Source organism: Podarcis raffonei, chromosome Z, assembly GCF_027172205.1.
Source record: "Podarcis raffonei isolate rPodRaf1 chromosome Z, rPodRaf1.pri, whole genome shotgun sequence".
Lineage (NCBI taxonomy): Eukaryota > Metazoa > Chordata > Lepidosauria > Squamata > Lacertidae > Podarcis > Podarcis raffonei.
In genome coordinates, this window is record NC_070621.1 from 47,096,554 (window position 1) to 47,358,951 (window position 262,398).

The 262,398-nt window shown below is 47.1% G+C and overlaps 10 protein-coding genes and 1 long non-coding RNA gene across 22 annotated transcripts; 2 read left to right on the forward strand and 9 right to left on the reverse strand.

Moving 5' to 3' along the window:
* Nucleotides 1-235: 235 nt before the first annotated feature.
* Nucleotides 236-16,796, reverse strand: VGLL1 (vestigial like family member 1). Its single transcript, XM_053374070.1, has 4 exons — nucleotides 16,510-16,796; nucleotides 13,636-13,865; nucleotides 11,877-12,287; nucleotides 236-981 (listed from the first exon to the last, which is right to left on the reverse strand). Exons 2-4 carry the CDS (start codon nucleotides 13,841-13,843, stop codon nucleotides 941-943), a joined length of 660 nt encoding a protein of 219 aa, XP_053230045.1. The 5' UTR covers nucleotides 13,844-13,865; nucleotides 16,510-16,796; the 3' UTR covers nucleotides 236-940.
* Nucleotides 16,797-21,117: 4,321 nt separating this feature from the next.
* Nucleotides 21,118-35,252, reverse strand: HTATSF1 (HIV-1 Tat specific factor 1). Its single transcript, XM_053373525.1, has 9 exons — nucleotides 34,935-35,252; nucleotides 29,673-29,877; nucleotides 29,221-29,268; nucleotides 27,518-27,672; nucleotides 27,107-27,270; nucleotides 26,193-26,292; nucleotides 24,981-25,070; nucleotides 24,156-24,293; nucleotides 21,118-22,646 (listed from the first exon to the last, which is right to left on the reverse strand). The coding sequence occupies exons 1-9, from the start codon at nucleotides 35,103-35,105 to the stop codon at nucleotides 22,362-22,364; spliced, it is 1,356 nt and encodes a 451-aa protein (XP_053229500.1). The 5' UTR covers nucleotides 35,106-35,252; the 3' UTR covers nucleotides 21,118-22,361.
* Nucleotides 35,253-39,288: 4,036 nt separating this feature from the next.
* On the reverse strand, nucleotides 39,289-88,301 carry TAF1 (TATA-box binding protein associated factor 1). The gene is made up of 37 exons (XM_053374891.1): nucleotides 88,101-88,301; nucleotides 86,422-86,539; nucleotides 83,992-84,267; nucleotides 80,122-80,223; nucleotides 79,486-79,658; nucleotides 77,766-77,999; nucleotides 75,499-75,690; nucleotides 75,198-75,390; nucleotides 72,944-73,111; nucleotides 71,668-71,792; nucleotides 71,468-71,575; nucleotides 70,888-71,061; nucleotides 69,891-70,064; nucleotides 69,698-69,802; nucleotides 68,007-68,207; nucleotides 64,906-65,044; nucleotides 63,715-63,845; nucleotides 61,291-61,401; nucleotides 60,658-60,807; nucleotides 60,219-60,332; nucleotides 59,948-60,123; nucleotides 59,451-59,692; nucleotides 57,754-57,970; nucleotides 56,584-56,728; nucleotides 55,209-55,405; nucleotides 53,428-53,536; nucleotides 53,061-53,159; nucleotides 51,340-51,517; nucleotides 49,957-50,024; nucleotides 48,737-48,859; nucleotides 47,895-47,987; nucleotides 47,272-47,356; nucleotides 45,909-45,976; nucleotides 45,705-45,821; nucleotides 43,978-44,125; nucleotides 42,424-42,598; nucleotides 39,289-39,455 (listed from the first exon to the last, which is right to left on the reverse strand). The coding sequence occupies exons 1-37, from the start codon at nucleotides 88,230-88,232 to the stop codon at nucleotides 39,380-39,382; spliced, it is 5,436 nt and encodes a 1,811-aa protein (XP_053230866.1). The 5' UTR covers nucleotides 88,233-88,301; the 3' UTR covers nucleotides 39,289-39,379.
* Nucleotides 88,302-90,296: 1,995 nt separating this feature from the next.
* LOC128406464 (rho-related GTP-binding protein RhoG-like) lies at nucleotides 90,297-102,714 on the reverse strand. Its single transcript, XM_053373875.1, has 2 exons — nucleotides 102,484-102,714; nucleotides 90,297-93,474 (listed from the first exon to the last, which is right to left on the reverse strand). The coding sequence occupies exons 1-2, from the start codon at nucleotides 102,664-102,666 to the stop codon at nucleotides 92,875-92,877; spliced, it is 783 nt and encodes a 260-aa protein (XP_053229850.1). The 5' UTR covers nucleotides 102,667-102,714; the 3' UTR covers nucleotides 90,297-92,874.
* Nucleotides 102,715-107,940: 5,226 nt separating this feature from the next.
* Nucleotides 107,941-122,672, reverse strand: ITGB1BP2 (integrin subunit beta 1 binding protein 2). 2 transcript variants are annotated; one of them, XM_053374156.1, is made up of 11 exons: nucleotides 122,425-122,672; nucleotides 118,738-118,787; nucleotides 117,662-117,718; nucleotides 116,454-116,593; nucleotides 115,197-115,315; nucleotides 114,221-114,273; nucleotides 111,991-112,061; nucleotides 110,795-110,897; nucleotides 109,481-109,603; nucleotides 109,092-109,154; nucleotides 107,941-108,581 (listed from the first exon to the last, which is right to left on the reverse strand). In XM_053374156.1, the coding sequence occupies exons 1-11, from the start codon at nucleotides 122,486-122,488 to the stop codon at nucleotides 108,291-108,293; spliced, it is 1,134 nt and encodes a 377-aa protein (XP_053230131.1). In that variant the 5' UTR covers nucleotides 122,489-122,672; the 3' UTR covers nucleotides 107,941-108,290. The 2 variants fall into 2 exon arrangements, with proteins under 2 accessions (XP_053230131.1, XP_053230132.1); XM_053374157.1 differs by having other exon boundaries at nucleotides 109,481-109,600; nucleotides 122,425-122,670.
* A 3,054-nt stretch (nucleotides 122,673-125,726) lies between these two features.
* On the reverse strand, nucleotides 125,727-139,043 carry LOC128406780 (mitochondrial ornithine transporter 1-like). Of its 2 annotated transcripts, none has more exons than XM_053374461.1 (7): nucleotides 138,438-139,043; nucleotides 135,216-135,326; nucleotides 132,771-133,029; nucleotides 131,772-131,912; nucleotides 130,021-130,193; nucleotides 127,886-128,044; nucleotides 125,727-126,067 (listed from the first exon to the last, which is right to left on the reverse strand). In XM_053374461.1, exons 2-7 carry the CDS (start codon nucleotides 135,283-135,285, stop codon nucleotides 125,940-125,942), a joined length of 930 nt encoding a protein of 309 aa, XP_053230436.1. In that variant the 5' UTR covers nucleotides 135,286-135,326; nucleotides 138,438-139,043; the 3' UTR covers nucleotides 125,727-125,939. The 2 variants fall into 2 exon arrangements, with proteins under 2 accessions (XP_053230436.1, XP_053230435.1); XM_053374460.1 differs by lacking the exon at nucleotides 138,438-139,043 and adding an exon at nucleotides 136,124-136,325 and having other exon boundaries at nucleotides 135,216-135,334.
* Nucleotides 139,044-139,389: 346 nt separating this feature from the next.
* On the reverse strand, nucleotides 139,390-152,002 carry NONO (non-POU domain containing octamer binding). Of its 5 annotated transcripts, none has more exons than XM_053374612.1 (11): nucleotides 151,739-152,002; nucleotides 147,823-147,954; nucleotides 146,106-146,299; nucleotides 143,113-143,414; nucleotides 142,388-142,483; nucleotides 141,799-141,995; nucleotides 141,622-141,706; nucleotides 141,336-141,435; nucleotides 141,125-141,167; nucleotides 140,785-140,894; nucleotides 139,390-140,321 (listed from the first exon to the last, which is right to left on the reverse strand). In XM_053374612.1, the coding sequence occupies exons 2-11, from the start codon at nucleotides 147,944-147,946 to the stop codon at nucleotides 140,184-140,186; spliced, it is 1,389 nt and encodes a 462-aa protein (XP_053230587.1). In that variant the 5' UTR covers nucleotides 147,947-147,954; nucleotides 151,739-152,002; the 3' UTR covers nucleotides 139,390-140,183. The 5 variants fall into 5 exon arrangements, with proteins under 5 accessions (XP_053230587.1, XP_053230584.1, XP_053230585.1 ...); XM_053374609.1 differs by having other exon boundaries at nucleotides 146,106-146,326; nucleotides 151,735-152,001; XM_053374610.1 differs by having other exon boundaries at nucleotides 146,106-146,326; nucleotides 151,731-152,001.
* Nucleotides 152,003-167,951: 15,949 nt separating this feature from the next.
* ZMYM3 (zinc finger MYM-type containing 3) lies at nucleotides 167,952-198,076 on the forward strand. 5 transcript variants are annotated; one of them, XM_053374604.1, is made up of 25 exons: nucleotides 167,952-168,135; nucleotides 173,629-174,507; nucleotides 175,820-175,863; nucleotides 176,321-176,393; nucleotides 177,137-177,428; nucleotides 177,643-177,820; nucleotides 179,032-179,244; nucleotides 179,653-179,803; nucleotides 180,637-180,752; nucleotides 182,278-182,364; nucleotides 182,669-182,819; nucleotides 183,311-183,483; nucleotides 183,606-183,771; nucleotides 185,320-185,384; nucleotides 185,698-185,872; nucleotides 186,191-186,306; nucleotides 186,408-186,582; nucleotides 186,952-187,098; nucleotides 187,841-187,944; nucleotides 191,257-191,425; nucleotides 191,875-192,026; nucleotides 192,572-192,686; nucleotides 195,361-195,615; nucleotides 195,706-195,823; nucleotides 196,989-198,076. In XM_053374604.1, exons 2-25 carry the CDS (start codon nucleotides 173,640-173,642, stop codon nucleotides 197,191-197,193), a joined length of 4,308 nt encoding a protein of 1,435 aa, XP_053230579.1. In that variant the 5' UTR covers nucleotides 167,952-168,135; nucleotides 173,629-173,639; the 3' UTR covers nucleotides 197,194-198,076. The 5 variants fall into 5 exon arrangements, with proteins under 5 accessions (XP_053230579.1, XP_053230577.1, XP_053230581.1 ...); XM_053374602.1 differs by having other exon boundaries at nucleotides 167,952-168,092; XM_053374603.1 differs by lacking the exon at nucleotides 167,952-168,135 and adding an exon at nucleotides 168,586-168,768.
* A 34-nt stretch (nucleotides 198,077-198,110) lies between these two features.
* LOC128406844 (gap junction alpha-3 protein-like) lies at nucleotides 198,111-201,071 on the reverse strand. Its single transcript, XM_053374613.1, is given in 3 exon segments — nucleotides 198,111-199,784; nucleotides 200,480-200,660; nucleotides 200,662-201,071. Coding segments are annotated over 3 exon segments (1,206 nt in total). The 5' UTR covers nucleotides 200,734-201,071; the 3' UTR covers nucleotides 198,111-198,831.
* A 2,393-nt stretch (nucleotides 201,072-203,464) lies between these two features.
* GJB1 (gap junction protein beta 1) lies at nucleotides 203,465-213,958 on the reverse strand. 2 transcript variants are annotated; one of them, XM_053374167.1, is made up of 2 exons: nucleotides 213,832-213,958; nucleotides 203,465-205,413 (listed from the first exon to the last, which is right to left on the reverse strand). In XM_053374167.1, exon 2 carries the CDS (start codon nucleotides 205,399-205,401, stop codon nucleotides 204,565-204,567), a length of 837 nt encoding a protein of 278 aa, XP_053230142.1. In that variant the 5' UTR covers nucleotides 205,402-205,413; nucleotides 213,832-213,958; the 3' UTR covers nucleotides 203,465-204,564. The 2 variants fall into 2 exon arrangements, with proteins under 2 accessions (XP_053230142.1, XP_053230143.1); XM_053374168.1 differs by lacking the exon at nucleotides 213,832-213,958 and adding an exon at nucleotides 208,621-208,693.
* A 36,211-nt stretch (nucleotides 213,959-250,169) lies between these two features.
* Nucleotides 250,170-252,697, forward strand: LOC128406781 (uncharacterized). Its single transcript, XR_008328627.1, has 2 exons — nucleotides 250,170-250,814; nucleotides 252,293-252,697. It is a non-coding gene; the product is annotated as an uncharacterized LOC128406781 (long non-coding RNA).
* Nucleotides 252,698-262,398: the final 9,701 nt, after the last annotated feature.

Here is a 262,398-nt window from a genome sequence, read left to right on the forward strand (position 1 = left end):
TAATCTTTTTCTATTAAATTTTCCTCCTTTAGAGAAGAGTAGGAGCTGAGGGATCTATAGCAGGGTGAACTGAGAATGTTCTTCAGGAAAACAAGTAGGTAGCCGTGTTGGTGTGCTGTAGTCAAAACAAAATAAAAAAATTCCTTCCAGTAGCACCTCGGAGACCAACTAAGTTTGTTATTGGTATGAACTTTCGCACACAAAAGCTCATACCAATAACAAACTTAGTTGGTCCTTAAGGTGCTACTGGAAGGAATTTTTTTATTTTGTTTCTTCAGGAAAACAAATAATTTTCACATCCATTAACACATATCAGATATTGGAGAATCTAGACTGACACAATGATCTCTAAGGTCTGGCTTTCTTATCACACCCCATAGAGTTTTTACGCCTGCAGCCATGCACCTCCACCACAGCTGGTGCTTCTCTTCTCTTTTGACGACCAGCAAACACTCTGGAAGTTGATGGCAAGCTTCAGCTGGTGTGAAAAGTAGGATCTGGGGGTCTTCCAGATGGAAAGAGTCCCCCATGTGCCAAGCATGCTGCATTAGGGTTGTTGAAAAGGCAAGCAAAAGGGAAATTAAAAAACATGGTGTACGTGGTAGCATGTTCTTGTATATAGACCAGGTGTTGTGGGGGAGGCAACCTTTGGCTCTCCAGGTGTTGCTGAACTACAACTCCCATCAGCCCAGCAAGCCTGGACAAAGGCCACTGATGATAGGAGCTGTAGTCCAGCAACATCTGGAAAGCTGAAGATTCCCCACACCCAGCATATATATTTTCAAAGGAGCACCGGAAGGTCTGCAAACGGAGGTTGGAGGTGGGGATGACTGATGTTCTCCTCTTCATCACAGTGGCTGATTGCTGTTGTTGTTGTTTGGAAAATGTCCACACAGGAGATTCCTCTGTGCCAGAAACAATAAACAAATGTGTCCATTTTCTAAAAGTAGAGATCTCTTCTTCTATCATTTTCAAGGATACCTGGAAAATAGGGAGGATATTAGTGGGGAAATAGTTAATCTTAAAGAGGAGGATATTAGGGGCAGGAAACAAGGGAGGGCTGATGGAACCTCTGCATTTCATTTACTTATGTCTACAGTGGTACCTCGGGTTAAGAACTTAATTTGTTCTGGAGGTCCGTTCTTAACCTGAAACTGTTCTTAACCTGAAGCACCACTTTAGCTAATGGGGCCTCCCACCACAGCTACGCGATTTCTGTTTTCAGCCTGAAGCAAAGTTCTTAACCCGAGGTACTATTTCTGAGTTAGCAGAGTCTGTAACCTAAAGCGTCTGTAACCCGAGGTACCACTGTAAAGATAATTATTTGTGTCCTCTGGTTGCTCCAGTTTTTTCTCTCTGTGTAGCAACTTACAGTACAGTGTGAGAACTAAGTTCACGATTGGATTTTGTTGTGTATGTCGCATTTGCTGTTAATGTGCTTCTTGTCTGATAAAGTTTCGATGATTAAAAAAATTAATTAAGTAATAATAATTAGGCCCATGCTGTTCAATAAACTAATCACTTCAATTACATGTAGGAAAGATTTTGGCCCTCCAGATGCTGCTGAAGTACAACTCACACTAGCCAATGTTGCCGTTTCACCAGGTTCCCCACACCTGCCCCAGAGCAAAAGAGAAAACATTTAATGCTATTCTAAGATGGTTTTTGCCTGTTGCTATAAGCTCTTGGATTAAAAATAATAAATCCTTACACTTATTAACTGTGTGGAAGGCACATTGCTAGACCCTCAAAATATTTTAAATCTATTCATTTAACCCAGGCATGGGGAAACTTGGGCCTGCCAGATGAACTATAACTCCCATCACCCTTGACCATGCTGGGGCTCATGGGAGTTGTAGTTCAGGAACATCTGGAGGGCCAAACCCTAATTCTATACCCCCCCCTCTCTCACACACACCCCTATTTAATTCTCACAACAACTTTGTGAGGTAGGGTAGGCTGAGAGAAGCATGACTGACCCAAAGCCAGCCAATAAGCTTAGGGACCAGAGGATGGTGTGCCAGTTAACCATTGCATGGGCTCTCCATCACTGCCTGGGAGATGAGGGTGAGCTAGAGAAGAGGCCACAGTGGAGGCAATTTTTTCAAGGCAACTGCAGTTTCAGTTACTATAAACAGACCCTAATAAATGGCCTGTGCAACAGGCGGGTTGTTCTGAAAAATAGCTCTGTAATCAAAACGTCTCAAAAGACACCAGTTTTGAGCACTTGGCGGGCAAAGAACATCATCACCCTACCTAGCAGATCCAAGGCAACACCAATGACAAAACAGGTGCATGAAGCAACTTAGGACACCATCCATCATGGTTGTAAGAAGAGCCCCAAGACAGCTCAAGCGAGTTGTGACTAGCGCTGTCACTCTGAAAATGCAACCAAAACACATTTTTGAGTTTTACACTATATAGTCTAATAAACCCTAAACACCATAGAATAAACCAGAGTTGGAAGGGACCCCAAGGGTCACCATGTTCAACCTCCTGCAATGCAGGAATCTCAGTTAAAGCCTCCATGACAGATGGCCAGCCAACCTCTGCTTAAAAACCTCCAAGGAAGGAGAGTCCAAGACCACAGAAAGAGTCCGTTCCACTGTCAATAGCTCTTGCCATCAGAAAGTTCTTCCTAATGTTTAGTCAGAATCTCCTTTCTTGTAACTTGAAGCCATTGGTTTGAGTCCTACCCTCGAGAGCAGGAGAAAACAAACTTGCTCCCTCCTCCATGTGACAGCCCTTGAGATATTTGAAGATGGCTGTCGTATCTCTTCTCAGTCTCCTCTTTTCCAGGCTAAACATACCCAGCTCATTCAACCGTTCCTCCTCAGGTTTGGCTTCTAGACCCTTGATCGTCTTGGTCACCTCTTCTGCACATGTTCCAGCTTTTCAATCTCCTTCTTAAATTGTGGTGCCCAAAATTAGACCCATTATTCCAGATGTGGTCTGACCAAGGCAGAATAAAACGGTACTTTTACTTCCCTTGATCTGGACACTATACTTGTGTTGATGCAGTCTAGAATAGCATTAGCTGTTTTTGCTGCTGCATCACACTGTTGACTCAGGTTAGGCTTGTGGTCCACCAAGACCATGGGTAGGCAAACTAAGGCCCCAGAGCCGAATCTGGCCCAATCGCCTTCTAAATCCGGCCCACGGATGGTCCAAGAATCAGCGTGTTTTTACATGAGTAGAATGTGTGCTTTTATTTAAAATGCATCTCTGGTTTATTTTGGGGGCATAGGAATTCATTCATTCCCCCCAAAAAAAAATAGTCTGGCCCCCCACAAGGTCTGAGGGACAGTGAACCGGCCCCCTGCTGAAAAAGTTTGCTGACCCCTGACCAAGACCCCTAGATCCTTTTCACATGTACAGGTGAAACTCAAAAAATTAGAATATCATAGAAAAGTTCATTTATTTCAGTAATTTAACTTAAAAGTTAAAATTTAAAAGGTGAAACTAATATATGAAATAGACTCATGACATGCCAAGCCAGAAATGTCAAGCCTTTATTTGTTATAATGGTGATGATCATGGCATATAGCTGATGAAAACCCCAAATTAACAATCTCAGAAAATTAGAATATTGTGTAAAGGTGCAGTAGCTATTCAATCCATAGCACCTGCAATGGGTTCCTGAGCCTTTAAATGGTCTCTCAGTCTGGTTCAGTAGGAAGCACAATCATGGGGAAGGCTGCTGACCTGACACTTGTGCAGAAAGCCATCATTGAGACTCTCCATAAGGAGGGAAAGCCTCAAAAGGTAATTGCAGAAGAAGTTGGATGTTCCCAAAGTGCTGTATTGAAGCACATTAATGGAAAGTTATGCGGAAGGGGAAAGTGTGTAAGAAAAAGGTGCACAAGCAGCAGGGATGACTGCAACCTGGAGAGGATTGTCAGGAAAAGACCATTCAAACATGTTGGGGACTTTCACAAGGAGTGGACTGAGGCTGGAGTTAGTGCATCAAGAGCCACCACACACAGACGGATCCTGGAGATGGGCTTCAAATGTCGTATTCCTCTTGTCAAGCTGTTCCTGAACAAGAAACAACGTCAGAAGCGTCTTACCTGGGCTAAAACAAATCAAAACAAAAAAACTGGTCTGTTGCTCAGTGGTCCCAAGTCCTCTTTTCTGATGAGAGCAACTTTTGCATCTCATTTGGAAAACAAGGACCCAGAGTCTGGAGGAAGAATGGGGAGGCACACAATGCCAGATGCTTGAAGTCCATTGTGAAGTTTCCACAGTCTGTGTTGATTTGGGGAGCCCTGTCATCAGCTGGTGTTGGTCCACTGTGCTTCATTAAGTCCAGGGTCAACGCAACCGTCTACCAGGAGATTTTGGAGCACTTCATGCTTCCTTCCGCAGACGAGCTTTATGGGGATACTGACTTCATTTTCCAGCAGGACTTGGCACCTGCCCACACTACCAAAAGTACCAAAACCTGGTTCAGTGCCCATGGGATTACTGTGCTTGATTGGCCAGCAAACTTGCCTGACCTGAACCCCATAGAGAATCTATGGGGCATTGCCAAGAGAAAGATGAGAGACATGAGACCGAGCAATGCAGAAGAGCTGAAGGCTGCTATTGAAGCATCCTGGTCTTCCATAACACCTCAGCAGTGCCACAGGCTGATAGCATCCATGCCACGCCGCATTGAGGCAGTAATTGATGCAAAAGGGGCCCGGACCAAGTACTGAGTACATATGCATGCTTCTACTTCTCAGAGGTCCAATATTGCTCTATTTGCAATCCTTGTTTTGCTGATTTCATTTAATATTCTAATTTTCTGAGATTGTTAATTTGGGGTTTTCATCAGCTGTATGCCATAATCATCACAATTATAACAAATAAAGGCTTGACATATCTCGCTTTGCATGTCATAGAATCATAGAATCATAGAGTTGGAAGAGACCACAAGGGCCATCGAGTCCAACCCCCTGCCAAGCAGGAAACACCATCAGAGCACTCCTGACATATGGTTGTCAAGCCTCTGCTTAAAGACCTCCAAAGAAGGAGACTCCACCACACTCCTTGGCAGCAAATTCCACTATCGAACAGCTCTTACTGTCAGGAAGTTCTTCCTAATGTTTAGGTGGAATCTTTTTTCTTGTAGTTTGGAACCATTGCTCTGTGTCCACTTCTCTGGAGCAGCAGAAAACAACCTTTCTCCCTCCTCTATGTGACATCCTTTTATATATTTGAACATGGCTATCATATCACCCCTTAACCTCCTCTTCTCCAGGCTAAACATGCCCAGCTCCCTTAGCCGTTCCTCATAAGGCATCGTTTCCAGGCCTTTGACCATTTTGGTTGCCCTCCTCTGGACACGTTCCAGTTTGTCAGTGTCCTTCTTGAACTGTGGTGCCCAGAACTGGACCCAGTACTCCAGGTGAGGTCTGACCAGAGCAGAATACAGTGGCACTGTCATGAGTCTATCTCATATATTAGTTTCACCTTTTAAGCTGAATTACTGAAATAAATGAACTTTTCCATGATATTCTATTTTTTTGAGTTTCACCTGTAGTGCTATTAAGCCAGGTGTCCCCCATCCTATATTTGTGAATCTGGTTCTTCTTGTCTAAGTGTAGAATCTGACATTTGTCCCAAGAGAAATTCATTTTATTAGTTTGGGCCCAGTGCTCCAATCTGTTAAGCACATATTGAATCCTGATTTTCTATTCAAAGGCATTAGTTATTATTAGTATTATTTAGTAAATTCGTGTAACTCTCTTTATCCATAGATCTTAGGGCAGTTTACAACATAAAATTACTATATAAAAAACACAAAATACATAATAAAAATAAGAACAAAAACAAACCAATAATGCCTCCTCCCCATCACATTTAAAAGGGCATTGTATGTCAGTCTGTCAAAGGTGCCTAAAGATGTATAATGAAGGCGCCAGCTGAATTTCCCTGGGAGAGCATTCCACAATGGGGAGCTACTGCAGAAAAGCCGTGTTGCCACCCTCTGGACCGCTCAAGGAGGGCTACCTCTCCCTGTTTGGTGTAATCTGCAAATTTGATTACCATCCCTTCAATACCTTCATCCAAGTCATTTATAAAGATGGGCCCAATACAGAACCCTGCAGCCCCCACTTCTTTCTTTTTTCCAGAGTGATGAGGAACCATTAGTGAGCAACCAGCTACAAAGCCACCTAACTGTTACCTCACCCAGCCCACATTTTACCACCTTCTCCATAATAATATATTGGAGGACTTTGGCAAAAGCCTTCCTGAGATCAAGATACACTACATCCACAGCATTCCCCTGATCCACCAAGCTTCTAATTCTAATTTAAAAAATGAGATTTGTCTGGCAGGACTTGCTTTTGAAAAACCAATGCTCGGTCTTAGTAATCACAGCATCCTTTTCTAAGTGCTCACCAACTGTTAAATGATCTGCTCTAGGACCTTTCCTGGTATTGATGTTAAGCTGACCAGTTGGTAATTACTTGGATCTTCTCTTTCCCCTTGTTTGAAGATGGGGACAACGTTTCCCCACCTCCAGTCTGTAGGCACCTCACCTGTTCTCCAAGAATTCTCAAAGGTTATAGACAAAGCAGGGACGCGGGTGGCGCTGTGGGTAAATGCCTCAGCGCCTAGGGCTTGCCGATCGAAAGGTTGGCAGTTCGAATCCCCGCGGCGGGGTGCGCTCCCGTTGCTCGGTCCCAGCGCCTGCCAACCTAGCAGTTCGAAAGCACCCCCGGGTGCAAGTAGATAAATAGGGACCGCTTACTGGCGGGAAGGTAAACGGCGTTTCCGTGTGCTGCGCTGGCTCGCCAGATGCAGCTTTGTCACGCTGGCCACGTGACCCGGAAGTGTCTCCGGACAGCGCTGGCCCCCGGCCTCTTGAGTGAGATGGGCGCACAACCCCAGAGTCTGGCAAGACTGGCCCGTACGGGCAGGGGTACCTTTACCTTTACCTTTATAGACAAAGCCTTGGAGATTACATTTGCAAGCTCCTTGAGTACCCTTGGGTGCAGCTCGTCAGGCCCTGGTTATTTGAATTCATTTATTGTAACTAGGTGTTCCCTTACTACCTCTTGTCCTATCTTGGGCTGCACTTCCCTTCTTGCGTCATTTATTCTGTTAACATCAGGGTGGGCACTACTTTCATTCTGGGTGAAGACAGAGGCAACTCCCTGTAACTGTTGGCTACTCGTGTATACTCTTTCTTCACGATTTCCCCTTTCTTCCATTTCTTAGACATACCCTTCTTGAGATAATCTCTTAAATTCACCATGTTCTGATTCCAGAATAATCTTGTTCCAGGATCTGATCTCACTTTTGCAACCCCACCTGACCCAAAAAAAGACATCGCGCCAACCTTTATTCCCCAACAAATCCAAACCCTGGTTTGATCAGGAATGTATTGCTACAAAGCGTTCTTTGCTGGATAAGTACAGGAATTACAAAGCAGCGAACCTACCCTTGCTTCCTGCGGAATGGTTCGAAGCCAAACGTAAATATAAAGATCTGATTAAAAAGAAAAAGCTTCAGGCCCAAAGGGGGGAGTGGCAACGTTTATTAGAGGCCTCTCGAAGGAAAGACTCAGCCACTTTTTGGAAAATAGTCGCGAAAAGTTGGCAAGACTCCCCGATTGAAATTGATTATACTATACCAGTTGGGATTTGGGAGGCTTACTTTCTATCCTTATATACATCAAATCAACATCTGCAGGCCATGCCCCCAGCTCCGAGTGATATTGGCGCCGAATGGCCCCCAGTAGCAACTGAAGAGATCTATAGGCTCATCCAATCCCTTAAACCTGGAAAAGCACCCGGCGTAGACAATATTACACCGGAACTCCTCAAGGCTAATGTTGAATGGTGGGCCCCTGTGCTAGCTGCCCTATTTACCAGCATAGATCAATCGGCCACTTTCCCTGAGGACTGGGGACTAGCAATCATCATCCCTTTATTCAAGAAAGGGAGCCGATCAGATCCGGCTAATTACAGGCCAATCAGCCTCCTAAGTATCATTAGCAAATTGTACGCTGCCCACCTATGCGACAAATTAGTGAACTGGTTGGAACAAGACCACATTCTTTCAGAAGCGCAGGCTGGTTTTAGGGCAAATCGGTCAACTTTAGACCAGGGCCTTGTTCTCCAACATCTTGTGGAGAAATATACATCAAGAAAAGGAGGTTCCCTATACGTGGCCTTTATAGATTTCAAATCTGCTTTTGATTTAATACCGAGGGACAGGCTTTGGGGAAAGCTAAGCGCCGCAAATATAAACAAACGCCTACTGTATCTCATCCACAGTCTATATGAAAATACACGGATCCGGGTAAGGTGTGACCGACAGGGCCACCTATCCAAAGAAATCCAAATCCACCAGGGGGTCAGGCAAGGGTGTGTCCTTGCGCCTACTCTATTTAACTTCTATATCAACTCGCTAGTAGGAAATACGGAGAAAGAAAATGCCCATCCCCCCAAATTGGCTGGTACGCCCCTCCCGGTCCTTTTATATGCGGATGACACAGTCTTAATGTCTTTTTCTTGTGTTGGATTAAGAAAACTTTTGAGATCTCTTACCAAATATTGCAGCATCGAACAACTAACAATTAACTACAACAAATCCAAAGTCATGGTGTTCTCTAAAAAAAGGAGGAGGCATAAATGGAGAATAGACAATCGCTCAATAGAACAGGTAGCAACCTTTAAATACCTGGGTGTAACCTTCCAGGAAAGGGGCTCCTGGCGCTTTCAGATTAATAATACTATTGCAAATGCAGAAAGATCTACCAAAGCGTTAATAAGATTCTTCTATGGGAAAGGGGGCCAACACATACCGGCAGCCTCCCAGGTCTTTGCTGCCAAAATACTATCACAATTGTTATATGGATCCCAGATCTGCAGCTTTAAAAACCTTACTCTCTTAGAGGCATTCCAAACTAAGTTTTTCCGCTGCCTGCTGGGGATCCCCTCTTGCGTATCCAACATAGCGGTCCGTTTGGAGGTTGGGCAAATTCCTATCAGTACTCGGATATGGATATTGAAGATCCATTATTGGCTAAAGCTTATTTTCTTCCCGATTGGGCTGGCACCTTTAACCTTACTAGATACCTACCAATCCAAATGGAAAGCTACACTGCTGGAAAAGCTTAAAGGCTTGGGGATCCCACAGCAGACCCTGATAGCAACAGGCTTCGAGAAAGCTAGGACTACAATTCGCCAGCGTATCTGGGACGTAGAATTACAATGCCACATGAGCGAAATGATTAAACATCCAGCAATAAGGGACCATGGGAGAGGTTTCTCTCCAGCTAACTATCTGTCAGGTCTTCAGGTACCCAAATACAGACGGTCTTTTACCCTCGCCAGATTCAACGTTCTCCCTTCTGCCTTACTTCAGGGCAGATTTGAGGGTAAACCATACACAGCACGGGTCTGCCCTTGTGGCTCGTTGGAAGTTGAAACTGCTTCATATGTACTATTACGTTGTCATTTTTATGAGGATATACGTTTGACTTTTATTACACCTGTTTTGCAAAAGTCCAGGAAAGAATCGGAACACCATAGTTTAAAACTACTGCTAGAGGATAAGAATCCCAAGACTACATTAAATGTAGCTAAATTCTGTGCGTCTGCAATCAATCGCAGGAAGCAAGTGGTATTCCATAGTGACTAAACCCCTAAATGTTAATTACAGGGGGCACACTAATAATTAATTTTAATTTTTATATTTAAATCCTTGTTATATTCATATGGTCTTTTGTATTTCTGATATATATTTTTTATGATCTGTGATATTGTGTGTGCTGACGCTGGTCTGTGACCGTATTAATAAATTCATTCATTCATACCCTTCTTAAATCTCAGCTCACCTGTAAGCTCCTTATGCAGCCACACTGCTTTCTTTAGATGCCTCCCACTTTTCTTTTTTGTAGGAATTGTCTGCTTTTGTGCCTTCAATATTTCATCTTTAAGAAACTCCCATCCATTTTGGAGTCCCTTTTCTTTGAGTATTTCTGACCATGGAATCTCACCCAGTATTTCCTGAAGCTTTTCAAAATCAACCTTCTTAAAATCCAGAGTGCATACCCAAGTACACTCAGCTTTCCCTTGCCTCTGTGAAACCCAAGAGGACATAATCATTTCCTCCAAAGTTTCTGAGGACTTCCACTTTGTCCATCAGCTCCTTCCTGTTGGTGAAGACCAGGTAGATAGATGATCCCCTTGTTGCTTCTTCCACCTTCTGGGAAATGAAATGGTCAGCGAGGCAATTGAGGAATTTGTTGGACCTTACATTCTTGGCAGAGTTTGAGTTCTACAGATATTGGGGTAGTTGAAGTCTCCCTTGACTACTATATCTCTCCTTTTTGAATGCTTAGTAATCTGCTCTAGGGAGGCTCAAATATGTCTTGCTTGTTTCCCATACTCTGTGCTTTAGTATAGAGACATCTGAAACCATGAGTCATTCCCTCTGGCTGCTTCCTTATTGTAGTTTCCTAGCCTTTACCAAGTTTCTGCAGTACCACCTCAGCTTCCTGTGCATCAGTGAATGTATTATCACTAGTACCAGGTGTTCCCCTGTTGTCTGGAATGTTATCTCGCCCTCAGAATTTAATTTAAAGCTCTTCTGATCAGGTTTGTGAGACTCTCAGCAAAGACATTCTTGCCAACCACTGTGAGGTGCACCCCATCTCTTGCCAGAAGTCCTTCCTCAAGGAAGCAGAGACCATGGTCCAAGAAGCCAAACTCTTCCTGATGACACCACTTGTGTAGCCAGTGGTTTACTTCCAGTATTTTCCTCTCTCTTCCTGGGCCATGACCTTCAACAGGAAGCAGTGATGAAAAAAACACCTGTGGCCCAAGGCCCTTCTGCTTCCCACCCAGAGTCCCGTAGCCCCTTGCTATGGAAGGCTGTCTCTGGTAGTATCATTTGTACGTACATGAATCAAAAGGAAGGGGTTGTGGTCAATGAGCTTTATAAGGCTTGGCAACTTCTCTGTCACATCATGAACCTTCCAGGACATCCTGTTACCACCACACAGCCTCTGTTCCCCTCAGCAGGGAGTCCCTCCTGCCACCACACCTCTCTTCCTCTTCTGGGGAGTTGTTTTGGAGGAATTGGTACACTGCATCTTCCACAGCCACCTCTGTGTTTTCTGAAGTCTACAACTGCTGTCCTTGCTCCTCTGGCCCAGAATCAGTGTCTGAGATAAGGGCATGGAATCAATTTTGCAACTCCAGTGACGCAGCATGGCTACTGGCACTCCTGGTTCTGTGTGTCACATTCCTCCAGGTGTTTGTCTCCTGCAATGGGCAATCTTCCTCCTCCCTAGGAGCACCCAGTCTTCGTTGCTGTTCCAAGACTGTCCACTTTGCTCTGTCAAGAATTTCCTCATCTATACCAACAGCTCAAAGTGTGAATAAGCGGGCCTCAATTTGATGCACCCTCTCTGCCAGTCACCTGGGGCAGGCGTAGTTTTGCACATTCTCAGGCAGGAAGTGAAACATGGCACAGGTATTGCAGGTCACTGCAGCAGCTCCCTCGCCATCCATGTCTCTTGGTCCTATGTACACTGTGAGGTGGCACTCCAGGCCTCCCCCTCAAACTCCCCCACTAGATGCCCTCACAAATGCTCCTGTTTACATGTTTTATCATAATATCATACAATCATAATACCCAACCTTATTATCATACAATCATATCATTCAATGGTGATATCATACGATCATATTGCACAATCACAATATTGCACAATCATTCAACCAGTATTTGTTTCTATTTCATTCAACAGCAGCAATGAGCTGTTGTAACATATCCTTCCAGCATTTTTCATTTAAGTGCTTCTTCTCTCCTGGTCCCTTTCTATTTATAAAAGCCATAACAATCAAAGTAAGCCGATATTTACTTACCTCCCCCAGAAGTTAAACTCTGGCTCATATTTTGTAACCTAGCAGAGCTGGTAGGACAAGCAGATCCAGAATTGAGAGGCTCCTGGACCGACGAAGGACACCTTTCCTGTTGCAGGAGACCCAGCAGGGACCCGTATTTCCCATCTGACACAGACCCCTGCGTCATATGCACGTCGGGCATAGAGGGAGGGTACACTGAAGCTGCAGTCAAATTTGGGTTGCCCCCTGAAGGCAACTGCCATAGCTCTGTAGCTGGTGGTGTGATGCCCTGGAGAAGAGGAGGAGGATAGGGGCTTGTCGCTGCAGCAGCTGCATTATCATCCGAGCTAGATAGGTTTAAAGGAGGCGGTGCATGGTACGGCTTAGCCCATTGCGGCGAGAAGTTCCACTGCTGGGAAGATGTGTGGCTTTCTGTTTATTAAAAGGAGGAAGGATGTAATCAATGCATTTTTATTGCATTTTGAAATTGTTTTATAATAAATACAACCGCCAAAAACGCAGAGAGACCACATGTCACCCAAACATAAAGATAAAGGTAAAGGGACCCCTGACCATTTGGTCCAGTCGTGGCCAACTCTGGGGTTGCGGCGCTCATCTCGCTTTATTGGCTGAGGGAGCTGGTGTACAGCTTCCGGGTCATGTGGCCAGCATGACGAAGCTGCTTCTGGTGAACCAGAGCAGCACACGGAAACGCCGTTTACCTTCCTGCCAGAGCGGTACCTATTGATCTACTTGCACTTTGACGTGCTTTCGAACTGCTAGGTTGGCAGGAGCAGGGACCGAGCAATGGGAGTTCACCCTGTCGTGGGGATTTGAACCACCGACCTTCTGATCGGCAAGTCCTAGGCTCCCACAGAGCCACCCGCGTCCCAAACATAAGGATACTCATGACTAAAGGATGTGCTAGGAAAGCATCACTCAGTGGGCACAACCATGAAATCTTTTTCCTTCTTACCCTGTGAAAAGGCTTCCAGGAAGCCCAGCTATTGAAAGACAGAATCATGCCCTCCAGTAATGTATACCAAGAACCACTGGAGTCTGGCCACCAAAAACCTACTTCTGTTTTAGCACCTGTATTGCTTAAGTCCTCAAAGTATCTTTGCAAGAGTGGAAGGTAAGGAGAAAGCTAAAACAAATCTCTCCATCTCCAGTGACCCCACACACCCTGGGCCACCCAACCAAGTCCAGTTGTTACCAATCATTCCTGAGTTTGTATCTGTCATGGATTTGAATTGGTCTTTTGTATGTGCCGTGGCTGTTTTAGGCTGTTTCATGTATTTGTATCTGGGTTATAATATTGCCAATCACTTCATGGTGCTTCATGCAAATTGATTCATAAATGAAATGGAGGAGAAAGAGGACAGCTGTTCCCCCTCCCCCATCACAAAAAGAGGCAGGAAAACACACAGGAAAATGTAGGGTAGCACTTCTTTGATGCCACAGTGTATAACTTCCCTACTAAGCAGTCAGAATGACTGCTCAGTAAGCAGGTTGTCTGGAAACTATCATGGAGGCTGTGAGCACACTGCACATTCAAAGCACGTTCAAAGCACATTCTCTCCATCAAAGAATTCTGGGCACTGTAGTATGTTAAAGTTTGATGGAAATTGTGTCTCTGCAATGGCTAAACTACAGTGCCCAGAATTCTTTGAGGGAGAGAACCACAGTGCAGCTGTGGCTGTACAAGTTTCTTGTCCACAGTAAGTCAACATTATTACATAAGTAACCAGTAGCCAGAAAATGTGGAGGAGAAGCTCACCATGTTTTACAATTCCATCCTCACCACTGTTCTTTCTGCTCAAATCCTGTGGAGTTTTGGATGCGCTCAGTGCTCTAGAGAAGTGCTCATCCACCACACTGTTAATGTCTCCTTGGAAGTAGGTAAACACCACACACTGGGCTCCCCACTCTGTTTTCACAGGCTGCTTGCATTTGCTCAGCTTTGTGGAGTCCTTCCTCTCTTCCATTTCTAGGGACTTTTGTCTGTGCCTAAAAACAAAGAGAAACAAAGTGATAGAAGAGTGGGTTCTGGCTCAAAAAATATGCTTCATTAAACTATTTTAAAGTTGCAAATTAAAAACAAAATAAACAAAACAGATGCAAAGGGTGGGTAATAAACAGGTTGAAAAAGACTCAATAATTATACATACTGGTAATCTCAATAATTTATTTCTGCTTTATATTTTCTTTACAGGAGTTTTGAGGTGAAGAGTAGTTTAGAGTATATCAAGGGCAGGGAACAAGCTCACAGTGATTTTTACCCTTGTATACAGTAGTCAATAAAGGCTTTCCATATTTTCTCAGATGGGTCTTAATCTTGTTTTCCTTAGTTTTTGTGTTACCCTAAAACCAAACTTTACTGTATCATTGGTCACCGTTTATGTTCTAAGCTATCACTGCCTGTGCAGTCAAGAGCAGATTACTCAACAGAGCGGGGCAGGGGGTTGTTTGCTTGAAATTGGCTATGATGATGAAGGAGAAAGAATTGCCTTTCTTGTTAAAGGAGATGGATACAATATAGGGTTGCTGGACCCCAGGGCAGAGCTGATGTCTCCAGGTTCACCTGCCCCCCTCCCCTCCCCCATGGCAGGTGGAGGGCTTGACTCTCCAGGTAGGTTAAAGGTAAAGGTACCCCTGCCCGTACGGGCCAGTCGTGTCCGACTCTAGGGTTGTGCGCTCATCTCACTCAAGAGGCCGGGGGCCAGCGCTGTCCGGAGACACTTCCGGGTCACGTGGCCAGCGTGACAAAGCTGCATCTGGCGAGCCAGCACAGCACACGGAAACGGTGTTTACCTTCCCGTCAGTAAGCGGTCCCTATTTATCTACTTGCACCCGGGGGTGCTTTCGAACTGCTAGGTTGGCAGGCGCTGGGACCGAGCAACGGGAGCGCACCCCGCCGCGGGGATTCGAACCGCCGACCTTTCGATCGGCAAGTCCTAGGCACTGAGGCTTTTACCCACAGCGCCACCCGCGTCCCAGCGCCACCCGCGTCCAGGTAGGTTAGAGTGCTTTTAAATTTTATTATTATTAATAATATTTACTAATTATTATTGTGCATGCAGTCAGGAGTGCCAGCTTGGCCCTGCGGCCGTGAGTGCCCGGGACCGCGGGTGCCATGCAGTGTGCATGGCCCTGGCACTGAAATATGTTGGTGCCCAGCCCCTTCATGGGGAATTTTGTGGGTGCTCGGGCACCCAGGGCCCCAGGGAGTTGGCACCTATGCATGTAGGCTTGAAATTATAGTTAGCTTCAGCCCACCAGAACTTCGTTAAACTTTGTATTTGTTTTATTTGAACGACATGCTCTCAGTACGTGACTCATATGTGCCATTTGGAACGTGGGTGGCGCTGTGGGTAAAACCTCAGTGCCTAGGACTTGCCGATCATATGGTCAGCGGTTCGAATCCCCGCGGTGGGGTGAGCTCCCGTCTTTCGGTCCCAGCTCCTGCCCACCTAGCAGTTCGAAAGCACCCCTAAGTGCAAGTAGATAAATAGGGACGGCTTTATAGCGGGTGTTTCCGTGTGCTGCGCTGGTGCTGGCTCGCCAGCTGCAGCTTCGTCACGCTGGCCACGTGACCCGGAAGTGTCTTCAGACGGCGCCAGCTCATGGCCTCTTGAGCGAGATGAGCGCGCAACCCTAGAGTCGGACACGACTGGCCCGTACGGGCAGGGGTACCTTAACCTTTATGTGCCATTCAGTATGGAGGGTTGCAAACTGCAAAGGATATGATTTAAAGGACCGTCATGTTAAATTTATCTAGTCTACCACCGTTGCAAAGCAGATGCCTCCTGGCAGTCCATGAAAAGCACACAAACAACACCAGCTTTCCTCTGCTCAGACTCACCAGCAACAGGTATTCAGGGGGCATATTGCCCCTTCCAGTGTTCAAGCTGTGATAGGCTGATAGCCCAAATAAGAACATATGAAGAGCCTGTTGGAATGGGCTAATGACCCATCTAGTCTAGCATCCTGCTCTCATGGAGATGCCCGTGAGAAGCCTGCATGCAGGACCTGAGTGAAACAGCCTGCTTGTAATTCCTGGCCACTGGTATTCAGAAGCATAAAATCTCCAACAGTGAAGGTGGAGCATAGCCTTCTCCTCCACGACTTAGTCTAATCCTCTCTTAAAGCCATCCAAGTTGGTGGCCCTCCCTGCCTCCCGTGGGAGTGACTTCTGTAGTTTAACTCCACACAGCCTGAAGAAGCACTTTTTTTTGTCCTTCCTGAATCACCACATCAGCTTTGTTGGATGTCCACGAGTTCTGGTGTCATGAGAGAGGGAGGAATGGCAGCACCAGCGCACAAGGAGGTCTCTTCAGCAGGTCTCTGGGGGAAACCACCACGTTTGCAAAAAGGGTGTGTGTGTGGAAAACTCACCTCCTTACCCCCCCCCCATGGAAAACCAGGGCATAAAGGTTTTTGAACAGAACTGCTGGAACCCTGAACAGATTAACATTGCAACGTTTTGTCATTGCAAGTCCCATTTGGATATTGACAGGCCTCACGTCCTCCCATGATGTTACTTGAGCCCTTTAAATGCATTGGGATTGTCCCCATCCTCTCCTCTTACAAAACAAGACATATTTGGAGCTAAGGGAAGGCATTTCTTCTTCAGCTACCCAGGTTTGCTTACCCCAATGTACTGCTTTCTTATCAGCCACCCGGCAGAGTTCCTGTCCCTCCATACAGCTCATACTGCAGCGCTCCAGGTTTCCATCTCCACGCTGATGCTGGAATTCGGCAGCAATCCCAGGGTGAAGAGAGACCTGCGTCAGATCACACTACTTGTTCTCTGTCCTTCCAGCAATGACTGAACTAGGCGTATCCTTCAGGCTTGCTAGCAGGAATGTGCAAAATGCACCCTGACAAGTCAACCAGGTTTGGAGGTTTCAGGAATGAGGAAAATAAAAAGGGTTGTTTGGTTTGGGTTTCTACAAGGCAGCTTTTGGCAACGAGGCACACAGGCAACCTGAGGGACTGATGCATACATTAGAAGGCTAGACTCTGGTATCGTCCAGTGTGCCTGGCCAGGGTAAAAAATGCAGCTCTCTCCCACCCCTTACTGTTCAGACACTGAGTCGCAAACGCAACCCCTTGTTTCAGCCTCTCGGCTCCCTCCCACTCTCCCTGCACATCGACTGCCTCCCTGAACTTGTGCATGGTGCAACCTTTAAATCCGTCCCTTCCCACTTCACCTCATTCCCAGCTGTAACCAAATTTCAGGCAATGGGTGGGAAACCTTTTCTAGCTGACATTCCCTTCAAGGCAAGGGACTGAGAGGGGGGGGTGCTTGCCTTGTGGGGGGTGGGGGCAGCGGCATAAGTGAAAATGGGCCTTCCAACCAATGTTGATTTCTACCTTTGTGCAGAGAACTGCTTTCAATATCTTCTATCTATCCAGGCCAGCAAGCATTATTAGATCTCAACAACATGTTCCAACCAGCCACAAATGCTCAAGGGAGTTTGCAAAGGAGGGCCGGTGTGAAGTATGGCCTTGCAAGAGCCTTGGGAGCCAGATGAAAAGAGCTGGAGGCCAGCATTTGTCTCCCACTCCAAGGCCAGAGGTGCTCCACCTCTCCCAACTGTCTAATTAGAGCTTATCAATGCTGCCTGTGTCAGGGGAGGGTAGACTTCAGGTTTGTTTGGATCAACTTTATTTTTCACTACAAGAACATCCACCCAAAGTTCAAGAGACATGAAGTTAGAATTAAAGGGCAGGTTGCTTCTGGGCACATTCTGAAGCCTGGCCGTTCGTTTTCAGCACCAGAACTGAGCTGAGCTCACACGAAAATGCATTCCTGATTATCATTTTTCATTTTTACAGCCTAATTAGGTAAGTCACGTTGTTGCTAATTTTGTTAAGACAAGTGAGAGTCGGAAACCCTTGCCATCTACTGCAGGATCTCTGCTCTGAGAGCTTCCCATAGATCCTGCTCTACTTTCCAGGCACCTCTGGCCTACAGTATGTAACCCTTATGTAAGCCTTAACCTGCCACCACTGCCCAGTGGCTTAACAATGGGCAGGCTGCTTCAACCAGAGCTTTTGCCAAGGGCTTTAATCCATACTTAATCCTGTTCCCTTGTCTTAATGCAGGATTAAACCCTAAAGTTATGCCATCTGATTTGCAAGTTGGGTGTGATTTGAGGGAAATGACTTCATGGGCCAAATTGGACCATTGGTAGGGTAAGATTGGCCTGTAGGACAAAAGTTCCCCTCTCCTGCTGTAAGGCATTATGTATACCTAGAGCATGATATCAGTAAATAATACCACCACCTTCTTGGGCGTGTAGAGATAGTCCCTTTCACGCTGCTCTAGGTGGAGTGAGCAGACTGGGTATCTGGGCAGGTTGGATGATCCTGCCCAGAAGCCCCTCTGCTAGGGTTGTACACCTGGTTCTGGCGCTGACCACCCGCAGAGAAGGCCACGGTTAGCCACAGGAGATTTTAGGTTGGAAATACTGCATCAGAATTGCAACGATTTTATTCTGCCCATCGACCAAACCTGAAACAATGAACATTGTAAGGTAAATTTGTGCTATACCGAAAACACACAAACTTGACTCACAAAACTTGTATTCTCATAACAGAGTAGCCATTTCAATTCCAGAAATATTTTATTTAAAATTAACTATCACACTAGTCAGTTAATAAAGTCTAGTACAGCTAAACTTACACAAAAAAATATTTCAATCTGAATGACCTTTCCTTTAAAAAAATTATTTTCAGTTTTTCATCATTAACATCATTCAAACTTAAATTTAACAATATTTATACAATTGCGGGATTCCCTGAACCCCTGGACTTCCCTCCCTCCCCCCCCCCCCGGTTTTCCACAGATACACTTTTTAATTTTTACCGCATTTAATTACATATATCCAACTTTAATTAAATCCTTATTTAATCATTTACCTATTAAAAATTATAAGTGCTAAATCAATCCTGCTAACGTCTTTAAATCAATCTTTACATTGTTCCTTAATGTACTCTATAATTTTATACCATTCTTTTTAAAATTTACAATCATCTGGGTGTCTGATCTTCCCAGTCATTTTCACCATTTCTGCAGTCCATCATCTTCACTATCCACTCTTCCTTGGTTGGCATTTCCTCTTCATTACATCTCTGGGCAAAAAGCATTCTTGCAGCTGTTGTTGCATACATAAACAGTCTTTTTAAGTCCTCTGGTATTTCTTCTCCTGTAATGCCTATTTAAAAAGCTTCAGGGTGTTTCTTTTACAAATATTATCTTAAATATTTTTTTCCAGTTCATTATACAGTATATAATTTCCCAGAATGCTCTAGCCTTTTTGCACATCCACATGTGGCATAACATGCCTTCATTCTCTTTGCACTCCCAACATATGTTGGTAGTGTTTTTGTACATTTTCGCTGATCTTGTGCGAGTCAAATACTATCGGTACATCATTTTCATATAACTTTCTTTCAATGTACAGCATGCTGTGAACTTCAAATCCTCCCTCCATAATCTTTCCCAGTCAGCAAGTTGTATATTGTACCCTACATCTTTTACCTAATAAATCATTACCGCTTTTACCTCTGCATCTTTAGTTTCCCATTCCAACAGTTTATACATTTTTGACAATAGTTTTTCATTATTTCCCAACAAATCCTTTTCAAACCTTGACAACTCTTTACTGAAACCCAATCCTTTGTCCAGCCTAAACAGATCGTTGGTGGTATTGCAACCAATCTGTTAATAAATGTCTTATATCCTCAATTTTTTCACCTTTAATTGATTTCCTACTTTGGTTAACAGTTCTTTGTAAGCTGCCCATTCACCTTCCATGTTTGTTTTTTTAACTGATATTGCTTCCAATGGTGATAACCACCATGGAGTTTTACCTTCTAAAAGATTTTTGTATTTTCCCCATACAGCATAAATTGATTTTCTTACATGGTTCAGGAATTCCTTATGTAGTTTTGTTTTTCCATACCAAAGATATGCATGCCATCCAAATCTGTTATCATAACCTTCCAGATCTAATATATCTGAATTATTTACCGTTATCCATTAATGGAGCCAGCAGAGGCACGGTGCCTCATAATATAACTTTAAATCTGGCAAGAGAATCCGCCTCTTTCCTTGGCATCCATTAGTAACTTATATTTAATCCTTGGGTTTCCCGCCTGCCAGATAAATTTAGATTATGTCCTTTTGCCATTGTTTGAAGTGTCCTGCTCCACTATCGGTATAGATTGGAATAAAAATAGCATTCTAGGCAATACATTCATTTTTATTATCAAGATGCTCCCAATTTCCTAAATGCCCCAATCTTTGGGTGTTCCAATCATAATAATAATAATAAGAGAGGACTCCCTGGTCCTGAATGGGGTAACTGTGCCCCTGAAGGACCAGGTGCGTAGCCTGGGAGTCATTTTGGACTCGCAGCTGTCCATGGAGGCGCAGGTCAATTCTGTGTCCAGGGCAGCTGTCTACCAGTTCAATCTGGTATGCAGGCTGAGACCCTACCTGCCCACAGACTGTCTCGCCAGAGTGGTGCATGCTCTAGTTATCTCCTGCTTGGACTACTGCAATGCGCTCTATGTGGGGCAACCTTTGAAAGTGACCCAGAAACTACAACTAATCCAGAATGCGGCAGCTAGACTGGTGACTGGGAGTGGTCACCGAAACCACATCTTGAAAGACCTACATTAGCTACCAGTATGTTTCCAAACACAATTCAAAGTGTTGGTGCTGACCTTTAAAGCCCTAAACGACCTCGGTCCAGTATACCTGAAGGAGCGTCTCCACCCCCATTGTTCAGCCCAGACACCGAGGTCCAGTTCCAAGGGCCTTCTGGCAGTTCCCTCACTGCAAGAAACAAAATTACAGAGAACCAGGCAGAGGGCCTTCTTGGTAGTGGCGCCTGCCCTGTGGAACGCCCTCCCATCAGATATCAAGGAAAATAACAACTGCCTGACTTTTAGAAAACATCTGAAGGCAGCTCTGCTTAGGGAAGTTTTTAATGTTTGATGTATTTATCGTGTTTTTAATATTCAATTGGGAGTCGCCCAGAGTGGCTAGGGAAACCCAGCCAGTTGGGCGGTCTATAAATAAATTATTGTTGTTGTTGTTGTTCCTGGCTGTACAGATAGTATCTAAAAATAACCCCAACAACACTAGAATGAAGACTCATTGTTCACTCAAATTCCTAGTTTTCATATGGAAATGCTTTTTCATCTGTTGGCAGCAAGTTCAAGCAAGCAAACAGTCCAAATGTGATGCAAATTTAATCTCTCTTTAATTTTTTTAAAACATAATCCCATATTCCCAAATACAAAACAGGTATGCTAAACATTAAGAGGAAGACGCCCACTGCTGCTCATTCTCATCACAGAAGTTCATGGTTCCTCATTATGTCTGAATTGAGCTTAAAAACAGTAACAGTTTGGTGGTTTTTAGTGCAGTTGATTTGATAGATCTTGTTAAAAATGATATTGGAAAATAATTTTATATACAACATTTGGAAGCCAGGTACATTTAAAACCAAAACACAAATGTTTGCTAGTTCTGAATGGTTTGCATCTGTAAACAAACATCTGTCTTTTAAAATCTGAGCAACAATTTTGAGAGGGAATCGCAAAACAATTTTGTTTGTAGTCTCCTGTAGTAAAACCAAGTATACCAAAAAACAGGCTCTATATGCTCATCACCCTTGACAAATGCCTGAAACCAAACTACAACTGAACACAGTAAGGTGAAGAAAAGAATCACACTTCCACCACACAAGCTCTCGCTTTGTTTCCAATATGAATTTATCCTCAAAAAATTAAAAACAGAGATCAGTTAGGCTTATTTACACATTTTTCCTATTTGTCATCTAATCTCATCAGGATTTAAAATGAATTAAAATGAAAGGGGAACTTCAGTCATCTAAAACTTTGCATCCCAGGAGAGTACTTTCAGAACATTTATCTTTATTAATTGCGGGTGATAATTATTTTTTCCACTCCCCAGCTACATGTACAGGGTGCCAATACTGTAATGTATCCTCAGTGATCTGTTATTTTAAAAGTGCATAGTATCAGGAAAGCCAGCTCATCCAAAAAAGTACTGGATCATCCAAAGATTGGGGCATTTAGGAAATTGGGAGAAAAAACATTAAAAGCATTCATACCTCTGTAATTCTAAAGGTCATTGTGTAGTTAATAGGAACTGCAAGTCTGTACCTGCTTACAATGATGGACTTTGAACACTGACAAGCAAAGGTATAATGTAAGACAGCTGGTCAGTTCAGCAGGCTCTTGGCAACTTATGGACACATACACACAGCTTGGACATCAGCAGCAGATGATCATTAAATGCTGCTATTAATGAAACACTTCAAAAACACGCTGATGATATCTTAACAGGGTAATGCATATATATTCATTTGAATGCTGCCTGCAGTTGCTTCGAAGCACAGCATAACAGAGGTCTAAAGGTTACCCTACATACATGCTTTTACAAATGAGTTAAAGACGTTAGGTCTCTGCTTCCTCGTCACTGCCTGCAACGCTGCTATCTGTGGATGCTGTGACATCTTCGTTGGTACGCTCGCCATTATCTCCTCTCTCAGCTGCTTCACTCTTTGGGCCACCCTCAGATGCACTATTATCTTTAGATGGCTGAACTCCTTCTGGGAGCTGGACACCAGTTTCCGAAGAATCTGCGTCAGATGCTGTTTTCGGCATTTCTGTATTTGGATCACCTAAAAACTTCTGCCAACCCTTCAGTCTCTCTTCCCTTTCTCTTGAAGTCTCCTCGACCTGTGATCACATATGAAAGTATATGTAAATGTTTTTGTGCCAAAAAGGGGGTGGGGGAGCTTTCTGCTTGTGACTTAATAATCAAAGCTTCAGAAACCTAACCAAAACCTATGCTAAGTATTACATTTATATTGCAGGAATGCCCCTCAAACCTAAAGTAAATTAACTGCACTAAAAACACACACAAATAAAACTCTTATGAACAAACAGTACAAGAAGACTTAAGGCTGCTGAAAGCCTAAGTGGATTTAAGTGTGAGACAGACCTAAGTTTCAATGTCTTCTGTATACAAAGCTTTAAACATCAGATCTAAATTCAGGTGAGTATCACATAAAATGTATGACCTATAAGAAAGACCAGATTTTTAAAACTCTTATTTATTACATTTATATACCACACTTCATCTCAAGTTCACAGAATAAATATCTGTACAAATTCTAATCTCAGTTTAAGATGTCTAATAATCTTCTATATATGATGGTATTAAAAAACGGTAAACTAAACAAACAAAAACAAATTAATAAAAATTCAAAATGATGAATTGGGATCCAACTCAATTTAGATTGCAATCCTGGATACACTCGCCTAAAAGTAAGTCCTGTTGAGCTCAAAGGGACTTCCTTGTGAATAGATCTGTGCTGTGAATTACATTGGCCCCACTCAAATCAACTTGAAAAGTTAATCATTCCTAAGTTAATTCCACTGAAATAAATGGGATTTGTGGAACTAAAGAATGTTCCTATACATCTTTGCTAATAAGTAAGCTGCACCAAACCCAAAGGGACTTGCAGTGATCTATAACCATTTCCTCCTATGTCCCCTCTGTTGTCTCCCTTCTATTGTTTCCTGAATTATACACCACCATGAGAATCTTCTCATTCATGTATATGGAAAGCTCTGCATTAATAGTAATAAGCTGGATGAGCCCAGGGGATGAGGGGAGAATGTAACAGCATGTTATGCCACTGGCTAAATTTAAGGTGACTTTTTTTTTTGTTATGGGTTAATAGGGACATGCTTTGTTGCACCACTTCAAAAAGGGCCTCATTCCCGCGGGGGAAGGGAACCAAAATTTTTATTGGAATCATGACTGCAGAGCAAAACTTAAAGTGAGAAAGTACTTTGAAAATATAAAGTACTCAAATTTCCAAGTCTCCGTTGTGATTATGAATGCCTGAGATCCAGAGCTTTCACCCTGGGCTAGCCGGCCAGAGGGGATGTGTTGGTTTCTAACCTACAGTATGATTTCTGAAAGCAGCCTCTATGTAATGCATCATATACAGACATAGCTTCAAATATCTCTCAAACAGCTAAAAGCCCTGTTTAGGGAAGATTTTAATGTTTAATAGGTTATTGTATTTTAGTGTTTTGTTGGAAGCCGCCCAGAGTGGCTGGGGAAACCCAGCCAGATGGGCAGGATATAAATAATAAGTTGTTGTTGTTGTTATTGTTGTTATTATTATTATTATTATTACTACTACTATTACTATTATTATTATTGAGACACACCTGATAATCTGTTACACCATCCCATGTCTCCACAGAGAGCTGACGTCCACCAAACCATCGCCCGTTGAGTGCCTGTTTGCAGACATCTCCTTCTTCTGCTTCTTTAAATGACACAGAAGCAACACCATCTGGGTGCCTCTATAAAAACAAAAGAGATCCAGAGGCTATCAAATCCAATCTAGGCCTTTATACGCTTAAACATAATGACAAATTTTAGAAGACTACTGGGACTTCAAGAGCAAGAACACTATAAAAGTACCATGGTACCAGAGAATCACTTCCAGAAAGAAAGAAACTCTGAAAACATTACGAGGTGGCTATCATCACACCATATTCCTAAATATCTTAAATATTTGTCAGCCTATATACTTACAATGACAGTATCAACATCAGAATTCTATAGCTGCTTAAACACATTCTTGCGAGGCACCATCTTCACTGACTGTCTGTTTAGTATGGTGAACTAGACGGAATAATAGATTTTCTACCTGGGAGACCTAGAATCCGTTCCCTGTTCAGATACAATGGTGTCTTGGTGATCTTAGTCCACATCTCTCAATCTAACCTACCTTGCAGGATAGCTGTGAGGATCAAGAGGAGAGGAAGAAGACAGAGAAATACCACCCTGAGCTCCTCAGGAGGATGGGGGCTATTTATTAATAAAGTGAAGCATTTTAAATCCAAGAAACTTTAAACGTATCTGGCAGTGAATCTAAACTTCTTCTAAAACAGTTTCTCCAAAAAAAAGCAAAATATTTAACACTGAATACAATTTAAGTATCTGCTACATACAGCTAACAACTATGATCATGTAAAATTACCTACGTCAAATAGAATGACTTTCTTTACTTGTCCAAACTTTTCACATTCTGTCCGAAGATCTTCTCTTATCTCATTTAGCACTAAAGGATCTTCCTGCAAAAAGATCCAGTTACAAGATTACGTCTTAAAAGCATTTTCCAACATTGCTTCAGAAACAAGAATTTCCACATACTGGCTATACCATCCTGAGACACTAAGCCAATCCTGGCCAAACTGTTTAATGAGTATTATTGAAATTGGGTTTCATATTCATCTGATGCTCAAAGCATAACTCCAAAAGAAAAACATCTTCCTTACAGGACAGAATGCTCCTGCTCAACATTAATGGAATCTTAGCAGGGCTACTGTGTTGCCCATGTGAAAAAGAACAAGTGGTATAAATGAACAAAGTATACATGAAATAAAATATCCTTTTACAATATTTTCTTATAATTAAAAGAACCACATCTTTAAATTCAGGTAGGTAGCCATGTTGGTCTGACACAGTCGAAATAAAAAATTTAAAAATAGTCCAGTAGCACCTTAGAGACCAACTAAGTTTGTTCTAAATATAAGCTTTTGTGTGCATGCACACTTCTTCAGATACCTATCATGTATCTTTTTCACGGCCTAGGACCCTCATACCTATGGGACCGCCTCTCCTGGTATGCCCCACGGAGAGCCTAAAGGTCCATAAATAGCAACACCCTAGTGGTCCCGGGCCCTAAGGAAGTTAGGTTAGCCTCAGCTAGAGCCAGGGCCTTTTCAACTCTGGCTCCGCCTGGTGGAACGCTCTGCCTCATGAGACTAGGGCCCTGCAGGATCTGATTTCTTTCTGCAGGGCCTGTAAGACAGAGTTGTTCCGCCTGGCCTTTGGCTTGGAGCCAATTTGATTCTCTCCCCCTCTTCCTTTTTTCTTTTTCCTTTCTCCTCCTGTGATGAGGCTGCATTTTAATATTTTAATGTTTCAATATTTTAATTGTTATCTTTTAATCTTGTTTTTAAGTTGTATTCATTCAACTTGTTTTTATTATTGCTTGTTAGCTGCCCTGAGCCTGGCCTTGGCTGAGGAGGGCAGGGTATAAATAAAAATTATTATTATTATTATTATTAGTTGGTCCTAAAAGGCATGCTGCAGTTTCAGTTTAGATTCTTTTCCTAGCATGACTACCTGCACTTGTCATTCCCAGCTTTTGTGCCTTACATTAAAAAAAGGGGGGTGATGTGCTTCCCTACCTCAAAATCGCTTGGGTGGAACATGTTCCTGATAATGATAACACGCTCGTGCCGCATTCGAACACTGCCATCTTTCTTCTCTGGTCTCCAATCCAGCAGTCTAATGAAATGAAGCAATAGTAAGGGGTTGGGGCTGATCTCTTCAGTTTCTATAAGAGTTTGTTGGGAAAAAACCATTAAATTTGATATTTCCTAAATCAAGGTCTCAGCACCGGCAGTTATTTCATAACACATAATGAAGCTAGCAACCTGAATCTGAAAAACTATTGGAAAACCACCTGATTTAAGTCTCTGGCAATTTAAAGAAGGCTGCAATCCCATACTCACTTACCTCGGGCTAAGCCCCACTGAACTCAGCACCAGCAGTATATATTTAGTTTGAAGCTAGTCCCTTGTGAAATTTGGAGCAGCTTTTGAGATAAAGGTATCAGGCAGCTGCTGTAAAAAAAAAACTGTGGTAAAAATGTCACACGACTAGAGTAAGCCCTCAACTTACGTGGAGGTTACATTCTGGAGATCGCGCCTAAAGCCAATATCACATAGTCAAAACACACCACATGCAAGGCCAGGTGCAACTGTCAAAGTATTTTTCCCCTGACATCTACTTCCCTTTTCATTTTTACAATTCTTCTTTCTTTTTTTGCCAAGCATGTATAGCTGCAGGCTTACTCTACTTAATACAAAAATAAGCGTGGACATAGCTTTAAACGACAGCACACTCAGTATCAACAAAATATCCTGAAGTTTAGAAATCATAAAAGGTATAACAGCCAACTGCAAGGTGTGCCAGACAGTTTAGAAACTTTGTTTCACTGGTTTAAATGAATGACATATTTTTAGATTTCAGGTTTTAGCCTGTATATTTCCTCCCAGTAATGTAAAAGCCAATTTTATTTACAGAAATGACTACACACTTTTGTTGTTGAGACACCTTCTTCTTGTAGTCCTTGCATTTCTTTTTCTTCTTGCTGGCATCATACTCCCCCTTTGGTTGAAACTGTGCAACTTCCACATGCAATTTGTAGCCTCTAATTTCATTTTCATCCAATAGTTTTAATGCTAATTCAACAGATTCTCTCTATTATTAAAAATAAAAACAAAAAATTAGAAGAGGTAATTCAGACTTAGGTGAAAGGACTCTTACCTTCCACCTAAACAACAAAGTCTGGCTTGTGAAGAGATAAAACGTACAAAAAAATTACCATAATAAGCTACCTTGCAGTCCCAGTGACTGCTCAAAATAAAAATAAAATTCAAAGTAACAAAGAGACAAGTGAAAGGCTGAAAGCATCATTGTGAAAGTATAACTGAAGCATACAACTAACCTTTAAGTAGCAGCAGAGCCCATCTCCTTTAAGATTTCCTTCTTTGTCTTTGTAAAGTTTAATTTTAGGCTCCTCTGTTTGTGGATCACGCATAACAATACCACATTTTGACATAACCTGCACAAACTCATCTTTTGTAATGTCTGGTGGCAAACCTGTGGAAATAAATTTAAACAATTGCAAGAAATACACCTGCCAACTTCACAAAATCAATTTATACTGAAGAATGAAATAGAGGATTCTAACTCATCACAAGGTTCCTGGTGTTCTTCAATATACCTTTAGTCTTCCCTACTCACACGCTTTCTGGCATTATCTCCTGGCTTTTGGACTTAAGAACACAGTGGAAGATCCCAAAGTATGTGCCACGCAGTGAATTGTTTTAATGAAAGCAGGTATTTCTTGCGGTATTCAGGGAGGTCATGAAGCACAGCTCACTCTCCCTCCCTTTTCCAGAGTTGAAATCTGATGATCCTGACCCAGAGGAGCCTTCCAGAATGAATCCATGGAAAGCATCTGGAACTTCAAACATCAACTCTGCTTTGGCACGTTCAGGAGCAGACAGGACGGGAGCAGAAGTTGCAGGAGAGGGTACTAGGAAGGAAAGGAGTCACAGTCCTCGTGTTTCAGTGCCACAAAAAGGGTTTTATGGACAACTGACGTAAGCTGGAGAACTGCGTCAGGGATGCAGAGCTGAAGAGAGACACACTCTGGCTTCTGCTACCCACCAAGAGGTCTGGAGCAAGAGAGAGATCAATCTGGTCCCATTCAACAGCTGCTAAAGTATAGCTGTTCCACGCCTAATTTCCTTTTATTTCCCCATTTCATTAACGTATACACTTTTTGTATTTCAACAGAAATATGTCAGATTGTAAGCCTGCAGGCAGCAACTTTCTTAACTTTTAATATCCGTACAGTACTTAGAAAATTGTAAGCACTTTGCAAGTGTTGAACAACAGAAAGGGGTCATAATTAGCATGCTTTGTATGCAGAAGGTCCCAGATTCAACCCCTGGCATCCCTAGAGAGGGCTGGAAAGGCTCTTCAGAAACCTAGAGGGCCACTGGCAGCGTAGGCATTTTTCTGTTGGATGGACCAATGGCCTGACTTGCTATAAGACAGCTTTCTAACTTGGATGGAATAAACTTGCCTAAAGGGGATTTGTTAGCAGTTGCAGGTCCCACTTGCCTAAGAGTCAGTAGTATCCATATCACCACTAAATGGACAAAGTGTGGCTCTCAATTATAGTTAAGCAGAAAAGCAATGGAGAAGGTAGGAGGCTGACAAAAAATTCACACATTTCAGCATAAATAACTTCTGCGTAATAATTTCTGTTACGTGTTTCTCAAATATACGCACAGAACCCAGTTTTTAATAGGTTATTTTGTTGTTAGCATTACCCACCTACAATTTCCCTGGTGGTATTGTTTTGTTTTGTTTTATTATTTTATTTTATTTTATTTCCTATATTCCAGCCAGCTAAACTGTATTAAAATCCTGAATAAAATTCCATCATTTTTCTCTTCTTCAACTTCCAGAAAGGTTTTGCTCCACTGCAAAGCTTTTATGCAATCCAAAGTAAAATAATATATTTTTAAAGTATATTCAGATACATCTGTCTTCCTAACCATAAGGTTTGACTTTCATATATGCTTCCCAATGCATCTTCAGCAATCTGCAAATGCCAAGAGTTTTTTTTCTTACCTGTCACATATACATTTGTGTTTCTCTGTTCTTCAACATGAAACCATCCTAAGGAGCAGATCATGATTAGATTAGTTATGCTGCAGTTCTAAACCAGCACATGAGACCACAGAAATTCACATGAGACCACAGAGAACTGCTGCCAATCAGAGCTGACACTATTGGGCTAGACAGACAAACAGTCTGACATGGCCTAAGGCAGCTTCCTATATTCACATTTATGCAGCTTTACCAAAGATCACAAATCATTAAAAGTTGCCTGTCATTTGATTCTTTAAAATTTAGACTTTCAGAAGAGATTAAGTAGTCTTTCTGAATGGTAATGAGATCTTTCAGTATGAAGATGCATGCAACATTGCCACTGAAGCTGTTAAATGCTCAACTCCACAGAAATAGACATTTCTTCTTGAGCAGCAGACTACTTCTAAGTCATGCACAACAGGGCCCCTTGCCTGCATCGGGTTTTCTTTTCTCTCCTCTTTGTTTAAGATCTGTTGCCTGAGATGCTTTTGGATCTGTTGGCTGCTGGATCTTGGTATTCTTTGAATCTTTAGGAGTTTTAGATTCAGTCTTTGTAAGAGATGCAGATGAATTATCTGAACTTTCAGTGGGAAAGCCGTAGTTAGCATGATATGTTGCCAGGAAATCTTCAGTAACCTAAAAGAGAATTCAGAGTAGAGATAGATAAGGGATTCTGTCTGAGCTACTAGGTAAAGGTAAAAGTAAAGGACCCTTAGATGGTTAAGTCCTGTCGAATTTGACTATGGTGTGCAGTGCTCATCTCCACTTTCAGGCTGAGGGAGCTGGTGATTGGCTGCAGACAGTTTTTCCAGGTCATGTGGCCAGCATGATTAAACAGCTTCTGGTGCAGCAGGACACTGTGACGAGTGCCAGAGCACACAGAAATGCCATTTCCCTTCCTGCCACAGCGGCACCTACTTATCTACTTGCACTGGCATGCTTTCGAACTGCTAGGTTGGCAGGAGCTGGGACAGAGCAACGGCAGATCACCCTGTCATGTGGATTTGAACTGTCAACCTTGCAATTGGGAAGCCCAAGAGGTTCAGTGGTTTAGATCACAGCGCCACCTGCTCCCCAGAGCTACTACATGTGATAAATGTACCAATCTAAACACTGAAACAAATCATGATGATCATGTTATATTTTTTTAATTATGGGGCAGAGGCCTTTCATAATGGAACTGCAAATGACAGTTTGGGGGACAAACATGCATCTTTTATAACAGCCTTCCCCAACATGGTCTTCTCCAGCTGTTTCACACCACAGCTGCCATCAGTCCCAGCCAGCTGGTATACAAGGTATAAGGATGCTGCTATAGGTACATCAGTACAAGTCATTTTGTGAACCACAGCAGCTTTGCATATCTAAGACATCAAGTCCCTAATGATTTATATTTATCCTGAATGAACAACTTTTGACAACCTATTAATAAGCATTCCCGAGGCAGCAAACAGAAAAATACAGAATGTGCTTTAAAGAGGATGAGTCTTTGAAAAGAGGCCCCGTGGAACATGTGTACTCTGTATCCATGGGGCCTCTTTTAAAGGACTCACCCTGTACAATAACAGTTGGTTTTTTTTAAGTAAGCAACTTCCTTGCACAGAGGCAGCATAAAATAATGTACAGCCAGGATTTCAAAAAACAGCTAGAAAGTCTGGATAAATAAAAAATCTCTTCACCTAGACTACTGCTTGGTGTTAAGAAGGGGAAAGAGCTCTTTACCTTTTTGTTACTATATGTTGTTTTTAACTTTCCAATGTAACAGTGAACTACCCTAAGAAGGGATCTACAGACCTGTTCACTGTGGCAAGTGTACATCCCCTATTGGACAAGGATGATGAGCTCCCCACCCAACTTTTGGCTGAGCACAGGAGCATAAGTATAAAGTGAAGAACAGTTTCTCTCCCAAGAAACTGGAAATGGGGAAGGGGGGTGGAAGAGAAATTATGTCTGACCTGTGCAATTCTTTGCAGGTACTTCACCGTATCTGAAACACAATATGACATTGATGCAATGCCATCTTTTTACTCCTTCTAAATTGTTCTTTGTAGCATTTTTTTTTCATTATAATTTTATCTATTTATAAAACTTATAAGGACAACCCCTTACAAAATTCAAAAGGGTATGGCATTGTTTAATACAGAGGTGGCTAACTTGTTGCCTTCCAGATGCTGCTGGACTCCGGTTCTCCTCATCCCTGAGCACTGGCCATGCTACTTGGGGTTGATGGGAATTAAAATTCAGTTACCATCTGGAAGGCCACAGATTAGCCACCCCTAGCATAATGCAATAGTGTTTCCTTATAGGTTACTTTATCAAATGAACATTAAAAAGTATTTCCCCTATTTAGTTTCATTTGTTAATGTTGATCTTTTTAGGAGATAATTTAGAGTTACACTATTGTACTCATATTAATATGCGTAGTAGGAGAGCCCCAAGAGCTTCACTCACCCGCCTTCCTCTTGGAAAATTCAGGACAGATAAAGTCTTCACGCAGCACTTCCTTAAAACTATGGAACTCACTTTATGGAACAGGCTTTAAAAGAGGATTTGTGGACAGTAATGCTATCATTATGGCCACTAGCCACAATGGATATACTCTGCCACCACAGCTGGGAGGCAGAAAGGCTTCTCAATACCCAGTTGCTGGAAACCACAGGAGATGAGAGGGCTGCTGTGCTGGGGCCCTGCTTGAGGGTTTCCCACTGGGGCATCCGGTTGGGCACTGTGGGAACAGGATGCTGGATTTATAAGGATCATTGGCCTGATGCAGCAGGCTCTTCTTATATTCCTATTCCTTTTCTATTATTATTATTATTATTATTATTATTATTATTATTACTACTACTACTACTTTCTTCTTTACAAATTTCACTGAAAATTCTAAAATCAATTACGAAACACAAAGTGTTGTCTTCAAAGACAAATGCATGTACAGTCAGATGGGTGGGATACAAATAATAAAATTATTATTATTAGCTACATGGCATCAAAACAAACTTTGGAAATATTTTACATCACTGATTCAGCTCGCATCCACAGGGCACATGTCAATCTAAAACATTAAGATAATTCTCCACAGTGGCTGCCGTGGCAACTGAACTGTGAGGGAAATTACTGCACTACTCTCAATAGACTGCAAATCAAGACCTTTTTGAAATAGTGTTTTTCTTCTTCAAAGTAAGTTTTATAATTCACATACTAAAAAACAAAACAGACGAAGGCCACTCCAAAGTAAATTTGCATATAAACATTAATTAACTCTGCCAATGTGGGGACCAGGCATACATGGAATTTTTCCACATGAAATAAAAGTAAAAGACATAGATCTCCAATTTGTATTTTTTGGGAGGGAGGAATTGCTGCACTGCAAGGCACACCAGAGCAAAAACTACCAGTCCAATTCAGAGAATATTAAGAACAGCCCCAAAGCAAAAAGCTTGGCTAACATTAACACCACTTATTTGTATTATGATTATGATTCCTTAACTGTACCCTAGCTCTAAGTGGACCTGGGGCTGCGGGGGGTGGGCTTTGGCTCTGCAGATATTGCTGGGCTGTTTATTTTATTTATTTGTTTATTAAATTTATATACTGCCCTATACCCAGAGGTCTCAGGGCAGTTCACAGAAAAGATTACAATATATAAAATCAAAATAAGAACAATGACCCAATAATACCCCCCAAAAAAGAGCCACATTTTAAAAGGGTACAGGATGTCAGATGTCAATCCACTCAACCAAAGGTTAAAAAGGAACACTTTTGCCTGGCACCTAAAGGTGTATAATGAAAAGTGTCAGGCAAACTTCCCTGGGGAAAGCATTCCACAGACAGGGAGTCACTGCAGAAAAGGCCCTGTTCTCCTGCTTCCACCCTCCAGTCCTCTCAAGGAGGAGGCACAAGAAGGATGATCTGAGAGTCCAGGTAGGTTCATATGGAAGAGGCGGTCCTTGAGGTATTGTGGTCCTGAACCGTTTAAAGCTTTATAGGTCAAAACCAGCACTTTGAATTGGACCTGGAAACTAATTGGTACCCAGTGCAGTCGGACCAGGATTGGTGTAATATGCTCAAACCGTCTTGCTCTGAGCAACCTGGCTGCTGAATTCTGCACTAGCTGAAGTTTCTGAGGCAGCCCTACGTATAACACATTGCTATAATCTAACCTTGAAGTTACCAGAGCATAGACAACAGCTGAAGCTGATGGAAGGCACTCCGGGCCACTGAGGCCACCTGAGCCTCCAGCAACATCAAAGGGTGAAAGAGGACCCCCAAGCTGCGAACCTGCTCCTTGAAAGGAAGTGTAACCCCATCAATAGCAGGCGATGTCCCAGTCATCTGGTCTGGGGAACCACCCACTAACAGTGCCTTAGTCTTATCTGGATTGAGCTTTAGTTTGTTGGCTCTCATCCAATCCATTACCAAGGCAAGACACTGGTCCAGCACTTCCACTGCCTCACCTGCAGATGTAAAGGAGAAATAGAGCTAAGTGTCATCAGCATACTGCTGACAAAAAAATACTCCAACCTCTGGATAACCCCACCCAGTGGTTTCATGCAGATGTTAAACAACATGGAGGATAGGATTGAGCCCTGTGGAACCCCACACTGAAGGTTCCACGGGGTTGAAAAGCATTCCCCAAGTAGCACCCTCTGGGAACGGCCATCCAAGTAGGATTGGAACCACCGCAAAGTGTTGCCACACACCCCTAGTTTGGAGAGTTGCTCCAGGAGGATACCATGGTCAATGGTATTGAAAGCCGCTGAGAGGTCGAGAACAATTAACAGGGACATGTATCCCTTTTCTCTCTCTTGACAGAAATCATACAGGGTGACAAAAGCAAATTCTGTGCCAAAACCAGGCTTAAACCCCGATTGAAATGGATCCAGAAAAATCAGTTTCTTCCAAAAGCGCCTATATATGGTCCGTGACTACTCACTCTAGAACCTTGCCCAGGAAAGGAAGATTAGCAACTGGCCAGTAGTTAGTTAGGTTTTCTGAATTCAGGGAAGGTTTCTTAAGGAGTGGTTTTACCACTGCTTCTTTCAAACAGGCAGGGACCACCCTCTCTCTTAAAGAGGCATTGATCACCTCCCTGGCCCAGCTGTTCCCTCCCTGCTGGTTTTTATCAGCCAAGAGGGGCGAGGGGCTAGACTCCAGAGTGCAAGTTGTTGCCCTGACTGATCAGTGCACCTTGTCCACATCCTCAAGCCAACTGAAACTCATCCAACAACAACAGGACTAGACTGTGCTCTGGACACCCCATGAGATACATCTGCTGTAACAGCAGAGTCAAAGTCTTGGTGGAGGCAAGCAATTTTATGCTCAAAGTGGTTTCCAAACAAGTCACAGCGAGCTACCATTGGTTCCATCACCTCCTTTGGGCCAGTCTGTAAAAGGCCCCATACAAACCCGTGCCACCAATATTACTGTTATTATTACCATGATCATTATTAACCTGCACTCTGAACATTTTGGTCGCTGTATAAATAGCAGCAATAAACGAGAGCAAGGCTAAGCCATACTTTGCTCCGGTTCTTGCTTTTATATTGTGTATTTTGTGTTTTTGTGCTGTGAACCGCCTTGAGATCTTTGGCTGAAAGTCGGCATACAAACGTAATGAAATTAGAAGCAAAGAAACAGCAGCGGCGTCTTTCCCTGTCTGTACCATGACGAGCACAGGCCCCGCCCCTCACCTTCGGGAACCAGGCCCTCTTGTCGCGATCCCACTCGTACTGCGTCCCGTCCGCCGGGTCCGTGTACGTGAAAGGGTCCTCGCCGCCTTCCTCGTCCTTCTTGCCGTACAGCTCCTGCAGCCGCAGCTGCTGGTAGAACTCCTCGTTCCGATCCGAGCCGCCGATACTCATGTTGTTGCCGGAACCCAGGCTGACGAGGTAGAAAACGCGCCTCACAGGCTAGGCCGCGCCTCAGATGCCGCCGCCGCCGCCGCCGCCTCCTACTCGGGAGCCGCCGGACTGCACGAAGCCGCTCAGGGCGCCTGCGCGCGGTCTCGCACCACGGCTGCTCTTGCGCAGGCGCGGCCCCGCCCCGCTCCACATGCGACGCTAGTCTGTCACATCTCCACACACGCCCCGCCTCACAACCGCCGCTTATGGAAGAAGCGAACGGCGCGTGCGCAGGAAATGACCGTTACCCCCTCCCCCCCACCTCATTCTCCCTCTGTACACGCACAGAAATATTACCCACCTCAGCCCTTTTATTTATTTGTTTATCGGATCCGGTTGATGGTTTTATGATTTTCTACAAAAGGCTGAGGAGGAATTCCTCACGCGCACACTGCGCAAGAGCGGAAGTCCTTGGGGAGAGGCGCAAAGGCGTAGCCACGTGATGTGTATTTTTAAAAGCACCCAATTGAAAAGCAAGATGTGGGAGCCAATGAGAGACACGCTTCATTATCTGGAGGGTGGGGGGACGAATGAGGGAGACACACCCACTCCACCCCAGCCCCCCTTTTCATGAGAGCCAGGCGCACGTGCTCTGGTACCTGATAGTCCCATCAAGGGATCTCTTCTTTGAAGCTCTTTTTCCAAACCATTGGCTGATGTCAAAACAAAATAAAAATATTCCTTCCGTTGGCTGATGGTTGGCTCCGAGTCCCAGTCTCAATCTTGATTGCCAGTCTCTGCTTATTTGGACCTGGAAGCCCCACTGAACTCACTGGTGGTTGTTTCCAAGGCAACGTCCACGGCTCATGCCACAAACCGATTTTTATTTCTCTTGGGACAAAGCAGCATTTTTGCTGTGCCTCCCAAAGTATGGTTACCAGATGTCCCCGTTTTCCGGGGACATTCCCCAGATTTATGAATCTGTCCCCGGACAAAATCCGTCCCCAGAATGTCCCCAGATTTCATTTAATGTCCCTGGATTTGTATTTTAAGTATTGTAGATTTATTAGTAGGGATTGAATGTTGCGTGATTGGTTCAACGGCACAAGACACATCATGTGGGGACTTCTGGTGAAGCAAAATGGCGGGCACCATGGCAACGAGCAGCTCTTGAAGCCAGCCAGAACCAACTGCACTACCAGGCTGGCTCTGGGCTGCTGAGACTGCCACTGCCACTGCTGAGGGGGAACCAGGGACACCCGGTATGTCACCTGGGGGAACTGCAGACCCCCCCCCCAACCCACATCGAGCTGGGAGCGACAGTGCCTGGCCACCCGGCCGACTGCCCAGCGGCACTCCAGGGCCAGGAAAACCCCGGAGCTGATGGAGGGATAAGGAGAAGGAAGAGAGAGAAAGAGGAAGGAGAAAAAAGAGGGGAACCCCGACCTGCCACTGCCGCCACTGAGGAGGAGAGGTAGGAGGGCCCTGGGAGGGCAAGGACACATGGCCAAGCCCAGGCCTGACCTGAGCCTACTCCACCGCAGCTATCCGGGGCCCAGAGAGCAGGCCAGGGCCCAGAGGAAGGCCGCACAACAGAGACCACAGAAGAAAAGATATTACTTCTTAATTTTTTTAAAAAAATAACCTTTTTTCAGAACTTTTTTTTTCCCTTTTCAAAAAAAAGTGTCCCTGGATTCTTTGGAAAAAAAATATGGTAACCTTATCCCAAAGTATCAAGACCCAAGACCCCCCTTGATGAATTTCAGTGGGAGGTATGGTAGACTTGGGCTCCCCTCTGCCAGAAATGAAGTTTTAGACCAGGGGTCAGCAAACCTTTTCAGCAGACAGCCAGTCCACTTTCCCTCAGACCTTGTGGGGGGCCAGACTATATTTTGGGGGGAAAGAAGAAAAGAATGAATTCCTATGCCCCACAAATAACCCAGAGATACATTTTAAATAAAAGGACACATTCTACTCATGCAAAAACACGCTGATTCCCAGACCATCTGCAGGTCAGCTTTAGAAGGCGATTGGGCCGGATCTGGCACCCAGGCCTTAGGTTGCCTACCCATGTTCTAGACCCTCCACCCAAAGCACAGTTCCCTGTATGCACCAGTGGCAGAGCATATGCCCACACTGCCCAGGGCGCACGCGCCACATTTCAGGGTAGGAAAGGCATGGGAAACCTGCCACCCACTCTCCTCCTGCTCTCCTCCCCCGGGTAAGGCGTGGCCCAGGGGCAGAGCTGCGCCAGGCACAAGCCGTGCAGCAACTTGCTCAGAGCCAGGCTCTGATAAAGGAGTCTGCTGTGGGAGAGCCTGTTTGCGCCCCTTCGCAAAATTGTGCACGGCGCCACAGACACCCACCCCCCGCCCACACTACGTCTCTGGCATGCACCCATTCGCCCTCTCATGGTAACAGCTTTCAAAGAGGTTTGGGATCCGCAACTGTTAAACTCTGCCCTTTATTCAAACTGAAACCACACACCAGACTTTATAGATACAGGGATATTCAGAGTTTGGTTAAGTGTTCCTCAGCTATGATCAAAACCTGTGAGTGATAACTTGCTTGCTTGGAAGCAAAAGGGTATTTAGAGCCAAGCATATGTGACCTAGGGATGTGGATGCAAGTCATCCATTTAAGCTCCTAAATTGGCAATGCTTTTCAAAAACGCCAGGGATGGACAAATTAGCACAAACTTTACCACAAATATACATACATACATACATACATACATACATACATACATACAGCAATTGCATTGTTTGGCAAAATTGGACTTTTATTTATTTTTTATTCAAAATTATAACAAGACATATTATCCAAAAACATATCATCCTTATCCCCCCCCCATTTTTCCTCCCTCCCCCTCCCCCTCCCCCACAGAACCCACCCCCACCCCCAGACTTCCCTCAGTTCCAGTCTTTGGTTTCTCTGAGACTGCTGTTTTCTGCATGTTAGAAAGTTGTATAGATCCTCAAACTGTTTAGCTGATTATTATCAATAAAAAAATTGTGAATGTTTATTCGAAACCTGCCAAGGTGTCCAGTTCACTTTGTTGGGTCTTTTACTTTGTAAAAGGTTCCCATACATCCTTAAAGTCACAGTTATCCTTGTCCCGTAGCTTATATGTCAGTTTTGCCAGTTCTGCATAGTCCATCAATTTTTCTTGCCATAATTATTTAGTTGGGGTTTCTTCAGTCTTCCATCCTTGTGCTACCAGAACTCTCGCGGCCGTTGTCGCATACATGAAGATGTTTTTCAACTTTTTTGGCAGGTCTTTCCCTACAATCCCCAACAAAAATGCCTCGGGTTTTTTTAACAAATGTTAAATGGAACATTTTCTTCAATTCGTTGTATATCATTTCCCAAAATGTTTTAATTGCCTTGCAATCCCACCACATATGATAAAATGTTCCCTCCTTTTCTTTACACTTCCAACATATATTTGAACTAGTTTTGTACATTTTCCCTAACTGCATTGGTGTTGTGTACCATCTGTACATCATCTTCATGTAATTCTCCTTCAATAGGGAACAATCTGTAAATTTTAAGTCAGTTTTCCATAATTTAACCCAATCTTCCATCATAATGTTGTGACCTACATCTTGTGCCCATTTAATCATAACTGATTTTACCTCTTCATCTTTCGTCTCCCATTCTAATAGTATGCTGTATGCGGCCTTCAGTAGTTTCACTTTCCCTTCAATCACTTCCGTTTGAAACCTAGATCTAGTATAACTAAATCCTTTCTTGCTGTCTTCTTTATGTGTTTCATATAGTTGTTGATAATAATAATAATAATTATTATTTATTATTTATACCCCGCCCATCTGGCTGGGCTTCCCCAGCCACTCTGGGCGGCTTCCAAAAAAAATATTAAAATACTCTAATACATAATGCAACCAACTCTGAAAGTGGTCTTTGATCTCATCATAATCTCTTAATTTCCATTTTCCATCATGTTCCTTTAATAAATCAGCATATGTGAGCCATTTTCCTTTCTTTCCAAGTGGTTTGAGCAGTAATGCTTCATGTGGAGAGCCACATTGGTCTTTTAGAAGGCCAAATTGGACTTTTAGAAGGAGTGCTTGTATAAACAAAAAACAACTCTCGTGCAGTTAGGGTAATTTTTAATATACCTTTATATACATCCTAAACACAATATTGATTCATAAAAGAATGAATCAACAACAAGTGTCTCAGTTTAGCAGCAGCGTTTCATTGGATAACAATGAAAAAATCTATACACTGAGACCCTGATGCAATCTTATCATGATCCCCAATAAAGTGTTTTATTCATCTGAATCCAGATCACTGTCTCCTGCAGTGGAAGGGAGGTCGTCACTTTCTTCCTCGTCCTCGTGGCTACTGGAAAAGAAAGAAATCTCATGATGCTGTTGTTATTTATCATGTGTACTGAGCGTGGGACAAACTTAGAAAGATGATAGACCAATGCTAGCTGTTGTTGATATGCAAACTTTACAGCAACACAAGTGTGAGATGCAGCTGGGCAGGTCATTTTCCTAATCCAATTCTAACAGCTAAGGGAGTCAAACAAGGTTGCATATGGGCCCCTTTTTGTTTACCATTTATTCTTCGAGGGACAGATACACATGGCCCAAAAGGCAGATAAAATGTTGCCTATCCTGCTTTATGCAGATAATGCTGTCATCCTGTTTCAGACACAAATTGGCCTTAAGAGAGCTCTTAAGAAACTAGTCCAACACTGTATGGAGGATCAATTAGTAGTAAACTACCAAAAAACAAAAGCCATGGTTTTCTCCAATAGAAGGAAAACCTACAGATGGTGCATAGATAACCAAGACATTGAACAAGTCACCTGTTTCAAATATCTAGGGGTTGTCTTTCCAGCTTCCAGAAAAAAACTGCCCGTATTAATCACACTTCCTCTATGGCCCAAAAAAGTACTGCAGCAACTTAAGATTCCATTGAGCAAAGGGAGGAAATTTTTATTCCAGCTGCTATCAAACTATTTGCTGCAAAATCCATAGCACAATTATTATATGGTGCACAACTAGTCCCCCTCTCTAATCTGGACCCCTATGAAAAACTACAATCAGGATTCCCAAGGTCAATTCTCCAAATCCCTAAATGTGTCCCCAACACAGCCCTGTAGACTGGAGATGGGCCTAAATAAGATTGGCTAGTTACTCTGTACACATGGCTAAGACTTAATGAGACCTCAACTGGGCTGCTCTCTTTGACACTGATTGATAATTATCAAATAAAATGGTGGAAGGGCATCACAAGAAAACTGGCTTTATATGGCCTTTCTCCTGAATATATTTTAGGTCTGGAAATGGGAAGGACTAGCTCTTAATTAATTAGAGAATTAATTAGAGAATTAATTAGAGAATTAATTAGAGAATTAATTATCTTAAATAATTAGAGAACGAATCTGGGACAGAATTCCAAAATGATCTTAATCAATCCTCCAAAATTTGTAAATTTTTACACAAACTTCAAAGATCCTATCCAGCAAATTATTTAAGTGCACTGGACAACTCTAAACACTGTTGGGCATTTTCCAGAGCCCGCTTTAATGTTCTCCCTTCAGCATTATTAGCAGGCAGATATCATGACATCCCAGTCCAACAGAGATTATACCCATGCAATTCTGACGAGATTGAATCCACTGGGCCCATTCTTCTATATTGCCCACTGTATCATGATACCCAAAGAGAGCTAATTCAACGGTTCCTAAGGAAATTACCTGGCTGCTCAGAGGAAACCTACGTTAAATATCTTCTTGCTGACAAAAGATCCGAATATCACCAGGCCTGTCATGAAATTCTGTTTTATGGCAACGAGGACAAGACAGGCTGCAGTGACAGCGATAGTTGATGAATGAGTACTGATTTTAAACTCTGGAACATAGGTTTTGGCTGAAGGAGTGCTATTTTAAATGCAAATAAGCTTATAGGGAATTTTCAAGGGGCGGACGCAGTAGACAAAATTGTTCTTGTTGTTAATTCTGCTGTCTGGACTTTGACCTCAATAAAGAAAATAAGTTCATGTGTACTGAGCACTGTACAGAAGAGAAACAATATAGTGAAGGAAAACACGAAAGTGTGATACATTGCAAATGCAGAGGAGCATTAACTTTTTGCTTCTCTGAACATTTTTATCACCGCAAGTGCATGGTTTCTGTTCGTTAGGAATGTAAGAAGAGCCTGGCTGTTGGATCTAGTCCAGCATCCTGTTCCCACAGTGGCCAAACAGATGCCTATGGGAAGCCCGCAAGCAGAACATGAGCACAACAGCAATGCTCTTCCCAACTCCAATTCCCAGCAACTGGCATTCGGAGGCATAATGCCTCTTACCCTTGTGGCAAGTAGCCATGGATAGACTTTTTCCTCCATGAATCTGTCTGATCTTTGAGCACCATCCAAGCCATCTCATTTGTGCAGCCATCCTCCAAGGTGTGCATCTGGTGCAGCAATACCACCGCAACCCTACCACTCAAGACTGCTCCCATCAGAGGCAAGATTGCTGTGTGGAAGGAGGTTATGCAAGCATTGCAGGCAGAATCAGATGCAAATGGTGTTAAGAGACTGAACATTTTAGCATCAGAATGAACCTTTCATGAGCAGTGCTCTAAGGCAACTGCATAGGTTTAATCCTGCATGGCAAGGGTAAGGGTTTGGGTTAGAATAGAATAGGATAGAATCATGGAGTTGCATTGTTGGAAGGGACCCCAAGGCTCATCTAGTCCAAACCCCTGCAATGCAGGAATAAGATTATTACTCCCCTCGTGAGATGAATGTGTGCTGCCGCACTTTCTATTTTTATGTATGTTCAAGAACTAATCCACGTAAATATTTAAAGAATAGGGAAGACTAATCCTGCCCATGACTAGGGTTATAAATCACATCTGCAAAGAAGCCAGGATTGACTCATGGGGGTTACTACTAAAGTTGTGATAGCATGTTTTTCTTTGGTGACTGATGGAATTGCAGCAATTGAGAAATGAATTGTTTAAATTGTTTTAGTTGCTGTGCTTTATGTTAACTTTAGATGTTTGTTGTTGTTTTTTGCTGGGCTTTTTCTTGCTGTGTGAGTTCCCTCCCCAACCCCCACTTTGGTTTTAGAGTTTAATGGTGTACTGCATTTCATATTTTCTTGTATGAGCAGACTGCCCAGAGAACTTGGTTGGATGGAAGTGTAACCAGTAAAGAGAAGAGCAGTAAAGAACAGGGAGGCCCACAACTCAAAGGCAACTCATAAGAGTCATCTGAACTGAGCGCAGCCAACCTGCTTTTGAGACAACCAAACACTCCTTAATGGCTCCAACAGCACACTTGTCTATGGTTACCTGGCACTGCTATACTCCATGGCATGTGAAATCTTCCCTGCTGCCTCATACGACATCATGCTGTCTTTGTTGTCTTTGTCTATTTGCACATTCTCTTGAAGAACGAAAGGCTGTCTCGGTCTCACTGCAGAGGATCCTGCACCTGAATCTCTGCTACTTTCACTTTGCTGGATTGCTGCACAACAGGACAGAAAATGGGTAGCCATAATAAAGTTACCCAAGCCTGTTTTATCCCCCAGGTCACCTGCAAATGGCTCCAAGGATATTGCTCTCCTTTGAGTAGTTTTGTCATCCTTCAGAAGGTGGCTAAGCTGCACTTCAAATAAGAACCTCAAAAGCATTTTGCATTTGAACAAAGTCAGCCACTGGAAAAGTTAGTGCCATATGATAAACTAGACTAGAGGAAGCTTTTTCAGTCTGGGGTCCCCCATTCTCACATGGAATCTTCCATTCATGTGTACTATGTTTCCGCCATCCTCAGCTTTCCTTTCTCAGCATTTAACAGCTAGGCATCTCCGATAATCATTTGCTCTACTGCAGAGGCAGTAAACTTTTAAGTCAAAAGTTTGATTCCCCTGAGAGAAACTGGTGGGGAAGAGTCTACTGACAATGGGGGGAGCCAAAGCTGAAATCGGAAGAGTCTCCATCTGCATGCTCTCCCCTGCTTCCATTCATTCACACATCCCTATGGCCCCTTGCATACTCATTCTCCCCATCCACACATAGTCATTTCAGTCACCATTCATCTTATCTCTACCCTCCGCATCCCCACCTGCATGACAATTGGTCTTAGAAAAAAAATGTCATAAATGGGACCTTTTTTTTAAGCCAAGTTGTCATGCAGGGAGCACAATTTTTAGGCTCTGCAGCATGTGGAGATGGGAGCATTACTCCACCCCTCCTTACATTCTAGCCCCCACCCCAAAGAAGCCCCCCCCCCAATCAGCACAGCAATTAGGCTTAGGAAATAATGTGTTCTAGAGTGGTTTCCCCCTAATCCTGCATTAGGATGAGAGGGCTGCTGCCCCCTACTGCCAAAGAAAAAAACCTCTACCCCATCAGCATAGCAATTAGGCTTAGAGGGGGGAGAGGTTAATAACCACACAGGGGTGCAGAAGAGGAGATGGGGAGTGGGCAGATCCAAAAGGCTCTGTGGATTGGCTAGGAACATCTTGTCCCTGGTTTAAGCAAGCTGGGAGGAGAAAAGAAGTGAGGGGCCTTGGCTTAAGATGCTTCCTCACTAACCACAAACTTCAACCAAGGACAAACTCTGGCAACAGCTTGTGATCAGTTTGCACGGTCCTGGTAAGCCACAGCAACTGAAAGGAATGTACATGTGCCTGAATTCACAAGTGTTTGCTTCTTGCTAATAGCCAAAGGACCAAAGCACAATGGCAGAGCACCTGCTTTGCACGCAGAAGGTCCCAGGTCCAACCCCTGGCTGATCTGGAGCCCTTGAAACCACTGCCAGCCAGTGTAGGCAACCATGAGTTAGATGGAGCAATGGTTTAACTCAGCGCAAGGCAGTTTGCTATGTAAAGAGTGAAAACTTACGTGTGAAAGTGTCATCGTCTTCCTTGCCACTGCTGTCACTCTCCTCGGTATCTGACAGGGTCAAGTCTTCATAATGCATGCTGGCCTGAGGCTGCTGCACTGAGCCTTCTTCCTTTTCACCCAGGTCTCTGTTTTCATCTTCCACTTTCTGTCATGATGGAACAACCAATGGTAGAAAGGAGGTTGCAGAGAATTTCCTGGCATATGAAGGTAGCTAGCTGCTCTCTAAAAATGGCCCTGGCAAACTGCAGTGGTTTCAGAAATAAACCCAAGTGCCTGCATCACCAGCTGCACTAGTACTTACTTCTGCAGTATTTTGCAGCAAGCAGATGATTTGCAACCACCTTGCACACAAGGTTGCTCTACTCATCTATACTCACAACAACCTTGCAGAGTGAGTGAGGCAGAGCCAATGATTTGCCCAAAGTCAGTGGGAATCGGAGCCTCCACCAGTGAATAAAATAATGAAACATCACATGACATTAAAAGCTGTGGAACAGAACACTTCTGTTATGGGCAAGATGGTTTGAGCACATAATGCCAATCCTGGCCCACAGCACCGGCTGCCAATTAGTTTCCAGACCCAATTCAAAGTGCCGATTTTGACCGATAGAGCCTTGAACAGCTCAGGACTGCAATACCTCAAGGACCGCTTGCCTCCCCCCATGTCAACTGACCCAGACTCTGCAATCATCATTGGAGGCCCTTCTTCATGTGCCCACTTCATGGGAAGTCCGGAGAGTGGCAACATGAGACTGGTCCTTTTCTGCAGTGACATCCCATTTGTGGAATGCTCTCCCCAGAGAGGCTCACCTGGCACCTTCATTATACACCTTTAGGCACCAGGAGAAAACATTCCTCTCTAACAGGCTTTCGGCTAATGAAACAATCTATGGCCTTTTAAACTGTGTGCTGAGGAGTTATTGCTTTTGTTTGCTACAATTGCATTTTTTTGTTTTTATATTGTAAACCACCCTGTAATCCTCAGGATGGCATAAAAATTGTAGTAGTAATCGTAATAGAGAGCGACAACTAGCCTGTAATTTCTGTGCTGCTTTAACGCTGTGTATACCTGTGATTGTTGTTACTAATTTGTTTTTGTTTTTTTAAGTGCAAGTCACCTTTGAAACCTAGAAATATTTTCGCTGATTCAGTAACAATAACTATTCCTGGAAGCCTGTTGAATAAGTGAAGTGGCAGCCATGTAAAGTTCTTGTGCCTGCCACATGAAAGAAATGCTGGTGGCCAAGGCAAAGCTGCCTTACACCAGGTCAGACAACTGCCCAACTAGCCCAAGTACTGTGTTCTCTCACAGGCAGTATTGGCTACTCTGAGTGAAGATGGGGCTCTTCAAGCTGGTGGTCAGCAGCTCAGTCTCTAGCGCACACACACCCATTTAAAAAGGAACAGGTACCAGGTGATAGGAAAACCTCCTCCTTGTCTAAGCCACTGGAGAGAATCAGAGTAGGCAATGCTGCCTGCTAAAGTAGCCAGGAAGGGCCTAGCTGGCCAATGGGCTCTTTCCCAGCCAGATGGTCTCCCAGTGCTACTAGGTCCAGCATGGAGGTGTGGCTCAGAAATCTAATAAAGCAGAACAACATAGGCAGGGTTGAGTCAGAAAGAAGCACATACATTATCCCTGCTGCAGCCACCACCCCAAACTGCAGCCACAGGCCTTGATGCCAGAAGAGGGTCCCTGAAAAGAGAGCTTTGGCAAGCAGCCTCACCTGGGGCATGCAGGGTTGAGAGATGGTTGGGTCAAAGCTCTCCAGGTCTGCCTCCTCTAAGGCTGCTTTGTTAACAGCAGAGATATCCTTCTCAAGCTGGGTCAAGTGCTCATCATACTGAAGAAGCAGAAAGACAGAGAAAGTAAGTGTTTGCTGAAGAATTAAAAACGGTCCTTGGCAGCATTGGCTTGCTGGGCCACCTACCTCTTCTAGTGCCTTGTAACAGATGTCCACCATCTCCTGAGCTGTTTTTGTGTTCTGGCTGTCAGGACCTGAATTGGAAATACAAACAAACAAACAAACAAACCACATCTCCTTAATGCTGCTCCTTAAGACCTGAGCACACAAGAAAGCCACAGGAATAAGCAACCCACTTCGAAGTGGTCTTCTTCAGGGCCAAGGTCCATGCTTCCTTGTGATATGCACCTAGAGCTTTCCAAAGCTTTGCCAAGTTCACTGGTGGCAACCGAATGTAGTATTCTTCAAAGGCTCTCTTCCCTGCAGAACTCCTTAAGGTTTCCTTAAGCTCTGACCATGTAAGATTCCTGAACCTCCCCTCCCCCAAGCACATTTTAAGAGGCCCTGAGATTTAATCAAAACCAATACTCTAGTCCATGAGCAGATAAACTTTCAAGGCCTTGTCTGCCAATTCCCGCTCCCCAGGGGCCATATGCCTGCAGTGGAAGTGAGTATTGCACACTCACAACATGCACACCAGACATTCAGCCCCTCCTCAGCTAATCAACACAAACCCGCTGGCTTGAGGAGAGGAATCCCCCCTTTCCACTCAATCAAATGATCTATCTGATAATGTGGGAGAGAGTAGGTTGCATGTCCACCAGGGAGCTGGACTCAGTGGAGAGAATTAAAAGCTCTCTGGCTTTCTCAGCGCTGTGACTGCCCCTTTGCTACCAAAATTGGTGGGATCTTGGGGGACAGAAAAAATTGCTGGATGGGGAGGACAGATTAGAAGCCCCAGGCTGGGGATTAACCAGCCCTCCTGTATTCTGTTCATGCCTGCTTACAAAGCAGTATTGGACCCCAAGAGCTGAAGAAGCTTAACAGAAAAGTCCCCAGAAGAAGCAATTTTCATCAAGGGAACTAGCTACATTTTGGAAAAGCATACATTAATGTCTTAATGAGTAGATGTGGAGTCCCATTCAGGTCTTGCCCTTATTGCTGGCATCTGTCTGTCTCAAGAGACGATGGGATGTGCCTCCGGGGATAAAGACAAACTGCTTCATTAGCGGCATCAAAGTGACCTCCCTGGAGCACAAGCCTGGGTGGTCTGTCTGGAGGTCCTGGGCTGCCCAGCTGGCAAGACCCCTCTCTCAGCCTCACTGATGTGGTCCAAAGGAAAGCAGAGCAAGATGTTTGGCACCAGCTGGGCTGCAGGAGTTGCCAGAAGGAGGCCTACAAGATGCCATCTAACTGCCATCCAGATTTGTGTAGGGTTTACTCCTTAGCCTTTTCTTCTCGCAAAGGTGCACCACAAAGCCCTGATAACTCTCTGTAAATGTGAGTCAAAGGGCTGCAGACATGGCAAGGAGCCAAGAGGGTCTCTTACCATTGTATTTCATGCTGTTGGCAAGGATCAGTTTCACGTCATCCATAAAGACTTCTCGATTCTGGTATTTATGTCTGGAGATATTCTAGAATGAATGAATAGGAGACAAGATGGGAATGTGAAGCCTTAAGGAGGCAATATGAATTCTTGATTCTGGCATACAAAAAGTCTGAAGTGGATCCTTTACGAGGACCCTTTCTTTCTTACACTTCACTAATATTTTGGAGTGTCCTGGTGATTCCTTTCACATATAGAACTGCTTCTCCCCATCACAACCTCCCTGATTGCTCAACATGACCCAAGCCAGAGTTACAAAATACAGCACATGTCTTTGAGTTATTTATTTTCCCCATGACTTTTTGGCCTCCAAGTCAGCAGCTGGTGGCTGAGATTAGGCAAGCAGAATTTCTTCACCCTCAGCCCACATTTCCATATTCCAGTTCTTTTCCTGGTATTTTATCTGGGATTTAACATGCTGCCATCAACCTTGGGCCTTTTCTGCCAAGGCTTCTTTTATTTCATTTAACTAAATTTATACATTGCCTGATTGTAAGAAAACCTTGAAGCAGTTCTGAGAAGCTGCAACATAAACCAACAACAGCTGCACCCTTCAAAGTTCGCACCTTGCTGATAGTCCTCAAGTCCATCGGGCTGACAATGACTTTGTAATATTTTGGCACGCGTCTCCTGTTTACAGGACGGAAAAAGAGCCTGGCCTGCAAGCAAAAAGAGGGTAAAAAGGGAATGAGCAAGCAAGTCTTGCACGGTGAATTGCATGCTGGATCCAGTATCTGCATAAGACACTGAAAAGCTTTTGTACAACATCAAGCTGAATCTAGAGGGAACATCCCATTATCTGCCAACAAATCCTAAGTCCTCTGGAGGTGCCTGGATTCTACTATAGCATTTTTGTCAAACCCAAAGTAAGGAACTCCAGAGCCAGATAATTTTGGAGCTGTGCAGCATCAGCATTTGTTAAATGCAGTGCTGCTCAAATACAGCTCAGGAACCATATACAGTGGTACCTCAGGTTACAGACTCCGCTAACCTGGAAGTAGTACCTCGGGTTAAGAACTTTGCTTCAGGATGAGAACAGAAATCGCGCAGCGGCAGCAGGAGGCCCCATTAGCTACAGTGGTACCTCAGGTTAAGAACGGTTTCAGGTTAAGAACGGACCTCCAGAACTAATTAAGTTCTTAACCCGAGGTACCACTGTAGTCCCACCATCCTGCTTGCACAGCAGCCAAGTGGATACCAGTGGAAAGCCCAAAAGGAAGACATGAGTGTAACAGAAACTATCCCCACTTGTGATTCCCAGCAACTGGTATTTAGAAGTGGAGGTAGAACATAGTCATCATGGCTAGAAGTCACTGATAGCTTTATCCTCCAAGCACAAGGCTACTGTGACCGTCCCCTTTTCCACAAGCTCTTTTCCATCACCACCCAATGCTAAGGACAGACATACATGAGGAACAGCCTTTATCTTCTGGGATACAATCTTGTCCAGAATATAGGAGAAGGCCGCTTGATGAACATCATCCAGAAGGCGATTAATTGCCTTTTCCAAACGAGCCAGTTTATCTTCCTTCTGGAAGGACACCAAGGTACAGAAACGCACTCAGCTCCAGAGCAACTCCTTTATAGCAACCCACTTTTTGCTGAACACTGCTCAATGGCAGAGCACCTCCTTTGCATGCAGAAGGTCCTGGGTTCAATCCTTGGCATTTCCAGGTAGAGCTGTGAATGTTTCCTACCCGATACCCTGGAGAGCTAAATGAGTTAAGATGGAACAATGGCCTGACTCAGTATGGGGTGGTTTTCTATGTGCCTACTGTATTTTTATTTCTTATGTAATTTCAAAAATATATTTCAACATCTTCTGTTCCTATCCAATTACCAGTAGTTCAGGTTTTAAAACAGAAGGCATTCACACATACCCCATCTTTATTCATAAGGAAAGTCAGCTACAACTCAAAATCTCCAGCAATTTGGGCTGGTTTTCTCACATGCAACATGACCCATAAAAGAAGCTTATTGTTCACATTCTCTCAGTTACCTGGAACTGTCTTTTTTCATTTTCACTAATACCACTATTATTAAAAAGCACTACATTCCAGTTTTAAAATGTTTTAGAGTTAAAATAAGCTGTAGACAAACAAGATCATGTTTTACCATTAAATAAATTGGTGTCCTTTTTGGAGAAATGTTTTTTTTCAACAACCAAAAATTTTGTTGTTTGTGTTCATATTTTGTGTGTGATTCTGATTCTGATTCTGTCCTTCCAGCAATAAGTTTTGTTTAATTAGATAATGGCCATGGAATCTTTCTCACCCACAGCTAATACAACATTCACAATCTGTTTGGAAATCTATGCTGCACTTTCAAATTCAGTAACTTTCAGTTAAAATCCAGAAACCAAAATTAGTATTGGATAGTAAAGTCACCATTCGAACTCTACCACTAAAAACTATTAAATCAAGAGAGCAGGTCCTATGCTCAGCTCCTAATGCAAGCTTCCAACAAACCACTCTGGCTGCCTTTAGTCCTTTCAAGAGAGATCTCCCTTCAGTCCAGAATCACCAAACTGTTTATGCAAATAGCTCAGCCCTAAAAGTACCCTAAGTGGCTAAGCAACGCCCTTACCTCCAAGCCACAAGCAACCCCTCCCTCCACAATCTGACTTGCCTCTTTCAGTTTTTGATCACCGAAGTCCAGCATTGACTGAGCAATCTGAGTCAACTTGTGCTCTGGCCCTGCAAACACAACAGCAGAAACCTTTATTGTGGGATGGTGTTGTTGTGACCTGTCTTGACAAAAGGCAAGTTACACATTTAAGATTACATGTGGTTAAGTTGGTCCTGTTCCCCAGTGGTATGGAGAGCTAACTTGGAGACTCATCAGAAGTCTCAGAGAGCACACACTTAATTTTACATCCAACTGGTGTCCTCCAGATGTTTTAGACTGAAATTCCCATAGCCCAAGTCAACAAAGTCACACTGAAGTTGCAGTCCAAAACATCTGATGGGCATCAGATTGGCAAAGGCTGCTCCACGGTGTGACGGCAATTGAGAAGCAGCCAGCAAAGCAATGCTGTTATTTTCCTCCATTCCCACTGTCCCCAAGCTGCTGGGAGATCATGGCCCCAGAGGAAAGGAGCAGGTATCACAACTCTTCCTTGGTAGTCCAGAAGGACTAGTTCTAACTGAAATCACTCAAGATAGATGAGGTTTTTTCTTAGCAGGTCCAGTTGAGAAATCAGGCAAGGGAAAGAGAAGCAGTCACACTGAGAGCAAAGGAAACCAGGAAATTACAAAGGAGAGCATGCAGGCAACTTACAAATATATAAGGCCATCCGTCAGAGAAATAATTGGACACCTAGTGAAGACAGGACGATCACCAGAGGGTTTAAAGAAGAAAGTAGGTCACAGTGTAAAGTAGGTGAACATCAGAAGAAAATTCCTCAGCACAAGGTAGCCTTACAGAGCTATGCAGAGATGGCGAAACTTACTGGAAGAACAAAAGATGAAGATGAGAGACCTTTTTTTAACAGAATGGGGGTAGATTGTTGAATATATGAAGACAAATTGTAGACAATTAAAAACTTCAGCAGGATTGATGTAAACACGAGCAGTAAAAAATAACTTATAGAGAGGAAAAAGATAAAATTTATAAATTGGTTGGAATTGGTTATGCAGTAAGTCTGTGACATGAAATAAGGAACAGTAGAGAGGAGGGGAGGGGAGTTGAAGAAAACGTTGATTTTTGTTTATATTTAACTTTTTTTGTTAGAAACATTGTAAAATGAAAAATTGGAAAAATAAAATATTGGAGGTTTTTTTTTTTAAAAAAGATCAATACTTAAAAGCCGCCTTTTGCCTAGCCCATTCCTCCTCTTCCCTTAACATCCTCAGAAAGAGCACCAGGTCACTGCCCCAGTTGCCGTAACCTGTTTTTTGAGGCTGGGACACTTTGCACAAGGAGGGAAGAAAGAGCAGAAGAGAAACAGTTGAAAGAAAGAAAGAAAGAAAGAAAGAAAGAAAGAAAGAAAGAAAGAAAATTAACTCTCACCATTAAACGTGGCACTGTTCTTCACAATCAGCTCCAGGTGCTCTCGGAATTCTTTGCTCGATTTGTAAGATTGCTTACGGACATTCTGGCGCAGGGTGTACAGGTCCATTGGTCGGCCGATGATCTTGCGATAATTTCTGACACCCCTCCTGCTAACAGGCTTGTGGAAGTAACATGTCTGGCAAAGGTAAACCGGGAAAGAATGTGAGCATCCCTTTTATTTCTTAATATACCACCCTCCCTTAAGTTACCAGGGACGGATACAACAACATGAAAAAAACATTTTTTTAAGACAAACAAACAAACCCAGATAAAGCCATTGCTTTGTTCACCTGCCAAGGAGAGAGGGCAGATAATGAAACCCGTCTCCCTCAAAAGGGCCACTGGAGCCATTCCAAGGAAGGGGAGTCCACAACCTCTTGAGGGAGTCTGTTCCACTGTCAAGTAGCTATTGACTGTCAGAAAGTCTTCCGGTATGTTTAGTCAGAATCTCCTTTCCTGCAACTTGAAGCCATTGGTTCAAGCCTTGCCTTCCAGAGCAAGAGAAAACAAGCTTGCACCCTCCTCCATGTGACAGCCCTTCAGACATCTCCTCTCAGTCTCCTCTTTTCCAGGCTAAACATGCCCAACTCCTGTTAGTATTTCATTCAGCCGATGGTGCAAAATGTGACTGGTGTAAATCACATGCCTGTCTGAGAAGACTGTGGAAACGGAAGACAGCCTGATCTCTCTTCCGTTGTAAGTACTTTGTAATGTACTTTCACTTTGGTTGTTCTCTCAGAGCTGAAGAGAATGGTCACCATTATATTGTAGTCTGTATATAGTATGTAAATAAATAGTAGCTTAGATCTACAATGTCTCACTCTTCTTGTTGTGTTATGCCAGAAGATTAGTGTGCATATATCAAGCTGATATATGTCACTGAGCGCCCTGGAGAGGAAGGGAGATGCCTTTTCCAGTGCTGCGCACATTGGAGGATGTTCGGAGTTCCGGGGGTTTGGAGGTGACCCCAGCCGCACTGGACCGGGCCAAAGGTAGGTCCCATCTTTTTAGGCAACTGTGGTGTGCTTGCTGCAGGAAGGCAGGATATAAAGCATTATGTTTCCCCCTATGCTCAGCCAGGAAGGCAACTGGCGTCCAGAGGTAACTTAACCACCTCTTCTTTAATTATTATTATTATTATTGCATTTATACACCACCTTTTTGCCAAGGCATCCAAGGCGGCCCAGGGTTTAAAATATGAACTTAGTTAACACCAACAAATGGCACAAAATATTATCAGGCCAATTTCAGGGGCTGATGGCACTAGCTCCCTGGCCTGGGCTTCTCCTCTTCTGGCCTGATATGCAGCCACTGATTGACCTCTCTCCCTTTTCCTCCATGAGAATTTTTCTGATCCCCTTTGAAAGCTGCTGACACCAATAATACATTTCGATGTATGATTCTGATACACAGCACTTTTCATACACTCCACTAAACAGAATGTGAGCTGTCGAAGACTGAGGCCACAACTCATGGAGTAGAGTTTGGCAGGAGGTGGAGAGGCAACATCCTCGAAATAGCAGAAAGATTGCCCTCAAATGCTCAATGCTGATATGAGACAAGAATTTCTCGAGGAACTAGCTCTCCTGTTATATGGATAGGATAATGCCCCCTTGTCTTTGCAAATGACATAGAGCCAGAAGAGGCAAAATCAAACCTCACAGGTGAAAAGGTCTTACATTTGGAAGTTCTTGCATTTCGTTGATAATGCCTTCCAGGATATAAGACAGTATCTCTATGGGGGCTGTGCTCCCCTGGTGGCTGGACCTCTGAGGCTGCTGAAAGAGAGAGAAGTGGGACGCTAAAGGCATTTCCAAAGTTTACGTATGATGGACTTTTGGGAATCTTGACAAAGGGCACCTCAAAGCATCTAATTGGTCTCTACTTTTTTGGGGAGGAGTTGCCCTTTGGCTGTTCCTGGTCTACAGTGAACCAGCCCTGGCTGAGGCTTAGAATAAGCACTTGCTGTTGCCACCATTTCCAAGATGGATAGTGGGCAAGGACAAGGGGTGGAGTGGGGGCAATGAAAGCAACACAAGGACTCACGTTTAAGTAGCTACTAGTAGCCGTGGTTCCAGAGCCCTGTTCCTTCTTTTGCAGAAGCTGTCCTTTTGTGAACTTCAGGACTAAAGACTTCTTGCGAACTTCATTCGCGCTGCAAGGAGAGAAAGGGAGGAGAAACACGCTGCAGTTTCCACCACCTCTCCCTCCAGTGGGCCCAGCTGCCCCTCTGGGAGGGACTGATTAAAAGAGCACAATATGAAGCCCATTTACTCATTTATTGGGTCTAGTCTGGGGTAACTGGAGCTGTAAGTTGAAGAACTTTAACCCCATCAGCCCACACAGCAGCCTGCTGCTTCATTTACATTCAGTGGTACTACCTGTCCTACACTGTACACCAGACAGTTGCTGCTCCTGTGGATAATAGTAAATGGTATTTAGCAACTTGTTATGAACTGTTGTGTTCTTATTTTTTAAGGCTTGTGTGATTTTACGGTGTTATGGGTTTATTTGATCTTCTGTAAAATTTATTGTGGCTTGTGCAATGGCTGGTATATAAACCAATTACCCCAATGACTTGAAACCGTCTTGGTTGCAGGACCTCTTTTTGGGAGCACCTCACCAAGCACATCAAAGAGTCATCTTTGCTGATGTAAGCACTTTAGGTAAAAATGTTTCTTTTCTGCAAGGTTTTTGGCTGATGGGGCCATGCAATTGTGTCGTTCTTTATCTCCTTGACATCTGGTGGGAGGGCATTCCACAGGGTGGGCACCACTGTCAAGAATGGTTCCCTTCTTGTAGTGAGGGAACCAGCAGAAGACCCTCAAAGCTGGACCTCAGTGTCAGAGCTGACGATGGGGATAGAGACGCCCCTTCAGGTATACAGGGTCGAGGCCTGTATACCTTTAGGGCTTTAAAGGTCAGCACCAACACTTTGAATTGTGCTCATAAATGTACTGGGAGCCAGTATAGATTGTTTAGGACTGGTGTTACATGGTCCTGGCAGCCACTCCCAGTCACCAATCTACTGCTGCATTCTGATTAGTTGTGGTTTCTGAGTCACCTTCAAAGGTAGTCCTGCACAGACCTATGCCAGTCTGTGAGAAAGACTGGAGTATTGGGCACTTACTACCAGATATGTGTGGGAGTCATCCAGAAGACAATCAGTTAATACAGGTGCTGGATTTTCTCTCCGTTTTGGAATACGTGGCCCTGTCTGGCCCGGGCAATGACAAGGTGTTCACCCACTGCCACATGTGGATGACTTCCACACGTCCACAGGAAGGGATTTCAACTCTTCCACCTTGTTCTGGACTTCTTAATTTAGAGGAAAGGTGAGCAAGAGATCACATGATGTAAGTTTATAGCATTATGCATGGAATGGGGAAAGTGTTTGGGGAAAGTTTCTCTCTCTCTCATAACACTAGAACTTGTGGACGTCCAATGACATTTGAATGTTTGGAGATCCAAGACGGATTAAAAATAATACTTCATCATGAAACACATGGTTAAACTGTGGAACTCACTCCCACAGGAGGATGGCCACCATCTTGGATGGCTTTAAAAGTGGACAAATGCAGGAAAGGCAATGCTGTCAATGGCAGCAACGTTTCTGAATACCAGTTGCTGGACACCACCGGAGGAAGAGTGCTTTTGTGCTCAGGACCTTATTGAAGGTTTCCCACAGTCATCTGGGTGCCCACTGTGAGAACAGGATCCTGGACTAGACTGCGATGGGCGTCAACCAGTAGGCTCTTATGATGTTCATAGCCCAGGCAGGACCTCTGCACCTCTATCTGTGAGATGGTGCCAAACACGGCCCTTACCTCTCAACGAGTTGCTTCCCTAAGACAATCTTGGTTCCCTCCACTTTGATCAGCTCACTGTCATCGGTGGGAATGATGGTCTTCTCCAGCTCCTCCTCCTGCTCCACCGTCATGGCGACTGGCTTGGAGGGCAGTTTGGCTGGGCAGATTTTGTTGTTCTTCATGTGCCCACTGGTACCGCAAGCACTACACTTAATCTGCAAGCAAAAGCAAAGGAATGAATGGTTGCAGGCTACTTCAGAAGCACAAAAGCAGAGTTATCGAGGGATAGGCAGGGCTCCCATCAACTGTAACACCAGCACTAGCTGAAGGCAGCAACAAAACCAAGGTGGGGTGGGGTGGAGTGGGGTGGGGTGGGGTGGGAGCTTGTGAAAAAGTGCTGGACTTGTTCCCAAGCGCTCCCCTGCTGTGTGTACCTTTAAGCAGAAAGGCTGTTTGCACATTTTGAAAATAAAGTCTCAACCCATGCACATACCTACCCAGTGTGCGCCGATGAATCCAATTTCTTTTTTTTAAATGGAATTACAAACTTGGTGGATCAGGGAAATGCTGTGGACATAGTGTATCTTGATTTCAGTAAGGCTTTTGACAAAGCCCCCCCAAGATACAGTGGTATCTCGGGTTACAGACGCTTCAGGTTACAGACTCCGCTAACCCAGAAATAGTACCTCGGGTTAAGAACTTTACTTCAGGATGAGAACAGAAATCATGCGATGGTGGTGCGGTGGCAGTGGGAGGCCCCATTAGCTAAAGTGGTACCTCAGGTTAAGAATAGTTTCAGGTTAAGAATGGACCTCCAGAAGTTCTTAACCCGAGGTACCACTGTATTCTCGCAAGGAAGCTGGTAAAATGTGGGCTGAATGAGATATCTGAAATGTTAAAAGTTAAGGTTTCCTCTCCATGCCAAAAATTAGTCAGTGGTAATTGGAGCTGAAGCATAGGTTAAATTTTCTTCTTTGTACATCATCTAACTTTCGCTTCATGCATCTGACAAAGGGGGCTTGAGTCCAGGAAAGCTTATTCCTTAGTAAATTGTGATAGCCTTTAAGGTGCCATGGGACTCTTTAAGTATTTCCATTGCATGGCTACCCCTCCGGGTTTTGTTTTGCTTTTTCTATCTGGATTTTGCTGCAATGCAATCTGGATTCATCAAAATCTGTTTCAAAAAAGAAAGCTCCATTAGCTGGGCTGCATGACTCCTTCCACTAGACTTGGGGGAAGAGCTAGTAAAGCCCTCTGCTTTGGTTTCTGAGGTGCTGCGCAGCACACTGGCATATGTCTTTTCACAGATACAAGACCATTACCTCTTTATTTATAATAACACTGCAAGAAAAGGAGCCAGAAGCAGCTGGAGCTTTCAAGAAAGCCTGCTTACCTTCTCCAACCTGAGCTTCTTCTTGGGAGGAGCCTTCTGCTGTTCCTTCTCTTTCTTTCGTTTAAGCCGCATCAACTTCAACTGGATCTGGCGCTTTTCACACCGCAGCTTCTTACGCTGCTTTTCCGAGATGGCAAACCTCCGGCTGGAAACACAAAGGTCTTCAGTTAAGGCAGTGGTGAGGAACACAATGTTGCAGGACTCCAACTCCCATCAACCCAGACCACTGACTATGCTGTCCAACAACCACTGACTATGCTGTCCAATGGGAGCTGTAGTCCAACAACACTCAGAGGACCATATATTTTCCCCATCCCTGGCCTATTGGTACGGCCAGCCAGTAAATATTCAGGCACTGAGATAAACCACACTGGGGGTCACAGTGGCTCTCTAGATGTTCTAAACTACATCCCTCATCATCCCTGACCACTGGCTACACTGACTGGAGCTGATGGGAGCTGAAGTCCAACAACATCTGGAGGGCCACAGGTTCCTCATCCCTGCCCTACAGCATTGGCTGCTTCCGGATTTGATTTACTCTGCCTGACTCCATATGCTGGCTGTGTGTTTTATTTCCTGCTGCATCCTGTTTATATGTTTGTTAGCCTGCTTGCTTTAAATTTCATATAGAAAGAGGCAGAAAGGCAGGGTGTAATTTAAAAAACACACACACTAAAAATATAAACATACTGTGCATTTGCAGCCTTCTGCACCTCTCCTTTCACAAGGAGATTCCCACTCTACCCAAATTAATAATAATAATAATAATAATAATAATAATAATAATAATAATTTGTATACTGTTAATAATAATAATACAGTTTGTATAGCACCCTTCATCCATAGATCTCGAGGTGGTTCGCAGCAAAAAAATACATGCTAAAAACACAATAAAAACAAGAAAAGAAAACAAGCCAATAACACCCCCTAAGGGAAAGCAGGCTCCCTGCGATGCCCTTACACCAGAGCTTTCCAAAATTTTCCTGCTGGTGACATAGATTTTAGACATGCATCATTTCGTGACAAGTCCAGTTTTACTAGCAAACCAGAGGTTAAACTAACCCCTTTCCAGCCCCGGGAGGAGCATGGAGAGTGTTCGCGCAACACACCTACACGCTGCAGCCGACCCCTAACGTGTCGTGACAGACAGTTTGGAAAGCTCTGCCTTACATGAACTCATCATCCTTGGTTTTCCTTATCCTGGTGTAGGCGTCGATGATCAATGGATTGCGGACCGTCTCGCATCTCTCATACTCCTTCCCGTCCTCATCGCGGAAAGTGCGGTAGATTTTCAAGCAGCTGGAGGAAGTGGTGGCAGGATCAGGGCTGGTCGCAGAAGCCGTGCCACTGCTATCGTTTGGCTCTCCTGTGTTGCCAGGGGTGGAGGCTGCAGGGGAAAGCATGACTGTGTTGTCAAAGGCAGTGAACTCCCTGGGCAAGAAAGAAACAAAATGCCTAGTCTCCAAGATCCTATGGCAAGCTGCAAAGGCAGGCGTTCAGGAGCCTTGGGAGAGGGCGCACACAAAGGAACAGTCATCCACCATTGTACCATGCAGAATTTTTTTTTTGTTTTTGTTTTTTTAAAGAATATTTATTAAATTTTCCAATTTGTACCATGCAGAATTTTAGCCAATGTGCATTCCAGGCAGCCTCTTTACCAGCTTCTCATGCGCATTTCTGTTCTACTCTCCAGCTTCTCTTTCTCTGTAATTTCCAAGGCCTAAATGGTCAAGGACCATCACAAGGCCGGCCACCATCTGAATAAGCCCTGCTGACTATCCGATGCTTATCTTTGTTTCATTTCTCTGCAAAACAAGGCTCTTCTCCTAGTAGTGCTTGCAATTTGGAACGTTGTTCCTCCTGAAATCACACAGGCACACCTACAACCTTGATATTTTGCTGCACGTGAATACCCATGTTCTGGGCAAGGGTTTGAACAGCATTAATGTGGTTCATTGTTGATCATTTTTTCTTTATTTTATTATTGTTTTACTATGGTGTATTTTTTAATGAGTTGGCAACTTATAAACATTCTTATAAATGAAAATAAACACATTTTGTGAAATGTTTCATCCTTCTCCTGACCTGTCTGCTAGTTATGCCACTTGTCAATGGCTACTGTTATTATTAATTGTTCTTTCTCTCTTTCTCTCTTTCCCTCTTTCTTTTTCTCTCTCTTTGTCACTTTACCACCACAAGGGTCTCCAGGCAACTTGCAGAAAATACAAAGAAATTTGAAAAATTAGGTGCACTAAACACAATAAAATTGTGATTCTACACAGATGCCCAACAATTAAATCATCACCTCCTTCCCCAAGTACATCAGTTATACAAAAACCATCATGCACTAAAAGAGAAAGTTAATAATAAAATGCCTGGGAAATAGAGAGAAGGACATACTTTTCAGGCACCAGGCCCATTGCAGACCACCTCTGTGCAGCAAGGGGGAGAAATAAAAAAAAGCCATGAAAAACGGGGAGGGAAGTCGACAAAAGAAGAGAAAAAATTATTATGTATTGGAATATATATGTGAAATTTTTGAAAATTTTATAAAATATATGTTATAAGAAAAAAACCCTGCTCCTTTTCCCTAACAGGATACCCAAGAGCCCATATAGAGAAATTAAATTAAAACCACAGTCCTGCTTAAAGATAAATAAATTATGTTTATGTCTATATCTGTATACACACAGACACACACCAGGACTACAGCTCCTATCATCCCACACCATAGTCCACGCTGGCTGAGCCTGATGGAAGCTGAAGTCCAACACCACCAGGAGTGCAACGGGTGCCCCCCCCCTTTGCATTAAGACCATAACTGGGTGCTCTGTCTGGGGACCTCCCTGCCCCTGCCAGGCACTCACACAGCTCTTTTCTGTCCTTCTGGTTCTTCACACTCCTCTCCTTGTGGTTGATGCTTTTCTTCTCCATCAGCATCTTCTGTAGCTCCTTCCGTTCCTCCTCCTCCTTGTCCCTCAACAGCTGACGACGGGTCTTGTTGTCCTGTACCATGCTCTCGAGCTCCTTCCCCATCTCCTTAACATCACTGTCCTCATCAGAGCTACTGTCAGTGTCTGTAGATAAGATGTCAGTGGATGCCAGAACTCTGCAGCAGAAAACCACCACAAGGGTCAATCTCTGAGGTCTGCACCATGGAAGCATTTGGGCCACAAACAGGAGGATGGAAACACAAATGCCACCGAGCCCTAGTGACTCTGCTACATCCAATTCCTACACACACACACACACACACACACACACACACAGAGCGAGCGCTGCCTTATGTAGAGTTGGACCACTGCGTCCATCTAGCTTAGTACAGACTACACCAACTACCTGTAGCATTGGCAGAAGAACTCACTTGTTCTGCAAGTCAAAGATGCGTTGGCAGTTCTCCTTGTACCTCTCCTTCTGCTCTGCTGCAGAGAAGCGAGAACCACGGGCAAATTTGTTTGTCGATTCTTCATCAAAGCGAGCCTGCTTTGTGGATATCGCACGCACGACATCAACAATATCCCAGCGGGAAAGCTTGTTGATCTGCAGAACGAGAGATTGGGTGACTGCAGGAGGCTGCCGAGGGAGGCCCAGGGCATGAAGGCATGCTCCTGCAACAGCCCCTACCCCGTGCTTACCTCCTCTTCAGGAATTCCAAACTGTCGCAGCATCTGCTTGCCACTTTTGAGTGACAGGCGCCGGAGATCTGCATCCGACCCAGTCACTGTCTTCTTCTGGAGCAGCTTGTCATCCTGCTTGGAGGAGGAAGAGCAGGTTTCTTCCTTCTGATATCCTGCCCATTTGTCTCCCTCCCCACACTTCCTAGGCCTGGGCCTTGGGGAGAAACTCTACAGCTCCAGTAGCCTCCCTAACCCTATGCAAGCCCCTCAGAGGTAATCAGGGGGTCTAGCAGGAAACTGCTGTTCTGCCCCTTTCCTTGCCAATGAGTAAGAATGAAGGAGCAGGAGGAGGAGGAGGAGGAGGAGGAGGAGGAGGCAGCCCCCGAAGAGGCTGGCCTACAACAATGGCTGGCCTGGCCCATTTTCCTAACTTTCCCAACCTGGGCCATCCACTTACTTTCCGCTGAGATGACTTGTGTGGGATCTTCACATAGGAGAATCCTTCTCCACATCCTGTAGGGTCTGCCACTCCAGTCACGTCCAAGAGACATTTCCCGTTCATTGCTGCAATAAAGGCCCGCGTAGTGTTCCAGGGGGCACAACGTATCTAAGGGGTGGATGGGAGAAAGCCGTCACACACTGGGTCTGTTTGTCAGGTGAAGGAAGAGGTTATCCGGAAGGAGCGTCTCCACCCCCATCGTTCTGCCCGGACACTGAGGTCCAGCTCCAAGGGCCTTCTGGCAATTCCCCTACCGTGAGAAGTAAAGTTTCAGGAAACCAGGCAGAGGGCCTTCTCAGTAGTGGCGCCCACCCTGTGGAACAGCCTCCTGACAGATGTCAAACAGATAAACAACTACACAACTTTCCGAAGACATCTTAAGGCAGCCATGTATCAGGAAGTTTTTAATGTTTGATGTTTTGCTGTGCTTTTATTATGCTGGAGGCCACCCAGAGTGGCTGGTGAAACCCACTCAGGGTACAAACAATACATTCTTACAATTGTTATTATTATTATTACTACGCCATCTAAGGTTATGGTTGAGAATATCTGGCACTTCCCTGGTGAGCCACTGTGCAGTGCTGGTTCTACCTCATCATCTATCTTCAGATTGTTTTCTTCTTCCTTTTCTCCTCTTTGCTGCTCTCCCTCCTCTTCTTTTTCTTCTTGGGCAATGAAGGATTTCATCCCATAACCTGCATCCTGAGGAAAGAGTTGGGAAGCAATTTTCTGAGCCACGTGGAAAATGCCCATGCAAACAGGGGCACACAGAGGGGTCTTGGGCCACCCTGTTAGCACAGGACCTGTGATAACAGAAAGCAAGCTTTGTATTCAAGAGACCACATACTCAAGGAAACAATCTCCCCATCACAGGCTACTGCCTTCCCGTTGTCCCTGTTCCCACTGGATGGCAAGTCTGCCCAAGGTTTTTAGCAGCCAAAGAATCAGCAGCCAAAGAATCCCAAAGACCTGCCTTCTCTTGAGTGGGGCAAAGGAGTCATCTTAGAGCAATAGGTAAGGTAAGACATCTGACAAGAGTCACCTGAAATGGTGTGTTACACTCAGATCCGGATACAAAGGTTACCTTATTTTTGTGTAACCAAAAGCATCGCTTTGAAGCAAAACTTTACAGAACAATTAATTCCTACTTTGCGCCCAGGAGAGTGAAGCAACTTCTCATAAACTATGTTTTCCCCATCTTTAGAAGTATTAAAAATTATATTACATTGAGTACAGGCAACTCCCTATTTGCATGCGATCTACATGTGCGCAGCCACACGCAAGCCAGTCTTCCCACTTCTGCCGGGAACCCGGAAGTGGGGTCCGCCCAGGATAGTCCTAGTGGCTTGCGAGGAGACCCTCCCCAGAGTCTGAAGGGGACATCCTTTTCTGCTCTGGGGAGAGTCTCCTCGTGAGCCAGAGGGGCAGTGGGGCTTTGTTTATACTGCTCAGATGATGTTCTAAAACTTGGGTCCCCAGCCATGGTTGGACTACATCTCCCATCATTCCTGACCACTGGTCCCACTAGAAAGGGATAATGTGCATCATAGTGAAACAAGAGCTGGAGACCCAAGTTTGAGAAACACTGCTCTAAGCAGTGTCTAGAAATATCCAACAGGACCTTACAAGACTGCTATTCAAAGTGCTATTCCACAGCTATGATAAAAGTCAAGTGCTAGCCATGTAAAAAACTGCCAGCCTAACAAAGAGATGGATGAGGCTCCAGTCTCCTCAATCATAGCGAATGCATACTCCTTTCTGCTTCCTTGAAGTGCACACACTGGATCTGGCTAGAATACAGTCAGCCTGGCCACTTCTCTCTCACATAGAAAGCTGCCAGTCATACACTAGTCCATCTGGCTCACTGGTATCTACACTGCTTGGCAGCGGCTCTTCAGGAGATGCTGGAAATTGAACCTGGGATATTCTGTATGCAAAGCAGATGCTTCTTCCACTGAACTAAGGCCTCTCCACAAAATTAATGTTAACTTTGAATGCCTAGGCCAGAACAACAGCTCTGCCTAACCAGAAAACTCACTGTCAGCATATTTTTAACATTCTAAGCATTCCAATGAAAGCCCCATATCCTATGAGGAACTGTTTTTGAGGCTCCTGGTGAACTGGAAGAGTTGGGGGGGCAGACATTCCTATTCCATCACCAAAAAGGGCAATTTCACAAAGGAAGGGACCATTTCTACCTGATGTTTAAGAGAATCTTATTATGGTACTACTGAAAGGGCAAATGCAGCTAGAAACACTGCTGGATGCACAACACAAGACACAGACTCATCTATTTCTTTGATTGATAGCAAAAGATTGATTTATATTTATGATGTATTTATTTATTAAATTTATATACAGTGGTACCTCTACTTATGAACGTGATCCGTTTCGGGGTGCCGTTCGCACCCCAAAAAGTCCATAAGTAGAGTGTTGCTACTGCGCGGGCGTGAAGCGCGATAAGAGTGCTTCTGCACATGCATGAAGTGCCCAGATCACTTCTGCGCATGTGCGAAGCGCATAGATTGCTTCTGCGCGTGCGGCGAACCCAGAACTAAACCCTTCCGAGTTTGCCACATTCGTAACCTGAAAAGCCACAACGTGAAGCAAACGTAACACCAGGTATGACTGTATATTTATTTAAACTTATTGTGTTCATATCACACTTTTTCCTCCCTCCCAAAAAAGGAGCTCACGGTTCTCCCTTTCCTCATTCAATTCTCCCAACAACCCTGTTAGGTAGATGGGCCAGCCAAAATATTTCAGCCTCAAGGTCATCCAGTGAGCTTCATGGCTGAGTGGGGACTTGAACCCTGGCCTCCCAGGTCCTGGTCTAACATTCTAACCACTACGCCACAGTGGCTGGCCATGTTTTGCAACCTACACTCTGCCTTTATAATTCTCCCGCTGGTGGAAATTGGCAGAAGCAAGATGTCCCTGCAGTTCTCAAGTATCTTGCAGAGTGTGAAGACAACCAACAAGGACTGAGGATATTCACAAAAGACACAGGCTCACCTTCAAATGCTGTTCGGCAGAGATCATGCTGTAATAGCCGCAGCACTGCTCTGGAGACACCATTGCTCTTATCTCCTCTTCGGTGGGCAGTCTGAAACCTGGCTTTAGTTTCCACCAGTTTGAGTACATCTCTGAAAGAAGCAGAGGTCACCACTGAGTCATACCAGGAATGATACCTGATCTGCATTTGTAAGAACTCTGCTCTTTTAGTGTGGCAGGTCCTATACTTTGGAACTCCCTGTTTCTTGACGCCAGGCACTGCACTACTAAAACCGTTTTTGTTTAGATAAGCCTACACAGGTGCTTAGAAAGTTGATGTGAGTTTTAATCTGTCTCTGGCCTACTGTCCCTTCCCTTTATAGTCTGAGCAACAGGAGAAGCAGGTAGACAACATGCCAGAACCCACAGCCAAGGTGGAAAACCAAATATATACATATCGGGGACAAATAAAATATCAATAAATGCAGATTCAGTACCCCAAAACACATTCTACCCAGACTTTTGCAATCACAGGGTGGTGAAATATGTTTCTCTATCAAGGTTTGAGATTCTTCACTGCATTTTATATTTTATCTGATCTTAACGTTTTTTCAGATCTGTCTCCTAATACTTAAAACAAAGGGGGGTACAGTTTTCAACAGCTTCCAAAAGCTTTTCTCCCTTGCTGATCAGCCATTTTTGAAAATGTTGCTTTGACCCTGGAAACAGATACACAGAGCACCCCACTCATGCTTGTAAAGCCAGTAAGGGAATATCGGAGATGAATGTGAGCAGGTGTGGGGAAGCACTATGCTATAGACAATTAGGCATGGATACAGGGAGGCAAGCCTTGGGAATAAAAGCAGAGAAGAGTTCCTGTGATGAAAAAGGCATTTCCACGTCCTAAGGGTCCCCAACCGGTCAGTCTGTGAGGCCAGAAACCCACCTAGGGCTCTGAGGATCCTAGGAACCTGAAGGAGGAGGTGACAAACTGGTAGCGGCTCCCCAAGGTCTCAGCCGCAACAGAGACATTCCTGTTACTTGTTGCCTGGTCCTTTTAAGCAGAGATGGCAAAGGCGAAACGTGGGAGCTTCTGGAGGCAGAAGCAGTGGCCCTCCCCAGGAAAACAAGGCTATGCTCAGTGGCCACCTCAGCAAAGTGGGGCTTCCCGGGAAGGCTAGTGCCTGGTATTGCAAGGGAGCACAAGCTTACGTGTGCGCTCATAGACTGCACAGCGCTTCAGCTGCTTCCGGACTCTGGTATCTGAGACCAAAGGAAATGCATTCCTGATATCCTCCATGCGGATCCTCTGGGGTTCGTCTCTCTTACTGAACAGGCGGTATATGAAGGCCTAACAAGAAAGCCAAAGGAACAGCTTGAGATGCCAGTGGGCTACGATTGTGTGGCAAGAAGGGAACCTGTGCATAGCCAAGCCCAATGACCTCTTAATGGGGGCCGTTCAGTCCTCTAAGGAGGGATCTAAATGATTCAGGCCTCAAATATCTGAAAGACCACCTCCTTCCCACAGAAGGCCTCTTGGTTGTTCCACTGCCTTCAGAAGCTGGGGGGGGGGGGCGTTTCCAGGATAGGGCCTTCTCTGTGTTAGCCCCTAAGTTGTCCACAGAGGGGCATCAGGCACAGTTTGGTGAACGCTCGATTCACCTCTCTTTGACACTTGTATATTTTTAGGACTCACCTTATTTCTGAAATTTTGTTTCAAACTGTTTTTAACATTGGGTTTTGTTTTTTTTTTATAATAATTTTTTATTACAGATTTTTATAACAACACAAACATATAACAAATACATAAACAAACAAAAAAACACAATCAAAACAAAAAACATGTACCATTTCATATCTTAGTTTCTTATACCTTTCTTCCCCGACTTCCTCATGCCTCCCTTTTCTGTATTCCAGGTTCTTATCAATTACTCAGCAAATCTTCCCTTGTTTTAGTTAAAATTCAAACTAATCTTCCTTATTCTCCTTGTCTTAACCATTACTAATAGTAACCATTTACTTTCCAATCCAACATCATTCTAGCTTTCATTAATTTTGTAATATTTCTTTAAATAGTCCTTGAACTTTTTCCAATCTTCTTGCGCTGCTTCTCTTCCCTGGTTTCGGATTCTGCTCGTCATTTCTGCCAAGCCCATGTAGTCTATCACCTTCATCTGCCATTCTTCCAGTGTGGGTAAGTCTTGCGTCTTCCAGTACTTCGCAATAAGTATTCTAGCTGCTGTTGTAGCATACATAAAGAAAGTTATATCTGTCTTTAACACCCCCTGGCCGACAATACCCAAGAGAAAGGCCTCTGGTTTCTTGGGGAAAGTATATTTAAATACCTTTTTAAGTTCATTATAGATCATTTCCCAGAATGCCTTAATCTTCGGGCACGTCCACCAAAGGTGAAAAAGTGTACCTTCCTTTTCTTTACATTTCCAACATTTATTGTCAGGCAAATGGTAAATCTTTGCAAGCTTGACTGGGGTTATGTACCACCTATATATCATTTTCATTATATTTTCTCTTAAGGCATTACATGCCGTAAATTTCATCCCGGTGGTCCACAACTTTTCCCAATCAGCAAACAAAATATTATGACCAATGTCCTGAGCCCATTTAATCATAGTTTTTAACATTGGGTTTTGATTGCTGTAACCTGCCCTGGGACCCTGGGGTAAAGGGCAAGTAAGAAATTGTAATCATCAGCAAGCCTTGGGAGGAGCATACAAAACTTTCCGGGAGACATTTGGGGTTTCAGACAGCCCCCTGGGACAGCAACAAAGCTAATGGAGATTCAGAGCCTGGAAAAAAGCACCAATGGGGCTCAAATGAAAACGGGAGCCGTTATGAGAGCCCTTTTGTCTCTCATCCTCAGGCAACAGTGGAGGTGGCTCAATCTGCTTCTGCCATCCCCCTCGTTGCACATAGCTGAGTCTGTGCCTTCAGTATGGATCCACTTGGCAAGAAATGGGGGCACTTGAGTATCATGAAGACTTGAAGCTCGAGCTGTGCAATATCACCAAACCCAACAATGAGAAGCTGGTGGTGATCATTGGGCAGCAAGAGCCCCAGTGAACAAATGCCTAAGATCTGTGTGTCACATGCATATAAGGTTGCCTTGTCCAGAGTGCTTTTTCTGTCCTATTTTATTTGCCTGTGATTCTGGGAAGGGGAAATGAACAATAAGGCTGCATACTTGATAGGCAGCACTGCCCTAGCCCAAACCTAGGGAAGAACTGCTCAGTACACCAGATGACACATCCGCCTCATGTGAATCCGCATCCGAGATATTGCGTGCACTGCATCCAATATATTGAACAAAGATTTTTTCCTCTTGACAGAAGCCAGCATGGAGATTTCCTGATGCTGGGATACGTCAGAGCTGTCATGGCAAACTTGGTATTACTGTGTTGCACACAGCACTGGCTGAAAAAGTGAAACACACTACAGTGGTGCCCCGCAAGACGAATGCCTCGCAAGATGGAAAACTTGCTAGACGAAAGAGTTTTCCGTTTTGGAGGTGCTTCGCAAAACGAATTTCCTATGGGCTTGCTTCGCAAGATGAAAATGTCTTGCGAGTTCCTGCGGGTCCCCCCCCCCCTTTTTCTAAGCCGCTAAGCCGCTTATCCGCTTATCCGCTAAAAGCCGCTAAAAGCCACTAATAGCGCTAATCCGTCAATGGGCTTGCTTCGCAAGACGAAAAAACCGCTAGACGAAGAGACTCGCAGAATGGATTCTTTTCGTCTTGCGAGGCACCACTGTAATAGATTCTCAAGGCAAGTAGCTAATCCTGATGCATTTGACTCTACTTGGTTTCCATTTGTTTCTTCTGTAAACATGAGCATGCAGAGCATTTGGCCTTCTAGAGGGCAGGGGTTATTTTGGAAGGACACTTGTGTTTCTGTGATAATGAAAATTTGTCAGTGCCTTCAGCTAAGCTTCTTGAAGGAGGAAAACAACCTTGCAATGTGAACTGGGGAGGGAAGGAGTGTCTTAGTTGTGCATGACCTTGTTTCATTTCGCAACGGTAAGTTTTATTGTATGCTATTTTGGAAAATACTAAAGAACAATTTTTTAAAAAAATTAATCAATAGTCTCAAGCAAGTGAGCCAAACTACAAAAGAGGGCAATTACTTTGAAGTTACTAGTGAACGTGAACCAATCCATTTTTGAGCTCAAATATGAACACAAAACTTTTTAACAGTCTGCCCTCTTGCACAGGCCCATATGTCACAGCTGCAACAACACTCCATTCTCCCTGAGCTTACTGCAGAGCTAATAACTTGCGTAACCCACAGAAGACAAACCTGGAGAAAGTCTCGAATGTGAGTCTTGGCACGTCTGGAGTTGGGTTGAGGAACTTCAAAGAGAGGACATTGCTGTCCAACCACAAAGATATCCTGCAAATCCCGGATGTGGTAACCATTCTGATCCCGGATAACTAAGAAGTCTGTTTCCGGCATCTTGTGACGATAAATCGGAGCCCGGAAGAGATTGTTTTCAAATGCCTGTCAAAAGGAAAGGGGCTACCTTGGTCAACTGCAACAGGAATCAGGGAAAGAAAAAGAATCCAACATGACCTTACAGACCAGCTTTAGTCCTTGAGAGATACAGTCAAACCTCGTTTTGCGGATGGGATCTGTTCTGGAGGATCTGCACGTCGAAATGCCGCATCTGCACATGGGGCGATTTAGCGCTTCTGCGCGAGTGGCGACCCTGGAAGTAACCCATTCCGGTACTTCCAGGTTTGCCGCAGACATTCGCCAAAGCGGACGCAAGCAGAGGCGGATGCAGGATGAGGTTTTACTGTACTGGGATTCTCCATCAAACCCAGGAGACAGTTGATACACAGCAAGATCAAAGGCGTACAAGCAGTGCAAGCTCACTACCCACACACCAAGTCACCTTCCATTTTCCAAAGGTGACCAAAGTGCAAAACATTAGAAACAGCAAAAGTACTGGCTGCTTGCCTGCACACAGTTCACTGTGGCACTCTCTGAAGTCATGGGCCAGAGGGAGTACTGGATTGCTGTCCATGGGTGGGACTGCCATGAACAAGTTGTTTGCCCCCCACCTCCCCAGGTATCTGGCCTCTGCTGGTATCTTGGGGAGAAGCACTCACACCCAGAGTACAGACTCCCTAGCCATGGAAGAATTCTCCACCGCAACTCTAATGACTAAGTCCAAGCTTTTATTGTAAGTGTCTGAGAGTTTTGGGAGAAAGCATTCCTGCCTTCTTTTAGACATCTTCAGAAAGCCATACAGGTGACTCACATCTTATGCTTATTTTACTTACGAGGTTGTGGTACGGGGAGCGAAATGAAAAAATGGAAAGTGGAGGAAACCCACTCTCCATTTATTTATTTCCCCCCTGCACGGCTGGGGCCGCAGGGAAGGCATCACAAGGACTCTGGCAGTGCCCAAGAGCTCCTGTGCCTTCTTGTCACGAGCCAGGAGTCAGTTTCGCCTGCTGAACAGCAGCCTGGAGGAGGAGAAGGTGGAATGACTCCACCTGTAGCTGATCACCCTTCAAGGACACAGAGAAGGCACTGATGAGAATCAGCTGGCTTCAGCCTTTTTAAATAGAGCTCCCAGTAGCAGTAAGATGCTGGAAACAATGTCTGTGGCGCCTGGCCTTACCTTGCTGCTTCCTGCTCTCCACCTGGGCTCTGTAATCATCTGGTTTCCCTGATCCCTGGACTGTCTGACTTCATATGTGGATTCTCCTTTCTGGTAAGTCTTCCCCAGAGACTCCTAGTCCTTGCTGGCTCAGCAACAGGACTCATACGGGGCTATGACATGCCTCTGCAAAGCCCGGCACCTTGCTTACTGGGCTTTGGGAAGGCGGTAGCTCTGGGACCCTGCCAGAGCCCTCGAGCCTCCTTCCCAAAAACCAGGCAAACACTTCTTGGGTTTGGGAAGGAGGTCACACAATTCTGAAGAACACACACAAACTCAATCTTGCCACCCCACCCATTGTGAAAGGCAGACATCTCACCTGGAGTTGCTGGCCTGGGTAAAGAGAACCCAAGAACGGGGAGGTTTGGCAGTAGGTGGTCTCCCCATATGGCTGCTTAGGGGGACCTGAATCTTTACCCGGCTTCTGCCAAAAGGAAATACAGCTTTAGTGAGAAGGGCAGCCTCAAGCTGCAGAAGCTCAAACACCTGCAGCCAAACAACAGCACTCTCACCCGCTTGTAGTAGTTCTTGATCTTGGTTGCCATGCCAACCTGCATCATTAAGGGGGGGTTCTCCTCACTGTACTCCGCTAGGATAAGGTCTCCATCCTTGCCTGAGAGGTCTTGCGGAGTGCGCATGAAGAACATCTCCCCACCACCAGAGGCTTGCAGCGCACTCCTTCTCATCTGGGTGCAGAGCAAGTTGAAAGTACAAAGAGACCAAATGCAGATAGCAAAGATGTATAAGACAGCGTCAAACAAATGTCAGAAGTGCCAACACATGGGACATCTTTCTATAGGTGCTGGACTTGTATGTGTATGTATATATATATATATATATATATATATATATATATAGCAACAGGCTTTTGGGAAATGATACATAATGAAATAAAAAAAGTTTAAAATCACTGTTCCCCAAAAGCCTGAAGCATTCTTATTAGGAGTAATAGGATTAGAAATCCCAAAAAGGATGGCCAAGTTGCTTAAGTATGCGACCGCAGCAGCCAGAGTTCTGTATGCACAGAAGTGGGAAGGCGGCAAGGTTCCAATAAAAGAGGAGCGGATTTTGAAGTTAATGGACTATGTGAAGATAGCAAAAGTGATGGCAAAGAGACCAAAATGAGAATAGTATATGGAAGAATGGAATTTTTTCAAAAAGTATTATAGCCAAATGAAATTGCAAGCAGGCTTGAAGTGTAAGCAATGGAAGGGTAGCAAGAATGAAATAAATAAAGAAATGTAAAGTAGAATAAGTATTATATAATTGCAGGAGGGGAGGCATCATGAATGGGAGGATGGGAAGTGGAATTGTTAAGTGTATAAATTGGGTTTTGTGTCAAGTTATAAAACCAATGAAGATTTTAATATTAAAAAATTATAAACCGAGCAAACAAAGACAGAAACACGCACAGCATCAGGTAGTTTCTCTCTGAGCCCCCAAGGTGAGAAAGAGTTGAGGGCATAGCTGTCAAAGCATCAGAGCAGAACCAGGAAATGGAGGCTTTACCTTGGCTTTCTTCTCGATGTGGTTTTGTAGTGACTGCACTGGATGGGGGCCAGGCTGGGACAAGGCCCCGACGGAGTATTTCTTCAAGGGGGGCCGGTGCAGCTGGCGGAGCTCTGTGGGGTCCAGGTGGGTGGGGAAGAAGGGCTGCTGAAGCTGCATTGCAGGAATTGAGTGCTGCACCAAGGCAAAAAAAACACACAACCCAAACATGAACTTTCACTCGGGATGTACAAAAGTCTGGATGTACATTACCACCAGCCAAAGGAATATGTCCCCATCCCAGAACAAGGGCAATCATGTGTCACAGAAGGGAAGGGGCTGAGGGATATGTCCTCCCTACGAACATGCCATGCAAAGCCACTTCCTAAGCCTTGGGAAGAAGCTCTGTAAGCATCCAATGGAAAGCTGGCTCACCAATCGTACCTGCACACAGAATCTTGTCCTATTGTGAAGATGCAAGGCTGAGCATTTTGCCACAGGCACATGGTTCTCAGAAGGCTGGAATTCTGCACGAGACTGCACTTTTGCACATTTAAACATGCATGCACATACAGAGAGAGATGATACCACTGGTTTTAACCTGGATGATGTTGCCTCCAAAGGTTCCATGAAGCCTACGCTTGTTTGGATAGTAAAATTCATCATTCGAGAGGTTCCAGGGGTCCTTCACCTCTGGGTCAGACATATTCTAGAGTTGCAACACAGGGAAGTTGAAGTCAGAATTTTTCCCCCTTCCATTTATCAGCCTTATGTGAAACAAACTGAGCCGCTTCCACAAACCTGTTGAGGCTCCTCCTGAATAACTCCCGTCTTGCTCAGGAGAATCCGGCTATTCCTTTGAGAAGGTTTTTTCTTATTTTCAGAAGGAGTGTTCAATGTCTCCTCGTCCTCCTCCTCAGGAATTTCTAGGAAAGAACATACAATAAAAGTGTACTCTCCATGTCTGTCTGTAGGTATCCCCATCACCAAAGCACTTACATAAAGGAAGTCCACCTGAATGCATGACCCTTCACTGGCAACCTCTTTAAGAAATCTATTTGGACATGGACTGCTTTTTAAGTTAGGATTGATTGAATATTCTTATTGTTAATGCCAGGTGATGATATTTTTATCTCTTCTGTAAAATTTGCAAAAATATTTTTAAATGTAAAAAAAGGGGCCAACTAATTTTTAAAATACAATCTTAACTTAAAACAATAAGAGATTTAACTGACCTTCAAATCTGAGACCATGATCCAATTCCCTCCCCATGGGATCTATTACATGACGGGTCACCTCACTCCTTGCTTCTGCAGGTTAAGCCCCATTGCTACTTTGTTTGTGTGTGTGTGTACACACACACACACATACATACACACAAACAAACAGAGTTAACTCATGGCTCCTCCAAAGGAATCAGAGTTCTATTAGATCCTCAGGCCCCTTAAGCAACTACAATTCCCAGAATTCCTTGGGAGAAGTCAGGACAGTTAGGAGCAATTTTCTGGGAGCTAAAAAAAAAAAAAAGAAAGGAAGAGCTTCACCTGTCTTAAACAGCAGCTTGCTCAGGAAAACACTCAGTCCGGTATACCTCAAGGAGCATCTCCACCCCCATCGCCCAGCCCCTGAGGTCCTAATCAGAGGGCCTTCTGGTGGTTCCCTCACTGCAAAAAGCGAAGTTACAGGGAACCAGGCAGAGGGCCTTCTAAGTAGTGGCACCCTCCCTGTGGAACACCCTCCGTCAGATGGCAAGGAGATAAAAAGAACTACACAACTTTTAGAAAACATCTGAAGGCAGCCCTGTATTGGGAAGTTTTTAATGTTTGATGTTTTACTATATTTTTATATATGCTGCAAGCCACCCAGAGTGGCTGGGGAAACCCAGCCAGATGGGCAAGGTAAAAATAATAAATAATAAAATTATTATCATCATCATTATTTCCTCAGTCCACCTGAATTTTGCATCTATGTTCCCCAACCCAACCTTGCAAAATCACTGAGCTCCAGAATGCCAGAAATCTCTTGTTTCCAACCACTAGTAGGTCAAAGGAAAAGCATGGTGATTGTGTGAACAAACCCAGGACTAGATTTTCATCATCTGAGTCAAGTGTCATAACCGATGGAGTCAAAACATTCTCCATTGCTTCATGGTCCCAGATGATGTTGTCCTCCCAACGGCCATAAATGAGCTCTCTGTTCTCAATGGGGAAAATAGAGTACCACGGCTTGCCTTCTTTCTGATTTGCTGCAACGACACAACAAAAGCACTCCTGTAAAGATCTCCTGAGAACTAGGACCCTGTCAAATTCCTCTTCCCCCTATCTACCCAAATGATGCTGACCAGCCTCTCCAAAGCACAGACTTGACCCTCAGAAGATGTAAGGGCAGAGTGTGTGAATTTTGCAAGACAAAGAGGAAGAGCACATTGTCAATGGAGGGTGCTTCCTTCCACACAGAGGCTTATTGGAGAACCGATGCTGCTCATTTAACACAAGTTATCAGCATATGGGGAGAGGGTTTGTTTGTTTTTTGCCATGTGTGTGGTGATGACTCAGGTGATTGGTCCTTATCACTACAGCCCTGCTTCCATTTGTTCCTCAACACCCTAGCCATTTTATTTCCAGAAATGCAAAGGATACAAATGACCATATCTCCACTGACTGCCACGTGCTTGAGGTACATTGGAATTTCAGCACCTCCATTCCAAGGAACTGCTCTCTCAAGACCTCATAACGATATATGAGAAGTCCTGCCAACAGCCCAATTAGTCTAGCATCTTGTACTCAGTGGCCAACCAGATGCCCTAATGGGAAGCCCACAAGCAAGACCTGAGTGCAAAGGCACTCTCCCCTCCTATGGTTTCCAGAAACTGGTATTCAGCAGCATACTGTCTCCAGCAATGTAGGGAGAACATAGCCATCAGGGTTAACAGGCCTACATGGATTTGCCTAATCTCGTTTAAAGCCACCACCACAATAGTGTCCTCTGCAGCTAAACCAGCCACTTTGGCAGTGTCTCTGAAGATCCTGCCTGGTTCATTGCATACTGTGCTCCTGGGGGAGATTTGTTGTGGGGTGGGGTCAAATAGCTATCCAGGAACCCCAGGTGCTGGGATCTCTTGTCCTGTGGCAGGGACTCCCAGATTCAACAACTCTTCAATGGTCACTGACTGAGTACAGATCTGCTGCTGTTCCTCTGAATAGGCCTCAAGCTTGAAATGTGGGCAGGGCTGAAGCTGACACGTCAGACCTAGATCCTGCCAGGTAATTATTGCCTGTTCCCTTTTGCTGACTAACATAGAACATCTCTCCACTGCATGGTACAAGCCTCCTCTTTCCTCTCTACTGTTTGAGGAGCTGCTCCTCTTTGCTGAGCAAGGCCCAACACTCCCGACATGCTGGGCTTTGTGTGTCAGAGGGAGAGGCAAACTGAGCAGGCACCCACTGCAGTTCAGTCCTGGCAACAGATGCAAGAAGATGTTGAGGAAGCCAAACGAAGTCCAGCGGTCCAGCGGTCCAAAAAGTGTGCTTCTTGTCTATTTACTTGGCAATATCTTTAAATACTGCATAATCAACAACAACGAAACCCTCTAAGCCAGGGATGTCCACCCGAGGAGGAAAATGAGCCCACAATCAACCGCAATTGACTTCTATCAACCGGGGGTCGACCTGTCAATTGCCATTGACCAGTTGGACATCCCTGCTCTAAGCCATTCACATAAAACACACACACACACACACACACACACTCATTGAAAACATAAAATCAGACATTAAAAACAAACTGACAAATTGAGGAACTTTTCGGTTCAATAAGTTTGTGCAGTGAGGTGAAACGTCTCTGTTGCAGGTATGTTTCGTATTGCTTTTGAAATCTATTTGCCGGGGGCTAGGTGGGGGTCGTACTGCTTTTATTCTATTATTTTGAGTTATATACTACCCTTCTTCATAAGATCTCAGGGTGCTTCACAGAGTAAAATTGTAATCTGTTTCTTTGGCCTGCCTGTAAATCATTTTGATACATATATACTGTATATATAAAAAGGTTACTACTACAACTACTACCAATAATAATGTTTTGACAATGGTATTGTTATTAATACAACCTGCTGCTTTAAAGATACATAATTATAGGAAGCTGACGTATACCAAGATTGGTCCATCAGTCTCAGTATTGTGGGCACTAACAGGCAACAGCATTCCAGGATTTCAGGCCACGTTTCCCAGCCGTACCTGAAGATGCTGGAACTGAACCAGGGACCTTCCGTGTGCGAAGCAGGTGTGCTCTGGCACTGAGATATGGCCCTTCCTCCAGTTGCCTGCTAACCTTACCTTGCTGGGTGCTGGTGGCAGCAGCACCTGTCTTCATACTGGACGGCAACCAGGCCTCCTGCCTCGCTTGCTTTGCCTTGGGATCCTCCTTGATGTCATCCACGTTCCAGATCACGTCATCCTCCCAGTGCTTCTGGGTCACCATGAGGAAGTCCTCATCTGACAGCAGATTGTCCTTCTCAGCCTTAGGAGTCTGAAGGGAGAACAGAAAATGGTCAAGGTGCTGGTAGCTGGGCCCCTTCCCTCCTCCTGCTGCTGCTGCTTTGGGAGAGGAAAAACAGAGCCCTTCCTCCACACCCACCTCCTCCTCTTTGTGCTCCTTCATCTTGAAACCATAGTCAAAGCCACTGCCGTCCTCGGGGACGCCCAACATGTCATACCAGAACTTGGCAGGCCCATGGCGCCATTCAGCCACCTTGGACGTGGGGGCTGCCACCTTCGTGTTTTTCGTAGACTGGGAGGCCTTGGGCTTCACTGGTGCCATCATGGTGATCTGGAGGGGGAGAGGGAGTCAGAGGGTCAAGAGAGAGGAGCTGGATCCCACTGAAGCAATTACAATTAAGAGAGTTAATATGGACCGACAATGGGCAGCTTACAGGGAACTGCTGGATTTTACAGTGAAGGAACCCAGATTGAAACCTATGGAAGACTTAAGGAGCCAAGTTACAGATTGGTTGCAATAACACCAGTTACACAACATGTTTAAATGAGATAGAAAGAATTGATTTCTGGACCAAAGCTCACAATTTGAAGAGGGGAAAAAACTCTTACAAAAAAAGGATAGACCTTTGTCTAAAATGTATAATTTTCTACTAGAACAGGAAACAAAAGACGAGCTTGTTAAAGCTTCAAAGACACACTGTGCAATAGATATAGGGCACAATATAGATCTCAACCTGAGAGAAACTCTGGAAAAGTGACCTGAAATTTACTGAAAGTTATTCATGGAAAGAGAATTATTTGAAAATGATTCATAGATGGTACTTAACTCTGAGTAGGTTGGCTATGATTTATAAAACAGAATCAGATATGTGCTGAAAGTGTAAAGAAGTGGAGAGAACTTTTTTTCACATGTGGTGGACATGTAACAAGATAAAAGTGTATTGGGAAATGATTTATAATGAATTGAAAAAAATATTTAAAACTACTCCCCCCCCCAAAAAAAACAACCAGAGTCCTTTTTGTTAGGAATAACCCAGACTGAAGTTCCTAGGTGTCAGAAAAGGTTATGTATGCAACAGCTGCGGCCCATGTTTTGTTAGCCCCAAAATGCAAAGTGAGTGAGGTCCCAACTAAAGAGGATTGGCAACTTAAGCTGTCAGAAAATGCAGAACTTGCATATTTAACACATAAAATAAAAGAGCAAGAAGAACATATATTTAAAGAAAAGTGGAAATCATTTATTGAATATATGGAAAATAACTATAAAGCTGAAAACGCTGGAAGAACTAAGATAAATTCAACAGAGTAAATAATTTTTGATAGATGTAAAAGTGGAAAACTGATTTGAATGGTTATAGTAAAAATATGCAGGGATGTGTATAATGAACCATGGAAAGAGTAGAAGGAAGTCACTAGATATTTTAAAGTTTGTAAAAGGTTTATTTGGAGATGTAAAATTGAAAACTTAATAAAATTATTTTCTAAAAAAGAGAGGTGGTAGGAGCATCTCCAGAGGACTTGGACCATCCTCAGCACTGATTTGCACTTGGCATTCGCCTTGCAGAGACTAATATTTCTCAGCCTTCCTTCTTGGTAGGAAGAGATTCAGCTGTTGTTGGCAGGGGAACCTATGTCCTACAGCAAGGCAGACAGGAATCCACAACCTCTCTTTTGAAGTAGCAAAGAGGCTGTCTGGCATGAACTACATCCCACCCCTGCTGCTGTATTCCAAAGATAAACTTTAAATGGTGCTTGGAACAGAGTCTGTCCTTGAAGCAAGTTGCTTAGCAACGAGAATCCTCCCCAGCATCAGGTGGGGCACCTCTGAGGGAGGAGAGATTCAGTGTCAGCCTGTGCCTGTGAGAGTCTGTCTCTCTAATTAGATGGCTGCAGGGAGCAAAGAGGCTCTCTTCATTTCAGAGAATCCTAGCATCTTAGAGTTGGAAGAGATCCCCAGGGTCATCTACTCCAACCCCCTGCAATGCAGGAATCTCAGCTCAAGCATCCATGACCCAACCTCTGCTTAAAAACCTCCAAGGAAGGAGAGTCAACCATTTCTCGTGGGAGTCCGTTCTACGACTGAATAGCTTTTACTGTCAGAAAGTTTTTCTGAATGTTTAGTCGGGATCTCTTTTCTTGCAACTTGAACCCATTGGTTTGAGTCCTACCCTCCAGAAAAGAAGCTTGCTCCCTCTTCCATGTAACGGCCCTTGAGATATTTGAAGATGGCTACCATATCTCCTCTCAGTCTCCTCTTTTCCAGGCTAAACAGACCCACTGATAGAGAGCTGGACTGCTGTGAAGATGCTGGAAGGCTTTCTAAGTAACTCTGCTGTGAGACAGTAAAAGCAGCGAACACACTGACAATCCCCTACTCCATCCTCCTCTCTGCTCCCAGAAACCCACCTCATCGTCAGAAAGGCACTGCTCCGGAGGAGGAGTTGGGGCAAACTTGTACTCCCAGGACGATTTGCCTTCTGTGCCTTCCTCAGTAGCAGCTTCTCCTTTCTGGAACTGTACTTTCTGAGTTGATTTCTGGTGCTTCTGCTTCTTCTTCTTCTTCTTGAGCTTCCCATGGGCTGTGCTCCAGACAGATGGGGCATTTTTGCCAGGGTCAAAGAGGCGCAGAAATCGCAGCGCCTACAGGGAAGGACAAAGAAGGGAGCAAAGGTTGGGAGGCATAAGTGGCTGGTCTCTCTGATCATTCAGGGCATGTCAAGCACAGAAACATTAAGTTTGCCATCAGGCCGCATCTCTCTGTCACTCTAGCTGGCTGTGGAGGCAGTCCTCTCCAGGTGGGTTTGCAAGACCTGCAGAAGGGGTGGGGGAACTTCTGCAACCTGGGGGCCACATTCCCACATGGCTAACCTTTGAGGGTCACATGCCAATGGAGGAAGAGTCCAAAACGTAAACAGACACAGCCCAAGAGAGCTGGGCCAGAGCTGGTGGAGGGTGGGACCACCCCACGCTTGCTCAAACATTGCACACATAGAGCACACAAATTCATTCACTCACTCACTCTCATTGCCTCCCTTACACTCATGGGCACCCATATCCATTCCATCAATGTAGCATCTGCCCCTGCAACAATCAGGCTTGCATAAAAGGCTTCTCCCGGAGTGAACAGGAGGCTTTTCTGAAGCCCAATTGCACTAGAGCTGCACTTTCAGTTTGGGAGAGGGAAGCACCACATTTAAGCTTCAAATCTGGAGTCACCTGGAGGCCTTTCCCGACCCTAAATGTGGCTGGGTGGGGTGGGCTGCGGAGGTGTATGCTGCCGAGGAGGGAAGGGCTATCCTTTTCCTCCTCAGCTGTACCCCCACCTCCAAATGACAAGCTTTAAGACAGTCCAACACAATAAGCCATGTCCAGCTTTCTCTCATAGGGCACAGCATATGGAGGTACCAGCGATCTTGTTGCTCTTGGGACTTATTCACATCCTGGGGGTAGGTGGGGGGCTATTAGTGCTGAAAAGTGCTTTTCATTAGCCTCCAGCCTGAGCTCCCCACAGTCATTACACATACCTCAAGCTTGGGAATTTACGCTAATAATTTGGGACCACAAGAGAACCCTCACCTGAAGAAAAGGGGATGCACCTCGCTTTTTACACTCTTACTAGGAATTGGCAAGGTAATTGCATCCTGAGACAGGAAGCCTGGAAGGATTGGGAGAGGAGCAGGCGACACAGAGCCATCTCAGGGCTCCGGGGGCCAAAATGGAAGATCGCCCAACAGCTTCAGTCTGCAGAACTGACACCATTGCAGGTGCTGTATAATACTTGCCCTGCCTTTACACTTTGGGAATTTACACTATGGAACTCGCTGCTAAAGGCACTTTTGCTTAGACAAGCCTACCCAAATATGTAGAATGTTGCCATGTGCTTTAATCTGTTTTTAGCTTATTGTTAAATGCAATTATATTTTGTTTTAAATAGATGTTTGTAACTATTGTTACTGATAATTTTATTGTTTTATTCCTTCTGCAAACTGTTTTGGGGGGGTTGGGGGGAGGATTTACAATCAAGTGGTATATAAATTTGTGAAATAAACAGAAGTACAGAGAGAAATCGCCCATCCTTCCACCACGAAGTGCAGCCTTTCACTCCAACTCAACCCTCAAGCCCTACCTTGCCTGGCCGGAATTCAGGGAACAGGTCTGTGGCGCTGGGCAGCTGCTCGGTGGCATCTTGCTGCATTATCCCTGCAAGCGGAAATGTAGACTTGTCTTCCTTGGACTGCTGCTCAGATTCAGAAGAGGAAATGGTGGGCAGCTGCATGGCATTCTCGCTGTCTTCATTCCCTGGAATGGAGAGCATCTCTCAGAGAGAAAAGAAAGAAAATCTCTGCTCCGTAACCTCAACATGGCAGAAAGCTAATTCAGGCATTGAAGTGGAAAGAAGAGCAGCGTTTCAAATGGAACCCGGCATCTTGAGAATTGCAGCTTGCATTCGGGACAAAAGTGGTGTGGTGTGGGCAGGGCAAGGGAAGAGTCACAGAGAATCCTCTTGGACATGCCCAAAGCCACACTGACCCTGCACTCAAGAAGTCTGAATGACCCAGATCCAGTTCTCCCACTACCAGTAGATTCTGTGACTGTCGAGCTATTGCGCAACCATAAATCCTTAACGTAATGAGATGAGAGCTAGGTGTTAACAATGAAAAATAACAGGTGAAGTACAGTGTGCTTGTTTTGCTCCTGTATACCTTCTGCTTACCCCTGACTCTAGAGGGCTCACAGTCACATCTCATGAGTGCATACGCACCAAAATAAGTTGTGTCCTGTTCCTCCAGCGCTGGAGGTGGCGGTGGCGAAGGAGTCATCAGCCTGGAACTGATTTCTTCAGAGCCAGAAACAGAAACACCACCTAAGGAAGAAAGGAGGGAACTCAATGATGGGCAGCCCTTCCACCTCATCGCACCTCCAGTTCGTTGTCCTTGTTAAAAGCCACCAGAATTAACATTCCAAGAAGACCCAGGCATCCTCCATCATCTTCTATTCCCACATATTTCCCCTCACTCAACTAGTTATTTCTGTCATTTTTAGGGTTCCTGTGGGGAAGGGCTGAGGACCATCTGCTTTGCATGAAGAACACCTCAGGTTCAATCCCCAGCATCGCTAGGTCTGACTGCGATAGGCCTAATTTGAAACCCTGGAGAGCCACTGCTAGTCCATGTAGACAATACTGAAAAAGATGGAGCTATGGTCTAAGGCAGCTTCCTATGACCCCCAATAATAATAATAATAATAATAATAATGATAATGATGATGATAAATTTTTATTTATACCGCGCCCTCCCCAGCCAAGACTGGGCTCAGGACGGCTAACAACCAATAATAAAAACAAGTTGATTAAAATACAATTTAAAAAGATTAAAATGCAACATTAAAACACTAGGATGTAGCCTCTTCACCGGAGGAGAAAGGAAAAAGAAAGAGGGGGAGGGAACCAAACTGATTCTAAGCCAAAGGCCAGGTGGAACAACTCTGTCTTACAGGCCCTGCGGAAAGAAATCAGATCCCGCAGGGCCCTGGTCTCATGAGACAGAACGTTCCACCAGGCCGGAGCCAGTGTTGAGAAGACCCTGGCTCTGATTGAGGCTAATCTAACTTCCTTAGGGCCCGGGACCTCTAGGGTGTTGCTATATATGGACCTTAAGGTCCTCCGTGGGGCATACCAGGAGAGCCGGTCCCATAGGTACGAGGGTCCTAGGCCGTGAAGGGCTTTAAAGGTCAAAAGCAGCACCTTAAATCTGACCCTGTACTCCACCGGGAGCCAGTGCAGCTGGAAAAGCATGGGTGAATATGCTCCCATGGCAGAGACCCTGTGAGGAGCCTCGCTGCAGCATTTTGCACCCGCTGGAGTTTCTGGGTCAGCTTCAAGGGCAGCCCCACGTAGAGCGAATTACAGTAGTCAAGCCTGGAGGTGACCGTCGCATGGATCACTGTGGCCAGGTTGGGGCGGGAAAGGTAAGGGACCAAATGCTTGATGCAGCGAAGGTGGAAAAATGTCGCCTTGGCTGTTGCTGTAACCTGCGCCCCCATGGAAAGGGAGGCATCAAGGATTGCATCCAAACTCTTAACGGAAGGCAATGGCACTAATTGGGCCCCTGCAAGAGAAGGGAGTTGGTTGCTCATCCCCATGCCATCCCGACCCAGCCATAGGACCTCTGTCTTTAAAGGATTTAGTTTCAATTGGCTCCCACGGAACCATCCAGCCACAACTTCCAAACATCTGGTCAGTGTGTCCAGGATCGAGTCAGTATGGCCATCCATCAGCAGATAGAGCTGAGTGTCATCAGCATATTGGTGACAACCCAGCCCAAAGCTCTGGACAATCTGGGCAAGGGGGCGCATAAGAATGTTAAAAAGCATCAGGGAGAGGATTGCGCCCTGCGGCACTCCACACACCAAGGAGTGGCGCAACGACATCTCCCTCCCACCCTCTGTCCCCGACCAGAGATAAAAGAGCACAGCCATTTACGGGCTATGCCCTGCATCCCCACGTCGGCGAGGTGGTGGTCCAAAAGATCGTGATCGACCATGTCAAAGGCTGCTGACAAATCTAAGAGAATCAGCAGTCCCAACCCGCCTCGATCCAGTTGTCTGCGGAGATCATCTATTAGGGCAACCAGAGCCATCTCGGTCCCAAAACCAGGACAGAATCCGGACTGAAATGGATCTAAACCCGATGTTTCAGTGCTCGCTTCGGCAGCACATATACTAAAATTGGAACGATAAAGCCGATGTTTCCTCCAGAAACCTACCAAGCTGTTCTGCATCTGCTCTCTCAATTACCTTACCCAGATATGGGAGATTTGAAACTGGGCGGTAATTGGATAGATCTAAAGGATCTAGTGAAGTTTTCTTTAAGAGTGGACCACACCATTGCTTCCTTCAGCTCCCCTGGGAATATCCCCGTGCCAAGGGACAAATTGATAATTTCAACCAGGGGGGTCCGCGCAACATCTGGACACTCCCTAATCAGCCAAGAGGGGCACGGATCGAGGAGGCAGGTGGTGGGCCTACCAGCTTGGAGGAGTCTATCCACATCAGCAGGGAGTATCCGATCAAAATGGTCCAACACTGGACCCGAAGACAGTCGAGGGGCCTCCAGTTCTGTCACTGTATCTTAATTGGCAGGGAGGTCATGGCAGAGCAACAGGACTTTCTCCGCAAAAAAAGCTCGCAAATGCCTCACAGCTGTGGGTTGAATTTGTGCTTAAATTTGGTTGTCCTCCTAAGGACGTTATTGACCTAATTATTCTAAAAAGTTGTGCTGGGCGAGAGCTAGCGGATGCAATGGAAGCTGCAAAGTGAGATTTCTTAGCAGCTTTCATAGCCATCTCATATGCTTTCATAAGCGTCCTATAAGATGTTCTTGAAGCTCCATCACGAGTCCGTCACCATACTCGCTCTAGCCGTCTGAGATCCCGCTTCATTTTCCAGAGCTCCTCAGTAAACCAAGGGGCCCGGTTTCGACGGGGTTGCAGAGGGCGCTTAGGCGCAATCTCATCAATGGCCGCCAAGAGCCGGTTATTCCAGTCCTCGACAAGGTCATCTAATGAGTCGCTAGGAGGAGCAGGGTCCTGCAAGGCCTGACGGAATCTATCAGGATCCATCAGCCTTCGCGGGCGAGCCCAGATAGGCTCGCCACCCAAGCAGGGGAGGAGCGGGAAGTCAATCTTGGCTTTCAGAGCATAGTGATCAGACCATGGCACTTCCACGGGGGGTGGGGGGAGCACGATCACATCTATGCCAGCACCAAAGATCAAATCAAAGGGCAGCAGGTTGGGAATGTGCATAAGTACAACCAACATCACAACTCAGCCTGAACCTCCAATATAAGGCTGGGATACAGTGCAAAGAAATCCACTGAATAAATAAATGGCACAACACAGACCAGTCAGAATTCATTTGGATTACAGCAGCCCAATGCAACCCTCGAGGGCCCCCAGACGAAGGGTAATAGATCAGTGGTAGATCATCTGCCTTGCATGCAGAAGCTCCCTGGTTCAGTTCCTGGCATCTTCCAGGGGTATTTGGTAGACTCCTTGGCTGAAACCCCAGAGAGCGGCTGCCAGCCAGGGAAGATAATACCGAGTTAGGTGGGCCAGGCGCCTGGCCCAACGTAAAGCATTGTTGAAGATTAATAATAAATAATAATAATAATAATAATAATTTATATCCCGCCCTCCCCAGCCAAAGCTGGGCTCAGAGCGGCTAACAACAGTAAAAATAGCACAGTTTACATAAAATCACAGTCAATTAATTGAAATACATTCTAAAATCAATTCAGTCATGGTAAGTAGCCACTGATTGCCTCATCTTCCATGGTCTGGCCGTGTGAAAGAAGGTTGTCCTTTGGCTAGCCAAGCCTGAGACATATTTGCAAGTGATGACTTCAGACAGAAAAATGTGAAAGAATCCAAGGGAACTAGCCACTTTCTCTTTTTAAAAAACCTTTCCCCTATTCCCCACAGCTGAGACACCTGCTATGGGAATGGAAAGGCCTAGGGCTAAAACATCCAATTAATGCAATCTTCATTACCATCAGCTCCTGTAACAGGGGCCAAGGTGGGCAGAGCAATGGAAAAGCTTACTATGCAAGACTGACTCCGTTGATAAAATGTTTAGCAGGAGCAGAAACCAGGGTTGCAATTATTAAAGGTATAGGACTCCAAAGAAGAAGAGCAAGAGAGAACCAGCACGGACATCAGGGCAGCAGGAACCAGCTTGATTAGAAAAAGATCAGTTATGCCAAAGGCGACAGAGGAAACCATCTGCCACCGCTTACCTGCCCTCACAACTAGCTGAGGGCTGCATACCGCCTGCCCACTGTGGACATCATCTTCAACCAGCTCTGTAATGTCAGAATAATCAACAGCATTGTCATTACTCTTAACCCAGCCTAGTGGTGGAGGAAGAAACAGAAAACACAGCAAAATTACAGATCCAGCAGGCAACACCTTTTTCCTATCACAGCTTCTGCACCCACATTCATGAAGGACGTGGGAAAAAGGAGTATGGCTTTTGCAGGAGTATCCTAAGCCTCATTCCCACCAGCAACTACACATGATGATAAAAGCAAAAGTGTAATATGTCCTGCTAAGGAACAGATGATTGTTATTATGTCTTCATATGTAAAACCACAGAATTCAAAGAGGGCACACTTTCTTTTTCCCATGACTGTAAGGGAAACACCAAGGCAAAGAAGGGAGGGAGGAGGGAGGGAGGGAGGAATACAATATTTAATTCACAGAATATGAACAAACCAGGTGCAGATAACAAATCACATAGAAGCTGTTGGCATAGGGCTTGTGCCAAGCATGTGCAGCTCCCCAAGCATGTAGGTTCATGGCAGTGCAGTTTGTGCTGGAAGAAATTCAGTCAGACTCCAACTTTTCAGTCAGTTCAGTACTTACTGACAGGTCCAAAGCATTAAGACAGTTTCACTGTATACATAAAGTACAGGCTTCCACTGGATCCCTGGTAGAAGGTGCAGGCTTCAAATGCAAAGCAAGTACAACTCACAGCATACATACAACACAAAGCTCAGTATCAATCTGGCAGAGCTTCCTCAAAGCAAACCGAACAGACAATGTACAAACCCTCTCTTAATATACTCAAGAATGACCATAACCTTGGCTGGTTGCCAGGTCACAGTGACCTTCAAACACCAATCACAAGATCTGCAGGTGCAAGATAAGGGAAGCCATGCACCAAATTTTTCTGAACAGCAATTAAAGGAACCACAACACATAGGAACCATCACATATAAACCCCTTCAGTCCCAGTGCAGAATATCAGCTCCCCTGATGGAATCCAGTTTAGCACTAACTTTTGTTCCACTGGCATAAGGATTTATGCTTAGACATCTGATTTCTGCCTATTACATGTGGCTACTTACTACCAGACAAGCGTTTACAAGATTATAGTCTGTAATCTTCAGCTCTCAGTGTTTTCCTTTTGCTTTCCTGGATCTAGCACTACATCCAGGACTGTAAACAAAGAAGATCTGAGAGGGAGTCCTGGCAAAACTTAAGCTCTGCCTAGGCATCTAACAAAACACTAAAATTAACAGAAGAGTAGCATCTTTATCTGTCCCTTGCATCATCAATCTATGAGAAGATCAAACCCAGAGGAGAACATGACCTTAACAAAACTGATCGACAAAGAAAAAGGTTTTAAGCTCTTCTAAAAGAAATCTGGGAGGGAACCAAATACATCTCTGGGGAAGGGGAGAGTTGGAGCCACAAACAAAAAGAAAGTCCTATCACATGTGGCTACTTCCTCTCAGGTAAGAGTTTACAAGATTGCAACCTGAGGTATATAATTTCATCCATTTCTTCCTGAAGCATCTGTGCTAATTGTATATAACGTTGTGCTATTGTATTGGGGGCTGGCAGGTGACGCTGTGGGTTAAACCACAGAGCCTAGGACTTGCCGATTAGAAGGTCGGTGGTTCAAATCCCCACAACAGGGTGAGCTCCCATTGCTCGGTCCCTGCTCCTGCCAACCTAGCAGTTCGAAAGCACATCAAAAGTGCAAGTACCGCTCCGGCGGGAAGGTAAACGGCGTTTCCGTGCGCTGCTCTGGTTCGCCAGAAGCGACTTAGTCATGCTGGCCACATGACCCAGAAGCTGTACGCCGGCTCCCTCAGCCAATAAAGCAAGATGAGCGCCGCAACCCCAGAGTCGGTCACGACTGGACCTAAGGTCAGGGGTCCCTTTACCTTTAACTAGCAGAAGCTGCCACTTTGCTACTAAGTCTAGCCATTGCTTGCAGATGCTGAGCAAGCATCACTAAAGCATCAACCAGCTGGACCTCTTTTTAATACACAAACAGGAGTCATCCCAGATCCTGAGACCAAAGCCCTTCTTCTACCCTAGACTTCCCCAACCTGGTGCCCTCCACATTCTGTTCCACCAAAAGTACCATCTTCCTTGACCACTGGCTGTGCTGGCTAGAGCTGATGTGAGCTGGATTCCAACCACATGTGGGAGACACCAGGTTGGAGAAGGCTGTTCTACCCCAGACCCCCAAGGCAAAAAGGTTATCTCACCTTCCTCATCCATATGGGCTTCATCTACCACAGAAGCATCATATTCACCGGCTGTGGCTTCGGTTATGTAGCTCCCCAGATCCATTGCCCCTAGATCAGCCAAACGTTTTTTTGTTTCCTGGGAGAAAGAAAGAGAACAGAAGTTGGTCAGAAATGGAAGGAAAGACAGTATTATGGAGTAGAGTTGGGAAGGCATAACTGCAAAGTTATTAGGAGGACAAAGCAGTAAGTTGCACTGCAGATAACATCTAGCCACACTGCACTATTAACAGAAATGCATACCTGGGAGCTATACAAGATGTGACAGTAGTTTTGATGGCTGAGCACATTTTGTATGCAGGAGGCCCCAGATCCAGTCTTCAGTATCTCCAGTTAAAAAGATGCAATGCTGAAAAAAATCTCTGGAGAACCACTGCTAGTTAAAGCAGATAGTGCTGGTTTAGAAGAACCAGAGGTCTCATTTGATATAAGACTGTTTCATATGGAAGGTGGGTGGGGGGAGCACTATGGGCTCAGTGACAAGACCTCAGTGACATTCAGCCTTTGGCATCTCAGACTGAAGGACAAGTGGGGGGGAAATCCTTCTCTGCCTGGAATATCTTGCAGAGGTACTGCCAGTTACAGCAGATGCACAGCTGCAAGAAGAATGTGTGTGTGTGTTTCAATAGCAGGGAAAGGGTTCTAATTAACGCTTTGTCCAATGCTGTAGCTTTAATCAGCTTCAATCAGCTATGCTTGTTAGAAAAGGCTCCCACGCACTCATACAGGAACTTTCCCAGCCCCTTCTTGAAATGTCAAGGTCGAACCAGGAGGCTTCAGTACACAAAGCACATCCTCCACAACCAAACCATTGGTCCACCTAGTCCACCATTTGCTATTAATGTGATTGGCTCTCCAGGCTTTCAGGCAGGAACTCTCCAATCCTTACATTGAGATGTCAGGGATTGATGGAAGAGGGGGAGAGGGTTTTTTGATGGGGGAGGGGGAGGGGCTTCTGCACACAGAACACATACTCCAAAACCAGACCAGTGGTCCCCCCAGCCCAGAATTCTCCATGCTTGCTGGAAGTGGCTCTGCACTCCCTCAGACAGGAACATTCCCAGCCCCACCTTTCAATGTCAGGGGTTGAACTGGGGAAGGGGGCTTCTGCACACAGAGCACATGCTCCAAAACCAAACCAGTGGTGTGTCCCCCTGCCCCCAGGGGGCAGGGGCGGGGGGGGGACAGAAGAAAAGAGAAGAGGAAAGCAAGTCTTCAGCCACCAGCGATGTCTATGTATCATCCAGAAAGTAAAGCCAGAGAAATTGTGGTAAATTTAGAACAGAAATTTTCCCCCTGAAAAAGAAGAATTTCCCCCCCCTAAAAAAAGAGGGCACATGACAACCCTAGATATTTGTTACGCTTTCTGCAGGAGCTCTCCCAGCCCTCCCTGGCGACTGAGGAAGAGCTCTTCCCCATGCGGAGCATGCCCCCTAACTATGGAGCTCCGGTCCCGGGGCAGCTGCTCGGAGAGTAGCGAGTCCCAGCCCCCTGCCTCCGAGAGGAGCCCACCTCGTCGAAGAGCTCTTCCCCATGCAGAGCAAGCCCCCTAGCTATGGAGCTCCGGTCCCGGGGCGGCTGCTCGGAGAGTAGCGAGCCCCAGCCCCCTGCCCAGCCCCCTGCCCCCGAGAGGAGCCCACCTCGTCGAAGTTCTCTTCTCCCTCGAGCTGGCCGTGGTCGTTAATGTTGCCGAAGTGGAATGCGGCCAGGGAGAAGGGCTTGGCTGCTGCCGCCGCCGCCGCCGCCGCTTCCTCGCTGTCCGTGTCTGACATCTCCGCCAAGCGGTATCTGCAGGTGCCGCCTCCAACAGCGCCATTTATTTCAATTCGGGTTTGTTGATATCGGAAGCGGAAGTTGCGCCGTGTCTCGCCGCATTCATAGAGAGCAGCCATGAGGGTAGAGCGGCGCTAGACTAGCGAGTTTGCTGTGGGACGGGACGCGGGAGGCCTGTGAAGAACGAGGAGGCGTGGCTTCCCACTACGCCGGGCTGAGCAAAATGAATGAGCGATGGCATTAGCGATGGCAGAGCGAGCGCGGGTTGCGGGCTCCAGCCCCAACGCTGGGAGAATAGATTTATTCCGGGACCCTTGTAGTCCCTTACAGCTCTTTTGGTTTTATAAATGAATCTTGTGTTACATCACACCATCTCCCACGAGGAGCTCTCAAGTGGCGAAGTTGCTGCTGACGGTGCTCCTAGTCTATCCTCTACACAACCCCACTAAGTCGGGGATTATATGTTGGAAAACCCAGGACTTTCTCCCAACCTGCATGCAGTTAACCTGTGGAACTCCGACACAATGATGTGGCAACAAATTCTTACTCAAGACTGCTTTTAAAGGGGGGGGGGGTAACGCTGCAATCCTAAACTTCCATACCTGGGAGTAAGCCCCATTTAATTCAATAGCACTTACCTCCGAGTAGGTATACTTAGGCTTGCACTACTGAAACATGTTCCACGAGGTGGCAGCAACATAGCTGTCAACTGTTCCCTTTTCTTGCGAGGAACCCTATTCGGAATAAGGGACTTTCCCTTAAAAAAAGGAAAACGTTGACAGCTATGGGCAGGAAGAAGGGGGTAGCAGCAGGCTTGGGACGAAATCAGAGCTTACCTAGCTTAACGCAATACCAGTGGTTTACCCGGAAAGATGAAACAGTGAACAGAAGCACTGCACACTACTTTAACTTACAGGGCCACAGATGCCTGCTGGTATTTTTATCTTCATTGTAAACCACTGTGCTAATTTGTTTTGAAGGGCAGGTGGTGTGTGAGGGGGTAATTTAAAAAATACAACGGGCTACTGCAGGGTGCTAGACTGGATGGACATTTGGCCTGACCCAGCAGAGTTCTTGTGCTCTTAAGGGAATACAGAATAGATTTGCATCCACATAAAGGTAAAGGTAAAGGGACCCCTGACCATTAGGTCCAGTCATGACCGACTCTGGGGTTGCGGTGCTCTTCTCGCTTTATTGGCCGAGGGAGCCAGCATACAGCTTCCGGGTCATATGGCCAGCATGACTAAGCCGCTTCTGGCGAACCAGAGCGGAAACGCCGTTTACCTTCCCACCGGAGCAGTACCTACTTGTCTACTTGCACTTTGACGTGCTTTCGAACTGCTAGGTTGGCAGGAGCAGGGACTGAGCAATGGGAGCTCACCCTGTCGTGGGAATTTGAACCGCCAAAGGTCGGCAAGTTCTAGGCTCTGTGGTTTAACCCACAGCGCCATCTGCGTCCCTTTGCATCCACATATATTCACACAATTGCTTGTTTTGGGAAATGGGTAAGTTTTTATTGTGTTTTCTGCACAACTACCACCCAGCAGAAATCAGGCAAGGGTGAGGTGGTACCAGAGGTAACAGAAGTAGCATATGTCCAACTGTAGTTCTTGGACATTATAAATTTGGTCTGCCTACACCAAATTTGTGAAGGTCTGATAGAACAATGGAGTAGGAGACACTTCTGAAATGGAACAAAGACATGATAAAGGTTACATTTAAACAGGCATAGATGATGGTAGCTGCTGCACCATCCCTACTTCAACCTTTTAAGAGGCACTACTACTGTCATAACTCACATCCTCCTCTCCAGCTCAGAATGCAATTCTAGGCATGACTGGAGAGATATTTCCCTCAGAACTAAATGCAAGATCAAAGCTGTAAAAACAGAGGAACATTCTTAAAGGGAGCAAGGGCATTTCATAAAAGATCAAAGTTGCTCTAAACAAACTTGGTTCCAAGGAACTACAAATTCCTTATAACAAAAGCTCAGGGAGAAAGGGAACACTTTTTGAAACACCCCTTATGAAAAGAGAGAGAGAATGAATAACCAGACAAAGGAAAAAACCAAGAAAATGCTTTATTACAATTTAATTCTGCATAATTTAAAAATAACTCCGTTAGTCGCCATACAAATTTATTTTTTAACTATAAAATCAGTTGCCAGTGTATGTTTCAGTACCACACAGTCTCAGATTCCCCTTGCACATTAAGGCACATGTGGCACACCCATCAACCACGTAAAACCTCAACCTAGAGAAATTCCTTCCAACGGGCAGATCAGACAGCTATTTCACCTTGGCCCCTGCAGCACCCAGAATTATTTCTGCAAGGCAGATGAAGAAAGCTTTGCAAGTTTTTAGGGCCTGCACATTCTACACAAACATTCAAGTAAAAAAAAACACCTATTGGCCTGCAGAGCCTAGTCCACAATATTTCTGGGCCTAAAGGCACCAGAGCCTAACACAGTTATGATTTTATTTGGTGTTCAAAAAAGCATTTGGATCCAGAGATTAGACCAAACCATATTTAACTGTGTTCCCTAGTCACCAAGAATGTGTCCGTCTCCACTTTAAATCCTGAGAATGGTCAGATCACAGCCAAAGGACCCAGGCTATGTGGGGAGGAGAAGAAAATACCCAATTTCAATTGTAGTGATCTAGTCAGGTTAGCCTCAACTCTTAGGACTTCTAGGTGCAGATTTTGTTCAACCATGGTGTGAACTACACTGGCTTTGCACCTGGTCTCAGTTATCTGTCTAGCTCCATTACGTCTGCATTTTATTGGCATCAATACCGAGGACAGCTCACAAGTACTGCGATTCTAAAGTCAGGCAAATTTTGCTCTCCATTTACACACACCAGATTTGTAATCAGAACAATCGTCATATAAAAACATAAATAATTCACTTTGAAATGGTGCTGAGCTTTAAAAAAAAAAGGAACAGAATTCTGCTCAGTATTGTTTTGTTCCTTGGCAGCAATGCAGCATACCTGTGGAGAAAACACTCATTTCTCAAGAACTGCAATTAAGAAACTTGTTGATCAAATAAATAAGCTATCCTTGGCCAGAGAGATGCCATAGAGCATCAGGCTCCCAATAAACTAAAGATCTTGAATATGGCCACAAATCATCATAAGTAAAAAAAGTTCCTTAATGCCACTAGATTAAATCAGCTGTGGTGCTAGAAATGCATGTTTTCTTTTTAAAAAGCACTTGCATGTGTGTTTTTTTCCAAGAAAGGGAAGTTAATATTTCAGTGAAAGTTAAAACCCTGCCTATATGCACCTATATTGGGTACCTATGTCCTAAAGAGGTCAACAAACCAGTGCAACATTTTAATAGCATTTACACCTGAAAGTTTAGAAGGCAAGAAATTACTGATATTTTCACCTGCAGGAGAAAACATAGTACTAATGAAAAGGCACAGAAATACAGTACTGCTTTGTAGCATTGGCAATTATATTAAAAAGGCAGGCGGGTGTAGTGAGCAAATGAGACCTTCTGCTCTAGAGCAGGCAGATCTCTGCCATCTATACCACATTCATAAGATTTACGGTCAACCACAACATTTGGGGAAGGAGGCATATGCTGAGGAAATGGTGGGCACTGCCACGGTGCCCATGGACATAAAGGCCAGCCAGTCCAGAGTTTATATAAGGGTACCTGTAGCATAGCTGAGTTCAGTAAGCCTCCAACAGTATAAAACATACCTAAAATCAAGTGAGTGGGCACACTCTTCATTGTGGGCTTTAGTTGGCCTGGCAGCGATGCCATCAGGGCATCTTCCTACAGCAGGCACAGCAAGAGTATAATCTTGGAGTGATGGACTCTTATGGCAGGCTGAGAAAGGAAATATCATCCTGTGGAGGGCAAGCCCAGCTTTAAAAGGATATGTGGCAAAGTCAGCTTTTGAAAGGATGCCTTGGCTTAATCACACAGCTGAGGGACACCCTCCAGAAACAGTAAGGAGCTGCATTATAAAGCCCAGTTTTCCAACCCTGAAAGCAAAAAGGGACCAGCTCCCAATCCCAGAACATGTTTGTGGAACCTGCATCCAATTCCACGAAGAGGAGCAGAGTAGTTTTGATCTTATTGAAAGCCCTCTCAGTTTCTAAATCTCTGTTACCACATGTGGTGCTTGCATCCCACAGTGGAGACATTCTAAAATTCAGAACATGTTCTCAAACAACACTCTTGGCAAATTGACACAGTTATTGGAAAGGCACAGCCCTATCTATACAAAAGACAGCTAACTGATGAAGAAATTGTTAGGAAAAGCAACAGTGACACATGAATCAAAACAGATTACTGTCTCCTTCAGAAAGGACTGTATCTTAGGTTTGTATAGCAAAGAAAGCACTTGTCTTGGACAGTCTCTCTTGGCTGCAGCTCTCCTCCACTGAAGAGATGGAGAATTAGGTAAGCATAGACACTGAGAATATGGCAGATAGGGTGATCTTAAAACTTGGAATTGATGTCTTTTGTTCCAGTCTGCTGGAACTGGCACCTGAACTGCAGGAGTACTTGCAGAAAGAAATATATCTCTTTAGAGCCATTAGTGCAAGATGCAATTAGATTAAGGAGGCAACCTTCAAAACAACCCAAAGCCCTCAATCCTTGCTCCACGTTCCTTGGCGACTACAACAGAAGGCACTTCTTGGAGTTCTTCTTTGTCACAGGGTATAAAACGGCACGCACAGCTTCAGCAAAGACTTCTCTCACCCCCTCCTGGTTCAGCGCTGAACATTCCAAATATTTGACGGCTCCAATCTGCTTGGCCAGCGACGTCCCCTGCTGGGGGGTGGTGGGGCCCAGGCTCTGCTCCTTCAGCTTCTTCACCGTCTCCGTGTTACTTCTCAAGTCCTTCTTAGTGCCAACAAGAAGAATCGGCACATTTGGGCAGTGGTGAGACACCTCAGGGTGCCATTTGTGCCTCACATTTGCGTACGATGAGGGGCTCCCAATGGAGAAGCAGATGACGAAGACATTGGTCTGAGGATAGGAGAGGGTGCGCAGGCGGTCATATTCCTCCTGGCCTGCCGTGTCCCAGAGATTCAGACTAACCATCCTGCCATCAACAGTCATCTGAGCGCTGTAGTTGTCGAACACCGTGGGAATGTATTCCTCAGGGAATGCATTGGTAGTGTAGCTGATGAGCAAGCAGGTCTTCCCCACAGCTCCATCGCCAACAACCACACACTTTATCGTTTGCATTCTTCTGATCTGAAGGGAAGAGTCCTGCACAAAGAAAGGAAGAAGTCAGAGGAAGCCAAACTCAGTTGGGAGAAAAATACCGGACCAAGCCTCCAGTATTGCTAGGAGACTTATGCAATAACTCAGAAACCAAGTTATGGACATGCATTCCGCGCCCACCCTTCTCCAGAGACGACTCACTTCCCACTTGCCCAGCGGACAGCAAAGCCAAAGAGAGGCAGACTCAGGCCTCTACCATCAGCCAATGGCCACAGGGAGGCTTCGCCCTCTGCTGTCCAGGAGAAAATCATGGCAAGATGGAAATAAAACCTGGTCCCACCCCATCAGCCAAGGGAAGCATAACTGAAAGGAGCTGGTTTCCCACCTTCCTGCCTCAAAACGTAAGGTTTACGGGGATGGGCCACATCTCAGTGGTGGAGTATCAGGATGAAAGTCCCAAGTCTGCAGCAACTCCAGGTAGGGCTGAGAGAGGCTCCCTGTCTGGAACCCTGGAGAGCCTCTGCTAGTCACCACAGACAGTACTGAGCTAGGTAGACCAAGCGTCTGATTTGGTGTCAGGAAGAATTCCCATGTTCTATAGTCTCCAATTGCAAGTTGCCCTGAGACTGCAGAGCTGAAAAGAGGCACTTTCTAGCTACAAGCCTCGCCAGGAGACTGAAGGGCTGCTGGGCTGGATAAGCTGCCTTGGAAGATCATTCGCTAGAACGGCAAAATATAAATATTCAAAATTGCGAATGATGTGTAACAGTTCCTAAAGAAACCACAAACAGATTGAGAGGATTCTGTTTTGTCTATTGTACCTTTTGTTTTAGTACAGTGCCTTTAACAGTAAACTGCATTAGGAGAAAAGTGCACTAGGAGAAAGCAGAATACGAACGTATTAAATATGTAAGCATTTAAAAGAACCACAACCACAGTAAGGAGCTCATTTTTCAGAAGTTATGCAAGGAGAAAAGAGAAACCAGCCAGGAATGAGCCAGAAGCAATCAGAGAACAACCCACCACTACCATCACCACCCCCCAAAAAGCCAGGAAGCTGTCTTACACAGCACAGGAGCTTTTTCTTGACCTAGTTTAACAAACACTTTTTAAAACCATGTTCCGGGGAGCTAGAACCTACTCCTAAGCAAACCATGCATCTGAACAAGACCAGGTCTGCCTGATGTATTTTGTAAAACTCCAGAGATTGTAAAACACCATGACTTGTTGTCTCAACATAAAAAAGGTAAAGGGACCCCTGACCATTAGGTCCAGTCATGACCGACTCTGGGGTTGTGACGCTCATCTCACTTTACTGGCCGAGGGAGCCGGCGTACAGCTTCCGGGTCATGTGGCCAGCATGACTAAGCCGCTTCTGGCAAACCAGAGCAGCACACAGAAACGCCGTTTACCTTCCCGCTGGAGCGGTACCTATTTATCTACTTGCACTTTGACGTGCTTTCAAATTGCTAGGTTGGCAGGAGCAGGGATCGAGCAACGGGAGCTCACCCCGTCGTGGGGATTCAAACCGCCGACCTTTCGATCAGCAAGTCCTAGGCTCTGTGGTTTAACCCACAGTGCCACCCGCGTCCTTTGTTGTCTCAACATACATTCACCCTAAACTCACACACACACTTTTTGGTTTGTCAGTAACAGAGCAATCCTAACCCTTGATCTATGTCATGGGTCAGTAAGCTAAGGCCTGCGGGCCAGATCAGGCCCAATTGCCTTCTGGATCCGGCCCACGGACGGTCCTGGAATTGCCACTTGGATCGGCATGATCATTCATGCTGTGCCTTTTTTTTTTTCCAATTCCCCCCCCCCCGGAGCACCTTTTCCCCCTCCTCTGGGCTTCTCCCTGCCCTGTGGAGGAAGGGAGCTGGGCTTTGATTGGTGCCAGCCAATCCAAAGCCTTGCCGCCCGTGCGCTGAGGCACAGCCCAGACTCACCACCCACCTGCCAGCCTCTCCGTCCATGGCTGCATTGTAGGCATCATGACAGGAGTGTCACGGGGCTTTGGCTGGAGCTTGGAGTGCCTGCTGGCCCCGCACCAGGTACCTGGGAAAGCTGGCCTAGAAAGGAGACGCACCACCACCACCACCGGCTCCCAACCGCTGGCAGAGCGGTGGAGGAGGTAGGAAAGTGGGGGAGGGGAGGGGCTGGGGGAGAGAGAGAAGCCCCCCTCTGCCATGTGCGTGCATGCATGCGTATGTGTGCACGCGCACATGCGTGCGCAGTCCGGCCCGCCACAAGGTTTGAGGGGTAGTGAACCGGCCCCCTCCTAAAAAAGTTTGCTGACCCCTGATCTGTTGTTGGAAGGGGATTAAGAGTGCAGTGATTTCCCTCTGCCAGCAGGGGGTCCTCCCTTGCGCCTGCCAACAGTGCAGATTATTGACAGGATACCCCTTGTGGTATTTGGGCAGCCAGTGTAAAGCCTCGGAATGGGGCAGGATACAGGAAGAGCTGGTCTAGACAAAGATTTGCTGGATTCTAAACTGCTCCATCAACTGGAGAGGGGTCCAATTCAGAGCTGGCTCAGCAAATATTAAGACAAATACTGCCCCCCTCCACCACACCAAAAAGACTTCTGCCCTGGTCAGTACATGGCTAGTTTTCACTGCTCCCCAGCCAAGAGTTAGCATTGGCCCCTGATTGTTAGAAAAGTTTTCCTGGTTGCTGAACCAAAGTTTTTGAATAAACAGTAAAGGAACAAACCAGACACTCTGTAATAAGCTTCTAGCAATCTTGAGCAGTCTTAACTTTGGTTCTCTACCAGCAGAAATGCTCTACATTGAAAATGACTGCAAGAGAAACATCTTCTGCTTTGTTAAACCTGAACTATCTGTCAGCTGCTCTGGTGCAATCTAGGGCCCAATTCAGCAGTCCAAGACCCACAACAGCTTAGAACGCAACAGCTGTGATGGGTGCTCAGAACGTTTCCTCTCTCAGCCAGCACCAGAGGCACGGAGGCCTTCTGTGAATACACAAAGAACTGTTGAGAAGGAAGCCAAGAGCAGATTATTCTTAACAATGAATGGTCCAGCAGGAATTAAGGGGCTTGAGCTGCAAACACGTTAATACCAAATATATGTGAAGAGTTCAGGATGAAAGCAAAGTGCAAAGCTCAGCGCAGGCCTCGTCACTCTGGAAAGTTTCAGAATGACTTTTAGCATGAAAAATTCAAATTCACCAGAGACAATTTGGGGATGGGGCGGGGAGTCCATTTTCTGACAGGACACTTCCCAGCACTTTCCCAATGGACTTGGTGGAGCCGCATATCACTCCCAAATATAAACCAAAAGCCTGCACGCTTTCAAGCTGGAACTGCCAAGCTAGCCCAAACAAGAAACAACTTGTCAGCCTCTTTCTTTGGAAGGTGCTACTTAGCTCCCAGGATGCAGTTTCCTGCTGAGCAAGAAACCCTCTTAGAAGATAATGCAGCCCATTCCAAGAGACTAACAGCTGAACATGTATTAGCAGGGCAGCTCTCCAGAGAGCAACTCAGTCAACCACTCTCTGCAACCTTTGGCTCAAGTCCCTTCACTTAAAGCAATTGCTCCAGTTCCTCACCAAATCACCAATCTCCTTTTTGGGGAGGGGGGGAGAGAACACTGGCACTGGAGTTCTCTGTTCACACAACAGCAATCATCCACACTGAAGCTCTATCCAATCAGAACTCCCAAAATGTCCTTCCACCATCATCTTGCTTGAACAGTTCATACTAGCCGCAAACAAGCAGCTGGAGTCTGAGACCCAAAATTTTGTAACTGCCAGTGCAAAGACTGTTGCGCTAGTGTAAGAGCAAGAATCACAGTTGCGCAATATGAAATCCAGCACAACGGTTGCACTAGTGGAATTTTTTGTGTGGAACAGGAAGTAATGGGACTTCTGTTGTGCAACCAGCCACAAGAGCCAAACAAATATCCTGCATCTTCTCGTGTGACATTTAACTTGAATTCCAAGTTTTATGGACTGCTGTTTCTGTGAAAGTTGCTAACGTATCTGGAGTCTTCCCCAACCTGGAACCTTGCAGATATTCAAAACTACACCTCCCATCATTCCTGACCAGTGGCTATGCTAGCTGGGCTGGATGGGAGCTGGAGACCCACAATGCCTGGAGAGCACCAATTTGGGGAAGCCTGGATCCATGCAATTCCTTATGGGAGGTATGTTTGCCATTGAGGGAATGCAGTCACTTTCAAGGGAAAACTAGGAAGCTGTGATCAAATGAAAGGGGAGCACTGGTGTGGTATAGAAGGCAGCCTACAAAATCTGGGAAACTGGACTCCTGCCCAGTCCTGTATCTTTCCAGATTCAATCCCACCACTCTAGCCAATAACTGATCTCAGGCTTGCAAAAATCTCTGCCACAGACACTAAAGAGCTATCTCGTCAAGCCTGGACAAGATGGAGCTAACCAGCTCAGCTTCATATACAGAAGTGTGTAAAATGTCACATACTATCTCAACTATCATATACCACAGGCTCAGCAAGGACAGCCGCCAGTTACAAAAAAATGGCTAGAAATTTAACTGTGATAAGGGAACCTTGGTCTGCCCAACATCTAAACATCCACATGTAAATTTCTGCTAGTGTAATAACAAGCAGAGGTGGCCAGAATATTCCCCGCCCCCCAAAAATGGAATCGGTTTGCTAGTTATCTTCATTAAGAGTGAAATCCTATACCCACTTATTGTATATATTTATTTATCTATCTATCTATCACCTTTAACACACATATCATGGTGGTGCAGAAAATACAAAATTCAATGAAAACAACTGGGAAGGAAGCCCCAGTGAACTCAATGGAACTTATATGTAAGGAATTGTGTTGTTAAGAGTGTTGGTTTAGGGAATTTCTTGGCCACACTTTATCTAAGGCTAACAGTTTATAACCAGCATCTATTTTATTATTATAAATTATTTATTTCATTTACAAATCACATCCTACAAAGCATCTTTACCAACTCATTCACTTTCCCCAGCAAATGTCTTTCACTCATCACATCTCTATAATGCACAGACTTCTCCCCCCATACCCCACACACCAAAAAACAGTATTCCATGATGCACTGCAAGAACAATATAGCAGTGACTTGTATAGATATTCAATATAGCTTTGAAGATTACATTTGAAAACATAACTGTAACAATAGTGTCACAAGATCAGTTTTGTCTGCTTCCTGCTAGAACGAAGAGAGTGCTGGGTTATGGAGCCAGGGTGTCCAGATAGGAGCAACGCCCTGGTAGCAAAACTGCATTTGCAGCAGGACCCCAAGCTCCAACAGCCCTCACTTTCCCTAGCTATTCCATCCTCACTAATGTCAGCAGCTCAAACTGCAGCAATGACTGTGAGTTCAGATCAGCCTGGTATCCCAAACACCCTCCCTGCAAGGCACATAATATGCTGTCAAAAGCTGCCACACCTCCAGGGAGAGATAAGGTGACAAACTGTAAACAGTCAATTCAGATACATTGTACAAAAAACCACTTCCTCACCCACTCTGCTTCAGTCCTCCCCAGTGGTTGCTGTACATGGCAAGCAGCTTTGCAGATGCTGCTGCAAGGTGAGAGGAGCCCCGCCACAGATTGTGCATACAAAGGATTTGCTGCTCACACATGTCCTCCTGTGTGCGAGCCATATTCAAGCCATATTGAAAAGGAGTTGGGAAGGAGGGTGTATGCGCACACTGTGTCATTAAGATTCCTACATAAATTGTAGCTAAATTCAGATGAAAGCAGAAAATTTATCCAATTAAATATAAAACCAATATTTTGACAACTCTGCATCCTGTTTCTGTAAGCTGATATACAAGTTTTAATGTGATGTCTGCTTACTGGATCAATAAAATAAAAGACAATTTGATGCTACCAGACTATATGGAAGTAGCCAGTGTAAGAGAGTGCCAGTTCTGAAATTTAAATGACAGAGCGTGGAGTTGGGGGTAGATCATAGAAGGGTTACCAAGTCCCAAGCACCCTTTGTGGGTGGGAGAAAAGCATCACGTGATCACCAGTTCAATTTGACACACTTGAACGAAGTCTAGCTGGCAAGCCACCAGAAAGAAAGAAATCAGCCTTATGCCCCAGGGAGGTACACAAGCTGGGTGGAGAAGCAGCAGCCATGCCTCACTGCTTGTGCTCTGGCCTCTCATCCACATCCTCATCCACATCATGCAGCTGTGTAACAAGGAATGCAATAGCTGCCAAAGAGCAAGGGTAGGACCAATCCTACCTTAGAAAAAAGAAGCCCTGAACGGGTGCCAGTGTTCGAAACTCCCATTGTTCTAGGCGCATTTTGCGACAGGGAATTTCATTAGTGTGAGCAGTTTCTGAGCTCTGGACGCAGTACTGCACCTAAGATTTCAGATTAAAACTGCAGAATGGAAGAAAAGGAGGAGCGTTTTCTGCCTCCCCACTTCCAGCTACTCTTTGAAGACTGGAGAAGAGACCCTCTTAAGAATACTAGGGAGTTGGGCAGAAGGACTAGACCATATGAAAAATGAACATAATATTTTAGCTGCAGTTTATTCATTTTCAGCTTTGTATTCTTGTTATTTTAAAAGTGTGCCTAGACATTTCTTTGTTGTGCCCGTAACTTAGGTTTAAGGTGCCATTTAGCTCCTAGCGTTCATATTTCAGTTTCTAACACTGACGGATGCCTTGCTAAGCATCTCTGCAGCACCCAGAATGCATTGCAGGTGGCCAACTTTTCTCTAAACCTACTCTGGCATGTTTACTAACAGTTTGATGCACAAATCACAGCAATTTAATTTCTCTGGGAAAAGTTTTACCTGTTAATTTCTACACCTCTGGCTGCTGTACAAGCACAGGAGCAGACCAAGTTGGTCAGCTGGCAACTCTAGTCAATGCATTTGATCAACGGTCCCCCCACCCACAGTGAATAAAGATGAAGACCTCCCCTCTTCTCCACCATCACTATCTTTTGGTCCCCTTTATTAGAACATTTTTTAAAAGCCTATTAGAAATGCAACAAAAGACCTCAGGTGGGTAACACCTTTATTAGGATCAATAAAAAGGTATCCATGTAGAGAACAAGTTCCCACATTCTCCAGAACTGTCAGGAAAATGTTAAAATGTTTGCAGAGGGGGAGATGAGAGAGAGAAGTAGAAGTGCATAATGTTGAAGGCACAAATCCTACAGCTTACAACAGCAGAAAGTGTTAATGTCTATTACAAATAGAAAACTCTGGGGCTTTAACAATATTGCTCTCTCTTCTCCCCAGCTCCTCCCTTGTTATTTTTCTCAACTTCTTCAAGCTGGACCTTATGCAAGACAAGGACAAACATAATATACCTGGAACTCAGGATTATGCTTTATGCATCTGATGAAGCAGGTTGTAGCTCAATGACATTTATGTCACAGTAAGATTTGTCAGTCTTCAAGCTGCTACAAGACTCTGTTATTTGGGCATGATATCCAAAGACTACATTCTGCAGTTTTGGGAGAAATTTTCATTGGTTAAAAGACCAATATAAACTGCAGCCTCTGGACGTTAGGAAAACAAGCACTGCCTTTATACAGTCAGACCATTAAGAACCTAGCCCAGCACTGTCCACTCTGACTTACAGAAGCTTCCAGAATTTCAGGCAAGGATCATTCTCAAGACTCTGTGGAGAAGCAGGGATTGAACAAGGGACCTTCTGCATGCAGAGCAGATGCCCTACCACTGAGCTACATCTCTTTTACCTGCTAATTAATATGAAATTTCATAGCAGCCTCCAAGTTCATGATTTATTTCCAAAGTTAAGCCTCAGTGGTGAACCAGTTCAGCTGCTTGCCTCTGATCTAGTCAACATGAATCACAGCAAGTTCAGTTTTCTCTGCACTGACAGGCAGCAGCTCTCTAGGATTTAAGGCAGGGTCCTCTCCTAGTCCCACCTGGAGATCTCAGGGATCAAAAGCAAATTCTCCCCCCCCCCTACTGATATTGCTAATGAACAGAGGAAACTGCCTTATACAGAGGCAGGCCAATTCTTACTCTGCCCACTCTGTTACAGGCCTAAGGCTGGCAGCAGCAAGAAGGTACTGGCTGGAGGCAGATCTACAGGATTCCAGGCCTGGTACATTCCCAGCCCTCCCTGGTGGTGTGGAGGATTGAAGCTGCATGCAAAGCAGATGCCGAAGCCCTTCTCCAAGCCCCAGACCTTGATTTTTGCTGGGTTTTTCACAGAACTGTAGAGTTGGAAGAGACCAACTAACCCATGTAGTGATTGCAATGCAGGAATCCTTTGCCCGACATGGGGCTCGAACCCACAGCTCTGAAATGAAGAGTCTTCCCCCCCCCACACACAAATTATTTTTTATTAATTTCCCAAACGATTACTAACCAAACCAAATTAAATTAATGCAATACAATTTCTTAAAATCACGTTTCTCGCTCCTGTCCCGAACTCACGATCGCCATCCTTTTCCTCGCGTTGCCGCATCATTTCTCATTTACAGTCCGGCGAACTGAGATTAAAGGTCTTAAGGCTCTCCCAGCTGAGCTACCCCACCAGCCTCCCCATACAGACGGCAGCAAGCCCCCTTTGCCCTGAACGTGACCATTTACCCCATGCACAGACAGGCAGCAATCAATCAGATTCCCCCCCCCTCCCCGCTTCATCTTGGCGATTGCCAGCGGGGGCTGAAACAGCGGCCACAGATTACACCAAGCCGTCTCGCCCCCCCCCCCCCGCGGCACTCTGACCACTGGGCCCTTCTCCTCCAGCATTGCCTTGCACTGACTGGCAGCAGCCCTGCCTCCAGAGAGGCGATTCCCGGTCTTCCTCTGCTTGCAAGGAAGGTGCTCAGACACTGGACTGGGGGGGCCCTTCCTCATCGTGCCCACCCCCGGAGCCCCCGGAGGCTTCTCTGAGCCCGCAAGAGATTCCCCCCACCCACAGGGGGTTCCTTTTTAAAATAGCCCCCCTCCCCCATCCTGTCAGGCCTGAGGGCGGCGGCCACACAGCGGGAAGCAAGCGCTCCCCTCCCCACCCTCCGAACCCCCTGCTTCGCGAGGGAAAGCCGGCCTGGGGCTCCGGGTCTTACCTTGGGGTCCCCCCTGCTCTCTCTCGCTCGCTCTCTCCCGTCAGCTGCAACCGCCGCCGGCCGAAGAGAAGCTGTATCCGGCTGAGGGAAACCGCCCCCACACCTCCGCCGCAGCCCGGCCTCGATTCTGCGCACGCGCGCGCTGCCCGCCCTCCTTTTCGGAACGGCCCGCCGGGCACACATACACACACACACAGCTCGAACCTACGGTGGCCGGGAGCCAGCCGAGCTTCCTGCGGCGTCTGCTCAGGGCGGACTTCCGTCCTCTCTTTCCCCCCCTCGGTCTATGGTTTTTCTTGCGTAGGGGAGGCTTCCGTGGCCAGCGACTGGGGTTGATGGGAGATGTAGTTTCCGCGGCTTCCCAGACTGAAAGAGGGCATTAGCTAGCCTACCTCGCAAGGAGGTTGTGGAGATTTGGGAAAACAAAAAACGGTTGCAGGCATTAAGTCTGGTTTGGAAACGTAGAGAGTTGTGCCTGCCCACTGAGGGGGGAAAGATACCCAAGAGAGGAGGTCGCCTGGCATCACTCAGCCGCTCTTTCTGATATTTTGAATTCTTGTGATTTTGCTGAATTGCTGATGAATTTATCATCGAGTTATTTATATGTTACTGTATTCAATGTTATAGTGTTTACAATGTGTGTGTGATTATTGTGAGCTGCCATTAACACTGTCATGTGGGGATCCCTTGCAGATGAGTGCCACAGTGCCTGGAGACAGCCAGGTCATGTGTCCAGAAGAGTGACTAGGGGAGGAATGGCTGCCGGGAGGAGCGCAGAGAGAAGAAACGCCTTGCTGCATCTGCAGCAACACAACCAGGCACCTTCATCTGCCCCACCTGCAACAACACATGTCTCTACCGTATCGCTCTCTGCAGCCATAGCAGGTGCTGTAACTCTCCAGTGCTTTGACTTTACCCTCAAAGGCACAATCTTCCATTGTCTTACAAGATAGATGGATGCCGACAATAACAGCTTTGAGCTCAACATTTGTTGTTGGAAAAGCAGAATACAAATATTAAATATAATCAAGTTCAAATCATTAATTTGATCGATTCATCAGCTAAAAACACATATGATGAATCAGTAAAGAAGGAATTTCTCCACTCAGATGACAGCCCTAGGAATAAGACAAGCCTCTGTGACCTTAGGCCAGTTTTGACTGCGGTGATGGCTGAGGTTTTTGAGACCATACATGAAATCAGCAGCACAAACATCATGCATCCCTGCTCCATTACTCATTTACTCAGAAGGAATGACCCCTGAGTTCAGAGAGGGTGACCACACAATGCAAATAATGTATACAGTGGTACCTTGGGTTACATACACTTCAGGTTACATACACTTCAGGTTACAGACTCCGCTAACCCCGAAATACAGTGGTACCTTGGGTTACATATGCTTCAGGTTACATACGCTTCAGGTTACAGACTGCACTAACCTAGAAATAGTACCTTGGGTTAAGAACTTTGCTTCAGGATGAGAACAGAAATCGTGCTCCGGCGGTGCAGCTGCAGTGGGAGGCCCCATTAGCTAAAGTGGTGCTTCAAGTTAAGAACAGTTTCAGGTTAAGAACAGGCCTCCGGAACGAATTAAGTACTTAACCCGAGGTACCACTGTACTCAGAAGTAAGTCCTATTGAATTCAGTGGTGTGTTGGGACGCGGGTGGCGCTGTGGGTTAAACCACAGAGCCTAGGACTTGCCGATCAGAAGGTCGGCGGTTCGAATCCCCGCAATGGGGTGAGCTCCCGTTGCTCGGTCCTGCTCCTGCCAACCTAGCAGTTCAATAGCATGTCAAAGTGCAAGTAGATAAAAAGGTACTACTCCGGCGGGAAGGTAAACGGCGTTTCCGTGCGCTGCTCTGATTCGCCAGAAGCAGCTTAGTCATGCTGGCCACATGACCTGGAAGCTGTACGCCGGCTCCCTCGGCCAATAAAGCGAGATGAGTGCCGCAACCCCAGAGTCGGTCACGACTGGACCTAATGGTCAGGGGTCCCTTTACCTTTACTAAATAGGGGTTAGGGTTACACTCTTACTCTCTAGGGGCATATGCCTGAACACCCTCGTCCATTCACAACACCTGGGGTTCAATCACCTCATTTTCCAATGTCATGTATGCTATCATCTGCCAGCTATGTTCTGTGGAAAAAAATAAATGGCCACAAATTTTGGCATCAGGTATGACAATATTTAAAAGCCCTTTGGGGGGAACATTTCAACCTTCCAGTTCTTTCTGTAAGTGATTCTAGAGAGCTCATCCTAGAGCAATTTCAACAGGAGGCTGCAACATGAAACTGCTGAGTTACAAGCTATCAGCTATCGAGAGGTTCCACACTATCACATCTGATTGAATCGAGATAAAGGATGTTTAATTCATATTTGTTCATTTCCTTGTCAATGTCAGAATGCCTGTGTTATCAACAACTTGCTTATGTTACATAATTATCACCGCCTGTGTTTCTCTGCATTTCATGCAGGTTAAGGCAGACATTCATTTATCACCCTGATTTCTTAGTTCCAGTAGGCAACTCAAGCACCAAAGCATGACGTCATTGGTATGGCAGAACAGAGGCAACGTGTGTATTCCTGCATGGACCTGGGAACGTAAAGCATTTCCATTCACACTTCCTATACTTCTACATGCTAGCACTCAGCAGCTGTGGCCATCCAGTGATTCACTCATACCAGGCCACAGGAGAACAAGGTGGTAGAAAGCACATATTTTTGCATTCAAAATGTTCCTGGTTCAATCCCTAGCACCTTTTCATCCAGAGCTCTGAGGTAGTTTCCAGGTTATCTGCTTATTGAGTATTCATCCTGCTTTCTTTGCAGGGAGATTAGATGACATCAGATATTTCTTAAGCATTCATTCTGCTTTGTTTGTCGGGAGATCACAAGATGTTGTGTCAAGCAGTTGCTGCCCCATATCAGCCCAGATACATGCTATTGGGCTAGTTATGCGTGCTTTCTGAGTGACACATCGTTTCCCATCAGGGAAAATGAAAAGCTAGCTAAAGTTGAGATGGTGACAGGGAAAAGAACACAAATTTGTGGCCAGCCTGCTGAAAACAACAGCTCTTGCAAAAGCTAATGTGGATATGCTCTCTTATTACATACCACTTCCAGAACATAGCACTTTCAAGGTAATACTTTCAAGGCAATACTTTCAAGGTAATACCTTGAAAGGTGTTACCTTACTTGTCATATCGCCCATGGCCACGCAGGCAGGCAGGCTTTGTTCCTTGGCAACCGGCTTCCAGGAACTCCAGAATTCTCACAGGTCACCATGTGCCTGAAGGACACTGTATTGAACCAAAGGTGAAATTTTGCAGAAGCTCTGCAAACGCCATCTTGGTATTCAGGATAACCCTACAATTAATTGGTAGTCGTTGCAAGAATGAGCTCATATATGTTTATGTTCCCTTGCTTTGATGTATGCTAACGAGCTTGCTTTGATGTATACTAATGAATTTGCTTTGATGCTGTGCTTATCTGTGGACCTTGGGATGCTGGGCTCTAGGCCCAGAGAGGGGAGAAGCTTTGGACAGTTGCCACCTATGGCCTCACCAGCCAGGTGTGAGGGGAGGTTCTGGACAAATTGACACAAGCTGTCTTTTGTGTAAGTAATGCTTAGCATATTAGCACTTTGCAGGCAGGTCATGATGACCTCTCTCTGTTGCTGTTTCCATCCCATGTCTGTAAAGACTGTGAGGCTCTGCATGCTGTGCTGTGAGTTTATACCTTTCTTTTAATAAAGCACTTAGAAGAGGCCATTCTGGAGTTGTCTCCATCCTTCTTTGGTATCCCTGCATCAAACCACTTTGGGCCTGCAGCTCAGAACAGACATAGCATATTCTTCTCCTAGTTTCTATGTAGGTCAGGGTAGGGGACTCAGTTTCAGGAGCTGAATGCAGCTCTCCAGCCCCCTTGGGACTTTCTGCAGCCCCCCCCCCATCACACACAGACATCCTCTACTGGCCCTGCTTCGCACCCTCATAGAGTCTTTTTGCCTGGCCTCATTGCTACAATGAAGTTTGATAATGCTTCTTGCATGCCTGGATGGAGGAGAAAGCGTGTGCACAAGCAAGCCTACTGTACGAAGGTAAAATTTACATTAATTGGTCTGCCCAGTTTTGCCTCTGGCCGCGCCCACCATTGGCATATGCCAATAAGGTAGGTCTTTGAGAAAGGTGTTCCCCACCCTGGCATCAGGCTGTTCTTGTTTTCCAACTCTGTGAAGTAGTTATTTCAATGGATAGTTATTATCACCACTTCTCCAAGCCTGCAAACTGACCCTTGAACAGGTTCAACCCCCCCAAAAAAAATTCCCTCCAACACCTGAAACTGTTCAGGTGGATCAAAATTCTGCTAGGGGCGAACATACATTTCCCTTGCTTCTGCTCCTTCTACATCCTTTCCCTTTCTGAAAATGGTAGGAGCACCAGAAGAGACTGGCTGCTGCATCAGTCCCAAGGTCCATGTAGCCCAGAGTCCTGCTGTCACTGTGGCCAGCTGGATGCCAGGGGGAAGCCTGAAAGTGCAACCTGAGCACAACAGCACTCTTCCCACTTGTGACTCCCCGCAAGTCACAGGTATACTTCCTCTTACAGTGGAGGGACAACACATCATGGCTATTGACAGCCTCCTTTTCCATGGAGTTCTGATTTCCTTTGAAAGTCACCTAAGCTGGTGGCCACCATTGCATCTAATGAGAGCCAATCCCATAGTTCAACTGTGCACTATGTGAAGAATTACTTTTCCTTTGCTTGCTCTGAATTGTCTGAATGATGCTGTGCCTTGTCCAGAGCAGGTACATGAAGGCAACCCCAGCTCAGAAATGGAAACCCACACAATGCCTAGAAGGACCAGGACTCAGTCTTGGAGCATCTGCTTGCATGCAGAAGCTCCCAGGTCCAGTCCCTCATTTCTCCAGGTAGGGTTGGAAAGATCCCCTGCCTCAGACTCTGGATAGCTGTTGCCAGTCAGGCTGGACAATACTGGGCAAGGTAATCTAATGGTCTGATTCTGTATAAAGCCAGCTTCTTGTTTTCCTAACGCCCAGAGGCTGCAGCTTATATTGGTCTCTTAATGAATTAAACGATGGTTGGATAGTGTTCTCGAAGCCACAAACATTGAGTCTGACCAAACTGCGGGAGGCAGTGGAGGACAGAGGTGCCTGGCGTGCTCTGGTCCATGGGGTCACGAAGAGTCGGACACGACTAAACGACTAAACAACAACAACAATGAATTAAACGGCAGAGTGCAGTCTTTCGATGCCATACTCAAGCAGCAAAGAGTCTTAATGGCACTTAACAGACCGGCAATTCTTATCACTGCCAGCATGGACAAAGACTGAGCTAGAAGTCAGCTTCCTATGTTCCCCTCACCCCCAACCCTGAGCCAAGCACAATCTCCCAAGAGTCAAACACAACCACAAAAACACTGCCCAAGATGGTGGTACTTTCATAGTATGCTTTTCATCTTCCTTTTTATTGAAGAAAGTTTCTTATTCCATGAATGAAATGCAGCAACAGAGACACAAACAAAAGAGGGATGGGGAAATTCCAGACACCGGTTCCCACCACCCTGGATATGCCCCCCACACCTCCCTTCACCTGCAACCCAATCCAGACAGCTCTGCAGCCCTGGACAGAAGAGGAGGAGCATCAGGCATAGTCTGTCCCTGGCAAACAGTGGGCATTCTTCCTGTAGCACCCGGTTGGTGCCCCTGTTTTCAGCAACACAGATCAGAGCTGGGAACAGTCCAGCCCATTCCCAATTCCACAGGCTGCAGCACTCAGCTGCGACTCACTTCCCATCAGAGTCGTGGCTAGCAGGGAGGGCTTGGCTCTTCTCTCCTTCCTCCCATTCCTCCTCCTCCTCCTCTGACCAGCTCAAGCTGTCATCGGACTCCTCTTCCAGATGAGCTCCTCTGGCTTTCTGGCTTTCCAAGCTGTCTGTCTCCAGCTGCTGCTGCAACATTTGTGATTTGCCCTGGGGGTGCTCCAGCCTAGCCCAGGTGACAGCGTTTTCCTTCTTCAGGGTAATTTCCACTTTGGAGGGCAACATGTTCAAAAAGCTCTTCTCCACATTGATGACCTAGAGAGGAGAAGAGTGCCATTTAATGAATACTGTTCTGACTCTCTGCTGTCACAGAGCCAAGGCATAGTATGGTATAGAGCTGGCCCTAACATTAGGCAAAGGAAGGCAACTGCTTCAGGCAGCAGATTATCGGAGGGCAGTCATCACGGCTAGTAGCCTCTTGTAGGAGCCAGCATCATGGCTTCTGGAACCTTTGGCTGCAGGCAGAGGAGTACTTCTGAGGGAAAGAAGGCAGGGACCCAATGAATGGACACACTAGGCAGCATGTTTATAGCTGTGCCATGCTATAAGGTCTGCTATGCGAGTGGAGGGCATGTTTAGGCTTCCCCACTGTAGCCAAACTGTGGAACTGCAAGGTAACTGTATTTTTCCTGTGTGTTTAACAGCTGCTCATGGAGTAGGAATTCAATAGCTTTAGCTGTCGTTGCACCCTCAACATAGGCCCCGTCCCACATATTTTTTTAAAAAATTATAGTTTGTTACCAAGTGAAGCAACCCAAAACTTACCCCCCAGAGATCCAACTCTGCCTGGAAAACCTTATCTCCTTCGAAAGTAACATGAATGTCCAGCTGCAGGAAGGGGGATAAAAAGAGGAGGCAACTTCAGTACAATTTTGTCCTGCTGTAGGACCCCCACTGCCACTCCCAGGGCTTTTTTTTTTCCAGCTGGAACTCACCAGAACTCAGTTCTGGCACCTATCAGAGAAAAAAGGCAGGCGTTCATGGTGAGTTCCGGCACCTCTTTTTCTAGAAAAATAGCACTGACGACACCCATCTCATTTTGGAGAATACAATGATCGCACATTTGCCATGCAGGCCAGCACTGCATTCAGCAGCGCCAAGGTTGCTCCAAGGGGCAGATAGCCCTCCTCAGGGCAATGTCTGCCCTTCCTTACCGTTGTGCGGTTGGCCTTCACAGAGCTGAGATTTGGCAGAGGGGTCTTGGCATAGATGGTCACCACCACTTGGCTGCCGGTTTGGTGCCAGTCCTGCCGGCAAGAGACCAACTTCTTGTCCTGCTGCCAAAAAGAGCCAGTTAACATTCCCACCTGCCCACTTCCTATTTATGGGGCAGCCTCAAGGCAGGTGGGCCTTGAAAGGTTGGTGGGGGGAGGGTATCTTAGCTGCAAAGCAAGGCTGAAGACAGGCAAGGAGCCCCTTTTCATAGGAAGCCCAGTAAGCACACTAAGGTGGTTGACGAGCAGAGGAGGGGGATAATTTTCTTTCTTTCTTTCTTTCTTTCTTTCTTTCTTTCTTTCTTTCTTTCTTTCTTTCTTTCTTTTTTGCATTTTAATGAGAAACTGACCTAATTCGCACTTCTCAACCCAATTCCTGAACTAGAACACAGCTATCCTTCAAATGTGAACTTCACATTTTGCAAAGCATTTCTCCAGCCAAGCAATGTGTGTAAGAGGGGCAAGTATGTGTCAAAATGCATGTACAGTGGTGCCTCGGGTTAAGTTCTTAATTCGTTCCGGTGGTCCGTTCTTAACCTGAAGCACCACTTTAGCTAATGGGGCCTATTCTTTTTCCCCCTGAAAGAGTCTTATCACAACCCTCCTACATCACATCTACTTTCACCATCACGTGCAACATTAAAATACATTTCATACTATTAACTCACTTAAGGTGCAGGCTCTCAATCTCCTTTAATGGATTACTTTGTGTGTGTGAAGGTCATGGGGAAGAAGTGAATGACCAGCACTTCCAAGTACAGTGGTACCTCGGGTTAAGTACTTAATTCGTTCTGGAGGTCCGTTCTTAACCTGAAACTGTTCTTAACCTGAGGTACCACTTTAGCTAATGGGGCCTCCCGCTGCTGCCACGGCGCAATTTCTGTTCTCATCCTGAAGCAAAGTTCTTAACCCGAGGTAATATTTCTGGGTTAGTGGAGTCTGTAACCTGAAGCATATGTAACCCGAGGTACCACTGTATATATGTGAGAACAACGCATGAAATCCCATCAAAACACCTTGCAGAAATGTGTGCATTGCTCAAAACCGCATGCAAAAATAGGTTTGTTAGGAGAAATTTACACCAGCCCGCTGATTAATTTTAATGGGGATTTTTAAAAATCCAGAAATTTCTGCGGACATGTGGGGAGCTGAATTTAAGAAACGGAGGGAGGAGAGGGGAGAGAGACTGAGAAAACTGAAATGGAGAGATTTGCCTATCCCTAACAGGGGACCCGAGGAGCGTGTGTTCCTCACCTGCTTCTTCACCCAGGTGTGCTTCCCTCGGCTGCAACCCTTTTGCTCCAGGAATGCTGTGAAGTCGGTGGTTTTCATTCCACAGCAGCTCCAGTATTTCATGCTGGGAGGGTGGGGGATCAAATGAACCGATAGGAGAGAGAAGCACAGGAAAGAGGCTGAGACTAAGCCACCCCTGAATTCTTGCCTTGATCCTGCTTTGGCTATTTGAGTGTAGCAAATTGTTCCTAAGCTGGCTGGTTGCCAACAGAAGATTGGAAGACTGGAGGGCCATATACACACACAGCACTTAGTTAAACTATAGAACTCATTCCCACAGGAGGCAGGGATGGTCATGGACTTGGATGGCTTTAAAAGAAGATTGAAAAAAATCATGGAAGAGGATAAAGCTATCAAGGGCTTCCAGGCATGATGGAGGCTATGCTCTGCCTCCACAGCTGGAGGCAGCGATGCTTCTGAATATCAGTTGCTGGAAACTTCAGGAAGGAGGAGTGTTTGCAGGTTTCCCAAAGGGGCATCTGGTTGGCCACCGTGAGAACAGAATGCCGGCTCTTCTTATGTTGGGTTGCCATATGTCACGCCCAGAATACTGCAGCCGAAAGCAGAATCTGGGCGGAAATCAGCTAAATGTTCGGGAAAATCTGCATGTATGGCAACTGATGTCAGCAGTGTTGTTCTTGCCCATGTCCCTCAAAAAATAGCTCAAAAACATCCAATTATTTTGTGACAACTTTGGGCTTTTCACTGATGGGGAACAATGAGCTCTAATGGGCATTTAGGCTACTTTTTGTCACAAGCTGCCTTGGAATGCATCATCCTCACTAGAATCTGCAGGATGGGGGGAGACAGAAGCTTGATTGACTGAATTGACAGGGAAAGCATGTGCCTGAGGTGAGCTCTATTAAGCAGAAGTATTTGGGGGAGGAGTCCTGGATTTCGCCAGATATGGATTGGGGTCCAGTGCTGTGTGCTTGATTCCGCACCCTGGAACGACCTGCTCAAGCTGTACGAGTATGATAAAAGAGCTCCAAGGGTATTGCACCCTGCAGAGCACAGTGCAGGAACAGAATAGCCTGTGCACCGGAACACAACTGCTGACAAAGAGAAACCGTCCTCCAGCTGGCCAGCAAGGGTTGAACATGGGAGACGAAGCACCCCATGATCCCACAGGCAGGGCTGGAGGAATTACGCCTTACCCTTCGTGGAAGACAGGCACCCCAGGGTGGAATGTGCAGGTCTCCCTATCGCTTTCTTCTCCCTGGTAAACCTGGAAGATAAGCCAGGGCAGAAAGGTCAGCCAAGCAGCCTTGCGGGAGGCAGAGGCGGCCAAACCATCTCTCTGCTGGCCAGAGAAGCCCCAGGCCCACCCTTTGCTTCCTGATGCACGAGCCACAGCCGCGGGCTCCATTTCCCAGCAGGAACCTTGTTTGGAGTGGAGAAACCATGGATGGTGGCTGGTGTCCTTTGGGATTGGCAGGTGGCATGGAGCCCAACAGTAGGTGGCGCCAGAGACAATGAAAGACAGAAGCAAGAAATTCCACCTCTGTCCCCATCCTTCCTGCTGCTGACCTTCTGCATTGAGACCTAGGAAGAGGAAACTGAGAAGCCTCCACAGATTGGGCTCTAGGCTTGAGGCAACCTTCCTCAATGTTGTACCCTCCAAACCTTGGACTGCAACTACCACAAGAGACTGTGTGGTATAGCAGTTAGAGCACTGGACTAGGTGGGGGCCAGGTTCAAAGGCCAATTTTGCCATGAAGCTCCCTGAGTAGCTCTGGGCCACTCCCTGCCTCTCAGCCTAGCCTACCTCACAGGGTTGTTGTGGGGATTAAATGGAGGGGGGACCACATAAGCTGCCTTGAGCAACTTGGAGAAAGAGGTGGGATGTGAATGCAGCAAATAAATAGATAAATTTGGCGCCCTCCAGATGTGGTCAGACTACAACTCCCATGAGCGCCAGCCACACCTTTCCATGGTTCTGTGAAATGTGTGTGAACTGGCTCATCCTCAGCTCTAAATTCTATGCTAGAGAAATATCCCAGAAACCCCATCCTTTCACAATGGGACAGGGTATAGCAATCTCCCCCAAGCTGGTGCCCTTCCAGAATCACAGAATCACAGAATCACAGAATCATAGAGTTGGAAGAGACCACAAGGGCCATCGAGTCCAACCCCCTGCCAAGCAGGAAACACCATCAGAGCACTCCTGACATATGGTTGTCAAGCCTCTGCTTAAAGACCTCCAAAGAAGGAGACTCCACCACACTCCTTGGCAGCAAATTCCACTGTCGAACAGCTCTTACTGTCAGGAAGTTCTTCCTAATGTTTAGGTGGAATCTTCTTTCTTGTAGTTTGGATCCATTGCTCCGTGTCCGCTTCTCTGGAGCAGCAGAAAACAACCTTTCTCCCTCCTCTATGTGACATCCTTTTATATATTTGAACATGGCTATCATATCACCCCTTAACCTCCTCTTCTCCAGGCTAAACATGCCCAGCTCCCTTAGCCGTTCCTCATAAGGCATCGTTTCCAGGCCTTTGACCATTTTGGTTGCCCTCCTCTGGACACGTTCCAGTTTGTCAATGTCCTTCTTGAACTGTGGTGCCCAGAACTGGACACAGTACTCCAGGTGAGGTCTGACCAGAGCAGAATACAGTGGCACTATTACTTCCCTTGATCTAGATGCTATACTCCTATTGATGCAGCCCAGAATTGCATTGGCTTTTTTAGCTGCCGCGTCACACTGCTGGCTCATGTCAAGTTTGTGGTCAACCAAGACTCCTAGATCCTTTTCACATGTACTGCTCTCAAGCCAGGTGTCACCCATCTTGTATTTGTGCCTCTCATTTTTTTTGCCCAAGTGCAATACTTTACATTTCTCCCTGTTAAAATTCATCTTGTTTGTTTTGGCCCAGTTCTCTAATCTGTCAAGGTCGTTTTGAAGTGTGTTCCTGTCCTCTGGGGTGTTAGCCACCCCTCCCAGTTTGGTGTCATCTGAAAATTTGATCAGGATGCCCTTGAGTCCATCATCCAAGTCGTTGATAAAGATGTTGAATAAGACCGGGCCCAAGACAGAACCCTGTGGCACCCCACTAGTCACTCTTCTCCAGGATGAAGAGGTACCATTGATGAGCACCCTTTGGGTTCGGTCAGTCAGCCAAATGTTGAACTACAGCTCCCAACAGATGAGCTGACGATGACGGCTGGGAACCATGGGGGCAGTAGTCCAAAATGTGCGGCTGGGGTAGGTTGCCTTAAGATTTGGTCAGAAGTTCACATGGGAGATGCAAAGTCTCAGAGCAGAGGGCGTAAATGAAAGGCGGGGGGACCAGTATTGGAAATCTGAGAAAACTCATGGAAAGAGAGCGCAGGCTTGAGGAGACATGCCGGGAGTTTAGAAAGGGGGGGGGGGGCAAACCCAAACTCACCGCCTTGCAGCCAGAGTTCTTGCAGGTGGTGCCAGCGCTCACCTCCAGGGAAGCTGTTATGGGGAGGCACAAATGCAAAGTCAGGCAAACTTCTTGAGGGCACTTTGCAAACCCCCAAATGACAGGCCACCCCACCCACTTCTAAGAGCTTAGCCCTATTGGCTCTGCAAAGTGCAATCCACTGCGGTTGGTTAAAGTCCAGGGAGATCCTATGCTAACTAACAGCCCTGAGCTCGTAGATCTGGGTGACTGATTTGCTGTGCGCTGCTATCAGACCCATAAAAAGGGAGGTGGGCAGGTGAGCCTGTCGATGCACAAAGGCAGCAATCCCAAACACCCCTGTAATAAAGCTCATGTTCTATTCCTCAGTGCCGTATTGGATACCAAGAGTTTACATTTTTATCCAGCAGAGCAACAGGTAGCCACCGCAGGCTCCCGCTTGTAGCAGAAAGGGAACCCAGCTCAGGTTTTCTAAAATGAAAACATGTGGTTGCTCAAACTGCTTGGACTTCTTGACCTTGGGCCTTAAACAAGATGGGGGAGCCCCCTGCCGCATCTCCACCATATATTTAAAGTGCATAGCTTTCCCACAAAGAATACTGGGAACTGTAGTTTGTTAAGGGTGCTGGGAATTATAGCTTTGGGGGAAGGGTAATCTACCATTCCAAAGATTCTCTGGGCAGAGCCATGTGCTTTAAACATGTGTCAAATGTGCTTTAAACATTTGCTGCAGATGCAGTCTTATTTGTTTTTTTTGGGGGGGTGAGTTTTGTCTTTTTTTGAGAGGGGGTTCTGGACATTGTTTGTTTTTATTCTGTGAAAGGGGTATCTTGTGGTGCCCACAACAGTTTCTTAGATTTCCAAATATGCCTGCAGGCACCAAAACTTGGGGGAATCCTTTCCAAGTACAATACCTGTCCTGTACCCCTTTGTAGTTATTTCCCACCTCACCCTCCCAAACCAGCAAGGCTCTTACGAGTGTCTGCTGAGCCTTGAACTGGCGGGTGGTCCTTGCGGGTCAAATCCAGCTTGCTCAGGGCCTGTGCCAGAGATCCGGACACTTTCACAGGCAGCAGCTGTTTAGGCTCATCAGAACTGGAGAACATTAACAAAATAGAAAACAAAAGATATTTGATGATATATTAAGATTCAGAGTTACTGCCAAGCTTCATCTGAAACAGGGTTCCAAGAAGGTTTTCACCATGTGCCACCCCTTCACAAAATGCACAGTTCACCTGTGGAATTCCCTGCCCCAGGGCCCCAGGGCTTTAAACAGGAATTAGCCACAGCACCAAAATGGGGCCTTCATACCTGGAGGCAGTCTGCCTCTCAGTGGCAGACACTGGGGCATACAACAAGGAAGGGATGCTGCCTTCACACTCTCCTTGGGGGGGGGGTTGCAAGAGGCATATGGCTGGCCATCTAGAGGAGCAGCAGGCTAGACTAGAGGGACTCTTGGTTTGATCCAGCAAGAGCCTGTAGCTCATCAGGTTGTGGATTCACTTCTATCTGGAGCATGATTGGGTGGTTCCTGCCAACCAATCATACTGCTGCATTGTTCTAGGACCAATCAGACTGCTGCATTCTGAATCCTATTGTTCTAGGACCAATCAGACTGCTGCAGTTTGGATCCTATTCAACTCAGTACATAACAGTAGCAGAGCATCTGCTTTGCATGCAGAAGGTCCCAGGTTCAGCCCCAAATGGCATCTCCAGGTAGGGCTGGGAATGTCTCTGCTCAATGCCCTGGACAGATGCTGTCTATCAGGATAGATGAAACTGAGCTGGATGGCCCAATGGTCTGGCTCAGTATAACAGACCCTCAAGTGTCCCTATTTTCCAGGGACGGTCCCAGATTTACAGAAGCCATCCTGGTTTCGTTTTTGATCCTGGAATGTGCTGCTTTTCCTTAAGACATCCCTATTTCCATCAGAGAAATGTTGGTTTTGGCTCAGTTATGCAACACTCCCCCCCCCCCAAAACGGAGATAACTATACAACGTTTAAAAGACACATGAAGGCAGACCTGTATAGGGAAGTTTTTCTTAACGTTTAATGTTTTAGTATGTTTTTATATGTGTTGGCTAACCGAATCAGATGGTGGAGTATCATTATTATTGAATAGGATATCTCTATTTTCATTGGATAAATGTTGGAGGGTATGGTACAAGGCAATTTTTTAACCCATTGCCCCTGGTCCCAGAAGAATGGCCTGCCCTTTCTCCCCACCTCACCTGGGCCTCTCACGCTCCATCATCTCTGCTGACTTTGGCCCCTGGATGATGACCTCAGTGCTTGTCTTGACCTTTGGCTCACTCGAGGCCTCCTCTGGCTCTGGAGGCTTCTCATTGCTGTGATACCCTTTGGTGCAGCCCTTTGGGGACAAAATGCATAGCGTCCAGCCCTAGTTTGAACCTCTCCACAACCGAATCAGGAGGAATACTCAATAAACAGGTCGTCTGGAAGTGGCCAAAGCTGTAGGAACCAGTGGCCCACTAAGGGCCCCTTCACATGTTACAAAATACCTCTGCAGAAGGCACATGATGTGTCCATGTACTTGTAAGCAAAGGAGCACGCCCATATGCCACATTGCCACAGCATGTTAGTAGCACTCATTTATATTGTGAGGAAGATCTCTCCTGCCCTTGAAAGTGAGCGCTCTCCTATTCCATGCACTGGCTGCTTACGTCTGCATGCACATTCATGTGAGTGTCTGCCATAAGAGATGGAGGTGGGGACCATAGCTCTGTTGTAGACCACCTGTTCTGCATGCAGAACATCCCAATTCAGTTCCCAACATCTCCCCTGTAAAAGGATCTCAGTTGCAAAACTACCAAGCAGAAAGAAAATATTAGGCTAGGTGGTCCAGTTGGCCTGATTTAGGAAAGCTCAGCTTTATATGTTCAAGACATGACAGGTTGATCCAGTGTTCGTCAATATAACACGTCACCATCTGCTACCTTTGCTGAACTAGCCATTTTAATTTAGCTGTTTTGCCAGTGCTTGTTTGGCTGCTTTCCAGTTGTTAATTACCTGCTCTAAGCCTTTGAGATGGGATGGGGCCATAGCTCAGTGGCAGAGCATCTGTTTTGCGTGCAGAAAGTCCCGAATTCCATCCCTGGTGTCTCCAAGTAGGGCTGAAAGAGATCCCTAAACCCTGGAGAGCCATTGCCAGTCCATGTAGACAATATTGAGTTAGATGGACCAATGGTCTTGCTGAGTATAAGGCAGCTTCCTATTGACTCTAAGGGTCAGCAGGTTGGATATTTACATAAAGGCAATGGTCATCAGAACATCTGCCTGAACCTTCAACATAAGGCTCATACAGTTCAAAGAAATTCACCCAAAAGAGTGGCGCACCAGAAATCGGTCAAAACTCATTTGGCTCACAGGAGCCAGCACTATGGGGTGAAGGGGAAGATCCAATGGGCACAGAACACACCTTTATGGAGAGGAATTCTGAGAAGTCGGTGGTTCGTTTCTTGCAGCAAGACCAGCCCTGGGAGGAATAACATAGGGGTAAGTCCTCCATTTCACAAACACAGCAACCCACAAATGGTTACCAGGGGCAACTAGAAATTTAATACTGGTGTTTGGCGGGGGAAACCTGTGTGCTCTTTTACAGCCAGAGGAGTGGCATATTTTCTTTTTTAACCACCAGTAACTCGGGGGGGGGGGCAAGGCAACAAGTCCCAGAATGCAGCATTGATGCTGGGAGGACAGGGGCATTTTTTGCAAACTCATACCTCCAGTTCCCCAGTCCTCACAGTAAACGGTGGGCACAGGACAGATGCTCTTAATTCACTGCCGTGGAGGATGAAGTGAGAAGGCCAAGTTCACATCCTCAGCGTACATTTAACAGTTCCCTGGAGAACTGCAGGAACTGCAGTTTGTTAAGGTTCCTGAGAACTGCAGCTCTGTGAGGGAGGGGGTCTTCTATCATTGGCAGACTTGGATGGCGCCAAAATTTGCACACACACCCAGCCCTCATGCTGCTTTCACAAAAGTGGGTGAGGGGGCAGTTCTGCTTTGGGAAAGAGACATGAGGTTCTAGCAGGGCGCTGGAGCCCTCCCAAGCTCCCATAGCACCCCAAAGTTGGGAATGCATTAATTAGGTTTTGGGAAAGAGACACTGTCAGAGTCTCACACCTCCTTTCCAAAGCCTAGTGCCTCTACCTTCTCTCCTTCCCTTGCACAGCCCTAAATCCTCCCTTGCTCCTAACAACTCACAGTCAGCACCCTTAACAAACTAAAGTGCCCAGGGTTCTTTGGGGGGAGCCATGACAGTTTAAAGTGGTATGATAGGAATTCCAAGGGCTACTAAGCCCAGCCAAAATGTAAAGCAACAGGATGCCCCCCCATACACACAAATACCTGATCAACAACCTGCTATTCTCATGCCTTGTGCCAGTCTCTCCAGACCCCATGCCCAGTCAGACCCTGCGCAATCCTATGCAAGGATGTGGCACTGCAGTGATGATCTTCAACCCATTGCCCTGCTCTGCTCAACCAACTCACCTTCAAGGCATCATGGAAGATGGGTAAACCCGGGTGGTAGAGGCAGGAGTCTGAGAGCGGGAAACAAAAATGGTAGAAGTCAACAGTTCAGCCAGAATCATAGAGTTGGAAGCGACCCTGAGGATCATCTATTCCAACTCACTGCAATGCAGGAATAAGCTGATGTCTCATATGGGGATCAAACCTACAACCTTGGCATTATCACCACCACTCCAACCAACTGGAGCTATCCAGGCTCTCATCTTACTGAATCAGGCCAAAGGCTCATGTAGCCCTGCATCCCATTATCACAGTGGGCAACTGGATCCCTTTGTGAAGTCTGCAAGCGGAATTACTTTTCTCACCCCTGGCCCCTCAGATATCCTTTTCACTGGGCATTCAGGACAATTTGTGCTTGGGGCAGTATTGGGGAGTGGTTGTACATGATCCCACTTTTGATGCTGTTTGCACTCGCAAAGGTTCCAGGGTGAACATGTTGCTGCATTTCCAATCTGTGCATGTCCCATAGCCCCCCGCTGAAATCCTGCAGTTTTTCAAAACACAAACAGTCTAGGGTTTTGTTTGACTTTCGTTGTGCTGTGTTATTTATCGTATTTATTTAAACAAATTACATATCCCTTGACTACAACAGTCTCTATTGTATGATACAAAAAAAATCAGTTAAAACTAGAAAATCAAACACCCATTGAAGGAAATAACCATGCAGGAAATTATAGATTCAATAAACCAAGGAAAAGCAGGGAAATCACCGGGGCCAGACACTTCAGGTTACAGCCTCCGCTAACTCAGAAATAGTACCTCGGGTTAAGAACTTTGCTTCAGGATGAGAACAGAAATCATGCTCCGGCAGCACGGCGGCAGCTGGAGGCCCCATTAGCTAAAGTGGTGCTTCAGGTTAAGAACAGTTTCAGGTTAAGAACAGACCTCCGGAACGAATTAAGTACTTAACCCGAGGTACCACTGTAATAGAAGAGAACACAAAATTATTAAAGAAAATGTATAACATTCTTTTGGAATGGGAAACGAAAAATGAGGAAGTGAAATCAGTAATAATTAAATGGGCACAAGATATATGCCACAACGTACAATTTGAAGATTGGACAAAACTCTGGAAAGTAAATTTGAAATTCACAGACTGTATATTGTTAAAGGAAAATTATATGAAGATATAAAAATGAGCAGAGGGAATGTTGGAGGTGTAAAGAGGTTGAAGGGACTTTTTGTCATATGTGGTGGGATTGTAAAAAGGTTAAGGTATACTGGGAAATGATTTACAATGAATTTTTTAAAAAAGTTTAAAATAGCATTTGTTAAACAACCAGAAGCCTTCCTGTTGGGCATTTTAGGGCAAGACCTGCCAAAAGAGAAAAGGGCACTATTTATGTATGCAATGACGGTGGCAAGAATACTGCTAGCACAGAATTGGTAGACTGGAGAAATTCCAACAAAAGAACAATGGCAAGAAAAACTGGTGAATTATGCAGAGATGGTGAAGCTGACACACAGACTTCGGGAAAAGGACAATAGGGATTTTGAAAAAGAGTGGGAACCTTTTATATTATATTTGCAGAAACAAAGGAAGAACATTGATCTGATGGTAGGATTTAAATAAACATTCACAGTTTTATGGATAGGGAATAGGTAATGTAATAAAAGGAAAAAGTATGATATTTGTAGAAGATACAAATATCTTCTACAAATATAAGGAGGTAAATAAATCAGAAACGGAAGCCGAGGAAAGTCCAAAAGGGGGGAGGGAAAGATGTTTATGTAATCTGTATGTTATAAGTTTATTAGTAATGAGAGAAAAGAAAAAGTTTTTTTAAAAAAACCATTGAAGGAGCGTCTCCACCCTCATCGTTCAGTCCAGACACTGAGATCTAGCTCTAAGGGCCTTCTGGGGGTTCCCTCATGGCAAGAAATGAAGCTACAGAGAACCAGGCAGAGGGTCTTCTCGGTGGTGGCACCCACCCTATGGAATGCCCTCCCATCAGATGTCAAGAAAATGAGTAACTATATAATCTTTAGAAGACATCTGAAGGCATCCCTGAATAGGGAAGGCTTTTAATGTGTAATGTTGTGTTACTTTTTTTTTTATGTTGGAAGCTGCCAAGAGTGGCTGGGGCAACCCAGTCAGATTAGCAGGGTACAATTTATTTATTTATTTATTTATTTATTTATTTATTTATTTATTTATTTATTTAGCTAGCTAGCTAGCTAGCTAGCTAGCCTGCTGGAATAGTAATGATAATAATAGAGCATTCAGTAGGTGCCAGAGGTTCAACAGGGAGGGGGCCTCTGGCCTCCATAGGAAGGGAATTCCACAAAATTGTGCCCACAATACTAAGCACGCTGTGCATCTGAGCCATGGTGGGCCAAGAACAGTGAGCCCCCCAAAGACCTCTGTGATCAGGTAGGGATATAAGGGATCAGGTGCTCCCTAAGGTAACTTGGACCCAGGTGGCTAAGGGCCTTGTAAATTAATACAAAAGCATAGAGCTTGCCCCGGTAGCATATGGGCAGTCAGCACAAGCTTTTGAGCTTTGGAATTATGTGCTGGTGAGAATTTATCCCCACTAACTGTCTAGGTATAGCATTCTGCACCGGTGGAACTTCCAGACCAGGCCTAAGAGTAGACCCACATTGCAATAATCCAATCTATAACAGAAGGGGGGCATTTCAACAGCAATAACATGGTAACACTGGGGAAGCATCACAGAACAACTAATAAAACTGAAGGATGTGTGGAGCGTCCAGGATCAACCCATAACTAATGCACTGTTATTGTCTGTCTTTTCGCTCTAGCAATGCAACCCTGGCACTGAGCAGGTAAACCAAAGCTGTGTATACACCATACATTCTTTCCCCCTAAGGATAATAGGAACTGTAGTTTGCCCCACAGAGAACTACAGTTCCCGGCACCCATAATAAGCTACAGTTCCCAGGGTGAAGCTATGTGCTTTAAGTGTGTGTGTAGCCCAAGAGGTGCTTTTGAAGTAATTCTCTCTGCCTTGGCGACTCCACCTTTTTCCCTCTGGAAGCATAGCAATGATACTACAGACTCTGCAGATGACTGAGACATTCTCCTTGCTTGACGTGTGCTTTGAATGTGCTGGTTCTAGGGCTCACGGTACCTTTAAAGCAACCCCACCCCAGAACCTTGGAAGCCGTAGTTTGTTAAGAGTGCTGGGAATTGTAGCTTAGGGGTAAACTACAGTTCCCAGGGTTCCAGCATGTATATGCTTCAGAAGTATGTGAGTACACAGCCAGAGACAGATCTGCAAGGTCATGTTTTAAATGCATTTGTTACTTTTGTGTTTTTAAGTGTTTTTAATCATCTTACCCATAAATTGCCTTGAGACTGTGGCTTAGTTAATCAACGGTAAAGATTAGTAACAATACTGTAATAACAATATATTGTTGTCTTCAGGTTTTTCCCTTACAGAGATTAGCTTCTTATCATAGCTCTGGGGTGATCACATCACCTGTTGAACTCGCCGGAGAGGTACAGGAAAGAAAGCGGTAATACCACACACGCGCACGCGCGCACATGCATACGTGTCAACTGTTAAAGCAACTCCGCTTCCTTGCAAACTTCCTGCGGTTCTCCTGAGTGCCGTGGGAACTCGCACGGAGTCACGTGGACATCAGAGGCTGCCCATCGCTGGTCCCGGGCCTCTGACTTACCTTGCGTGTTCTTCTCCGGGTCAAACTTCTGACCGCATCCCTTGTTGTAGCAGAGCAAAGCCATCTCCTGGGTCGGGGATCCAGAGCCTCACAAAGGCAGACAGGCGGGCAAGCAGGCAAGCCGGGCCGGCTCTGTCACTGTCCAGCACGCATCCCTGTCAGTCAGAGAGGCTCTCTCGACCGCAACTTTCGGGGCTGGGCGAAAAACGAGCCCTGGCTATCTTTAGCAGGCGGCAAGGGGGAGGGCCCTGCAACCGGAGCCCGTCCCAAAGATGGGCATGCAACCCGTTCGGCCTACCAGAAGCACTGAACAAGCAGGCGTGGATTGCCCCGGCGGGGAGGGCACAGCGCAATGGGGCGGCGGCGGCGGCGGCAGCAGCAGCGCAAGGCAGATGCTCCAGAGACATAAAGGGCTGGTCTTCTCCATATTTAAGATGCTCAGATCATCTGCTGCTTGGGCTGCGTTGCATTAAGTACCCTGCCCCCGCAAATATTTTATTTGTTTTTATTTATTACATTTCTATACCACCTTTATCTTCCAAGGATCTCAAGGTGTTGTATGTGGTTCTCCTCCTCCCCAATTCATCCTCACAACCACCCTGTGAGGTAGATCAGACCAAGAGATGGCGAGTGGCTCAAGGTCACCCAGGGAGCTTCATGGCTGAGTGGGGATTCGAACCCTGGTCTGCCAGCCAGGTTCTAGTCCAACACTCGTAACCATTCCCAGGAAGGGTAGTTTGTTAAGGGTCCTGGGAAGTGTAGCAAGGCCGGCCAAAGACATTTTGGCACCTGAGGCAGGGAGTAAGGGGTCAGGAAAGATCTACATCAGGAACAACAGCTGAGTCTGTAGAGCATGAGACTCAATCTCAGGCCCGCATTGGGCTTAAGATCCCTGCAAGGCAGAGGGCTGGACTAGATGACTCTTGGGGTCCCTTCCAACACTATAATTCTCTGATTCCAAGTGGGATGGGAAAGAAACATCAACGTTGGGATGTGCTGCCCCACTGGCCCCTGACACCTGAGGTGGTTGCCTCACCTTGCCCTGTGGGTGGGCCAGGCTTCTGTGAGGGCTAAACTACAGTTCCCATAATTGTTATTTTCCAGGGAGACTGGATTTGCCTTAAATGTATTGTGTCTGTGTAGCTTTTGTTTCTCTTGCATCTTTGACTTGGCTTCCCAACCCCGATCTGTGGTGCTCAAATCCCCAAACCCCACAATCTTGACATCTTAGGGTTTTTCTAGGAGATGATGCATTTCATACTTTGAACACAAACCCACAGTGGTTGGGAGGATGCATGTCCTTACCAGAAGGGGGGGGGCATGGGCAGAGGCAGATTTAGGGTGTGTATGACCAGTTCGGTTGCACTGAGGGCAAAGTCTGGGGGCACCGCTGGGGGGGGACGATGACGACCAAATTTTGGGGTCACAAAAATCACTGCTGAAATTTGAGAATCCAAGGTGGAATCTACTTCCTCAGGATGTAGTGGTGGTAGCTCTCAATTAAGGTGGATTTTAAAAAATAGGCAACTTTGCAGCTGACAACGACTTCCAACCATAATAGCTATGTCCCACCTCCACTGTTGGGGCTGCTAGAGAATCACAAGTGGGGAGAGTAGATTCCCATAGTACTTTTTTTTTATAAAAAAAAATCTATTCATTGCTTTTACATCACATTTTTTCTCCAAGCAGCTCAAGGTGGTGTACATACAATTTCTGCCCCTCATTTAATTCCCACAACAACCCTCTGAGGTCATTTAGGCAGAGAGGCACAGGCCAGCCTCCAAGTGAGCTTTGTGGCTGAGCAGGGATTCGAACCCTCGTCTCCCTTGTCCTAGTCTGGCACCCTTACCATTACACTACGCTGACCCCTTCTGTTATTACCACTTTGTAATTTTTCACACTGAAGTGTCTCAGAGCAACTTACAGGATAAAAATAGGAACCAAGAAAAAAAAAACCAAACATAAGAGCAGCAATAAAATAATAGGCTTCTGGCCACTCTGAGAACAGGATGTGAGGTGACAAGATGGGCCTTTTTGCCTGATCTGGTGCTCTTGTGTTCATGCACTTGGATAGCTCAATCAGTAGACCATGAGACCCTTAATCTCAGGGTCATGGGTTCAAGCCTTACGTTGGGCAAAAGATTCCTGTATTGCAGGGGTTGGACTAGATGACCCTTGTGACCCTCTTCCAACTCTACAGTTCTATAATCTTCTTCTATTTCCTGCCCTACATCCACACTAATCAGCTCAGTGGGGATCACGTGAGAAAAGACCCAAAGGCTATTGTCCCTAAAAGATTGCTAACAAAAGACTGTTGCGGACAGTTGGATGGAAAGTGACACAACCAATCGGGTCCACCCACATCCATCCCTGCCCCCTGTGAGCATCTCTTTCCAGATTCCCTGTACAGATGCAAGAATATTGTGGTGGCTGCATATGGTGTTTTAACTGGAGGTGCAACCATGCAATGCACACACCTTCCCCAGAAGGCACTGCAGAAGAAGGTCCCTAGAAGTTGTGATGCCCAGCACACACATGAAGAACAGTGGTGTTCACATAGCCCATGTGGTATAGCAATTAAAGTGAAAGACCTGGGAGACCAGGGTTTGAATCTCCACTAAGCCTCGAAGCTCACTGAGTGACCTTGGGCCAGCCACTGCCTCTCAACCTACCCTACCTCACAAGGTTGTTTTGGAGTTTAAATGAAGAGGAGAGAGAGCTGCATATGCCATGCTGAGCTCCTTGGAGAAGAAATGTGAGATACGAATGCTACAGATACATGGGTAGGCAAACTAAGGCCCGGGGGCCGGATCCGGCCCAATCACCTTCCAAATCTGGCCCATGGACGGTCTGGGAATCAGTGTTTATTTCTCTGTTTCCTGAGATCCCACACAAATCTCAAGATTTGCAGGACAATATATGTACAAAAAACCCGAAACAAAGCCTGGAGTGGGTTAAAAGAAGAGAAAACAAAATGCAATGGTTGGTCTTGCTTCCATGGGGCCTCATTCAGCCAGCTGCACACATGCCCTGCATCTGCAGGTGAACTGGAAAGTGGATAAATGCCGTAATTACCTGCAATCTTCCTTATCAGCCCCATCCAGCATGCTACTCTAGTCCAAAAGATCTGAAGGATGGCCAGGTTGGGGAAGCTTGCATTAAAGATCACTAAGAAATTGGACTGCCTCGTCACATTTCCCACACCCCACAGGATGGCTGATTTCAAATCATTCCCATCTCACAGTTTCCCAATATGTCTCTGTTTTGTTGGTCTTTGCAGCATCTGCTGAGAAAAAAGCAATCTTGGGCTATCTCCCGATCCCACCCCACTGATAGATACCCTGAAATCCAAAAAGCCCTACCCTACCCCCCCATTTCCTGCCTTGAGCCAAGGGTGTCCCCTCCAAGATCCCCTTGAGAGAGGTTGACCATTGCAGTTCCATTCAACCAAGAAAATCCCCGGCTCTCTCTATCCATCAACAAAGTTCTCGTTTCTCTGGGACTGAGTCCAGACTTCAGGTTGTCCTCTCTGCTAGGCTGGTCAGCTTTTTCTGAGTCAGTTCATAGGCAAGGAAGAGGGCACCATTGGATGGCAGGGCACGGATCACCGTGGGCATCAGCCCACAGTAAAGAGGCATAAACCCTACAAGAAAAAGGAACATGTAAAACCATCTTATACCAGGCCACACTATTTGTCAATCTATCCCAATATTGTCTGCTTTGGAGGGTAGCTGATGTCATGGGGCTGAGACTGAGAGGGGACTTTCTCAGCACTTATTATTATTAAATTGTTGTTGTTGTTGTATTAATTACTTCTTATATGCCAAAATGGTTTCTAAGTAGTTTACAACTGTAAACATCAATACATAATTAAATACACATGAACAAATCCATTAGGGAATTAAAACTTCCTCAGTTAAAATATAAAAGAAAAACAAACAATTAAGAAATGTGTGATAAAAACCATTAAAAGCAATAAACCCAGAAATTCAAGTTCAGGAGACTGCTTGCCTAAACAATTTTGTCTTTGGGAACCGGCAGAATGCCAATGCTGATGGGGCCTCTTGTATTTCAGCAGGGAGGACTGGGATTGAACCTGAGGCCTTCTGCATTAAAAGCACCTGCTCTGATCATCCATACCCATAGAAAGAGGCAATAACAAGGCAGTCTGTTGATGCCTAGTGGGCAACCTCTGACATACAGTCCTAATTGGGCACCTGTAGGACACCCTGTTTATCCAGTGAGGCCATTTTGGCCAACCACAAACACATATGGTCTCAGGTCAGGCACATAACAATTGGGCTTGGCTGAAAGGGGTTTTTCAGACACAGCCCCTGTGCACCAGACTCTGCAAGCACTGACAGTTAGCTAGTTGCTGGAGCTTGCGAAGCTCTGTGCCTTTGCCCACAGGGAAGATAAAGATCCAGCTGGAGGATCCAAGTCCCTGCCACTGCTCTCACTCGAACCAGCATTAGCCAACTTTGGGAAAGCCTGCAGGTATACTACAACACTTCACCAAGGGAGCTCCTATCTCATTAAAATGTAAGGAGAACTTAAGAAAGAGCCTTGTTGGATCAGGCAAAGGCTCTGTCCCCACTGTGGGTAATGAGTGCCTCTGGGAAGCCCAGAAGGGCATAGGTCACATGTTCCTACACACACAGAGAGAGTTTGTCCCTCAGAACCACCTGGCATTCAGAGGCATTGAATTCCATCAGGCAGTGAGAGAAAAGAAGCAGGGCAATTCCATTGCCCCTGCTGAGAGACCAGCTGCATTTGTCCCTCCCTAAGAGTCCCTAAGAAGACATGGGTGGCGCTGTGGTCTAAACCACTGAGCCTAGGGCTTGACAATCGGAAGGTCAGTGGTTCAAATCCCCGTTGTTCGGTCCCTGCTCCTGCCAACCTAGCAGTTCGAAAGCACGTCAAAGTGCAAAGTAGACAAATAGGTACTGCTCTGGCAGGAAGGTAAATGGCGTTTCCGTGTGCTGCTCTGGTTTCGCCAGAAGCGGCTTAGTCATGCTGGTCACATGAGCCGGAAAAACTGTGGACAAACGTCGGCTCCCTCGGCCAGTAAAGTGAGATGAGCACCGCAACCCCAGAGTTGTTCACGATGGGACTTAACTGTCAGGGGTCCTTTACCTTTATCTTTTTAAGAGTTCCCTAGCAGCAGCCATGCCATCAGCCTGCCTGAATTGTTTCCACTGCAGCTGGTTGCTTGACAAACTGTACCTTTAAGAACTGCTGCCCAGAGTTTGCTTTTTTTCTTCTTCCCTAAGCCCTCCTCCTCCTCCTCCTCCTCTCCTTTTTCCTTGTGTGCTGTGCCCTTTCCATTGTAGCCCCGAGGGCAGGGAATGCCTGACTACTCATCTTTGTAAGCCACTCTGGGAACCTTGCCAGCTTAAGGACAAAGTTTTTTTTTTTAAAAATAATGTTTTAAATAAATAAATGTCTAGATAGGACTCGCCTTCTGTACGTAGGATGTGTAAGAAGGAAAGCAGGAAACCATCTTGCCGCCCAGCCATGGACAACACCTGGATCCGTGATTTCACTGAATCAATGGGATAGACAGCCAGCCAGAAAGCAGCACCACCAATTCCTCCACTCACAGTCACAGGGAGAGCACCTGCAAAAAGTAGGTGTAGCTTAACGGTCACCGCTGTTGCTCAAGCAGATTATGGTCAAGTGCATCTAGGCAAGACCCACTTCTGGAACATTTCAGAAAGGTTAAGATGGGTTTACACAATAGCAGGCTCTCCAACAGAGCAGAGTGGTGGTAAATTCTGAAGTACAGACACTCCTATTAGCATTGCCTTCTAAGACTATATGGTAAAAATGATTTTGGGCTATTACACACCACTTTGCTTAGCATCCATCCTGATAAAGAGTTCTGATGGACTCGATATTTTGTGACATTTTTGGTTAACTATAATAAAGGGACTTTGCAATGAAGGGAGTCGGGAGTACAATATGGTTGGAGGGCACCAGGTTGGAAAAGGCTGCCCTAAGGGCCATGAATTGCTGAGGCAGAGGTGGGGAACTTGTGAATCTAGCTGGACTCCAGCTCCCATCAACCTAACCATTGGCCATGCTGGCTGGGGCTGATGGGTGTTGGAGTCCAACAATTTCATGAGGGCTGCAGGTGCTCCCTAGCCCAGAGGATGATAACACTGGGCTAGATGGGCAATAATCTGAAGGCAGCTCTGTATCAGGAAGTTTTTAATGTTTGACATTTTATTATGTTTTTATATGTGCTGGAAGCCTAATGATGATGTTTCATGGGTCAGGCAAACTTCGTAGCCTTGGTAGTGGCCAAGTGATGACTAATAAAAGGAACTTGGAACAGCAAGCTTCCTGCCTACCCACATTAGACAGGTACATCCACAATATTCTTTTAAACACCTGCTGAAAACTTTTCTGTATTCAACAAATCTATCCAGACACGTGAATTAGTTACAGCCATTTCAGATGTTTCATTGATTTCATCCTTCATAAACGGTTTTATGCATATCTGTTTTTAATTGCTTTGCACATCCTAATCATGCTTTATATATAAAGTCAGACTGCAGGCTGCTTGGATACTTTCTTTGAGCAAGCCGTTTATGCATTTTTGAAATAAGCAAACAAAAATGAATGGTGAGGAGGCTGGCACGGAAGCAGGCAGCTGCTGTCCTCTTTGGTTCAGAGCCCTTCCACCACAATCACTGTGTCAGAGCTCTCCAGAAGGAAGGGGCTGGCATTCCCCAGAGGAATCATCGGCACATTCTAGGACATGCAAGAGTCTGCTTGGGTCTGGCACCTGCTGGAGAGTCTGCACTCTTCCAGAATCCCCTTCCTGCATTCCTGGCAGACAGGCAGGCAGGCAGAGCAGCTGGCACAGGCAAGAAAGCCAATTCTAATGGAATCCCTCTTCAGGGCACCTCTGAAAGGCAAATTGAGGCATGCCACCACACACAGAAGCATCCAAGAAAAAGATCATTCTAAGCAAATATATATTTTCTCTGCCAGAGTATTTACATTGGGGCTTCTCAGGACCTCCCTTGCCCAAGAGCAAGTTCTGCTGACTACCCAAATAGGACTAAACTGAACCCTTGCTATTGACTGTTTGATCTCCCCCAAGAGGGGACCCCTCCTCCAGGTGTCCTTTGTATTGTCCATTCAGGAAGATTTGAGTTCATAGTGGTATTTAGGCAGTTATCTGCTGTCTTGCTTTCCATATACTGTTTGCAGCTGCAAAATATGTTGGAATGGATATACTGCTTCATTTCCAAATCAGTGCCTGTTTTGTAACTTTCTGCTGAAATCTTGTAAACTTTTTCTTGCCCTGCAGGGCAAAGGTTTCTGTCCAGAAAGCAATAATGCAGCAACATTGGGGTAGCATTGCAGAGCAACTAATAAAGCAGAATGATCTGTCGTTACTTCACCACTAATGTGCTATCATTGCATCAATGGCACATTGTAGAATACCCCTGCAAAAAGCACAACCCTGGAAAGGCTGCTGCCTCCAACATCTTTCAGCTCATTTCTTTTTTTCCATTCTGGCTTACTGGGCAAAGCTGAGGACCCCGTAGGGAAATCCCCCTGCTCCCAGGCTTTGCTTACCCAGCTCCTCCTTTGATTGTCCAGCCTGGAGGAAGAAGCTGCGGCTGACTTCATAACCCCCAAAGAAGAAGAAATAGCCAGGCACCTCCCGTAGCCATGTGCTGGTCAGACCCTGGAAGAAACCCAGGGGGCCTTCTGAATGGAAGATGGCTTTCACCACAGTCCAGGTGGAACTATAAGAGGGGAGAGAAGAAAGTCCCATGACACATGGAGAGCACAGAGAATCCATATTAGGGGTAGATTGAGGGCCTCGTTTCCCAATGGGCAGCGTTTCTGGGACTGCATGCCTGGGTAGCTGGGACAACAGATTTGACATTCATCTTTGTACAGGAGGCAACAGGCCAATCTTGCAAAAGCCAGAGGCTTCCAGACACACTGTTTATGGGAATTTGTGAGTGGAAGACTCCCCTGTGTGATGAGTTAGTGAGTGCCAGACACTGAATCCCTGGATTCAGCAAAAGTTAAACTAGAGCTTTCCAAACTTTTCCTGTTGGGAAATGCATTGCTTCACGACACAGTAATTCAGTTTTACTAGCAAACTGGAGGTTAAACTAACCCCTTTCCAGCCCCAGGAGGAGCGCAGGGAGCATTCTCACAACACATCTACACGCTGCAGCCAACACGCTAATGTGTCATGACACACAGTTTGGCAAGCTCTGAGTTAAACTATAAGTCAGGCCAGCTTCTGTATGAGGTAATTGCCTGGGAGATGAACCACTAAGAAAACAAAAGGAAGGTTATGAGCCATTAGGAAAGCCAAGGAGAGGGGGAAATGGAAGGAGCTCCTCCCTCAACTGTTAGTTAGAAAGCCAAAAGGCACGTGTTTTTGGTTGACTGTGATGTGAGCTAGAAGCTGGGGGAAAGCAGGAAGCAGAGGTTCAGAGGCCCATGGCTGATTTCTGTTTGAATCCAAGGCTGCAGCCAGTGCTTTTTTCCTGGGGGTACGCAGGGGTACGCATACCCCTAAACATTTTGTGAATCTTTGTACTTTTGTCCATTTACTGTATATATTCTTCCCAATTTGAACTATAAAATAGTGATTTTCTTGAGTCAAAATGAGAGTACCCCTAAACATTTTTTTAGAAAAAAAGCACTGGCTGCAGCTATGGGAGACACAAGAACCTCTTGGGGTGTTAATGCTGCAAGGAGCCCCTCCATCATAGGCTCAGGTTGCATATATGTGTGAATAAACCATATATCTTAAAGACACCCAGTCTTTGCTGTGCCTCAAAAGGAAATCCTGGGTGAGTGCTCGGAGCCCCTGGAATCTCACACTGCTGTGGAGACTGGGGTGGCATGCAACACTGCATTTCTCCACTCAGGCAAGCAGGAGGCATTCTTGGAGTTCAAGAACACATTGCAGCCAGGCGAAAAATCTGGGAGGGGTGTGGCCTAGGAAGGAGGTGTGGCCTATGGAGAATTCAGAGGACCAGACAGAGAAGCCAAGGAAGCCTCTCTCTCTCTTTCTCAATACATAATTAACATCAGGTATCCTTTCCCAATCTGGGACCTTCCAAGTGTTCCAGCCAACAATTCCAATGACAATTCCCATGAATTATTATTTTTTGGTGGGGGGGAGGCATGATTGTTTATAGTGGTACAGTACTGCTTTGAATGTGTAGTGCAGAGGGGGCCTTAGATGGCTTCCCCTCTCAAAGGATTAAATTCACATGGGAGAGACGCCTCGGCACCCATTAGCCTGGATAACAAAATAGAGCCTCCATGTTGCGAGGCAGTCTACCTCCGAGTACCTGTGCCTCGACAGAGCTGTCTGCCCTGTGACCTTCATCTCATGGAGAGCTTGCATCCGGCACTTCACCAGCTCTGTGGGGCACAGAACCATGGAGGAGAAGACTGATGAGAAGGAGCCGGCAATCGCGCTGTGCAAATCACTGTAATAACCCGAGAGAAGAATCCTCAGAGGAAAGCGAAGACCAGAGGGCTGGTGGGGGGAATCCCACAGCTAGGGAGCGACCTTCCATCCTCCCATACACTATGTATTTGTTTGCCTTTCGCCAGCAGAAATGAGCTGATTAAGTCAATCAGCCCACTCGAACCTGGTGTCCTCCAGAGGTTTTGGGCTGCAACTCTGATTGGGAAGTCTGACCAGGCTGAGGAATTCTGAGCAAAAGGATCCTACCTTGAGCAGCCTCCCACCCAACCCTCCCTTTGCATTCTATTTATTTATTTATTTATTTATTTAAATCCCTCTTTACACTTACGTTGCAAGCTACTGTGAGACCTATGCTATGTCATATATTTAAAAGACAAACTAAAGCTGCAGAATTTAAAACCCCAAGGATTTAAAACATAAAAGAAAAAGCAAAACATCTGAGAGGCATTCAGGGCACAAGACCTCCTCAAATCAAACAGTTCTGACCAGGTGCCTGAAACTCAGAAGGGACTGTTCCTATCTAACTTTCTCCAGAGGGGATTTCCATAGAGTTGGGGCCCACACTCCTGAAGCTATGACTCACCCTGGGTGTCCAGTGTGGTGGCTGGTGGCCATTGGGACTCGTAGGGCAGACAATGGGGAGCCAGAGCTGAGGACAGGCAGAGCCAACTAATTCCAGCTTTACCCCCATCCACCTCCCTGCCTTCTAACAAGGCCAAAACTGAGACTGAGGAGGAAGATGGCAGGCGAGCCCCCCACCCTACCCTGTGCTTGGCTGTAAGCAATAATGCACCACTGTTTATATCAATGTCTAAGAGCCTCTGGCAGAAGAGAGGGGAAGAGAAAGAGACTGTACCTGAGCTCCTGGACATTGCCCAACCCAAAGAGCTGCCTCACGAGCTGCTGGCAGAACCCGTAGCAGGCAAAAAGCACAGCGTTCTCTGCAACGTTGGCCAGCAAGGCTGGAGTGGTGCCTTGGTAGAGCCCGTGCATGCCCTCCTGCTGGTAGGTCTTGACTGAGCAGTCAAAGAAGCCCTGGTACATTGTTGGGAAGGTCTGCATCTTCACCTTGATGGTGTCAAAAGGCTGCCCGGTCACCACGCATGCCACACCACCTAAAAAAAAGCCACCCCACCCCAGGCAAGGTCACTCACTTGCTCCTGAAATACGGGGCAGATTAAACCAACTGTACTGCAGTGTCTGCTTTGCCAAAACGTACCCATGAAACATGTCAAGGGATGAGCATTAAAGGAGCAGCACTCACACACTCTCCCTGTTCTATAACGCCTGCTTCTGTTCTAAGCTGCTATGATGGAAATGGGACATATTAGGGGGCCTCACCCATATAAACTGGTCAGAGCATTCAGATCCAACATCTCAAGTCCCATGTCCCCATAGCCTTAGTTGGCATCTCTTCAGTGCCAGGACGACCTATATATTTTCCCTAACTAAGATTATGCTGCTTTTCTACTTCCTAGCGTGCTGCTAAACTTCCTGTGGCTAGTTTGGGGTTTGTTTTGGTCTGTTTTTATGGTATAATGTATTTATGTTTGTGTGTTACATGCGTTGTAAGTTGCACGGAGACCTCCAATTAACAAGCAACTGACAATAAAAGAAGAGCAATGAAGCTAAAGCTACAGCAATCTTGCCTCCATTCTTCCTCCTGCCTTTCCTTGTTGTCTGCCTTGTGTTTATTGGCTGGCCAGCCATGAGAAGTGGAGTCTTTTATGTGATGGCACCCAGACTGTGGAATGCCTTCTCAAGGCACCTTTGCCTTCACCATTGCTGCTTGCTTTGCCCAGAGCACTTAATGCCCATTTATTTCATCTGGCTATTTCTTTGCTGACTTGGAACGTTATCTGTCAAAGGCTTGGCATTTCTAATTCATCTCTGCTTGTCTTCACCTGTATTTATTTATAAAACCTACAAACAACTTTTCACCACCAAAGTGATCCCAAAGACAGATTCAGAAAGTGTGACAAGGAAAACAAAATTACAGTTTGAACATTAAAACCAGCAGAAGTACATGCTGTACCGTATGAAAGATAAGACTTCAGAGCAGACCTGACCAAGACCTTTATTTTCTTGGATACATTTTGTGATGTTTTAAGGATATCTTGCACAGAGAAGTAGAAGAACAGAGATTATCCTGAGATCATGAGACCTGTCTCTCTACACCACCTGGGAGGGAAGTTCAGAGGGTGGTGGAGGTAACAGGCTTTCTATGCAGTAGATCCCAATTTATATATACTCTCTCCAGGAAAGCTTGCCTGGCACCAGCCTTGTCTGCATTTTTGCCTCAGAAATACCTTTTTTTGTTTTCTTGGATGTTTGGGCAGCATGGATAATGGGATATTGTATTGTTAAACCTGTTTTAATGTTTACGTGATTCTGAAACTGTATTTCTGAGCTGAGGAAAGTGGATGTGCAGAAATCTCTTCGCTCAGTCTTAGCCAGAAAACAGATTTGACAGCAAGACCCTGTAGGGTAGCAGCAGGTACCTGCCAGCAAGCCCAGTTGTCATAAGTCGGCTTTCGCCAGATGTTTTGGACTACAACTCCCATCAGACCATTCGCAATCCAAAGCATTTGGAGGGCACCAGGTTGACAAAATCTACCTTACGCTGTTGCCAGTTCTACACATCTCTTTCCCTTCAGAGCAGACTAGAAGCCAGACTTGGCACAGGGCCTGCCAGATGTAGACCTATATAACACTACAATAAAAGACCATTCAGTTCTCCATATACTCGTATGCACACACCCCTCACATCCAAGATCCACCAAGATCCCATGGCTCTTCTCTGAATCTTGCTTGCTTTCCTGAACAGGCATTGCCTCCAGTGCTTGCTCAGTTTTAAGGGAGGGGTGGGAAACACTTTCCAATTAAGGACCGCCATTACCTTTTGGACAAGGCCACATTCAAGTGGTGGGCGGGGCCAGAGGCAAAAGTGGATGGACCAACCAAGGCAAGCTTTGCCTTTGTACAGTAGGCTTATTTCTGCACACCCACCCACCCGCCTCTCTATCTTCCACCCAGGCAAGCAAAAGGAACAGTCAATGACACATTCCAACCAGACAGAAGCACTTAAGACAGGGGCAAAGCAGGGCTGGTTAGGGGAATGGCTGGGGGTGGGGATTGTGGTATGGGGAAAGTCCCATGGGTCAGTCAGAGAGGCTTGGAGCTGCCCCTCCTAGGTTAAGAGTTCCATTCTTCCCTACACCTGCCATTGATCCTTGGTCTCCCCTCTAAAAGGAGGCTTCTTGACCCATCCTCCCAGCAGCTCTCCATCCTTCAGGCTCACCTGCTGCCCCTGCAGTGAGGTCGATAAGCATCTGCACCAGCGGGTGGACTCGGGCTTGTTCAGTAGGCATCTCAGCACACAAACATTCAGGTGCAGGTGTCCCAAAGAAGACTGCAAGACTGGAGAGGGAAAGAAGAACATCAGTGGTGTAGTGGTTAAGTTTTGAAGCAACTCATCATGACAGCCCCTGTAGCCACGCAGTCAAGGAGAGTCCAGAAATTAGGCAGCTGTGCTGATCCATTATTATTATATAGACAAGCGCAGAAGCATCATTACATAGCATAACACCCAGTTTATTAGGACCAGAATGCCTGCAATCAAACAGTTTCCTGGGAGCACTGTTGAACTTAGAGGTACTTCCTTCCCATTGAAAGGGTGGGCTTGCAAAACACACAGAGCTTTAACGAAAGATCTTCAGCTAGCTAAAAGGCAACCTTATGGGTTGTATCCAATGGTAGTCACATTCAAAGTAGGCCCAATGAAATTAATGAACCTAGTTCCATTGTTTCAGTTAGGTCTGCTCTAGGTATGACAGTGGGACTTAGAAAAGCACCTAAACATGAAAATGTTACTATTCAAACTGTTAGCATGAAGAACCTCACTGAACAAAAGAAATACCTCAACTTTGCTTATTTTTCACAGGCTTCTGACTGCTTCCAAGCTAATCTGTTGCAAACACACTTGAAAGCTTATTGCGCCATTTAATTGCTAGAAAAAGGAGGATCTGCTGTTGCAGATGACCTCAGTGCCTGGCATTAATTATCCTGGCAGTCTAGGAGATGACAGCATTACCTCAGCTCGGGGGGAAAGTTCCCAGATCTGCACTCCTACACCACTGAAGAGCGTCATCTAAATAGGCTCCATCCTGCCCCCCAACTGAAGGTTATGTAAATATCTGAGTAACAGACCTATAAGGAGAGATGGTGAAGCAGGATGAGGTGTCCCAGGCAGCTACCTGAGGTAGGCAGATGAGGTGCAAAAAGTTAAAGGGAGCCAAACAAGGAATGTGAGTTGGGTGGGGTGGCATTTCCATTCTGTCTTGTGCCTTCTTACCCACCCCAGCCTTAGCCAGCTAGTCAGCCAGACAGCCAAATACGTTTCGGGGGGAAATGCTGCTAAATTTTCTCCCAGCAGGGCTCCTGGGCATTTATTAGCTCTATGCAGCAAGTGGATCATTCCCCATCTATATATACTAGACAGGAAACATTCACTGTTGAATTTCTAGCTGTTGCGGTTGCATGAGGCAGATTCCTAGTTGCTAAAATTTGCTTTGTACAGGTCTTCATCCAGTGCTCACCATGAAGTTGTTACTGCAAGTGCCACACTTTTAACATAAAAAGGACGAATGGACTCTGTAACAGATCGTAGTAACACCGGGCCATTGCATTAGCTGGCTTTGCAGTGGACTGATAAAAGGCCTCTCATAAAAGACTTAAAGGGAAATGACCAGACAGCAACTGGAAAAATCCTGTCAGATCAGAAAACTGATGAAGGCTGTTACAAGGTCTCTGGGACAGCTAGAAAACCAGGCTGCTCTCTTGCAGGTTAATTGCTCTCTCATCTTTTTGCCTTAGGGCTGTAAATGCCAAACTGAGTAGTAGGGCACAGCTGCAGAGTTGCACCAACAGAATCTAACCACAGAAAGGTGGAATGAAATTATGGTGAAGATTGCTACAGTCAGCTCTTTGGTATTTAGAATACCAAAAGTATCGAGAGACTTTGGGTCATTTTACAAGCCTGTAGGAATCTACAGGGCTGCTACAGAACACTGAAACCAACAGGATACAGACAGGTACTGTGGGACACTAGGCCATTCTCCCAAACGTTACCAAAAGCTGAAGCTTCTTGAGGCCATCTCAGGATACAGCTTTGGGGAGAATGGTTATCACCACTTAGGTGGACTCTGCTGCCTGACAAGCTCACGTTTCTTGGGTGAAATTCCAGGTGCTGATTACAACTGCCCAAGGCTGGGTGCCAAGTTACCTTACCTACCCTTTGCTTCCACTCTTTAACCTACTTCTATGCATTTGCAGAAAGCATGGAACATAGATGCGCTGCAGCTGTCACCAGCCAGCTTCAGTACTGTAGTAGGATTGCCCACGAGCAGCTATCTCTAATAGGGACCTACAGATGTTTTAGATTCTAGCTTCCATCAGCTGCCGCCAGCAAAGCCAGTGGTGATAAATTAATAGGGGTTGGAAACATCTGAAGAGCACCAGGTTTGGGGGGGGGGGAGACTGCCCCAGCGAGGCTATTTGAGTTTAGTCTTTCAGGATCCCACAAATCAGGGGTCCTGAATGTCTACAAGCACTTCAACAGGAACAACGTATGGCCTTAGAACTTCTTGTTTATGCTAGGGAAGCAAAGGAAGAAGCAGATTCCCAATGTACATAGGTATTGGGCCAGAAAGAAGATATACAGCTGTGGTTATGCTTCGGCAGAACCCATGGTATACATTGCTGTGCTCACTGCTACACATGCCATTATCATCCTTTCCCACCAACAGCAACTTGGAAGGTGGGGCTATTCAAAATTCCTCCTTTTTGCCACATGACCCTTAGCAGACAGCGGAATTTTAAAGCTACTTATCGACACTTGCCATTTCCCAATAACTGCATGGCAACAGATGACCAGATCATGTGAAAGCTGGAAAGAGAAAATCACAGCCAGAGCCTACAGCACACTTCCAAACTGTGTTGGGACACATGTTGGCTGCAGTGTCTAGGTGTGTCACGCGAACACTCCCCATGCTCCTCCCGGGGTTGGAAAGGGGTTAGTTTAACCTCCCAGTTGCTAGTAAAACTGTGTTGTGAAATGATGCCTGTCTAAAAAGGATGTCACCAACATGAAAACTTTGTAAAGCCCTGGCCTAACGGATCCGTTTTGCCAAGGGCCATCTACTCCAGCTAACAGCAGCTTGCCAAAGAAACTAGGAAGAGTTTTGGCCCAGTTCTCTTACAACAGATCCTTTTCGCTGCAGATGCCAGGATTATCCTTTGCATGCAGAGCCTAAGATCTAGTATCCATCTCTCTTGACTGTTTAACCACTTGCTGTGTAATACCAGCAACTCCCATGTTTCTGCAGCTCAGCACAAAATGCCCCATAGCTTGCATACATAGGAAACTGCTTATATTTTTGCCACCCAAAGCAGAATCACAGCCTCCCTCTCCTTCTACTGTCCCACCAGTGCATGGGGCAGTTCAATTAGTAGAGAATCCTACATACCTGAATGGTTTCTGCTGCCAGCAGCTCTGCTGTAGTAGAATCTTGCAAACAGCACCACCCACCAGGCTTGCAAGCTTGATGAACTTTGAGCAGAAACGAATGTCCCCTTCACCTCCAGCACACCCTGTTTATATAGGGTCCAGGTTCCTACGGTAAGTCTGGCTCTTATCTTGAATCATTAAGCTGGTTCAGACAACAGTTGCTACACACTGCATTTTTTCCATCTCCAGGCATAAGGCAAGAGCAGAGTTGTGGATGTTGACTGCCTTATACTTGCTTCTAATAGCTGTTTGTGCACCCAAAACATTACAGAACCAGTGAGTCCACATTGTGCATACTACAGTAATAATCCCAAACTGAAGACTAGGAGAACACAGGAGCTGTGTGAAATTAGTAAAACGCTCTCGCTTCTGCCTGCAACCTATCCACTTTCCTTTCACTTTCCAAATCAAGTGAAGGTGCAACACTTTTCATTCTCTCACCTTCCCTTCAAAACAATTTTTCCAGCTCTGAAAGGAGCAACTTGAAAGTTGAGTGGGCCACTTTGCCCACAAACTTTCTCCCCTGTAGCAACCTGTGCATTAACAATCCAGAGTAAGAGATATGGGGCAGATGCCAACAGGAAACTACCCTCCTCCCCTAGTAAATCTCCTTTTTTGGTGTGTGTGTGTTTTGTGTTCTTGTCACCACCTTGTCAGGATTTGTTTTTCGGTCACATAATTTGGAACCAAGCTACTTTGTGGGCTATACACAAGACATATCAGCTTCACTGTTGGAGGAAGAGAACACTGGGGGGTAGAGTGGTGGTATTTTCAAACACAGAGTGTCTCAGGCCTTCTCAGAAAAAGTAGAGATCTGGCTGCCACTTCCAAGAGATGCAGAAAGGATGCAGCAGGTTCTCCCTCTAGTGACCAAAACCCAGAAACAGAAGAGATGCCACACAAGATGAAAAAGGCTTAAAATCCCTTTTAATAATGCATTCCTGTAACAATCTTCAGACAAACTCAACCTGTTAGTGGACGATTACAACTCAGGTTCACATAAAGAAAGTCTCATACTTCTACACAAGACAGGCAAAGTTAGGGTTATACGAACAGTTGCTTCAACTTGAGTCTTCAACAGGAAACTTTAATTTGTCCAATAGATTGTACTTTTCTACCAGTAAAAAAAATGTTTTGTTTTTTTAAATGGTACAACACATTGAATAAGTCATCTCCATATCACCACCACCACCACTAACCTGGCCCTCCTGGCTGCACCAGCGAGCTACAATAAAGGAAAAAATGGTCCAGAGGAGAAAAGTGAAAAGCTACAAGTTTATTCTTTAAAAAAACTAGTCCCCCGTCCCCCACATGATAAGCCGTTTGAAGCTACAGACATTTACAGACTCACAGGCCCTGCTCTACTGCTCTGGAAAAATATATCCAGAGAGCTGCATGAAGGCAGAACAGGCCTCCAATGGCAGCTGAGTTAGCTGGGGGCTGAACCTGTGTTGTGGTGCTTGGGAATGGGAGAGACATCAAGGTCCTAACCTGGCCTCTCACACTACACAGCTAGTGAAGCTTCCTGGGATCCATTTTCACATTGCATTTTGCAGGAATGCACCTTGTGGCATCGACTAAACCCTTTACAAATCTGGCTGGGTGCCCTTTTGCCATGGCCAGACCCCGGGTGCCCAAGGGAAGCCCCTAAGGGTTGTCCCGATGGAATGGGCAGGAGACTGGACATGCCTCCCTCCCCATTTAGTATCGGCGACGTTTGTTCGGGCCAAAGTCCCCCCCAGGAGCTCCTCTGTTGAATCCCGGTGTGTTTCCTCCCATGGTTCCAAGTCCTTCCATTGCAGCGCCCTGGCCAAAGCGATCAGCGGGTGGCGGTGGAGTCTGAAGGAAAGTGAGGAGGGAAAAGAAGCTTGAGTTAGAAACATCCCTCAAGACTGACTGTAACTGTACAGACCCCATGCAACCTCCACTTAGTATGCTCTTCCCTCCTCCACCAATAGCCATTATGGGGAAACCACCAGGGCCCAAGAGGGCTTAGGAAGAACACATTAAACTGTGCACCAAAGCAACAGCACCTGAGTTCTCTCTGACTTCCAATCCCTTTTCATTTTCTGTCACGTCTTTTTTGGCAAATGCACAGCTGCCAAGTTAGGAAAAGGGGGAACACACAGCTTAGCTTCTTTGCTTCTGCCCCCTGCCAAACCATTAGTTGAATCATGTAGCTAGCTGATTCAAATCAACTTACAAAGAGAGAAGATGCTCATGCAGATTCTTGCCTAGATCAAGGGTTTTGCAACCCACCCTCTCAGCCAAATCCTGCCTAATTGCACTTGGTTGACCTTACCATTCCCATGGCTCCATCAGGAATCATTGGGCCAGGACCAGCTGCAGGTGGTGGCCCTGCCGGAACACTGGTAGCTCCCATCGTCCCTCGGTTGTTCATGCCTATCGCACCTGAGGAAAAGCAAGGAGGCCTCTTGGTCTGTATAGCCCTGAGGGTTAAGTGGCCACTGAAAGCTCAGCTCCCTTAATGCACATATTCCTGCTGGTGAATAGCACCTGTGGCCCACCCAGAGCTCAGCTACCTGCTGACTTAGGAACCTGCAGCCACCACATAGAACAGCTGATGAAGCACAACCCAACCCAAAACATTAACAGGAGAGGAAAAACCACTTGCAGCTTACCTCCCATACCCATCTGTCCCATTCGCATATCTGGAGGCTCCCTCTGAAACAGACAGACAAGCTTGCTTCAGACAACATCCCGACACCTCCTTCTGGCAGGACACATGAAAGAAGCTTCTCTGTGCTACTGCCCAGGCCAGAAGGGGTTAAAAACTGTATGAACTGTAGAAGCTGACCCTCACCACCCCACCAGGTGAAGCAAGTCCCCTACCGCATCAGGGAAGGCCCCCTTAAATCCTTCTTGCCGCCTCATCATCTCTTCCTGCTGCCTCCTCATCTCTTCCTCACGGCGCCTGCGTTCCTCCTCTTGCCTGCAAGGAAGGCTCCCATATAGTCACATCAATTGGAGAGCTATCAAACAATTCAGACTTGCTTATTCACAAGCTACAGATGCTCTCAGATGCTTTTTGGCAACAGCCTTGCCCCTACAAAGTCCTACCAATTACCAGCACAAGTCAAGTAAATTCACAGACAGGTGTGACTGATTCCCTGCTCACCTGAGTTCCAGTTGTTTACGCTTCTGCACCTCCTGGTTGTGCAGCTCCTCCATTCTCCTGAGTTCTTCCTGGCGCCTCATTAAGTCTGGAAAAAACATCCACAGGGGTGACAGGTCAGGATGCCTGCACTACCTGCTCCCAGCAAACTGAAAAGGCCATCGCCATTCTGCTTCTCACCTTGCCTCATGAGCATGACCTGATGCTCGTGACGAGCTGCCTCCATTTCCATCTCCAGCTTCTCCCGTGCTTCTTTGATGTTGCGATCCACTTGCTCTTGCTGCTGCTTTTCCATCTCAATCAGGGCCTTCCAACGCATAGCATACTCATACTCAAAGGAACCGGGCTGTGCAAAACGGGGAGGTTGCTCACGCTCCCTGCAACAGCAAGGTGGAAAAAATCCAGTCACTTAGGAAAAGGCAACTTGAGTTAGTGAGAGTCACAGGACTGGGGTCAAGGCAGAAAGTAAAGTTTACAGACAAGCAGCTTGCATCATGAATGTTTCTGAGAATGGGAATCAAGCTCAGATAGCTACTAAGTTTGCTTTATGCATCCTACCACTATGCTTAGCAAAAGCCAACAAAACAAGGTGAAAAAACACTTGCATGCTACTTTATGTTACATTTTTATGTTTCTGGAAGCCACTTTATAGAAATTGGTTTGAAAAGTAGTAATAAATCCATTTAATAACAATGGTATTTCCCATAAAAATGTAACTGTCCTCAGATGAGCTTTCCCTAAGGCGGCACCACTTCCATGGGTTACCTACTTGTGATATTGTTGGTTTTTGATGACAAGTTTTTCTGGCAGTCCCTCTTCATCATCATACTGATCCATGGGCTCCACAGTCACAGGTCGAGGGAACCTGTCAATGAAAATTGTATCCATCTAAATAAATGCCAACCTCTTTAAAGGCCAAAATCCAAGAGCTAGCAGCAGCCTTTGTACAGGCTTAGGCATGATCAGGGCCTTCCTTAGCCTAGTTACCAACACTCTTTCCCTGAAGCTGAATGCTGCTGCCTCCTGGGACCAATAAGGACTCCCAGGTGAAAAACAATGTTCAGAGTTAAGAAGCACTAAAGCAGCACAAGAGAGACCTGAGATTCTGCTGTGGCCAGCAAGCCATAATACCTTTGATCCAGCCTTGCAAATAATGTTTGACTGGGCAAACCACCATGTGTCCTGTGGTGCTCAAAAAGCATCTCTTATAAAGGTATGAGCACCAAATGTAGAGCCCACAATTTTCTGGTTGTAGTTCTTGTTCTACCAGCCCTGTTCAACATAAGCAATGACTGGTGATGAGTAAAACTGCAATACTGTATTTCTTCATTTAGCTCTGTAGACACAGACAGAGAACATCACTTAAGATTCAGGCCCACTGAATAAATGCACTCTTTATTGCCCTCTACCGGTAAGACACACACACACACCGCCCTAAGTCAAAAGACCTGGTTTCTTTTATTGAACTTACAATAGTAAACTAGAATAACTTACGTGGTTAGCAAGAAGGAACCCTCACTACATCTGTCCAGGGCTTTTCTAGCAGCCGGCTTTCCGGAAAATTCTACAATGCCTTTCCCAGAAGGTCTGCCTCTGTCATCCACAATGACCACAGCCCTCTCCACTTGGCCAAACATTGAGAAGGCCTCCTCCAGAAGCTCATTGGACACAAACTGTGGCAGGTTCCTGACAGTCAGTGAGGCACTGTGGCATGCAAAGCGCACGCGCAACTGCTTCCCACGCAGGGGCATGTTGTCCAGCTCCACTTTCGCAATCTCAGCCAGAGTTCGAGTTTCCTGGAGACAAAAACACACACACACCACCCATTAAAGCCCACCACACCAGAATTATTTCAAGTGGGTAAATAATCCACCAGCTCACTGCTACTGGACCAAGAACCTCCCTGAAGAGACAAAGGGGTAGGCACTCCCTAACAAAGCACATATTATGGGAAAAACAATTTTATTCCCAAAGAGAGTGGAATGGAGAGTGTAGGGAGCCCAGCAAAGAAAACATTTTGGCATTACAAATAGCCAGGACTTGAGAGAAGAGATGAAAATCAGGGAACTGATGAATGCATGACTCTCATGGGAGAGTAGATCCAAACACTCTTGAGAAAAGGGAGCCCAAGATTTTCCAACTGGATCTTTTCATGTGTGACATTTAGGGCACACACTTGTAAGCTGCTCTTAAAAATACAGCATTCCTAGCGCCTCAACACTGGAGTAACAACAATTAGCAGAACATAGTCGGAAAGTACTATGTGGCATAGGATCTGGGATGCAAAATAAATTATACATCAGACTTTGGGAGGGATCCAAAATCAAGGACAAAGAAAAGGAAAGAAAACCAGATATAAAATTCATTATATCCACAATCCATTATTAGTTGTTGTTGTTGTTGTACTTGTTACTATGGAGAGTAGTAACAGGCTCTTTTTTAAAAAATCTGCTTTGTTTACAAATAGCTAGATGTTGCCATTAAGGTCTTACATAATCTCAAGTGTAGATGAAGTTACTAAGAATTTCAAACAGCAGCATATTTCACAGGAGATTAAATCCACAGGCCTTCTAATGTACAGTACCTTATTTTCTGAGTTAATTTTTTAGCAATTACTATGGACCAGATTTGATCATAAATATTTATCCAACTCATCTAAATATTTTCTTTTCCTTACAATAACCATCCTGGCAGCCAGCAATATATATACATATACAGATAGATAGATAGAATATATACACATACATAGATAGAATACACACACACACACACACACACACACACAATATCAATTATTTATCCAAATAATCCAAAGTCTTCATTTGGTCCATCCCATATCCCCATGAAAGCTAATGAGGTACCAGTTCACTACCTTTCCAAAAGCTGTCACTGAATGATATTCCCACCATAAGCAGAAATGCATGCCTTTATTTTTTTGTAGCAGAAGTACTTTGGAGAGAAATTGGGGCTTATATACGATAAGATCACTAGTGTACAATGCCACCTTAAAAATATATTGAGAGTAGATTGTTGAATCCTTGCTGAAATTGATTTTTTAGGCCTCATGTTCCATATTCTTTCCCATTTTATAGGCTCAACATCATAATCAGAATCCTTTTTCTAACATTTTATAAACCTGTTAAAGGGACCCCTGACCATTAGGTCCAGTCGTGGCCGACTCTGGGGTTGCGGCGCTCATCTCGCTTTATTGGCCGAGGGAGCTGGCATACAGCTTCCGGGTCACGTGGCCAGCATGACTAAGCCGCTTCTGGCGAACCAGAGCAGCGCACGGAAACGCCGTTTACCTTCCCGCCGGAGCGGTACCTATTTATCTACTTGCACTTTGATGTGCTTTCGAACTGCTAGGTTGGCAGGAGCAGGGACCGAGCAACAGGAGCTCACCATGTTGCGGGGATTCAAACCGCCAACCTTCTGATCAGCAAATCCTAGGCTCTGTGGTTTGACCCACAGCACCACCTGCGCCCCATAAACCTGTTAGATCATGTCTAATTTTGTTAATATTTTATAAATGTGGATGATACGTCACATTTTGCCTTAAATTTATTTGCAAAATCTGGTGTTTAAACTTTATTAAACAGCAAGTTAAAAGAAAGAACTAATTCAGTTTACTATAGAGAACATACCTGCCCAAGTTCAAACCAGGAGTGAATATTTAATGTTTATGCAGTTGTACTGTTCATGCTTTATTTTAATGCTTCTAAATTATAAGGTTTTGATTAAATAAAATTACTGTAACAAGTACTTAAGACTAGGCCTTCTTCCTTCACTGAATTAGCCATTTTATTTTTTTACTTTTGTATTTTTTAAACAACTGATTTAAAATATACAGAATATAAACCAGCTCATCATTGCCCTCCAACCTTGATATATTCCTTTGACACATTATGTATGATTGAGTTTGCACATCTCCTCTTCCTCAGTTCTAGAAATACCAGTCTGGAAGCACAGACTGAGAACATTAACAGGTCAGCTCTGCCAGCATTGTAAGTTCAAAAGTCTATGGGACAGCAGCCACCAAGAAAGCTCTCAAGAGCTTCTTCATCTCTTTATGTGCACAGCTGGAAGTTCCATCTGCGAAACTCAGCTAGAACTGAGCAGCTAGGGATTCTGGAGCTACTGGGGAATCAACTAGCATAATCCATTAAGCTTGCATGCCATAATGATCACTTCCCTAGGGAAGACATTCTGCTTTCTGCCAGTGAAACACAGGCCCCCCTGTAAGCAACTGGTTTTCTCACAATCCCCATAAAATTCCAGGACCAGAGGCATTAAGTATTATTCTGTAAGTCCTAACTCAGAAACATCATGCAAGAGTCTGCTTCCACAAAATAAAGTGCCACATGCAGCATTCACAGTGCACACAATATGAAACCATGCACTGGCCATTCAAGCCCACGTGGCTAGCATTAAAAGCAGCACTACTTTCGCCAAGCCATAGGAATCCTTAGCACACTATAGCCACTCACCAGCCTGATAAAGCCAAAGCCTTTGTCCTTATGAATGAAGACTTCTCCAGCCTTCCCATATTTTTCAAACAGCTTCCTCATCTCTTCTTCTGTGATATCAGGGGGCAGGTTCCCCACAAATAGGCGACTTCTCTGTGTGAAGGTCTTTTCGCCAGGTTTTCGGAAATTCTTCATGTCAATTGTCAGGCCTTCATCTGAGGGGAATAAGGTACAGAATCGCTCTACAAAATTGGGGGAACAAACGCTGAGTGTTAACACATTGAAGAGCACAAAGGTCAGAACATTCACCAAGTCTCCCAACACACATCCAGTCTTAACTATTTTAGCAGCAACTGCAGGTCAACACAAGTAGGAGGCCCTGGGAGTTGAAGAGTCAGCCCCATAGCAGCCTTTGCCCTGCGCAGATGAAAGATATGGCCCATTAACTGAAAATGCAAAGCCACCTGCAGGACAGCCAGAGCACTGCAAATGCTGGAAGGATAGGTCCAAAACAAAGATTTTTAGCAGCACTTACATGACAGTGCTGGTAGGAAGCTTTCCAGCACACAGCAGCAGATGGGAGAGTGGGGCTCCAAATACAGCCTGCAAATTTACAATCTGGAGGAAGCAACTCAAGATACAGTCAAATAGCAATGCCAGTTAGAACACATTACCCATTGTCTTAAAAGACTGATCAGAATCAAAGCCCAACACCAGTCTTTCTGGGTGTTTGAAGGAGGCCACATATTGCTGTGATAGAAAAAGGACGAGCATTAAGATGTGAGAAAGTGCTCAGTGGCCAGAGGAACTGCAGCAAATGAAGCAAGCATCCAAGTCCAGTTGTAGAAAGAAAGCCATAGTGTTCATTAAGTGCAGAAAGAAGCAAACCATCTTAGAAAGCAACCCAATCAGCCACAGAAGCATAAGCTAAGCCATGTCTCCATCCACCATTTAGCTATACCTATAATCTACAAAGCCCTGAACTCCTAGCAATTTAAGAATAATCATGCATTCTTAGGCCACTAGCAACCAAATCATTAAGTTATGCCAGCTTAGTTTGCAAGTCACATTAAGGATTTGAAGTATAAGCAATCCTCATGTGCTGAAGGGATTTGCTGTTAATGCTAATATTGGGACAGGGGGTGATACACCCTTTAAGAGTCAATCCAACAGTAACCTCTGGTGACCTGAGGCAGACATGTTAAGCACCTATCTAAAGTCGCAAGAAATCACACCAGATCTGGTTGAAAAATTCCCACCTCATATATGCTTTCTGTGTCACTGAGCTTGTTCTCACCAGCCTAAGACTTTCAAACCAAGCTGTGATTCAATCATGCAACTGACCAACAGTAGCTTTGAAAAGACTTCTGCAAGTACACAATGAACAGAATATTTTTGGAGCACACAGTGGTGACCAGGTCCAAAGGAAGACTAATACCTTGCACTATCTATAGGAGATCTAACCATATGACTATGACATCTCCAAAGACACCAAAATGACTTGTATGGGTTTGTTCCACTGGCCACTCACAATCAGTTTGTGTGTAATTCCCTGGAGCCAGAGGGCCACTTCACATTTTATAAACAAGTGAAGGTGAAATAAAGTGCAATCACAAGCCTCCCATGTGGAAGAGACTTGGAACAGGTGCTGTGTTTTTCAAACTATGTCCCAAATGAAGTGCTGCAAGAAAGGACACCACCTCCAGTGTGGATGTTACCCAAGGAAGCCGCCACTCACTTTGGTTGTTGGCCTGCTGTCCATTAGCTGGGGGAGGTTGTTGTTGCTGCTGTTGTTGGTGCTGATGCTGCTTCCTCGGAGTGTGGTTTTGCTTCTCCATAGCGAAGCCCTTGTTGCCCTGCATCTTCAAACCTGGGAGGGGGGAAAGAATTAAATATAAGTACAATGAACCCACAACCACAGTGTCAGAGCACACATTTTTCTTCCCACAAGATCAGGGGTTCAAATACCAGCACCTTCAGTTACAAATGATCTTTCCTGATGGAGTTGGAGGTTGGGGACTGTGTGTCTGGTACTTTGGAGAGCTGCTAACAAATCCAATCCAGTGGGTGGCAGCTTTGTTAGCTCACAAATAGAAGAAGTCTCAAAGCTCAGGGCAGAATATGTTCTTTGCTTGCAGAGGGGTCCACTTTTACTCCTTGGCTTCACCAGCTGAGAACTGCTCTCAAGTCATAGGGCTAGAAAGAGACTATGGGAAGTCACTAATAAATAGTATTAATAATAAATTATTTATACCCCGCCCATCTGGCTGGGTTCCCCCAGCCACTTTGGGCAACTCCCAACAGAATATTAAAAACACGGTAAAACATCAAACATTAAAAACTTCCCTAAACAGGACTGCCTCAGGTGTCTTCTAAAAGTCTGGTAGTTGTTTATTTCCTTGATATCTGATGGGAGGGCATTCCACATGGCAGGTGCCACAACCGAGAAGGCCCTCTGCCTGGTTCTCTGTAATCTCACTTCTTGCAGTGAGGGAACCGCCAGAAGGCCATCGGAGCTGGACCTCAGTGTCCGGGCTGACCAATGGGGCTGGAGATGCTCCTTCTGGTATACTGGGCTGAGGCCGTTTAAGGCTTTAAAGGTCAGCACCAACATTGAATTGTGCTCAGAAACATACTGGGAGCCAATGTAGGTCTTTCATGACCAGTGTTATATGGTCTTGGCAGCCACTCCCAGTCACCAGTCTAGCTGCCGCATTCTGGATTAGTTGTAGTTTCCGGGTCACCTACAAAGGCAGCCCCACATAGAGCGCATTACAGTAGTCGAAGCAGGAAATAACCAGAGCATGCACCACTCTGGTGAGACAGTCCGCGGGCAGGTAGGGTCCCAGCCTGCATACCAGATGGAGCTGGTAGACAGCTGCCCTGGACACAGAATTGAACTGTGCCCCCACAGACAGCTGTGAGTCCAAAATGACTCCCAGGCTATGCACCTGGCCCTTCAGAGGCACAGTTACCCCATTCAGGACTAGGGAGTCCTCCACAACTTCCCACCCCATCCCCCAAAAACAGTACTTCTGTCTTGTCAGGATTCAACCTCAATCTGTTAGCTGCCATCCATGCTCCAACTGCCTCCAGGCACTCACACAGGACATTCACTACCTTCACTGGTTCTGATTTAAAAGAGAGGTAGAGCTGGGTATCATCCGCATACTGATGAACACCCAGCCCAAACCCCCTGATGATCCCTTCCGGTGGCTTCATATAGATATTAAAAAGCATGGGGGGAGAGGATGGAACCCTGAGGCACCCCACAAGTGATAGCCCACTCATGCCCCAACACCACTTTCTGGACACAGCCCAGGAGGTAGGAGCGGAGCCACTGTATAATAGTGCCCCCAGCTCCTCTAGACGGTCCAGAAGCATGCCATGGTTGATGGTATCAAAGGCCACTGAGAGATCCAGAAGAACTAGGAGACGGCTCATTGACCAGCATGACCAAGGCAGCTTCAGTCCCATGATGAGGCCTGAATCCTGACTGGAAGGGATCCAAATGATCCGCATCCTCCAGGTGTGCCTGGAGTTGTTCAGCAACCACCCGCTCAATCACCTTGCCCTAGAATGGAAGATTTGAGACTGGGTGATATTTGGCCATATTGGCTAGGCCCAAATATGGTTTTATAAGAAGCGGTTTAATAACTGCCTCTTTCAGCGGGTCTGGGAATTTTTCACAGAGGGAAAAATTCACCACCCCACAGAGCCCATTGCCCAGCCCTTCCCGGCTCACTTTTATGAGCCAGGATGGGCAAGGATCAAGGAGATAGGTGGTCAGTTTCACTCATCCAAGCAGCCTGTCCACATCCTTGGAGGTAACAGATTGGAGTTGATCCCATGCAACTTGACTAGACACGAGTCTAGCACTCTCCCGCCCCAGCCCTGCTTCTACAGTGGAATCTACCCCTTTCTGAATCTAAGCGACTTTATCTGCAAAAAACTTTGCATAATCGTTGCATGAGATTTTGGGGACCCTACCAGGCCCCAATGGCGAAGGTGGTTCCGTTAGACTGTGAACCACCCGAGTCTCCTGCTGCTGTTTTCTGCAGATGCAATAGAGGCGGTGAAGAAGGTCCTCTTCGCCGATGCTATCGCCACTTGGTAGGCTCAATGCTGATCTCTAACCCGTGTTCGGTCTGATTCAGAATGAGTTTTCCGCTACCAGCACTCTAGCCGCCTCAGCGATTATTTCATCGCCCTCAGCTCTGGAGAAAACCACAAGGCTGTCTGGGCTCCATGCAATCGGAAAGAGGGAGCTTCACAGTCAATAGCCCTGGTTAACTCTGCATTCCAGCGGGCCACCAGGGAATCAGCTGGAAGGCCATCAACATGGGATAAAATATCCCCTATCACTCTCTGGAAACCATTTGGATTCATTAAGTAGCAGGGGCGGACTGTCCGAATTGGTCCCATCCAGCACCGAGCCAAGCAGGCCAACAGCTGCAGTCCAGAGAGCAGAAAACAGCACCTTGGGTTGACTGGCCATATCTCAAGCAGGTCCAAAGTCACCTGTGTGGCACACAAGAAGAGCCCTGCTGGACCAGCATCCTATCTCTTTGCAGTGGAGAACGTGATACCTCTGGGAAGCTCACAGGGCAACAACCCTCTCCCACTATTGTTCCCCAGCAACTGGCATCCAATAGCATACTGCCTCTGGTCCTGGAAATAATACACAGCTCATTATTGCTAACGACCAATGCCACATATCTCCTCCTTTGTGAGTTTTCCCATTCCTCATCTGAAGCACCTACCTCAACAACCATCATAACATCTTAATGCCAAGTTCAGAGTTTCACTATACAGAGATGTGAAGATGTCTTTCCTTTTGCGTGTGCTGAATCGTTTCACTGGGTGCTGCCAGGCCAGGCAACTTTTGCCAAAGCGATTCCCCTGCAGGTGGTTTTGAGCTACAACCACCGTCAGGTGTACTGACTCGCCTCCACGGGAGCAGCTGCCCGGAAACAGGGGGGCTCCAGGCTGACAAAGGCAGCGCTAGCAACACGAAGGAGCCAACAAACAAAAAGCCCTGCTGGGTCAGGGATGCCCCAGAAAGCCCCTGGACCTGGCCCAGGTCCCCTACTCCCCACACCGCCGCGCGCAAACAGCAACCCTCCAGCAAACTGGCTCCTTCATAAACACGCGGCCTCCGATTCCGGGAGGCGATGCCACTACTCCGCAGAAGCCTCAGGACGGGTCGCTGAACAAAGCCCCAAAATACATAATGAAAACAAGAAGCAGGCAAACCAATAGCCCTCCCCCCCACCTTACTAGTGTACTGCTACCGCCGAAAGCTTTCCCGCCGGCCCCATCCGCCCCGAGAACCCAGAAAAGGCAGCGGACAGCCTGGCCCCACCACGGATCTCGCCCCCTCCTTCTCGCCGCAGCTTCCGCGGTCCAAAACCGGAGGCTGTGTCCCCTCGCCGCGCACGAGACTTCGCCGACGGACCTCCGTTCCTCGGAACCGGTCCCTCGGGTACTTGCCCGGGAATCGGGACAGGGAGGAGGCAGCGCCGACTTCTTCCAAACCCCTGAAGAGAGAGAGGTGGACGGGGCGAGAAGAGGGGCAAGGGATCTTTTGGGGTGGGGGGCTCCCGGACCAGGCGTGAGGGGGAGGTAGGCCGCGCATGCGCTCACTAACTCACTCGGTCGCTCGCTCGCTCCTGCCTTGCCCACGGCTGCTTCTTCCTTCACCTCAGGCGGCGGCGAAGAGGCCCAGCGGCGCTACAGAAGCCCCGGCCTAGATTTGCCCGCCTTAGCCGGCAGGTGCTTTTCTTCTCCTCCGCCCCCGCCTCGTCCCTCAGCCGGACCCCGGCTCGCAAATGCCGCGCTTGCTTGCTCGCCGGCCGGCCAGCCAGGCAGCCTCGGCCTCCTCACCTCAGGAAAAGCCGCTGAGAGGAACGAGGGAGGAGGAAGAGGAGGGGGGTCCGCCAAAAAGAAGCGGGGGGAGGGGAAAAGGCGCGCGCGGCCGGAAACCGTTCACCCGTGCTTGCTGCGCTCGCCCCGCCCTCCGCCGCCGAACTGATTGGCCGGCGGAGCTCCGGCGGGCTTGCGCTGAGTGGCCGCTGACGACGCCGGTCGGAGGCGTTCGCCTGGGCGGGGGCGGGCCCTCGCGCGTCCTATTGGCCGCGCTCCTCGCCCCCCCGCAGCCCGCGCAAACGGCAGCCAATGGCGGGCTGAGGGGTGTTTTAGGTTCCCCCCTCTCTGTGCCTCTTTCCCACAGCAAGGTTTGGGTGAGAGGCGAGAAAGGGACAAAGGGGGCAGGAAAAGGGGAGGCGGTGGGTGGCTGGAAATGAGGAGCGAGCGTCGTGACAACGCCGCGGGGCCCTGCGCAGGCGCGGTAGAAAAAGGCGCTGTTCCTTAAAGCAGCAGTGCCGCGGATTTGGGTCCGTCTGCAGGGGGCGTTGGAGCGCGCTCTTGCGGTAAAGCCCCTGCCTTTTAAGCATGTTCAAATACGTACTGTGCATAAGCGTGGGCGGGTGGAACTCTTGTCCACATGATGCCCAGGAGCAGCTTCAAAAATGTGCTGGGTTTGGCAATAGGATTGTGCGCACCGATCCTGTGCATTATTTTTTTCCACTTAAGAGGGAGGTAAGTGCGGTTTAAAAACTCAAAAATGCATAAAATAGTAGCAAGCAAAACAGTACCTCCGTCCAATAATGGGTTTGGGAAGGTGGTTTACAGCCCAATATTCATTGCATCTATGTCCCACTTTTTCCTCCAAAGATATCATGGTGGCTCACACCACTCTCAATTAATCCCAACAGCAACCCTGTGAGGTAGGTTAGGCTGAGTGGCCCAAGGCCATACCCAATGAGCTTTATGTTCAAGTGGGGATTCAGACCCTGGTCTCCCAGGTCCTGGTCCGTCACTCTAACCACTACCCCACCCTGTCTCCCCTAGAACATAACAATGTATACCTATACTTACCATCATATATAATACAAAAATTGGAACAGTTGCATAAATGCAGTTATAATAAAAAGGAATGCATAATTCAATATGGATGGATGGATTCAGCTAACCTGGTTCGCCAGCAGAGAGCAGCGCAAGGGCTCCTGCATGACACGTTTTCCCACCTTAAAGTAATAATGCGTAAAATGCAGCAAGTGTTTATTTGGAAGTAAGGCATGTGTTCAGCCTGGCCTATTTCCAAGTTATTGTGTGGGATTGCTATTGTACACTAGGGCATGTTTTTCACAAATCTCAAAATACGTTGTAGTAGGAAAGTTACTACAAATTATAAACAGAAAAAAGACATGGTAGAAACAAAAGCAAAAGTGACTGTACAGTAATAGTTTTGTTGGGTAGAGCATGGTGCTGATAACACCAAGGATGCAGATTCAGTCCCCCTACGGAACAGCTGCATATTCCTGCATTTTTAGGGGGTAGGACTAAATGATCCTCAGTGTCCCTTGCAACTCTACTATTTTATGAGTCTATGATTCTTTGCTTTGATAGACAGCCTATATGTGAAGAGGGGAGTCTGCTTACCTAGACATTATTGAGAAAATGCCAAGAATGTTTGTGCTGGGAAAACTCGGCCTTGTACTTCTGCCTGACAATTCTTCAGCTCTGATAATGCAGGCTGGCTTTTCTCTGAGAATGTGAGTTACTTTCTACACATGTGTAAAGCTAAGGTGAGGGAACATCTGTGTAATTTTTAGGCCTGTGAATCCCACTTTTGTGGGTTCCCCAGCGGCCGTTGTTGTTGAGACCAAATAAAGCAGTCTCAAACATCACAACTGATGTGGCTGATTGAAGAAAACCCAACCTGGGAAAAAGCCTAACTGAATACAGTGGGCTTACTTCTGAGTAAACACCAAGAGGCTTGCATAATAAATTAATATGCACATCTACTGATGTGATGAGGTGAGAAATGCAGATAATGAGTTTTCAGGAGGGAGGAAGAGGAGACAAGTTGCACTGGATTGTGAGTCCGTGGGTGGGAAGTGTGGGAAAAATCCATGAAGGCACAATTTTTAGTGGACTTTTATGTTGTTACTGTAGCACTATGCAATAATACAAACTTCTGGGTTAAGCTGAACTCTTCAGCAGGCCCAAGGGGAAAATAACATTTTGTGTATGTATACAATAATACTGTACTGCAATCCTGTGCATAGTTACTTGGAATTTGGCTTATTGATCTGCCTTATTTCCAGGGATCTGTGCCTAGGGGCACACTGCACAACTCACTAAGGATTTCAGTATTTTAGTGGCTTCAGAATATGGGATACCTTCCAATCGTCCCCCCATTACACTAGAAAATACACTGAATTGTTACAAACTAAAAACGGGAGTAAGAGCATCCGTAGCCATCATTTTTACAAGTACTTAAGATTGTGCTGTTGTCTCATTCTGCTTGATAAGCTTTAGTGTAATATTAAGCTTGTATATGCTTCCCCCCCAAAAAAAACCCTATAAAAGGTATGTATGCATTCATTCATTTCCCTATTGGTTGGTTGGTTGTAAGATGCTTTCCATTGCCTTGGATAAGATAAACTCACCAACAAATAATAATAATAATAATAATAATAATAATAATAATAATAATAATAATAGGTTGCTAGGGCTCACTCTCTTCTCAACTTCGTGACAGCCATCACTTCTGCAGGAGAAGGGACAGGCATAATTTGAACCCAGGGCCACCAGTGCTAGGTGGAAGTAAACAGCCAGTTGGATTCCAGCAGGGCTTTGCAGGACGTGGCCTTACCTCTCCACCCCAGTTTGCAAAGAATAGCCAGACCCCTCCAGCGAGTCATTCATTATGTTAAATATGCCCATGGATAGCGTATTTGCCTCGATCATTGTACCTTTGCAACAGTCCCACCAGCACTGGCACCACCAGCACTCCTGAAGCCTGGTGACCAACTGCAGTGCTCTGTCCTGGCCCCCGTTGGAAGATGCAATACCTGGGCTCCCAACACTTTTATTGCCAAAGGCTTGGATGCATAGGTCAGTGAGATACACCAGCAGCCAGGTGACAAGCATTCAGATGGACAGGTGCAGCACAGGCTAAGCACATGGTGAGGTGTCAAGAAGCCCCCAGCACTTGACATATCCCCAAAGTCCCTTTCTGAAGATCATAGTTGTTTACGTGGTGGTTGTTCTGAGCCACAGGACCGGGAAAGCAAGCTGGCACCCCTTTCAGCAGATCTGTTTTCACCAGAGCAGCCTCTGTATCCTTGGTGATGGAGGCAGGCTCCACAAGGCCAGCTCACTCTCTGCTTTGTCCCCAGGCACCTTCCTGGAGGGGGAAGGCTCTTAGCCAGTCATGTACATTTGCTGTAACCCAGTGTTTGGGGTGTCCAGTAGCACTGAGGTGGGCTACTCCCATGACTGTCCACTTGGCCCCTCCCCTAGACGTGGATCAGTGTCTTCCAGCCTGCTTGGAGAATTTGCAGCGACCACTTGTTATACACATTAGCAACTTAACATACATATGAAATTACCCTTAACATACATATGTAATTATGCTTCCTTTCCCCACAGATGTGCAAACACAAAGAATTGTTCAATAAATCTGTATGTGAGTTGTGTATGTGTGTGCATGTGACAGAGTGATGGAGATTGATAATATTTATACAATCAACTCTATATTCAAAACCTGGCCATCCTTTTAGTTACCAAATATCATTCCATCCTATTTTCCTATATAAATTAATTATAGTTACAGATAGGTAGCCGTGTTGGTCTGCCATAGTCAAAACAAAAATTTTTTTTCCTTCCAGTAGCACCTTAAAGACCAACTAAGTTAGTTCTTAAAGACCAACTAAGTTAGTTCAGAGTGTATCTGAAGAAGTGTGCATGCACATGAAAGCTCATACCAAGAACTAACTTAGTTGGTCTTTAAGGTGCTACTGGAAGGAAAAAAATTTTTTGTTTTAAATTAATTATAGGTTAGTACCAATCAATAGCATCACATATAATCAAGCAGATTACAATGATAACATACCGGTATATATAACTCGATCCCTGGGATCCAGTCCCTCCCAGTTCCATTCTCATCCCACTCCTCCCACTCTGGCCAGTCCTACCAAGAGGTCTCCACAGGATTCATGACATCACCCCCTTGTCCAGGTGTCCCCTGCAAGCCTCCCTCTCTCTGCAGGGCACAAGCCTGGGTAGTGTGTCTGGAGGTCCTGGGCTGCCCAGATGACAAGACCCCCCTTTCGCCCTCGATTATGAGGTCCAAAGGAAAGCAGACCAAGATGTTTGACACCAGCTGGGCTGCAGGAGTTGCCAGAAGGAGGCCTACAAGGCGCCATCCAATCCACCTTAGGGACTCCAGATTTCTGTAGCTTTACTCCTTGGCCTTTTCTTCTCCTGAATATATTCCACAAGACAGTGGAGGTTTAGGGTCAGAGTTTTTCTTCTCCAAGATCTTCTACCTTCCTAGGTGGTTGAGCCCCATCTACCCCTCACTTCCCTCTATGTGCAGAAACTGCCTTCTTGACCACTGGGCCTGCTATTGGACTTGTCCGTTCACTCAGCTGAAGCCTGTCTTTGCTTGCAGGGTTAGTCCCTAGCTCACCAAGGGCTTGAGACCCATTGGCTCCCCTCACCTGCTTTAGCCAGCAATCAAAGCTATTCCAAGGGTGTGGCCGCTGTTGCATGCTGACAACTTATCAGAGCCCCAGAGCTGAGTGCGGAGGGGACGGACCAAAGGTGGACAAACTACTCTGGAAGCAGTACGATGTGTCCCCCACCAGAGATACTGCCCCTGCCCTAACACTCCATACACCCCACACAACTCCTAAGACTTGAGCTTCTCTGGATAGCAACCATAAAATGAAAAGTTGTCTGCACATCGTCTGGCAGCTGTCATAACTTGTATTGTCTTTGGGCCCAGAGCCCTTCCAATGAATTATTTTTATTGTTAAGATTTATTAATTTTACCTGCTCATCACACCAAGGCTGGTTACAACAGTTGAAACACAATGCTATGTTTAACACAACTTAAAATCACAAGAATAAATTGGCTGGTTGGTTGGCATCTGTCTATCTCAGGAGACAGTGTAAGAGTGCCCCATTGGGATTGAAGTCCAACTGTTGCCCAGCCCCAAGAGGTACCTTTCAAAGGTGCCTGATGTGAACTGAGGTCCGTTGCCCGAGACAAGGACATAGGACACCCATGAGTTGCAAACAGGCTCCGCAGCACCCGGATGAGGGCTTCGGGAGTAGTGGAGGGCATCAGGGCCACCTCCAGCCATTTGGAATAGGCGTCCACCACTACCATAAAGGTCCGGCCATGAAAGGGGCTGGCAAGATCGATGTGCACCCTCGACCAGGGTGCCTTGGGCATCTCCCAGGTGTTACCCTTAGCTTCCCCATAGAGGTGTGTCTGGAACTGGCACTGCAGTTTTAATTGTATGCTGGAGACGTACTGTTTTTCCTTGGCCTTTGGCGCTTGAGATATATTTTGCAGGAGGCACCCTGTTCTTGCGATGGTGATTTGTTTTAAATTAGTGGGGTTTTCCCCCATGTTGCATTTTAAATTGTTGTGACCTGCCCTGGGACCGTATGGTAGCAGCTAGTAATAAATCAAATTAATAAAATTTGATTTATTAGGATAAACTTCCTGACAGCAAGAGCTGTTTGGCAGTGGAACAGACTCTCATGAGAGGTGATGGACTCTCCTTCTTTGGAGTTTTTAAAGCAGAGGTTGAATAGCCTTGGATGCTTTAGCTGAGATTCCTGCAATGCTGGGGGTTGGACTAGATGACCCTTGGGTCCCTTCCAACTCTAAGATTCTATGATTCTAATAATATACTCACCATCATCTTTGTATGTGTGCAACGAAAGGTAGCAACCGACCTACTATCAAAATAACCGCTTCACTTCTCCGAATCGGTTCCTAAGGCAAGATTGTCCTGTGTGTTGTTGTTTAGTCATTTAGTCATGTCTGACTCTTCGTGACCCCATGGACCAGAGCACGCCAGGCACTCCTGTCTTCCACTGCCTCCCACAGTTTGGTCAGGCTCATGTTTGTAGCTTCGAGAACACTATCCAACGATCTCGCCCTCTGTCGTCCCCTTCTCCTTGTGCCCTCCATCTTTCCCAACATCAGGGTCTTTTCCAGGGAGTCTTCTCTTCTCATGAGGTGGCCAAAGTCTTGGACCCTCAGCTTCAGGATCTGTCCTTCCAGTGAGCACTCAGGGCTGATTTCCTTAAGGGTGGATAGGGTTTGATCTTCTTGCAGTCTATGGGACTCTCAAGAGTCTCCTCCAGCACCATAATCCAAAAGCATCAATTTTTCGGTGATCAGCCTTCTTTATGGTCCAGCTCTCACTTCCATACATCACTACTGGGAAAACCATAGCTTTTACTATATGGACCTTTGTTGGCAAGGTGATGTCTCTGCTTTTTAAGATGCTATCTAGGTTTGTCATTGCTTTTCTCCCAAGAAGCAGGTGTCTTTTAATTTCGTGACTGCTGTCACCATCATGGAGCCCAAGAAAGTAAAATCTCTCACTGCCTCCATTTCCCCCCCTTCTATTTGCCAGGAGGTGATGGGACCAGTGGCCATGATCTTCGTTTTTTTGATGTTGAGCTTCAGACCATATTTTGCGCTCTCCTCTTTCACCCTCAACAAAAGGTTCTTTAATTCCTCCTCACTTTCTGCCATCAAGGTTGTGTCATCTGCATATCTGAGGTTGTTGATATTTCTTCCGGCAATCTTAATTCCGGCTAGGGATTCATCCAGCCCAGCCTTTCGCATGATGAATTCTGCATATAAGTTAAATAAGCAGGGAGACAATATACAGCCTTGTCGTACTCCTTTTCCAATTTTGAACCAATCAGTTGTTCCATATCCAGATTGTCCTTTCTGGGTACCAAATCAGGTTCAGCAATGGCAGTTGCTTTGAGGGGAGAGCCCAGAAGGGGTGCCCTCCTCTTGGCTCCCTTGCTTCAGCCCAGGATACATGTGTGCCAGTCTGACATGTGTTTCCCTCCCTCAGTAGCCAAAAATGCCATCCCTTTTCCAAAGGGCCCCAGACTAAATTCCTGCCCGGGAAATGGAACATTTTGCCTTCTGCTGACTTGCAGACTCTGCTGGGACCTAATTTATTGCACCTTTCCCCCCATGGAGATCAAGGTGATGTGCATGGTTCACCCCTCATTTACACACCACAACAAACCTGTGGTCAGGCTGAAAGGCAGTGACTGGCTGGCCTAAGGTCACCCAGTCAGCTTCATGGCTGAGTTGGGATTTGAACCCTGATCTCCCAGGTCCTAGTCTAACACTCTAACCTTGTGGTTCTCAAACTTCTTTTCTTGACTGCATCAACAGATGTATAGTGTCTAGATCAAGGGAAGTAATAGTACCACTCTATTCTACCTTGGTGTCATGAACTGGCAGGACAGTGGGAAGAGGATCCTGGTGAGGGGTGTAACCGTGACTGGGACCCACTGGGGCAAGCTGGGGATGGGAATGGAGAAGTTGGGGTCATGGGAAGTACACACAGGGTGAAGGAGATGGGGGTCATTGTGCAGGGACCAGAAGATCAGGACCCTTCATCATAGCCAGAGAGGCCCCTGTCTCCACAATCAAAGCGGGCTCTGAGACACAGGAAGCAGTGGGAGGTTATCCTCCGGGAGGCTGAGGCAGGCAAGAGCCCATAGCCCAGGTGGGCTTTCCTCAGCTATAGTAGGCTCAGAACAGGTGAGGGTCACCTACCTCATCCAGCCCAGATGCTGCAATCAACATGCAAGGTATAAAAGGGAAGTGGAGCTGAGGTTCTGGGTCTGCTCCGCTGCTGATGTTGATGGACCTTGGCTTGGATGCTCCAGGACCTCTACAGCGCTGTGCTTTGGGTTTGACTCTGGACTGCGTTTCCTGACTGCTGGACTTTGGACTTTGCTTACGTGGATTGACCCTCAGACTGTGTTTCCTGACTGTTAAACTTTGGACTTTACACACTGTACATGCCAGCGGGACTTGCTGCCAGGTAGGCTGAGGGTACAGGACATTTGGTCAGACCACACCTGGAATACTGTGTCAAGCTCTGGGCACCACAATTTAAGGATGTTGACAAGCTGGAATGTGTGCAGAGGAGGGCAACCAAGATGATTGTGGGTCTGGAAACCAATCCTTATGAGGAACAGTTGAGGGAGCTGGGCATGTTTAGCCTGGAAAAGAGACAGCAGATAGGATAGCCATCTTCAAATATCTAAAAGAATGTCACATGGAAGATGGAGCAAACTTATTTTCTCCTGTTCCATAGAGTATGACCCGAACCAATGGCTTCAAGTTACAAGAACAATTCTGACTAAACACCAGGAAGAATTTTTTGACAATAAGAACTGTTTGACAGTGGAACATACTTCCCTAGGAGGTGGAGGACTGTCCTTCCTTGGAGGTTTTTAAGTATACGTTGGGTGGCCACCTGTCATGGATGCTTGAGCTGAGATTCCTGCATTGCAGGGGGCTGGACTGGATGACCCTTGGGGTCCCTTCCAAACCAAAAATTCTGTGCTTCTCCTGCCACACCAGATTAAAACTTAGTCTAATGCAGGGGTCAGCAAACTTTTCCAGCAGGGGGCCAGCCATTGTCCCTCAGACCTTGTGGGGGGCCAGACTATATTTTGAAAAAAATAATGAACAAATTCCTATGCCCCACAAATAACCCAGAGATGGATTTTAAATAAAAGCACACATTCTACTCATGTAAAAACACACTATATGCGGGCCGGATTGAGAAGGCAATTGGGTCGGATTTGGCCCCCGGGCCTTAGTTTGCCTTCTTGTTGTTTAGTCGTTTAGTTGTGTCCGACTCTTCATGACCCCTGGACCAGAGCATGCCAGGCACTCCTGTCTTCCACTGCCTCCCGCAGTTTGGTCAAACTCATGCTGGTAGCTTCGAAAACACTGTCCAACCATCTCATTCTCTGTCCCCTTCTCCTTGTGCCCTCGATCTTTCCCAACATCAGGGTCTTTTCCAGGGAGTCTTCTCTTTTCATGAGGTGGCCAAAGTATTGGAGCCTCAGCTTCAGGATCTGTCCTTCCAGTGAGCACTCAGGGCTGATTTCCTTAAGGGTGGATAGGGTTTGATCTTCTTGCAGTCCATGGGACTCTCAAGAGTCTCCTCCAGCACCATTAGTTTGCCTACCCATGGTCTAATGAACTTTCCCAGCCTGCTCTGGAAATGTTGGGGATTGAACCTGGGACCTTCTGCATGCAAAGCACATGCTCTACTGCTCAGCTATGGCTCTACTCACACCCACTTCCTGCTTCACAACCTTGTGATGCTGGGGAATCTCTTATTGGACCCAAAGGCTGCATTCTTTTCTGGGCAGCCTTCCAAGGACCACATGCCAGTGGCAGGCAGGGTCAGAGGTAAACATGAGTGGAGCCATGAGTTATTGTTATTTTCTTCTGAACAGGATGGTTTTTATTCACCCAACTCTCTGGTCTTCTGTTATGATAAGCCAAAAGCATTATTAGCATCAATGACATACTCCAGTCAGGCCAAAACATGCAGGGTGTGAAGCAGGGGCCATAGAGGAGTGTGGCCTGGGAAGAGGTCCAAGGGTCATAGAGCGAGGCCTGAATGGCCACGTTTGGCCCCTGGACCTCCTCACTCCTGGCCTCCTTTATCCTATTTAATTGATCCCATTCTTGTAAATGATGCTCCTACTTTCCCAGCCTGCCCCATCTCACTCACCCACCCTCTAGGCATCACACAACAGTACAGGTGGTCTGTTTGGGAACATCAAGGGAGATATTGCTGCTTGCGGGTGCAGCTTCCAAAATGCGGGTGCACCATCAAGGGCCACTCATAGTAAAATGCCCCTCCATGGGTCTCTTCCATGCATTGGGCCTTTATTCCCATTGTTGTCAGGAATGTTATTACAACACCATGACAAGCAATTGCTATTCTACTTTTTCCACTGGTTTCCCCCTCACTTTCCTTACTGCAAAAAGCTAAGGAATTTGAAAATGGTTATTGAAGCAGGTTTGTTGCGCTGAAGTGTCTGATCCATTTCAACTGTGCGATGTGACTTTCCACGTATGCCACTGAACCCCAAGTGAAAAACAGAAACATTCTGGAAGTGCCCAAGGTGGGGTGGGGGTTGGCCACTACAGTGCCAGGACTCTGTTTAATGCAGGTATGTTAAATTTTCTCCAGGCCTCTTGAGAACCCCCTCTCCCCTCCCCCGGCAACCGTTTTAGCAGAGCCGTGGGCTTGCCAGAGCTCTAACAAGGCCTCACTGCAATTCAAAAGGCAGTTTGCGTAGCTCTGGAATGTTGCCGCCAAGAATCCACAGTGCCATTTTTCCATGTTTGTTGCAGCATTTCCCCACATCTGTGCATCTGCGCATGCTGCAACCAGGAGCCTGCTCCCTTTCCAGTGTGCGTTGAAAACAAACCTCTCCGGAGAAAGCAGCAGCAGGAAATGCACGAAATGCACGCCTGGAGGCCATCGCAACAGGAGGCAGGAGAGGCCCCAGCAAGGAGAAAACCTGGAAGCAGAGGGGAGGGGTGTTGAGGAATGCATGGGAGGCGGGGGTGGAGGTGGGGGGTAGAGACAGCCATTGTGGAGCTTTCAGTTCTGCGTGCTTGTGGCATTTCTCCTCTCTCCTTCTCCCCGCTGCAGCCCCTTGAGGATAGGTAGCATGCCTCTCTCATGCATCCTGCACCCAGAATTGTGAAAGCTGCAGCAGGGAGCAAGAGGCACACTTCTGGAGGGGTGTGTGTGGAGGTGAAGCTCCTGCTGATGAAAAATTATGTGCACGTGCAAGTGATTTGTGTTGTGTGCACCCTTGGTCTGGCTGCTGCTGCTGCTGCTGTTTAAACAGAGGCAGGATTCTGTTGCAAGCAAGAGTTGGCCCTTAGCCATGTGGTCCTTCCTACACCAGGAAAAGGAGTCTTCCCAGCTCTGCGGAGACACCTTGAACCCTCTGGCGTGCCACGTTCGAAACAATTCTGTCCTCCACAGCGTCATAACATCCTCTCGAGCGGCTGCCAAGTCCTTTCGGCAGCCAAATCCCATCTGGCTTGTGTGCATGAGATAGCTTGGAAATGGGTGTAGCCAACTTGGAGAGCAGGACTCCCACTCATTACCTTAGACTGGTCCTGTTAAAGGGTGCGTGAATGCCAGTCAGTCTGCCCAAAGCCTCATACAGGGATGTCCAGCAGGGCCCTTGCGGGGTGCTCTCATGAGAATGGAACAGAGCAGCAGGCAGCCTTTACTCACCAAGAGCTGTAAAAAAATGGGGCAGATAGCAAGCTGCAGAGAGATGGGTTTTGAACTCTGAACTTGCAATAAATCCTTTTGGTACTTACATCTGCTGAGCAACCGATGCACATTATTTATCAGCTGCACATTGCAAAAGGATATTGCATCCAATTTCTATGCATATGGGGTGCTGGCGAGGCCTTGTGGGACATGCTCATGTTTGCGCTCCAACCCCCCCCCCCATTAAGCTGAGGGTGCCTCTTAAGACTTGACAGGCAATTGTGAATTGTGGGAGAAGACTTATCAGTCAAGCAAGCTGTTGCAGAAGGGAGCATATCTGGCTTTTGCCCCATATGTCCAGTAAGCAGCACAGGTTGAAAACAACCAAAGTAGCAGTGATTGAAAGAAATCTGTCAAAAGAAGAAGAGAGAAGAGAAGAGTTTGGATTTGATATCCCGCCTTTCACTCCCCTTCAGGAGTCTCAAAGCGGCTAGCATTCTCCTTTCCCTTCCTCCCCCACAACAAACACTCTGTGAGGTGAGTGGGGCTGAGAGACTTCAAAGAAGTGTGACTGGCCCAAGGTCACCCAGCAGCTGCATGTGGAGGAGCGGAGACGCGAAGCCGGTTCCCCAGTTCCCCCCAAAAACCAGTTCCCCGGTTCCCCAAAAGCGAAAGCCAGACTCCTGCGCAGCCCAGGTCTATGGTACACGTAAGATGGTTGCATACCTTACCTCAGAAGGCCTTACAAACAACCCTGTATTACATATGAACTGCTGAGATAATAGTGGCATAGAATCACAGAACTGTAGAGTTGGAAGGGACCACGGGGTCATCCAGTCCAACCCCCTGGAATGCAGGAATCTTTTGCCCAAAGTGTTGCAAGAGTGTCCCCTAACATGGTGCTCTCCACATGTTTTGGATGATAACTACTCCTAGTCCCAGCCACTTCTGGTCCAAAACCTCTGGAGGGCAGCAGGTTGGCAAAGTCTGTTCTATGTATTTACCCAGAAGCAAGTCCAAGGGGGCTTAATCCTAGTGTGTATAGGATTGCAGACTTTTGCTGCACTACATATGCTTTCATCTAGTTCATGGGTAGGCAAACTAAGGCCCGGGGGCCGGATCTGGCCCAATCGCCTTCTCAATCCGGCCCACGGACGGTCCGGGAATCAGCACATTTTTATATGAGTAGAATGTGTCCTTTTATTTAAAATGCACCTCTGGGTTATTTGTGGGGCATAGGAATTTGTTCTCCCACCCCCCCAAAATATAATCTGGCCCCCCCCACAAGGTCTGAGGGACAGTGGACCGGCCCCCTGCTGAAAAAGTTTGCTGATCCCTGTTGGTGTCAATGCAAATATGCAGCGGTGTGGTGCAGTGGTTAGAGTGCGGGACTAGAACCTGGGAGGCCAGGGTTCAAATCCCCACTCAGCCACGAAACCCACTGGATGACCTTGGGCCAGTCAGTATCTCTCAGCCTAACCTACCTCACAGGGTTGTTGTGAAGGTAAAATAGACTGGGGGAGAAGTGTATATGCCACCTTGAGAAAAAGTGAGATATATAAGTGTAATAATAAAATAACAGTTTAATCGCAGATTAAGTTTCCAGGATCGACTCACCCATTCCCTTCTGCAAAGAAGGTCGAAAGCATTGTGAGGACGCCAGAAATGATCAGAGGCATAGCATGAGCCACAGCTCAGTGGCAGAAGATCTGCTTTGCATGCGGAAGGTCCCATATTTAATCCTTGGCATCTCTGAGTAAGACGGGAAATGTCCCTGCCAGTCAGTTTAGACAATACTGAGCTAAATAGATCAATGGCTGTAGAAAGTTTAGCTGGGTCTTAAAGCAAGGGTCACTGGAAGAAAAAAGCATCTGTTGAGAAGATTAAGAAGACAGTAAGGCAATGCAATTCTCTCCATCTTGAAAATATACATTACAGTAATTACAACAGGGGCCATATATTGGCATTGAACAGGCAGCAGCTTTAGAATGAACAAAAAAAGGAGGGGTATTAAAAATTTGCAATTATATCCTGTCTTTTGTGCAAGAAGCTTAATGTGGCACCATAGTTCTCTCCCCCCTGCCCTCCCCACTTTTACTCTCACAACAGTGCTGTGACTTAGGTTAGGTTGAGATAAGTTGACTGGCCCAAGGTCACTCACTGCAGAATAAAGATCTGAAAACGAGTTTTCCCAGGCCCTAGAACCAAAACTCTAACTAGTACCTCTCTCTTCCAAAGTACAGCTAGGTTGCAGAATTTTAGGTGGTGTGATCCTGTGGGACTTGACATCCTTCTGCAGGGCCTGCAAGATAGAGCTGTTCCGCCTGGCTTTCGGTCTGGGCCTCTTTGCCCTTTTATCAGCTCATGTGGGACCAACATGGATAGCTGGCCCTGATGAATACTTGAGGTTCCCGACCCCTAAGGTCATTTAATTTCATCCTGATTCTAATTTTTAAGCTATATTTTAATCAATTGTTTGATCGTGTTTTAATGTATTTGATATTTGATGTTAGCCGCCCTAAGCCTGGTCTGGGCCGGGGAGTGCAGGGTATAAATAAAAATTTACTTACTACTTACTTACTTGCTTACTTACTTAAATGAGAGGAAAAAAATACAAAACGAACAACCAGTGCTTATACACGTACAAGTTACCAATTGCTTTTATGTGAAATTATTAATACATAGGTAGTGGGTTTAACTGCAGGTTGGAAAGCTAGCGGTGTTACTTGTAGGTATTAGACAAGCATGAAAATGGCTGCACACTTCTTGTATATGACCACAGCCAAATAGAAACTGATGAGGAATGTCAGGGAGCATCCATCACTTTTACTGTTCTTCCCCAAGGAAAAGGACTCCTTTTTTTAAAAAAAGTCTCCTTTTTAAAAGAGAGAGAGAGAGAGAGATTCCTGTGTATAACTAGGGTCAACGGGCTGTGTGTGGCTTCCTTTCCTACTGTCCTGACGGGTTGTGCCCGCTCTTGGAAAAGTGATGGGGCTGGGCTTGGGGGGGGGGTCGGAGTTCCTAGCCAGAAGTCCAACAGTATACTGTGGTGAGACAGCCTTAGATAGCTTCAGCTGCATGCACACCATACATTTAAAGTGTATGGCTTTTCCCAAAGAACATTGGGAACTGTAGTTTGTCAAGGATGCTGGGCTTTGTAGCTCTTTGCACGGTTGCCTGCAGATCCTAGGATTGTTTTTTGGGGGGTGGGGTGGGGAGCAAAGGTGCTTTAAATGTGTGGTGTGTATGCAGCCTTCCTAATTGTTCACTTCACTCCTCTCCTGCTGGGTGGGTGCATGGCTGGTGCTAGGAAGGTGCCTGCACCGTGTCATTTTCCCACTTAACTGATGTGAATGATGCACAAGAGTGCCCCTTGCATCTATAGGGCTTTGTTGAGCAATGGAATTCAGAACTTAAGGGGTGTTCACTGTAAACACGACTAGGGGCATTTTCACAGACACTAAAATTGGCTCTTGCCCCCACCAGCTGCATTGCCTGCACCCATAATTCAAAAGCACCGTCTTTGTTTGGTTTGGGCTGGAAATGCACAACCTACAGTGAGGGGGGGGAAGTATTTGATCCTCTGCTAAATTTGCCTGTTTGCCCTCTGATGAAGAAATGACCAGTCCATAATTTTAATGGTAGGTTTATTGTAGCTGGGAGAGACAGGGTTTTGCCACCAAGTCATCTTTTGCAAAGGGATCAAATACTTATTTCACTCATTATAATGCACATCAATCTCTGACTTTTGTCTTCTGGTTTCTGGGTGTTTACCTGTTGTTATTCCGTCTCTCACAGCTACAATAAACCTACCATTAAAATTATGGACAGGTCATTTCTTTGTCAGAGGGCAAACGGGCAAATTTAGCAGGGGAGCAAATACTTTTTCCCTTCACTGAGCTTAGAGCTCCTTGCGGGGAAAGGTGGGGCACAATAAATGCATAAATAAATGAATTAATAGTCTCAATTTTCTGGAAAACATCATGTCTCAAGGAGTGTGTGTGGACAATTCCTTGGGGGAGTCGTGGGTGGCAGAATACGATTGATATAAGAGACAAACCCCAGATGCAGGTGGTATGGGATTGAGATGAGACTTTTGAGGGGAGAGAGGCTTTTGTGGCCGAGAGGGAAATGGGGTGTGGGTTTTTGTGTGTATGTTTTTGCACGTCTCTATCCTGGTATGTGAAGCGGGGCCGGATTTCTCAGGACCGTGAGGTGGGGGGAAGTGGGTGTCAAAAATATACGCAAAGCAGAGCATTTTCCGAAGGGGCACGGACCGAATGCGCGTGGGGCACCCGTGGGGAAGAGGTAAGGATAACGCGGAGTTGGGGCTCCTGTCTTTTTGTTCCGTGGAAAGGGGGACCTGGTTTTGCTAGGTGCGCCCTCCCCTACACATCTGGGGTTGTTAGAGGGGGCATTTATGCAGGGGAGAAATATTGTGAACTTGGGGATCCTGGATCGTGCCTTCGGGTGGGTGGGTGGGGGGTGGGCGTCTGGCTCCGCAGTGTTCCACCATGGGGCAGGGACCACCCCCACGAGGGGAAGTAAGAGGAACCTCCAGGGGAGGGCGCTCACAGATACGGTCCGGATGGGGGGCGTTGCAAGGGGACGGGCCCTTCCCTAAGGCGGGCGGGAGGATAAAGGTGGAGGGGTCCTCTGGCGCCGGCTCCCCAGCACCCGTCCCTCCCGGAGGCGGTGCCCGTGCCTGCCCCACCCTGGACGCGCGCTCGCTCTCTCCGTCACTCGCCTCCCCGGGAGACGCTGCGGCGGGGCTGCTGGTGGCGAGCGGGGAGCCGCGCAACCTGCGGGAGAAGAGGTGAGGGGGCGCCGGAGGACTCCGGAGGTGTTTTATGCGGCGGGTAGGAAGAAGGAAGAGGAGATTCAACAGGGGCAGCCCCACTTTCATGTGCGTGTGTCTTGGGGGGTGGGGTGGGGGGTGGCGGTGCTTGGGGAGGGGGCGATTTCTTTCCTCGCGACCCCTCCTTAGATTTGGGAGGTAACCGTTGTGCTTGTTGTCGTTGCTCGAGATGGGGGAGGCCGGAGGGACCCCCTCCCGTACCTTCCCTCCCCGACCCCCCAACCCGCACCAACCCCCGGCGCCGCTCCGCGTTTCTGCCGTTCCGCGTTTTCCATCTCGCCCCCCCGCTCCGGGCAGCCGTGTAACTCCGCGCCGGGTTTTGCGCGCCGCCGGGCCGGTCTCGCGAGCCCGGAGCCCCGCGCGGCCAATCGGGGCGCGGGGCCCGAGCGCCGGCGGCCAATCGGGGCGCCGCCCTGGCTCGCGCCGCGGCCAATCGCAGGCCTCCCCGGACCGTCCCCCCTCGCTCGGGCTGCGGCGCGCTGAGGGCTCCGAGCGGCGCCTCCATTTAAAGGGGCCGCAGCAGCCACCCGAGCCTTGGGCGGGCTCCGAGTTAAAGGCAGGTCTGGCGCGCAGAGACAGGGAGGGGAGCTCGGGGAGCCCGGCGGCGAAGCTCGGGTCGGGGAAGCTGCGGCAGGTGAGGGGGCGCCGGGCGGGGCGTGGGGGAGGGGGCGGCCATCGTGGGCTGGGGGAGGGGCGGCGGCGCGGGACCTCGTGACAAGGGGCGGGGCCTGGCTTGGTTAGGGGGCCCCGAACCCGCACTGGTGGGCGGGGCCTGTAGCGATTGGGCCGCGTCACGGGGTGGGATCCTGCAGGTACTTGCTGTTCAAGAGAAGGAGCCAGGCCAAGTCTCACCTGGAGCCCTTGGCGGGGAAGGGAAAGCGAGGGAAGAGGGCTCTAAAAGGAGGCGGGCCTGGGATTGGCCAGGCCTGCAGTGGAGAGGTCAGGATCCTGCAGGTACTTGCTGGGCAAAGGGGAGGAGGTTGTGGTCGAAGCTGGTGGCAATCCTGGCCAAGTGTTACCAGGGGTGGGTGGGAGGGTAGCCTAAGATCTGTGCAACAAGGCAGGTCCGGGATGCACCGAAAGGGTGGGATTCTGCGGGCACTTGCTCAAGGAGAGGAGCTTACTTGTGAGTAAGGCCATCAGGTTGCAGCAGCAGGCCGAGATGTGCTTGGCATGCCACTAGAGTGTGCAGGGAAATGCAGCGGTGTTATGCTTGTTAGGCTGCCTCTGAAGATGGGTTGGAAACTTCAGCTGGTGCAAAATTTGGCAGGGACACGAGAACGGGCCTTTTGTGTGGTGGCTCCCTGATTATGGAATGCTCTCCCCAGGAAAACTCGCCTGGCACCTTCCTTACATATCTTTAGGTGCCAGGCAAAAGTGCTCCTCTTCTCCCAAACTTTTGGCTAATTAAACAATCTATGGCTTTTAAAATGTGTTTGTTGGAAGGGGTATTGGTTTTCTTTATTTTATTGTGCATTTTGTGTTGTCATTTTTTATTTTATGTTGTGAAAAGCTATGTGATCTTTGGATGAAGGGCAGTACACAAATTTAATAAATAGTGATAATAATCATGAGGGATTCTGCAGGTACTCACCTTGCAAGGAGAGTTCTACTGTTAGCAGGGGTGGGCTACAAGCTCAGTTCAGAGAATTGTAGACTTTGAGGTAGTTTTGTAGGCCTCAGGGTACCCGTTTTCCTGTCTAAGCCAACATTGGGGAATCTGTGCCCCCCCAAATGTTGTTGACTGCAACTTCCATGAGCCCCTGACAGCATATCCAGTGGTCAGGGACTTGTAATCAAAAAATATCTGAGGAGTCATGTTGGCAACCTCAATTGTAGGCCCACCTATCTTAGCCTATTGCTCAAATTGGGGAAACCCTGGTCAGATCTCACCTGATACTTAGAGGACAGGATAGTGGTTTGCCCTGGGATGTATTTACACTAGGGAATAGCCATTCATGTATTTGCTGTGAAGGGGAGGAGCAAAACCCCTGAACTGGGACCAGTTCAAGCTATAGTAGCTGATTGGCTTAAACCAAGGTACCTGGGAAGGACCATAGATTGCAGGTTTGGGTGTTGGACTGTACTAGGAGAAAGGATCCTGTAGGCACTTGTAGAAAACAGAGGCAGTAATTGGATTGAGCTGCACCAAGTCTGAAGGAGAGAGAATGGCTTAGAAGGTTTGGGGGGCAGCGGGGGGGGGGAGAATCTTGGAGATCTGAGCTGGGACAAGGCAAGCATGACTAAGTTGTACTTGTGGAGGGAGGGGAGCTGGTCTGCAGAAAGGCAGATTTGGTTTGGGCTTGGAAGACATCAAATAGCATGCAGATATTTGCAGAGGAAAGGGGGAGTGATGGCTTGAACTGGACTCGTTTTTGTTTTGGCTAACATCAAACGCTGGATTGTGCTGAGGAGTGACCAAGGCTTGTGGGAGGTGTATGTCCCACAGCCCTTATCCTTGGGAAGAGCTTTTTTCAGTAGACAACATGTTTAGGTTTTGAGTAACCAAGGAAGGAATCCAACATGAAATTGTTGAAGATTAAAGAGCAAATGGCTTCAGCTCTGCTAGCTGTTTTTATCATACCACTGAAATACTGCTGCTTTGAACTTCTCTGAGATGCCTGTCTGAGGGAGAGCAGTTATTTTGAGTTCTTATGAGCAGGATGCAATCTAAACATTAAAAAGATGAGTTGCTTCCCTAAAACCCAGGGGTCTTGTTCTGGTGCAGATTCTCTACAGCTTCCAACCCATTGGGTTTAATCCTGGCTCTGTGTGTAGGTTCACCAGCCAAATAGGAAGCCTGTAGAATGTGTGGCTTGGTTATTGCATTTGGTCTTTTGTCCTCCCCACTGCCCCTCCAACTAAATGATTGGCAGCACCTGGCTTGGTGTCAGCATTCAGAGTCCCAATGACTGAATATTAAATTGGACTGTTGATTGGATTGGACCAAGGAACCTCTGCACCCTGCATTCTGGTGTGGGTTCAAAGCTAACGAAAGGCAAGAACTGTACATTAACACCCATTCTCTGCTCCAATGTTGGGATGGGACTTTTGTAATATTAGCTGTTCTACTTGATTTGGAGAATTAAACTGTGGCGTGGAAAGGTTCCAAAGGAGTTGCAGACAGAGGGAGAGGAGGTTTTGCTTGTGATGTATGCAGAAATAAGAAGCGTGGAAAAGCTGTTATATGTCCCCATGGGGGGAAGTAATAGAGACTTGTGTTATAAGCCCATAGAGTGGGCTAGAAGACTGTGGTGGGTCCCTTCCTGACAGGGGATAGAGCAAACAGTGAGGGTGTGTGTGTGTGTACCTCTGTGTAGAGCAATTATTAAGAGACATACATTTTCTCAAAGGATGGAATCTTGTTCCTAGGAGGTTTAAAAAGACTTGAGACCACTGAATGCAGAGTTTCAGAAAATCTGACTAGGTGACCTTTGGGTCCCTTTTGTGTCTGTGTATCAGCCATTCTTGCAATGCACTTAGTGCTCCTTGTGTGAGAGGCCCCTAACTGAGAGAAAGGGGGGGGGGATTCTCTTGCTACAATCTCCCACCATTCCCAACCTCTTTACTTTCCTCCTAAAAGAGACATTTGCTTTTTTCCTAGATCAACACATAGCTTGTGTTTCACAGACTGTTCCTGGAAATAGATGCCCTGCAAAGCTGTGTGTCCTCAACATCACCTGGCACACAGCTTTTGTTGTCTCAGAAGTGGCTTTGCTTTTTCCTTGTGGCTGGGTTTCCAGGGTGGGCCTCCGTGAGCAAGCCCAGAGAATTGCTAAGTGGGGCCACTTGAGTTGTATACTGACTGAGCAGGAGGCAGATCCACAGGAAGTTGTTTGTCTGTCTAGGACTTCAGAGCCTTCCCCAGGTTCAGATAGTCCACCTGTTCCCAGACTAAGGAATAGCTGGTGTTGTAATTGCTCAAAACAGAGATCTTCACTTGGGGAAAGCTTATAAGGTCTGCTGCAGATTCAGTACATGTAATATATTGATAACCCAGGCGACCTCTGTAAGGAAAATGCACCCGTTTTACAGATAGGGGAACTGCCCATTGCAGGTTGGTCTTCAGCATAGTCACTGCCAACATGTTGCTTTCAGTGTCCTTTATGAAGCCGGCAGGTGTCCCCTCAGGATAGAACTTGCATACCTGCTAGTCTGGGCTTAGCCAACATGTTTTTGGACAGCTGCCCCATCATCCCTGACCATTGGTTATGCTGGCTGGAGCTGAAGGGAGTTGGAATCCAACAACACCTGGAGGGACCCATATTGCCTGCCCCTGTTCTAGCTCATAGCTGATGTACCCACAGTGCTGTTCAAAGGAAACCAGGGTTAACTGAAAGGCGATGGGAGAGGTAGGAGCTTCCGATTCCTTGCAGATGTTTGCTTGCTAAAGAGCCTTCGTTAATTGTCCAAAGAAGCATTTGGGCTTTTTTATTTTTTCCTGAGTCCCACTAACACAGGTGCTGACTGGTTCACCACCAGCTCTGAAGTCTTCCATGAGGCTGTGGCTACCTTGCCTTTTTCAGATTTACATATTCGGATTTGTAGCCTTGTCTCTCCTGTGCCTCAGAGGTAGCAACAGGATTTAGAAACAAGCAATCAAAATGCTTAATTGGATAGCTGCTGCTTCTTTTTTGACCCAGTCATTAGAAGTCCAGTGTTCCTGATCACCAAAAAACAAATCCAGATTTCTGTGAGAAAAGGCTTTCTCAGGCGTGGGTTGCTGTAAAGCTTAAGAAGAATTCGGTCTGGGAGGAACAGCTTTTGCAAGGGCCCCTCTCTGCCTGGCGTAGCTGTGTAGAATTGTCTGCTGGTAACACTAAGGGGCTATTCTAGACTAACTGGATCCTAATGGTGTCTATCAACCTGAGAGCACCTTGCGTACTTGGAATGTGTATTGTCTGTTGATCTTTTTAATAAACGTGGCAACTGACAGGTGCTGGTGGAAAAACATGACACTTCACTGAGACTTCAGGGTTGGTATGGGGTAAGGGCAGGGACACAATTTCAAATTACAGTATACCAACTCATCACCTGATTCCTTCTTATTTTTTAAGATCTCCTCCAGCCAATAACTTTTGTGCGAACACAAATTTTCTGAACCCTGATTAGTTCAGAATTGCTCCCCTGAGTGTGAAAAGGCCTAAGTTGGTGTGGGGGGTTTTTTTTAAGGATTATGTGTCTACTTCTCACAATGCTTAAAAGATCTTCTGTCTTCTGGACCACTTCCAATGGATTCCCAGTATTTGCCATGAATGAATCAGTTGAATTTGAAGTTAGAAATTTTTGGTTTGTGTTAGTTCTGGTTCACGAGGGGAGGCACCCTTCTGAGCCAGTTTTGGGGTCTGATTCAGTTTGGCTCCTTGTTGCTGGCAGCTGATCTCCAAGGCCTCGCACGGTTAGCTGCTCGGAAGAGCTACATCCCTTATATTCCCATATGTGCTTAAACGTGCTAACATTCCGTTCTCTCCCCTTTCTGCCTCCTTGTTTTAAGCCTTTTTCTGAATGGAGTCGAATGAATTTCCTGGCTCCTTGGGGCCAATGTCGCTGCCTGATAAGCCACTGATTGGAGACCTTCCTGCAGACATGGAGTATGGAGAGGATCTGCTAGCGTCCCAAACAGCCTCCATCCCACAGGCTTCAGCTCAGCAGCCCCAAGAGATGGAGTGGGAAGCACCTAAGCAAGCAACTTCAGATGCAGACCTGGACCCGGGCTTGGTGAAAACAGCCGAATTGTCTGATCTGAGCAAATCCAACAGTCTGACCCTCAGCAAGTCTGGTGCTCTAGATGTTACGGAGAAACCCAGTCTTCTCGATAGCTTGAGCAACAATGACAACGTGGTGGACCTGGATAAGTCTGAGGACCTGGACAACTTGTACAAGACACGAGGTTCTGCAGATCCGGAGGGTGGACCTAGGGATCCCCCTGTGCCAGGAACCGAAGCCCTTGTGCCAGAAGCATGGAAAGAAGCATCAGCATCGAAAGTAGACTTCAAAAGCACAAAGGATGATGGAGAGGAGAGTGCAGCCTCCCTTCCTGACAGCCATGTGGTGAAGTCGCCTGACGTGGTGGAGATGAGCAGCACTTCCTCCTCACAAGAACCAACAGAATATTCCGAGAACTCACCGAAAATTCCGCGGCCGGTTAAGAAAGCCCGATTGAAAGCCCCAAAGAAAAGTGCTCCAGTGCAGAAGGAGGAAGTGGCAACATCTACAGAGGAGGGGAAGGAGCCTGTTCTCAACAGTACTCCAACTCCAGCTCCTGAGCCCATGAAAGAGAGTCTGACTGAGGCTGAGAAAGACAGCAGTGTCAGCCAGAAGGACCCTGCTGAGCCCAAAGCACAAGAGGCTGAACAATCGCTCCAACCTCCAGGTGGGTAAGCAGGAAGGAGGGCTCTCCCTAGAGCATTGCCCTAGCCCCACTTTTGCTGGGGCCAAGTGTGGCCAAGCGTGGGGAGGGGTGCCAGGAGGTGCTCCCACTGTTCTTCTCTTGGGTAAAAAGCTGTTGCAACTCGTTTCTGTTTATAACTAGCCAAACCTAGAGAATGTGATCCCTGGCCAATCAGGAGATACAAAAGAGTAAATAAAATCAACTATATATAATGTTGATTATTTTGTTGTTACTGTATATAAATCTTTGCTTATCTAAGTTAATGAAATTATGTTCATTTAGTACCTTTATTTATTCTTTTGCATCTTTTGTAATAGCCCCTGTTCTGACTTTGCTCGGCAAGCAACAAATTAGACGTTATGTTATGTTAATATTTTATTTATCATTTACAACAAATTAGATGTCTGGCCATTCTCCTCTTCCTTGCAAGATTATACTATTACAATTCACATTTATATCCAACTTTTCTCCATTGTTCTCCTTCATTTCATCCTCACAACAACGTGCCATAGTAGTTTAGGCTGAGAGACTGTGACTGACTCCAAGGTCACCCAGCGTGCTTCATTGCTGAGTGGGGGATTTGAACCCTGGTCTCTCAGGTCCTAGTCCAACACTCAGACCACTACATCACACTGGCTCCTTTCCTTTCTTCCCCAGCTTCTTCCCCAGACAGAGCTAGAGAGCTTGGTCAGCTGTCTGAATGTTGCGCCAGTTGTAAAGGTGTTTCTACTCTCTCTTCCTCTCACCAGCCACACACACCCATAGATGGTTCATTGATAGCTTTCAAGCAGCATCTTAACTCAGTGATGTTCTCGGCATTAGTTTGTTCCATTCCTGACCCTCGTTAGAGTGCAAGACCATACAATCATCAGGCCAATGTCCGATCTAGTCCATCATATTGATCCCAGAGTGGCCGACCAGATGCTCTAATGGGAAGCCTGCAAGCTAGCCATGAGCACAAGAGCTCTACCCACCTGTGAGTCCCAGAAACTGGCATTCAGAAGCATAATGCCTCTGACAGTAGCCATATCAGCTAGTACTAAGTGATAATAGAATCATAGAATGGTAGAGCTGGAAGGGATCTCAAGGGCCGTCTAGTCCTACTTCTAGTCTCAACGTGCAGTTCCCCCATCCAATTTGAAACCATACTGGACCCTGCTTAGCTTTGCAGGTGTGTGAGCAGTTTTACTGCTGCACCACTGTTCTCCCTGAATTTGTCCAGTCCTCTTCTAAAGCCACCTAGACTGGCAGCCTCACAGACAGCTTTGAGGTCTCTCTTGTGTTTCTCTTGCAGGGGAAGACCCTGGCGCAAAAGGGAGCGAGAAGCCAGTTGTGAAGGTAAGGGAGGAGGCAGCTGAAGCAGCCGCCACCCGGTTGAGTGTTTGTCTTTCCACTAAGACCGTCCTAACACTTTCTCCAATCCCCTAGTTTTTTGTTTTTTGTTTTTTTTGGCGTGGGGGAAATTATTGACATGTTCTGTTCATTTCAGGCTTAAAGTTTCTTTCACTGTATGTTTCCTTCCTCCTCCTCCTTTGTGAGTGGGTGTGCATCACTAAACCAGTGTCCCCCAACCTGGTGCCCTTCAGTTGTTTCGGAATGTGATGTTCTGGGCCTGTTCAACAACATCTGTACGGCAGCAGGTTGCAGGAAGTTAGTTTAGACTGTGGACCTGTGGGCAGGGGTTACTCTCATCCATACCTGCCATTCTTAGGTGTTCAGTAAACAATTTCAGAGATGGGGGTTTCCCTGGGCTGCTTGCCATTGTCTGTTTAGATGGTTCCTTGGTTCGTTCCAGGAGCAGAAGAGAAGCGAGCGTGCCAGGAGGGCGGAAGTGTCTCGGCCTGAAACAGTGAACTCCTCTGAGAGCAGTAAGTTACCTCCTTGACTGTAAGAGGACCATGCTTTAAATATGCTTTACGTATTATAAGAAGCTGTGTTATTCCAGGTTAGACCCTTTCTTCATCTAACCTGTTGTTATCTACTGTAATGGGCAGCAGCTCTCCAGAGTTCAGGCAGATGAGGGTCTTGATCAACACTTGCTTGCCTGGAATATTTTAAAATTAGGCGTACTGGAGCTTTCTGCATTCAAAGTGAGCACTCTTGCCACAGAGGTGTGGCCCTTCTCCCAGAAGAGTAGGCCATTTTGGCGTGGTGGGTAGAGAAAGGTTTGGAGGGGAGACTCCTGGGTTCAAATCCTGCTCAGCCCTGCAGCTCAGTGGGCCGTTTACTACCTCTTAGGGTGGCCCACCTTGCAGGGTTGTTGTGTGGGTTAAAGAATGGGTTGAGGAAGAAGTATGTGCAATGCCTTGAGTTCTTCAGTGAAATGGGAGAGCGAAACAGCAAATGTAGCCAGATATGTGTAAAGAAAGGGTGGAATCTGCCTTCTGTAGGATTTGGAGGCAAGGCTTAGTAACGGATCTAGTTGCACAGTTAAAGAGGATCCTGCTCCAGTGTGGGAGTTGACAATCCTTGTTGTCTCTTTTGTGTATGTGGAAACTGTACAGGCAGGATCTGCCCTTCTCCTGCTCTTTCCCCCCAGTTTCTAGACCCCTCCTGTGCAGCAATGGCCAGCGACAGCCAACAACCTCTTGTTCTCTCTTGTGCTCCACAGTCCCCGTCTCGGATGAGGATTCGGATGCCATGGTGGATGACCCCAATGACGAGGACTTCGTTCCCCACCGCACCCGGCGCACCACGCGCCTGTCCCTGCGCAACCAGGCAGCCCAGCGAGCTGCCCGTTCCACCGTCACCAAGATGACTTGCGCCAACTGCCGGACCCCACTGCAGAAGGGCCAGACGGCCTACCAGCGCAAGGGGCTGCCCCAGCTCTTCTGCTCCAGCTCCTGCCTTACCACCTTCTCCAAGAGGCCTCTCAGCAAGAAGTGCTGCACCTTCTGCAAAAAGTGGGTGCCCCAAAACCAACCAAGTGCCCTTTTCCCAATCTGCCCCTTCTGCTTTGGCAGGCCGCAACTCTGCAAGTACACTTTGCCCTCTTGCTACTTCCCTTCCGCTTTCGTTGCTCTTGGGTCCCCATGTCACCTCTTGCCCACACTTACTGGGATAGTCCAGGGTGTGGCCTCCAGGCCCTAGTCTGACCAGTGTCTTCCTGCCCCTTAGGGAGATCTGGAATGCCAAGGACTCCGTGGTGGCTCAGATTGGCTCAGGCAGCTCTTTCCATGAGTTCTGCTCTTCTGTGTGCCTCTCGCTGTACGAAGCCCAGCAGCAAAGACCGACACCACAGTCGGCAGAAGCCTCAGACACTGTCCGTTGCAGTGTGTGCTACAAGGCTGGAGAGGTGAGCGCGTCGGCTGTCTGAGAAAGTATTGCAGGGTGGAGGGGAGATGGAAATCCATGTGAGTAGTTGAAAGCTGCCAGGCAAGCAAGAGGCCAGTTGAGGAGTGCAAGGGACAGACAAAAGGGTGCAGATCTTTGCTGAGCACATGGTTAAGCTATGGAATTAACTTTCACAAGTGGCAGTGATGGCCAGCAGCTTGGACTTGAAAAAGAGTGCTAGACAAATTCATGTGCTACTAGTCACAATGGTTATGCTCTGCCTCTGCTGTCAGAGGCATTATATCTCTGAAGGCCAGTAGCTGGAAGTCACAGGTGGGGAGAGTGCTGCTGTTGCCCTCATGTTCTGCTTGCAGGCTTCCCAGGAGAGGCTTCTGGTTGGGCCACTGTGAGAACAGGATGTTGGCCTGGTCCAGCATCCTGGCTCTTCAGATGTTCTTCAGGGACAGGCCACAGAGGACTACTTGTTTCGCATGCAGAAAATCCCAGATCCAATCCTGTTGGTAGTATTACATTTCAGGTAGCAGGACTGGGAAAGGCTGCTGCCTTGAGAGTCCTGAGTCCCAGTAGGTGGTGTGGACCTCTATAAGGACCTGTTCATATCTGTAACTTGTATATCAAGTAAGGTGATGTTGGTGGATGTGTAGGAAAAGACAAGTATACTGGGCAGATTCCAGAAAGGTAGCCATGGGGCAGATGGGCCCTTGGAGACTTTAACAGATCCATTGAGTGATGGATTGCATGAGCATTTACAACCTGCTTCACTTTGTTCCTGAAGCACAATGTCGAGGAAAAGGGAGAATGGAGTAGATTATATGGGGATGTTCTGAACCAGAAAAAAATGTGATTTTTGGGAAGGAAGATCTGTTAAATAGAGGTTTCTCAAGTAGCAAAACAATCATATACTAGTATAGGGTGTGGATCTAGAATAGAGATTCGTCCCGACTGACAAGCTCACTGAGAACAGAGATCTAAAATTCAGCAGAACGTCTTCCAAGATGCCGCAATTCCCGGTGTAAAGTGGAATGTCAATGCAGGATATTATAAGGTTGGCTGCTAGGTACAGCCTCCCCTGCCCACAAAATGTTCAGCTGTTTCCTTGCACCTGGGCCCAGCCACCTCCAGCCATTACTTAGGGGCTGTAGAGCACCGCTGCTCTCTGGGGATGGAAGCTAATGCCAGGCCTGGTGACCCACAGTTCTGCTTTGCCTGCAGATCCAGCACGAGGTCAGCAATGGGAATGTGGTGCACCGCATCTGCAGCGACGCCTGCTTCACCAAGTTCCGTGCCACCAAGGGTCTGAAAACCAACTGCTGTGACAACTGTGGCCTCTACCTGTACAACAAGGGCCTGCCACTGGAGTACCTCTTCCACGAGGGGCAGCAGAAGCGCTTCTGCAATACCACCTGCCTCAACAGCTACAAAAAGGTGCAAATGGGTGGAGGGGATGTCCCAGAGCTTGGGTCCAGACCCTCAAGTGAATCTCTCTTTGAGCCAGGCCATGTGATGGACCTTGCCCTGTCTCCCCTCCCCAACGTGAGATTGTGTAAAAAAGTTATTGTGGGAAAGGTGGTAAGGATAGCTTGGCTTGGGTGACTGAGTCTCGTGTGTGTGTGTGTGTGTGTGTGTGAGAGAGAGAGAGAGAGAGAGAGAGAGAGAGAGAGAGAGATGTTTGATGGGGAAGGAGATGCTTGTGAGGGAGAGAGGTGTGTGTCAGAGAGAATGACACACACACAAGTGCAATGTCCGTTAAAATCCAGGAGGGAGTGGGACATAAAGGGTGCCCTGCAGTGAAAGAGCCTGCGTGGCAGCTGTCCCTGCACTGTGTTTCTGCAGAAGAACACCCGGGTTTATCCATGCATGTGGTGCAAGACACTCTGCAAGAACTTCGACATGCTGTCCCACAAAGACCGGAATGGGAAGATGGGCCTTTTCTGCTCTGTCTGCTGTTCCACCTCCTACAAAGTCAAGCAGGCTGGCCTGACAGGTAAAAGCAGAAGGGTGGGGGAAAGAAAGAGCTCCTTGGATTCTGCTTAACCAAGGGTTGCTAGTCCATTAGGGCAAATGGGGCACTTCCCCACCAACCTCAGCTTGCCCTCACCTGGCCTGGCTTCTTAACAAGCAGCCTAGGAGGTGGCACCACCAATCAGCTTCCTCCTCTTCCTCCTTCTCCATCTCAGTGTTGCCATTTTATAACTTAGCAAGGCAAGAGGATGAGGACAAATCTAGAATTAGTTGGCTCTGCCTGCTGTTGGCTGTGGCTTCACCTATTGTTGGGCTCCTTGACGTCTGTCCCAGCTCTCTGATAGCACCATTAGGTTTACTAGCACTTGGCCAGTCTCAGAAGGGTGGTGGTTGGCCACAAGTGTGGCGTTTGCTAACCTTAGCACGTGGGGAACGGGAGGCAGCTGGATCTGTGCTTTAAGACACACGAGTTTGCTCCACCTGACTTGCTGCAAAATTCCAGACCAAGATGAGACCCCCAACTCCCATTGGGGTGGACTGTGCTACATGGGAGTGGAGAGAGAGAGAGGTCAGGTCTCTCCATGCTAAATATTGATTGCCCTGCCTGGGGTAAGAGTAGTTTGGACCAGGCGGAGGAGAGCATTTCTTCTCATTTTCTCTGCTTAATGTTACATCATAGAACTGTAGAGTTGGAAGGGACCCTGAGGATCTTTTTAGTACAACCCCCTGCAATGCAGGAATATGCAGCTGTCCCTTATGGGGATTGAACCTGCAACGTTGGCGTTATCAGAACCATGCTCTAAAACCAACAAGGCATCTTCTCTCACCAACCTCTGCCTCTCCTCTTTTCCCCAGGACCCCCTCGGCCTTGCAGCTTCTGTCGGAAGAGCCTGTCTGAGCCCTGCTACTACAACAAGAACGAGCAGGTGGTGTACCAGTTCTGCAGCCCCAGCTGCTGGACCAAATTCCAGGTACATAAGGAGGCTCTGCCGCCGTCACAGTGACGGGACCAAACCCAGGAACGTGGGTTTTCTGCATGGCTGAGATCTGGTGCATCCATCAGACTCCTGAAAGTCTCTTTCTCTTTCTCTTTCTCTCTGCTTTCATATTTATTTTAAAAAAAGGGGGGGGGAAGCATCTAGCTCGTTGTTTGCCAAGAAGAGTGTTGGAAGGCAAAAGGCATGTCTGCCAAGGGCTCTAAGGCTAAAGAAGACATGGGGGTGGGGGAGTGGGCTTCTGTTGGCCAGGAGGAGAGGAGAGGAGGGGTCACGTTGCACTTCACAGTTGTCTGCTCCCTGCCAGGATTCCGTGTACCTTTTTTAACTCTGCCCTATATTGCAAAAGTAAAGACATCCATGGCTTGTGATGTAAAATTCATCTTCTCGACCTTTTGGCACTGCTTAGTAAAAAGGAGCCCATTCTGCATCCCTCGTTCTTGGGTCCCGTATATGTGTATGAAGATTTGCCATCTTCCTTCCTGGACCTCCAGCCCGCAACTGCCTTGTCTTCCAAGCTCCAACTCTCCTTAGCTGCCCAGTCTGCACACAGCTCCTCCTGTCTTAAGGCTTGTGTGAGAGATTCCAAACCACCCTCCTCCTCCCAGATCAACCTCCCCTCTCAGCAGCTGCCCTGTATATCAGCACTGTATGGCCGCACCTCTCCCTTCAGAACTTAGAATGTCCACCAGCACAATGCTCTGACATCACAGAAGCCCAGCCAATGGCCAGAGGATGGGGCAGGGCACGTTGGTGGAGCTGGTTGGGGCAGGGGAGGGAGGAGGGCGTGTAAAGCTTGCACACATCTATTTAGCTTATCGATATATCTCTATATATGATGTCAAATCTATCGTGGGGGTCATTGTCTCGAATAAAACTGTTTCTACTTCTGCTGACGCAGAAGAGAGTTTGTGTCTGCTATCCAATAAATAGTCAAATTTATAACATTTGTGTGATTTGCATAATTTATTCTACTCGCAGAGTGTTGGTCTTGTACTGCCACTGTCCAATGGCCAATCCCTGTTTCCTCCCAGCAGCAGCTGCAGTAGCTGGACGTCCCCTGGGAAGAACCTGTATGGGGTGCCTGCTGGTTACTGTCCCCCTCTTTGTGGAATGGGGTTCAGTCAGCCTTCTGTTGGGGGAAGCAGCGGGGACTTGTGTTTTACACTCAGTGGGTTGGGGTCATGGGCGGGTGATGCTGCTGGGGGTATGTGGTGAGAGGGTGGGTGTGAGCTGGGGGGCTGGGGAGGCAACGCATGGAGAGGGTCAGGAGCATGGTGAATGCTGTGGGCAGTGCTGGTGGCGGTGGGGGAGTGGCAGACAGGGATGCGGTTGTGAGTGTGTGGCTTGGGAGTGTGCAGGTGGTGGCTGGGTCGGTGCCTTTGCTGAGTAGTTGTGAGCCTGGGCACGGGCAGCTGCAGGCCAGCCAGAGTGGGCAGAGGTTGATCCTGTGTCCCCCTACCCACCCCTTCTGAATCTTTCCCCTTCCCTCAAAATGCAGCGCACCAGCCCAGAAGGTGGAATCCACTTGACTTGCCATTCCTGCCACAGCCTCTTCACTGGGAAGCCTGAGATCCTGGATTGGCAGGTGAGGGGGCCTGCAAAACAAACAGCAGAGGCAGAGGGATTGCCAGGGAGGGAGATGTGGAGATGAGCAGGACATGGGACCTTACAGCCACTCCTACAGAAAGACAGTCTGGGGTTGGCCTGGGAGTTGCTGCTGATTTTTGCTTTGTATGTATGTGTGCGTGCAGGGGGTGGGTGGGCGGGAATCTGGAGCCTGCCCTTCGAAAGCAGTGGGGCTCCAGTCCAGCTCCGCAAGATCCTGTCTCGCTGCTGTGTTGCCCGATGGCCGAGCGTGGCCTCCTCCTCCTCCTCCTTCTCTCTGGCAGGACAAGGTCTACCAGTTCTGCTGCCGAGACTGCTGTGAGGACTTCAAGCGCCTGCATGGGGTGGTATCCCAGTGCGAGCACTGCAAGCAGGAGAAGCTGCTGCACGAGAAGATCCGCTTTTCTGGGGTGGAGAAGAACTTTTGCAGCGAAGGTACCTGGGCAGCTACGGGGGGAGCAGGGCCCTGTGCTGGAGAGGAGGAAGAAGGGGGCCTTGTGTGTGGCAGAGAGTCGTCCAGGGGCTGAAGGCAGGGCGGGGGGAAGGCGCCCCTTCTTGGAGGGGCCCTTCCTGCTGTGCTGGCGACCAGCTGGCCCTGCCACTCCTCCTGGGTCCTTGCATGCGGTGGGCGATCGTTTGGTCACTCGGAGGAAACTCTTCTTAGAACCAGAGAGGTGAGCGATTGGTGAGTCCCCACCACCCACCCCTGTTGTCAATTCCCGACCCCCGGGGGCCAGTGCAGGACACGTTTTGCTCTCAGGAATCTCTCTCTCTCTCTTTCTCTCTCTCTGTCTCTGCCTTCCTGTGCTTCGCTTGTTCCTCCAAGCCTTCGCTCTAGGCTTCCTGCTGGCATTGGTGTGCCCACACGTTGCTCACTCTTTCTCTCCCTGCTCTGGGAAGGTTTCACCCGTCTCGTTTCTCCGCAGGGTGTGTGCTTCTTTATAAACAGGATTTCACCAAGAACCTGGGCCTGTGCTGCATCACCTGCACTTACTGCTCCCAGACGTGCCAGCGAGCCGTCACCGAGCAGCTGGAGGGCAGCACCTGGGACTTCTGCAGCGACGACTGCAAAAGCAAATACCTGCTCTGGTACTACAAGGTCAGTGCAGGGGCTCCGCTGGCCTCAGTGCCCACCTGCCGCTTGGCCCGCAAGGGGCCGGAGCGGAGCCCAGGAGCCCAGGTGGCCCCCTCCGCAGCCTTGTCGTGTTGTTTGTTTTTCAGGCGGCTCGGTGCCACGCCTGCAAGCGTCAGGGCAAGCTGCTGGAAACCATCCATTGGCGGGGGCAAATCAAACACTTCTGCAACCAGCAGTGTCTTCTGAGGTTTTATAACCAACAGAACCAGCCCAACCTGGACACCCAGAAAGGGCCTGAGAGCCTGCTGAACAGTGAGTCGCTGGGTGCTTCGGCTAGCTGAGAGCTTCAGGGGTCTGGCTTGAGCGCTAGGGAACGATTCTGCACTGGCCCCGGGGGGTGGGGGGTGGGGGTGGGATGGGACCTGGCGGGGAGCACCCCTTCCCCCTCCATCGCTAACCTCTCTGGTTCTATGACACACAGGGCCAGCCACGAGAAGCCGGCGCTGCCTGTAGCTCCCAGGCTGTTTCCGTGGGTGGCTCCCCTTCTCCAGCGGACAGTTCCATGTGTAGGGGTGGGGCCTGGCCTGGCATGTGGCTTGCCCATGCCGCTCCCCAGAGTCCAAAAGCTAAGCCAGTGTTGGGCCAGGTCAGTTCTGGGATGGGAGACCCAGAAATATGAGCAGGAAGGGAAGATCCTCCCGTGGCAGGAGAAGTGTCCAAGGCAGGTGCTGGAGGCCGTGGTGTTGCCAAAAGGTCTGCTGCTGGGTACCCAGGTCTGATGCTGGGAACAGGCAAGAAGCCCAAGGACTCCTCCTCCTCCTCTCCCATTCCAGTTTTCTTTCTTTCTTTCTTTCTTTCTTTCTTTCTTTCTTTCTTCCTTCCTCTCTCTCGCTCTCTCTCTTTGTCACGCTCTCAGCATCACTTTCTGTCCTTTGGGTTTCTGCTCTCCCCTCCTTCCTCCTGGTCCACCCACCATCCTCTTACAGATTTCCTAGGCAGTGATCCTCAGCCGACATCGGGGTGGCAGATGCCCTGTTGAGAAGAACCAACCTTTCGTTTATTTTCATTTTTATTTTACAGCTGTTGAGAGCGGGATGCTGTGACTGTTGTGTCCAATAGATTACGCATGTTTATCTGAACTCATTAGCCATGAGGGCTAGGAACGTGTTTTGTTTCTGTTTTTAAGGAAAGGTGGGGTTCTTGGATGCTGCATCCACAGTGAATATCAACTTCTGTGTAGGGGGCTTTTGCACTTGCGCAGAATAGCAGAACTCTCATGTGGGTGCTGACTTGCAGAGAGTCCAGCGAGTAAAGGTGGGTCTCCCTTAGAGGCAGGGAAAGGCAGCAACTTGGCAGCGAACAGACAGCACTGTTTTCCTCCCGGTTTTATGTCCTGACTGCACTGCCCTGACTTGCACCCTTCCTCTGGAATAAGTCACATCACTCCCCTGCTTGGCCTGTTAATGGATTTGCCTGAGCTTCAGTGGATGGCTCTTGCAGGGGAGGGGGAGGGGGCTTGTCTAGTTCCTCCCTACCCCACGCCAACACTTCTGTGATATTCCACATATCTGCTAAGACCTGGGAGCCTTGCCTCAAACGTACTACTTGAGCCCTGATAAACTCCTCCTCGCCTAGGTCTTTCTGTGGCTTCTCCGCCGGCAGACGGGCCAGGCCTTAACTCTGCAGTGGCGAAGACTTGCCAGACTGAACCTGGAGGAATGGGAGATAATGAGGAAAGCTCCCCTTTATCCCTTCGGCACCAAGCGAAAGGTGGCCCGCAGGACTGCCTGCCTGCCAGATCTGGGCAGGTGGCGACAGGGGGGAAAGCAGCTCACTCCCCAAGCCCTTTTTTCTTTCCAGGTCAGACCCCCGAGCCAAAGCAACCCTCCTCTACCACCACCTCGCAGAAAGCAGAGACCAGCACGGTGAGTGTCCTGAGCAGGGATTTCCCACTGTTTGCTGGGCTGCTCCATGGAGGGAGGTTGTTGGCAGTGTGGGGCTTGGAGGCTAAGATGGGGGAGGAGGGCAGCATTTGACCCCCAGGCAGCAGGTTGGTCTCTGTCCCTTCCCCCATGCCCTGCATTGCTAACATAGCCTGGCAGCTTGCAAGGAGTGGGGGCCCACGAGTGGCCCTGCCAAGACGCGAGACGTACAGCAGAATGCCTTGCAGGAGAGAGGGGTGGGTGGGGCACCATCTCCCTCTGGAGTGGCTTCTGACACACGTATGGATCTGCCCAGGTACCTGCGAAGAACAGCTCTGCCCCGGCAGCCGCCGCCGCCTCTGCTGCTGCGTCCCAGCCGTCATCTCAGCCAATCACCCCGCGGAAGAACAAAGCCGCCATGTGCAAGCCTCTCATGCAGAACCGAGGGGTCTCATGCAAGATAGAAATGAAGTCCAAGGGCTGTCAGACAGGTGAGGGGGCACAAGGGAGGCCGGGGCCAACACAGCAATCTGCTGGGGAGATGAGTGGTCAGGCATTCTCTCAAGTGGCTTGGTCCTGGGCTGCGTACAGGGCCCGTAGATGTTAGCCCTGCAACCTTAAACTTGGCACTGCTGCAGATTGACAGCCAATTCGGTTTGCACCCCATGAGCAGTGTATTTGCTGTGCATCTGGGGCCTGGAGGACCTGATCCAACACCTTTGGGAGCAAGTGGCATCCCTGTCCTGGAGGGCTGTGGAAGCCAGGCAAGGAGAGGCTCTCTGACGGTGTGTGCTTATCCTTCCTGACAGAAGCCGACTGGAAGCCCCAGGTGGTTGTGCTGCCCATTCCTGTGCCCATTTTCGTGCCTGTGCCTATGAACATGTACTGCCAGAAAGTACCTGTGCCTTTCTCCATGCCTGTCCCGGTAAGTGTGGTTCCCTGCGTCTTCCCCATACCGGCCCATTCAAGCTTTCCTGCATCCCCATCACCACGTTCTCCTTAATCCTCCTTCCCTGCTCCCCGCAGGTGCCTGTGCCAATGTTCCTGCCCACCACGCTGGAGAGCACGGAGAAGATTGTGGAGACCATAGAGGAGCTGAAGGTGAAGATCCCTTCCAATCCTCTGGAAGCTGATATCCTGGCCATGGCTGAGATGATCGCAGAAGCAGAGGAGCTGGACAAAGCCTCTTCGGACCTTTGTGGTAGGTTTCATGATTGCATTTCTCTGGGAGCAGCAGCACCTGCTGCTACTAGAAGGGTCCCTAGCTCAGTGACAGATCATCTACCTTGCATGTAGAAGGTCCCAGGGAGGGTTGGGAATAGCCCTTTCCTAAAACCCTGGAGAGCTGCTGCCAGTCAGAAAAGGCAGTCCTGAGCCGGATGCACCCAACGGCTTGGGCTCCTCCTCTGTCTCTGCTTATTGCAGCAGCTGGTACTACGATGTTAACACACCCAGGGCTGGGAGGAAGAGAAGCAATGGTTTGCCTAGGCCAACTTCAATGAGTTCAAGGCAGAGATTTGAAGCAGCGACTTCTTTGTTCACATGCCTGACCTGCTTTCTGTATTCGCAGACCTAGTGAGTAACCAGAGTGCAGAAGGCCTCCTGGAGGACTGCGACCTCTTTGGGCCGGCAAGAGACGACGTGCTTGCCATGGCGGTCAAGATGGCAAATGTCCTGGATGAGCCGGGTCAGGACTTGGAGGCTGACTTTCCCAAAAGTAAGTGCCAAGGCAAACTCGAGGTGTTGGGCATTTGCTGGAGCAGGTGTGGTGGGGGATGCAGCACTGGTCTCCTCTGTGCTCTGGCAGGTGCCAGTTTGGTGGTAAGAAGGATTGCTTGTGTCATGCTGGTCTCAGATCCTTCCTCGGCGCCCCTAGGGCAGGTGTGGGGAACCTTTGGCACTTCAGGTATCGCTGAACTGAGCATGACCAATACTGGCTGTCTGGCATTTTCAGTTATGTAATATGTTGCAAGGGCCCTCAGTTTCATCTCTGCCTCCTCAGCTGGGAAGAGTGGCTGGGTAACAGGTGCAGGGCTTTCTGAGTGGTGGTTCCACCCTCATTTCCCAATATCCCTTTTGGGGAAGCTCCTCCCTGCCCCTTCTCCCTGTTTTCAGAGGGCACTGTGGTTATTGGCCACGCTTGCTGGGGATGATGAGCATTGTAGACTCTCAGAATTGTAGAGTTGGAAGGGACCCCAAGCATCCATGACAGATGGCCATACAACTTCTTCTTAAAAACCAGCAACAAGTGGGAGGCTGCAGGTTCCCCACACCTCTCCTGAAGGAGCCCTAGGAAGCCCATTGGAAAAAAGCTGTCTCATTGGCTCGCTCTCCCTCTGCAAGGAGTGGGGGTTTGTTCTCTGCAGGCTTGGTCCTGGAAGGTTATTGTGTGTATCTGCTTGGGGGCAGGGGAGCTCCATAACTGATCCACTTCCCATACTGCTTCATTCCCTACCTAGACCCATTGGACATTAACCCCAGTGTGGATTTCCTCTTTGACTGTGGCCTTGTGGGCCCAGATGATGTCTCTGCTGACCAAGACTTGCCTCGGAGCATGCGCAAGGTGAGTCTGCTCCTCAAGGCCACCCGCTCGCCTCATTTCATCTAATGTTGGCTGATTGATTGGATTCGGGGTTGAGTAGCCCTGTGATAAGTCTCCCACTCTGGGCTCAGAGCAGCCAGCCCTTCCTTCAGCAGAATGGAACCATTAGGCATAGCATCACCATTTGGAGGAAGGGTTGCAGCTCAGTGGAGGGTCATGCACTCTGCATGCAGAGAGTCCCGGTTTCGGTCCCCCGGTGGCCTCTCCAGGTAGGACTTTGGAAAAGGCCCTGACTTGATACCCTGGAGGGCTGCTGCCATTCAGACAATGCTGAGCTTGTTGGGCCAACAGTCTGATTTGGGATAAGGCAACTTCCTGTGCTCTGTTAAAGTTAGGATACCCAGCGTGGTGCCTTCTAGATGACTATGACTACAACTCCCAGCATCCCAAACAGTTTGGGCTACAGTCAAGGGGGCAATGGGAGCTGCATTCCAACAACAGCTGGAGGGCACCACGTACGAGTCAACTGTTCACAAATGCATTCTCCCCAAAGGTTTTTTAATTGGAAAGGAATGGGATGAGCATCAGAGGGAGGGAGGGAACTGGTGTGAGGAGCCCACTGCTTAAACTAATGCTTAAACTAATGCAGATATTTCCAACGCTTTTGGGTCCATGGCTCCCTTGACCAACTACATTCTTTCTGTGGCACCCCTGTGGCCCACAAATAACCCCGAGATGCATTTTTAATAAAAGGACACATTTTACTCATGTAAAAACACGCTGATTCCCGGACTGTCCGCGGGCCGGATTTAGAAGGCGATTGGGACCCCAGGCCTTAGTTTGCCTACCCTCAGGCAGGAGTTCATCAAACACAAAAAGTTTTATTAAGTTTATGACACAAAGTCGGTCAGGAAACGAGTTCTTTCGGGTAGAATTCAACTTAGTTACCGTAATTTTCGCTCCAAAACACGCACTTTTTTGCTCCTAGAAAGTAAGGAAAAATGCCTGTGCGTGTTACGGAGCGAATGCACTCATGGCTGCCGTCAGTCAAGCAAAGCGGGAGCCGCTTGCAGGGCTTCTGTCCCGCTCTAGGTTTGCTTGCTTTACAGCCAGGAGGAGGGGGAGGAGCCGGGGAGGAGGGAGGGAAGGAGAGCCATGGCAGCAAAGCGGGCAGCAGCCGCTTACATGGGAGGAGGGACAGACGGGAGCCATAGCGAGCCGCAAAAAGCTCCGCGTAGCCAGCAACAGCTGCTGCAGCCTCAGCTAGCAAAGGTCTGTGCGCTCTCTAAACTGAGCAATGAGGCTGCAGAGGGACGGCAGGGCACAGGAGGGCTCTGAGCCACGAGTGCAGTGAAAACCAGTAAAAAAGTTTTTTAAAAGGCTGCTGGGGACAGGAGGGCACGGGATGAGGGAGAGGGGGAAATTACAATTCTCCCAGCGTCTCAGCTGATCCGCTGAGCAGGACTTGGGTTGCAGGGGATTCGCCATTAGCTGCGTAAAGCAGCAAAGAGGGAGAGAAGGAGCAAAGCGGGAGAGGAAAGGAGCTGTTTACACTGCTGTAAGTGGCTGCTGTCCGGTTGGCTCCTTTAAAGCAACAGTGCTCTTTCCCTCCCCCCTCCCTGCTCAGCTCGCCGAAAAGCTCCTTTTCCACACACCCCACGCGAGCTCCTTCTCCCCTTAAACCCCTCTCCTGCATTATTAGCCGCATCCTTCTCCACACACCCCACGCGTGCTCCTTCTCCCCTTATACCCCTCTCCTGCATTATTAGCAGCATCCTTCTCCACACACCCCACGCGTGCTCCTTGTCCCTTGAATGCTTTTCCTTCCCTCCCCACTTAAAATGTGGTTACAAAGCACGGATCCACACGGATCCTCAGGATTTTTGCACTGGGTCACCCCAAGTTCACCATCAGATCACCTAGCATGTCCATGGCTACAGCCTGCACCAAAAAACACCCACACACCCACTGTTTCATGGGGCTGCAATGGCGCAAAAACGTGGTTACAAAGCATGGATCCACATGGATCCTCAGGATTTTTGCATTGGGCTACCCCAAACTCACCGTCAGATCACGTCTGTGGCCACAGCATGAACCACAAAAATCATACATCCACTGTTTCGTTTAGAATATTTTTTTCTTGTTTTCCTCCTCTAAAAACTACGTGCGTGTTATGGTCAGGTGCGTATTATAGAGCGAAAAATAGGGTACTTTAACTATAAGATGTCTCAGTCTTAAACACAGTATTATAGGTACAACTCTTCTTAAATTTCAGTTACTAAATATCAGTTGGCACACTTCAGGTAGATAAATATTCAGGTTTCCAGAAGAGATGGTAAAATGTTCAAATCAGTTGAAATCATACTTTCAACACTATACCACTTCCTTCACAGTTTAATCATTTGGTTCATGAGAGAGTGGCATTTTTCCTCAGTTACCCCCTCTCTTAACAATTCCACACCTGAGATATTATAAATGGTATTACAGACCCAGGGGATCCCATCTCTCATCACTGGGTTGGGAGTCTTCTAGGTACTGAACTCGCCCCTCCTGGCTAGACTGACCCCTCAGGGAGCCTGAATTCCCACAGGATCTGTCTGTCCTGGCTCAGACTCAGCCCTCCCAGCATACTCCTATCTGGATACCTTCCCCAGACCCTCAGCCTGATCTCCCTGTCCCAGCTGCTCTCTCCCTATGGATAGTCTCCTCAGTGCGTATCTCCTCCTTCCCTCAGAACCCCTTCACCCTCTTTTCCAACCTGAAACCTGTCTAACCTCTCCAAACCAATCATATCCCTCCCCCGGAACTTTGGCCAATTGGACGACCGTTTGCTGACAGGGAAAAAACAACGCTTGGTGACTCAAACTGCCCAGCAAACAAAACTTTTCCATCATACCTCTTCACACTGCCCCACAGGGGCCTGTGAAGCACCCCCTAGCCAGCCCCAGAGGCAGCATTCGCCTGGTAGCTCATAGCCAGAGCTGCTGCAACAAAGAGCTATGAGATGTGAAAAGGCACCCGAGGGAGGGAAGGAAAGAGGGACAGAGGCCAGTGTTGCCTGCGGCCCCCCTGACCATCATTCAAGGCACCCCAGGGGGCCATGGCACACAGGTTGAAAACCACTGCACCCAAGGTAAAGGAATGCAAGGGTGTGAGATGGAAATGGTGAACTGTGGGGACTACCCTCCTTCCTCAAGCAAATGTCATGCAAAGCAGATTCTGACTTCGTCTCCCCCCCCCCCCAATTTAATGTGGATGCCCTTCTCCCTTGCTGACAATTGTCTTACAAGACAGGCCTTCCTCTCCTCCTCCCTTCCTCCCCACCTCCCCCAGGGCCCGAAGCGCCTGGTTCTCTCAGAGAGCTGTTCGCGGGACTCCATGAGCAGCCAGCCCAGCTGTACAGCCCTCAACTACTCCTATGGTGTGAACGCCTGGAAGAGCTGGGTGCAGGCCAAGTATGCTGGCGGCGAGACCAGCAAGGGCGACGAGCTGCGCTTTGGCCGTAAGTCTGCGCCAGGTGGAGGGGCAGTTGCAGTTCTAGGAGATGGGGATGCTGGAGTCAAGGAGGGAGGGAGGAGGAGGAGGAGGAGGAGATGGAAGGTGTGCCGCCCCAGGCACTCAGAGGGGGTTTTCTTGGTCGTTCCTCTACCCTCAGAGACTTGAGTTGGGAGGTTGTGGTCTCTAAGTTGTGGAACTCCCCACAGAGGTGCACTCCTGACACCTTTGTTGCACTGCTTATAGCAAACACCGAAGACGTACTCTTTGCCCTGGCTTTTGACGCCAGAGGTGCGTATTTTTAGGGCTTCCCTTTAGTTTTGTGGTTGTAAGTTTGTTTTAGGTTGCTTTTATTAGTTTCGTTTTAGTGCTGTAGCCCAACCTGGGGACCTTAATTGATGACAGTGATGATGATGATGATGATGATGATCACTCTGCTCTGTTGCTGTCCTGCAGCCAAACCCATGCGGATCAAAGAGGACATTCTGGCCTGCACAGCGGCAGAACTGAATTACGGTCTGGCCCAGTTTGTGAAGGAGATCACTCGTCCCAATGGCGAGCGCTATGAGCCTGACAGCATCTATTACCTCTGCCTTGGCATACAGCAGGTAAGGAGACCCCCCCACCCTCTCCCAAATCTTAACCTTCTTTCCTTATGCCCACAAGCAATTGGACCAGCATCCTGCTGCCGAAACACCTGTTGGCTGGCAAGAGAGCTTTCTCTGGGACTGACACATAAGGCTATTGTGTAGGAGGCCGTGATGCTTTTGAATACCTGTTGCTGGAAACCACAGGAGGGGAGAGTGCTTGAATGGGAGAAATTCATGGAGGAAAGAGCTATTGGTGGCTACTAACCACCGTGGCTCGGCTCTACCTTCACAGCTGGAGGAAGGAATTCTTCTAATACCAGCTGCTGGAAACCATAGGCAAGAGGGCTCCTGTGCTCTAATCCTGCTTCCTGGCTTCCCACAGGCATCTGGTTGGCCACTGTGAGAACAGGATGGCATTGGCCTGATCAGCAGGCTCTTATTAGGTTCACATGTTCTTGCCAGCCTAGCAAGTGTTCTGTATGGAGGTAATGAGAGTGTGCATGGGAGAGAGCAGGTTTTGCAGTTTCCTACTTGACTTTGTGCTTCCCATCTCCCCCTTTCAGTACCTGCTGGAGAACAACCGCATGGTGAACATCTTCACGGACCTCTATTACCTGACCTTTGTGCAGGAGCTCAACAGGTTGCTCAGCGGCTGGCAGCCCACCATCCTGCCCAACAGTACGTGCCTTTGGGGGGGGGCAGAGGGAGGGAAATAAGAGAGGTGTTTTCCTCTTCCCTCGGCATCCTGGGAGAAGTTTCCAGATTCTGGGAAAGGGCTATATATCAGGCTGTCCAATTTTCAGCGGGTAGCACTAGAGCAGGGAATGGGCTCTTGCCTTCCTGCTTCACTTAGGGGCTTTTCTTGGGACACCCTCCCAGGCACCTAATGGATCTTTTGAGGCTCTCATCTGGACTTAATGCTCATAGTCACTGTCAAGCAAAAGGGCCAAGTTCAGAGGCTTCCAGGTCAGGCTTTGGGCATTTATTTCTTGGTGTCCTCCCCCCACAACAATCACAGTTTGTGGAAGCAGGTTTAATATTTATTACCCACCCTTCACCCCAAGGTCCTGGGGTGGGTTACAACATTAAAACACAGTATCGAAAGCAACTTGTAACCATAAACATTAGGTAGGTCCTAAAACCACGTGTCAGAAGCCCAGGGCAAAGAGGTGTCCCTTAAGCATTCTCCAAAAGCTGTATGATGAAGGCACCAGATGCACCTTTGTGGGGAGGGAGTTCCACAGGCCGCCACCCCTTAAGCCTCTGAGGGTGGAGGAACCACTGAGAGGACCTTCTCTGCCCATCTTAGCACCCAAGGGGGTCTGTGGTGCTTTGTGGATAGTATATTGACAGCTGTTGGTCTTTTCAGTGAACTGTTCATCAGTCTGTTTTTATAGCCATCCCAGGAAGCAGGGCTGTTTTTCATCCTCTTTTCTTCATTCTTAATTTTGGCCCAAGAAGGCGATTGCCGAGCCAGGATTTGAACCCAGGCCCAATTTTTTGGGTATAGCTGCCGAGCCAGCCCTTGCCAATTTGTTGCTCTCCAGATATTTTGGACTTGCTGGCGAGAGTTCCCAAACACCTGGGGGTCAACAGCTTAGGGAAGGAAAGAGTTCAAAAATCATTAGACCCGGTGTTGAAAACCTTTAGCCCTCCAGATGCTGCTGAACTACAACTCCCATCATCACTGACCATTGGCAGATGGGAGTTGTAGTCAGAGAACCAAAGGTTCCCCATTCTTTTTTGGGGCCAAGGAAGGCGAGGAAAGAAAGAATGCAGCAAACTTACAGAAAGATGAGGAATGGTTGAGGAAGTTTAGCCTGGAGAAGAGAAGACCGAGGGGAGATAAGATAGCCATCTTCAAATAACTGAAGGGCTGCCACACGGCAGATGGAGCAAGCTTGTTTTCTCCTGCTCTGGAGGGTAGGACCTGAACCAATGGGTTCACATCACAAGAAAGGGGATTCCGGCTAAACATCAAGAAGAAACTTTGGGCACTAAGAGCTGTTTGACAGTGGAATGGACAGCCTCAGAAGGTGATGATGGCATCTCCTTCATTGGAACGGAGGTGGTGTGGTCGTCTGTCATGGATTATTTAGCTGTGATTCCTGCATTGCAGAGGGTTGGACTACATGGTGCCTTGGGAGCCCTTCAGTGCTATGGTTCTATTCAAGTTAAAAAAAGATGGTCTGGAAGCCGTAAACCAATTTCCTCCAAACTGGTGCCATGTCTGGTTGTTTTAGATTCCCCCCAGCCTGTGTTGGCCGGGGCTGATTGGAGTTGGAGTCTGAAACATCTAGGGGGTCTGGGTTGCGGAGGGCTGCACTAAATGATAGGTTCATGCATGTAGTGCAGAAAAAGAGCTAGAAAATAGGCTGAAATGAATATATGTATATAACAAACACTTCCCCTCTCCAAAGTAACAATTGATGGGTTTCCCGTACTGGTTTCTTGCCAGCCGTGTGCTTGATTGTGCGCACAGCAAAAAAAAGAGCAACTGAGTTTATTATACTAAGGCCAGTTCTAAATGCGTCAGACCTGAGAAAAGGAGGGGGTCCCATGGCAACAGGCTACTTAGGTTTCCTTTTATTGCACCAGATGCAGCCTTCCTAGCCTCTTAGTGCAGCACTCCTCAACCTGATGCTTTCTATATCTTTTAATTAAAATTTATGTATATATAAATAAGCCACACCTTCACACTGAACATCAAAAGGCAGTATGCAGCTTAAAAGCGCAGCAGTGTAATAATAAAAATATTAAGAATGTCAGATATATCAATAAAAGCTTGTGGTAAAGAATGTCAGGTTTGAAAGGCCCATCTGAGTAAAACAGTTTGCAGAAACAATGGCTTCAAGATACAAGGAAGGAATTTCTGACTAAACATCAGGAAGAACTTTTTGATAGCAAGAGCTGTTTGAAATAGAACGGTCTCTCTCAGGAGGCTGTGGGCTCTCCTTCCTTGAGGGTTTTTAAGCAGAGGTTGACTGGCCACCTGTCATGGATGCTTGAGCTGAGATTCCTGCATTGCAGGGGGTTGGACTGGATGACCCTCAGGGTCCCTTCCAGTTCTGCAATTCTATGATGCCTACAAGTTGAGCTTGGATGACTCTTGCCAAACCTCTGTACGCAAGGAGTTCCACAGGGCAGGGCATGTTGAACCACCCAGAGTTTCCCATCAGAAGGCTTAAGTGATCCAGGTGGGGCATAAGACATCAGGGGCTTCATAAAGCCCAATCGACTTGAACTGCAGCTCCCATGAGCCCTAGCCAGTGCATCAAAGCACAGTTCTTGGCTCTCTCTGTTGCCTTGTGGCTCACTATGCTTGTGACAGTGGTGGCTTGTCCTTTTGCAGACACCGTCTTCTCCCGCGTGGAAGAGGAGCATCTCTGGGAGTGCAAGCAGCTGGGTGTCTACTCCCCCTTCGTGCTCCTCAACACACTCATGTTCTTCAACACCAAGTTCTTTGGGCTCCAGACAGCTGAGGAGCACATGCAGCTCTCCTTCACCAATGTCGTGCGCCAGTCGCGCAAGTGCACCACAGCACGGGGCACCACCAAGGTGGTGAGCATCCGCTACTATGCTCCCGTGCGGCACCGGAAGGGGAGAGGTAGGGAATGCTTTCCGCCCACATCCATTTGCTGCCCATCCGTTTTGGGGATGCCCCTGTCCTGACTGTACCTCCACACTCTCCCTGCAGACGGCGGCCTGGGCAAGCGGAAGCGAGAGGAGGAAGCGCCTGTCTTGGAGCAGCGAGAGAATCGCATGAACCCTCTGCGCTGCCCGGTCAAGTTTTACGAGTTTTATCTCTCCAAATGGTGAGAGCCTTTTGCAGCAGCTGACTGCCAGAGGGTGGAGGGCTTCTGAATGCCAGCTGCTGGGAAACCGCAGGAGGGGTGAGGTGGCTCTTGTGCTCAGGTCTTGCTTGCGGGCTTTTCGTTAGGGCGTCTGGTTGGCCACTGCGAGAACAGAGGGCCCTTGGCCCATTCCAGCAACAAGGCCCATTTGATATTCAGTTGGTTCCTGAAGGTTAGTTGGCTGGGCTCATGGGTCCCCAGTATGATGGCAGTAGGCCATGGACCCCCGCAGAGGCTTTCCCTGGTGCTTGGAGGGTAGTCCCTGACCCCAGTTTTCCCCTGCAGATATTAAGCTTGGGGAGGTTGACTGTTGCTTACTCCTCCAAAACTTTCACCCTCCAGAAAGATTGCACCATCCTCTCCCCGCCCCCCAAAGATACCCATTAGGCTTAAGAAAAAGAAAAAGCCTCCTTTTGAAGCCTAAATGTGTTGGTGGGAATGAACTCCTAGTGGTGCAGCAGTAAAGGTGCTAGCACATTTGCAAAGCTAAGCAGGGTCTGGTATGGTTTCAAATGGGATGGGGGACTGTGTGTTGAGAATTCTGCATTGTAGGGCATTGAGTTAGATGGTCCTCAGGGTCCCTTCCAACTCTACAATGCCTCATTTCTGTGTGCACAGGGTCGCAGTGCGCACAATTGCAGCTTGTGCATGGTGGTGCTCATGACAGTTTCTCTGCATTGCCTCTACTCGCAGGACCCCGAAAGCTTGGCGACCCCCCCCCCCCCGGTTTTGCTGTTAGGTAGATGCCGGTGGCAGGGGGAGGCTAGTGCCGTTGCTGCCAGTGGTGGTGGTAGTCATACGCAGTGGTGTTTTACCCATTCATTTTTTAAAACGGGCATCAAGGGCGGTGGTGGCAGCAGGATGCAGCAGGCATTGAGGCAGCCATTGTGAAGAGCAGGAGCAGGTTGTGTTGAAAGGTTTTGGCCAGAGCAGAAAGCCGCTGCTCTGCAGTCCTTGCTCCTCAGTGCAACTTGGGGTCCCCTGTCTCTTGGTTCAGGGCTTATGTGCTGAACCTGAAGAGCGGGCAGTGGGGGACCAGGGAAGGGTGGGGTTCCCGCCTAGGCCAGGAGCCCCTTCTCTGTCCTCATTGCTTATCTCCTCTTGCCTTCCTTCCTTCCGGCTGCAGCCCTGAAAGCCTGCGAAACCGCAATGACGTCTTCTACCTGCAGCCTGAGAGGTCGTGCATCGCCGAGTCGCCACTGTGGTACTCCGTCATCCCCATGGACAAAAGCATGCTCGAGAGCATGCTCAACCGCGTCCTGGCTGTGCGCGAGATCTACGAGGAGCACAGCCGCGGAGGCGGAGGCGGCCTGGATGAAGAAATGGACTGAGCAGGTGGTGCCAGTCTTGCCAGAGGGAGATTGGGGCCCCCCAGCACTACTCCAGCCAGCTAGTGGGTGACTGTGGGGTGTGTGTGGCTTGCTGCCCCTTTCCTGCCTGGTTTGGCGGGCACATAGGGCTCTAGACACTCTCCACTATGTGATCACTTTCCCTCTGATGAGGAGCCACCCCCACCCTCCCTCTCCTCCCACGCTGCCTAGGAGTGCCTGCTTGCCTGCCCCTTTCTCCTTGCTATGTGTTGGCTTGGGGGGAGTGTCACAGGTAGGCTCTTCGCCTGGGGAGGGAAGGGTGCAGGGCGTGCTGTTGCAGGAGAGCTGGGCTCTGGGGGTGCAGCCCCTGTGCCTGGTTGTGCTAATTGGGGCGGGGTGAATGAATTGGCTCCTTGCCGTGCACGTTCTCTTGCACGGGGTGGGGGGTGGGGCTTCTACAGTTCTCCCCTTGCCCACTAGATGGCAGTCCTCCCTACCCCCACGCATCCTCAACGGTTGAACACTCTGTTCTCTCTTGTATTGGGGGAGACTAGGCCCTAGCATTGCACCCTGAGCCGCCTTCTCCCCTGCTTCCTCGATGCTAGCTTTGCCGCCCACCCCACCACGCCCACTGCCCCATGAGGCAGAGGCTGCTCAGCATCCCACCAACCCTTTCCTCACCCATCTGTGTGTGTTGCGTTGAACTCTGAGCTATGGCTGGTGCTGGTGCTGGTGCTGTCTGTTGAGCCTGTATATATTGTTCTGGCCCAGCCCTGTCTGTGTCCTTGTTGCCAGTGAGCCAGTCCGCGGGTCTCGTCGTCGTAGTGATGCCCAGGGCATTAGGACCTGCCCTCCCCGCGTCTCTCTGGAAACCATTCATTTCAAATAAAGGCACAAAAATTTGGCCGACTTGTCTCCATCTCTTATTCCAGGGCTGTGGTCCTTGTCTCTGTGCCCCCAAAATGTGGTGATGCACGAGAACAGGGTTGGAGGCCCCATGTCCCAGCGACGTAGTTTCCATTGGTGGGTGTGCATGTGGCAGCCAGCATGCCTTACCAACTTTTATGCCCCCAGGGGAAGACCTCCACCCCCTTCCCTGACTTGGCTGCTTTGGGGCCCATCGCATCAGCTCTCTGCTCCGACTGAACCAGCCTTGAAGCGTGCTCTTTCCACTTCCTGGCCACTAAGGGGCAGCAGGCACCAAGAGAATCTTCCAAAGCGCCTGGCCATTGTCCACATGCCCAGTTCTCTTTTCTGCTTGTGGCTTTGCAGCAGCTGCTCCCAAAAGGAGAAGAGGCTGAAGTCTCTGCTTCAGGCATTTGGGGCTGATGCCTAGGAGAAGAGGGTCTCGAGACTTAGGACCAGCCTGGGACTTTCCCTCAGAGTCTCCCTTCTTCATTGGAAAGGGAGCTGTGAAGTCTCTGCTGCTTCTCCTAGCGTGGCAGAGTTGCTCTCTGATGAAAGGGCAGGCTTGGGAGGTAAAGGAGAGAGGGCTGAGGCTTCTTAATTCCTGAGCAGGTACAGGCTACCTTTCCTCCAGTCCAGGAATTCTCTGTGTGATCAGGCATTGGGGTAGGGATTTCGACTTGGTGGTGCATCTAATGCCCGTGGGAACACTTGGGTCTTGCTATCCAGTGTGAGGTTAGCAAAGTCCCTGGGCTAAACAGCCAGGTCACTGGACCTCCACTTGTTGCTTGATTTGCTGGACTTGCTCCCTCGCTTCTGCCCTCCGCCCCAAGCGGGGCTCTCGCTCACTCCCTCCGTCCGTGGACTGGCTTTCTCTGCAGGCTGCAGAGAGGGGCTGCTGGGAGGCGTAGCACTGGGGCAGTGAAGCAGGCGGTGGCTGGCAGGCTCTCCTTCCGGCTGCCCTTCTGGGCTGAGCTTGGGCTCATGACCTTGCCTGCACTTAGTGGTGGCCACATGGTACATCTCCACCATGTTGAGCAGGAGGGAGAGGCAGGCGACGGCCAGCATGAAGAGGATGAAGATGGTTTTCTCGGTGGGCCGGGAGATGTAGCAGTTGACCGTGTTGGGGCAGGGCCAGCGGCTGCAGGTGTAGAGGGGCTTCAGCTCAAAGCCATACAGCACGTACTGGCCCAGGATGAAGCCCACCTCAAAGAGAGCCTTGAAGACAACATTGCAGAAGTATGTTCGCAAGATGGCCCCTTGCAGGCGGATCCTTCCGCAGGCGTCCCGCACAGGGGCTGTGCCAGGCCTGGGCTGAGCTGCTGGGCTGCTGCTGACCTCCACTTGAACCCCCGGGGAGGCCCCCAGCTCTTTCTCTTCCATGCGCACCAAGTGCAGGATGTGGCCCAGGTAGATGAGGCTGGGCGTGGAGACGAAGATGATCTGCAGCACCCAGAAGCGGATGTGGGAGATGGGGAAGGTCTGGTCGTAGCAGACGCTCTGGCAGCCGGGCTGCTTGGTGTCGCAGGAGAAGTTGGACTGCTCGTCCCCCCACACCTTCTCTGCTGCTGCCCCCAGGACGAGGATGCGGAAGATGAAGAGGACAGTGAGCCAGACTTTGCCCACCACTGTGGAGTGCTCCTGTGCGCTCTCCAGCAGCCTCCCAAGCAGGTGCCAGTCGCCCATGGGTGCAAGGCGGGCTTGCCCTGCAAGAAAGGGAGGTTCAGACAATGGGGGTGGGGTGCTGGCACTGCTGCCTCTCTTCCCCTCCCTGCCAACGGGGAGGGAGGAGGGGCAGGACCTACCTGTGCCAAGCAGGCTGCCCTTTGATGTATGAGGAGTCATTGTGCTTTTGTTCTCGGGGTAGGGCCCATTGTGTGCATGTCCCTTGAAAAGCCAGGCATTTAACCGGATAAATAGCTTAGTGTCCAGGAGTGGAGCTGAGCACCTGTTGCCTGCAAGGACAAGCCTTGGCCCAAAGCATAGTTCTTCCCCTCAGATCTGGGCACAGCTGGGAGATGGCCAAGACCCCCTTTCTCCCCCTCCGGCCCTATGGTATGGCCACAGCTTAGGGGCATAGCACCTGCTTGGCATGCAGAAGGCATGCAGTTTCAATCCCCAACATCTCCAGGTAGGGCTGGGAACAGCCCCTGCCCCAACCCTGGAGAGCTGCTGCCAGTCAGTGAGGACAATACTGATCTAAATGGAGCAGTGGTCCAACTTGGTTTATAAGCAAGCTTCCTATGCTACACACCACTAGTAAATAGTGCACCAAGATTGCTACCGGCCCAAGCTGGGGTTGTGCCCAAAGCAGCAAGTTCATAGAGCCAAGGTGGCTGCTGGGGGGTGGGGTGGTAAGCCCTTCCAAAGTCAGACTCCACCCAGGTGCAGCAACACTCACCCTGTCTGCGTTCGGAGGTCCTGGCATCAAAACACTTCACATCCTGGCCAGCATCCCAGGTGTTGTCAGCTCCCTTGGGTGTCAGCAGCTCCTCCTTCGAGCCACCTCTGAGCGCCTGTCCGGCTGTCTCTTCCGCCGGTGACCACAATGGAGCTATGATCTCTTCCTGGTGTCTCTCCTCCCTGGGCTGGGGCTTTGTTGCCATTGGGGCTTTGCTGCTCATTGGCTGTTTTCATGACTGACCTCTGCAGCATCCACTGGGGGGTCACGTCCAACACTCTTATTTTTGGACAGCACACTTGGTTAATTATAGCCCCTCCTGCAGGGCGAGTGCGAAGGGTGAGTGGGGTTATATTTAGGCAGGAGCTCTCTGGTGAGAGGGACCTTGGAATGACCTGCGGACGAGAGAGGCTAGGCTCTGGGATGGTCGTTCTGCTTCCTCTAGCCGGTCACCACCTCATTGCCCTCGGAAGCCTCAGCATTCCTCCCTCTTGTGTCTGTAGCAATGGTAGGGAGAAAGTCAACAAAGAAAAAGGGGAATATCCCCCCCCCCCCCGCATGTGCTACTAAAACTTTGGACCACCCAGTGAAGCTGAATATTGGAAACCTTAACAGACAAAAGAAAGGACTTATTTATGGTGTTCCCACCTGGTGATGGCCACCTACCTGGGTGGCTTTTGAAGATTAGACAAAATCATGGAGAACAAGGCTGTTGGTGGTCACTGACCCTGATTCCTGTGTTCTCCCTCTGCTTTGGAGACAGTAAACGAAAACCAGTTGCTGGGAATCCCAAGCGGAGAGAATTGTGTTGTGCTCATTTCCCAAGTGTGAGTTTCCAAGAGACATCTCCTTGGCCACTCTTGAGAACAGGATGCTGAACTAGATGGGCACCTTTGGCCTGATCCAGGAACCAGCATCATCTCACATTCTGAATGTGACATTTTGGGGGATGCAGTGCCTCTTGTGCAGCTTCTTGCAACAAGCCAGTATGCTCCCAACTCAAGAGAGCTGCTTCAGAAGTCAGGGAGAGTAGTGTGACAGGTTACCAACCTCCTTTGTGACCAGCCTCCTTGCCCACATCCCAGTCCAGTGGTACGCAGTGGCTTATGTTGGGGAGGGGAAATAAATATATATTGTGTTCTTGCACAGTGCATTTTCCTGTGCAGTGTACAAGCTAGTGTGTTGTGTGGTTTGAGTGCTGGACTAGGACCTTGGGAGGCCAGGGTTTGAATCTCCTCTGAAGCTCCCTAGGCGACATTGAACCACTCACTGCCTCTCAACCCTAACCCACCTCACAGGGTTGTTGTGGGGATTGAGGAGGGGGGGTAACCATGTCCTTGAGCTCTCTGAAGGAAAGGTGAGATGTAAATGCAATGCAATGCAACCAATCAATAAAACCACTCAGTGTTTATCAGGGACCACTTGAGGTGAAGAGGAACAAAACATTTTCAAGGTGAGCACAGCACAAGGTTCATCTGCCATGTGGACCTTAGCAATTTACCCTGCCCACTTACATACCAGTAAAATAAGCAGGTGGTGTCAGAAGGCTAGGCTTCACTTTATGCATTTTTTTTAAAAAAAATAAGTCAACTGCATCATACGGAGTCAGGTCTTTGGTCCATGTAGCTCAGTATTGACAACACTGGCTCTCCAGGGTTTGGATTAGTGAGTAGGGAGACAGTCCAAGTTCTGATCTGGAGGTGCCATTGGATTTGAACCTGGGACCTTCTGTATGCAAAGCAGATGCTCTGCCTCAGATCTGCCTTTTTGTTTACAGTTTTCTAAAACTAGATACCTGCATTTGTTTATAAGCCAAGGTTAACTCATTTAAAACTGGACCATTTTAAAAATAATTGCAAGTGTGAGTTGGGGATTTTGGGGAGAGCAGTGCACGGACGGGAACAACCTGTCCTCAGGCAGCTTTTCCTCATACAGGCTGAAAAACCTGCAGGGATTTCCCTCGGATCTTGTTCTTTGAAAGAGAAAAGGGTACTTGTGGATGAAGCACAGCTTCCAAACCTCCCCACCCACCTTACTCTGCAAATGTTTGACCTTCTTTGAATCGCAGCCCTGTCCCTCTGGCCTGAGTAGAGCAGCCTTCCTGTCAGCAATGTCTTTCATGCAGCAAGTTTTGATAGGCTATGCTCTTATCTTCACTGTTGGAGGTAGTATGCTCCAAAATCCCCACTGCTGGAAACTACAGGGAGGGAAAGGTTGCTGTTGGATCAGGTCCTGCTGACAGGCTTCCCATCTGGTTGGCAACTCTGCCGGATTAGATGGGCCACCAACCTGATCCAGCAGCGCTGTCCTTAGGTTCTTCAACCTCGAGTCTCCAGAGGTGGCTGTTCCCAGCCAGCTTAGCTAGTGGTCATCTTGGACACTCAAGGTTGAAGAACACCAGAATAGACTATGTAAGAGCCCTGCATGAAAACTTGCAGCAGTGTGGCCATTGAGGATTAGTGCCCTTCCTGAGCTCCCGATGAGAAGCGGTTATTCAATGGTCAGTACATGAGGCTACTCTCAATTAAGCAGGGGCTTTCCTCTCTGGGCATGTTGCTCAGAGCCGTTCCCAACCCACTGGAGATTTGCCCTGCTCTTCTTGCATGGAGCTCCAGAACTTGGGTTGAATGAAAGGTCTACCTTGTTAGACCTTCCCTACCTTGTTAGGAAAGAGGCACAGCTCAGGAGTAGGTCCAACTGCCTTGCATGCAGGAGGTTCCATTTGCCATGTGTCCAGTTAAGAAGGATCAAGTAGTACGCAATAAGGAGGACCCTGCAGAACTACTGTCAGGAAGCGGAGAAAAATCCTAGCTGGACAAAGAAGTCTGCCTTAGGATGCCAACTTCTGAAATACTGACATGCACAACTGCTGGAAGGATTGCCCCAGTTGCCAGGAGGGGCTTAATCTGAGTGTGTGGTTCCTACAACTTACTACTATTTGTAACAGACAAACCCCCAGATGAAAAACAACTCTTGAGTCGAGAATTGCAAAACCAGCTTTAATACTGTGTGACTGCTTTGGCAAAATGAGGTGTAGCAGGTGATGAAAATAGCCTGGGAATGCCCCACCTCTCTGCCCCCAACCCAATCTTCTTTGAACCCTGGCTAAAGGAGAGCAGCAGTGATGATGCAGAGGTGGGGGGTTGCTGGCTTTTTTTCCCCAGTGGGAGGGCTCGCCATCCTTTAACCTCTGCCTGGCTAGCAAATCAGGTAGTTGCAGTGAAAGCAGTGCCATTTTACCTTTTCTCTGTTGTGTTTAAAAGGCCCAGGAACACTCCCAATGCAGAAAGGAAGGGGCAGGAAATAGGTGGCCCCCCCTGGCCTGCATGAGTTGCTGCTGCTGCTGCTGCAAACCTTTTCCTCCAAAGCACTAGCCAGGGCGGTGGAAACCAGCATGAAGTGCTGGCTAGAAACAGCAGGGAGAATTCAAAAGATGCAGACCAATGTGCATGAACTCTTGTCCCGCCTGCCGATGAATCCTGGGCCACAAATTTCCCTGGACTACACAGTATGGATACAAAGTGCTTCCAGGATGTAGAAAGCATGTCAAATAATATAATATTTGGGTTTAGCATCTTTTATTTTTGCTTTCCTTTCTTTCTGGTGTAGGTTAGGGTGATAAAGAGCAGGAGGTGTTGGGAGGGCAAAAGGAAAAAGGGCCTGGCCAGACAAGGAAAAGGCACACAGGCCCCCCAATTCTGCAATATTTTGACCCCCAGAATGGGGCCCAGCAGGGGAGTCTTAGTGCCTACTCAATCATCCCTAGGCTGCTGAGGCCTGGTTAATCACAACCAGAGGCATATTCAACAGAGGATCTGCAGTGGGCAAATTGTGTGATATCAGAGGCCATCCTGTCCACAGGGACTGTGCCTGGAGGACATTATGTGGGCTAGCAGTAGGGAGAAAAAGGCCACGGCTGGTGGGGCATCTGGCAACGGGAAAATCGGAGGAGCCCAGTGTGAGGGCTTGACAGAGTGATGGTGATCTGACTTGGCAGGCCCACAGCCGCGGCCCCCCCTCTCCCCACCAGGCGTGCTGTGCTGTAACCAAGTTGTGAACACCCCTGCCCTCCGGTCCTGAGACCCTTAGCAGGCTGAGCACCGGTCACTCTTCTCTTGTATCCCTGAGTTCCGCCGGAGAATGTCTTTGAGGGAGCCGTCCTGCTCCGTCAGCAGCTGGTTGATTTCGTTCTGCTTGTACTCGGAGAGCTTGTGGCCCAGGAAGGAGCCCTTCTTCGATGAAGGGTTGTGGCTCTTGGATGCGCGTCGGGCGCAGGCCCTCACCAGCAGGAACACCACCTCCGTCAGGTTGAGGACGATGCAGATGCCCGAGGTGGCCAGCATGAAGACAGTGAAGACGGTCTTCTCGGTAGGGCGCGAGATGAAGCAGTCGACCGTGTTGGGGCAGGGGTACACGTCGCACTTGACCAGGCGGATCATCTGGTACCCTGGGTAGATCATGTAGAAGATGTACATGAAGGTGCCTTCAAAGACGATGCGGAAGATCACGCTGCAGATGTACGTCCACCACAGGGACCCAGAGATGCGCATCTTGTGCTTCTTCACCTCCTCCAGGTGCTTGGGGTCTCCGTGGCCCGTCATGACCAGGAGCTTCTTCTCCTGGTGCTGCTGGTATGCCACATGCATGGCCACCAGCAAGGCTGGCGTGGTCACTAGGATGAGCTGTAGGGCCCACAGGCGGATGTGGGATATGGGGAAGTAGTAGTCGTAGCAGACGTTCTTGCAGCCAGGCTGCTGCGTGTTGCAGGTGAAGGACGACTGCTCATCCCCCCAGACGCTCTCCGCGGCCACGACCAGCACCATGATGCGGAAGATGAACACCACAGAGAGCCAGATGCGGCCAATGGCGGTGGAGTGGCGGTTCACACCAATCACCAGGGCATAGAAGCCTTCCCACTTCATTCTTCCGCACTCCTGCAAGGGAACAGCAGAGCCGGGTCAGAACAGGATGTAGGCAGGTGCAGGTTCCTCCTCCACAACCACCACCACCGTGCTGCTGGTAGGGATACAGGTGGATGCATAACACGAGTTATGCCATAGAGGTCTATCTAGTTCAGTATTGTCTACACAGGCTGGTAGCAGCTCTGCAGGGTTTTAGGAAGAGGACATTCCCAGCTCTACTTGGAGATGCAGGGGATGGAACCTGGGGCCTCCTGTGTACAAGGGAAACGCTTTCCTACTGAGCTACAGCACTTGCCAGAAGGACTGAGAGTGTAGGCATCGCAGATTCTCCTAAGTAATATTTTTCAGAGAAAGGCCCATTTCCCTACCTCCGTTCTGCTAAGCAAGGCAGGCGTGTATCGACTGCTCCAAAGCCGTGCTGTTGCCAGACTTCTGAAATCAAGAGTCAATGCTCCTCTGCCCACCTTTATTGTTCTATTTTAGGGCCTCCTTTAGTTCAGCTTTTACCTGCAAGCACTGTGGCCAAAAAAAGCCACATTTTAACAATGGGCGGAGCTGCAGTGCCTGACACCCAGTTTGCACAATCCCTGTTTTCAAAAGAAAGACGTGTTGAGTTTAGCACCTGGCCTTGGGTCTGATGGGAATTGCTCTGACTTGCACAGTCCAATGCCTTGAAAAACAAGTGAGAAAAAGGTAATGGTGCTACTCAACAATTTTTACTCAGCATAGACCCATTGGAAGGAATGAGCATGACTGAGGTCCATTATTTTAAACAGGTCTACTCTGACCAAAACGTAGCTGAATGCCACCCCTAGGATCATCCAAGGGAATGCCAAGTTGCAATCCAGACACATCACAACATTTCCAACACTGTTTCAACACATCCAGTTCTAGAAGGGAACAGGGGCAATGCCAGTTCTGGCTGAGACTTCTTGTACAGGAACACGGAGGCTCAAGAAACAAGTCTTTAAACAGAGGGGCTTCTCTGGGCAACAGGCAGTCACAGAGGAGACCACTTTCAAGGGCTTCCTCTCTGCTGCTGCTGCAAGGCAGTCTTCACCAACTTGGATCTCTCCAGTCTTGGGCCATGCTGGGCAGGGCTGATGGGAACTGCAGGCCAAAACAGCTGGAGAGATCTTTCCCCTGCCCGCTTTTCTTGGGGGCTACATTCCCTGGGAAGGCAGCAGAATCTTTCAGGGGCTGCATGGTGGCCATGAATGGGGCCAAAGGCAAACTGTTCATAGGGGAACAGTTAGGGCCAGAGGTGCCAGCTTGCAAGGGCAATGGGGTGGGGGGGCGGTGTCACATGTAAGCATCGTGCCTTCCTCCCTGAGCTGGGCAGAAGCTTCCCAGGCTTTGGGAAGGAGGCGCCAGTGGAACATTGAGGGGACTAGCCTACTCCACTGCCAGCATGGCACTGGGCAAAGCCCAAGCTAAAATCAGATGGGGCCTTTAATTTCTGCCAGTCCATTTCCCCCTGCTCACACCCTGTATGAAAGCTGAGGGCTGCCCCAATTCTAGATAGTAAATGAAAACGTTCGCTCTGAAACCCACAGGTGTGTCTTCATAGTCTCCTGCTTTTTAGCCATGGATCTTTTCTCAAGGGAGCAGCACAGCCTAATGATGTCTGTCTATTCTCCCTCCCTCCCTCCCTGCTTCCCTGACCACCTCCCACTGTTCCTATGAGAGGCACATGACATGCAGCAGAGCAGAGCGTTTGATGGGGAGGTCCTGAATTCCATTGGGGGCAAAGCTTTGCTGCTTGCTTGCTAGCTGGCTCTCTCACTTACTTGCAAAGATGAGGTGCAAAACAAACAATGAAGGTTTTCCAGGCATAGCGTGGGACCAGAGATGCATGGCATCTCCTTTCCTGATGTCCACAGCACTTTCTGTTCTGTCACAGTGCAAGCCAGCCCAAAATAGGCCTTTCAACATGATGGTTTGGAGAGCGACAGAAGCGTTGGTCAAACATTACATTCAACGAGGGTTTAATTAATGTAAATGTGAACGCTGCTTAGGGAGTCAGATCATTTGTCCATCTAGCTCAGTATCACCTGCACTGACTGGCAGCAGCTCTCTGGGATTTTGGACCATGGTCCACCTAGAGATATCAAAGGTTGAACTTGGGACCTTTTGCATGTAAAGGGGATGCCTCCCATTGAGCCACAGTTTTTCTAAGAGCCATAGCTTAGAGGAAGAGCACCTGGTGTGCATCCAGTAGGTTCCAACTTCAGCTTTTGGTACCTCCAGGCAGGGCTTGGAAAGACTGCCCTGTTTGAAATGCTGGGCAGCCGCTGACGGTCAGTTTCAACAATACTGAGCTGGATGGGCCAATGGTCTGACTCCACAGAGGGCAGCTTCCTTTTCTGCCTCTGCATATGAACAGCTGAGCTGTAAAGCCAAACAGTTACTCACATGGAGCATTAAAGTCTCTGAACACCAGTGGAGCTGCACAAAACAACACAGGTAAGCTCATCCATGCACACATTTGTACACGTGGCAAAGGCAGGTTGTACCTGTGTTTGAACAAGCCTACAGCCAGAAAAAGAGGCAGCACTGCAGATGCCCAAATGCCTTTCAAGCAAAAAAAAAAGGGGGTTCTCTTTCTGTCAGAGACAGGATGAGTTCCAGGAGGTGAAGAGGTGCAAGTATCACCCAAGAGGCACAATGATCACCCAGCCTGCCCCAGAGGCAAACTCCGTGTGAGCTAACAAGGGCCCGGTTCAGAAGTCACCACAGCCCCAAACTCACCAGGTGGACAACTAGGCTCTCTGGAGCTCAGGCGTTCAGCAGTTATCCAGAGATTGCTGTAGTGAGCAACCTTGCAAGGTTAAGGATTGTTAAGGAATAATACAGCTATAAACAAAGCATTTTGATTTTTTAAAAATTCCTGGGAAAGAGCTTTTCCAGCTTCTGGGCATCTCTTCACACCCATTTAGGTTTAAGTCTTATCTAGAAGCAGCTGCCATTACGCACTTCTTCTGATGCTACAGCCACTGACGCTTCAAAATGGGAAGGAGAGCTGCAGAAGAGTGGGTTGGGGTACCGGCTTTTTAGATTGAATCCGTGCCCTTTGCTTGCTTCTGGAAAAATAGACAGTCCTTCCCATCCCACCACTGAGGACTGCCACCGCCACCCTAGTCTAGACTTCTACCCACCAAGTCATTCCTGCTTCTACAAAGATCTGGGTCAGGGGAGGTTTCATAGCCGGGACTTTACCTTGCCGCAGGTCCTTCCCAAGGCAGCCGCAGGCTCCCTCTGCAGGGTCAGGCCTCCCAGCAGACTGTGCCCAGCTCGGGGAAGTCATACGCTGCTTTATAAACTGCTTTGCATACAATGAGGCCTTTATCGGCCCCCAAACAACACACTTTAGAATTCAGACCAAGCGCCCGGACTTCCGCCCACCCTTGCCAAACAAAGTGTCTGTGTACGGCATTCCAGGCTGTTCTAACCAAGCACCAGCACCTGGTCCCAGGCTCTGCCAGGGGCCAGAGACCCCACACAGTGACCTCTCCCCTCTGGACATCAAAGGATAGAAGCTGGGGGTGCTAAACTTTGTGGAAGAAGGAGCCAGGAGTTTGACTGGAGGCGGCCGCTCTGCTCTCAGGCCAGTGCACACAGGCATGCCTTGGAAAGATCTGCAATGGCCCTGGAGGAAGGGGGTGGGGGTGGGAGAAGGAAGAGTTAAGGCTGCTAGTTGCTGCCCCCGGGGGTCAGAAGGGAGGATGCTCAACACGCCAGCTGCCTCAGCCATGACGCCTTTTGGCGTCAGCTGTACCATGTCCCACGAAAAGGGATGGTGATTTGCGTCTCCTTCCGGGGTGCAAAGTCAGTACCGGAATCCGGTGCCAAGCCTGGCAGAGCACAATGATGCCTTCAGTCCTTTGAGTTAGGAAACCGAACCCTGTTCCAGTGCATCCTTCCCTACACACCCACACACCACACCCGCCCACACACCCGCCCACACACTCACTGCCCTTCATGAGCTCAACAGACAGAGCTGCCTGCCTAGAGCACAGGAGGTAACTGCTGGGCAGAAGAGCTTTGCTGCGGAATAAGCTCACAGAGCATAAACCCGGTCCAAGAGAGATTCCTGCCACATGCATGAAGGGGTGAACGCAGGGAAAAAATCACAGGGACAGAAACTGGGGCAACTGCTGGCAGGTGCTGGGCTGGGGGCTGGGCATGGAGGCAGTGCCGGATTAAACCCTGTGGAGGCCCCTAGGCAGTCAAAATCCTGGGGGGGGGGGGTTTGAGCCTTGCTAATTATCTCCTAGTACATTTTTGCTCTTTCAAGATCAAATCAATATTGTTTTGCTCCATTGTGGGGCCCATAGACCAGCACCTACTCTGCCTATTGGTAATCAGGCACTGCATGAAGGACTTATCAAGCAACTCAAGGCAGCAAATGGATTCTGTGTCTGGAGTATTTGTGGGCTAAGACCTTTCAAATGCAGACCCGTAGGAAGAATGGTGGCTGAGGACAGCTCCCAAAGTTCATGCGATGCTACAAGGGGGCTGGAAGAACTGAGCACTGTCCCAACTGGATGGCAACTTGATCCCAGATCCCAATCCAGTACTTGCAGTGAAGGTGGGTGGGTGGAGGTGCAATGAAGCAATAACACAGTGATTTTTCTGTGGGAAGGTAACCATTAAACCAGTTCAAACATAGCTGGACAAGGGGCCATGGGTCTGGAAGGAGCAAAGGTCCTATTCAGGGCACCAGAAAGCTTTGGAGCGGAAGTGGCTCTTGCTTGAGAACCAAAGGTGAGTCATGTTGGGGATGGGAGTGAACATTAAAAAGTAAAACAAAATGCATACACTTTTCCACCAACGGAAACAGTCTCCTTAGAGCACAGCGCAGTTCATGGAATCATAGAATCTAGGAGTTGGAAGGGACCCAAGGGTCATCTAGTCCAACCCACTATGATGCAGGAATCTCAGCTAAAGCATCCATGACAGATGGCCACCCAACCTCTCTTTAAAAACCTCCAAGGAAGGACAGTCCTCCACCTCTTGTGGGAGACCGCTCCACCAAAGAACAGCTCTTTCTGACAGAAAGTTTTTACGAATGCTTAGTCGGAATATTTGTTTGTTATAAAACATTCACTTTGGGTGTTGGTATGTATCCCAATAAAACAAGGCAATTAGACAATGGAAAAATAAATACTGGTCAGCACATAAAGCAGATCTGGGAAAATGATCAAACGGCAGCACTAGTTGGTGGTCGAAGGAAAGGATGCCCCCAACCCGCATGAGAAGGCACAGATGGGGAATTTGTAGCCCTCTAGGTGGAACTGAACCACAACTATCTTCACTCCTGACTATGGAGAACACTGGCTGGAGTCTGAGGAACAAGAGGAGGCACAGCAGGAACAGCCTTCACCCATTTCTGCCACCATCTGAACACGCCCCCCCCCCCCGCCTTGCTGAAACTCGGTGAGGATGTTCTGCAAGGCGTTCTGCCACCTGTCTTCTGTGCCTCAGATGTGAGGAAGACAAGCAGCAACACCACACACCAGAAGCGTCTGAGTGGGCAGGGTGCTGCCTCTTGCTCTTCTGCCACCTGAGGCAGCTGCTTCATCCTGCCTCATGGGTGGGCCGGGTCTGAGGCACAGAGATTCCCCATCCCTGTGCTGTCTTTAGCAGCCAAGGAAAAGATTTAATGAAATAACAGACCAGGCAAATTTCCTGTGAGAGTTATGGAATTTGGGAGTTGCAACCAAGAAGACTATGCCCTGCATGTAAAGGGACACAGTTCAGTGGTTCAACATCTGCTTTGCATGCAGAAGAATCCAGGTTCAATCTGGGGGAGATCCCCTGTCTGAAATTCCAGTCAGTGTAGGCAGTACTGAGGCTTCTTATGTTCCTAATATAGTGCCAATAAATAGTTTGCTATGTTGCCATAGAAAGGAAGAGCCCCAGCTCAGTGGTAGAGCATCTGTTTGGAATGCAGAAGGGCCCATGTTCAAACCCCAGTATCTCCAGGTAGCATTGGGAATGTCCCCTACCTGAAATCCTAGAAAGCTGTTGCCAGGGAGTGTAGTCAGTTCTCAGCTAGGTGGACCAATGGTCTGACTCAGAATAAGGCAGCTTATTATGTTCCCAAATGGCCACACCAGCAACAGCGGTGGCAAAACCAGGGCAGATGTGTTTGGGTGCGGCATGCAAACCAAGATAGCAGCCGTTTGTCTCACTGTGAGCCAGAACAATCGCCATCCCTTGGCAGAGTTTACCTAGTGGGAGAGGACCAGGGTGGGCTGCATGGAGCTTGACGCCACAGGTCAGCATTGACGGCAATGCGCCTTGGCTGAGCTCTTTTGGGGGGTGGGGCCTGGCAGAGGTGGCAGAAGAGGGACAAGAACAGCCAGGACTGGACAGGGGTTTGCAAGAGAGAAGGGAGCACAAATCCAGCAGTGAGCCTGAGCCCAGCAAAGGGTGCTTTTGGAGGGGGTGGGGCTCTGTGTCAAAGGAGCATTAACCCACTGCTTGCAGGATAGGAAATGGCACCGTCCTCATCAATTGTGAGTTTATTTGTATGCAGCTTTCCTTTGTAAACACATGCTCAAAGTGGCGCATAACACAATACAGAACAAAATAGAGCAACATTTGAAGGTAATGAAAGGATAGTTAGAAAAAAAGAACACAATTTAAACAGTCGTACTATTGTTAATAAGGCAAGCAAGCAAACATCTCCTGTTAAATAAACATTGAAGCAATGCCTAGTAATATAACAAGAAACTTCCAAACAGCAGCAACAACTGCACATTTTATCCAAAACTAAATGCTGCCCAAGCAACATCCCATTGGAGCTTGCTCCAACTTAAAGCAGCCTTGGAACAGCCCCAGAGGATGCACCTGTTTTTGTCACAGCTTCCAGGTAGGGCATTCACATTCCCTAAGCAGCACAGGCATTGCTGTTGCCAGCTGATACCATGGCAGAGTTTACTGGCCACTTCAACATCATGGTAATATTTCAGCAGTTGCAGTCAGGAGGTTACGTGTGCATTTCTTGGGGTGGGGAAGACAGCTTCCTAAGTTCACGCATGCATTTCATGCGCCTGTGAATTGCACTTCTGGACAAAACATATTTTCACAAGGACAAGAGAGCAGAATCTTGAAGTTCACATTCACACTTAACTCTTTCTTATCATTTTCTCTCTACAGACCGCTAGGCAAAGAGGCCAGGAGCTAGGCAAAGCATAGTGGTGTTCTTTTCCTTTTTTAAAACCATTTTTATTAAAAATTGAGAAAAGAACAAAAAAGCAATATACAAAATTAACACCAAACAACAAGCATTTTTAAAACATATAAACTAAAAGAAAGAAAATATAGAAAAAGAAAGGAAAGAAAAGAAAAGAAAAAGAAAAGACATCCAATTCTCCATCTATTAACTTTCTAGACTTATGCAAATCCCTAGCTCCATAATAGCCTCTAACTCTTCTGCTTTCCATATACAAATCTTTTTTAGTCTTAAAACCCAGATATCACAAGCTCATTTTCTATTTTGCACACAAAGTCCCTAAGTGGTTTCCAATTATTCATAAATGTCAACAAATTTTCTCTTAATTTTCCTCTAATTAAGCACATCAACTTTGCCATCTCAGCCAAATCCACTAATTTCAATAACCATTGCTCCATAGAAGGTAATATATATGTCCTTGCATCCTTGTACAAATAACAATCTTGCCGCTGCAAAGCATAGTCATGTTCAACTTCCACAGCCCAGTTCCCATCACTGCTCGGCCTCCAAAGCGCATAAGCCCCAATAAGGGCTAGAAACTTGCACTTGGCTTTTAAACACAGACACACACTAAAGGAGGCTTTCTCAGCTTGCTGTAAAGTTTACACCCAATACTGATTTCTGCAGTGCTGCAGAAGGAACATTATGCTGGAACAGGAGAGGATTTCCTCCTTATCCAACAGCCAGCTCTGTTGCTTAATTTCTGGCACTAACTTTAAATGTGAGAAGTTCTGTTGAACGCTGAAAATTTCAGATACGAAATGGCATGAATCAGAAAACGTAGTGGAAAAACAAAGTTTTTGTTTGGGTTAGGGTGGGGGAGAAAGAGCATTTGGGTTGCAGGTGTCTGGATTTGACTATGCAACTTTGGGACTTGGACGTTTACAGTCTTCCATTTGCTCTGCATCAAGCAAGTTCCCGCTGCTGTTTTGCGAATGTTCCAGCCATTGCTTATGAAATAACTGTATTTTGATGTGTTCCACCCCCCCACCAAAAAACCCCAGCTTATATCTGAATTGAGAAAAAGTTGCATTTCAATGCATACATAGTCTTCCTCATTAAGTTTAGATTCTGGATGTTAAAGTCTGTAGGCACAAACTCCTAGGAACTCCACACACTGACAAAACCAAAGCATTGCCTAGCCCCACAGGATCTCTGCCAGCCTCGCCCCTTGCTAGCACACTTACCTGTAGCCAATCAGAGGACAGTCACCAGCATAACCTTTCTGCAAAAAGCTTCAGCCCAGCTACCCCAGCTGAGCTGTTTATACCTTGGGGCAGCCCCTCCCACTTCCCTCCCTCTTTCCATCTAGGGAAAACCAAAGGAAGGAGGAGAGACTCTTTTGCCCACCCTGACTTCGTCTCTTCTTTGCCGCCTCCTGCCCATATAAAGCACAAGAGGCACATAGCATAAGGATGTGTGGTTGGCACTGCCAGTTCAGCCCAGAGATTTCTGCAGGAGCAGTGCCCACTCATCTGGGTCAGATGCCTTGGGCAGATGCTCCCCACCCTGACTCTGCCAGACACAGTGGTGGCAGCAGCGGCAGAGTTTCATGGGCCAAATGCTCCCTTTCCCCCATGCAGGACCCAGAAGATGCCAGCTGTGAACAGAGCACTATGTGCCCACACCTCTCTGAGTTGGCAGCACCTGCTTCAAAACAGGAAGATGGACTCCTGGGTTAATTCCTCCAACCCACCCCGTGTCCATACACCCTAGAAGCAGTTTTTGCAATTAGCTGTGAACGCCACAAACCAAATACTGTGCCCCCACAAGCCTTTCAAACTCTTGCAAAAGCCAATCCTGTATGTAAACATTAACTCACGTGTACTAAGACGCCCCACTCCAAGGTTCCGCTAACAGCTGTTGAAACAGCCCAAAGGTCACAAGACCCGGAGAAGGCAAAGCAAGCAATACCTTTGCACTAGGCTCACTGTCTGGGCACAGCTGGATCAAGTGTGCTTCAACACAGACACCAGAGAATGATGGCAGAATCATTGCCCATTGCAATAGCTGGCCAGGGCTTGAAATTTACCCCAGAACCTGCTCTGGATGTCAGGGATCAATTCCAGAGACATAACATTTTAATACTGTCTCCTGAGCATGTGAAGAGTGCCTCTTTTCTTTTCCTCCATAGTAGGTGGAGAGGCTGAACTCCTGTCTCGGAGGAGCTGTTTTCCAGTCAGGCTTAAGTGCCAACAGGTCTCATTCTAAGAAACCAGCTGGCTATGCTTCTGCATGGAGTATTTTGCATTGTCAAAGCCAGCCTGTGCCTCCATAAGCAATGTGGAAGCGGCCCCAGCCTCACAACCTGGCCCAAAACCCATTTCATTTTTTAAAAAAAAGATATTTATTGAAATTTTCAACTTTAATACATTAAAAAAGAATCAAAAAAGGAAAAACAAAAAGGTTTAAAAACACATAAAGTTCACAATCCTTATTTTTCTATAACATATTTCCCTGACTTCCCCACACCTCCCCTTCTTCCAATTCAAAATGTTAGTTCAGCAAGTTCTTATCCCTAATTTTAACCTTTTTCTATTTAGTTCATTTTAAAAAAGCAATTTTGCCTTATCCAAACTTAAACACAATACTTATGCATCAATACTCGTTCTTAAAACATTTTTCTAACGTCGACCCAATTTCCCTTCCACGAATTCCCCAATTTTCATACAAATAACAAAATAAAATAAAAATAAAACAGATTGTAATTATACAACCTTTGGATTCCCAAACTCCACCCCCCCCTTTCCCGGTTTCAATCCCCAACAAATGTCCATCAGTCTTAGTCTACTATCAGCCTGGAGATCTCACGTCCGAGGCTCTTAATTCTCTCTCAATTCCTCTCTGCCGTTTTTTTTTATAGTCCTTAATATTAAACACCAGATCTCGGAGAAGCTCTGGCCCAACGGGATCCATGTTTCTTCCAGCCAGACCTCCATACTTAAAGTGGAGCCCGAATCATGTTTCTTATTCCTTTCAAGTCCAAATGTCCCCAAAGCTCCAACTTCCACCTTAAGCAAATTTGTAATCCTTGGGTCTTCAGATCTCCACATGAGGAGATCTCTCCATTCTTCAATCTCCAATTCAAGCCAGATTTTCGACATCAAGTTCTTATTTTCCTTTGTAGCCATCATGTCAGGCCTCTGGCTCTCCTTTATCATCTGCAAAGTTACAGCTCCTCCTTCCTTTTCCTCAGGAACAACATATATCTCCTTCTCCACACTCTCAAAGCTCTCAAGTTTCTCTTTTTGTCCAGCTGCATGGGCTTCCTGAGTCAAATCCTTATCAAATTCGGTGATGTTATTTACTGTTAAGTTCAGAGTTGCAACATTTGTAGCCAAAACATCAATTTGGCCTTGTAACTTTCCCAAGAGAACAAAAACTTTGTCCAATCCAGCCTGAATTTTCCCTCCTCCAGCCATTCTTGTAATGTCCCAAATCCCCCTCTAGAGGGATTTTGGTAACTTAATATTCCTTCCAATTCAAATCCAAAAATCAAGTTAGTTTGTAACAGTTCTTCCTTGTTTTCAACAAATTGTAACCAAATTGTAACAAATATAGCCAGCAGAAACAACAGAAACAAAGTTCTCTTTTCCCGTCTTGACAGCTAAATTTGACAGCTGTCAAACTCTTCAATACCTCATCAGCAGGCTCTCTCGCGGAGCACTCCCGGGTCCGGGGGGGTGGCACTTCAGCTCCCAAGATTAGCTCTTTATCCTCCAGTAAGATTACTTATATTGCCAAATCGTGAAATTAATGTCTTTTACCAAGTAAAAAAGAAAGGGTTCTCTCGACCTTAGTTAGCAGGTCCTTGCTTTAAATTATTTACAAGACGGGGAAACGGACTTCCTGTTTGCGCCTTCCCCGATCGTGCCTAATTAAAAAAAAAATAATAAAAAATTTCTTTCCAATTTCTGTACTACTCACGGGTTGTTGCTTTAAAGTCCAATTGTTCACAAAAAGAAGTCAGCGCTCTCCGACCATGGCAATGCGGCTTCACTCCGCAGGAGAAGCAGTCGACTCTCAGCACCGTGCCGCTCACCCCGTCCCCCGCTCCGAAGCCTTTAAAAAGGCTCCTTCACAGGTCAGGGGGGCGCAAATGGTGCCCGCCGAGTCACCAGGTTCACAGGCTTCACCACCTGTGATTTTTGAGGGTCCCCGCGTTGCCGCAGTGGTCAAGACCCAATCCTGCGGAGCCGATTCCCTCCAGAGCTCGGAGGGAATCCGCCATTAGCTGATGGCGCTAACCCGGAAGTCCCCAAAACCCATTTCATCTGCAGGGTGGTCGGCTGGTTGAGGACAACAGAGAGAGGAACACCAATCCTTATTGCACAAAAGGCCCAATCAAGTTTGTGGTGTGACCGTGGCAGTGACTCTGAGCACCTATGGCAAAGGCAGGCATAGGAAAAGCAGCTAGGACATACAATGAGCCTGGCTGCTGGATCAGGCCAGAGGCCCATTTAGTCCAGCCCCCCTGTTCTCACAGCAGCCAATCAGATTCTGGACCTGAGCTTCATAGCTCCTCAATACAACTGCAATTCCAAGACCTTGTTTTCAGAGGCATCTGCCTCTGACAGTTGAGGCAGACCCTAGGCATTGTGGCTAGCAGCTATCAATAACCTTGCCCTGCATGCATTTCTCCAGTCCTCTTTTAAAGCCATCCATGTTGGTGGCCGTAACTACTCCTTGTGGGCAGCTGTTGACAGCTGAGTGGGAAGATCCCTCCCTCCCCTAAAGAGGTAGGAAAAAAACTTGCCAGAAAAAGGTTCCCGGTTTCTTCTGCACTGTCCTCTAGCTTTGATGGGCACAGAACTGGTGCCGCCTCGCAGGGTGGATCCTGTGTCTAACTATGCCTTTCTTGGGCAGTGCCCTCTCTGCAACGCTTTGGTGTCATAGAAGGCAATGATTTTATTTGTCCCTCCCTGCCTCAGTTAAGGAAGGGCAGGGCAGGCGGGGTGCCAAAGCACTTATCGCCTTTAGTAACAAGTACAGCTCACCCTGTACTCACCCAAGAACTGGGAGAAAGTTAAAACAGCCACCCAAATGGGCCGGATGGCCCTCGTGCAATGGACAGGTGCCAGGTGACTGCTGGGCAGGATAGCACCTACTGGGGGCTGCCGAGGGTGCTGGTAGACAAAGCCAAGCAAGACTTGAAGTCTCCTAATGAAGGCTAAAAGGGCCCATGACATGTAGGCATACAGGAAGCTACCTTTGCAGAGTCAAGCATATTGGGTCCTTCAGTATTGCCTGCACTGATTGGCAGCAGCTATCCAGGGTTTCAGGCAGAAGACATTCTCAGCTCTCCCTGGAGATTCCAGTGTGGGAAGTTGAACCTGGGACCTTCTGTTTGCAAAGAAGATACTTTAGCACTGAGTTATGACCCTTTCCTTGAAATATCTGTGTTGCTTATCTTCCGGTCTCAATGCACTGTCAGATTTTAGTGGAGAGTTGCATATATATTTTTTGTTAAAAATAAGTAATTTCACATCTGGATTCTTTCACAAAGCTCTTGCCCAGGTTTGTGCCATCTGGGCAAAGTAACCTTTAAAAAAAATCCATGAGCCAGTTTGCCCTAAAATGTCACATTTTGTCACCTCTTTCATTTGCTTAAAAATGATAAGACCTCACTGAAAAAGTGGTTCAGGCACAGCTATCTGCAGTGAAGAATTCACCCAACTTCATTGCCATCTCCTTAGTCATAGCTTAGAAGTAGAACAACATATGGTTTTCAGAAGTTCCTTGGTTCAATCCCCAACATCTACAGGTAGGGCCAGAATATACCGGTACTCCTTGCCTGAAATCCCATAGAGTCACTACTGGTGACACTGAACTCAATTGACAAAGGATCTGAGTGTGCGTAAAGGCAGCCTCCTGTGGGTGCCAATCATGCCACACCTTTGTCACCTCACAGTCTGGGCCAGTTCCTTGGGTGCTCTCCTGCTCACAATGTATTTAAATGACACATTTGTTGCTTGTTTTTAATGTTTTTAACAATCTGCTGAGGAATTCTTTTCTCCACATGCTTCATTATCAACCTAAGATTTGTTTTGACAAGATTTGTTTTCCTAGTCTGAGCAATCCTTCTACTTCCCAAATAAAGCTTTCTTGTCTTTTATAGCTTCCATGACTCTACTCATTAACCAGACTTTACATCCTCTTGTGCCTTCCTGAACTAAGGTGTTTATTCTATCTGAACTTTATTGTAGTGGTTTGAAATAATGACCAAACCTCTGCAGCACAATGGCAGAATGCGCTATTCTCCTTTATTTTAATTTATGTTAGTAAAAAGATTTTTTTTAAAAAAGAGAAAGCATAAATCTAACTTAAATTTAATTTTTCTAAACATATAGAGGACTCTTTGTATGTGGTTTTTGTTTATACGATTCTGTTTATATTTTTGTTCATTCAAGGATGTGTTAACAGAGAAATCCGAGGGCTTCCTTGGACAAAAACAAAGACACCAACCAGGATAACTTGGAGCAAAACAGCAGCCTGTAGGCTTGGCCTTTATTGAATACTGTCGCGAAAGGACTCCCACCCACAACAAGATGAAGCAAAATGGAAGTCCAGAACAAAATAAGACCCCACCTTTTATTAGTTACTAATTCCCCAAACTACACCCCTAAGACTACATCACAACTACATCACAAAAAGGAGGGGTTGGGGAGGAGTTGTGGAGGTAACCTGAGTATCTTGTCACCTGGCTGGTTCCCTCCTTTCCCCCTCCCCATGAGTACTTTCCAGGTGACAAAGGGGAGTTTGCTGTTTCCTACCCCCAGAGGGAAGAGCTGATCATTGTCCTTTGTTCCACTCCGTGCTGAATCCACTCCTATATGCAAGTTCTTTGTGACCTTGATGGTCTTCTGCTTGGACTATCAGGGTTGGCATAGCAACTGGGCAGGGCCTCCTGTGTATGTGCTGGTATGCTCAAGGGATTATGGCTGGCCTGTATCAACTCTTCCCCATTTTGTAGTCCTTCCTTCATGGAGTAAAATAAAAGCGGAACGGTGCAGATCCAATGTATGGTTGATTTTCTATCAATTTATAACAGAAGTGTAGCGTATGTAGTGTGTGTGTGTCAAGTTCGTACAAACTGAATGATTGGGGGGGGGTTCCTGCGACAGTTGTGTACATTATTTATGTTATATATGAATTTCAATAAAGTATATTTTTAAAAAATAAAAAATGGCAGAATGCGCACACCAGCACTGAAGTGGTTTGGGGCACATGTCCCTGTTCCTGGGGTGATCCAAAAGCCAATAATCACTTCCAGGGGTAGAAACATAGTAAAAAGTTTATTTCAAGCTGCAGCAAGAAAGGCACAGAAGATTGACACCAAAAGTCTGTTTGCCATCTAAGGCATGAGGCTGAGATTTATATGGTTTCTCTACAGAGTTTTCACATGAAACACAACATGTATTAAACATGCATTGGCTACTTGAAATGTGAGCAACACATGTGTCCATTTTCATTGGTTAACAAATACATGCTCCTATCTGCACATGCAAAATGCCATGACAATGGGTAACCCTAAGCAAAGTTGCATTTTTAGCCTGGCCTGCTGTCTATATCAGGTAGGTGTGACCTATTCCTGATTTACTTTGACTTACTGTTGCTCTTTCTCTGAAGACTCCTGGTCTTTCCCCGAAGGCCTTCTCATTCTTGCTGTTGCGTGCCAAGTGAGAATGAGGCAAGAGGCCCAGATGGGTGCTATGCTGGGAAAAGACAGAAAATGCAGTTTCTATTCAGGGTGCAGAGAGAAAAGGGGAAACTTGCAGTTTAAGCAAAAGGGGGAGAAGGCAGCTTATTCACCTTGCACCCCACCCCATCACCATCCTGTAGCCAATCTCCCCTCACTCCTTGCTGCAGTTATTCAAAGGGTGCCTTCAGAAACCCTGCTTATTGAGCCTTCATCCTGATTTGCATTCCCAGATATTACATGTAGGTTACACTGTGTCCTGTCTGTTACTGAGCATCTGTTCCAGTTTATCTGCAGGGAGTTTTTATGATGATGGGCCTTTGCCTTCACAAAGCTCACATGGAGGTTAAACTAGGACTTAACTACATTGGCAACACTTTCGATGTGTTAAGTATTTATATGTGTTATGTATTTATATGTATTATGTATTTATATGTATACACTGTGACACCAGATGACACTGTAATAATTTTTTTAAGGCCTTATATATATAATAAATGTTCATAAATGTACCAAGCAAACACATAAGTATATAAACCATGTGTCTGAAACAGACCTGGAGAACAATCCTGCAGCCATTTTTTACTCTCCCAAATTGACCTCAAACATTTCTCTGCAAGGGGGAAGGAAATGGGAAAACCTCCTGTTGCCTCTTTGATCACAAATCCTGTCTTAAGGGTGTATCTGTGTATGAATAGGGTGAGCCTGTGACCTGGATTCAGGAACTGAGTATTTACCATCACAAAAGAATGACCAGACTGCCCATGTAAATGCAACCAGCGACCATTATCAGGTATCTGGCGGACAGGATTTCTGCTGTAGACAGTGATGTATGTATGATGTATTGGGGGGTGGCAATTTCAAAAGTCTATATAAGAGCTTGCACACCAATGTTTGGGGTTCCTCCTCCCTCCTGTGTGGGGGTGTGAGCACCCAGTTTAATAAAGATCAGGCTTACAACCTGCTTTGCTTCTCAGTATTATCTGGTTGGCCTCTGTTATTTTCTCCTACCGATGGAGAACCTAAAAAAAACTCTATAAGGGCAGATTTTGTTTACAACACACTGTGGAATCCTGTTTTTGCCTACCCGATTTCTCTTACAAATTTTACAATGCATTTAACCGAACGCTTATATGATGTGTCTAGATTCAGCCTATGTTGGGTCCATTATTGAGCATCCCTGTGTGCAGTTCTTACATGCAATTTAGATGCATTTTTTGAGGGGTGGTTCTTTTGACATTGAAACCTGGACCACTCCAGGCAGGGGCCAAGGTAGGGGTGTGTGTGGGTGCAGGCCGCCCCAGGTATTAGCACTGAGGGGGGTGACAAAATGCGGGGCGACACTCACCGCAGGGCCTGCAGCATGCCTGGGAGAGACGCGGTGGCTTGGGCGCATGCAGGCTCCCCGCTGCTTGCTGCCTCCCCTCCAGCTGTAGGGCAGCTGAGTGGGAGGAGGCAGGTAGACTCCGGAGGCCCCGCAGTGCACCCTGCCCCTATGGGCGGCTCGCCCCTGCCCCTGGACATGCTGCCCCAGGAGCCCCAGAGGCTTCTTCCACTGCTGACTCCAGAGTTGACACAGACAATAGATAAATCAAAAGTACATATATTACACCAAGAGAGAATTAGCACGTTTACAGACCTTCATAAAACAACCAGCTAAGTTTTAAAGGGTTTTAAAGCAATGTGAGACTGATTCTTAAAAGCATGTTTGAGAATGAAAAACTAGAATGTGGTCAGGGAAAAAGGCGGTGTTGGTTGAAGGAGGGGACCTGGGGTGAAGGTGTTGCTTGGGTGGTTGTTGTGGGGAAGGGAGTTTGGGTAGAGATTTAGTGATCAAGGAAGTTTGTAGGTAAAAATCTTAGAAGAAAGCTGGCACCTGTCTCCTTGATCCTTGTCCATCCTGGCTGATAAAAGCTAGCCAGGAAGGGCTGGGCGATGGGCTTCGCGGGGTGGTGAATGCTTCTCTCTGTGAGGGAGCCTTCCCAGACCTGCTGAAAGAGGCGGTCATTAAACCACTTCTTAAAAAACATCTTTAGACCCGGCCAGTATGGCCAACTATTGCCCAGTCTCAAATCTTCCATTCTTGGGCAAGCTGATAGAGCGAGTGGTTGCTGAACAACTCCAAGCACGCCTGGAGGATGTGGACCATTTGGATCCCTTCCAATTCAGGCCTCATCATGGGACTGAAACTGCCTTGGTCACGCTGGCTGATGATCTCCGGCAGGCGAGGGACAAAGGTGAGAGCTGTTTCCTAGTTCTGCTGGATCTCTCAGCGGCCTTTGACACCATCAACCATAACATCCTTCTGGACCGTCTAGAGGGGCTGGGAGCTGTTATACGGTGGTTCTGCTCCTTTCTCCTGGGCCGTGTCCAGAAAGTGGTGTTGGGGGATGAGTGTTCAGACCCCTGGGCTCTCACTTGTGGGGTGCCTCAGGGTTCTGTCCTCTCCCCCATGCCTTTTAATATCTATATGAAGCCGCTGGGAGAGATCATCAGGGGGTTTGGGCTGGGTGTTCATCAGTATGCAGATGATACCCAGCTCTACCTCTCTTTTAAATCAGAACCAGTGAAGGCAGTGAAGGTCCTGTGTGAGTGTCTGGAGGCGGTTGGAGGATGGATGGCAGCCAACAGATTGAGGTTGAATCTTGTCAAGACAGAAGTACTGTTTTGGGGGGGCAGGGGGTGGGCGGGGGTGGGGGACTCCCTGGTCCTGAATGGGGTAACTGTGCCCTTGAAGGACTAGGTGCGCAGTCTGGAAGTCATTTTGGACTCACAGTTGCCCATGGAGGCATAGGTTAATTCTGTGTCCAGGGCGGCTGTCTACCAGCTCCACCTGGTACGCAGGCTGAGACCCTACCTGCCTGCAGACTGTGTCACCAGAGTGGTGCATGCTCTAGTTATCTCCTGCTTGGACTACTGCAATGCGCTCTATGTGGGGCTACCTTTGAAGGTGACCCGGAAACTGCAATTAATCCAGAATACGGCAGCTAGACTGGTGACTGGGAGTGGCCGCCAGGACCACATAAGACCGGTCCTGAGAGATTTGCATTGGCTCCCAGTATGTTTCCGAGCCCAATTCAAAGTGTTGGTGCTGACCTTTAAAGCCCTAAACGGCCTCAGTCCTGTTTACCTGAAGGAGCGTCTTCACCCCCATCGTTCAGCCCGGACACTGAGATCCAGCACCGAGGGCCTTCTGGCGGTTCCCTCATTGTGAGAAGTGAGGATACAGGGAACCAAGCAGAGGGCGTTCTCGGTCATGGCGCCCGCACTGTGGAACGCCCTCCCTTCAGATGTGAAGGAAATAAGTAGCTATCTTATCTTTAAAAGACATCTGAAGGCAGTCCTGTTTAGGGAAGTTTTTAATATTTAAATATTGTAACACTCGATTGGAAGCTGCCCAGAGTGGCTGGGGAAACTCAGTCAGATGGGCGGGGTATAAATAATAAGTTGTTGTTGTTGTTGTTGTTGTTGTTGTTGTTGTTGTTGTTATTTTGCAGCAATGGCTGAGAGTAGCAACGGCCTGTTTTTTTTAAGGAGGGGGTATGGATACTAAGGAAAGAGGGATCTGAGATTTTGGGGCAAGACAACAAGGATGAAGAAATGAGCATAGCAAAAGGAAGAAAGAGAGCTAGTCTCCCCAGGAAAGAGGGACTTGACTGGGCTGAAATCAGAGGATAGGGGAAGGAGGGTCTTGCTAGCTAGGGGACTTGCCAGGTAAGAGACAGAAAGAAGTAAGGTTTAATAGCTGCCCTTATTCCGCCAAGCAGAATATATTCTTCTCCCGAATATATTCCACAAGGCAGTGGAGGTTTAGGATCAGAGTTCTCCTAGATGGGCTACTTTCCAAGAAAAGGCCATATAAGGCACCATTCAACCGCCTTAGGGTTTACTCCTTAGCCTTTATTTCTCCTGAAGATGTCTCACAAGGCAGTGAGTAGGGATTGTTCCTCAGGGTTTACTGCCAAAGCTGGGGTTTGTGGGGTGTTACGGGAAGGGTATTAGCTCTGGTGGGGGGGACACACTGAGTTCCTTCTGGAGTAGTTTGTTCACCTTTGGTCCCCACCCGACAGAATATAAAACCCCAGCTTTTGCTCATGAGTCATTACAGGATTCACGCAGACCAAAAGTTCTAAGCACGTTGAGTCGCAACACCTCCTGGGAGCCCATTGACGGCTATCTCCTTTCACTGTAAACCTCTGCCACCCTTCCCTTATCATTTGTAAATTGCAAAGCATCAGAATCCTTCTAGAAGTGTTATGCCAGCACATGGTCACCGGAATATCGCTCCTTCCTCTCTGCCAATTACTAATCACATAGTTTCTGGCTGTTGTTAGCCCAGCCCAGAAGATATAATAATCTCTCTTCCCCTGCAAGATAAGAAGCATTTTTAAAAGTCATTTTGCAAACATTTTAGACAAACACTTCCTAATTGGCACCACATAAAACTTCTTAACCCTCTCATCACAGCCAGGAATATAAGAGTTGTTGTTGTTTTGTTTCTGGTTTAATTTTTAAGCCCACAGCTGGTATAAAGGGTTATGTTTTTTATCTTGCCAACTGAGAACCTTTTGACACTCAAGAAACCTCAGCTGTCTGCCCAGGAACTTTCTTTCTCCTCCTTTCCTTTCTCCTCCTTTCTCTCTTTCTCTTTTGTTGCTTCCAACACGCAGAGCCCTGCTTGGAGAACTCTGATCCTAAACCTCCACTGCCTTGTGGAATATATTCGGGAGAAGAAAAGGCTATGTAGTAAACCCCACACAAATCCAGAGCAGAGTCCCTAAGGCGTTTGACTGGCACCCTGCATTCCTCCTTCCAGCAACTCCTGCAGCCAAGCTGGTGCCAAATGTCTTGCTCTGCTTTCCTTTGGACCACACCAGTGAGGCCAAGAGGGAGGGGTCTTGCCATCTGGGCAGCCCAGGATCTCCTTACGCACTGCCCAAACTTGTGCCCCTGAGGGGTCAGCTCAGTGCGGCTAACAAAGCAAAAACAACACAAGAGGCAGCAGTTATGAGCTATAAGCTCAACCTGATTGGAGTAAGCTACAAATGATATAGGTTGCCTTCATTGGTAGGAGAGATCATTGTGTCTCATAGAATAATAGAATCTTAGAGTTGGAAGGGACCCCAAGGGTCATCTAGTCCAACCCCTTGCAATGCAGGAATCTCAGCTCAAGCCTCCATGACAGATGGCCAGCCAACAACTGCTTAAAAACCTCCAAGGAAGGAGAGTCCACAACCTCCCAAGGGAGTCCGTTCTACTGTCAAACAGCTCTTGCTGTCAGAAAGTTCTTCCTGGTGTTTAGTCAGAATCTCCTTTCTTGTAACTTGAAGCCATTGCCTCGAATCCTACCCTCCAGAGCAGGAGAAAAGAAGCTTGCTCCCTCTTCCATGTAACGGCCCTTGATATATTTGAAAATGGCTCTCATATCTCCACTCAGTCGCCTCTCTTCCAGGCTAAACAGACCCAGCTCCTTCAACCATTCCTCATAAGGCTTGGTTTCCAGATTCTTGATCATCTTGGTTGCCCTCCTCTGCACACCTTCCAGCTTGCCAACATCCTTCCTAAATTGTGGTGCCCAGAATTGGACATAGTATTCAAGACAGAACAGAGTGGTACTATTAGCGTACTTCCCTTGATCTGGACTCTAGACTTTTGTTGATGCAGCCTAGGATAGCATTAGCTTTTTTTGCTGCTGTATCACACTGTTGACTTATCACACTGTTGTCTCACTAGTCAACTACTGCCCACCATAAGCCAGGCAGCTTCTGGTCAATAAACTGCTGACCTGCCACTGTCTGCCTGCTGCAATGGGTGCCTGGAGATCAGAGTATCACTCTGCAAGCGGACTAAACTTCTGCACTGGGCAAAAAAGAAAAGAAACAAACCTTCTTGCAACTAACAAGCTGGAATGTCAGGACCATGTTTCCTGGCTTGTCCACCGACTTGCTGCAGGTCAACGACTCATAGAAGATGACCACCATTGACCGTGAGCTGAAATCTGTCAACATTGACTTTGTCACTCTACAGGAGGCTAAACTCACTTCAAATGGCTGCCTCTGAGAGAAGAGCTACACCTTTTTCTGGCAAGGAGGCCATCCAGAAGAGCCATGTATCCACAGTGTAGGCTTCACAGTGAGGAACTCTTCTGAACTGCCGACTGAAGGCTCAGAATGCTTTCTTTTCCTCCACCTCTCAACCACCTCTAGTCTAGTTAACATTTTGAGGATTTTCACTTCCGCAACGAGCTCTAATGTGCAGTCCAAGGACCAGTTCTATGAGCAACTAGACCAGACTGTCAGGATGATCTCAGACTGGGAACACCTATTCCTGCTGGGAGATTTCAAGGCCAGAGTTGGCAAGGACTATCATACATGGGACAACTGCATAGACCGCTTTGGTATTGGTTGCATGAACGAGATCCAGTCACAGACTTTGGGTTTTCACATTTCAGTGGCACCCTGTGAAAATTTTGGGCATCACATGGCATAACCGAGTCTCAAACAATGGTGTTCTCCCCCAAGTCCACATTCCCAACATGTTCACACTCCTGTCTCAGTGATGTCTATGCTTGCTTAGTCATGTACACGGAATGGAGGATGGAAGGATCCCCAAGGAAGAGCTCTATGGGGAGCTGTCTTCAGGCCAGCTGTGCTTTACAAAGATGTCTGTAAACGTGACATGAAGGCTGCAGTGGTGGACCTACATTTTTGGGGCCCTGAAGCTTGAACTGTTATGGGGCCCCTTTGCAACTAGCAACAAGGTCTGGGGAACCACTGTTACCTTCTTCAATGGGATTGTTCACAACAAGCTTCACAACATCTGTGCTACTGACTCTCAAACTGGGGGATTGTTGAAATATATACAACAGAAAATAAATCAGTTTGAGTTGTGCGACTCAAATTGCATCTACAGTCATACCTCGGGATAAATACACTTCAGGATAAGTATTTTCGGGTTGTGCTTCGTGGCGACCCAGAAGTAACGGAGCGTGTTACTTCCGAGTTTCGCCACTTGTGCATGTGCAGACGGTCAAAATGATGTCACGTGCATGCGCAGAAGCCGCGAAATGTGACCTGCGCACGCACAGACGCGCAGTCGTGTCTTACGTTCTGTTCAGGATGCGGACGGGGCTCCGGAACGGATCCCGTTTGCATCCCGAGGTACCACTGTACTAGATCCAATGTTTTTAAGCAACGTGGACTAAAGTCACTTCTGGGGCCCCTCTGGGATTAGGGGCCCTGAAGATTAAGCTTCATTAGTTTCATAGTAGATCTGTCCCTGGAAAGCTAGCAAAATCAACCCCACCATGTGGAATCTCTTGCAGACGACTGCAGCGTCTGGATACAGACTGTCAGGTCTTGCATCTATGGTAGCGACCAGCGGAGCAATGCCCACTGGGAGGAGCACAGAGAAAAGAAACACCATAATACACCTGCATCAGCACAACCGGACGCCTTCATCTGCCCCGGCTGCAACAAAACATGTCTCTCCTGTGTCGGTCTCTACAGCCACAGTAGGTGCTGCAACCCTCCAATGCTTTGACCAGAAGGTGCATCCCTCCATTGTCTCCCAAAACAGACAGATGCCAGCAACAGCAAGGCCTTTGACTTCAGGAACTTGAAGCACTTAGCACCTGACGTCATTTGGCACATGGAGGCTGATTCTGTTCTTGATAACAACAAATATTGACTGAGGAATGTTTACTGCAAAAAAAGGAGAGGGCTTAAAAATTATTGCACCTGTTTTCAATGGAGAACAGAGGTTCACAGACATTGTTTCATTAATGAGCCTCCCACTCTCCTTACTGTCTGGATTTCATTCTTGTTGTTGGCATCCGTCTGTCTCGGGAGACAATGAAGTCTGCCTCCAGAGGGGTGAAGTCAAACCTTGTTATTGCTGCGTTAGCAGCACTGAAGTGACCTCCCTGGGGCCTGGGCAGTATGTATGGAGGACGTTCCTGAGGTGCCCAGATGTCAAGACCCCATCTTGGCCTCACTGATGTGGTCCAAAGGAAAGCAAAGCAATCCCTTTGCCACCAGCTTGGCTGCAGGAGTAGCTGGAAGGAGGAATGCAGGGTGCCAGTCAAATGCCTTAGGGACTCTGCTCTGGATTTGTGTGGGGTTTACTCCATAACCTTTTCTTCTCCCGAATATATTCCACAAGGCAGTGGAGGTTTAGGATCAGAGTTCTCCTTGATGGGCTACTTTCCCAGGTGGACGAGCCCCATCTGCCCCTCACTTCCCCCTATAGCATGTGCAGAAACTGCCTTCTTGATCAATGGACCCACTCTTGTCTACTCAATGCACTGGAGCCTGTCTTCACATGCAGGGGAGGTCCATAACTCAATGAGAGTTTAAGACTCCTTGGCTACCAGGCTTAGCTGGCCAGTTGAAGCTGTTTGTGGGGTGTGACCGCTGTCACATGCTGACAGCTTCTAGGAGCCACAGGTGAGAGCTGAGTGCAAGGTGAGGACCAAAGGTGGACAAAAGGCACAACATATCCCACTAGAGGTACTATCCTTCCCCCAACCCCCCCCCCCATTTCATTATAGTTCTTGGCAGTGCTCTTTATAAAAGATAAAAAGGTGCTGGTACTCACAATGAAGTTGTTACAGTAAGTGCCACATTTTTAACATTTGGGGTAGGGTGGGGAAGGTGCCGGGTGGTGCTGTGGTCTAAACCACAGAGCCTCTTGGGTTTGCTGATCAGAAGGTCAGCGGTTTGAATCCCTGTGATGGGGTGAGTTCCCGTTGCTCTGTCCCAGCTCCCGCCAACCCAGCAGTTTGAAAGCATGTCAGTGCAAGGAGATAAATAGGTACTGCTGCGGCGGGAAGGTAAACAGCATTTCTGTGCACTCTGGCTTCTGTCACGGTGTCCCATTGTGCCAGAAGTGGTTTAGTCGTGCTGTCCTCATGACCTGGAAAACACCGGCTCCCTTGGCCTGAAAGCGAGAAATAGTAAAGAAAGTGAAATATTTGGGAATTTGGCTAACCCCGAAGAATATAAATTTATTTCAAGATAATTATACACCAATGTGGAATGGAATTAAGAGAGATTTGGAAGTGTGGGGATGGATGCAACTTTCTCTATGGGGTAGGATCATAGAATCATAGAATCATAGAGTTGGAAGAGACCACAAGGGCCATCGAGTCCAACCCCCTGCCAAGCAGGAAACACCATCAGAGCACTCCTGACATATGGTTGTCAAGCCTCTGCTTAAAGACCTCCAAAGAAGGAGACGCCACCACACTCCTTGGCAGCAAATTCCACTGTCGAACAGCTCTTACTGTCAGGAAGTTCTTCCTAATGTTTAGGTGGAATCTTCTTTCCTGCAGTTTGGATCCATTGCTCCGTGTCCGCTTCTCTGGAGCAGCAGAAAACAACCTTTCTCCCTCCTCTATGTGACATCCTTTTATATATTTGAACTGTTAGGATATTTCCGTTCCACCTTAAAAGGGAGCAGGATGTTTGTATAACAGCCTGCGTAAGTTCCTGTCTCACAGGATGTTTATGTTGTAAGTTCGTTTCGTTTTTGGCTGTTTTGCCTGAGCAGTCGGAGCAGACGGTCATGATTTCTTTGTTCTGACCAACGCCTAATAAACTGTAAATATGCATGTCCTGCTCTCATGCTTGTGCAACTTTTGGCTGTGTGAATTCTGCTGTTATAGTGTGCACTAAGCCTGAGGCTTAGTGTCGCTGAATTGCTGATATTGCCTGACTACGGGAGGTTGATGGATCGTCCGGCACCGAGCTTGGGGGCCAAGATGGACTTTATCTCCCTGGCAGTATCCCAACAACAAGGTTTCGGGCCCAGATTCACGGCACTTGCAGGAGAGTAAGACTGCGACAGACTGCTGAGGTATGTGTGGGAAAAGCGAAAGCAGAGGCTTTTCTGTTGCCGCGGCAGCGTCTTTGATGTCCGGCTGGCCTAATTGGCCTGGGAACCGAGCCAAGCAGGCTTCGTGATTTATGGGTGCCAAGATAAGGAGTCTCTGAAGTGAAGAAGACTCACGGCTGAAGTTAAGAGCTGGAATGGAGTTTTTCCAAGCCTCTGAAGCTGCTGAGTGTCCTAAATTAAATCGGGACAATTATGAGACCTGGGCAAAATGGTGTGAGAGTTTGCTGCGTCAGTTTGGAGTCTGGCATACTGTCTCAGAAGCCCCTCCAGTTCCTCTGACAGGGAGATGGGAGGCTCAGAATTCGAGAGCCATAGACGTAATAGTCTTGTCCGTCTCTCTGGAGGAAATTGCTACGCTAGCTGGCAACACGACTGCACGTCAGATGTGGAATGCTTTGAAGATAGCCCATCTGCCAGTCATCCCAGCCCAGAGTTTGACTGCGTCGGAGGTCCTGGCTGTTTCCCAGAATGCGAGTGAATGCAGAGATGCCGAGGGCACCGGTTGCGAGCTGCAGGGGGAGCTGACTGTGATGTCATCCCAGGCAGCATTCCAGCCTCCAGGGGGAGCCAAGGAGTCGGCAGCTGAGAGCTCTGTTTCCCGTGAGAACCAAGGTCAGAGCCTTTGCAGAGGCCGGAAGACCAGATGTAAACAGAGCAAGATGCTTGCAGGTGGCCAGGAGCAGGGGGGCAAGTTGCAAAAGCCCTCGCCAGTGGAGAACAAGGCTATGTTTGCTGGCACAGCTTCACCAAAGGCTAAAGGCAAGCTGCAAAAGCCCACGCCGGTGGGAAACAAGGCCAAGGCCAGGTTTGTAATTGACTCAGGTTGCACGCGCCATCTCAGCAAAGACCGCCATCTGTTTATCTCCTTCACACCTCAAGATGGAGAGGTCCAGCTGGCTGATGGAAGGACTTTGCAAGCTACAGGAGTTGGAACTGTGAAACTTGCAAGTCTGAATACGACCATTAGCAATGTACTTTTTGTTCCAGGAGCTGCGGACAATTTGATTAGTGTACCACAGCTGACTGGGCGTGGTTTTGAAATTTCCTTCAAGAGGACTGTCTGTATCATCAGAAAAGGCAAAGAGGACATGTGGCATGCAAAGTTGGTGGATGGTTTGTTCAGTCTAACTTATGATGATGTTGCTGTGTCTAATGCTGATACTTGTTGTGTTGCACATACTAACAAGGTGAAGGTTGCTCCAAAAGGCAAGGAGTCTAGCAGGCAGGCTTCCAAACCCTACCAGCTAGTTCATGCAGACCTGGTAGGTCCTCTAGCGCCCTCTTTGGGTAGAGCAAGGTACTTCATGGTTCTAATTGATTCTTTTTCCAGGTACATTCATGTGTTTATGCTCGAGCAGAAATCGCAAGCATTTCCTAAGTTCAAGGCATTCTGTGCTTGGTTGGAGAATGCTCATGGTAAACGTATTGGCTGTCTGTTTACTGATCGAGGCGGGGAATTCACTTCTCAGCAGTTTGAAGCTTTCCTGACTGAGAAGGGAATCCAGCATGACTTGTCAACGCCTAGATCGCCATGGATGAATGGGCTTGCGGAGAGAGCAAATCAAACGTTGCTGCAAGGAATAAAAACCTTGTTGCATGATGCCAATCTCCCTGAGAAGTTTTGGGGGGAGGCTCTGGCGAATTTTGTTTACACTTTTAATCGCAGACTGTCATCACCTATTGGCTGCACTCCCTATGAGAAAATGTTTGGTAAGCAACCTAATGTCAAACACATGAGAATCTTTGGTTCTGACATGTGGGTACACACCCCACAAAGCAACAAGCTTGGGAAGCGTGGGGCACATGGTTTGTTCATGGGGTACGAAAAAGGTGCATACAGGGTATGGATGACTAACTCTAAATCCATAAAGTTCACAAGGAGTGTTGAGTACAATCCTAAGTGGGGGGAAAATGTGGGAATTTTCCAGAGTTACCCAGAGGAGGATGAAGGTGATGTGAAGAAAGCAGATCGTGCTGAGAAAGCTGAGGAAACTGAGGATGATGATGATGATGATGATGATGATGATCAGAGTTCGGATTCCAGTTCAGTGGGCGGCGCTGCTGCTGCTGTCAGTGACAGTGATGACACAGCAGACTACAAGAGCGCAAAGGCCTCAGTCAGACCATCTGATGAGTCTGACAATGAACTGGAAGAACCACTGTTCACCATTGGTCACTTTTCTCCTAAGAAGGAGGAGATGAGTCCAGAAGACTTGCGTCTGGTTCGCAGGTCTGAAAGGGCGACCAAAGGCAAACCTCCAAAGAGATTTGCTGATGAGTTTGCTAAGATGGCAACTGCTGTTCTTAGTAGCTCAGAGAAGGTGTGGGAACCTTCAAGCTTCAAAGAGGTCCAGGAGTTAACCTCTAAAGATGCTGAGCCTTGGCTTAATGCCATGAAGGCTGAAGTTGATTCCTTGAATAGGAACCAAACTTGGGAACTGGTACCGGTAGTCCCAGGGATGAGACTGGTTGGCAGCAAATGGGTCTTCAAGGCCAAGACAGACCAGAATGGCAAGGTTGTCAGACACAAAGCCAGATTGGTTGCCAGAGGTTTTTCACAGGTACCAGGGCAGGATTACCACGAGACCTACTCACCCACGGTCAAATATGAGAGCATTCGGCTGATGCTCAAGATCGCTGCGGAGGAGAAACTGCATGTTTCCCATCATGACATAAATACAGCTTTTTTGTACGGGATTTTGAACGAGCAGCTGTACATGCTTCCACCTGATGGAATGCAGATACAGAAGGGAATGGTCTGTAAACTGCGGAAATCCTTATATGGTCTCAAGCAGAGTGCCAGGTGTTGGAACACAAAACTCACTGAAACGTTGCTTTCTCTAGGTTTTCACCAGGGCAAAGCTGATCCATGTGTGTTTGTCAAGGAGGAGGGGCAAAACAAACTGTATTGTTTATGTTTTGTTGATGATCTTCTGATGTTTTGGAAGAATCAGGCTTTTTACCAAAGCACCCTAGCTCAGCTGAAGGAGCACTTTGACATGAAGGATCTTGGTGAGGTATCCAACTATCTTTCTCTGCAGGTGGAGAGGGGCCAAGCAGGTAATTTTCTGGTACACCAAACACAGAAAATTGCTGATGTATTAACCAGGTTGAATTTGGTTGATGCAAACCCAGCAGACACACCGATGGTGACAGGTTACCAGGTAGATAGTACTGCTGAAGCATTTTCTGACACAACGCTGTACAGATGCATTCTAGGCAAGTTGAATTTCATTGCTAGATGTTCAAGACCTGACATTGCTGTAAGCACTATCCTGCTTAGCAGACATGCTAACAATCCTACTGTTCAGGATTGGAAAGCTCTGAAGCGCATAGCCCGGTATTTGAAAGGGACTATGCACTACAGGCTGAGGTTCACCAGTCAGAAGACTGGAGGTCTTGAAATCTTTGCAGATGCAAGTTTTGGAAGTGACACCACGGATGGTACAAGCACTTCTGGAGTATGCTACATGTACAACCACTGCCTGTTTGACTGGTTGTGCAAAAAGCAGACGACAGTTAGCCTAAGTTCCTGTGAAGCAGAACTCAATGCTCTGTCATTTTCACTCATGGATTGTGAATGGTTGATGCAACTGTTTAAGGACATTGGGGTTTCTGTGAAATGTCCTATACAAGTGTATCAAGACAATAGATCTTGTTTGGCTTTGCTGAACTCTGAGAGTTGCAAGCAAAGGACCAAGTACTTGCAGATTAAGCTACATCGTGCAAGAGAGTGTATTCAGAAAGGACTCATTCAGGTGTCCTACATGCCAGGAAATGAGATTCCTGCTGATCTGTTGTCTAAGGTTGTTAACAGAGAACAACTGAAGGTTTACGCACAAAGGTTGCAATTGGGTTGAACCACAGGTACTACAGGTTACACGGAAAGGGGGAGGATGTTAGGATATTTCCGTTCCACCTTAAAAGGGAGCAGGATGTTTGTATAACAGCCTGCGTAAGTTCCTGTCTCACAGGATGTTTATGTTGTAAGTTCGTTTCGTTTTTGGCTGTTTTGCCTGAGCAGTCGGAGCAGACGGTCATGATTTCTTTGTTCTGACCAACGCCTAATAAACTGTAAATATGCATGTCCTGCTCTCATGCTTGTGCAACTTTTGGCTGTGTGAATTCTGCTGTTATAGTGTGCACTAAGCCTGAGGCTTAGTGTCGCTGAATTGCTGATATTGCCTGACTACGGGAGGTTGATGGATCGTCCGGCACCGAGCTTGGGGGCCAAGATGGACTTTATCTCCCTGGCAGTATCCCAATGGCCCAATGGCTATCATATCACCCCTTAACCTCCTCTTCTCCAGGCTAAACATGCCAAGCTCCCTTAGCCATTCCTCATAAGGCATCATTTCCAGACCTTTGACCATTTTGGTTGCCCTCCTCTGGACACGTTCCAGTTTGTCAGTGTCCTTCTTGAACTGTGGTGCCCAGAACTGGACACAGTACTCCAGGTGAGGTCTGACCAGAGCAGAATACAGTGGCACTATTACTTCCCTTGATCTAGATGCTATACTCCTATTGATGCAGCCCAGAATTGCATTGGCTTTTTTAGCTGCCGCGTCACACTGTTGGCTCATGTCAAGTTTGTGGTCAACCAAGACTCCTAGATCCTTTTCACATGTACTGCTCTCAAGCCAGGTGTCACCCACCTTGTATTTGTGCCTCTCATTTTTTTTGCCCAAATGCAATACTTTACATTTCTCCCTGTTAAAATTCATCTTGTTTGTTTTGGCCCAGTTCTCCAATCTGTCAAGGTCGTTTTGAAGTGTGATCCTGTCCTCTGGAGTGTTAGCCACCCCTCCCAGTTTGGTGTCATCTGCAAATTTGATCAGGATGCCCTTGAGTCCATCATCCAAGTCGTTGATAAAGATGTTGAATAAGACCGGGCCCAAGACAGATCCCTGTGGCACCCCACTAGTCACTCTTCTCCAGGATGAAGAGGAACCATTGATGAGCACCCTTTGGGTTCGGTCAGTCAGCCAGTTACAAATCCACTGAGTGGTAGCATAGTCAAGACTGCATTTTACCAGCTTCTTTACAAGAATATCATGGGGCACCTTGTCAAATGCCTTGCTGAAATCAAGGTAGGCTACATCCACTGCGTTCCCTTCATCTACCAGGCTTGTAATTCTGTCAAAAAACGAGATTAGGTTAGTCTGACATGACTTATTTTTCAGAAATCCATGCTGAATATTGGTGATCACAGCATTCCTTTCTAGGTGCTCACAGACTGTTTGCTTAATGATCTGCTCCAGAATCTTCCCTGGTATTGATGTCAGACTGACTGGGCGGTAATTATTTGGGTCCTCTCTTTTCCCCTTTTTGAAAATAGGGACAACATTTGCCCTCCTCCAGTGTACCAGGACTTCGCCTGTTCTCCAGGAATTCTCAAAGATGACTGCCAGTGGTTCTGAGATCACATCTGCCAGTTCTTTTAATACTCTTGGATGCAGTTCATCTGGCCCTGGAGACTTGAATACATCTAAACTAGCCAAGTATTCTTGTACTATCTCCTTAGTTATTCTGGGCCGTGTTTCCTCTGCTGAATCATTTGCTCCAAATTCTTCAGGTCGGGCATTGTTTTCCTTATCGGAGAAGACTGAGGCAAAGAAGGCATTGAGGAGTTCAGCCCTTTCTGTGTCCCCTGTTTGCATTTCACCATCTTCTCCTCTGAGTGACCCCACTGTTTCTTTGTTCTTCCTTTTGCTACGAACATACCCATAAAAGCCTTTTTTGTTGCTTTTAACCTCTCTAGCAAGCCTGAGTTCATTCTGTGCTTTAGCTTTTCTGACTTTGTGTCTACACGTGCTGGCTATTTGTTTGAATTCCTCTTTGGTGGTTTCCCCCCTTTTCCATTTTTTGTACACATCCTTTTTTAATCTTAACTCAGTTAAAAGTTCCATGTTTCCGCCTCATTGGTCAAAATGATGTCATGTGCATGCGCAGAAGCCGCGAAATGTGACCTGCGCACGCGCAGACGCGCAGTCGTGTCTTACGTTCTGTTCAGGATGCGGACGGGGCTCCGGAACGGATCCCGTTTGCATCCCGAGGTACCACTGTACTAGATCCAATGTTTTTAAGCAACGTGGACTAAAGTCACTTCTGGGGCCCCTCTGGGATTAGGGGCCCTGAAGATTAAGCTTCATTAGTTTCATAGTAGATCTGTCCCTGGAAAGCTAGCAAAATCAACCCCACCATGTGGAATCTCTTGCAGACGACTGCAGCGTCTGGAGACAGAGGAGCGTTCAGGGTAAAGTGGCTGCAATTTGGTGTCAGTGTGGCACCAGGCATATTCCAGAATCTAATGGACTCGCTCCTTAAAGGGATTCCTGGCGTCACCCCCTTCTTCGATGATGTGTTGATTGCCGGGCCCACACCAGAGGAGTTTGAGGACCGCCTCCGCACCGTTCTGCACCGTTTCCAGACGGCGGGTCTCAAGGTGAAGCGGGAAAAATGAGTGCCTCAGGTGGGATTTATGGTGGACGCAGAAGGGGTCCACCCGACTGGGGACAAGGTATGGGCCATTTGTGATGCCCCAGCACCCAAGAGCAAGACTGAACTTGAGGCCTTCTTGGGACTATTGAACTTTTACCATTCCTTCCTTTCCCACAAGGCGGCGGTAGCGGAGCCCCTACACAGACTCCTGGACAAGTGGGCCCCTTGGGTGTGGGGCCAGCGCCAGGAGGCTGCATTCCAGGCAGTCAAGGACTTGCTTGTCTCAAACTCGGTCTTGGCACACTTCGACGAGAGGCTGCCGGTGGTGCTAGCATGCGACACCTCACCCTATGGCATTGGCGCTGTCCTGGGACACCAACTCCCGGATGGAAGAGAGGTACCGGTAGCATACTTTCCCCAGACACTCAACGCAACCGAGCGGAACTACTCACAAATAGACAAGGAGGGGCTGGCAATCGTGAAGGGAATGTTGGAATGGCATTTGAAAGATGAAGAGGTTAAGCTGGTTATGATGGGCCAAAGACTTTGGTTACAATATACAGTAGTATCTCGGGTTACAGAAGCTTCGGGTTACGCGTTTTCAGGTTACAGACCCGCCGAAACCCGGAAGTACCGGAACCGGTTACTTCCAGGTTTCGGTGCTTGTGCATGTGCAGAAGTGCTAAATTGTGTCACGTGCATGTGCAGAAATGGCACTGCGGGTTGCGAACATGCTTCCCGCACGGATCACGTTTGCAACCCAAGGTTCCACTGTGCAGTTAAAGGACTGGGAGAAATTATGGAAAGAAGGAACAAAATTTACTGCATGCAATGCTTTGAAAGAAAATGTAATGAAAGTGATTTATAGATGGTATATTACACCAGTGAAATTAGCTATAATGTATAAAATAAGCAATAAATGTTGGAAATGTAAGGAAAAGGAAGGCACTTTTTATCATCTGTGGTGGGAATGTAAGAAAGTGAAAGGCTTCTGGGAAATGATTTATAATGAGATGAAAAAGATGTTGAAATATACATTTATATAAAAAAACCAGAAGCATTTTTACTTGGTATTGTAGGCACTGACATTAAAAGACAAGAAAAAAAACCTGTTTTTATATGCAACAACTGCAGCAAGAGTATTATTGGCACAGAAATGGAAGCAGGAAGAACTACCGACGAAAGAGGAATGGCAGATGAAATTGATGGACTACGCAGAATTGGATAAGATGACAGGGAGAATTCAAAACCAGCATGACCAGAAATTCTTGAAAGATTGGAGTAAATAAACCTGTTATCTGAAAGATAACAGTAACCAACTGACTACGCTTGTAAGGAGAACTATATGCAATGAAGAGATGAAGTTTGAAAATCATTAGATGTGGTTGATGGAAGTCTCAGGCTAAAATAGCCAAAATGTTGTATAAGATGAGATGATATGAGATGATATATGTTCTGTTTAGAAAATATATGTAAAAACTAATAAAAATGTATATGAAAAAAGAAAGAGAGAGAGAGAGATGACCCATAGTCGCCTTCGACTGGACTTAACCATCCAGGAGTCCTTTACCTTTACTTTTACCCTTAAGTACCCCCCGAAATCCGCACTTGTGCTTGGCTTTTTTATTATTATTGTTGGCTTTTGTTTTCATTTATATAATGAAAATGTCTTAATTGCTTTCAGTGCCATATTTCTAGGAGGAAGTCAGGACACAGAAATACATTGAAAATAGTAAGTTTTGAATCAGCCTTGCCCAGACTTGAAAATGGCACCCTAACTCTGCTCATGTTGAACTTGCCACAGAACACTGCAGAATTCTTACAGGAGACAAAAGAATACAGGAAGCTGCCTTATACTGAGTCAGAGTATGGGTGCCCACTGGCAGAGGAAGAGGAGTGCGGGGGGGAGCGCATCGCCCCCAGCAGCGCAAACCTGGTGGGGTGCCATCGCGGCTGCCCCCCGCCCCTGGGATGCACACCACACCCCTGTGGACAGTGCCCCCCGTCCCTGGGACGCACACCACACCCCTGCGGACGGCACACCACACCCCTGGGACACACGCCAGCCCTGCCCCGCCTGCTCTCCGCCCCCTGTTGCCGGAGCATGAAGCTCTGCCACTGTGGGTGGGCGCCTCTCGCTCAGTACTGACAGTACTGACATGGCAGCAGCTCTCCAGGGTTACAGGCAGTGGCCTCTCCCTGGAGATGCTGGGGATTGAACCTGGGACCTTCTGCATGTAAAGCAGGTGCTCTGCCACCAAGCCATGGTCATTCCCTTGCAATCAAAATGCAGTTGTGCATGCAAAGCTCTCTCTGTGTGGCTGCTCTTGGAAGCTTAAGCTAGGGCACAATGCTGCGGCTAGGCTGGTGATAGGACAAAACTACTGCCAACACATGACATTGTTGTTAACTCCTGTATGGACTTCCCATTTGCTACCAGGCCATGTTCAATTTTTCATTTTTATTTTTTGCACTAGAACCATGTGAAGAACTAGGACTACCAAATCTGCCACTGGTTCAGCTTCCGTGCTCTAGGTGTCTATGGTGGGTGCAGGATTCAACTGTGTGTTGTGCCCCCTCTAGGAAACAGCTCCAGCATCTCCTTTTCCCATACCATGTGATTTTGCTCAGTGGGAGACAACTTCCATGAGGTTTTTAAGCAGAAGTAGGATGGCATCTGTCATGTAGAATCTAGTCGAGATTCCTGCACTGCAGGGGGTTGAACTAAATGACCCTCAAGGTCCCTTCCAAATCAACAATTCTATGATTTTTTTCTTTTTCTTTCCAAGTGAATTTTTATTGTTTTCCTTACATATTATTTTCCAACAAATTGTAATAGCACCATACATTCCCTTTGACTCTGCCGAGTCGCGACCCCCCTCCCTCCCCACAACTGGTATATTTATCCTCTTTCCATCACACACATCATTCTCATATTAGTACTACTATACATTGGAGGTATTATGTCAATCCTGCTAGTGTCTTGACCTCTTTACAATTCTTCTTTAAATATTCAATAAATTTACTCCAGTTATTTTGGTATCTTTGATCTCCCTGGTCCCGGATCCTCCCTGACAGTTTGGCAAGTTCTGCATATTCTGTCAACTTCACCTGCCACTCCTGAATAGTTGGTATATCTTGTACTTTCCATCTTTGGGCCAGAAGGGTCTTCGCGGCAGCTGTAGCATACATGAACAAATTTTGATCTTCTATTTTAATTTCTGTTCCTATTAAGCCTAATAGACACGCTTCCGGTCTTTTGGGGAAAGTATATCTAAATATTTTTTTGAGTTCATTATAAATTGATTCCCAAATTTTTTTTACCTTATCGCAGGTCCACCACATATGGAAATAATCGCCATCTGCCTTTTTACATTTCCAACATTTTCTATCTTTTTCCCTATACATTTTAGCTAATTTTACTGGCGTCAAATGCCATCTATACGTCATTTTTAGCAAGTTTTCCTTTAAAGCCATGCATCCTATAAATGTCAAACCCTCCTTCCATAATCTTTTCCACGCATCCAATTCAATGTTATGCCCAATATCAATTGCCCATTTTATCATTGATTCCTTTACTTCTTCGTCTTTTGTATACCATTCTAGCAATAAGCTATACATTCTTGATAAAATTTTATCTTTACAGTCTATTAACTCGATTTGGAATTTCGATTTTTTGTCTTCAAACCCATTTCTCTTTTTATCTTCCTTTAATAAGTCACTGATCTGGTGGTATTGCAGCCACCCTGTTAACATCTTTTCAATTTGGTCATATGGTTTGAGCTTTATCCCTTGGTCTGTTTTCCTAGTAATATCCTCATATGTTACTCTTTCCCCTTCCATGTTTACTTTTTTTGTTGTCAGCACCTCAATTGGTGATATCCACCACGGTGTCTTTCTTTCCAGGAGGTTTTTATTCCGATCCCATACTTCATATAAAGATTTCCTGATCACATGGTTTAGAAAACCTTTATGTATCTTTACTTTGTTGTACCATAGGTACGAATGCCAACCGTATCTATTGTCGTGGCCCTCTAGATCTAATAGGTCAGTATTTTCTAAAGTCAGCCAATCTTTTAACCATACCAAGCACGAAGCTTCATAATATAAAGTCAGGTCTGGTAAATCAAAACCTCCTCTTTCTTTCTTATCTACTAGTATCTTCATTTATATCCTTGGCCTTTTCCCCTGCCAGACAAATTTCGCTAAATTTTTTTTGCCAATCCTTAAATTGTCTTATCCCTTTTACCACTGGTATTGCTTGAAATAAAAGTAACAGTCTAGGTAGTATATTCATTTTTATCACAGAGATTCTTCCTAATAATGACAATTTTAGTTTGCTCCATATGTCCATATCTTTCTTAATTTCTTTCCATACCACCTCATAGTTGTCCTTGTACAGGTTTATATTTTTTGTGGTCATCCAAATTCCTAAATATTTTTTTTTTTAGCTATTGCGATTCCTGAGTCTACTTGTAATTCTTCCATCTCTTCTTTCTTCAGATTTTTTGCTAGCATTTTCGTCTTGTTTTTGTTGAGGTTAAACCCTGATACCTTCCCAAACTCTTCCATTCTTTTTATTGCCTCTTTCACACTTTGTCTTGGTTCTTCCAACGTTAAGACTAGATAATCTGCGAAGGCTCTTAACTTAAATTCTTTTCGTCCCACCTTAATGCCTCTGACTTCTGATGATTCTCTTAGCCTCTTGTTCAAGACCTCTAGGACTGTAATAAATAGCAAGGGAGACAAAGGACATCCCTGCCTAGTACCTTTAGTTATCTCAAAATTATCTGATATGTTGTTATTAATTATTAACTTTGCTTTTTGGTCCGAATAAATCGTGTCAATACCTCTCAAAAAATTTTCACCAATTCCTAATACTTTTAAGTTTTCTTTCATGAAATGCCAATAAACAGTATCGAACGCTTTTTCCGCGTCTATGAACATTAATACTGCCTGTTTCTCATTTCTGACTTCAAGGTATTCAATAATATTTATCAGGTTTCTTACGTTGTCCCTTAGATGCCTCCCCGGCAGAAATTCTATGATTCTATGATTCTATGTTGGTAGGGTGTGTGTGAATGCTACAGCTCTAAGCATTTGGGTTAGGTGGACTCTCCTTCACTGGAGGCGATTAAGTAGAGGTTGGAATGCCAGCTGTCATGGATTCTTCAGCTGCAATTGCTGCATTGCAGGGGGTTGGACTAGATGACCCCTTGGAGCACCTTCCAACCCTACAATTCTAGGATTCTCTGAAGGGTGGGTTCCCTAGCCCTGCCTTTCCTCTTGTGGGTTTGCAACAAAAGGGGTGGCTTGTGAATGTGTGGGCTCCTTATTTTGCATGAGATCCAGTCTTCAACCAGAGGCGCTGTGGCCACCTGCTGGTGAGCATAATGGAAAGCAGGCGAGGGGGGGCTGGCAGATCGGGAGGGAACCTGGGAAGGAGCCAAAAGCAAGTCAAAGATTACTTCCAGTAATCTGGGCAGGCTCCCAGCTTGCAGGATCTATTCTTAATGTTGTTTGCTAGAGTGCCAAGATAAACAAACCTGAGCCAGGTACAAAATAGCACCTCACGCCAAGCAGACGTACACGAATAATTAAAGGAGCAAGGGTGCCCCTCTCTGGACGTACGACGTAATCAGCACAAGCAAACACAGAAGTCCCTTCCCACAAAAATCCATTCCTGGTCCCTCTCCTGTCCCCACCCACAACTCTATTAAACAACTTGCCGCGATTTGGTGGTGGAGGTGAGGAAGTTTTTAAAGTTGCTGCTATTTCCCTGATGAATCGGAAATGTTTGCAGTGCTGCTCTAAATCCCTCCAGAGTTCTACCTGTAGTTTCTGCTCTACATCCGTTTCGCCCAAGAACTCCCATCCTCACTCCGGACCAGCCTTTCTCAATCTCGGGTCCTCAAGTGTTATTGAACTACAGCTCCCACCATCCCTGACAACTGGCCTTGCTGGTTAGGAATGATGGGAGTTGTAGTTGTGTAACATTTGGAGTCCCAGGGCTAATAAAAGCTCTCTGGACCATGGGCTGTATGATTGGCTGGAGTTGATGGGAGCTGGAGTCCAACATCTGGAGGAAAGCAGGTCAGAGAAGTCTGGGATGGACGCTCTCTGGGCTATAGAGGGGCATATGAGTGAGTGAGGTGTTTTGGACTACAACTCCCATCAGCCCCTGCCAGCATAACTGGGCTAAATAAGACGGATGAGCTTTGAGAAGGAGCAGCCACCATCTGCCTATGAATATTCTGAACACCAGTGGAGAAATGTTAGGCCTGTGAGATTATATGGCAGCCTGTTGCCCTTGAGTTATTGCTGGGGTGTAACTCCCGATATCCCTGCCCATTGGATATGCTGGCTGGGGCTGATGGGTTTTGGGATTCCAACAACCTCTGGAGACCCACAGGCAGAAATCTGCTCTGAGACAGTGGAAGAGACCACCACAAAAACCAGAGGTTGCCCAAAGATTTGCATGCAGCTCTGGGCAGATTTGCGTGTCTCTGGTAATACAGCTGCAGCTGTTTTTTGCGGGGGACATCCCTGCCCCAGAGTCACCCCACTGAGTGGGAGGAGCTTTCAACCCACTGTGATGGTCCAGCCGGAGAGAGATGCCACAAGCAGAAGGTGCTGGGTCTCCCAACTCCACAATGTATTTTATTTCCTTCACCACCATAACTGCCCCATAACTGCAGCAGTACCTAATTCAATATGTTCAGTTGAAGGCAGACAAGAGAGCAAGCAGCCCAGACCCACCAGCTTCATCTATTTGCCCCTTGGAACCTGGAACCATTTGAAAGCATCGCCCACATCCAGCCACCTAGTTTTTATAGGGTTAAGAACACAAGAAGAGCCCTGCTGGATGAGGCCCATCTTGTCCAGCATCCTGTTCTCACCATGGCCAGCCAGATGCCCCAATGGGAAACCCACAAGCAGGACCCAAGCACAGAGCCCTCTCCCCTCCTGCGGTTTCCAGCAACTGGGATTCAGAAGCACTGCTGCCTCCAACTTCAGAGGCAGAGCAGAGCTTCCATCATGGCTAGTAGCCCTTGGCAGCCTCCTCCTCCTCCATGGATTTGCCCAATCTTCTTTTAAAGCCATCTAGGCTGGTCGCCTCCTGCAGGAGTGAGTTCCATAGTTCAACTATGCATTGCATGAAGGACCTCTTAAAAATCTGTCCCGCATCTTCCAACACTCAGCTTTGTTGGATGTTCACAAGTTCTAGTCTTATGTGCTCTATCCCTTTCCTGTGGATAATTTTATAAAATTCTTTCACGTTGCCTATTACTCGCCTTTTCTCTAAACTAAAACACTGCAGCTTTTCCACAAAGGGTGTCGTCCATGCTGCACCTGCACAAGGCATCAGCTCTCCTTCTCCATTACATCTTCAGGTGAGGCAGTGGAAGTGCTGGACTGTTGCCTTGTCTTGGTAATGGACTGCATGAAATTCTGATGAGACTGAGGCATTGTTAGTGGGCGGTTCCCTAGACTGGAAGGATGGGAGTCTGCCTGCTCTTGAGGAGTATAGATCCCCTTTGAATGAGCACCTACATAGTTTGGGGGTTCTTCTGGATCCTTTCCTGTTGCTTGAGGCTCAAGTGACCCCAGTGGTGTGGAGTGCCTTCCATCAGCTTTGGTTGTGGCCCAGCTGCATCACTATCTGGAGAGGGACAGCCTAACTTCTGCTATCTATGCTCTGGTAACCTCTAGGTTGGAATACTGAAACATGTTATACATGGGGCTGCCTCTCAATATGCTTCAGAAACTTCAGCTGGTGCAGAATTTGGCGGCCAGGTCGCTCACTGGGGTAAGATGATTTGAGACTACAGTGGTACCTCGGGTTACATACGATTCAGGTTTCAGACTCCGCTAACCCAGAAATAGTACCTCGGGTTAAGAACTTTGCTTCAGGATGAGAACAGAAATTGTGCTCTGGCGGCGCGGCGGCAGCAGGAGGCCCCATTAGCTAAAGTGGTGCTTCGGGTTAAGAACAGTTTCAGGTTAAGAACAGACCTCCAGAACGAATTAAGCACTTAACCCGAGGTACCACTGTATTACACTCATCCTGGCCCAACTGCACTGACTGCCAGTTCTATTCCAGGCCCAATTCAAAGTGCTGGTTTTGACCAATAAGGCCTTAGAGGGCTCAGGACCACAATACCTCAAGGACTGTCTCTCTTCATATGAACCAACCCAGACCCTGTGGTCATCATCTGAGGTCTTTCTTTATGTACCCCTTCCATGAGAGGTCTGGAGGGTGGCAATACTAGAACAGGCCTTTTCTGTGGTGGCTCCCCTCTTTTGAGATGCTCTCCCCAGAAAGACGCACCTGATGCATTCATTACATATCTTTAGGCACCAGGCAGAAACATTTCTTTACTTACATTGATTAACAATTGATGGTCTTTTAAATGTGCTGTCTGTGGGAGGGAGGGAGTTATTGGTTTTTTTCCTGTTCTATTATATATTTTGTGTTCTTGTTTTGTATTTTTATGTTGTGAACCACTCTGTGCTCTTCTAGTGAAGGCAGTATGAAAAATAAACAAATAATCGCAGCAATAATAACAACCAGCAGGGGGAGTGCTTGCTCCTCCAAAGTTACTTCGTGGCAGTGGCAAGGATTTTCCGCCATTCCAGGTACTGTAGTTGTTTTTAAAAAAACACAACCCAAATCAAAGCAACTTTTCACCTTAAGCAACACATTGTGTCTGTCCCAAACCTGGAGTGATTGCCAGCCCCACATATTAGATCTGGGTGGAGTGGCAGGTAATCTTTCTGCAAGGAAGCCTTAGTCCACCTAGTGCAGCCCACGTGTTTGGGACTGTAAACTCCCCCCATCAGCTGAAATGCAACCTTGCCAAGTTGGAATACCTACTTTATGCCATATATTTCACCCATACATATCTTGGAAGGGTCAGGCAAATTGATGGGACATGACAGGATTCTCCCCGAGGAAATCATGCGCTTTAAATAGGTGCTGTGTGATTGTGCTCTCTGAGCTAGTGATTGGGTCCCAACCCCCCAACCTTCCTTCTCCCCCCTCACCCAATCCAATGCTGTGGTGACCGAACAACAACATCAGCAACCACCCAAGAACCTCCTTGCACATTAGAGTGTGTCTCTGTTCATGAACCCAGCTGATCATTAATTACCTGCTTGAAGCGCTCAGCTCACAGTCCCATCTCCAAATAGCATTACAATTTTTTTTACTGGGGCTGCATGCAACAACCATGTATTTAAAATGCATGACTTCCCTCCAAATAACACTTGGAATTGCTGTTCATTAATGGTGTTGGGAACTGTAGCTTTCAGAGGAAAATGGAGTTAGTTCTGAGAGAGAGGCAGAGGGGTCTGAGCTGAGTTTTGAATGCTGTAAGCTAACAGCACCTGGGGGTGCAAGGGTGCATCTGAAGAGATGATGTGGGAATAGTCCATTTGCTCTGTTGGAGCAGGAAGAAACTGCTCCCGCTTATGTCGACTGTGTGCATTTGTACAATAGCTTCAGACATTAGAGAACTGGCTTAAGCCTCCAGTAGGCCGCATCTTCCGAACCCAGGTGTGCACTGTGACTGGATCTTCTACACCACCAGGGGGAATAAACACCACAATGCAACGCTAGATGCTAGAATGTCATGGTCGCCAATGTAGATGGCTCTGGAAGAGGATGAGACAAATTCATGGAGGAGAAGGTTATCAATGGCTACTAGCCATGAGGACTATGCTCTGCCTCCGCAACCAGAGGCAGCAAATGCTTCTGAGTACCAGTTGCTGGAAACCACAGGAGGGGAAATGGCTCTTGTGCTTGAATCCTGATTGTGGGCTTCCCACAGGCACCCAGTTGGTCACTGTGGACAGAGGCTGACCTAGGCTCCCTTGTACGCTTAACAAGAAGCTGCCTTGGGGCAGATCTACACTCATTTTTTTAAAAAACCTTAACAAATAGTTAAGGAATGGTTCTGATAACCATATAGCCACCTGACATTCTTTTTCAATGCTCACAATGCGTTGTTGAAGTGTGACACCAGAGGGTGCTGCAGAGCTATCCTGTACCAGAAACCGGGTAGACCGTGTGGAAACACAAAAGAAGGGGAAAGCAAAGAGGATTCTTCCTGTCTTGACATTTTAGAATGACATTTCTAATATTGTTCTAATAACATTTAAAAGGTGAGTGTAGATCTAGCCTTGGTGCCTCCAAAGCTTGTAAAGACCATGGACTAGAAACTTAAGAAGTTTGCTTTTCAGCGCCTTTTGCACTCTGCCAGTGTCTTTCTCCACGACCATTAGGGTCTGCTCTGCTCCTCCTCCTCCTCTTGTCAGTCCATCTTCCTTCCTGCCTTCCTTCCTCATCATCTCTGCTCGCTGCTTTCCCTTCTGCTTCCTCCCTCTCAATTTCCTGCTCCTGTAACTCTTGCCCCTCACAGAAGGAGTGCGAGGATGAACAGGTTTCATAGCCACTGCAAACCAGAGTGGAGAGGCATGTTTTTTGCACACACACCCTGGGCCAAAGCCTAGGTACACCCCCTGACTGTGAAAATAGATTGCTAGACCAAATGGGCCATTGGCCTGATCCAGCAGGCTCTTCTTGCATTCTTCCTCTCAGCCTGGTGAGCTCCAGAGGTTTTGGACTGCAACACCCATGATCCCCCTGTCCTATGGCCCTAACGATGGTGGGACTCATTGGATTTGTAGTATAAAAGACTGGATTAGAACCACTGCACAAAATGGTTGCATTTATCGGCTGGCTGAAAGATCAGCAAGGAACTCAACCACAAAGCCACCACCCTCTTTGTTTCAGCTCCAAGGCCTGCCCCTCTCTCGTCTCCATTCATAAGCCTGCAACTTTAAGAGGCTGAAAAGACAGGCAGCGATTGCTGCCGCCCCAGGGGTTTCCAGAACCAGCAAGTGTTGGGGATGGGTGGCAATGTGTAGATGGGAGGACTTGGCTTTATGTTCCTGGATTGCTCCGAAAAAGGCATAGGAGTTCCCACAAAGTGAGCAGAACGTAGGTAGAAGCACGGCTTCCAGGACCCAAGCCAGTGACTGGTGGGAGCTGCAGCTGGGATAGCAGGAGCGGAATGGCTAATTAAAAACCAAACAACTCAATGTGATTTTCCTATTTGCTGAAGCATCTTGTGGTTATTACAACAGTGTTTTTTTGGCCCAGCAGGCAGCAGGAAACTTGGATGGAAGGGAGCAAGCCATCTGGGCTTCAGTGAACACACTCTCACAAGGCCGTGCTGGAGAAAGGGGGGGGGGAAGGCTTTTTTCTCCCCCACAGAACTCGCAAAGGTGCTTCATTTAGCAGCAGAGGAAGAGCTGAGCCGCTTCGGAGGCACAACGCAAGAGATCAGCATAATAAGGAAGGATGGGGAGACAAGTTCAGTTCAGTCCACGTTTTAAATGCAGAGCGACCTAATTCACGCTCCCTCAAACAATACGCAACCCCAAGCACAGCTGCCCTTTGAAATTTGCACTTCCAAATATTGCGCGGCAGCTGTCCAACTAAAAAAAGTGCACATATTTTTAAAAAACACATATATTAGTGAAAATAACCAGCAAGCATGTGTTACACCAGGGGAATGTGCATAAGAAGGGTGCTAAAATGCTGATGAATTTTCATGAGGACTTAAAAATGTGAAAATATGAAAATTAAGACTAGGAAAAATAAAAGAAAATGAGATAAAATGAAACTGACAGATCTGTCCATTCCCCATCCATTCACCAAGGAGGAAGAGGTGGGAATTTTAAGCATGAGTTAGGAGTCCTGACAGGGGCCAATGTTACAAGGATCCCAACTGTAAACCAGCCTTTTTTGGAGCATGATGGAGCAGGCACTCCAGGCTGCTAAAGACGAAGCTACAAGCAGGCCTGGGAGTTTTGCAGCCACACAAGACGAAGCTGGAAGACAAAGGGCTCTTTGAAGCTCTGACCCTGAACAGGTACACTGAACTGGAATGGGGACCCCAGACCCAAAGGCTGAATGTGGCTGCCTCATTCCTTCCTACCTGGCCTCTGAGACTTTTCACAAGTCCGTGCCCCTCACAAACTCTTTGTCAAGTACTTTCACCTAGCTCAGCTGCAACATGTTCATGAACTGTGGTGATGATGATGATTTAAGGCTAAGCAGTGCTTTTCTTCTAGAAAAATGGTGCTGGTCCTCACCATGAGGTTGATACAGTAAATGCCACACTTTAAACCAGTGCTTTTACTTCTAGGGGGGGAAAGTGCCATTACTGCGTACCCTTGAATACCCCCAGAAAAAAGCACTGAGGCTAAGGCGTAAACCCTATACAAATCTGGGATTCCCTAAGGCAGCTGGATGACTGTACGCCTCCTTCCAGTAACTCCTGCAGCCAAGTTGGCGACAAACATATACCTCTGCTTCCCTTTGCACCACTTCAGCAAGGCAGAGAATGGAAGTCTTATCACGTGGGCAGGCAGCCCAGGATCTCCAGACACGCCGCCCAGGCTTGTGCCCCAGGGAGGTCACTTCAGTGCTGCTAATGTGGCGGTTTGACTTCACCGCCAGAGGCGCACTCCATTGTCTCTTGAGAGTCGAGACAGACGGATGCCAAGAACATTCAGCTCCCTTGTGTCCAATAGTCCCTAATCCCAGGTAAAGTGATCACGGGATCACAGCTGAACTTGCCAACGCAGCATCTAGTAATGAGGGGCTAGTTTCTGCTTCCACGCTCAATTCATTTACTCTTGAGTTCTGGGACAGTCCCCCCAACATGCTGTTATTTATCGTTTCCTGGCTTATTAAAGAGATTTTATACCCCACCAGGGCAGAGTATGGCATAAAATAAATTAGGGTTGCCTTATTTTGGAGCAAAGCTGTTGAGCTTTTTTCAGTTTTGCCCAAAGCTGCTGAGCTGCCATACGTCCGGAAATTCCCAGAAAAATTTGTCTATTTCCACCCAGGCACTGCTTCCGCCTGCAGCATTCCAGATATATCTGGGAAATTCCTGACGTACGGCAGTCCTTATGGAACCACCACATACCGTATTTTTCGCTCTATAGGATGCACTTTCCCCCCTCCAACATTAAGGGGAAATGTGTGTGAGTCCTATGGAGCGAATGCAGGCTCCTTGGCTTCAGCAATAGCAATGCGAAGCCTCCGAAGCGCAGAGGGAGCGCTCCCAGTCCCACCAGGAGATGCTGGGGACTGAACCTGATGCCTTCTGCATGCTAAGCAGTTGTTCTACCACTGAGCTATGGCCCTAGCTCACAATATTGCTGTCAGGATAAAATGGAGAAGGTGGAGGCTGAAGTGTGTATGCTCTGTGGAGGAAAGGTGGGATGGAAGTATAAGAAGGAATAAAGTATGTAAACTAGCCTATAAGTGAATAAACTACAGTATATTTTCAACTTACTCTCCTAATAATTTTTATATAAATTATAAAAGTGGTATATAAATTTTGTTAAATAAAAAAAGAGGAAATGTTCAGACTTTCAAACAGTATGTTATGCCTGAGGCTTCACTGCTGAAACTCCCAACAGCATTTTCATGCTCACAAACACCTGATGAAGGAACCATTGTGACATAACCCATTCAAGCAGAGTGAAGGGGCAACAGGCTGTCAACAGTGGCAGTAGTTGGGGGCTCCCATCTATTAAAAAGCCACAGAAAGTCTTTTCCTACTGCCTGAGGAATTAATCCCTTATTTAACGTTCATAATTGCTGGATCGATTTAACAGGACTGGAGCTAACATTTGCTTGGATTTGGCACCATTGATAGGGAACTGCCTGCTGCGTCCTCCGCTTTGAAGTCACCCTGGTCTTTGGGCCTCCATCACTTTCTTCAGCATGTCCAACCCATCTAAGAGGCGTATGATACTGGTGTTCCACTGGGTTAGGAAGAAGCCCCTGACAGAGAAGCCGTGCTCTACCATCTCGGCCAGACCTTCTGCCTCTGCACCGGCTTGCAACACTCCTCACATTTCACCCTACTTCACGAGGAGCAAGACACAACCCGCTCCGCTCCGGAGGTCCAGCAGGCACAAGGTGCTGTGATTGCCGAATCTCACTGACCCCAAGTTTTTAAGATCTGTCATTGGCAGCGTTGGCCAGAAGAGAGCCTGCAGGTGTGGAAACAAAAGAAGACTCCAGCGGGAACAGGAAAAGGGGTGAGGGCTAGGCAAGAGGCAAGAAGGCTCCAAAGCTATTTGCGGGGTGGGATTGCTTTGGAAGATGCCTTCTCACAATCTCTACCCTTGAACCACGTAAGGACATAAGAAGTGCCTGCTGGATGAGGCCACATTGGCCTGTCTAGTCCAGCATCCTGTTCTCACAGTGGCCAACCAGAGGCCTGTGGAAACAAGAGCATTCTGTATTCCCTTCCTGCATCTTCCAGCAACTACTGTTCACAAACGTTACTGCCACTGACTGTGGAGGTAGAGCATAGCCATCATGCCTAGTGGCCATTGATAGCCTTCCCTGCATAAAACCATCCAAGTTGGTGGCTGTCACAGCTTTGTGTGGGATTGAGCTTCCAGAGGGGTAGCTGAGCTGTAGGAAAAACGGGCATTAAAAGCACATTTCTCCCAAAGAATCCTGGGAATTGCAGTTTGTAAAGGGTGCTACAAATAATAATAATAATAATAATAATAATAATAATAATAATAATAAAGCAGTATTTAAATTCTATGGAATAAATAAAAATCACATGAGTGCCCAACTATTAAAAGCACAGGGCTCCATCCCCTGAAGCCAAGATGGCCTTCTGCACATGCCCAGAGGCTGCCTGTTCTTCTCACTCTTGCCCAGGCCATATATTAGCTGCTGTTTGGAGGCCAATAGGAACTGCTGCCGCTGCAGCAATGGTGGAGGCACCAGCAGAATGCCTTTATGAGCAGCTGCCTGGAGCAGGCTTAGCACGGCTGCATTCCAGCCAGAGCCCATTCCAGACCTCCAGCTGGAAGTTGTGCAACAGCACCTAAAGGTCTGCACTGGAGGCAGTCTGCATTCAGCAGAAGCGCTCGATCTGTTGCAAAGTCATGCAGGGCAACCAAGGAAGCTGCAGCCCAGCTGTTGCAAGGCTTGTCAAAAGTGGGGAGCAGGAGCCAAGGCTTCTGTGGGCAGGGCTGCAGAGGGGTCAGAGAGAATTGGAAGCCCCACGCTGACCCCAGGAAAGGGGATAATAAGCTGTGACGTACAAATCATTGTGAGGCATTTTCTTGTCTGTGGCATGGTGTTCCTCTTATTTACCTATTCCCTGGGCCAGAATAGGTAAATAAGAGAAACTCTGGGCATGCACAGGATGTGTAGCTCCGCACCTGGCGTCTAGGACTAGATGGTGAGCCTTTGAAGGGACCCTACTAGATAGGCTTGCCATAATTCAAAAAGTGAAAATCCGCACACAAGTTTTTGAGCTATTTTAAAGAAAATTCACCATAACCTACACTTCCTACATGGGTTGCCATATGTCTGGATTTTCCCAGACATTGCAGTGATTTTCACCTGGACACTGTTTCCGATGGGCAAATCCTAGCTACGTCCAGGAAATTCTGGACCTATGGCCAACCCTATGCCTAAGACCTGACACATTTTTTTTTAAATACAAAAAAGAAATTAGTCACTGCTTCAATTGCTTTTTTTTTAATAGAAAGTGCAGAGCACAACCTCTCCTGGAATCCATGGCCTCGGACCTGGAAGGTGTCCCCACCCAATTCCTCAAAAGTGAAGAACCACTGAAGGGTTTCTGTCGTGAGAGAGAGGTTCTCTTCGCATGCTCAGATGACCTCTTTTTAGATGACTTCTGCCCCTATTTCTGGACTGGAAGGCTCTGGGGAGAAAACCTGTTCCCGCAGAGGGCAGAGCCTTGGCTGTAGTTAGGTCAGCAGGTCAGATGCAGAAGGCGACCTGGGTGGTGGTATCTTGATTGGGTTCAGGCTCAGCCCCCGCCGCCCGGCTCCGCTGGTTAATTAGTTGCCCTCTGTGCTGGGCTTAGCATCCTCTCAGTGCAACCAATTACTGCTGGGATAATTAAATTTAATGCAGCAGTTTGTTATCTAAATGTCTCTAATTGCATCTAAGTGGCAAAGAAATGGGTTTTGGTGCAGCCGCTGCCTGGAGAACTGAGTCCGTAAACCCACTCCCCAAAACACACACACTAACTCTTTGGAGAAGTACCCTCACTGGGCTCTTAGGTGGGAGGCTGGTTCAGGCTAGGGCTGCTGGGAGCAGGGAAGGTTTGGATGTGGGTGCCACACAGCAGTGGAGGGGGGAGGGTAACATTATTATTAATTGATTAATTGGCTTTATATTCCACCACGTTCCTCCAACAAGCTTGAGGTTGTGTCCATGGTCCCTCTGTTGTAAACAAAAATTGCCCTTTTCCCTTATGGGGTATCCAAGAGCCCATATAGAGTCCTTACATAGGTTCCCTATTGGTAGGAGAGAATAACAGAGGCCAACCAGAGAATACTGAGAAGCAAAGCAGCTAGTAAGCCTGATCTTTATTGATCTGTTGCAACAGGGTGCTCCCCTTACCCGCAGGAGAGAGGAGGGACCCAGAAAAATGGCATGCAAGGCCTTATAAAGACTTTTGAAATTCCCATCGTGTAGATCAAGACCACCCCCAGAAACATCATACATACATCACAGAAGGGGTGTAACCTAAGACCACCCCTCAGATACATCACACCTACATCACAGAAAAGGCGGTCTAAAACAAATTTGAATATTGGTTTTCTCCTGTTGTTGTTTATCTCCTGTCTCGCAGGTTACTTGATTGGATTGCCTGGGGACCCTGGCCATTCTTTTGTAGTGATAAATACTTAGTTCCTGGGCCAAGTCACAGGCTCACACCCTATTCATATCTTAAATGTGTCCTTAAGACAGGATTTGTGAGGAAAGAGACAATGGGGAGGTTTCCCACTTTGACCTAGCAAAGAAAACATTTGGTCAGTTTAGGAATCAAAAAGGTTCCAGGTTGGCCTTCCTGTGCTGATCTATATATGTGCTTGGTTGGTACACTTATGAACATTACAATATATCTAAGGCCATAAAATTCCTATCACACCACAACCTCATTTTATCCCCACAACAACCCTGTGAGGTTTGGTGTGCATTTACTACTAAGGTACTGTCCCTTCCTAAATATGAATGTAAGAGTGAGGCATCAGATCAAGATCTGTATTTTAAAATGAGCTTAAAAAATATATTTGCAAATGTTTGTATCTCTCATGCCAGGCAGAAGACCAGCTGGGTTTGGCATATGTTTATCTTCCTGGACAAGGGCCCCCTGATTTATTGCAGGAGACGAGTACCTCAGGGTTGTAAAAGGAAATTACAGGCTGGGAGCAAAAGGTCACACTGACCATACAAATTACAGAATACAATCAAGCTGCAAAAGCACTCATTGTTTAACAAATAATAATACCATGTGTCTTCCATTAGAGACTTGAGCCAAAGGTTAAAGGGTAAATTGAAGAAGTTGCTTTTAGAAAAAGCAGTTGGCCAGGAAAAGGGGGGTTGCTTTGGAAAGTGTTCTTACTAAGTTTCCTTCTAAAAAGCTATATATGTTAATGTATGAAATATATTGGCTTAAATGTAATTATGCAAAGGATTTAGAAAGTAAGAAATGTTAGATTCTTATGTTAGATTCTTATTTCATAGAATCATAGAATCATAGAGTTGGAAGAGCCCACAAGGGCCATCGAGTCCAACCCCCTGCCAAGCAGGAAACACCATCAGAGCACTCCTGACATATGGTTGTCAGGCCTCTGCTTAAAGACCTCCAAAGAAGGAGATCTTTCATTGATGATGCGTGAGAATGTGAACCCAAGATCTTTGACCTCTGTTTAAAATAAAAATTTAAAACCATTAGCCATCTGTTTTGGAGGGCAATAGGGCAAGGAGGGCAAGAGGTGAGCTGGTAATTAAGGTGCCTTGTTGAGGTAAATGTAAGATATATGACTATTTATTTGCCATTTATAGATAGAAGGAAATATAGCTCTTTGTCTCCCATAAAAGGTAATAGGAAATGGGTGTATCTTTTATGATTGGTTCTAGCAAACAGCCAATAGGAATTTCAACCAGGCTGATTGGACAGAGGCAGCCAAAGGAGGAGCAAGGGGGCTGGGCTGAGGGAATATAAGTGCTGGCCATCAGGGCTGGAAGGGCAGAGCTTTGGTAACCATATACCACTGTGTCTCTCATTTATTTGTCTGACAAATAAATTATTATTTTAATTTCTCTATTGCTGCGTTGAATATTTCATTCCAGCTAAGCGTTAACCACAAGCAGGGTGCTACAAGAGGCCCAAACAACATGTGGCGTGAGTCATGTGCTTGAAACAAATGTGCTTTAATTGGCTGCTTCCACTTTGGAGAAGTAATGGTGCTTCCCATCCAGAATATTGCCTATTTTGCCCCTGAAGGTGCTTTTTCCTATCAACAGCACCTCCGGGAACTAAAGGAACCTAGGAGCCGAAAAGTGGTTCAGAAGCCTGATATGGGTTGGGAGTATGTTCCAGATCAGGGCCTCATGGCTATTTTTTCTCCAGAACAAAAGGGAGCATGCAAAGAATGCTTCCAACTAAGATGTGAGTGACAAACATCATATAAATTTTAGCCACAGACTTACCCAGTATGGCCTGATCCTGCCTTCATCAACCTGTTTTTCCTGGCAGACATTTCGGACTACATCTCCCATCATTCCCTGCCAGCTCTGTTGTGCTAGACCATAGCAGTCCAAACACTGGTGACTTCAAGGTTGGGTTACTGCCATGTAGTAGAATGCTGCAGCAAAATTGCTGACAAGAGTGAGACCCAGTCAATATATAACTCCACTGTTCAGAGATCTGCACCAGCTGCCTATCTGTTACAGGGCCAAATTAAAGGTTTTACCATTATCATATAAAGGCCTCAACAGGTTGGGACCAGCTGACTTGAAGGATCACCTTAGTTCATATATACCAACTTGAGTACTTTGATCTGTGCAATTGGCACTTTTTTCAAGTGCCACATGACGTTTGATTCAAGAACTGACCCTTTCAGTGTAGCAGAACCAACGTATCCAAAACTTGCCACCAACTGAAACCAGTCAGGCGCCTTCACTGTATTGCTTTCAGCACCTTCTAAAAAGCATTTTTATTCAGGCAAGCTTATCCAGACATGTAATCTTATGATGTATATTTGTTTTAAAACTGCTGGTTTTATTTATATTTGGATTAAATTCTTGCGTCAATTTTCCAATGGTTGATTTTACTTTTATTTTTTAATGTGCACTGCTGAGAGTTTTTTGTTGATTAAGTGGCAATTATTGTAAAATAAAATAAAATAAAATAAAATAGCAGTGGATTCAATGCTAGACCACAAAAGGAGTTCAGGGTTGCCAGGCCCTGAATTCTGGTTGGAGTCCTGTGTCTTTTTAACAGCCAAAGGGCAAGCAGAAATCCGACAGGTGAGAATTTCTCCAAGTCAGGTAGAGGGGTTCATCTACTGGGGGAAAAACACTCACCCACTTATTCACTTAGAACAATAGAACTTTCAAACTGCTCATTAGCACCAGGCGAAAACGTTCCTCTTTAGCCAGGCCTTTGGCTGACTGACATCCATTGCCCCTTTAAAATGTGTTGGGGTGGTGTTGGGTTGCTCTTGCTTTTAATTTTATTGTGTATTTTATGTTTTTATATTGTGATTTTATCTTGTGAACCAATGAGACCTGCAAGTGCAGGGCGGTATAAAAATTCAATAAATAATAATAATAATAAATGTGTGAGCAGGGATTATTGTTTTGTTTGTGTTCTTATTTTTATTATGTATTTCGTGTGTGTTGTGATTTTATGTTGTGAACCGCCTTGAGATCTACAGATGAAGGGAAGCCTACAAATTCAAGAAATAATAATAATAATAATAATAATAATAATAATAATAATAATAATAATAATTTCTGCTAAAGGGACATCTGCTCTGCCAGGGGGCGGGGGAGTCAGATTCCATAGTGTCTGTGTCAAAATGAGCTGCTGTCAATCCCAGTGGAGTTTAATGCTTCTTACTCTATCCCAGAGAAAACTCTTGTAGTGACAAGCAGACACGGAACCTGGTGTTTCATAAGAACATAAGAAGAGCCTGCTGGATCAGGCCAAGGGCCCATCCAGCCCACCAACCAGATGCCCTAATGGGAAACCTGCAAGCAGAATCTGAGCTCCACAGCTCTCCCCCACCCATTTGTGATTCCCAGCAACTGACATTCAGAGGCACATTAACTCTGATAGTGGAGGTAGAACAAAGCCATTGTGTTTCTGGTGGCCATTGACAGCCTAATCCACTTCCTCTGTGAATTTGTCTCACCCTCTTTTAAAGCTGTCCACTTTGGTGGTCACCGGTCCCTTTTGTGGGAGCAAATTCCACAGTTTAACGGTGCTCTTTGTGAAGAAGTGCTCTCTTTTGTCTGTCCTGCATCTCCATGGACTGCAGGGGAAGAAATAGCACAGTCATTGTGCCTTTGAGAGCAAGGTGACCGTGGGATTCTGCAGCCGTGTGTTTGTGTGTGTGTGTGTGTCCGGTATAGAAAGCGGGCCTGGAAGAATCTGCAGGATAGAAACACCTGCCCCAAGCCCTTGCCCTGCATGCTCATTGCTCCAAAAATAAGCATTTTAGGATCTTAGTCATGATTGCACATTAAAATTCCCTGTCTAGTCACAAAGACACCTTGAAGAGGCAGGGAAAAAACCAATGTCTTCACCACTCTTAAATTGCCATATTGACTGTGAGGCTGTTAAAAGGTTGTTAAGGCTAACTGTTAAGTGATCTTGTATATGCAGATTGTGCATGGGGTGTATGGAGTGTAAAGGGAAGGGGTAGTACCTCTGGTGGGGGACACATTGTGCTCCTTTTGGGGTAGTTTGTCTTTTGGGGTAGTTTGTTCGCCTTTGGTCCCCAACCTGCACTCTGCTCTCACCTGGGGCTCCTAGAAGCTGTTGGCATGAGACAGCGGCCACATCCCAGGAAACGGCTTCAATTGGCCAGCTAAACCAGTCAAGGGGAGCTGATGGGTCTTAAACCATTGGTGAGTTAGGGACTTCCCCCGCATGTGAAGGCAGATTGGATGGAACAAACAAGACCGAGTCCAAAGGTCAAGAAGGTGGTTTCTGCATGTTTTGTAGAGGGAAGTGAGGGGCAGATGGGGCTTGTTCACCTGGGAAGGGAGCCCATCTAAGAGAAGGAAAACTCTGATCCTAAACCTCTGCTGCCTTGTGGGATATCTTTGGGAGAAGAAAATGCTCAGGAGTAAACCCTACACAAATCCAAAGTCCCTAAGGCGGTTGGATGACACCTTGTATACCTCCTTCTGGCAACTCTTGCACCCAGGCTGACGCCAAATGTATTGCTCCTCCTTCCTTTGGACAACATCAGTGAGGCCAAAGGGTGTGTGTGGTGGTCTTGTTGTCTGGGCAGCTCAGGACCTCCATTCACACTGCCCAGGCTTGTGCCTTGAGGTGATCACTTTGGTGCAGCGAACACAGCGGTTTGAGTTTGACTTCACCCTATTGTCTCTCAGGATAGACGGATGCCAACAGCATTTGCAGATTGACACACACACACCGGGGGGGGGGGGGGGAAGATGCCCCCTCATCTCAATATCTGCAGAAATGGGGAAGGAGAGTGGCACCCCAGCAGAAGGTTGGCAGAACCACTAGCTTCTGAGCATCACAGTTGCTATGGCAACTGCATCAGAAAGCGTCTGTCAATCCCCATCCAAGTTTGCCTCAGGGCTGGTGGACCACATTACTCAAATGGGAGGTAGGGCTCTCCATGCTCAGTGGAAAAGCTTAGCTACTGCCAACCCCCCTCATGTAGGGAGTCCCTTGACATGTGTGGCAGAGGCTCCTGGGAACACCTGCCTGCTGGCGTGGAAATTCTCCATTTCATTGGGATGGCAAGAGGAGGATCCCATGTCAGGGAAAATGCACAGGCCACCTCTAAACAGTGGGAAACAGTCTACTCTCAGAATAAGACGCCCACTGGGCCCTTCTGCCTCAGAGAAAATCGGAAGAGTCATGGAGAAGTTGCCAAAAAAATAATGAATGAATGAATGAATGAATGAATGAATGAGGGGACAGGAGAGGGTTGCTGAAGCAGTCATGGCAGAACATTTGAAGAGCTCCCTTGTCATATGAAAGGCGCATCAAGCCAGAAGCTGAGCATTGTATCACCCCCCCCCCATTTCCCCCCACTTTTCTTTCTTCTATCATGGAATGCAAGGCAGCATATGTGTGCTTGCAAAACAGTCTCCCATCCAGACACTGACCAAATTTACACCTGCTTAGCTTTGACACATTGGTTGCAGGCCTTTAGGGCACTGGTCCTCAAGCTTTTGTCTCTGGGCCACACTTTCAGAATAAAAATTTGCTCGGGCCTTGAGAAATTTATCCCTTGATGCTCTGGCTCTCAGTATCACTTGATGCTGTTGCTCTCATCTTGAAAATATTTCTACCCGTTTTCTGCAATTTATATATAGATATATGGATAGATAGATAGCTAGATAGATACTATACTGTTCTATATTACACAGAAATGTTTAAATGATTCTTTGCTTGTCCTTTAATCTTCCTGCTACACTCGCTATCCTCTGCTACCACACCAGGGTGGCATGCCACAACCTTGGAGAACCACTGCTTTGGGGTCTGAATGGGGTTGGAGGAACTTGGGTCTTCCTGAGCCAGCAGCACCTCTGCACATGCATGAATATTTGGCAGAATAATGCTTGCTTTTGTAAATAATAATAATAAAAAAAGATTCTGGAGTGCAGGAAGCTGCCTTATATAGACTCAGAACATGAGTCTATCTAGAGTGGTGTTACTTACACTGGTTGGCAGCAGCTTACTAGAGTTTCAGACGGGACACTGGAGATGCTGGGGGTTGCACCAGGAACCTTCTGCATGCAAAGCAGAGGTTCAATTGCAAAACTACAGCCTGGCTTCCCATTGGGAACAGAAGAGCAGAAGCAAAGAACTTCTCTGAAGTTTCTCCATAGGTAGCATCCCCACAAAAGGAGTTTGGGAAATGTGCTTATATTTCCTCCACATGCTTCTAAGCAACCTTTCAAGACTACGCAGGCTTCTCAAGGCAGCTTGCATTAAATAAGGACAGCTTCACAATACGCAGAGAGCTCTGCAAGTGTTGTAAAAATCTAGCTCCAAAATGCTTTGCTCTTTCACAGTTTGTTAATATTAGACTGTTTAGCACATTTCTGGTTGAAGAAGCTGGGCTATTTTCATTGGCTGCCAGATGGGTGAAACCTGGAAGGGCTGTTATTATTAGGTACAAGTTGAGTACACACCAGGGACTGGAACGCCTTGCGAGAAAAATAGACGAACACACACAAACCTCCAAGAGGAGTACAGTTAGAGGATACAGAATATCAAGCCAGGGAAGCGGGAAGCATCTCAATATTGTTCACTCCTCCTGCCCTCCAAAGCGACTGAACAATTCTCACAGCTGGTGGTTGTAGGAACTAAAGGGAAGCGCCAGAGCTCAATGGCAGAGCAGCTGCTTTGCATGCAGAAGGTCCCCAATAGCTGGAGTAGAAACTGGCAATGACCCAGGTCCACCCAGTGGCCTGGCTCTTCTTCCCCTTCCCTCTCTTCTGCACTGGAGGACTCCAGAGCTTCGGTGAAAGCTTAGCCGGTCCTGGAGACAACACAGAGAGCTCCATAACCTGAACTTGTTTCAGAGCTCAGAAGGCCAGCAGCTTCCATTTGAGCTTGTTGTGAATTCCTGCTGGAGGTCCATGCTTGGTGGCACAGCGTCCTCTTTGCCTGGAGAAGGTCCAGGGTTCAATCCTTACCATCTCGTGGTGGGTCTGGGAGAAACCCTTGCCTGAAACCTGAGAGCTGCTGCCAGTAAGGGTGGACCAGTGGCCTGGTTCAGGATAAGGCTGTTTCCTGCATTCTCGCCGTCTTCCTAGTGGATTCTCAAGGATGCTGCTCTAGGGCCAGCCCTCAACCTCAACCTTCAGGCCTCGGTTTGGGTTTTTGGGGCAGGATTTGATGATGAGTCTCTGGATGGAGTGTTGGAAGCTTCCGGAGGTCTGGACCCTTCAGGAGCAATGCTGACGCTTTGTCCTTTTTGTCTTGTTTGCTACCTTTCTGCTTCTGGACTTGACCTGCTTTGGCTGCAAGGCCCCCACCCCACCCCACCCGCCCAGTCCGTTTGGGCCAAAGTCGTATGCAGGGACCTCTACCACACAAAGACTAAATTAGGCAGTGCACTTCTTTCTGAGTCCCTGTGCTGCTCTCCCTTCCTCTGCCGAGGCTGCTGCCTCGTGGCTGTGCTGAGAACGTCAGCAATAAGCACCTGGATAGAACCACAAGGGTCCTCGCTGAGCTGTTATTTGGGGGGACAGGTGGCTACTGAGAACAGGGCTTCCTTCAGTCAATTGCATCGCCTCTCAATTGGATTTCAAAGAAAGCTCCCCTCCCCCTTTCTGTCCATGCCTGGTGTGCCCTGCGCAATGTAGGCCTCCCTGTTAGGACGCTTTGACCTGTGCATGTTGGAGTGAGGGGTCTGGTGCCCGTGGGTCACCATGGCAGGTGTAGAGTCCAGCTCCCTGAAGCTGGGAGCTTGTTATTGCTCACTTGTTGTTTGTGGTGGTCTGGCAAGGGCCAACATTGATGCTGAAATCCAGCATCGCCTGAGCTCTGCGAGTGTGGGTTTCTCCCAGAGTGTTTGAGGACCAGGACATTCGCAGGGAAACCAAAATGCTTGTTTACAAGCTATTGTACTAACAACCTTACTGTATGCTTGTGAAACATGGACCACTTATCAATGCCATCTCCAACTCCTCCAAAGATTCCATCAACGGTGTCTCCAAAAAATTTTACACATTGTTTGGGAAAACAGGTGAACTAATATCAGTGTACTGGAAGAAGCAAAGATCACCAGTGTTGAAGCAATGATTCTTCAACATCAACTTCGTTGGACTGGTCATGCTGTGCAGATGCCTGATGATTGTTTTCCAAAGCAACTACTCTATTCCGAACTTAAAAATGGAAAGCGTAATGCTGGTGGTCAACAAAAGAGGTTTAAAGACTGTATCAAGGCAAATCTAAAAAAAAGTAGTATAAACACCGACAACTGGGAAACACTGGCCTGCGAGTGCTCCAGTTGGAGATAAATTGCTTTATCTGTTGACTTATCGCCCGCCCCTTCCGTGGTTTCCATATTTACCCTTAAATGCTGCATATTCCGCCTGTACTATTCAATATATCCAATTTAACCTATTTAACCTATTTGAATTACAGATAGGTAGCCGTGTTGGTCTGCCATAGTCAAAACAAAAAATTTTTTTTTCCTTCCAGTAGCACCTTAAAGACCAACTAGGTTAGTTCTTGGTATGAGCTTTCGTGTGCATGCACACTTCTTCAGATACGTATCTGAAGAAGTGTGCATGCACACGAAAGCTCATACCAAGAACTAACCTAGTTGGTCTTTAAGGTGCTACTGGAAGGAAAAAAATTTTTTTGTTTTGACTATTTGAATTAGACTCCTGTCTCAAACCCTGAAGGGCTGCTGCCAGTCAGTGCAGGAAACACTGAACTAGAGGGGCCTATGGGCTTGGAATGAAGGCAGCTTCTGTCCCAGGAAGTGCCCTTGTAGCAGTGGGTAGTTGGCAGAGCCTGGGGCCTGGGCTGCCCCCAAAACTGCCTGCCTGCAATTCTTTCCCTATCTTGGCCCCCTTGCTCTTGAGAATCAGGGGCCA

Excerpts from the sequence above, each read along its gene's own strand:
- VGLL1 (XM_053374070.1), bottom strand. The coding sequence starts at position 13,843 with ATGGAAGAGAGGAAGGACTCCACAAAGCTGAGCAAATGCAAGCAGCCT. Across the intron at positions 12,288-13,635 it reads GGATGGAATTGTAAAACATG|AAAGCCACACATCTTCCCAG; the intron begins GTGAGCTTCTCC and ends TTTAATAAACAG. Across the intron at positions 982-11,876 it reads GAGTTTAACTTCTGGGGGAG|GTATCCTTGAAAATGATAGA; the intron begins GTAAGTAAATAT and ends CCTATTTTCCAG.
- HTATSF1 (XM_053373525.1), bottom strand. The coding sequence starts at position 35,105 with ATGAGTATCGGCGGCTCGGATCGGAACGAGGAGTTCTACCAGCAGCTG. Across the intron at positions 29,269-29,672 it reads GAAAAGAAAACCCGATGCAG|GATGGTTTCATGTTGAAGAA; the intron begins GCAAGGGGCCCT and ends TCTGCTCCTTAG. Across the intron at positions 25,071-26,192 it reads TCCACCCAAGCGATTTTGAG|GAAGATCCTTTAGTGCTAAA; the intron begins GTAGGGAAGCAC and ends ATCTTTTTGCAG.
- TAF1 (XM_053374891.1), bottom strand. The coding sequence starts at position 88,232 with ATGTCAGACACGGACAGCGAGGAAGCGGCGGCGGCGGCGGCGGCAGCA. Across the intron at positions 70,065-70,887 it reads ACATCGAGAAGAAAGCCAAG|ATGAGAAGGAGTGCGCTGCA; the intron begins GTAAAGCCTCCA and ends CTCTGCACCCAG. Across the intron at positions 61,402-63,714 it reads CTGCCGAACAGCATTTGAAG|GATGCAGGTTATGGGATGAA; the intron begins GTGAGCCTGTGT and ends CTCTTTCCTCAG.
- LOC128406464 (XM_053373875.1), bottom strand. The coding sequence starts at position 102,666 with ATGTGTGCCCGGCGGGCCGTTCCGAAAAGGAGGGCGGGCAGCGCGCGC. Across the intron at positions 93,475-102,483 it reads AGAGCAGGGGGGACCCCAAG|GACTCTTCCCTTCAGATCAG; the intron begins GTAAGACCCGGA and ends TTCTTTGTGCAG.
- ITGB1BP2 (XM_053374156.1), bottom strand. The coding sequence starts at position 122,488 with ATGGCTTTGCTCTGCTACAACAAGGGATGCGGTCAGAAGTTTGACCCG. Across the intron at positions 117,719-118,737 it reads TCTTCCATGATGCCTTGAAG|GGCTGGTCTTGCTGCAAGAA; the intron begins GTGAGTTGGTTG and ends TATTCCTCCCAG. Across the intron at positions 115,316-116,453 it reads ATGGAGCGTGAGAGGCCCAG|TTCTGATGAGCCTAAACAGC; the intron begins GTGAGGTGGGGA and ends AATGTTCTCCAG.
- LOC128406780 (XM_053374460.1), bottom strand. The coding sequence starts at position 136,248 with ATGGAAATGCCACCCCACCCAACTCACATTCCTTGTTTGGCTCCCTTT. Across the intron at positions 130,194-131,771 it reads ACAGCTCTGTCGAGGCACAG|TTCCACCTGGACTGTGGTGA; the intron begins GTACTCGGAGGT and ends CCCCTCTTATAG. Across the intron at positions 126,068-127,885 it reads ACACATCCTACGTACAGAAG|GGTTTATGCCTCTTTACTGT; the intron begins GCGAGTCCTATC and ends TTTTTCTTGTAG.
- NONO (XM_053374609.1), bottom strand. The coding sequence starts at position 147,946 with ATGCAGGGCAACAAGGGCTTCGCTATGGAGAAGCAAAACCACACTCCG. Across the intron at positions 146,327-147,822 it reads ACAGCAGGCCAACAACCAAA|AGCGATTCTGTACCTTATTC; the intron begins GTGAGTGGCGGC and ends CCAATTTTGTAG. Across the intron at positions 142,484-143,112 it reads GGTTCCTTCTTGCTAACCAC|GTTCCCTCGACCTGTGACTG; the intron begins GTAAGTTATTCT and ends TTTCATTGACAG.
- ZMYM3 (XM_053374604.1), top strand. The coding sequence starts at position 173,640 with ATGGAGTCGAATGAATTTCCTGGCTCCTTGGGGCCAATGTCGCTGCCT. Across the intron at positions 179,245-179,652 it reads GCCTCAACAGCTACAAAAAG|AAGAACACCCGGGTTTATCC; the intron begins GTGCAAATGGGT and ends GTGTTTCTGCAG. Across the intron at positions 180,753-182,277 it reads GCTGCTGGACCAAATTCCAG|CGCACCAGCCCAGAAGGTGG; the intron begins GTACATAAGGAG and ends CTCAAAATGCAG.
- GJB1 (XM_053374167.1), bottom strand. The coding sequence starts at position 205,401 with ATGAAGTGGGAAGGCTTCTATGCCCTGGTGATTGGTGTGAACCGCCAC.